General features: G+C 39.7%; 4 protein-coding genes across 18 annotated transcripts; 1 reads left to right on the top strand and 3 right to left on the bottom strand.

Moving 5' to 3' along the window:
* Positions 1–7,410: 7,410 nt before the first annotated feature.
* COLQ (collagen like tail subunit of asymmetric acetylcholinesterase) lies at positions 7,411–51,220 on the bottom strand. Of its 2 annotated transcripts, XM_075745897.1 has the most exons (17): positions 51,010–51,220; positions 37,975–38,087; positions 36,062–36,163; positions 33,343–33,387; positions 32,585–32,611; positions 30,830–30,901; positions 28,361–28,423; positions 27,321–27,347; positions 26,633–26,677; positions 25,803–25,838; positions 24,797–24,877; positions 20,160–20,256; positions 18,408–18,547; positions 15,411–15,530; positions 14,687–14,807; positions 12,351–12,453; positions 7,411–10,366 (listed from the first exon to the last, which is right to left on the bottom strand). In XM_075745897.1, exons 1-17 carry the CDS (start codon positions 51,113–51,115, stop codon positions 10,297–10,299), a joined length of 1,368 nt encoding a protein of 455 aa, XP_075602012.1. In that variant the 5' UTR covers positions 51,116–51,220; the 3' UTR covers positions 7,411–10,296. The 2 variants fall into 2 exon arrangements, with proteins under 2 accessions (XP_075602012.1, XP_075602014.1); XM_075745899.1 differs by lacking the exons at positions 28,361–28,423; positions 30,830–30,901.
* Positions 51,221–63,604: 12,384 nt separating this feature from the next.
* HACL1 (2-hydroxyacyl-CoA lyase 1) lies at positions 63,605–86,738 on the bottom strand. Of its 3 annotated transcripts, none has more exons than XM_075745882.1 (18): positions 86,605–86,738; positions 85,450–85,554; positions 79,988–80,028; positions 78,644–78,724; positions 76,323–76,395; positions 75,731–75,808; positions 74,644–74,738; positions 74,056–74,168; positions 72,210–72,345; positions 70,966–71,071; positions 69,512–69,595; positions 69,106–69,207; positions 68,038–68,192; positions 66,454–66,612; positions 65,456–65,563; positions 64,679–64,865; positions 64,114–64,300; positions 63,605–64,021 (listed from the first exon to the last, which is right to left on the bottom strand). In XM_075745882.1, exons 1-17 carry the CDS (start codon positions 86,677–86,679, stop codon positions 64,268–64,270), a joined length of 1,731 nt encoding a protein of 576 aa, XP_075601997.1. In that variant the 5' UTR covers positions 86,680–86,738; the 3' UTR covers positions 63,605–64,021; positions 64,114–64,267. The 3 variants fall into 3 exon arrangements, with proteins under 3 accessions (XP_075601997.1, XP_075601998.1, XP_075601999.1); XM_075745883.1 differs by lacking the exon at positions 86,605–86,738 and adding an exon at positions 86,061–86,236; XM_075745884.1 differs by lacking the exon at positions 79,988–80,028 and having other exon boundaries at positions 86,605–86,648.
* Positions 86,310–96,540, top strand: BTD (biotinidase). 10 transcript variants are annotated; one of them, XM_075745892.1, is made up of 6 exons: positions 86,310–86,450; positions 88,272–88,312; positions 89,927–90,028; positions 91,787–92,021; positions 93,559–93,708; positions 95,130–96,540. In XM_075745892.1, exons 4-6 carry the CDS (start codon positions 91,791–91,793, stop codon positions 96,312–96,314), a joined length of 1,566 nt encoding a protein of 521 aa, XP_075602007.1. In that variant the 5' UTR covers positions 86,310–86,450; positions 88,272–88,312; positions 89,927–90,028; positions 91,787–91,790; the 3' UTR covers positions 96,315–96,540. The 10 variants fall into 10 exon arrangements, with proteins under 10 accessions (XP_075602007.1, XP_075602005.1, XP_075602009.1 ...); XM_075745890.1 differs by lacking the exon at positions 89,927–90,028; XM_075745889.1 differs by lacking the exon at positions 89,927–90,028 and having other exon boundaries at positions 86,377–86,450; positions 88,200–88,312.
* Positions 96,541–104,904: 8,364 nt separating this feature from the next.
* On the bottom strand, positions 104,905–229,760 carry ANKRD28 (ankyrin repeat domain 28). 3 transcript variants are annotated; one of them, XM_075745880.1, is made up of 28 exons: positions 229,628–229,760; positions 181,644–181,727; positions 161,961–162,039; positions 151,372–151,442; positions 148,247–148,447; positions 147,372–147,459; positions 142,402–142,544; positions 140,785–140,997; positions 134,705–134,783; positions 134,135–134,249; positions 133,626–133,708; positions 130,876–130,939; positions 129,502–129,570; positions 127,792–127,932; positions 123,518–123,629; positions 122,842–122,868; positions 121,828–121,902; positions 120,411–120,612; positions 118,880–118,967; positions 118,288–118,405; positions 117,468–117,687; positions 116,029–116,116; positions 115,849–115,932; positions 115,163–115,308; positions 114,912–114,994; positions 114,686–114,768; positions 112,329–112,420; positions 104,905–106,657 (listed from the first exon to the last, which is right to left on the bottom strand). In XM_075745880.1, the coding sequence occupies exons 1-28, from the start codon at positions 229,652–229,654 to the stop codon at positions 106,371–106,373; spliced, it is 3,162 nt and encodes a 1,053-aa protein (XP_075601995.1). In that variant the 5' UTR covers positions 229,655–229,760; the 3' UTR covers positions 104,905–106,370. The 3 variants fall into 3 exon arrangements, with proteins under 3 accessions (XP_075601995.1, XP_010307991.2, XP_075601996.1); XM_010309689.2 differs by lacking the exon at positions 229,628–229,760 and adding an exon at positions 182,853–183,322; XM_075745881.1 differs by lacking the exon at positions 161,961–162,039 and having other exon boundaries at positions 229,628–229,714.
* Positions 229,761–276,439: the final 46,679 nt, after the last annotated feature.

The following is a 276,439-nucleotide window of genomic DNA, read 5'->3' as shown; positions in this document are numbered from 1 at the left end:
TAAAATGGGAAGCTGAAAGAGGACACATTATAGATTCAACAATGACCAAATTATCCGTAAATAATTTCTTCTTATGGTTCTCCTATATGGAAAAAGACTATGTTCTCTGAAGTTGAGTGGGAACGGCGATGCAAGCTCAGAGCACCAAAGCTTTAACTAATGCAACCAGGCAGAGTGAAACCCTTACTGGGTTGCTTGCTTTTAGCCCAGCTGGAAACCCTGCTGCGCCGGGGGCACCGTGAGGCTGGTGTGCGGTTTTGCTGCCCTATGGGAAATAAAAAGCGATTGAAATGCAGAATATGGGGCCATAGTTCAGTGCTACAGCCTGGATGGAGCACAGGTTTTGAGCACCAGTTTGACGTGTTTGCACAAAGCTGTTCCCCGAACTGGAGCCATCAGGAGGAAAGTTTTCTTTATCCTGTAGGGACTGGTAGAGTAAGTGTCAAGCACAAGTATTAGGACTGAGAAAAGGAAGTGCAGGAGATGGCGCAGTACACCAGAAACTTCCAGACATGAGTGCAACCAAGCTACGTGTCTGTCCATGTGGAAGATTTATTCCAAGACGTCACCATGTATTTTTGCCTAATATTTCAACACACTGACCCAAATATATTTCTTAATTAACAGATATTTATTCCTTTCCTTCTGTATCTAACACAGATTTTAATTTCTCGTGTATTATCATCAAAAATACACATCAGCCTTAGAAAACTTCCAGCTTCCCTTCCCTGTCCCGGGAGGGGATGGTTCCCAGAGGAGCTTGCAGTGATGGCCATGCAGGCTCAACCCCTGACTTTGGCGAATAGGGAAAAAAGCTTTTCCAAGTTTTGTTGTGTTCTTGCATTCCCGTAACCTTCACCTTTTACCAGCCTGTACTACTTTGCTGGTGTTTGCAAGATTTGTTAAAATTTCTCCAGGATATTTCGCTATTTACCCACCGCTTTAGCAAGGCATCATTGTTAGTGCTGGATTTTCGCCTGCAGCAGAAGGAGCTGAAATTGGTGATACTTGTGAGCTGTCCATCAAGGAGCCCTGGAGATGCTGCTTCCCTGTCAGGGTCCCCAACAGGTCCTGGTGCCAACCACCAGCATTTGGCTGCTTTGTAAGTATCTACCTCACTGCTTTTGGCAAAAAAGCACTGGTGTGTGGCCTGTGCAAAGTCCTGCAGCAATGTCAAAGAGAGAACAGGTCACTGTTTTCTTAAAATCAAACAGATCTGTGACTTCAAAATATATTTTCTATCAATTTGTCTTCGTATCAGGGCTCCTGCTCCAGCTATGGCTTTCCGCCAAAATAATTTCCAATCAATTTAGCATCTGTTTGCAGTGTTGGTATCGCCAGCTCATCTGTAGTCTTCAGAGACCAGACGTGCCTCACATAGTTTCCTATAGGTCACAGTTTTCCACTTGCTTTCTTGCTTAGCAGCTGGTACCCAACCTCCTTCCTGCAGGCGAGAGGAAGCCGTGTGCTGTCAGCCACCGCTTTCTCCCTAACGTGACATTTGAGCCGTGGTCCCAGGTATTTGACATTCGCTGAGCCCGACGCTCCACATCCCACAAGCGACGACCAGTTTTTCCAAAAACAGCAAACCAAAAAGCTTTGCTCCGCTGGCAGGATGCACCTGCGCGTGCAGTGGGGTGCTGCGGATGCCCCTGCGAAACCTGCACCGCTCCGAGCACTGTGGCCGCTGGGAGAGCTTTCTTGCCAAATATATGGTGGGAGACTCTCATCAAGAGCAAAAGGCACGCTCTCCCTCACAGAGCTTCGTTCTGCTGCCCCTGACCCCTGCGCTGAGGCACCGCCAGTCCTGCCTCACCAGGTGCGCAGGGACCTTCTTGCAGGCATTCGACTGTAAGGAGACATCCCCTGGTTGGGGACATGCTGAATGTCCCAGTTGCACATTAGATCCTGCCAGGACATTTCACAATTAATTTTCTTCAATCCAGTTTATTAAATTCCCCTTCCCGCCCCCCAGTCTTTTAAGGATTCGTATTCTCTCACCTTTAATTTACAGCACACTGTCAGTGTGTAAATAGTCACCGCTACTTTTACCCGCCTCGCACTTCATCAGCCACCTCGAGCAGGCTGCTCTCCCCAGGGACTCGGACCAGCCCCTGGGTAGAAGCTGGGGAAAACCTCGGACTGTTTCAAAGGACTTGGACATTCTTCTTGTCAGCCAGCCAGCCCAAAAGTTTCTTCATGTGGCATTTTGTTTTCTTATATCGGTCCTTTATTTGTGTGGAGAGTTCATACATGCAGGCTACACGTCTTCTGAAATAGAACTGTCTTCTATCGAAGCTCTTCCACTTTGGATAAATTAATTAAATACTAATTTACATTTTCTTAAGCCTGTATCATTGGGCAATGTGAACAGCCTGTGAGTATGTAGCTGTTATCAGTACAAGGAGAGGATTCACCTCTCCGCATTTGTTTGGGTGTTTTTTGTCCACAGCCCATCTCAAATGGAGCTCTGCTTTCAGCTGTTGATAAAGATGCTTAAAAACATAAAAGCAGGATATTCCTGCACAAATGTAACTTTTCAAAAATAACTATTTGTTGTTACCCTTTTTATTAAAAAAGAAAGAAGCAAAGAAATAATCAGCCCTCTGCTGAGGGAGTCCCGCCTTAAAGGACTTTTGTTGTGGGCTTCGAAGTTTGGTGAGACCAGGAGAGGGTCTGGAAAACTGCTGTGGTTTATATCCCTAAATAAATGTCAGACAGACCCCCATGGATCAGAGCTGTGAAGCGCGTGTCCCTCAGCCTCAGCAGCAACCTTCAGCTGATCCATAGGTGGTGAGGGTGCAGAGGGGAATTCCTTCTGCTCCCGAATTCCCAATGTAATGCATCTGCCATTGATCCAATAGAAATTAAGAAGTCTTCAACCTTCACATACAGATGTGCTCAACAAAACAGACCACCTCACTGGAAAACCTGGGCATGGGTGTTGCAGGCAAGGAGAGAACCCCGAGTCACCCGGCATCACCCGCGGCCCTGCTTTGAGGCACTGCTGAAACCCAGCTGCTGAGATGTTGCTAACACCTTTTGTGTGGGGGGGTTACGTTTCAAGGGAAGCTTTGCCTCTCTTTACCCGGCAGCTGGAACCCCACCGTCCTCAGGCTGCAAAATACGGGGGCAGTACAGCTAAAAAGAGCAAATCCCCTTACAAATGGCCTAACAGATACTTGACTGCTGGGTGCAGGAGGAATAATCACATTATTTGTATGTCCTTAGGGCTCGGTTCTTCCTTGTCTATACCCAGTACAAACTCTCTCATATCAACCTATTTGCCCTGAGGGCCAGCCACAGCAGTTCAGTCCTCCCTGCCATGTGGTTACTCCTTGGCAAGCCTACAGGACATTATTTCTCATCAAATAACGGGATAGTGTGAAGCGGAGAACAAATATTTAATATCTTTAGATTAGCATAACAACATGGTCTCAGACAGCTTAAAGCAGAGCCTGCAGACCCCAGGCAGCAACAGGTACAGCTCCCTGGCTTTATTTAGAAGCTGTAATCCTGCAGCATTTCACACCAGATGTTGTCTTGCTCAAAAAGTCCTGGCACAGAGCAAGACTAATGAGATTACCAGCCTCACCCCACTGGTCCCATGCTGCTGCTTTGGGGTTACTGCTGAAAACTAATCTGGTCAAATGACAGCAAAATAGAAACTCACCACTACAGCCACCAGCTGGTTTATCTGAATGCATTGGAGCATCACAGCTTAAATCTGGCTTTTTATTGTACTTCACGACCAGCCTCCCTGTGGGTTTTGGCCCATAATATACACATTTCCACAGGACGCTTTGGGACAGTTCAGTTGCCTGAACTATTTATTCTCTGTTTCTTTCCTCTTATCAGTCATCCTCCCCTTTAAATCTCGTAACAACTCAAAATCTAAGCGGTCCTCAATATTTATCTTGCTTGGCACATTGCGTCCGAGGAGCACTAGTGCCAGGTAGGTAAGAGGATGAACCCAATGGGAATGTGTAAAATACATTATATTGCTATGAAGTGGCATGGTTTCCAGGTTCCCCTACATGTTTGTCCATCAATTAATCTCTGAGAGGAAGGCACGGGAAATGCTGAACAAATGTCCTGCTCCAAATGTCCAACTGGCTCAGCGCAGCCTCCCCCAACTCCTGCACGCTGAGTTTTGTGGGGGAACGTGGCCAAAGGAAATGAGAAGGGCAGGGGGCAATGGGGCTCTTCTCTTCCAAACAAAATTAATCTCTAAAAAGTTTCTGGGCCTGTGTGATGGGGCTGGGGAACAGTATGGGCTCCCCAAGCTATTCCCTCCTTGCTCCACCAAATTGGAGACTCTCTGGTTAAAAGTGCAATGGAAAATAAGTCTTACATGCCTGCATTTCCATGTCTGAAGTCAGCACTTGGTAGTGGTGCAGTGAGAAATGCTGTCGTCGGGTGCCTCTTCCTCCTGGAGGGTGAAGACTGTTCTCCTGCTGCACAGGGGATGCTGAGGACCCTGACAGGTCTCTGTCTCCTCTCCACAATGAATCCTGAAAGCTTCTTCCCACGCTGGCACAAGGGTCAAACACACACACCTTACCATGGGCTTGAATTTAATGCTGATGTCAGTTTGTTCACTTATTAAACGGTGACACTTTAGACCGGCTGAGAGAGGGTCATCAGTTGCTGAGTTTCTAAATATATTAAACGTGTTGCTATTTGAGGAGGTTAATGTTACCTCCTCTTCCTCCTGGCTGATTTATCGTGCCGTTACCTCAGATTCCTGCACAGTCAAGGCTCTGTGGTTGGGTCACCACACACCAGCCAGGCATGCTCCTGGCTGTGCCTGCAAAACTGCTGGGGGACCGCTTTATCCTTCCCTGTGTCCTGCAGGAGATGCCACCAGTAGCCTTGGCCCTGGGGACAGCGCGGTGGACAGCTTTTGGCTTTTCCTGAAGAGCGTGAGACGCCCTGATGCCTGCGTGGCACGAGGCCCCTTCCCGCCCTGAGCACGATGGCCGGAGAGGCTCCGGCTCCTCGCAGTGCCCTGCAGCGCTGCTTGGCTTTGCTATGGGAGACTTTGACGGGTTCAGTTCCATGGGTGTCCTTCCCCCTCCTTTCCCAAAGAAAATGCTGAGCAACACCCCTTGCAGGGAGGGCTACTTGTTTGGCGGTGGGTCGGAAGGCTGCAGCAAAACCCTATTCTTTCTCACTTGAGAAGATCATACATCCAAACTGGACCCTCCATCAGACGCACAGGAAACTGTCAGAGTGAATTAAAAGCTCTGAAAGGCCAGGGCTATAACTCAGTGCTCTTTAAGCACCAATGTTTTGTTGGGGGTGGAGGGAGGGAATTAGCCACTAATGTAATTTCCAGCAGGAGTACACTCTAATATAATTTGGCCTGGCTACCCTTTCAAATGCAGCCTTTCCTTGGCTGGGCTGCTTCAGGTCCATCCTCCTAAATGTCCCAGCAATTATGGATGCAACAAGAGCGTGTGCCCAGGCTTTGCTCTGGCCTCTTCAGACCTGGAGTGACACCAGCCTGCAGCACACAGGACCCCAGTTTGCAGCAAAGAGCACATTGCTGGGTGTGTAACTGGATGCATTAATACAGTGGGGTTTTTTCACTGCCCATGTTCAGTAAAGGCACAATATAGGTCATTTGCTTAGGCTTTGCTCCTTTTTTCTCTTTGATTGAGGTTTGGCAGTGCTCAGTCAGTCTGCAAGTTGCACGGTCCCTTACCAGATCAACAAGCATCAGTTACTCTGAACGGGATTCCTGATCCCTATTTTACATTCACTATTTATCTTTTTCAGTCTGTCTTTCTGCCAGCACCTTTCATTGCCTGTAGCAGAGTTCACTAGTCCATTACTCGGTGCTTTCCGTGCAAGAGAATGGTTTCCAGGGAAGGGGCCCTTGCTTTGCTGTATCCATCTCCTTAGACAAAAGCTATCAGAGGAAGAACTTGAAAGTCTATCACAAAGTGCTCTCTGTTGCCTCACCCTTTGTGAATTGAAACATGATTTTTCCAACTCTTTAAAGATCTTCTTGCAGCATTGCCTTGCCTGCATGGTACACTTGAGTATCATCAAAGAATCACAGCACAGTACTGGTTGGCTTCTCTTGGGTTTGTTTCGGGGTTTTTTTTTTAATACATGCCCTGATTGTATGCAGCAGCAGAGTGCCAAAGCTATTGAATTGTCCCCAAAAGCAGCTAACTGGGGACGTATTACTCATAAACAGCTGGTGCTCAAGGACAGTGTTATTCTGGAGGGACTCACAGTTTAAGGATAACCAGTAATCCCCTCTCCCCTTGTCCAAATCAGTGGAAAGGAAATGGGAATTGCACCACATGATTTTTAGAGGCATTGAGGTTGGCTTCTCTAAGAAGCTGTCCTTTAAGAAAATAAGAACCATGGCCAAGGGGCTGTGCTGTGAAGTTAGTGGGGCTGTGATATGCAGAAGGTGTTAGAAAAGGGATGGCCTGAGAGGCTGAAAAAGAAGCCGACAAACCCCAGCTCGTGCAGAGCAGCAAGGGCATTGCAGGGTTTGGAGGGGCTACAAAGGATAAGAACTTTGATGCTGCTAAGGGAAACTACGAGAACAAAGAAAGGAGGAGATGAGCTGCATGGACAGATTTATAGGCAAGGACGGGGCTGTAAGCTACAGTTTTGAATGATTTGAAGTGAAGAGAGACATGATGTAGGCATTTGGGAAGCCAGAGAGATGAGTGTCACAGAAGCTGAGCTTTTAGAAAGGACAAGCAGAAAATATACTGCCCCAAAGACTCATTCATTCTCTGGTCGTCAGCACACTTCCATTTCCCTGGGGGCAGACAGCACTGCTCTTCTCTGGGATGCCGCGTTGTACACAAAACCTGCGGGAGGACAGACTTGCCGCCTGCCACTTCAAGGCAGGAGCCTCTTCCCGAAGCCTGCGTGCCAGCTGCTGGGAGCGACCGAAGGCTAGGCGCCAACATCGCTGCTCCCGTCGGCCATCAGCACCCCACGCCGTTGCTTTCTGGTTTTGCAGCCATCAGCTCAGCCTCTGGCCAGAGTTACGAACCAGCCAGAACATTATGAGGTAGCAGGCAAAAGCCCAAAGCCTTGTTAAAAGTAGTCCATGTGACACCGACTGCAGCCAGAAATTGATGAAAGTGGAGCGGTTCTGCACATGGTGGGTTGCACGGGTCCGTTTGGGGCTGAGGCAGCGGCAGGACCGGGTGCAGGGGTGCACAGTCGCAGTCCCGGGCGGTGTGTGCCGGGGTGCACGGGGCTGGGTCCAGCGGCAGGCGGGGAGAGGCAGCAGGCGTGGAGGAGGAGGTGCTGGGCTTTTTTCCATCCCCAGCATCTTAAACTAGTTAATTATATTTTAAAACTGTGTTGTCAAACCCGAAATGAGATAAGTGAAAGTAAGGAAATACCAGAACTAAGGTAGCATGATTTATTGACATGAGCTGCTAATAAATGCAGTAGGTAACTACATATATTTAATTATATATTAAGTGCAAGCTGGATTTTTAGTATTGGTTTAATACAGTGCATGGTGTAAGCTCGTACTATTTTTGTCTTCATCTACAGTCACATACTAATCATCAGAAAACTTTCCCACAAGCATTTGCTGCTACAAAAGGCCAAGGAACTGAAACACCTCCATTAACTTTTTGAACCAGGCTTGGCACAATGTGTTCAAGAACTGAGAGAAGGACAGAAGATAATTCACAGCAGACCAGGCACCATCCCCAATTAATGATAAAGCAGGTATGTCAGAAATAAGGAGGAAGGATTTTTTTTTTTTTTGAGGCCTTTTAAATCATATATACTTAACACCTTCCCAGATGTCTTTCTCATGCTTTATCATCTGAGGGGAACAAGACAATAACGGTAGTAAGAAACTTGTTTCATGTCTGTCTGTCTGGGCTTTTTTCCCTTATAGCTTACATTGCTTTCTTTCTGTTAAGATGCTGAATTTTTTGTGTTGTATTAAAAAAGTCCATTTAAAATCCATGCTTTGTGAATGTTTTCTAACCAGAGTGATGTGCCCCTTCCCGAACATGTGCAGCACGGTACTATTTTACCTACCGATCACAACTCCTGTTTACATTTCCTACCCTCTGTGCGCTTGGCTTTGCAACTTCAATGCCCTTAAGAGGCAGGAGCTTTTAAAAATGATGCGATTTAAAACTGAAGGTGAAAGGCCACTGGGTTTACCAAACTTCTCAAAGACTCCAGCCTTTTGGGGGCTAGAGATGAACTCCTTGGAGAAGGGGAGGAGTTCAGAAGAAGTCTCTCCAGGCCCAGGACGGCAACGCCCAGCAGATGCTGCCGGAGGTTCAGCCGGAGGGTTGGCCAGCAGGACGTGGTGCCGGGGATGCGGCTGTCCTCGAAAGCCTCCCGCCGGGATATGCGATCCTCTGTAGTGTGATGCTGCTGGAACCCGCCGCTTGCACAAGCACGGGAGATTAAAAGGCAGCTGTGCTAGTGCCCAGATTTCCTGAGCTTATGGCAAGTTTCTTGCCCCAGCGGTTCCTTGACCTTTTATTAAGACCTCTGTTTAAAAAAAAAAAAAAAAAGCAACAAAATGAAAAATTTTAAACTATTGAACTGGGCTACAAATGCTGGTGGCTTGGCTTCATAGCAACATAAATAGCCCAGGCAAGACATAGCCACAAAGAGTACACTAATTTTGTTTTGTTTTGTTTTGTTTTGTTTTTAATTGGTGATTTCCAGTATCACTTTGGACATGCAGAGTTAAAGTCTTCTATACAGGTGGTATAAGGTGCATGCCTTTCTTGATTGCTTTAACGTATTATCATTACAACGCAACATCCACCTTTATTTAACCTTTACGGAAGCACCAGTGTACGTGCAGCTGTTGCAGTGCTGTCACTGGTACAGACAACTCACGCATTTCAAAAAGTCGTGTACAGCATTTATCGCGAAGCAGGGAAGAGTGGCTTGTAGGAAAATAACACCTTGGTTTGAGGCTTTTAGTCCTGAATTCTGCACATCCTTTGCTTAATTTTCTTCTGTTATAGAGTCTTTTTTCACGTAACATTTAATATGCTTCCCATGTAAAATTTGCTCTTTAATGCTTGCTAATAAATAAGTATATAATTACCCTGACTCCTATCAGAGCTAATATAGTTGAACAAACTTTCTGAAAAACAAAAACACATGTACATTACACAGCATGAATGAGCATCCATAAACACCCTACCTCCAAGATGTGATTTACAGCAATACAAAAATGAGAACGTACATTGCGGGGGTACCCCAGACATGACGAGAGGGGGAGAGAGTACAGGGAATATCCGGTAATTGAATGTGATGATGATCGGGTGGACAAGGGGATGAGAATGAAAAGACCTTCTAGTGCAGAAACCAGAGTGAAGGCAATGTGTACGTGGGCACGCGGTGGTTGCAGGGAGGTAACCGACGCTGTCCCAGCCCCTTTGGGGTCATGCAGAGCCCAGCCAGCTTGACAGAGGTGAAAAACATGGAAATATGTTCCTTCTTTACCTTCCCTCCTTATCTGATTTTCTCCTGGGAGAGAACTCCTTGGCTATTTGACAGTTTATTTGTCCGGTTTGGCCTTTGTGGTCTGCAGTTTCAGGCCTCCTGTGACTGCTTGCACTTCTGTGCATGCACGGCGATACGCACAGCCAAACGTCTGAGCCTGAAGGTGAAGTTAACCAGCTTTTTTTTTTGGCTGATTTGCTGATCTTGAAAGCACTTACTGAAGGTTCTCTCCTCCTTTGACCCACGAGGGTGTACAGTTAACCTTAATGTCACCGAAGTCATCACTCATGTGGATACAACACTTGCAAAGTTCACATTGTAATAAAAGAGAAAGTTTCTATAAACACCGCATCCAAGATATGCTTTGTGTTTATGCTGAGAAGGTTTAAAGACAAAAACCCTGAAGAGCTTACATGTACGTTTAACAGTGCTAAGTTGAGGTAATTGTTACACGATATTCCTGGTTAGTGAAATTCAGTTTCCAGTAGCTTAATGTTGCATTTGTGATGGAGAGTAAGTTGCCATCCACAGCCACATGAAAGTCTTACTGGCAAACACTGTTTGACATTTCTCCATTAAGACAGGATGCAGTGGTCCTATTTTTTCCCAATCATCTGACTTAATTAAAAAAAAAAAAAAAAGACAAACATCTCAAAATGGCCATCAGCAGCATGACGTATCGTTGTTTGTTTTCACACAGAGGTGGGTGAGGGTTTGGGTTTTTTTTTTCCCCAGTCCTTCTGGATAGATGATAGCGTAGCACCTAGCAGCCCACTACATGTGGGATGCTACCCACCTCCACTCCCCTCATGTGAAGTATCGACACTCTGTAGAGTCAATGTAGCAGTATGAAGTGCATCGCAATTTTCCGTAAGACCTACAATAAAAGAGAATATCTCAGTTTCAAAGTATGCTGTAGTTCACATTATATGGTTTCTGGATGCAGCTCTCTGTAGGAGTGAAGAACATCAGAAAATGCCATGTGCAGCAACATATGGGAACCAAAATGAGGGGAGAATTTCCATCAGTGCTCTACTGTGCTCCCCCTTGTCAGCAAAATAGGAGTCCAGGAGAAACTATGAGTGAAGACTTAATTCCCAACAACATCAATTAAAAAAAATAAAATCTCTATTGATACTGGGACTTGAGCATTACATGGGAGTGGATGCAGGAGGCCTTGGTACTCATCCACAGGAACTGTAACGAAATACCAAGGGCGCTGTGTGTTAAGTGTTTTTCCAGTTACTTCCAATAACTCCAGCAGGCACGACTGTGCCTGTCCTTAAACTTATTTTTCATGTACTTGAAATAATGATAGTGACACATGCCCACCCTTGAAATAAAAAAAAAATATAAATGGAAGGGTCCTTGCAAAATAAGGAAAAACAGTGATTTTGTCTTTCTACTGACTTAAAATGAGCTGCGATGACTCTACTAAAGACCTGACCAGAGATGTTAATATAATAAGCATTCTGATGATTTTCTATTGCTAGCATATGTCTAAGTGAATAACCCATCCATCAGATAATCCACAAGCTGTGGATGAAGCAGCCGTTAAGCAGATCCTCAAAACTCTGTCCTTGGATAACCCGCATTCTCAGAAAACCAGCATAAAATCTGAAGTGAATGTTCATGTAATATGAGGAGGGATTTGGGAGCTGAAAAGAGTAGAAAATGGGAAAATCAGTTGCAGCAGAGCTCTTGGAGGAGAGGGTGCTTTGGGATGAAACTCCCATGGGGTTGCCAAGTTCACATACTTATCCCATTTTACTGATGAGTCACAGCTTTTTCTTTAGTTTAGCAGATAATCTGCAGACTGCACACACAAAAACAAAGGATTTCGGTTGCTCTTCACAACTTGATTATGCACAGAAAATGAAATTTATAAAAATTTCTCAAGCTTTTGTGGTGCTATTTTGGCACCAAACTTCAGACTTTTAGAAAGGAATTATTTTCACAGCAGAAAGCAGCTCCATACTGTCTGAAGATGAGATCTCTGTAAAATGTTTCAGGTTGTGAGGTTTGCTGGTCTGGATTTTAGTAATCTCTTACACCAGGAGTGCTCCAACAATTGCAGTGGAAGGTTTAGCAGAGCACTTGACTTACAAAGACGTCCTGTGGTTTCTTATTCCCGTCAATTAGCACATTATTCTCCCATGAATGATGAGGGCTCTGGGCATAATTTAATTTGCAAATTAAATGTTTCCTGTTAGCCAGTAACAATACCTGACAGTTAATTAGAGGTACTGCTGTTGGAGGCAAAATGCTGACCAGAGGAAGCTGCTTAAACAAAGGCAGAGAAGGCAAGTCAACAATAAGCAGATGTTTTAAATGAAGGACATCATTGCTAAGCAGATGCATGGCTTTGCATCTGCTGTTGAGTGAATTTCCTGGTCTTTGGCAAGGCTGATAGATGGACCAGTTGATTCAGAAACAAAGATACCCCTAGGGTACCCATTAATGGGTACGGGGAACAGGAGGTCGGTTGGACATTGTGGTTTGGGGTTTTTTTTCTATCCTTCTGTGTGAATGTTTCCTTCCCATGGTCTTTCCTGCTCTTGGTATGTTATGAATGAACACTAGTGAGATGATAATGTTATCAAATGAGGAAATCTTTGCAAGTAGTGGGCAAACATATGTCTACATGACCTTCATTTTGTACAGTAAGAGGCACAAGAGACTTAGCCCTTTAAGTCAATGATATGCAGAAATGATCTGATGGACTCTTTATCCCCCACTGCCTGCAGTGGTCCCAGGTTTAAGTCGGTAATACTTTTCTGTTTTAAAGCTGGCAAAGAGAAAAAAAAAAACAACAAAAAACCACCAACCCCTGAACCAAAGTGAAGAAAGCTCATGCGTACCCAGGGAGATATGTTCTACATGTCAAATATCCAAAATCCTTCCCATCGCAGTCTTCAACCCCCTCGTGTCTGTAGCCATCTCCGCAGTAAGCACGGCGGCATCCTAGTGAAAAATACAGAAAGAAATACCGTCAAGGAACTTCATATGTAAAAGATGCAGGTGAGGTAAGTGGAAGTAGATTTTTAAGGGTAAAGTATAAAACAAGGCTTTTTGGGGAGGGCATCCTGTAAGGACTGGCTTAGGAGGAGCAATATTCTTCACTACAAAAAATATGCTTTTTTTAGTGTAATTTCAATGACCAAGTGAAAGAATGGATAAGTACTAAAAATAATTACTACAGAAACACTAATTACAGCAGCATTTATTCTAATAATTATTATTACCATAGATAATTACTCTCAAAAAAAAAAAGGTACCATAAAATGCAGTTAATGTAAATGATTTGAGGTCATTAAGTGGTTTCAAAATCCTAACCTACACCTTTACCTAATATTACACAGTGTCTATGTGTATCTGCTGCGAGTTCCCACATAAGAACAGAATTATGCAAACCTGTTTCCTGTCCATCAAATAAATAAAAAAAAAAGTATGAAATGATTGCCAAAAAGGTGTTTTTCCCACTGAGTCCCATGGACTTGAGTGTGAGTAGGCCTTGTGACATTTTTTTCATGGTGACTGGCATGTAGGTTGCAGTAATATGTGGGTTTGTTTGCTATTTTAGCGACTGGACTTTGACGTCTTCAACATTTTGAGTATAACTTTATAATTTTAAAAAAATTAATTTAGCTAAAATTCCTTTGACATCTTCTCAGAGACTTTATTAGGCAATGGATTAAAAGGACAGTCAAGAATAGGGAGTTTATAAGAGTTAAAGTGGGTTATTTACAAATGGAAATGATTAATTAATTGCACCAGGTATCTGTTTGTTAGAAACTGATGCTTGTAAGAACAACGAGCCTATTTTACAATTAAATCCACTCAACATTTGGTTAACCTTTTTCTTTTGGTTCAGTCACAAGAGCAGAATGATGACAATATACTCATTTCCAAGTAACTCGATGATAACTCTTTGGGTCACATCAGTGCCAGAAGTCAATGTACCGCAAGGCCTCGACTGACCTGAAGCTTTGGCCAGTGTATAGCGCACAGTAATACAATGTGCCTCCAGATGCACAATGTACAATTTTGCAGGCACTAGCACTAATGAAAGCTATTTTCCTGCGTGCTTGTTCCCCATGGTTGATTGCAAATTCTAATTGAATCATTTTCTTGTGCTTGGAGCCTGGAGAGCTCACCCTCTCTGGCTGGATTACTCTGCAGTCAGGCAAGCTGAGACATTCATTTGTATGTCTCCCTATACCTGTTGCAACTGAATTGCCTTTGAAATCTCTTTCCTTATTGTCAATGGGAAGTTGACTGGGATTCCTAAGTTATAAGGAGAAGGTTGGCAATGGATAGGTGGGTGGAAAAACTCAGTGCTGCTTACACTTCATTTCCTTAGAAAGACACGCTAAAAAATGGAGGATTGTATAAATGAAAAAGAAAAATTGCATCTTTCAGTGTTGGCTGATACTTGTTCTGAAATGTGAGGAAGCATCCCTTTGCTAGAACCAACAGAGTACCAAGCCTGCTGTGTGTCAGCTGTAGATGGTGTAGAGCGCTGCGCTCCAGGTAAAGAATCAAGCAGCAAAAGTAGCTGAGAGGTAGAAGTGAAGGTTGCCACAGCTGCTTGTACACTTGTAGGCTCCTTGCTATCCACAACCAGCAAAACAAAGAAAGATTGACTAGACAGGAATAATGTTGTATAAACCTAATAGTGAAGGTAGTGGGCTGACACCTTCCCCAGGCAAGTGAATAACAAAATCCAAAGTAGTTTTCCTGGACCCAGGATCTGGCTTACCAACAGCCAGCACCAGTGTCTGTCCTAAGGGTCTGTGGTGCACTGCAAAGGGATGCTACATCTTGTGGCCAGGGAGCCGGCAGCCCCTGGGGAAGGTGTGTATGCAAACCAGCTGCTGGATTTGGCCCCTGAAATGCAGCGATTTTGCTCTGACTACAGACACCTCTGCTCAGTGAGGGTCCTCGATGAAGATGCGTGAGAAGTACTTGGGGTCACATCTGTCTTGTGCTGGTGTGTGGCACTCACATGCGCAAAGGACCTCAGTTTTTGTTTCATGGCCATCATGCCTCCCTCTCCCCATGCGTGCACTCGAGTCACGAACCACGCAAGGTCCTGAGTGAAACACTTCTGTGATTTACACAGCGGTGTACCCTGCAGAAATGACTAATGCACCTTCCGTGGTAGAAAGGCTGCTCTTGATGCGCTGTAACTTACTTATACAGTCATCAGTCACAACGGCATTGCCATCGTCGCACTCTTCCCCATCCTGTATGATCCCATCTCCACAGGTACCGCCAGCCTCAAAGTGGTAATCCACGGGATAGAAAGGGGTGAGCTGGCCAAAAAAACACACAGCGGTTACTGAACCGACCACGAGCAGCCTGGCTAGCAAGCAGAGGTGAAGGGCTGTGGGGGGGCAGATGCCACAAACAGGTTTTCATATCCCGCTATTTGGTGGTTCACCGGGTTTATACAGAACCTGATTCAAAGTCCAGTGGATGCAAGAAGGATCCTACTGCTGATTTAAGTGAGCTTAGCTTAGCTCCTTGAAGCAATAAGGAAACACATGGTTTTGTTTTGCAGGGTTTGTGTTTTCCTGCAACTTTTTACTGGGGTGAGTTTTGCCTTATTTTGTATTAAATAAAAGATGCTCTTTACTATCGTAATTCCCCAAACCCAGCCCCAGTTTGTTCACCAGTGGAGCCTGGTTCACAAGGAGATTGGCAAAACCTGCAGCACTGATGAGCTAATGCCTCAGTAATTAAGACTTCTGTGAACAAAAATCACAGAATTAGATACAGTCATGGCAGTGCTCAAAAATGAGCTTTTTCTCCATTTGCTTCATTGATTCTCTATGACACCTTAAGCACAGAAGTATGTTCTGTATGAAATGAAACATACACTCACGAGTTTTCTGAGACCACAGTCATATTTTCACCTGGATTGGGAGCCATCCAGAGGTATCCTTGAAATACAAAGATCTCTGATCTCTTCTAAAAGCTAAGGCATTTTCGGTGTTTAACCGGTCCAATTCTTCTTGATTATTCACCACAAAAATCTGGGGAACAGAAAAAGAGGTGATTGGTAACCCTCTCAAGAAGTAGTTTGGATTGTCAAGGAATCTAGTTTTGTAAGCTGACAGAGGTACCTGCAAATAAGTAAATAATTACACAGAAAAATGGTTTGGTTGCTTTCAGAAACAGAATGTTATTCCAGCCCTGGGTGAAAACTAACACCCATGGACTGCCAGACTGTAAGAGGCTCCTTTGTGACTGGTAAGAAGAGACACAAATTGGCAAAGGAGACTGGTCTTTCCTGACCCCCTACCTTTGGCCCCTATTTCAAAATGCATATCCACAGCTAATGATCGTGCAAATACTCGCGCACAATCATTGCTAACACAAAACTTCAGATGCTCAAATGGTTAGATGCTGGAACAACTGCTAAAGCCATATGGGCATAAGAGCTTTTTGTGGGTTTGTCTGTAATTTTTTAGGCATGCTCATGGCTACAAAATAAATAATGCATTCAATGCGGCCTTTACTTATCTTTTACTACTTTGCACTTTGTTTAGATTTAATTGGCTTTGAAATGCATGTTTCTTTACTTGCATATACTTTAGTATAAAGCCAAGTCCTCAATTAAGTGGAAAAAAAATTAGTTCAAAATGGAAAAAATAGGATGAGCTGCTCTATTGCCAATTTTTTCAATGTCTCAGTTACTGAAATTGGCTGTAAGGGGCATTAGGAAATGCTTCCTTCAGCAGCTTAATCAAATTAATTTTACCAAGATTTAAACCATTTTTAAATTAAGAAAAAGCAAATGGAATGCTTCTGAGCAAAATGGATTTAGGGCTGAGCCTGATTCCCACCAACGTAAACAGAATTGGCTCTTTTTAAAACAAATTACCCCCAAATTTTTACATAGCAGAATATTCCCATAGTCCCCAACAAAGGCCAGTTTCATTAAAGAAGCATTGAATAAAAAGCGCCTTCAGCTTGACAGAAAGAAAACAAAGAAATAGAAAGCCAGCAAAGAACTGGTTCTGTAATTGTGTTCAGGAGCTCAAGTCCCAGCCCCAGTGCTCTAATTTCTCTTGAAATCAATAACAGATCTGTGCTCTCTGGAACGCTCTGTTACAGATACTGGCCTTTGAAATTCCCAAAGATTTAAAAACCAGAATGAACCTTAGCCAGTGACAGAAAAAGAGCACTTTTTTTCCTATCCTCTCCCCTCCTCTGGCAGCGCTGTCACCGGAGGAGTTGACGGGCGAGTGGGTGATTGCAGTGGGGACGTGCCGCGGCAGGGTGCTGCTTTGCAAAACCATGCGCCACGGGGACTGGGGGCACAGAGCACCCTCTCTGGGTCTTTCCCATGTGCAGCTATAGCGACCCGGACAATGGTCTTCAAGTGGTACAAGGCAGGCTTCAAAGCTGCTACATGGGGATCTGAACAGAATAAATAATAGCAATGTTTAAGCTCCTGCTCTTGACGTTCGAAGGAGTAAAGCAAATGGGGGGGAGGCAAAGGGGGAGCGCTGCTCTGCAGGTGCTCCAGTTTCAGAGCTGAGGCTTGCCTCTTTGCCATCCCTCGTTTCTGAGAACAAAATGGCACTTCATCATCATCAAATGAGAGTTCACAGAGATAGTGTAGAGTGCTTATAATTTAGGTAGGTACACTCTCATTACCATCTTTTAAGATCTAATATGAAACTGTGCCAGATGGAAAAGGAGGGTCATAAGACCTACACAGAATCTTGCAAGCCTTATTATACCTTCTCCTAGGAGCTCTCCATGCCATGAAGTACATGACAATTTTTTGCAATAGTGTGCAGCGCGATGTGATACACACCTTTATTTCATGTACTTTCTTCCCTCGGCTTTACGTTTTAAGAATAATGGGGCTTTTTTGTAATGCAACACGGACAGGGATGAGTGAGCAGCTGACAAGACTTGCAGCACACTCATGCAAAAGATTGAGTTCAATGACCCGGTTTAATGGCCAGTATTGTGAGTATGTCCCTTTTACAAATTCTAACAGCTTTCTGACAACGTGACAGATGGGAAAGTTAACAAAGCTAATCGCTGCTTATTGTCATTCAGAGATGACCAGACACCGCGCAATATCCACTTGCATGAGTGGAGCGGCTGGGCTATGCTGGTACACAGCAGCAAGGTAGCTTTTTCATTGCTGATTAAGTGCCACAATGCACAGAATAATAAAGCAGGGTCCAGCAGAAAGAAAAGTACAGAAGTAATATTTACAAAGCCCGAAGAAATCAGAGATGAAAGATTGCAAGGTCACTTTCCACCAATGACTTGCCCTTTAAAGTACTTTGTCCAATTCATTTGTAAAAGATGCTTTCCAGAAGGCTAGAGATTGAAATGAGCTATATAATCTGTATGTCTACAAACAGGAGCTCAGAAGTCTGACTCTCGTAGTTTGTGGAGGGTCCTTTTTGGTCCAAGGTAGAGAGTCTGTGCTTTGGAAAAAAGTTCTATCATATATGTGAAATGCTTGATCTCATTATTCAATTCTGAAATCACTGTCTTTGCAGAAGAAGATATAAAAAATAAGCAAGAAAGAGATGCTTGTTTCACCAACCAATCTGAAATACATTTCAATTTACCGAAATAAAAAGAACAGATTATATATGTACAGTAGGAGACGGAAGAGAGCATCCTCAGACTTGAAAAAAGGTTTCTAAACATGTGCTACATTACTGATGGCTTGAAACAGCTGCATTTGAGCACCTCGATCACACAGCCCTCAGACTACTTATGAGACCAGAGTCTTTTGCACCAACTGGATCTCAGAGGTGGTGGATGCTAGCAATATCACATTGCCTGTTAAATCCAAAATATTGGTGAGTACACCACCTCTTACAATAAAAGTACTTAAGAACTGCTCACATTCTCTCAGAAAATCTGCTTACCGCAGGGACTTTTGGATAACTGTATCCAAACACAGATTCCTCATACGGTGCGTTATTCACATGTTGTGGGGATCTGCAGAGACATCTTCCCGGAGGCCCTGGAAGTCCTCTTTCCCCTTTTGGTCCTATTGAGAATTGCCCTAGGAAGCAAAATGCCAGGTTGCCTTGTTATGAAATTAACATACAAAACACAAATGCAGCCTTAGTGGAAAAAGTATAGGTCAGGTGGATATATGCATTTATGTGCATTTTCAGAGATGCACATCTCCCACCAAATCCACTGGGAACTGAAGGAAGTGATTATCAGAAACACCAGTTCCAGCAATTCAGGAGAAGGACCAGGGTTTGTACAACAGTCTTTTTCTTTCAGATCACTTTTTAAATTTTTCTACCAACTTTACAGAGAAAAAGAGACCATTTGCTTAGGATTTCTAGATAAATGGCGGCCTGTTTGAAGCTACAGAAATTCAGGTCATGATGAGCACACAGATCACGCTACAGCACCTGTGCAGTAGTAGAGTGAGACTCTGCAAACATCCACAATGTGTTGGACTTGTGCATTTGTGCAACCACTTGAGCAATGCTGTTTCAGTGGTTTCTGTACAAGAAAACCCAACCAGAAATACAGGAGTGCTACAAATAAAAATTTAAAAAACTACTGCTTTTTGACTTTCAAACTTTGTCAAGGATGCACTGCTCTGGAGAATTAGACTATGACCCAACATGTTCATACTGCAAGCAGTGACATCATTACAGAAAGGTCGTTTAGGATCAGAATTTATATTCTGGAGGAAAAAGATTAACAAGTCTGACACATAAACTTTCTGTGGACAGAATAAAGCTTTTAAAAAATAGTCTCAAGATCCTGGCTGCCTTCCCATTGCCATGGTGAAAATTCTGCCCTCTGAAAACTTCCAGCTAATTTACCAAGACAGAGATGTTTCATAATGGGAGACATGAGACATGTGAAGATTTTGAAGCAGCCCCCAGCTTCACAGATGTACCATTTCCAGACCACCAGAAGGAAGAGACCTCCTGCCCACTGACATAAGCAAGGAAAGAAAAAGGGAAGGCAAAATGGAAGACAACATTGAACAGATTGGCTGCAGCGCAAGCAGCTGTTGTCCAGAAGCTGTACAATTATCAGTTAGATTTTTCTCGTGATTTCTACAACACACAGTTGCAGTGAGCGTAGTTCTACAGCACTTAATGAAAGAGGGATATTTTCTTTCCACTGCCTTTTTGTTCCCTCTGACTCCTATCCCTTTCCTTCTCTTCCCTTCTTTCCTTGATGCCATTGTCACTTGAGTCTCATCTGTTTTTCTTTTACAGAGCTACACAGGGTATGTCCTGCTTGATTAGAAATTGCAATCTTTCATTGTAAGCCAGGATATCTGGAGGAGAAGCAGACCTTTGATGATGGAGATTAACTAGTCCTTCCAAGGCTGCCAGATGGCTTTTCATCATCCCCATCTTCCAAAATCCCACAGGTACCACATACACCATGTTTTTGCTTTTATTTGAAGCATCAGAAGCCATAACGTAGGCTTTAAAGTAAGGTATAGAGCCTTTATAATGGACAAGGACGGCATGACCTGCCTTCAGGAGAAATCCTCTCCTTGCTGTCAGTGGAGAAGCAAACGAAGCCCTGCAGCACTTTTTGTAAAGGGGCCCATGCAGGCGTACATGATGAGTCAGGAAGGGCTGGGGAGCAGGGACGCTGTTTAGGAAATCATCCAATCTCCTGCTTACCTGATCCTGAAGGCCCAGGGGGGCCTGGCTGGCCAGAAGGACCAGGCCTTCCAGGTGGACCCATGATACCCGCAGGTCCAACATCTCCCTTTAATCCCTAGAAGAGAGGTGACATCCATTTATTACTAAACGATTAATAGTGCACAATGTCTTCCAGCCAGCACTGGCTTCCCTTTCAAGAAAGCCAAGACATTCAGCAATAGGAGTGTGCAACATGAACTTCATAGCCACCACCCCAAGGAAGAGGAGCTGTCCTCTTTTATGTGGAGACAGAAAAGCATGTTCAGGCAGGACTTCTGCTCCTAAAAGTGAACAGTCCCAGCAGATCTGCTCTGTGTGGAGTCAGGAATCACCCTACTCTGACTCCAATCATTTGGTGGCCTTTCTTTAAGGATGCCTTTTTAGCCCTGGTAGCTCTCTAGGAGTCAGTACAGCTCAGAAAGAAAGGGCTGGTGGAGCTGAAATAGGTGACCCTGGAAATCCCTAGTCACTGCACGAGGAAAAAAAAGGGAAAATTCAATAAGGCGTAGGCAAGGGCTTCCACAGTGACATTTCCCAGTCTTAGGGTGCAGTCTTTCAGAAGCACACTAATGACTCTGAGGTCCATACTGTTTTCAGAAGTACTTGAGATGCTGGGCCCCCTGTATCTCCTTGACTTTAACCATGGGTATAGCTATATTAACAAATCATTGCAAGGCAAGCAAGGGCTTGGCTTTACAAAGTGCAAACTGGCATGTGGCATCACCATGCTGACAAATGGTTTCTCTCTGATACCTTATCACTCAGTCAAAATGCTGTAAAATTACATATGGGAGGTGAGCTTATACACAGTAACCACACAATAGCTAATATTCTGTAAAATCAGCACTAATTTGCCTCATGGGAGGTTGTTTGTGCAGCCATACCCTTAGGCATTTGGAAGTTTCACCCTAGAGCTGTTCGGCACCTTCCTATTTTTGCTTCTGAACTTAATATGGTGACACTTATTAAAAATAACTATATTTATCTTCCTGCTCATATACTCTTCAAGGCTTGGATTTCTCAGCTTTATATTTCAGAAGTGTATTACACTGCTTAAAGTTTAAATATCTGATTTTATTTTTGTGTAACAACATACATTATTTAGCATAACAAAAATGATGTGTGCAATGTAAGCTTTCTTTTATTGACAAAGGAGATGAATTCCTTGGAGATGGTGTAATTCCAGGTTAATGTGCATTCATGGGCATATGTTGAGTGGTTGCATGTCTAATTTCAGAGTAATGAAGCATATATAGTAATATATGCTAAAATAATTTGGTTATATAATATGTTGTATCCCATGGATACCTTTGAATGTCCCTTGCACTATTTCAACAGAGGAAGGTTGATTTTTGCCGTGGCCCATAAAGAACTAATTAGATATTTGCTTTGTTTAATCCTATTAGGTAAGCTCTGTGTCATCAAAATATTCCAGGATTTATGTGAATGTCAGCGACGCTGATCTCTAATTACTTCTTACATTACGCAACACAGAACTAGCAGACCGGGATTTTGTAGCCCCCATGAAGTCTGTGGGAAATCTCTTTCCCACACACAGTAACGATCCAGCAGAAGCAAACCAGGGCCAGTTGGACATGTACTGCCTGAAAACGAGTTGTCTTCTGTGTCTCCTGCTTTGGAGGATTGATTGCTTAGTGCTCTAATGTTTAGCACAGATAGAATAAATAATAATGGCCAAGATTTATATTAAATATCTTTGCCTTGTTTTTCTTTCACATCCACCCATGGCATTCAGAAAAGCTTTTCCCATGGACAGTATTTATATTCCTCTCCCTTCTTTCAAAGAAACATTATCTAAAGCCCTAAGTCATTCCTCCTTATCGAGACTGAAACCCTAAACTTGTTCCTTAGGGCCAATTCCCAAGTTACAAAGCTTCGGGTGTTCTATCTCAGTTTGAGGGCAGTGAGGTTGTGAGTTGTGACTCCCACCTCCTGGCCACCTTTTAGGAAGACCCTGCCCCAGAGGCAAGGGAGAGCTGAAGAAGTCAGTGAGGTAATCAAGACTTATCTCAAAATGGAAGTGGAAGTGACACCTTCCTAATTTAGCTGCTTTTATCTAGGGATGTCAGCTGGATCAAGATACAGGAAATGGTCCCATGTAGATGAAAACTATCCTGTCAGCTGAACAAACAGCCAGACAACTACAGCGCTTAAAGGCAGCAGTCAGACCCGCAGAGCCTTAAAATGCCACTCTCAAGTTTTTTCAAAGGATTGGAAAAGAAGAAAGGAAACAGCTAGTTTACCAATTACAGAGGGAAACCCAGTTTTCCTGCAGAAGATCAATGCTGAGATTGCTTTTGGGGAACCAGAAAGGGGTTTGTGTACTGAGTCTTGGGCCTGGCAATCCTAATTTAGGGCCAGACTAGTTTTTTTAGTCACACTGGTTGTTGCCTTAAATTATAACACGCCTCATTTCACCACTTTTTGATTAAGACACTGCATAACATGACAAAATGTCTAGGGTCAAGTAAGGAGTGCACTGTGTTCAAATTGATCTGCAGGCGCTGCGTCTTCTCTTTGCCTTATGTTACGGGAAGATATTCTGTGCACATTACTTTGGCAGGACAGATGAGCACAGTTTACAAAACAAAACCAAAAAAACAACAGCAAAGAGCACACATCAGCTTTTAAAACCTAACAAATCAAGGACAAAAAAATATTTCTTCTGGATCATCTAGCAGACTTACATTGCACGTAGCTTCCTTGTTTGGCGACCTATTATTCCCCTGCCCCAACACCCAACTTTAAATTTTTCCCCACATTCTTTCACTTCAGATATTAGCTGACAGCATCAGAGCAACAGTGAAGCAGGCACGTACCTCTGTGTGCAATGCTGGGCATAACCAGACTGCAAATAAAGCAGCCCATTAACCACCTCATCTACAAGCTCCTGCGCCTGACCAGATGCAGATCAAAACCAACACTGGTCTAACGAGAGCAGTTTCCCTTCCCTGTCAGTGGGAAGAAACAGGTTCTGCAGGTGGCAATTCAGAGCACCAGAGGGACTGATCTTTGTCCTCCCAATATCAGTGTTTAAAATAAATAAAGAAGGAAAGGTGCCCCCAAAGAGGTCCATTTGGTGACTTGAACAGGTAACTACACCAATATTGCTATCTCTTCCTTGGAAAATGCTATAGCAGAGGAGTCAGTATCAATTTTATACATAATTCCTGGTCTTTACAATTCACCTGAAAGCCTGAAAAAAATAATTCTGCCAGCATAATTATTTTGAGCTCTAAATAAGGACCATTTGTCAACCATCCGATTCCTGAATAGCTTCCGTACAAGATTACTATCCCGTAAGGTCACTATGTGTCTTTCTGACCTTTCTCAGAGCAGAAAAATCTGTCCCTGGCATGCAGTACTATGGCAAGAGCCATCATATAAATATCCAGTCTAACCAACCAATCTTGGTTTAGTGTTAACAGAGGAAATGGGAGAAACAGAGAGGTTGTTTTAGTGTTTTGGTTCGTTGCACTGTGTGTCGGACATCTCCGAGGCCTTGTGGCTCTGCAAGCTGATCTGTGTTGACCAACACTTAGGCCTGGGCAAAGCCTGACTCAACCAAATTGGATGGTGTGGACAGAAAGCATCTTCCGGGCATGCCCAGCAGCAAGGACAGAGCCTGGATGGACACTGAATGCACACTTAGTTCATGTGCTAGAAACCAGGACCGTATTACAGTGTAATACAGGACTGAGGTTTGGATGTATAGACCAGTGGTTTTCATTGCCACAGACTGCATACCAGTTTAATCCATGGCAGCATACCATTCTTAGTGTACAGACAGCTACTGCCAGTGCATACCAGCAGTGGTTTTGTTAACAGTAGTGTAGCTCTTTGCACTAGTTAGCCAGGGAGAATGTTCATGGACAGGCAATGGGACATCCCTTGCAAGATGCTGATGCTGCCTCTCTGCCCGGAGCTGATGAGAGGATGGCTGGTTTTGTAGCATCCACAGCAATCCTCCCCTCATTCAGAGCCCCAGAAAGCCAGTGCTTCCTTACAAACCCTCCTTACTTATCCCAGGAACCTGTTTTCACTAGGGGCAGATGGCACCTGGGCAGGCTGAAATGTGTTGGATTTTGAATATAGCCCGTTTAGCATTGCAGCCTACCAAGCTGTCTGTAAATTGAGCAGCCTGCTCCCTAAGTCACCCTCAGGGATAGGGATCTACAAAGTGTAGGGCCTCATGATGTTACATCCCACACTATCTGAAACTTGGACCTTACTTCAACTCTCTAGCCATCCATCAGGTGGGGTTGGGACTGTAGTTCTGTGTTGATTGGGATTCAAAGGGACCATTCAAGTTCTGGTCAAGTTATATTCAATGAGTTCGTTATCAAGCTAGGGAAAATACAACTCTCCCCATGCTGTGCGGCCAGGGAGCTGAATGCTGCAGATAAGGCTCCAGCCCTAAAGCTGAAGCTTGAATTTCCTGCACAGCCTGTGCATGCGTGTGAGGTGTTTCAGGGCTTCTGCCTGCTCCCGCTGTGACAAAGTGCATGGTACCATCAGAGCACAGACCGCGCAGTTGTACGCCATGACCGCACGGACACCAGGAGTCATGGGAAGGGGAAACACCATGGTCCTACTTGTTTGCCTCGTTTTCCAGGTCTTCCTATAGGTCCTCTGTGTCCTGGTACTCCAGATTGTCCCTTCGGGCCCATCTCTCCCTTGGTGGGTGCAGAGGGAGGAAGCAGGACATCAGTACAGAAATGCAAATTACCTTGGTTATACCTGCCTTATATAAGACAGCAGGTGGATGGTGCTCTGATTCATACAATTCCTTTAGATAATGCTGGCACCATTTGTTTCTCAGAACATCAAAATTGTAATAAAATATTTTAAAACAAGCATAAAGTAAAAAATACCTCTTACAATTTACCCAAATTTCCCTGCAAAATAATTTCCTAAAGAGGAAGCCAAATGGAGCGATCAGAAACGTGCTCAAAGACTTGGAGAGGTCAAGGCTAGCAAAACTCTCTGACCCCTTGGCAATATCTTGCTTTGATGTTAAGATGCATGTGTAATAAAATCATTCAGGGAAAGGGAGGTGAATTCACTCATCCTCTAGCCTCCTTAGAAGTACCCATTATTTCCTTATCCTAATTTCAGAGATAAGATGTGATCATGTCATAAAATTATCCTCCTTTAGGATTTCTATCCATAAGCCAACATCTGAATTGTGAATGTTTTTCAAGTACAGAATAATGATGATATCAAAGCTGGTCAGGGTTATCACAGCTATTTATAGTAGTCCCATTTTGATCCAGAGTATCAAGAAGGAAATATGTATTATCTTTGAGTGAATAACACTCTGTTAGGCCAATTACGACTCTATAATCAAGAGTTTGAATGTGTTAAACAGGAAGAAGATGATGACTAAACAAATGTTCTGGGGAAAAAAAGGGAAACAACCAACTAAATCTCAGAGTTTTCTACTAACATAAAAGGCCTAAAGGATTTTATGAAGTCCAAGAAGTTTTGGTCATTGAATTAAGCAAGACCTTCAATGCCTTATACTTTCCAGGATGTCCCCAAAGCCATTCGTTGACCCTATGCCAGCACTTAACTCCCCAGTACATCACACCCACTTACCTTTTGTCCCAGCATTCCAGGGAAGCCTATTTCTCCCTACAAAGTAAAAGGAGAAAAGTCATCAAAAAAATGTGGAATGATCTTTGACAAAGCAGCACCTTCCTTGGAAGGAAGAAAAACAAGTGCCATGTACTGGTAGCAGTTAAAAAAACACACGCTGTGATTCAGCACTACAGGTGATGCAGTAGGCGGAGAACTATAAGCAAAGTTTTGCTGTAAAGCCCCTTGTACAGTAATGCTATTCCCCCATTTCATCCTCTGCTGCCTGCTTCCTCTCCTCCAGAAAAAAACATCCTGATTGTGCATTTGTCTACAGGCAACCCTGCTACCTGGACAACTCCCAAAGCCTGCGTTTGGGAATGGCATTTCTCCATTTACATCACAAGCAGTTTACTTTTCGTTTCTTAGTTAAAATAATTCCCAAGCCATGAATCTCACTTTTTTTATTTTTTTTCTTTTTTCTTTTTTCTTTTTTCTTTTTTTTTTTTTTTTTTTCTTTTTTCTTTCTCATAGCAACATAATATCACCAGCTAAGCATTTTGGCAAGCTGTTGTGGTTCTGGAGTGCACAGGCCAGGAGAGACAGAGGTTACATCCAGGGAAATCCCCCTCTGCCTTGTCATCCCCGTGTGTGCTGGGGCTGGGAGGACACATGGACACGGAGGTTGCCCCACCACCCTCCCATCAGGTAGGACTACAGCCTTCCCTCCCAGGAAGATGCCTCCAGACTCCCTTCATCCATACTGCTCCTGTTTTTTTCCTATCAGAAATACATTAGTCCTCATGTGCACATTCAGCTAAAGCTCACAGCCATTTGGAAAATAAAACTACCTGGTCTCCTTTGACTCCTTTGTCACCTCTGTCACCTCTGGATCCCTGGAGAGAGATAACAGGGTGACAGCAGCTTAATTACTACCATTTCACAAAGAAGCAGAAAATATTTATCCTACAGGAGGCATTATTTGGAGTCACACAGAATACAGTAATATCTCCAGAGTAAGGCATACGGTAAACACCCTAAAATGTTTCCTTATTACTTTCCTTGATATTATAACAGAATTAAGAGTGAAGCTTGTAGGAAAAGACTCATTCTCCCCAGATAATTACTTTAAATACATGCTTTCCTGGATGTAATACTTCCAAACTTGATTTTTTTCCCCAGTTGGCTTCATCGAAGCTCAGGTCCCACTGTAAGGTCTTGCAGTAAAAACTGTCTTTGTGCCAAAGTATATATAGCCTAAAGAAACCAGAGCAGCAATTAAGGATTATTATACCCATTCTACAGATGGGTAAACTGTAATGAGGTGCACTACAGTAACTTGTTCATAAGAAGACAGGGTATAACACTCACTTCTTCAGCATCCCAGCCCAAGCCACAAGACTGTGCTCCTTCTCGATGCTTGTTTTCATTTCTCAGTGGGACCTTTAGACTTCATCAAAATTCAGTCTCATTTCTATACTTTTTTTATGTAACTGTTTCCAGTTGCTAAATTATACATTATTCTATTGTCACACTGACCTTTTCTCCTCTAGTTCCAGGAAAACCCTAAAGAGAAAGATAGATATTTTAATGCTTCTCAATTTCAAGACTACCCAAGAAGCAGGACTTTCAAACTTTAAAGTGAAGAAAAAGAATGAAGCACAAATAATTAATTGCATCGACTTGTAAATGCAAATCAATATTTATAGCTTCTAAAATTGCACTGAAACAGAACCATGAACTATGAATTAAAGGCAAGACAACTCAGCCCAAAAGCCACTGTGAAAAAGCCAAGTAAAGCCAGCAGGTTTGATATTGCTTTTAAAATTGAAACAAGGGAAAAAAAATGTAACTGAAAGTGAATGAAGCTTTAGGCACCACAATTAATGATCTATAATAATTTTAGCCATAATCTTCCTCTTCTGTTTTTTTCTTCCCCTGTGGATCATCCTTAAATTATACTTCAGTAAACTTCTAATGTGAAGATTACTATAAAACTGAGTTTCTCTTTAATAAACACAAAATGTTCAGTTCTTCTTTGCAGTCCTTTATTTGAATAAACTAATTATAGAACTTTTTGAAGTACCTTAAAATATTGTGGCCTAAATTTGTAAAGGCAGAGGCTATGCTATAGACGGTGATGTATAGATACTAGAACATCCAGACCTAATTGTGCTTACTATCCAACTATCAATACATATGTGTAGTTTAAGTAGAGGACTAAAATGGTCTCCACAGTCTTATGAGGTGGGTGGAAAACATTGCAGACACAAGTTAATGCTGCAGATACACTTAAGAACTCCAGTTTTCTAGTGGGATACAATTATATATAAGTTTTGCTTTTAAAATAATTTTTTGCATTACAGTAATTTACACCAAAGCATTTTTGTGAAAAGCCAAAAACACAGCCAAGCCCAACCAGACAACATAACCTTGCTTGAAGGAGAACATATCTTTTTAGATGTATTAGAAAAGATATATCTTGATAAACACTTTCCAGCAAATTCATGAGGGAAGCAGCTGTCAGCAGAGCATTAGAAACCAATGATGTCTGAAAATGCAGCGTTTGGTTAACAAACCTTGGAGCCCATTGGTCCTCTTGTACCTGGCAATCCCATCACACCCAACTCTCCCTTTTCACCCTAAAGGGGTCAATAAAGAGAGTTATTGATTGTGGCTCTCTGACGAGGTCATATTTGAATGTCTGATAGTTTAGCGGTTCAGGTTTTATGTCAAATAGTTGAGACAAGCCTGACCTTGGTGTAGCTTTGTAGTCAGAGGTCTACATTGCAATTGTATTCTGCCTGAGTCCTCGTATGTTATCTTATTCTTCTATTTGCATTTTCTCGGATGTGTAACTTATGCTTCAGTTTTGCCAGATGCTATTAAAGGACATGCAAGCAAATTAGCAGCAGTGCATCCTTTCACTGCATGAAGGTGCGTTGTCTCCACCCAGCATCGTTTCCACTGAGTTGCAGAGAAGAAAGGTATTTTGCTGCAAGCCTTTATGGCTTGGGGAGGCATAGCAATTACTTTTGTCATAGTTCTGAGGCATCATATGCTTTACAGAGGTTTGGAGCCAGTAAATCATGAAAAGGCTTTACAACAACTCCTCTGGCTGCTGTCAGCTAATCATACCTAGGGTGAAATACAGAGTAGTCCCCACAGACATGCAGCAGCCCTACCAGCAGAATACAGGTGGCTCTCATTCTCCTTTGGCTTTCAGTGTCCTAGTAGTGGAGAGGATTTTCACATTGGCTACTGCCCCGGGTTCAGAAAAGACTTGAAGAAACAAAGTAGGAGAAATAAGTATCGCACCAAGGCTGTGTCAAAGAAAGAGAAGACAAGTAAGGAGACGCAGCTGAAGAAACAGAAGGCATAGAGATGGGAATGGGGAAAAAAAAAAAAACAAAACCAAAACCAAAACAACCCAAAAACCAAACAAACCAAACAGCAGCTGACTGGAGATCTACAGCAAGAAGAAGATGCGGCAAACAACTATAGTGAAGATAAATATCAGGAGTTTGGGAAGATCAGAGATCAGAAGAAGAGAAAGAGAGAGACAACCAATGGATGTGAGCACAGAGATCTTCTGGCCTCTATTCCACTGGAGCCTTCATTGACAGGCAGGAAACAAATTTACAAAGATCAGAAGAAATGAAAGTGTGAACCCATTTAAAGAAAAGCAGAGACAGATATCTGAGGAGACAATAAAGCAGAAGAATTGGAATCAAACAGCAAGTAGGACTTGCAGTCAAAGTATAGGAAAAAAGTATTACTACTGAATGTGAGGGATGCTTCTAAGAGTGTGATGAAAAAGTGTAACAATGGACAAAGAGGAGATAAAAATCAAAATTAGGAAGACTTTGTGAATAAAACTAGACCTTATATAAGGAAAAGGTCAAGTAAATGAGTTTTCTGACTGCTGTATTCTCAGTAATCAGGCTGTGAGGAACTGAGGTAGTTGGACCTTCCGTCTGCCTCACTGCTCTCACTGTGAGAAATCACAGCACACTGCATTTTGGGGGACACCATTTCTCATCTCACAGGAACATTGGCTCCTTTTTTGTACATAGTCTCTTGTTGCTTGCCTACATTTCCACATCCTATAAAATGATGTTCCTCATCTAACATAGCTGTGAAGAGCTTGAGGGTCTGCTTCCCAGATGTTGCTTGAATGCAGAAGTCATCTACTATTATTCTTGCAGTAACAAGAGCTACTGCATCACATCCTCTGAGGTGGCGGCACCAACCTTCATGGAGGAAATGAAGAGCCAAAGATTTACTGGAAAAGGCAGCTTTGAACTAAACATTGTGTGCAGTTCTTTTGCCTGATGCATACTGGATTGAAGAATAGTTATCTCAAAAGTCCCGGTAGAAATTCCATATATTGTGGCTCCTGTAAAGAGCTGTATACCTTTTGTATAAGGTAATACTCAGTAAAGGACTTTTTAATAATATATGCAGATGAAGCAACCACTCTGCAATAGCAAAGCATGTTCTGCCATTTCTTCTGCTGTTGGCTATGAAAAAATCACAGGAACGAATGTTTGTATGGGAATGAACTTCAAAGATCTGATCAGCAATCCATGTGGTTCATAATCTCTTTCCCCTGACACCAACCTGGTGTTTTCCCTGTGATCACATGGGCATACAGTTACGCTGCCAAGAAGTACACATTCAGGCAAAGAGATCATCCTAAAGGATAGGCACAAAGACAACGATCAATTTTGAAACCCTGATTCATGTGACTGTGAGACACGAGTGGTTATCAATGAGTCTTCATTAGATTGACCTTCAATTTCCCTTTCATGTATTTTAATCAACATAAGAATTGCTACAGGGGCGAGGCTGAAGGTGCAGTGACCCAACCCTGGACTGGGCAGGTCTTTGCAGAGCAGTATGAGAAATGGGACAAGCACAGAGTGTCCTTGCACAGCTGCAGCTTCCCAGCCTCCAGCAAATAGTGGTTTAGAGACTTCCCGAGACAACTGTTGTGTTCAGATCGTGATGTTGAACAGGTGATCCCATGTGAATTTTAGTCTTACCTTCGGTCCCACAGGTCCAGGCCATCCTACTGGTCCTGGCATCCCAGGGACACCCGGGGGACCTGGTCTACCCTTGAACGGAAAACATCGATTACAATGATTCACGTAACATCATTCCTATACACAGGCCTCCACTGCAGACAGGAGATATGGAGGAATAAAGTCTTTTCAGGAAAAGACCTGCAAATGATTCCTTACCTTGTTTTTAGTACCAAAAATACTATATTATATTCATAAACCAGTTTGTGTTGATGATACTGGAGGAAGTGTGGGCTCACAGAAATGCCAGGTTAAACCAATACAAATAAGTAGAACAGCTATGGAGTAAATCCACATGCAGTCAGAATAATCATTCTAAACCCCCAGTATCAATAACTTAAATTGTCTTTTCATTTAATAATATGATGTAAATAAAAAAGACCTGCATGTAATTCAGTACGAATCCAATTTGCATTAACAGAACCAAATCTTTAACTAGGATATTCCTGGGTTTATTTACTATTATTCTTATTCTGAGCATTCTCATATTACTAACTATAATTGCTCTTTATTAGCTACTGTATGACTAGCAATAACTACATACATACATACAGTTATTTATACTCTTTGAGTATCTCATAAAATGCTGCAGATTAGTGTTCTTGCACTGCTTTATACCACTTGACAATATGATCTTAGAAATGTCATCATGACATTTGGGACTAAGAGCCAGACAGCTTTCAGCAAGTTATACTGTTTTATTTCCAGCCTGAATAACTTCTCTTTTTTTTTTTCCTTCTGTTTTTTTTCTCCCCGCCCCGGGTTTTCTCAGAAGAGTAAGGACTGATGTACTGTGTTTAAGGTTTTCACTCTCTTGTAGGTTGGTGGGTGACTCTCTTGGAAACATGACTGTTTTGAAACACATTTATATAAGTAATATTTTTCTTTACTGTAGGGCATTTGCAATTTAGATTAAAGAAAAAGACCTCTTCTGTTTATGTGTTTTGTATTTCTTTGAATTACTGATTGGTAGCTGGTGTTAAAATCCTTTGTATATTATTAGAAGGGTGTTAAAATCTTTGGTCTATTATTAGAAGGGTACTTCTTTTCCTGGTTAGTGACTACCCCCTGCATATCTCTGATTTCATCCTGCATTTCTGTCTTCTTTTAAAGTTAATTACATTAAATGGAGGTACTTAGTGACTGAGATAGTGTATTCTGTTTCATCACATGCAGAGGCACATATTTTTGACAATATATCATGGCTCATATGTCACCAAGCATAGGATTGTAGTCAGCATATTGCATTGGTGCCAAAACTTAGTAAGTGTAATCATGGATAGTTGTTCCTCCTTCGGGGATGTTTGGCTGAGCCTTGTTTAGACTTTGGAGGAGTAAAAAGTTTGATTTGGCTTTTGGCTTTTTTTTTAATACACCTTTTAAGATAGCACCTGTACTCTGCTTCCCCTGTCCACAGAGACATAGTTCAGGTAATTTCGCACTCTATTTCAATTGTCTGGCCAGAGCCGCATGCTCTGACTGAGGGAATTTGTCGAATTCAAACCAGCTGGGACCCCTCTCCAAGCCAGAGGGCCCAGCTCTTCAGCCTGCACCCAGAGCTCCCTACCATCCACCCTGAGCACCAGGGCGAGCAGCACAAACAAGTTAAACTTCAACATTAGCTCATTTTTATTTAACTATTGTCTGCACCCCTCTCCGACAGCTGCTGTGTGTCAAGTATTGGATGGGTTTCTGAGAGAGCACCTTTGTTCATACCTTTCTTCCTGGCCTGCCAATCTCCCCCTGCCAGAGAAAGGAACACGTTAGTCTCATAGGCACCACACAAAGCACAGTGGCTCATTAGTCAATGCATTTAATAAAATAAAATAAAATAAAATAAAATAAAATAAAATAAAATAAAATATTGGGAATATCTTTGTGTTCAAGACTTTGCTTCCAGAGGTAAAATGAGAAGAATTACTTTAACAGAGGTCCTTGGTCTTTCCTGTGTTCTCAGCCCTAAATCTACAGTCATCCCCTTGTATAGCAAAGCATGTAATTATGTGCCCAGCTTCAAGTATAAGGCTCTTTAAGCATCATCATGGAGAAAATACTTTGCAGATCTGAAGCCATAACTTAACATATAGGTCAGTTTTAATATCTGAGCTGACCCATACAACTAACTCTGCATGGGAGAGCTCTGCTTCTCACGTCCTCCCAGAGGGACCGAGCGTTCAGAGGCTTTTGGATCAGTACGATCACTGACTTGTGCACCTGAGCTACTTTCTTAACACATGCTCTAGACGGAGAAGCCATAAAAAATATTTCAAGACTGAAAATGAACACTGAAAGATGAAGCTTTAAATTATAGCTTCAAACCAATTCACAGCTTCAAAGCTTCGAATTGAAGCAAATCTCCACATCCATAAGGCCCACCATGCACTAAACAGACAAGGAAAAAAAGTGACACCACTCCCCCCCTCCTTTCTTTGCCCCTCAAAAAGATACCAAACTCCATAACAACAAACACTTACTTTCTCCCCTTTTGGTCCCACTATACCAGGAATTCCTTGTGGACCCTAGGGAGAAAAGTAAATGTTATAATTAAACTGCATTACTAAGGAGGCACTGGTGGCTGTCTTCCCTCAACCCTTGACCCTGTAGGTGTCACGTGGGAACAGTGTGAACCCCCAAGGTTGCGGTGTTGGACGTGGCGTTTGAACATGACCTCTAAATGCCAGGTCTGTGTCACCGCTAAATGGCAAGCTGGAGAGTTGGACTGACACGAGAACTGCAGGGGCATCTTCTAAATGAAAAAAAAACAAACAAACAAACCCAAGAAAAAAGGCCTGGGGCAAAGGAAAGATGAGAAGTTATTGGAGTCCTGAAGAATTAGCAACAACGAGGACATGGAGACATTGTGTCAGCTGGCAAAGGAGGTCAGTCAAAGGGGTGGTCAGGGAAGTGGCATAAAACACATGGGATGGGCTCTGCAATGTGGTACGGACATGGAGGATTGCCACCACTTCTGAATCCTGAAGATATTTCTCTCTCTCAAATGAGGCTGATTCTCCCTTCAGGACACTTCTTAATCCAGGGAGACCTTGAATCCCATCTCAGAAAAAAATTGGAAAAACAATTTTGTTTCTAGAATGCTTCAGTTCACAGACCACCTTTTATTTTTGAATGACTAAGGCAAAAAAAATCCCATGAGTCTGCATTAGAGGAGCATTAGATTCACTATACAAATCACTCACTACAAGTTTGGATCCTGTCTGTCTTATATTGTCCAAAACGTGATCCAAATTGTACATGAATAGGAGCAAAGTATACCTGTAAATTACTCCAAATATTTTCATCAGTAGAGTTATTTTAGGTTTCTCAATACTGTAAATCAGAATGCCTTCTATTAGAGTCAGAGTCAAATTTTATCTTATTTCTTTCATTTTACCTCAGGTTACACATGGGAGGAATTATACTCTGAGTTATATCATTACTAATCTAATTCTCCTTCTTATGAAAAAGTGTTAAGATTCAGCTCTGAGTCAACAGTATGAGCTTTTACAACTCCTTTGAAAGTCATGTAAGCCATAGCAGAAAAGAATTCAGAAGTACTTCTTACATATTTTTTGTAATGGTGGCATTTCTTTTCAAGTGACCATTGTCATAAAAGTATTGCCCAGAAGACTGCTGGCTCTAACATTATCCCATCACAAGTCACAGTCCTGAAATTTATAATTAAAAGTGCCAAAACCATGTTATACCCACCCTACTGTCTGCCATTGTGATAAAATCTGCCAGCCCACTCTATTTAAAAATGTTCTTGGAGGGACTGTAGATCCTTTGGTTGCAAGATTAATATTATTTATAGCCATGGACTTTGTAAAACAATAGAGTTAATATTGCTGTTCTTCCAATAAAAGTCAGAGAGAGTGTTAAGAGGATTTTTTTTTTTTTTTTTAAAAATACAGTCTAGAGAAGACTGAAATAACAACTGCTTTTTTTACATGTACTGCAACTCTGGATCATGGCCAGCCATGCTGCAGGGCTGTTTTATAACACAGAGAAGACTTTTCTCAATGCAGGACAGAACAAAGCTTCCCATTGCTTCTCTCCACACCTCATCATTCACACGCTAAATGAATCTGCCTCATCCTGCATCTCAGCAAAGACAAAATGGCAGAACAATAAAGTCAAGGTTCATAAAACAAGAGTTTGTGGTTTTCACATTGCAACTTCTAGACTATTTACAAATACTTTCTGAAGTTTTGAATTCTAAATAATTAAAGCTAAGCTTTTTGCCACATAACTAAACCATTACTGTGATGTACTGTCCATACTTTTTAAATAGTGTTTGGGTGCTTGTTAACTTCTCAGGCTGCCAAAGCCTCAGTCACAGCTTTGCTGCAGCAAAAGTCCTCGTGCCATGTCTGCTATTAGCTGTATTGTAATAAAACTGGCACCCAGGGCCCTCGAGGAAGATCACTGTGCCCCAGGAGAAACTGGAAGTACCTCTCCAGGAAAAGTTTCTGTTTTCTTTGGAGGGAACAAACTGAAATGGAAAGGCAGATAGGTGATCTTCTCCACACTACAGAGATGTTCCCCAAAACCTTCTCCCTAAAGGTGGACCATTTCCTCAGAAGATTTCTGACCTCCCTCAGAAGATTTCTGAATGTACAAGTTGTAGAAAATTAAATGGGAGGTCAAAAAGACCGGCCCAAGGCTACCTAGCAAGTCAGAGGCAGAGATGTTACAGGTCAAGCTAGGAGATTCCCACATCTCCTGAATCCCATTCCACTGCCCCTCCTTGTCTCTGATGTTTACTGTGGGTATTTGCCTTCTCAGGGATGCACTCCACTAACATTCAAGTTCATTGCATCTCTTGTGCATCCACTCCACGGGCTCCTTCCCTCACATAAAGGACAACAGAGTCTAAAGCAAAGAAAAAAACTAGCAAAGAACCTCTGAAGGAAGTGATGGCACCTCTGGGATTCTGGATGGGTGCTACCCACTGTAAAACTCCACACAAACGAAGGATGAACTTGAAACCAACTGGAGTAAGCAAGGCAGGGATGAGAAAACATAGGGTAAAAAGCCTACACGATTTATGCCTATTCATAGCAAAATGAAATTAAGCCAGTGCTTGGTATGCTTATTAAGTGTTAAAAAGCAATTGCAGATATTTTACAGCTTTGTAAGGACCTTGGAGCAAGTGAGAGAATGATGTGGTTCAATCACAAACACATCACTCACCTGGGGGCCAGGAGGCCCTGCGGGGCAATCCAATTCAGGCAAAGAAGCCTGTATTATCTGGAGCTCCTGACACAACTCTTTCACATCCAGGGCGAGCAGCTTCTACGTAACATAAAACATACGAGTGAACATGCAGCCATATGTAGCCTGTTGGAGAAATGCATAAAAAAAACCACCCACCAAACACTACGGCCCCAGGAGACTTTATTTGCTCCCTTAGGGAGAAGCCTAGGGTTTGTCACAAGGTCTTCACGGATGCTTGAACATTAGCACTTCAGCATAGCGTCCTGCCCCACGTTTCCTCCTCCTCCTCCTCTCCCAGAGGCACGTTGCAGCCAGGCTGTCACACGCCTCTCCGAGCCGGTGTGGGACCCCGGCCTATTCTTAGACCTGACCCTGCTCTCTCCATCCTGCTTTACAAGTAGCAGATCCTCTCCAAAAATAGCGTCTTTGCTCTAATAATAGAGACTACGCTCAGCGAGGGTGTAGGCAGCGTGAACTTCGCTCCAGAAGACACTAACCTGTGAGCATTCATTCACTGCAGACCAGAGCCGTTGCTTTTGATGATCAATGAACGTCTCATCTTTTGACCTCACAATTAGGCTTGCATGAGTAAACTCGCTTATTTATGTCCTGTGACAAAAGTGATCTCCCCTGGAAATGCAGGTGAACACTGAGCCAGAAACACTGGGTTAACACAACTGACCTTCATCTTCCAAGTGAAAAGCCATTTTCCAGAAAAGCTCCAACTAGAGACTCCAAAGCACAAACTGCTCGTAGTGAATTCACGTGGCTCCCACTCTCCTCGTAACTACTTAATTTTATTTTATGTTTTTATGGAGGAGATGGTGTGAAAGTTGATTTTATGCTCAGATTATTCTTTGGGCTGCATGGGACAATATCAGGGACCCTGGTCCCAACCTCATCCTCACTGAAGGAGTACACCACATTCCTAAGAAGATCTTGTCTCTGGGTCTCCTTTCTGTGGAAATCAAGGGACGGGGAGGGGAGGGGATGAGGAAGGGGGAGGCAACTAGATTTTGGTTTGGGGGGGAATAGCAACCTGAGGTCAATCCTGACCTCTCTGAAGACAATGGAGGAGTCTACATGGTATTTTTTCTTGGGTTAGTTCTTGTCAGACATATTACTAATCATTATTTACATAACACTAGCAATAATTGCAGTATTTGTATATGGTAAATGAATAGTAGAATTAAGAACTGGGAGTTACTCAGTAGGTAGAAAAATTCTTTGTGTTAGGATGGAATACACATTGGAATTACCAGACCCTGGTAATAAGAGCAATTGGGCACACTGCTATATCATACACCCATTGTATCCTGTATGTTGCATATGTTAACATATGTGTATGGATACATATCATACAGAGCAGGGCTGTGCATAGGTGGGTGAGTGAAAACTCCATACTGGCAACTCAAACACATCCTTCTTTCTGCAAAATGAAATGGTGGGAATCATAGGAGGATTTCGGGGCCTTCATTTCACTTACTGGGTAAGGCAAATGTGATGCAAAACAGGACACAGACATAATCTACACCCTGGATGGAAAATTGCCCCTCTGTCCTTACTTGGTTTATTGCACTGCCATTTCCTTTAGTTCAGGATTGCCTTACCCTAAGAAAGTTCCCAAAACACAGTAAGGAGAATATTTTCAGTTAATTGAATTAACTGCCTGAACAAACCCAGCCTCATTTCATTCCTTCATCTATTTGAGATTTACTTCAAGCCCCGGTCTGGGATGTTGAATGATTGTCCTAAACAGAGCTATATCAACATAGCCAGACAGGTTTGCTGAGTGGTGCTATGAAGCAGTGCTCGAGAGGATGTTTCGGACTTTATCATAGATAAAAAGTCATCTAAAAAGAAGAGGAAGGCTCCCGGGCCACACTTACAGTGCTCCAGCTGTGCCTGAAGTACGGTGGTGGAAACAGGGGCGGCGGAGGAGGACCAAGGAGGCAGCACGCTCTGCGACTGAGCTGTTTCTTCTGTTCCAAACAAGGGACATCTGTTCAACACAAGCACTCATCTGTTGTCTTGAACACCACAAACATTTCTTACAGAATAAGAGGTGTTTCCATTCCACGGGATTTCCCTATGCCTGTGTGCATTGATTATAACACTGTAATCCAAGCAGGGATTTAAGAAACCGAGTGGTCCCTTAAATCTGTAAGTTCCTTCCTGTGCTGCTATGCAGACTTTTAAGCTCTTGATGTGGCTATGACACAGGCTGATTTTGAAAAATTTCAGATAGGCAACATTAGAAAATAGATTGAAATATTTATTGCTTTATCTTTCCTCTGTTGCAAAAGAAATAGCATCTTCTGGTTCCCATTAGAGCCCATGTGCCCCCAGGAAGCACTCCGTGATGTTGCCCACCAACCTTCGCTGTGGACTGAATCGTTTCAGGCACTTCTGTGACAACAAGAGTGGGAAGCTGCTCCACAGCACATTTGCTTATATTTCCCCTGGGACTGAAATCAGGTTGCCTTATTTCTGATTCGTGCATCATCCCTAAGAATAAATACTCTGCAAACCAGATTTAGCTGATGATGGCTTTGTCACCGACTGACCGGTAAGGAAGGATCTCAGTCGTATTCAGCAATGTATTTAACCTTTTCTAAGAGGTAAACTTCCATCAACAATATAAGAAGCTGTGACCAAAGATTCACAGGGAAAGAATGTGTAGATGATGCAGTTATACTGTGGGGTTTTTTCCTGAATCTATTTAGTCCTTGGGAAATACATATCTAATCAGGGTGGGAGCCTTCTGCAAAGGTTTTGCCCAGGACAGCAAACATTTATTTATGTCTGTTGGTTTCTTCCTTTGGCTAGTGGCAGCTGGAATGGGTGTCTGTGAACCGACGGGTGGCAGGGAGCCAAATACAGTAGGAAGAAAAGCCTATGGTGAAGTATCTGGTATTAATAGAAAATCTCTAAATTAAGTTTCTAGGAAGACAAACTTGACAAAATTGCTAGATTTGTGTGCAAATCAATTGCAGGCTGGATATTAGTCACATCTCAAGGTAAGGCAAATTTTCTAAGGGACAGAGATACTTCTAGTTTTTCAAATGTCTCAGAAAATGTATTATATCAGTTCCACCATCCCACGTTAATGGAGACAGCGATTTCTCAGCCCTGATGCACAGAAAAGAGTTGCCCAGAAGGGTGTGATTCAGCAGCATTCAGGGGTAGTTTATGTTATCCGGATTTTTTTCTCTATCAGAACACTATTCGCAATGATACCTTTGAGATATGAGTCAATTAAAGTCTGAAAGGGTCCATAATGAAGACTCTTTCTCAACCGTTCCTCACAAGTTTGAAATTCAACCAAAAACTTCAACTTAAGAGAAAGGTAGAAGATTTATAATAAAAAATAGAGATATATTGTTTCATTTATAGCTTTAAATACATACTGAAAATACCAGTGCCCTTTAAAAAAGCGGCAAAGGTTTGAGTTCCCCTGTCTCCAGTTCACACAAGCAATAAAATACAAAGATATGTAAAGTTAAGTTCTGTATTGGCTTATCCTGAATTCAGTCACTCTTATGCAGCTGTAACTCCGGTCTTTAATTTTTACCACACATACTTTTGTGGTTCTTCATTTCAGGATTGTATTCAAACATATTGCATTGGGACTAAATTGCATATTATTAAAGCAATGGACAGCTTGTAATTTAACAGGATATAAAACGTGATTATTATTTTATTTTAGGCCACATTTCAATATCATCACTCTTTCTTAGGATTATATTATTCCATGATCTAGCTACATTTCAGTAGGATTATTATCGTTCAACAGGAATAAGAATATCAGGCCTGATGTGGCTTCGTTTCTAAGAGATCACTACCAGGCACTACTGCAGTTTAACTGCTGCTCACAAAGAAAAAAAAAAATAGAAAGAAAGAAAGAAAAAGTGATGATGTTTAAATATTTTGCAAAGATAAGATTAAATACAGATGCATCTATAGCTTTAATAGGATACTTCTCATGTCCTTCTAAGTCAAGTCAAGTCCTGGGTTATAAAATATTGGGATTTTCCTTTTTTTGGCAGTGAAGTCTGAAATTCTGTGGAACAGCTTTTATTGTGAAAAACACTATAGCTAACCAAGTTGATAGCAAAATAGCCATTGATTTCAGCCTTTATAGTCTTATTCTAAAGCTACTGTACCACAAGTTAGGTTGAAACCCAATTTAGGTTTGCTGATATAAACAGTGATAGCATGTACTGATCTCAATACAAAAGAAAAAAAAAGGTATCTAATTACTATTACTATTATATAGAATAGCTATCAATTCTATAATGATGTAGGTAGTTAATATTTCAGGAACTCCATCATTAATCATGGCTATGTTTTGGAAGGTGGACTTGTAAAGCAAATATTTAAGAGAAGTCTGGTCCTGGACCCAAGGACCTCCCACCATCAACTATAGCAGGTAGATATGATAGATGAGGGAGCAAAAAAATGAGTCACAGAGTGACTACAGGTATGACTGCTATAATGTGATCTTCTGCATTTCACTGGTATGGATTTTGTAACTGCGAAAGATCCAAGATGTACAACCATTACCGTATTGGCTTGGTTTATATATCACAAAAGGGTTACCTTCACAGGCTTACAGGCTTTCTGCAAATGCAATGTATATCTTTAGGCTCCAGGTCACCTTTGTTTGCTAAACAGAGCTTCAGAATACTCCAGTCCCCATCAGTGGAAAAAATCTCAGCCCAAGAATAGGACTGTCAGTTTTCTGTGAAATGTGAAGACTCTGCCTACGCAGAGCGCGCATTTTCTCATATGGAAACTGCTCTTTCAACAGCTTCAATATCAAAGAACATATTCAAGAAAAGAAGGAAGATAAAATTTAAAACTCCTTATAGGAGTTGTCTAAGTGGCAATCATTTTCAGAGAACATAAAAATTATTAGAGCTTTAAAATACAAAGTCTTTTATCATTTTCAAACTCAAATTATTTTTACAGTCCAGGCTATATGTTAAGCTAATTCAAGAAAGTGACTGTATAAATCTATGGGTATACTGGCAATGGTTGCTTCAGAAAATAGCATATTTTAAATAAGCTGTTGCAAAGTTGCATTTTGTTCCTGCAGACCATTTGCTTCTGACCATAGCTGGAAGGTGGGAACTCTGATCCGAGACGGTCCAATGCAGAGGCAGAGAGAAGCCTTCACCCAGGCTGAGTCCCCCAGAGAGGGGCTCGTAGGTCTCTTAGCCCTCCTAGAGCTACCCACTCCTAGAGATGACCTTCAACCCTACAATGCTGAAGGTACCAGAGAAGTGTTGTCCTGCATTCAGGTTAGATTTACAGGATTTAATTGCAAAAAAATAATAAGTAAACCATGAAAGTTACTTTTATCCTAAAATCATGAAGCTGTAGGCCAACTGTCAGGAGGAAAGGACAAGAAAGGAAAAAGATACTTAACATGTGTTTCCCTTCCAATTTGTGACCACATTCATCCAGCAAGCCCTGTTGGGAAGCCGAGCTGCTGTCCAAGGGCTTGTCACCCCGACAGCAGTGCTGGTGGCCTGTCCAACTTGTGTTGGGCAGGACTTTGCTAGACGGAGACCTCTGATGGCTGACGCCCCATCACAGGTGCTTCTCCGACTTGGATGGCGCTCAGAATTAATAATAAATAAGTTGGGCAGACTAGTCAGTTAATGAATGTGGGCTTGTCCAGCTTAAATTGAGACTTTAATCTGCTTTGTTGTTGTTCATTCAGGCTCCTCTTACCCTCCTTGCAACGAGAGCAGCGCGCCACAGGCAGCAGCCACCCGGTACCGTTCTGTACATCTATTGCAAGGTGCTGAGGCACTTTTATAAGTTAGAAAAGTTTCAGAGCTTGTGAAAGGTGCCTTTTGAAAGCCAGACACCCCAAAGATGTACATCAGCATTAACAATACATAGTTCTTTAAAATGTGTTTTATCAAGCTTTGTGACCCAAAATGTTCCTTACGGACATACAAGCAGAGCCAGGAATACAGTTTGTGTCTGGAGCCGGGTCGGGCAGCCAGGTTGGCGAACAGTCTGCCTCTCTCAGTACCCTTTTGAACTTCAGCCTTATGGTCTAAATATATCTTTTCCTATAAAACAGCTAATGTGAATATCCCAAGGAAATATATCAAGCCTTACAGCTTAGGTAATGGTGCCTCTGTGGAGGAGGAGGAGGTGACCCGTGAAGCTCCCGCAGGAGTTACGGGAGGAGATGCGGGACTGCAGCTCTCGCCCGCTTCTGGTTTCCTCCTGTTTAAATGGGGCTTCAGAGTCTTAAAGGAACAGAGCAAAACTGATCAGAAATTAATTCCCCGTCTTTCTGACAGAAAATGAGAAAGTCCAGCCGAAACCTTGCAAGTTTCTTTTCAGCAAAGAAAACCTCATAAAAATTTGGCAGTACTCTGTTTCTAATCCCCAAAGTGGTTACAAGCCATGGCAGGAGCAATGTGTACTTTACTAGCTGGCTTTCACTCAGAGCTGTCATAATAAATAAATAAATAAAGCTATTTAAAAATCAGTCGACGTTCGAAAAGCTTGACAATAGCAGGAACCCTGGCACGCTGCCTGGACGGCGGATCTCGGTGTTCACCCAGAGAGGGGAGCAAGGACGCTCTGTCCTCCGTCCCCACCTCGTATTCAGCCCGCGTCCCCCAGCATCTCCGAGCTCCTCCTGCGTGCTCACAGGCAGCGAGGCCCCGGTGAGTCCCGCACAGCCCGGATGGTAACTGGTAGGCAGCTGCACCTTTGCAGGTCAGCCTTCAAAAACACTCCAGAAACGGCAGGACACAGGAAAGCAAAGGGACCTGTGAGATTTCTGAGTGACGGAAAGGCCTTTCGGTCCCTATACACAAATACTTCAGGCGTTTAATCTGTGTGTATGTGCGTGTAAGAGAGCAATGCGTATGCCGAAAGATTCTATGCTGTTCTTTCAGACTGATTGCAGGACAACTCTCAGATCAGTACAGAGAGAGGACCATTTGCTTGGGTTGGCTCTGCTCTCCAGTTTCACAAGAACATGAAATTCGCAATAAAATCTGAAGGGTGGAACACTTCAGTTTGTTACAAATAGGTTTACAAAATAAATCCACGGCTTGTAAATCCCCATAACCACAACAGGGCTATTTTGTGCAATTTTCCTTCTATTGCCTTCCATTTGCAGAGGTCCAGAGCTCTGGACACAGGTAAATGATGTTCACAAGTCTACGCACTCCCCTTCAGTGCGTGAGAAACTGAGGCACAGAAAAATTAAGCAACTCCCCAAAGTCACGGATGGCTCAATTACAATACCAGGAACAGAGTTTCAGTCTGGTAAATCACAGTGTCTCCCCTCAGTCATTTTATGAACCAGATTATAAAATTCAACTGCTTGTCACACCAGAACCATACTAGAAATACACTGAGTATTAAAGCCTAAGAACCTACTACAACCTGTAGAAGAGCCTGAAACCCCGAAGATCAATGCAAGATGGCTGCTGCCTCCGCCCCAAAAGACTTCTGCGTACCATTCACTGCCAGCAGCCCTCTCCTGCTTTGTCTGTGAGCTCAAGAGCAACAAAGCCGAGAGACACCAGCACCATCCTTCTGCAACTGCAAGATCATAATCTGTCAGGGCTGGCAAGGATCAAACGTGTACTTGACTTTGATGTTGCTCCACCGTATGCTCAGATAGTCCCAGACGATCCCTCTGAGACTGCGGGTGTTGCTGTGTGCTCAGAAAGACTTCAGAGAAACACCTTCAAATTCCTCTTTGAAACTTTACTATCATGAACTAAATCAATTCCTCATGATTCCCTTGCTGCAACAGATTCACAACCCAGCTGACTTTATTCTACTGCCTTTCACAAAAAATAACTCTCTATTGGCTTGGTATTGTAAAAAGTCATTAACTTTGTTGTTCAAGAAGCTAAAAAAAAAAAATCCATCAGCACTTCCCTGGGTAAGAAAGAAGAAAACTGAAATTATAGCACTGCCTTCTTTAGACGAAGCATCTCCCCTTACTTGTGTGCATTCCCCAGCACATGTATTTATGCATACGCACTTTGCCCATTCCTGGGAAAAATGGTTAACAGCTTCTTTTCTCTTTCTCCCACTTCCTCAGTCCTCTTCTGCATTCTTCCTACATCTGTCTTCTCATCCCAAATGCCCTTTTACCATGACAGTCGTGTGACTACAGAAAGCATTCCCCGACTTCCTTTTCATTAAAGCGGTGACTCCTTGGAGAGGACGAGGGAAGAAACAAAACATCTTGGTTGGTGTCTGTTAATTCCTGTGGGGTTTTTCTCTCTTGCTTATTTCTGATCTTCCTCAAAGTATTCCCCCTAAAACTGATGGGCTTTCCCAGCTCTCTTCTACCTACTAACCTGCAGCACGTCTCCTATGCTAAAATTCCATTTAATCCTAGGACTGATCTATAACACATTCAATACATCTTCCATTTTAACCATTACACTAGACATCTCCTTTCTTTGGGTAAGCGCCCCACCCCTAAGATTCCCAGGCTTTCACTGTGTGCCCAGCAAGCTCTCCTGGACACGTCCTGGGTGACCTCTTGCATTACAGCCAAGCACGTCCCCTGATTTTGCAATCACACGCACTCCTAGTACTGAGAGTTAGACTGCAGGGATGCATGGCCTCTCCTGACAACAAACTTCCTCCTGTATAAACACAAATTATATTTTTCTATAGTTTTAACCAAGATTAGCAGTTTCTCTTGCTGCAATCATGCTGCTAGTGCTCCTGTGCTGATACAGCCCACCCATGAGAAGCCTTGGTGTCCTTGGAACAGTCACAGATTGTTCCCTCCGTGTGCAAGGGTTTGGGACAAATCCACAAATGAACTGTCTGTACTAGGAGCAGGCTCTGGAGAGCCAAGCAAGCATTGCCCCAGCTCCTGTACTGACCTCTGTCCCTGACAGCAGGAGAACTTGTTCACCGCACAACAGCTACCTGAAAAATACTGGCTTTGCTTGGGTTGCATCTCCAGAGAAGCTTCCACAGCCTCAAGTTGGACTCCTGTCTTACTTGTAACACAAGTGTTGCCCCAGAAAAAAAAAATCTGAACTGACTATTGGTGTAGTCCCAGCTTCCTGCACTTCAGGCGTCCAGGTATCAAACCTGGCTTCTGTGTTTCAGGATGCCTCTGCCCACATCAGCTCACCACATGAAGCCAACTGAGTTGGCCTTTGTATTCAACCAGGGGGAACAGGGGAACATGGCGGGGGTTGGGGGGGGGATACTGCCTGGTCCTTTGACATGCATTTTCTTGAGCGAATGAATGTTCATGATATTCACCTTAAGCACAATTTCACTGAGCCTTTTGCCCTTGTCTGCATTATTGTCATTGAACTTTTTTTCATAAACGAAGCACCTTGTCATCCAGTAATGCCACAAGCAGGTCAGAAGCTCCTTTCCCCTCCTGTATGCGACCCCCAGGGCTGTACTTAAGGAACCTTGTCATAACGAGCTTCCATCTTCCTTACCAGTGCCTGTGTCCTCTTCTGATTTCTATTCACTCCTGCAAGGCAAATGCCACAGCCTCCTGAACTGCCTCTGATGTCCTTTCCTTGTCCCTCACACACAGGATCAAGTGGGCTTCTACTCACTGGTTTACTGCTAATTTCACAGGACCTCCTGGTGGTCCTTTGCTACTGCAGAGTGCATCAGCCTTCCCCTCGCCCTTCCCGACATGAAGCTGGGGGCAGGTACAAAGTCATGGGCAGGCTGTGCGTGGCTGCTCTGCTCTCACTTGACTCAGCACAGACATTGCACTATATGCCACCAGAGAAAGGTCTATGAATCCTAAGGTAATTTCGTCCCTGAGCATTATCCACATTGACCTGAGCAGGAAACCCAATTTGGGATTCTCACGGGTTGTATCTACCAGGGGAGAAACTAAAGATAAAGTCAAATCAGGTGTTTCTTCAATGTAACTGTGTTTATTTTAAAGACCCGTTTACTGGAAAGCGACAGTAACCACACCACGCTAGAACCTTATTTTGCTACCAAGCCTTTCCCCAGAGGCTGTTCAGAAACTCCCTTCTCTATCACTTTGGAAGGGTAACAACTAGACAACCTTTCTTTTGGCTTATCTTTCTAGCCACTCATTTGGGCTATCAAGTGCAAATGGCCAATCCCAAGGTTACTTTAAGAGACTGAAGTAGATAGATACTCTATTGTAACTGAAGAGATAGATACTCTATTGAAAGAACCTGCTGCTTCCCTTTCAGGCTTCTGTGAGCCACAAACAAGACAGAAAACTTAAATGCCCATCTGAGCCCAGCCAGATCCACAGCCAGCTGACTGCCTTCTCTTATGGCCAATGATGCTTTGGTTTCCTTCTAACAAAGCTGTAGCCTTTGCCAGTGGCTCATTCCATCAGAAATTTTAATCTAACCAAAGCTTTCCTGCTCATGCCTGTTCCATGAGAAAACCCATGACCAACGGTGTCAGGATGCTGGGCACCTCCTGGGCCCATGCTGACTTTCCAGAGCAGAGCCTGGCTTTCTTCCCTGCACTGATATTTTTGCCCCTGAAAGATTCACCCCTGCTCACTAGTCACCTTTCGGGCTGTTTTCCCAGTGGCTTCTGGCTGCTGTCTTTGGGAGTCTTCCACCTTTTACTGTTGGTCTTATTTTAAATTCCTTCTGCGTCTTTCTTACTTCTGCAAGCACTCTCATCATTTTTTCCCTAGTGATTTTACATAAATAATTTTTACAATTACTCTCCTTAGAAACAAAACCCATCTGTCTGACATCTCTGCTGTCCATTTGACAATATTTAGGGTTCCTGCAGGTTGTTTCATTAGAGGGAAAAACCCCACCTGATGACGGGGTCAGATATTCCTTTTACAGAAACCCAGCCAGGAGCCCGACTCCCTCAATGTCAGGAATCACCACTTGGTTTTGCATTTTCTTTCTCCCACTGTCTCTCCCACAAATGCACAACGCCATCTCCCCGCAGAGCAGCGACACAGGGGGTACCAGGGGCCCCTCGCTGCCCTGCCCAGCCAAAGCTGTCACCCTGTACATTCCCAACCCGCCTTGCCCATCGCTGCGGCTCTTCCTGCTCCAACAGCGCCGGTCCACAAGAAAGCTGAACTGTTTTCTGCAGCTATCCCATCCGAGGTCTGGTTGTGGGTTAATATTACACTTTCCTGATTCAAAAAGGCTGTGCCACCTGCCCAGTAAAATGTGACATTCCTTTTCTTCGGGCAAATAATGGGAAAAAGGCAAAGAAAGCATGAGGAACATTGCCAATAGTGCTCAGACGTTGCTGTCCCATTTTGTTCCTTTAAATTAATCAACCATATTCTTTTCATAGGGCTGTGTATCAGTATTGATTGTAGGAGAAGATTCAATCAAGGGATAAATTTGTGGCATGTGTAAAAGGCAGTTTGTGTCAGAAGAAGCATTAAGATATTGCTCTTCTCTCCAGCTATGGCTAGTATTTTAAATACTTTCCCATCTCTCCATAAAACATCAGAAACCTTCAGCCTGGATGAGTAAAAGAGGGGAGGAGAAGGAAGGAGAGGGAGTGGAAGAGAGTTTTTCGGCTACCTGAATTTGGAACGTGGTTTTCTCCAGGCTGGTTCTTACTGGTCCACATAACCCTACTAAAAATGAGTACAAAATTCACACCTGGTTTTTATTACATGAGTGCAACAGCGGAGGCACTCAGATGTCCCACTCAAGTGCACAGTGCAGGAACCTCAGTAGAGCAGAGCTCTGAAAAATGGTTATAAAGGACCCCATAAACACAGTAGCTTAAGAGTGGGTATGACAGGTTGCCCTCAAAAGAAACCTGCTGTCTGCAGGCGTGCTGAGCTACCCACCCCTGGGGGTCTTCACTGCCACACGCTTGAGTGTGCGGTAATACTATTCCCTGAAGCATTTCCTCCAGAAATGATGCTTCAGCACCAGGATACTCAACTCTTTGGAGCTGACATGACATTTAAAATACTTCCAGAAACAAGGATGCACTGTTGCTTGAGGCTAATGAGACTATAAAGCGGAGTTAGCAGCAAAACAAAATCCAGATTATTCTTCTTTCCCCCACTATTCTACAACCACTTTTCCCCCTTGCTGGTTGTTTACCTCTGCTCTCTAGTTACCGCTTTGTGACCTGTAAACCTTTTTATTTGTGACCTGTTGCTATGCAAAGATGTGTAAGGAGAGAAATAAAAGTACTTTTAGCCCAGAAGTTTTTGGACATACCTGGAAAATACCCAAATGTATTTTCCCAACTATAGGAAAGGCAAGTTGTCGCTTAAGAACATCCTCACTGTTAAAAGTGATTAATTTTAGAGTTTGCAAGTACAGTGCTGAAATCCATTCTTTAAATGTGAAATTACATTCTGGTGCCAGATACAAATAATTGACTCAGTGGACAGTCACAAAACATTTGAGAAACAATTAAAATAACTGAGAATTTAAATTGAATTAATTCATCTTCTGTATCCACAGTGAGATTTCCACCAGAAAATAGAGAACTTCTTGGTTTTTTCTTGGGAGATGTTTCTTAAAATGCAGATGCAATCAAAGCACTACAGGAATTTTTTTATTATGTCATTTTTCATAGCAAATAGCCCCAATTAGCAAGTAATAATGGCACACAGGTATGTAAGAGCTCACCAAAGTATGGTTGTTAATCCAGCCCTGCGGTTGGGGGATTATGACTGAATCAGATGTTATTTTTTCCACATAACATCAAGTAATCATTTACAATACGTTTGTGACAAAAGCCTTGCTAAGAGCTTTCTGAGTATAAAGGTGATTTTCAGTGGCTTGGCTAGAAGAGCATGGCACGGGGCTTTACCGCGGAGCGGTGTGCGGGGTGGCGATTTGCCTAAACTGCCACGTTCCAAACCAGATTTCCCGATCGGGTTCACACCTTCTCCGGGCCTGAAACCAGAAGCTGTCGGCCTGTGGGGATGGAGCAGGAAGGGGCCACGGCCGGCTGCAGTCTCTGCCCCAGGAGCCCTGGGGTCTCTCGCAGGCAAGCCCCAGGGGCTGCGCCGTGCAAAATGTGCTACTGTAAAGAGCAGAGTCTGGCATTTTCCTTCATATTTGCCTCTTCTACTATGTTTTCAGCAGAGATTATAAGTCCTTCCTCTTCTAAGGGGAAAGTTTTTTGTTGAACTGTTATTTCTTAAGAGGACAGTTTAAATGGCTTCTCTAGGCACACAAGCGTGCGCCACAGGAGAAAGGCCAGGCCATGCAGGCGATCGAAACATGAAATTCTTGTTTGTCTGGGCAGCATCTACAAGTGTCAAATAAATGTAAAGCTCTTCAAAACAATTTTGAGGTCTAATAACTTACATGTTATCTCAAAGCAATTTGGAATATATCAGAGAAAATAAATCTTGGTGATTCCTGTACCTCAGCATTAGCTAATGTCAGCATAATGGCAAAAGCATACCTACTGAACAGAAATGATAATAAATGTAAATGCTTTTTAGTATCCTATAGACCTTAGCAGAAAAAAATTATTAGTTCCTAAAGGCTCACAAGAATGGATTAATTTTTTTTTTTTTCAAAGGATGTACATCTTCAAACATTAGGCTTGTCTAGATGTTATCTTAAAAGCTATCATCTGAAATGACTACAGAACTGTAATGGCTGTGCTATTAAATGCTATAGGGCTTTACTCAAAGGATATTTGCATTACTCTTGTGGCCCTCAGAATATTATTATCTGAATATCTTTAAATGAATGGACTGTTCAAACCATTGTGAGTGAAATACAGAGCACTAGCTTCACACATTTTAAAAGATTTTTTTTAAAAAAACCCTTAGAAGAAATCATGCATACTGTTACATAGTGCAGAAATCTATCATCTCATACAAGCTACCCTCCTGATCACCCTTCTCTCGTAAATATCTTGAAGGTAAACCATCCGGCTCTGTGGTCACACCAGAGACATTAGAGAGAAAGACTGTGTGTCTTTAGATTCATGTCTAAGCTTGATTTTACATACAGTCTTCAAATGTGCACCCTTTTGGTCACCGTCTTCATGTGAAAGACACGGGGCAGATCTGTAGTTATAGCTGACCTTGACCTACAAATCTCAGTTGAATCATCACAAATGTGACACTGAAGGAATCCAGGATGTTAATTAGAAGCATCTCTAGTGACAGATACAGAACAACAGACGGAAGGTGGGAGACAGCAATTTGCTGTAAGTTGGTGAAAGTTCCTCAAAGGAGAGATGGCGTCAGAGCTCTCGCCAACTTTCCCCTTCCTTTGCACAGAACGTGGCTAAAGGAAAGTCTTCCTGATGAAACTGTAAAATCTACTAAGTGGGATTTCCAGTGCCCTGGCTCAGCTGACAGCTAATTTGTTTTGCCTTTGCCTAGCAGGGATTTTCCATGCAGTGGACTCTTGTTTGCTATGTAAGTCATCCGAGTATTTGTTAGTGTCACAGCCAGAGCCAGATGATGTTTATTCTGCTAACATCCAGTCGGACTCCAGCAGCGCTCATTGAGGTCAGGGCTTTATTTATAGAAGCAGATATACATTGAGATTCATTTTCTTTCCCTTGCTGTAATCTACCTAAGCTCATCCAAAATAGAAAGAAACATGCAGACATGCAAGTAATATACTAATTGGGCCAGATCCATGAATTAGCACAGCACCATAGAAGCCAATGGAAAAAAAAACATTTTAGAGCAGCTGAGGATCTTGTCTATTATGTCTCATGGGGAAAGGAGGGATTTAGAACCAGAAATTATAAAGCAAAAACCAAAATCAACCAAGCAACAAAATGTCCCAGCATGTGGTAGAACAGGTCTGCAATGCAAAATCCCTCCACCGAGACCTGGAATTTGTTTTTTTTCTCCTGTGTTCCCAATCACCGGAAAGTGCGAGAATCAGAGTGCAGAGAGCTCCGAGCAAGGAAAAGTAACAAGACTTAAAGCCATTTACCTGCTGAAACTGAGAAGACATTGTCAACGTACGCAGTCTGAGATAAAGCAAAGCAGAAGAAAAGCTGCAGGTAAGATCCCCAGACAAGCGGGCTGAGCACCAACATGCTGGCTGCGCCCTGGCAGATTCCAGCTCGGAGGCGCAGGGCTGCTTTGGGGATCTCTCTCTCTCTACCCTCGCTCCCTCTCTGCCTTGCCTGCTCTCTGCCTCTTCCCTCTCTGTGGGATGCGTGTGTGTCTGTGTGTGTACATCTCTCTCTCTCTCTCCCCCCCCCCCCTCCTCCCCGTGCCTTTGGAAAGCAAGAATGCCAACCATTTCCCATTAAATCTTCTCCTTACACTAGATGCAGTTATATTTAACTCCTGCGCTGGATCAGTTGCCCCTATTGTGGACATTAGCTGCTAAAACTGGGGCATGGGGGATTCTGGTTTTGCTAACAGAAGCAAAACGGCACTTTGGATAATAATAATAATGATGAGCAGGAAAGGGAGAAATTATGAACTGGACTATAAACAGCATCCTTCAGTGCAGGCAACCAGACACCGACGTCAAGATGGATAAAATCCCTGATTGATCATCTTCTACAGGTCACTAATTGCCTTAATGAGAGAGATGAGCAGTGACCTAACATCTGCTTATCACTGGTAGTTACAAGCATTGCATTCATTTACAGAGTGCATCTCAGGCTGAGAGATGCCACAAAGGCTTCGCAAACCACAGAAGAGATTATTAGTTAGGATTTAAGTGAAAATGACAGTATCACTGACAGTGCCAGACATCGTAGGACCGCAAAGAGTTTACTGACAGGGTGCAACAGGTGGAAGAAACAATACGTGTGCCGTGATGGAGTGAGTGAAACGCTATGAGCTCCGGGGGTGGTGACAGTCAACACACTCCACAGCACTGTGGGAAGAAAACAAATCTCTGACTCTCTGAAAAGCAGCGTGTGCCCCTGTTACCTGTACAAAAGCTTGGTGTTTCTGCACCTTGTTGCAACTCACAGGGCTTTGCAAATAAATTTCCGTCCTCTGAGTAACTAGCAGAGGGATCCTCCTTTCTGCCTGGAATCTGACAGTGGTTTCCAAGAAAAGCAGAGGTAGTCCTTCGCTGTGAAAACTGTCATTACTCCCTCCCTTCCAGACAGGGATGGTTTTCTTTGCCCGCTGCTTATTGTTCCTCCCGTGACAAACATGGAAATCTTTTGGATTAATTACAGAATTTATTTTTAATTTGAGAAAAGTACTGATTGACAGAGATGATGACATGTGTCCCCGTCCCCCCCCCCGGGCGTTAACTCCTACTAAGTATACTACTAAAGGGCAAAGTGAAGTATTTCCACAATTCTAGTTAAACAGTTTTGGCTGCTACTTTCAAGACACTGCAAACATATTAACAAAATCTTTCTAAATGTAATCGTTTGATATGAACAATCACATCTGCCTTAAATATTTCTATCCTTAAAGGACATGCTTAATATAACCATAATGGTTTCTAAAATCTCTTTCCAGTACTGCAACACTTTGGATAACTGAATTTATTTTTTAATTTAATCTACTTTATTTCACTGATGGTTACTTTTTAGTATTTGGCTATTTTTAGTGAAGATAGTAGTTTGGCCTCTTTCTTCTTTGACCAAGATGACCATGGATTGAGTAAGTGCCGTTACTTCTCCCGGCATGCTGCATCTCAGGGGAAAGGCACAGCTCCTGCAAAGTTTATCATGACAAGCCCTAAGTATGTGTGATGAATGTCCAGCTGCCTGATTATAAAGGTAAGCAGTGGACAATCCCCATGCTAGAAACCTGTATGGATGCTGGAAAAAAAATTGCTCAAAAGTTAAAATGTCAAGATTTTATTGAAAGATTCACCTCTGAAAACATTTGACCAACTCAACAGTTAGTCAAAGCAACAACTGAGTAATTTCAAATCCTCCTGAAATCCTCCTGTAGTGTTTTAGCAATAGAAAACTTGGTAGAAATTTGTAGTACAAAATATGTTCTATTTGACAAGGAAATTAAGAAATCCAATAATACTGCAAAGAACTAAGATCATGCAGTAGTACCCATATCTTTCCCCTGCTCCATCACCCCCTTACCAATTTCAGTTCTTGGTTCTTTGGCCTAGAACAGAAACGCATGTTTGGGTAAAAATGCAACATCATGCTTGAAGAATATTGCAAGGAATTCTATCATAAACCACATCCACTCTCTGATCCTAAAGAGGATAGGAACAAGGAATATACCTTTTCTTCACAAGAGTGAGTGCTATATTGGAGTTGGCCAGAGGTGATACAGAAAGCCAGGGCTGCTTCAGAGTTAAAAAAAAAAACAAACCATGAGGTTAGCTTTGCAGTGAATTCTTAGACAGACATTTTCTATGCAGTTTTTTCATTGGAGAGCCCTGATAAAAATAGATGTTTTGTCAACATTCTCCTTTCTTGTGACATAGCATGTCCATCGCTCTGAAGTCAGAGCCTGTTTGACCTGAACTGCCTCTCAGCCAACACGAGAGGAAAGGTCTGTAGGCAAACACTCGGCTGTGGAAAACATGCCATCTTCCACAAAAGACTCAAAAGGAGATGTTTGGACTTACATTTGAAGAGACCTCTCCGTCATGATGTAGCAGTAGTTCATCAACTCCTCATTAGTTTTTAGTGGGACCACCATTAGGGCAACACAAAGAGGAGCTCTCATTACAAGGCAGCAAGCCAGGCCACGCACACCTGGTTACACACCTTGTTTCTGACCTCCATGGCATTGGTGCATGTGATAGAGACGATCCTGAGGAGGGGACATGTCGTGGAGCAGAATGAGTCTTACACAGGACGAGAAACCTGACAGACGCATGCTTTCCAGGTCCCCGAGCTCTCTGTCATCTGGGAACTTGCTCGGTCAAGCAGTGCATTTCTCCAGCTATTCCCATGGGCTTGTGAAGGCAACAGAAAGCTTCTGCTCTCCCTTCAGAGACCTCTGCACCAGGGAGTTAAGGCCAATGCTCTGAGACTAGAGATAAGCCCTTGTCTCTATCATCCAAATAGCAATCAGTAACAAATGTTCTTCTGTATTCACAGCAGCTGCTGTTGCCGGTGTAGTGAAAACCCAAAGTAATACAACTTCATGGTGCACCCACTGGAGAAGACCCCATAAATATTTGGGAATAAAAATATTTTAAATTTTTTAAGGGAATAAGTTTTTTTTTAAAAAAAAATCTTAATTTTGTTATACAAAATAATGCAGTTGCTAGAAACTTAAGTAACATATGCTGCATAATTCTTACTTGTGTCTCACCTAGAATTGCTACTCTGATACCAGGAGTAGTATTCACCGAATGGAAATAAAATGGCTTTGGCAGTATTTCTATTTCAGATGACATTAGCTTAAGAAATACAACAAAGTTTTCACACTGCAGTTTCTGAGTCTTATAAGATACCCCAATGGCCTATGTGAGAACAAGGGGGTTTGAGGACTTAATTTTAAAAATTGTTCCACAGTGAGAACCCCAGAACCTCCAATGTCATCTGCAGTTTAGTGTTCAAGGATAAAGACCCCCACAGTTTTGTCACAGGGAGTCAACTGCAGTTAAAAAAAAAAAATCCTATTTTGAGTAAATGCCACAGCAACTAAATATGTCAAAAACCAACCAACACATAACAAAAAAAAAAAAAAAAAGTCTGCACAGTTTACCTGCTCAAGTAGCTGTTGCTTGATCTTTTCAACCCAGACCTGAGCTCTTAGAAGTGGGTGGAAGAATCTGCTAATGACCCTACCATGTAAATATGATTTATGAACCTTTGCTGTGCAAGAATTCATTAATACTTGTTAAAAAGAAGGCTTCTTCCCAGTTCTATTCACTTTTGGTTGGCAGGTACTTCATCAACAAGCCAAGGGAAAATGAATGCAGTTAAAATATCATCAATCTCAAGGTCCTGTATGAACACAGTTCTAGTTAGAAGGACAAAGATAATCATAGAATAGTTTGGATTGGAAGGGACCTTTTAAATGCCATCTAGTCCAACCTCCCTACAATGACCAGGGACATCTTCAACCAGATTAGGTTGCTCAGAGCACCCTCCAGCCTGACCTTGAATGTTTCCAGAGATGGGGCATCTACCACCTCTCTGGGCAACCTGTTCCAGTGTTTCACTACCCTCATTGTAAAAAATGTCTTCCTTCTATCTAGTCTAAATCTACCCTCTTTTAGTTTAAAGCCATTACTCCTTGTCCTATGGAGATATTCAACATAAAATTGAGACTTTCTAGTTCCAAAATATGAAAGCTTTTCTGCTGAGTGGGGCAAGGGTAAACCAGCAACCCAGTATTAATGCAATAATTCAATAACAGCTTAGGTCTGCAAAGTAGTACAGAAGAATTCCGTTCATTCAATTAGTGTGGGAGATGGAGAAGATTATAATTATGTTTTCCTTGTTAGGTGGTTATTTAGCAACAATTGTTTCTCCCAATAAAAATACCTGTTCAAGTTTGCACACCTGAATGAGTTACACCTAACACTTAGATTTATTACTTTGACAACATAGGTAATGTTATTTTGGAAAATGGTATTATCTAAAGTATGAAGGCAGCTACCGAAGTAACAAAGATAGTAAGTACAGAAAAACAATGAATAGCTTCACCATTTCCTTGCTGGTGTATTTAAATTTAATTCAGAAGCCCATATAGGAACAGACCCACTAACTGTGGGATGAAGTGAATTCAACCACATGATGAAGTTCTGGCTTACCCCATCGCTCCACCCGTGCCAGTCACCCAACTGGGTATGAGGTCATAGGGCAGGTGACCAGTTAAAGGCAAGCCAGCGCTAGTGAGTCTTCAGATTACCCACTGGATGAACAGGGCAAAGGCAGGACATTGATAACAGGCCACTGATGTCCTGCTGAAGGCAGGCCATTAATGCCTATCAACTTCCAAAAGCAACCCCTTTTTGCAAATTAGCCACTTGATTGATGTTGTACCTTGCACAACAAGGAGTGGCCTTCTAACGTCCTCTTTTCTCTATTCTCTGTGTTCGCAGAAATGCAGCACTGCCTAGGGAATCTGATTTATTTTTATACCTTTCAGAGTTTATTTGTTTCCAGAGCAGCCTAGCTCTCGTCCCATTTTTAGAAAGTTCAGCTCGAAACTCTAACTTTGCACTCTTAGACCTATTTCCAAGGCTCAGTCCTTCACTTTTTTTTCTCCTGTGAGTAATCCCATGCATACAATTCTTTTTCTACTGATGATAATGAAACAAACTACAGAACAAGAGAGTTCTGGATGTGATTAAAGATTGCGGGATAAGGCAAAGTGACTTCCATCAAAGCTAGCAGAAGAACCCCACTTGTGGCCTTGTAATGTTCGAAGGCACAAGAAAGTAGAACGATTTTAAAACAATAATTCAGCTGCTGACCTTTATAACATTACTCTTCTTCCCTTTTCCTGTTTCATCTGCCTTTTAGACCTTGCCTTTCAAACTGCAAATCGTTTAGCATTTGCTGCGGGATTGTATACAATTTTGCACAACAGCAGCGCTGCCATTCTCAGCTGAAATATGTCCACGTACATAACAGCGTAGACACGCAGAAAGCCTACACTTCCCTACAACGCACGCACGTGCTGTAAAAATCGATATAGGCAAGAATCCCATGGACTTTCTGAATGTGTTGACCAAATGTGTTGAAAGTTTGATGGCTCCTCGAGATGTTCAGGTACTAGATGGTTATTTGATGCATACGCAGTATGCCAAACATTATTTTTTTATATCTACTGCGTAGGAGTAGACAGATCACCATGCAGAACGCCAAGATGCTCCTTGGACAAGACGCACTGATCACACATGCTTACAAGTCTGCACAGAATCAAGAGATACATCCAGAATTGCCAGGTATTTGGAAAATATTAGAATTATTCGTAGAAAAAAATGTTCCATAGGAAAAAGAACATCCTAGTATGGTGAATCACAAACAAGTTACAGCTGTAACCAAGTCTGTTCTTGGTAGTTACATGTAGAGGAGATGGAAATAGTCTTCAAGGTAATTCTTTCATCTTATTTTCATTTGGATTGTCTATTGCTGTTATTTATTTCTATTAGTAAAGGTCTGCAGAACTCGCTGCCTGTAGTAGTATCACAGCAGTGCTGCTGGAGGCACAGAACAGAATAATATCTGGCAGTAATTGGCTCTCATGACTCCTAATTTAAGTGATTTATCATCTAGCTTGCCAAAAAGCAGAATCAATTAAACACCACAAAGCACAATCTTCTTTTTTCTCTGTTAACATTCTTGCAGGAAAAAATATTGTTATTATTTTAGTGCTCACACTAGTATCCAGACTCTTCATTCAAGAGAGATTCATGGATGCTGGCAATGCAGCATCCCGTTCCCGATTTTCATACTGCACTACAGCCCATTACACCATTATGATGCAAGCAAACATGGATGCAACCATCAGTGCATACACACCTAGGAGAATGCCCCCTCACATCGAGATCCTCTACAGAAGGCTGCTGTGCCCATCACATGAATGGCCACAGCACTGATTCAGGAAAAGACTTGATCGGGAGCGTAACCTCAGGCATGCAAGTGAAATCAATAAAGCTGCTCCTGAAATGGAGAACGCGCATAGGTTCCTTGCAAAACCAGGGCCTGAAAAAGCTTCCGATATCTTGTCTTTAAAATAGCATGATGCCTCATTCTCCCATGGCTAGTTTACCTCTCTTCTCATGGATATCTCTGAGGACTAAATATTTAGGGATCCTGTGCCTTGCAGAATGCAAAACCAGGAGCAGAAGGAGCAGAGCTGCTGAACCCACTTGGGGAGCAGCAGTAGAGGACAACACTCATGGCTTTATCCAAAGGCCTGACAAAAGAACCAATGTTATAAAGCTGGGGATGAGTAAAGAAATAGGTCACACTAGAACAGTAGAAAGAAGTAGCAGTATGTTGGCAAATTTGCTTGCCTATTTTTATTTTTTTTTTAGCAAACAGATGACCAGAAGCACTGTCTGACCATGACACTACAGCAAGCAGAACTCAATGAGACTTCACTGGCAGCATAGTCATTGAGCAGCCCACATCTACGTTTTAAAACCGCTGTGGTTTTGTAAGCTGATGGCAAATTTCATGCTGATTTCCAGGGGTGGTGGGTCAGGCTATGGGTGAAGAGGCTTTGCCTTTTTGCAGTGCTTCAAATTTTGAAGCCCGGGCAGCACTCTTACTGCAACAGCATACAAAATTTGGGCACTGAACGTTGCCCAGTCATTCCAGTGTGCCGGCTTGTCATCTTCCAAACGCAGGGTAACAGCTGAGCCTAATCAGACTAGACAAATGCATTTTCCCAGCTCCCACTGCAGAATTAGGGAGCTATAATTAATGTTGCATTAGCATTTCCGCTATAAAGTCCTGCTTTTGAAGCTTTAATAATTTGTATTAAAGACCTCCTTACCAAGTGGCCATTTGGCACACAGGGATGAAAACTTACAGAAAAAACAGTTGTCACACTAAATTCAGTAATAAAGGTCTCACTGGTTTCAACTACATAGAACAAGGCCCAGCATTAACTGCTTATCTGTGGTAGCTTAAAAGCCTTGGCAGGGCAGATATACTAATTTTTCCTACCCTGATTTTTACTTATTTTCTGAGCACTGGAATGATGTGCCTGTTTTTGCAGAGCAAGCAGGTGGTTTATGGCCTGGCTAATGAGGCTTTCGTATCTAAGTCTTGGCAGCCATGTCTCCTTGCTGTGACAAGGATGTGCTGCTCTGCCTGGAACTTGAGGTGTGCCTGCAAGTCTACCAATATTGGTATCTGCACCTCCCAGTGCCAAGTTCTATCAAACGCCATATGTGCATGTTATCTTAATGCCAGTTCTTCAAATACTTCCAAAAAGTACCAACTTTTTAATACATTTTAATGTGGAGCTCTAGCTTGGCTGAGTGCCTGAGGGTATGCTGCCACCACTGCAGCTGCAAGGTGATGCAGAGCTATGCAAACCCAGCAGAGGCACCAGGAGAGCAGAAGGGCCTCCCGGCCCAACAATTTGGTTCTCAGGTAGGCTTGCAGGTTATGCTAAGTTTCATGTCACAACAGCTACAGGTAGTCATTGAACAAAATTCATGCCCAGGAATAATAATTGCTTTCTGGAAGCAAGAGCCACAAAAAACTTACCTTGCTGTGTAGACTGTAGGTGTAAAAAGGCTTATATGAGTCTTCCCCTATCTTCCTCATGTGGTAGCACTACCAACACTAAGTACTAGAGGACATCTCCCATCAGCTATGTGCAAAGACGTTCTAAGTTGCAGCCATTCATGTGTCCATGGTCATGTACACAACCCTAGATGGGCTGCTAATCCATTTCTTCAACTCCAAAATAAAGCAATTCAAATCCTGTCTTCAAAAGCACCCCTTCTCTGCACCCAGTTTAGAATTTGACCCAAGGTATTACACAACTAATTGCTAGCTGGATTGCTCAGAGATCCTGTAGCTGACAAAAAGTAAAAAACTTTCAGATTAAACTATTCTATGCAGCATTTTCAGTAGTGTGCTTCCTTATCTTCTCTATAACCCCCTCAAAAACACTGATGAAACCCAAAAATTTCTTAGAGTATTGACTCAAGCCAGCAAATTGTCCTTGTATTAATTTATCTTACTTATTTCTGCACTATTTCAGGCAGCCTAGAGATTCCTGGAAAGAACAGACACCGAAATAATTCTCATTTATGTTAGCATGTGCCATAATTAGCTGGAAGGGTCTGCTTTACTGAGGGCCTCTTTAAACCTTGTCCATCTGGTTACAATCAAATAATCAAAAGAAACAGCAAATGTCTCCTTCAGAATAGCTGTTCCTTACTCATCACAATAGTCAGTTATAAGTAAATAAATCAGCAGAAGTCACATTGCCTGTATGTCATGAAGATGATCAGCTCTGTCCAATACCTGGTCTGATCTCAAACATCACTAAGTAGGGCAGTGCCCAGCACTCTTTTCTCTATTAAGCACAGCCATCAAGCTCTTTAAATAGCACAAGAGCTGCAATTGGGGATTTTTATTCCAACATATAAAAAGGAATGATGTAGTCAGGGCAGAAGTCACTCACATTTCTTAACAGAACTTTTAATATAGCTTACAGCCAGTGCGCTAGTTCCTTGGGTACAGAGCAGCAGGCCTGAAGATGCATTGCTGCTTGTTTTAAGTGTACTTGGGTGTCCTGGTTTCAGCTGAGAGAGTTAATTTTCTTCATAGTAGCTAGTGTGGGGATACATTTTGGATTTGTGCTGGAGACAGCATTGATAATATAGAGATGTTTTTGTTCTATGGACTTATTGTTGAGCAGCGTTTATGCAGGGCCAAGGCCTTTTCTGCTTCTCACACTGCCCTGCCAGCGGGATGGCTGGGGATGCACAAGAAGTTGGGAGGAGACACAGCCAGGACAGGTGACCCAAACTGACCAAAGGAATATTCCATACCATATGACATCATACTCAGTTTATAAGGAGCTTGGGGGAAGGGGGGGGGGGGCGGTGGCAGCGTTCGGAGCGATGGCATTTGTCTTCCCAAGTAACTGTTATGTGTGACAGAGCCCTGCTTTCCTGGGGATGGCTGAACACCTGCCTGCCCGTGGGAAGTGGTGAATGAATTCCTTGCTTTGCTTGTGCACGCGGCTTTTGCTTTACCTATTAAACTGTCTTTATCTCAACCCACGAGTTTTCTCACTTTAACTTTTCTAATTCTCTCCCCCATCCCGATGGGGGGGAGTGAACGAGCGGCTGCGTGGTGCTCAGCTGCCGGCTGGGGTAAAACCACAACATTTTGCATGTGCGCTTAAAACCAAATCTAGCCAGACCAAGCGTACATCTGATTCCTCACCAGAATGGATATATGCTATATGGCCCTAACAACTGAAGGCAAGCATACATGACACATACCCAGATGATCACAGGGCAGTCTACAGAATTCACTGCAGACTAAAGGTGAAACATAACCATTAAAAAGTTAGCAATTACTGCAAACTAAACCTGTTAGCAAGCTGAGCACACAAAGAGGCTGCAGGAAGACATACCGAACACCTTGAACTATCTTGTGAGGTGCTGAGACAGTAACAAACCTTACTTCTTATTCCCTATACCTGGCCATTTTGTTGTGGCTGCTGGTGGTTTCACCTGTGGTCCCATAGTTAAATTACCTGCTGGCTTTTGGACGTCTCTATAATACTTTTCCTGCACCTTGCTGGTCCCTGGTTCCAACCCCTTTCATGCATGCCAGTGTCCTCTCTTTGAAGAGGACAAGTGCTGCTGGCCTGAACCTCTGGGTTTCTCCACAACATGAACTGAGCAGGCCCCTGTAAGAAAAGTTTTCACAGGAACTAGACTAATGATTGATGGAGGTGACCCACAACAGGTCTAGTAAAATTTCAAATATTCTTTATTTACTTGAAAGCTATGATAAGAAAAAGACTCAGAACTGTGCCTTATTTAAATACTAACTTCTGGTACGTCTCAGTAAACTATACCCAGTATCTCTTCCACAGCATCTTCCCTCAGCTGAGGCCCAGGTATTTTCTTCCTCTTGCGTCTGGTGTCTTGAGCCTGTTCAATAAATACCTTTAATTCTGTGCTCTGGCCTTGAAGAAAAATTTCCAGTTGGCTAAAGCCATATGGGTCAGCATTCCCCAGACTTAAGACATCTGTTATTTTTTGTGCCTTTTAATAAAATTAGGCTATTTCAGAGATACTTTGTTTCTGTCTCCTCTCTGAAACAGTTTTCTTTCATGTAGTTCTATCTGCCTAACACTCCTCTTAGATGCAGCTCCATGGCATAAAGTAATCTATATAAACGAAGTAGTACAGATTTCCCTCTCCTTGGTTTTATATGGAAATTGTGCACTCTCTCGTCTCAAAAAACCTAATCATTACAACCTAAGAATTTCCATTATATTGTGGTATCAGTCTATTTTAAAGCTATAAGAAATGCAGTGTTAATTCTTTTTTGAGCTTTTCAAAAGCTCAGTGAAATCCAAACTGATGTTATCAATTATATCATTGCCTCTCCACAGTTTCAAAATTTTGCTTTTCATTTTCCAGGCGTCTTGACTTATTAAAATGAATTGTGCATGTTATTGTGGTTATTCAACAGCTTTTCTAAAATTCCAACATAAGCCGATTTCCAACAGCTGACACAAAATGCCAGTGTAATTAAAATACCGTCATTAAAGGAGAAAGAGTATGAAAATCCCTTTTTATTAATTTTCAAATATAAGACAAGAATTTCTGAATTTGCTTATCCAATGCAAATGATCTCCCCCACGGTCAGTCCCCGCATTAACTCTTACAGATATTTTACATTGTCATAATGGATTGTGTTTAATCACTGCAACATATTAAAATCAGTTTTTGAGAGTTAAAAAGAAGAAAGAAAGAAAATCGGTGACAAGACCCGATGTTGTTCCACGTTCCTTGCAGAGTACCCCTGCGAACACAGCAACTCTGCCATCTCAGAGGCTTTACATTTGTTCATGATTTGTATCCATTTTATGGATTTTATCTTTTTGCACTTCTTAGCCCTCCTAAGGATATGACCTTTCTTGACTCAAGCATTCATCGTGCCACGTGTGTATTCCCACACACGTAACAAGGGTCTCTAGTCAGACTGCGGTACTCTTGCTCATGTCAGATATTATCTTTCTGCACGAGTGCGCAGAGACATTCCTCTGCCTAACAGTAGCCCGTGACCTCGTACCAGACCTGGATTGAAGTGCAAGAACTAATAAGCCAAGCTTTTTGCAATAAACCTAACTGCAGGCCAGGATCCCCTGCTAGCTCAAGTCAAGTCCTCTTCTTCCTTGGGTCATCCACATGCCTTCCACTAGTTAACTAACACTTGATATCAATGGTATAATAGACAATAAAGCAATCAAAACCCTAATCAGAGCCAGAATTTTCCTTTTTACATATGTAACAACAAAGATCCTCCCAGTGCATTTATGAACAGATGAAAATATAAAGTAACCTGCTTAGTAGTATACTGAATAGTAGCTGCTGTAGGCCATGAGAGCAGCGTAGAGAAAGAACTACTTTGCTTTTAAAGTCAGAGCTCTAAATCAGATTGTCAGATGCAACAACAGATGAAAACACAGTAGACAGAACCTCAGGCACGCCGATTACCTGTTTAAATGTTTGCTCTGCATCACAGCCAGCGTGAGTTGGGCACTGAGTTTCTATACAGTAAGTACATTATATGAAGAACCTTTGTTGCACAATTAAGACAGCCACAGCATGAATGCTGGTGGTTGCTTAGTGATGCCAGCTAAACTGCACATTAAGCTCCAGCCTAACAATTTTTTGTTTGTTTTGGTGAGGGGCTTTTTGCTTTTGGTCCTTTTTTTTTTGTGCTTTTGTTGTTGGTGGTGTGTTTTGGTTTGTTTTTTTTTTTTAATACTTCTGATTAGAAAGATTTATGATCTATTAATAAATCCAGTTCTGTTTTCAGCCTACAGGGATGATAGTGCCTTTGCAAAGAGCAAAGCTTCAAACAAAAATCTAAGATTTTTTTTTTCCTGCCAGCACCGTAAGTCCCAATTAACAAAACCAAACGCAACAAACTCAGCCCTTGAGTCAGTTTGCATTTGTAATATACTACTTCTACATGCAGTAGAGGCTGAAAAAGCAACCTGTAAAACTGTGAAGTGACTATCAATACAATGGGCTTCAATGCATAATAAGGCCAATCAGCACTTTTTCACAACAAGATGCTTTGTTTTGGTCCTTACAGGACAAAGTCTCTAACAAGCAGTATGCTGGTTAAAAATGAAGTTACTGTAACTGCAGACTGCCAAAGACTTCTATGTTTCTGTCAGTATAAAACCCTCAGCTTACTCCCTTCATCCAGAACATCCAAGATTTTAATTCACAAACCTTGATGGGTACAACTCTGACTAAGAGTATGTAATTTTACTATCAGTGATTCTGTACAATCTGCTAGAAGGCCTGGTATACATTCATGTGTGTCTTGTTCATTTTACAATTACTTAATTTCAATTACAATTACTTAAGTAATTAATTCCAATTACAATTCATTAATTAATTCAATTACAATTAATTAATTTCAATTACAATTACTTAATTTTGGCATTAAAGATTCCTCTAACTGCAGTTTTAAAATCCCACTTTGTTCCAATGCTTATGTAAAAGACAGTTGTACCAGTTCCACTTTAGAAACCAATTTAGTTTTGCGTAATGCACTGCCTTGCACCACCATTATCTTCATCTTCTACTACAGGTTAGAACGAGTCAGCCACGGAAATTCCTGGAAGAAAAAAAAAAAACAGAATAAAAAATATCAGAATGGACAAACAGTAAGAGGAAGAGGATACAAATATGTATTAACTACCAGATGGAATCCACAGGAAATAAAGACTGCTCAAAAACATATTGTCTCATATTGTCAGGAAGGGAAAGGAACAACCATAAATTCTGGAAACAGTCATTAAAGACACTATGCATTAATACAAAAAACAAGGAAAGCAGATGGCACAGTGAAAAGCACCCATTCTCCTATCTCCCAAATCTAAAGACAATCTTTCTGCCTTGCAACTATCTCTGCAGTTTAAGTGATACTTCCTGAGGATTTCAGAGGCTTGCCCACATGCAGCTCGCAGAAAAAGAAAGGAAAACGTATAAATACCTGTTTCTTTCTCTCAGACTGTGGATCAATCATTACATTTATAAGAGAAGGTGTTTGCTTGTCAGTGATGCTTGCTTTCAGAGCATTCTGCAATTCTTCTGGCGTTTTAACAAAGTATCCTTTACCTCCAAAGGCAGACATAATTTCCTCATAGTGTGAATTTGGCAGGAGAGAAACAGGAGGTACACTGTAATGAAAAGGAAAACCTCTGATTAATGGCAGGGAAGAATTGCCAGACTGACCAATTTAATTACTTCAGCACTGATTTTAAAGTGTAAGATATTTATTGTGCTGGCCTGATGAATTCTTCTGGGCTGGAAGAACTATGTTTCCTATACCACTTCAGCTACGTTTATAGAGTAGCATGCTCATTTTCATCTTCTGGAGACATTCCTGAGCAAAGCTTTAGACTAATTCTCTTGGTACAGAGATCTCAGCTCCAGAAGCAGCAGCCCAGTTTAAATTCACAATGCAAGTCTCAGGTAATTTTGGAGATTGTTGTGATTTTGGAGGGTAGCCCACTATGAACTCTGTTCTGGGTGGCCTGAACTACTGCAGGAACCTGAGACAATTAATAGAGTCATCTCTCTGTTGCACTGTTGTGTAAACAATAGTCTGGAATTAGGTTGGTTGCTTGCTTTTTGTAACTGGTTCTTTCTTATATGAACTTAGCCTAGGATTGAGTTCAATCTGGATCACAAAGCATTAGAAGTGAAGAGAACGATCATTTTGGTCACTTCTTCCTTAATTAACAGGACATACTTTGAAGATTCTCACCATGTAGCAGGATCTCCAAACTTTAGCATCTCCTTCCAGGCATCTGCATCCAAACCAGTATAAATCCCATTGTTGTTTATTATGATAATCAGGATTGGCAAGTTGTATCTACAAAAAGATGCATTTGGAAGAATTCTGAAATACTTGCTGTTGTGGTTTAACCCAGCAGGCAGCTAAAACAACCACACAGCTGTTTGCTTGCTCCCCACCTCCCAGTGGGATGGGGGAGACAATTGAAAAGAAAAAGGTAAAACTCGTGGGTTGAGATAAAAACAGTTTAATAGGACAGAAAAGGAAGAAGATGACAACAAGTACTACTACTACTGCTAAAAGAGTACACAAAATAAGTGATGCACAGCACAACTGGTCACCACCTGGGCCCAATGCTCAGCTAGTTCCTTAAGCCACACTGCCTCCCAGCCAACACCCACCCCCCTCCCCCGTTATATAGTGAGCACGATGTCATATGGTATGGACTATCCCTTCGGCCAGTTTGGGTCACCTGTCCTGGCTGTGCCTCCTCCCAGCTTCTTGGTCACCCCCCACCTTCTCATTGGCCAGGCAGTATGAGAAGCTGAAAAGTCCCTGACTGTTTGGCAACAACTAAAATATCAGTGTGTTATCAACATTATTCTCATCCTAAATCTGAAGCACAGCACTATACCAGCTGCTAGGAAGAAAATTTAACTCCATCCCAGCCAAAACCAGGACACTTGCATCTTTCTGTTAAGGTGTTAAGAGTGCTACTTTTCCTTAAAAGGAAAACAAATAAATAAAAAAAGAATTTAAAAAAACCCAAAAAATCCCAACTGAAACATGATCTATTTATCACTGGTAACACATTAAGTCATAACAGCATAAAACCAACTACATATATTTTTTGGCTTGTTTTCACGTGCTTTTAAGAGTACCCCATCTAACAGCAGCGTCCTTGGCCTTCTCATTAACTGGATCCTGGCAATATATGAAGAGGGTCTTCTTGAACAAAAAACAGTTACCTGCAAATAGTCTCCACCTCCATCCCAGAAAATCCAAATGCACTATCTCCCTCTATGCAGACGACTCGCTTTTCAGGTGTTCGGTCTTTAGCTACCATTGCAGCTGCTATAGCAAAACCCAATCCAACTCCCATCGTTCCAAAAGTACCTGCATCAAGCCTAAAGGGGAAAATAGAGAATTACTATCCCTTTATTTCTACTCAAACTTTTAAGTTAATCCATGGTGACCTGTCTTTACTTTTAATAATTTGCCATATACTATTAAAATACTGTTTCATAAACAATTGGTATAGAGAGATACTAGATGTATTTTTTATTATATTCGATCAAACTTTTGGTAAGACTGCAAATGTTTTAATGATATAAGCATACTGGAACTCTAATTAAAATTAAGACCTCTTATACACTAGTGGTACTACAATAAAGAACTATTATTGTATGCTTTTAGCTTGCATAGTAACAATATTTCAAAAACATTCAATTACTGTAGAGATAGGCAGACTACATGAAATCTTTCTATATTTAATTCCTTGAAAATATAACTAGAAGTCTGAAAGCCATCCGTTAAATACTGCTGTTCAAATTTTAGTCTTCTGTTCAACTTTTGAAATCAAATTGAAAGCTGTAATTATGTTAGATCATTTCAGTCAGAAGCACATAATGGATATAGAAGTACATAAAGAACTAGATTATTCTAGGGTTAACTTTTCAAATTTGCTTTCAGATATGCACAACGCAATCTGAAAAAGCAACCATTAACATTACTATGCTCTTACTTGAAATAAGGGGGAAAAAACCCCGCAAATTCTTCCCCCAATTTTAATGGAAGTAGGGTTTTTGTTTGGTTGGTTGTTTTTTGTTTACAAAGAAGTATTTAGGTTCACTTATGACTTTAGTGCTACTCTCACAAGAGGGTACAAGCTTCACAGTCAGATCAAAAGTTTCACCTCACCAGACAGAACTCACTTTTTCCCCTCATTCAAGAAACAGCACTTAATTCCTACTTACTTAAATTAGATTACGCATAATGATTAAAGTGACATACAAACACTTCCAAATTTGAGTGCCAACATTTTAGGCGTGCATGTTTACAGGAAAGTGTGCCCGATATATAATCCAATTTTCAAAACAAGTTGATTCTTCTTAGGTTTTCCTTGTTTTTAAGTGTGTTTCAAAGAAAAACTCTTCGTATGAATTCTTTACAGCATGAGAATCCCAACGATTGGTTTTATTTAAAATCAGTATTTATCACAGACTCTGAGCACAGCAATAAACATCTAGATCAGGGGATTCAACATGATGCTCCTCACTCACTTTCCGCAAAAGAGAGAGAAACTATCGCCGTTCCATTGCAAAGCACACAGACAAGTTGCAGAGAATTGTTAAAATCTATGACATGACATCATTATATGAATGAAAAACTTCCCTTAACTCCTCTCCCAACATACTAAACTTTTATTTTTTATTTAGGACCTTTAAAAAAGGATTAAAAAAAATTCTGGATCATCATACTTCTCAGCTAAATGAAAAAAATTATACATAGATCTAGCCTGTTGAGTCAGCACAACAAAGAAAATACCACACCTTTGACGGGGATAGTAATTTGGAAGCATAGTTCGTCCAATGTCCATGGTATTTGCTCCCTCACTTACTAAGATGCAGTCCTTGGGTATCAGTTCTCTGATGTGATGAAAGACTGTGTAGTAATTCATAGGCAGCAATTTCTGTAACGCTAATCCCTTAAAAATAAGAGATATTAGTAACTCCTATGCATAGAATTTATAATAAGGTGCAGTAGTAAGACATGTAAATAATAACGATGGAAATAACAATGCACTCTGCTAGGTAAGGTTGAAGTATTTGGTCTTCCATGCACTACATCAAAGCCATTCCTTCCGTATCTATCCTGGTGACGCAATGTATTTATCAGAGGCTCACTCAGCTCAGCAACCCTTGGATGGCCTATCATTAAAAATCAGTTTAACCTGAGAGGCATGTGAAATTTTTCTGCACATTTGAGTACTGATAGCCCTAACTGAGTTGTCATCTGTATGCTGGGAGGGAGTTCAAAGGAGTGATCTGCTAGAAATTATTTGGTTTAGATCCCTATCTTGGAAACATGCACCTGAACTTGCAGAATATGAACTGCACAGAAGTTAGGCATATGCCAAGCATCTGTGGTCTTTTGGCCTTAATAGCTACTTGCTTTTAACATAGATCATACTTCCACCAGCATTACTAAACAGCTAAACAGCACAATTACAGAAGAAAAGAATGCATCTTCACATAAGCTAGCTTTCACTTGGAGTATCTGCCCATTGCTTAGAAGTCACCGCACGTGATACAGTAGCTCTCACTGTGGTGGTCTGCTACTGGCTTTAATAACCCCATCCCAAAGTTCCATGACTTCCACATAGTCTGAATTCATACAAAACCTAGAATACCTAACTTACAATTAAGACTTAACTTACAGTTCATAAGCCAGACAAGAGTAAGGCAGTAAGAGTAAACCAGAATGGCATAAATTTTCAAAGTCTGGGAAATATGACTGTCAGAAGTAATGGAGGAGCCTGGATACAGACCAATGACAGAAGTGACTGTGCATCAGTACCTGTTAAAGTGAGAAACTTCCTCTTTTTAATATAACACTACCTTTGATCTTTCCTCATTGGTAGATATTTTCTCTCTCAGCTTCTTCCACCACTCTGAATTAGAAGGATATTTCAGTGGTCTTTTGCTGAATTCTTCTAAGAGCTGAAACAACATTGAAATGTTGCAGAGATTTCTTCCAATATAATTAAAAAAACATCACGAGCATCAAGAATAACATTACCAAGAAAGATCCCAGCACAATCACAATAACACTTATCAGAATCTTTAACATTTAATTTGGGAATAGACTGGATGCACAGCATGAGTATGTTGCCTGAAATATGGTTTTCCTTGAACAGTTTTTTAGTTTCTTTCTTCTTTTTTTTTTTAACTGGTAACTTACTTATATATAAATAAATCAGAGGAAATTAAGGTCAAAACAAGAGGACACTTGACATTACATTACCTGCTTAGTCACAGTGTTTATGTCACCTAACAAAATTGCAGCTGGCCTCACATTATTCCCAAGCTCTTCTGCACAAATATCAATCTATATTTCAAAAAGAAAGACCACCATTAACTCAAGGATTATTAAAGAGATTTTTGGTTTTTTTCAGTTCAAGTGAGGAACATTGTCTAACAACGTCTTCATACATTGTTTCGGCTGTACAGATAACTACTTCTGCCTTTCATTAAAATGACATCAGGAAATGCTTTATTCAAAGTAAAATCCTATGGTACATACTCGTTTTAATAAAAATTCATGTATATCCTTAAAATTGACTGCTTGCTTCTTTCAAGCTCTTTCAGACAGTATAGACCTTTATAACAACATTAAGGAGAAGGAGGTGATTTTAGTGGCAATTATGTGAGAACTAAAAATCTAGGCTTAGGTAAACCCTCAAAGCCTATTCAAAGCAGTAATTTTCTTACTGAGAAAAGTTTGTGTATGCCAACTTGTGTGGCAGTAAGAATTTAGCTAGTATGAAGAAATTGAAAAGTAAATTGCGACCACTGAAGAAGCTTCCCCACTTTATCAGTCACGTACAAGACCTCTAAGGTCACATGGAATACTAATTTATGACCAAGTCACACAGACCATGAACTGAATCAGTGTTTTAATACTAACTCTTGACAGTGGAAAAAAGTGACTGTGAGATGAAAAAATACTTTACATTCTTTAGAAAAAAGGAAACATAAAAGATGTATTATAAGTCAAAAGGCATTCTAGCTTAAAAATTTATGCTATTCCTCAGGAAAAGATGCAAAGTTTGGAAGCTGAGAGTATGTTCTAGATCACTGAAGGGAGGCCAGTCAGCACATGGAAATCAACTACTACTCTTTGATCACAGACTCTAAGGGGATTTTAAGGACATAAACAATTTAACAACTTGTATTTCTAAGAGCTGGCAGATTGCCAAATACATTAATTAGTTAAATAGCCTTTCCTTCTCTTATTAAGATTTCTGAGTGACTGTGCTCTTATGATGACTGACTCTGGATCTGAAAGTAACTCTATTTCAAAAAAATCCAGCTGAGAGAGCAGTCAAACAGTATGAAAAGTTTCCCAATTTCAAGAAAATTTGCTTTCAGTCACGGAAGTTCCAGTGTTCCAAAGATCACACAGGTATCATGAGTCTAATCCTGTATTAGTCAACTACATAGAAGCGTCTGTCCTCCTCATTACAGCAGCACCAAGTCCTTGATAGCTGGAACCATTTTTATAAAAAATAAGTAAAAAGATAATTAAAATCAGAACTATTTCTGAAGAACTACCATAACTACATGCGCTGTACTGCACTGTCCATAGGGCTGTATTTAGCACATGAAGTACATTACCAACGTAATTTACAGTAATTGGTCTAGGCAATGCTAGAACACCGAGGATTTCCTTCAAGTGATAATCACTTTCCTGCTTACCTGAATAACCTTCACATCTTGTTGAAACCTTGGTGGAAGACCAAAATGCAAAATCCAATTCAATCTTGCACCAAGCAAGATGATCACATCAGCGTGTTGTAATGCCCTAATAAAGGGAAATAAGAGAATCAGAAAGGGGAATTATTATTAAATTTAATAGTATTTTCAAAATTAGAAGCAATCCTAACCACCACAACAAACCCCAGAATATAATCCTTCTTTTCTCTAAGCCGCTTGCTTAGCTCCAAAACCATGTATCCTTTTACAGAGCCAATCTTCAAGCCATTCTTAAGTTTAGGAACTCGAGAAGAAAACGAATTACTATTTTCCTAATACACTGTGTTTGGGAACAGAATCATTGCACTAGGAGACCAACAAGACGTTATAATGATGCTGAGGTTAAAGCAAAAGGCTCACTACTGTGATATTGGCAACAGCAGGAGCCAAAATTAAGATTGCTGTGGACCTCTCATTTTAGACTCCTGTTAGATTACTTTTCAGCTGGGCAGATAGTATTTGGCATGTTCTTTTATTCTCCATTTTTCTTAACAGCATGCTTAACAGTGATAAAGCTAAGATGCTCAACAACAGACAATATTTTAATCTCAAAGTATATAAATGCTCCATCTGCAAGCTGACTCTGTGCACACTCATACCTAGTAGGGTTCTTATAGTTCGTTCACATTAATTTTGTAAAAAGCCAGAAAGAGCTCTTAAAAGTTACTTTAAACACAGTCCTTCAATGTAGTTTGAAATACCTTATTTTTCTTTTTAACTAAACTGCAATTTAGTGACAGCATATTGCAAACCCCATGCAGAGACAGCAGATAGCAAAACTTCAACTGCAACGTGTGCATCTTAAGCTTCTGTTTATGATGTTAAAATAAAAAGCTAGTAGTTTGTCTAGTGCACTCAATTAAATGTTTAACATAAACTGTTTACCGGTTTCATTTTAAGTTATGAAATACACCGATACATCTACTTGCCATAGGTTTCACAGTTACAGAATATTAGCTCTCAGATAAAGCATCTTCCTGGCCAGCATTCTAAGCATTGTCAAAAGTGATCCACCTAAATCTGTTGTCTCTTTCCAAGCAAGATCTTCAGTGCTCTAAAATGAGGTGCAAAATGTGGCTGAAAAAAATTTTTGTTGTCTGCATTTTGTCTTCCCTGGCATCTGTAGACCACCACAATTCCTAGTTGTTTCTCAGATGTTAGGATTAGAAGCCTTGTTTTATATTTACGTTGATCTTGCTGCAGCTACACAATTTGGATGGTTATCAGGAACTACTCCTTTTGCCATTGGTGTAGGCAAAAAAGGCAGTCCACAAAGGTCCACCAACTTTCTGATGTTGTTTTCAGCATGTGAATAAGCAGCACCTGAATGAAATGAAAGAGACTACTTAATACTACAGAAACCTACTATATTCGCTTGAATTTCAATTAACCTGATAACATTAGTGGCAGAAAGAGTACTATTTCCCAGTATGAAAGTTACTTGCTATTTTTCATTCTGGAGAACTCAAAACATAAGCCAAACTACAGGTTCAAATTTCCCCTATTTTTGACAAAAGCTTTTCTTTTGTAAGACTTCAGCTGAACTATTTAGTTATTTCTGTAAAGCAGGGCAGGGAAAAATAGGAGATTCTTTTATCTAAAATGACACTTTTGAGTGGGTGAAGTTCAGTATTTTTGGGCACAGACTTCTGCAGCAGCAACAGATGATGACCTTTGTGTTCCGTCATGTCAGTTTTTGCCTGCCCCCTGCATGTTGTTTTATCAAGTGCTCCATAACAATCTGTCCAAACAGGTCTACTACAAGCCTTTAACAAAAAAAAGAGCTCAAAGACCACCTTGTAAAGATATGTGTTTGTGGATACATTTATGGTGATACTACCTTCAGTATAAGGCTGATGAATTAAGGTAGCCCAGGCAATCTAGAATAACTGACTGGTCCTTGTGCAATGACTTAAGTCCATGAGTCTTAAACCCTGAATAATAAACTTCTGTATTTCTTCCAAAAATTCTGTTAACAACAATATATAGCACAAAGTCCAGGTAACAATTAAGAATCTACTTACAAATGTGACATCAACAAAACACATATCTATGTATTTGTGTTTTCTACCTTTCACTTTCAAAGAACATCCTTTTGTTCATGTGTATCACGCCAGAGAGAGGAGACAAAACCCCCTCTCCTGATCTACCTTCTGTCTACTATTTCATTCCCTAATCGATGATAATATCCATCTCATCTCAATCATTTCACTCCCTGATTAAACATAGAACCCACATCTACAGGAAAACAGCCTGGGCGAAACAAGTTGGTTATTTCAATTCTGTTCCTTAGCAGACATGTATCTTCAACAGAAATGCCACTGTAGTGACTAACATTCCACAAGGAGGGACAAAAGTGAACCAGCACAGAGTATAATTATCCTCTATCTTTAGGAACACCTCTATTTCAGGAATGAAATACACTGGCAGAGTACAATGGAAAGTCTGTAAAACAGCAACAATAGCAACACCTGCTGTTTCGCTTCATGTTTCCACACAGGTAGGCTGGCACTTTCAGCAAGTCCAAATGGGAAAATGACCTTTGGCTATTCTGATTCTTGCTATATATGCCAGAGCATCACACAGAGAATATCACTTCTGTATTCTAATAGAATTTGCTTGGAATTTTGGAAGTGATCCTTAGTATTGGCTTATGACAATGGTTATCTGGGGTTTTTTTCTACTTAAACTTGTATTTTATCAAGGAAGTGATCCTTATTCCTTTATTAAGGAAGTGATCCTTAGTATTGGCTTATGACAATGGTTATCTGGGGTTTTTTTCTACTTAAACTTGTATTTTATCAATTGACTTATATCTTAAACTAGATGAAAAAGACATCAGTTATACAACAGAATAAAAATATTCTAAAACCAGAGCAGATTTTAACATCAAATTTCAAAGAAGTTTGTTTGTGGGGGGGGGAGTTGTGTTTGTTTGTTTAATAGGAAAGGAGATGGCTAACATTTATGGGGAAAAGAAGTCACTTTGGTTGTTTTTCTTGACAAGAACGTGTACAGTTCAAAGCATGCTACCTTTGCCAATGATTAGCAGAGGCTGCTTGGAACGAGCAATGATAGACGCTGCTTCGGATACAGCAGAGAATTCAGCCATGCTGACAGGAGGTGGCAGGCAGCATTCCACGTACCTGGAAGTCAAGCAACATGAAAGAGGTTCTTTAAAAAATACAAAACAAGAAATGTTGAAAGATAAAACCTCTTGTTTAGCATAAAACTGCAATTGCTACATACCATGTTACAGTATTTATCAGAACAGGATATACATATACATATATATTTTAAAATAGGCTTTGAAGGTTTTCTTGCATGTTTCTTTAATCTTGTAGATAGTGTTGTTCCAGAGATTTACAAAGTGACATCATTGTATTACCATCATATTAATTCATTCCTTTTTCGCACATGTTGTTACCACATGTTACGATGGAACGTAACAGGCTGAATTTAAAGGCTGGATTTTTAGTATCATCTCAACCCTGTAGCAAATTATTTGATCTACTGCTCTTGTTTATGTTTTTCTTGCTTAAAGAAAATACAAAAGTAACTTAAAACTAAAATTTCTTTTATTCAGTGACTTGAAAAACAATGAATATAATCTTTACGCACTTGACAGAGCTCTTATTCACCTGAAGATTCACAAAATCACCAGGTATGTCAATATAGCAGGAACCTGGACGACCATATATGCTGGTTCTTACAGCCTAGAAAACAGATAATCACAGTTTTAACCACTATTTGAAAGGATTTAAAAAATTTTTATGTGTAAAAACCAAGAAAACCCTTCTGTATGCTGAGAAGGAACACGCTGTTTCATATTGCTGAACCACCACAGGGAAAGCTCCCATAGATTGATTTATACTAATAAATTCAAGTTTTGAGAGCCATTTACATTTTCCCCTATACGCCAGCTGAAGCCTTTCAGTAGATGCACAGTATTAGACTGTAAATTCTTTGTTTAATTTATGACAACTGCATTTTCAGCTGTTGTGTTTGGAAATACCAAATTAAACTTTCATGCTGAATTCTATTCAAAGTAGCACAGAGAAAACACAAGACAACAAATGCCCCTATTTTCTACTACTTTTGATTCCAGTTCTTCTATTACAAGTAGATGCTCTGCTGAATTTGCCCTTCTGGAAACAGTATCATTATACGCAGAATTTAGGCTGACATGACTGAAGTGTTGCTACAGCAGTACTAAGACTTCTGTAACGCTTTCTGAAGCACTGAGACAAGGATTTGTTTTCTCTCACTCTCTCAAAAAAACCCCACCAAACCAACAACCAAACCCAAAAAGCAAATACAACCATCTCCACCGCCCCACCTCTAAATGACCTTCACATAATAAGAGTTGTAAAAAGAGCTGAATTTTGTAGTATCACATTTCTAGTTATTGCACCTCTCCCTAAAAACAATTCTCTCATAAAAATTTTCCAGCTCTTACTGAAGCTAACAAAAACACTGCACAGATCAGTAAGCATCAGATTGGACCAGAACCTATTTCTAAGGTGTTCCATAGCACAGATCATGGGAAAAACCTCCCTAGTTGTTAATTTACTCAATCAACCATCACCTAACATCTGCAGGATCAAGCTATTTACAGTGACAGCTATACAAAAAATGAACCCCCAAACCTTATATAGTAGGAAACCGTCACTTGATGTTCTGTTGCTAATTTAGTATTTTTTCATACCTTTTCAATAACAGCAGGAATAACTTCTATGCTGCTTGGGCGGACAGACAGTTTGTTGTACAGCCTACCAGCTTCAACCTGAATAAATGCAGATAACCACATTGATTTATCAAAGTCATTTGCTCATTTCCATCTCATTTCAACATGAATAAACCAGAAAAAATGCCAAATGGAAAGCAACAAGTTGAAGACTCCCATATAAAAAAATGCAGTTCCTCAGCTGGTGGAAACTGTCAAAGCCATACTCATTCCTCTGAGTACTTAAGTATTTATTTCCAGAAAGTGGTGGTTCTTTTCTTGGAAAGCTTCTTTTGCATTCTTCCATCTCAGAACAGACAGACAACAGCAGTATATACCAGCTGAGAACTGAAAACAGAGCATGAATTCTAACATGACTGTGAACAAAGACATTCCAAATAACCTGCTGTATTTATGCAGTATCAATTTTAAACCAGTAGAGGGAGCAAGCTAACAGTATGATAAGATCTGTTAGGAAATGTCAGTGTTTGGGATTGTTATTCGTAAACTAATGAAGAAACCCCACCAATTATTTAACTGAAATCTTTTTGTTCAAAGCTGTATGTCTGCATACCTGTGGAAATTCTTGGAAAGCTCCCATGGTTTCCTGATTTCTGTCAGAAGAGCCTCCAATAACAATCAAAGGCCTAGAAAAGTGTATAAAAAATAAATAACAAAAAAGCCAAACTTAAGCATACATACATTTTTTATAACTGCAATCACATCTGTAAACTCTCCTGATGGTAAAATCCTACTGCTCTTGGGACCTTGTGCACCTTCAGCATCCACAGATCTCAACAGAAAGTGACCAGTACTACACAGGAGTGGACTCTAAACATCAGTGTGAGAGCCAGTAGACTTCCTAGCGGCTTTTGAGTCACTAGTTTTAGGATAGTCTGGCTGTATTAAGTGATCTGCATTTAGCAGTAAAATTCTAAATGCATTTAGCAGTAAAATTCTAAAACCAAGTCATACTGCTAGCAATATTCATTAAAGTTTGATAACATGGGTGAGAAGATGGTTTGAGAGGAATGACAACAGCTAATCTAAAGAGCTAAAAAGTACTGATTGATCTAAAAAGTGTTAAGATGATGTTTGCTCATTAGAGGCATTGTAACATGCATAAACACTAGAACTAAGAAACACAGTAGGAAACAATCTTTTCGGAAAGATTAGATTGTCATTGTATACAATCTGGAACACAGCAGAAATTAGCTGAGCACCTGACAGCACTTCAACCTGCATTCAGTTTTTACTAAAAAAACCCCCAAAACACCAAATCCCAGAAAACCCACACCCAAACCAAAACACCAAACACAAAACAAACCAAAACACAAAGACCAAAGAGATGAACAAAAATTTAACATGCCTACTAGTGTCCTGTTCTTAAATTAGTTCATAGCTATGTGAGAAAGGCAGCATTAGTTTATAATATATGTTACATATAGCACAGGAACACATTTTTATTATAATTTCCAGAAAATACAATAAATTATTGTCCTACAGTGAACGAAAACTGGCCTTTTATTCAGTTTGTAGGTCAAACTCAAACTCCTTAAAATGCTAAATACTGACTTAATAAGAGAAGGCTGGCTTATTAATCTGCTCATTCATCCTCAGTAATGGGTCAATAGCTTTCTACGCTTTTTCTCCTAAACCATTTCTCTTCAGATACCACCTTTCCTTCAGCTGCATTTATCTATACAAGGTGTTAAGCTGAAACATTTACGGCATGCTCAATATATAATGCTAAATTTAATCACCCATAAAATCTAGGGATATATATATCTAGATGCAAGCTTCCTAACCAGGCTGTTTCTCTGCCACAGATCAAAAGTCTCAGTTCTAATTCCCTGACATGGTGAGATGAGAACTTCAGGATGTATCTTACCTCTGCTCCCAGCTGCATAATCTGCTCCCTCCCTCGCCTAGGTGCTTGATGCTTGCCTGACAGCAGAGTGAACTGATTTAGATCACTTATCTAACATGACATTATTTACATATTTTTGCTGGCTCAGCGTATTGCCATAATAATGAACTGAATGTAATTATTGGGGCAGACAAGTGCCAGAGCCAGTTAAGAGGGCAAGCAGCAGGAGCACATGGCCAGGAGAAAGGTGTGGAGATGACATGGAGCTATGTTCCTTTTTGTGGCACTCTGTATTAGATTGGTGTAAACAAACCCTTCAGTGTATATTGTATTTTCATCTCCTTTCCTTGGGCTACTCCTGCTCTTCCCTTGCAACACTCCTTCTCTACAGTGCCTGCCCAAGTATTCATGCTGCTGTCCAATGAAACAGGCCCAGTTAACTCAACAGTATTAGCAGAGCTTCTACCCAAAATAGCTCACACAGCTTTCTGAACAGCTTTCAGTGGCAGACCAGCTAAAGTTGCCATGACTCTGTGAAGGCTTGTGGGAGTAAATGCTATCATTCTGTACATAGTTTAATTCAATACTTAATTACTGCTCTAAATGTCTGCGTGGGGAGCAAATACGGATTTTAACAATGCAGTTGTCAATTTGTTCACATATGAAATACAGTAATTCAAATTACTACTGTGGATTTAAATTTAGAAAAAACCTCTAGGACTCTCCACAATCAATAAAGCATAACAGGCTGAATATCGACTTCATTTTCAAATATATCCACACAATCAGCTATACTGATAGATTTTCCAATATATGGGGTAGGACAAAAAAGGAGAATTTTATCCATGAGAATACAAAAAACAGAACTAAATTACTTTTAGGGTTGATAAATGAAGAATTCTCTTCTTATTACCCACAAGAAAGAAAAAAAAAAGTCCTGTACTAAATACTGCGGAGCTCAACAGCTGCAACAAATAACAGCAAACAATTATCAGAATTTTAAAGGAAAAATGTAGTTAAATTACCAGCAGTTCATGGTTGCATTTGCCATCCCACCAAGGGCATGTAAAAAACCTGGACCGGACACTACAAGACATACTCCTGGTCTACAGAAAAACAAACAAACAAAAAAAGAGATAGAGAAAAAGGAAAGTGAGCACAAGGAACACAGAATAGATCACCAACACAAATTAGTAACATGTCAAAATATAAAATATTAAAGTTTTACTCATGTCATCAAAACGTATGAATGGCAAGGGGTTTGTATGAAGGATTAAAGATAGACATGGGAATGAGAAGTGATTTACCTGTATCAATCCAATTGAAAAAGCAAGTGAGCAGTTGTTATGTGCCACCCTCATAGAGGTCTGTAACACATGCAGGCTCATCATAACACAGCTCCTTACTTCTTTGATTGCATTTACTCCATCATCTAGCATTTATATGGAATTTGGTAAGCCACTTACGTCTGCAGTTCTCTCAACTCCACTTTAGCACTAGGTATCAATGAAGAAAGCTCACAAAGGAAGAAGTGCATTTGATTCAACACAAAGTTTATTATAGTTTAATTCAGGCAGGGGCACTTGTTATTCCAGGTGATGAGATAAAAATGACAATTCTTACTACTGAGCATTCTTTAGTAGCTTTACAGACTCTTTATGTATCAGAAAAAAAATCAGCTTACTTCCAGAGGATTATTCAAAGGAAGAAAAACTACAAAACTGTGTAACACAGGCATCATGCTTGCTGGCAGAATAAGGAATGATCACTTGCATCATCGGGTCTGCAATTGTGAGCAAGCAGACACCTGATGTTTACTTTAGAGGAGGACCCATGGGATACCCAAGAAGCACAAGTCACAGGCCACAGAACACTTCCCAACAACATTAAAAGCAAAATGCAGTAGAAAAGAGGAAAAGCCAGCCTTTTGTGTCAGAAGCAGCACATAGGAGACTGGAAGGCATATGATCAGTCATTGTATTGATAAGGTATTTGTTGAGTAATACGCCCAGATGATCAGATTAAGGTATAGCAGGTCCACCAAGTCACAACAAACAATGGTGGTGTGATTTCCGCCCCTGATACCGGTGGTGTTAAACTACTATTCAGAAATTAAAAGAGAGAAAGTGAAGTTATAAGATAGACAATATTATATGAGCTTAAGTACCTCCTTGTTCCTGCCCTGAAGCACAGCAACAGAAATATTGATAACCGTTATTGACAAGTTATTTTAAAATTCATGTTCCATTTTAACTGCCCTACATCTGCACACACTAAAAACACCCAGCTCCAAAACAGAAAAACATTCCTAGCTTCTAACTGTTGAGTCTAACATAGTTAATATTATTATAAATAAATATGGAATGTACCTGCCAGTCAAATATCCAACAGCAGATGCAGCATAACAGGCCTATTGAAAATACTGGAGTTAATTATACAGTTATTATTATATATACATTTAATGATATCTTGTACATAACTTTCAACAAAAATACTGAAAATAAGCAGGTACAGATTTTGCCCTGATCATTAGAGCTTAAATGTAAGTAGAAGCACTCCTTCTCCCTTCCCATAGTAAGGCGTGTTCAATGAAGGCTTATATGAAAAATTTCAAAACTCGTCTCCACATTTCAGACTTCTGTTGTTTCAGGCTATTTATTACATTAGGAATATTTATGTTTTAAAAAATGAAAAAAACAACATAAAAGAAAATCCCCACAACAAGGGAGGCAAAATGAACAGCACAGCATAAGAAACTTCTGCCTTCTACTGCCTTCTAGACTAATATGGAAGACGGATTTACAAGAGAGAGGCAACAAAAGGAAATCCAGCCATCACTGGAATGACTCATCGTATTTCAAAAATTCAGGAAAAGGTTGAAAGCACACACTGGAAAGATTCATTAGAAGATCAGGGATTATCTTTTACAAGCTGAGCTGCTGAAGTACTTCTCGCTCCATTTCTGGTATCACGCTTAGCTTTAGCTACTTTGACATTTTAAAGAAAACTTTGACATTTTAAAGCGTTTTGAGTAATTTTCACAAAAGTAATACCTACAACATGTGGAAGGTGTCCCTGCCCATGGCAGGGGTATTGGAACTACGTGATCTTTAAGGTCCCTTCCAACCCAACCCATTCTATGATTCTATGTGTTAATATAGCTCAGCAGCAGTATTATTACAGAGTAAGTTTTTATGTAATTCCAGTAGTAATATTAAACATTCAGATATAAAGTTCACCTGGTAACAAGTGATCAAGTAGAAACAGAAGCTTATGGGTGACCCGAGAATTCTAAAGGATTCCAAATGATCACACATGTGACACTGCCAACTCTCTCCTTCATATACTCATGCTTTTGTCTTGAATTCAGCAAGTCCTAACACTTAGTGGAAAAAAAAGTAATTTTCGAAATTTTTTTTTAAAGTAAGCTCCTGGCCGTATAGCCTGCCTCTCATTTTGAAACAGAGTTGGGATTTTGTTTTTTTAGTTTTATTTGAGTACTATTGTGGTAAGAAGAATAAGTAACAAAAAATCTCCTTCTAAAAGTTTACAAAGCTATTATACATTTTCCTCAAACCTATGAATAATCCTAGGTAACACAGCACATTAGCAATCTCAGCTTCAATGAGTGAAAACATAGGCTTATTACAAGCTTTTACACAGAAGGAGAAACTGTCTTTAATATCCTCATGCTCCTACAAATAGAGATCAATTGTTTGAGAAAAATGTGGGGCTTAATAAAGGAATAATAACTAGCCGTTATTTTCTTTGCAGCATTAGGATAGTTGACAAAAAAGTACATGGACAAGAAAAATCTTTCTACTTTTCATAAGCCTCTGACGTGGAGAAGAAAAATATCACTAATATTCAAGAATTAGATAACAATTTGATGATATATCTGTGTGCAAACGTTCAGAAATATTTGGAGTAGGTGTTACTAAAAATCCTGTTAATGGATCTCAAAGCATGGTGTTCAGTTTCCATGGCAATAATTTTTTAGAATTGAGTGGCAAAATAAAGCAGCACACAGAATTTGGGTTCACGTACAGTCATTGCCATTAAAACTTTTATTGCTTCATTCTGCAATGCAGCAACATGACTAAATCTATCTGTATTTAGAGGAAAGGAGATCATAAATAATTTTGAAGGTACACTTACAAGATTTATTTTTTTTTTTGGTGTAAATGGTAAGAATGAAAACCCATTTTACTTATGAACCTTGCGTCCCCACCACTAAAAGATGAGTAATAGCACTCATCTGTTAAGGTCACAACATAGTTGATCAGCTGAAACCAGACTCTTATTTTCCTCAGGCAGGCAAGAAGGATGTAGGCATATAAAATGCCAATGACCACCAAACCCACAATCAACGTTAGGAAGGAATGTAGGAGGTCCAGATGCAGGCACTGAACTCAAAGTTTGCAACCACCTGTAAGTGCTGGGTTTGAACTGTGGCCAAAGCAGAGGCTTGTTGCTCCCATACAAGTAGAAGCACACTAAGCAGGGTTTCATTAAATTATTCTGTTTGCACCTCAAACACAAGCAAATGAATACAACATAGCTAGTAAACAACAGTAAAGCATTTTTGTGCCCAGTGGCCCAGTCAAAATAGTGCTGCCATGCATACAAGCAGGCCTGAAACCCTTATGTTAATTGTACCTAATGTTAAATGTTCCTGTAGGGCTTGTCATGAGAACTTGCTGTATGAACCTGAGCTTGGTACATGATGGTTTTTTTTAATGGCATGCAACTTAAGTGCCTTGAAAAAATGGACGCAGGTTGAAAGCAGCAGTCCCAGAATAATAAGCAACTTACTGATGGCCAATTATTAGTCACTGAAAAAGCACAACTTTGAGAGCTGGGAAGACACTGCTTTTGCTCTAGGGAAAGCAGCAACGGCTAAGCAAGGGAGAAAAAAACCCAACCAACCCAGAACAAAAAAACCAACCAACAGAGGTGCAGAGGTAAGGCAACTGTCTTGGCCTGGGAAAGTGACACCCATCCAGCACCATGCAGTCCATACTCCAGGCATGGAGGACAAGGGGTAAGAGCTGTTCAGAGACTGAAATGCCTTATAAAAAGAGGTCTTTAATATGAGGGGTGGAGAAAAATGACACACACTTTGGCTACAGCTGCCCTTATTGAAGGGTTCTCAAGCCTGATTCCCTTGACAGCTGGTACCATCAGTGTAAACCACACTGCACCAGCTCCAGCATATCGTATAATTATGACCATCTTAGAATATGATTATTAAGAAGAGATTGCTTTGAATATGTAGTGATAATTATTATTAGAGATTAAGAACTAAACATTAGCAATGTGCGTTGTTAATGAATAACAATCTAGTAAAGGAGTTTTTTGAAGTTTAACACTGAGCTGGGTCATCAGTCTTCTAAACAATCACAGTAATCTCTAATTACCCCGGGACAGATACACAAACACACCCCCCTAACGAATTTCAACATAAATAGCCTTCAAGGGGCACATGGGACACAGGTTAAACTGCTTCTAGCAAACTTATGCCATGTAGCAGGCCATGGGAGATTAGCTAACAGATACTGGTAGTACTACTCAGCTTTTAACTTCATGCTTTAATTTGGTTTTTCTAGTCAAACAGTTTATTCTGCAGTTTTATGGGCTTTTGCTACAACTGGCCCAGAAATGAGGCAGAAATGCAACTCCTGGAAAAACATTGTTTTCCATATATGTCAGATCATATACAGCTGTCTTCATCAATAAAGGAAGCTGCTGGATATGTATCCTCCACAGCCAGACCACACAACCAATAAACTTAAGACAATTAAAACTATGACATGTCTAAAGCCTAAGTATATCTTGAATATACCGTGTACAACCTTCGACTCTCTCCTCTGCCAAAGCAATGACTCTGTCTTCACTGAGGACAAAGGACAAAGAACAAAACAAAATACATTTTTGTTCATCATCTTCCATTCCCCAAAGAAGAGAAACACTGACATTTTGATGTAAAAACAAGTCTTCATGTTATTGTTATTCCCTAAGCAAAAGTACCTCACCATTTACACAGCAGAATGCTTCTTGTCTTCTTCAATCTAACGAAAAAGAGTCTACTAAGAGTGATAAATAGGACAGCATCTCATTTGGCAGTGCAAAGCAATCTTCTGTTAATTGCAGACACATGAGAAAATTAATTTTAATCATGTTAATAACCAATGCTAAAACTACAATATTTGCTAAATGACATACAGGAATATAAAGACTGTGTTGAATTCCCAGTCCTTCAAAGGAATCAAATACACCTTTTAATCATATTTGTGTATGTTTGCCTCTCTCATTTTACAGATTTTCCATATAGAGATCTGCACTTTTCTATAAATTCTCACATTCCAAGGATCAGACAGCAAAACATACAGCTCGTGACCACCAGATTTAGGAGAACTTCTATTTTAATACTTTATTGATGTCTGGGACAATGCACGAAGGCTATGAACTACATGGTGGAAAACAGAAAAAGAACACTGCTGCAAAATACAGCCACCTGAATACTGTGCAGGTCCAGACTATTAAAAGGAGTTCCTTCTAAAAGTGGTAGAATTCTAATTAATAGCATTCATAGAGAGACAGAATCCATAAATGAGTTAAAAGACAAGAAAAATCTCCTGATAAGATAATAATCACAGTATTTATTTATTTGTTGGCATCAGCTATAGAAAATTGACAAATGCAGTAGAATAACTCTGAGTATGGAAAGCTGATGGTCCATTTGCTAGCAGTCCCATACAGAATCAGATTGTGTAGCAATCCTTGAAAATCAGGTATAAACCTGAGATTATTATACTCAACCTCAGACCACCTACGAAACTACTGAATGTTTAAAGAGTTACTACTGGGGTAAACCAAACAAGTGGAGAACTAGTGGCACAACATCAAAATGCTAATGAGCTTGAATCTAACTTCTGATGCTTAAGACAATAAAGCTGAAACATATACAATTAAGACTGTCTAAGTGTATGCTTGTGCTTGATTTTGAACATTCGGAAGCATTATAACTTTCTATGGTTTGCTATCTGGTGAGCTTTTAAAACACAGTTAGGAAAAAAAGATACTACAATTATTGAAAATAGTCAGGACAAGTTTATCGGTAGCAAAACCTTCCTCTTTGGGCACCGCAAGAAAGGAAAAAACTACCTTTTTAGGTCTGCATGTAATAACTCCCAAGTAAAATACCCTTTTAAACAAAAAGGAAAAAAATAGCTAAAAAAAGCACTAAAAAAGGAATTAAAATACTACCAATTAGAGAGAGTGGTAATATTGTCCTAATTTGGAAAGGAGGACATAAGCTAAAGAAAATGACAGTAGAAAATGTTAAGGGAGAGGTATCATGGAAAGTCTATAGAAAGCTACAGAAAAACAAAAAACCTGGATGAGCCTCCCAAAAAGTGTCAGATGAAATCTGACAATATATTACTTGAAGGAGACAAAATTGATGATTTTTTCCTTTCTGCAGTAGAATGCTTTGTTCACATTTTTTTCCTCCCTATTTCCCTGCTATCTTCTCTCCCTTATCGGAGAAAGGCATCTAAAAATGAAAAAAAAAAAAAAAAAAAAAGTTGCAATTCCCTTATGAGAAAAGGAGGGAGCACTTAAAAGTGGAAGGGGGAAAAAAAAAAGCACACAACCCAAGCCACCAGTGCACTCCCTTATTCTAAAGGACAGTAACTGCTTCTCTACAGGTTCTTTAAAGGAACATTCAGAGACAGCATTCTTCCTGGTAAGAAAAGATAAATTAAATTTCTTTCCATTATAAAACAATTCAAAGAAAGAACTGGTCCTACTATAGATATATACTTACCGCTTGTTCATTTCTCATTCCTACATATTTTATTCCAACTGCTTGGGCTGCAATTGCAATTTCAGTGACTGGAATACCAACAATGCCAAACATGTATTCAATACTCTAAAAAGAAAAAATGTTAGAAGAAATCAGAATTGTTTCCAAAAGACAGCTTTAATAAACATGTTTAACACAGTCATACTAACTATGCAGGCAATCTAAAGGTAAATTGTAACAACAGATATATTCACATAGAAGTTCACAGGTCGCTGTGGGAACATACATGATGGCAGCTGGTGTGTGCAGCTCAGTCCTGTGTAGTTGTTCCACTGCTTGTAGGCCTCCAGAATCCAGTGCTTCCACAGCTGTTCAGCCCAGCTTCTCAGTCAACATACGCTTAGCTTTTTCAACTGACCACTTTTTACTCGGGATATCTCTGCTATATCATGTTCCTGTTTCTCAGGTTGTCAACTTTGCCTCTTCTGAAAATTGCTTGTATCATCACACGTTCTTACGCTTTCACAGAGAATTACCAGAAAAAAAGGTCCCAAGAAACAACTGGGATAGTACCATGCCCAAGAAACTTCTAGGTGAAAAGACTATGCTTATTTTTATTACAACCGAACTACCTTTTCGTGTCTCACAGACCAAACATAAAGTTTCCCGTTGAGACCAGTCCGTACCAGTTCAGCACCATTTCAAGTTTAGAGACAACTCTGACTTTTGGTAACTGCAAAGGAGGAGCTGCCACAGGCAGGGCGGCAGAGGGCAGCCGCAGTGCCGGATGGTAACGCGGGTACCGGCTGAGCTCCTAAGAAGAGCTGCAGGACTGCGGAAAGCGGCGCAGGGGTCACTCCCTCACGGCGGCACTGGGACGCGCCGGGGCCGGGCCGCTCCCGGGCGGGACTCGCTCACTGGGCTGCTGCGGCGGCGGCACCTCCCTCCTTCCCACAGAGCGACAAGGCGAACCCTTCTCGCCCGCTTTGCCCGCCTCCGGAAGAAGGGCAGCGGCACACAGGGTGAGTCCTGCCGCGTACGCTCGCTTCTCTCCAGCCCCGCGGGCACCCGTGGCCCGGTCCGGCCGACCCCCGCGCCGCGAAGGCGGCGGGAACTGTCCCCGCCTGCCCGCCGTAGGGAAGCTGCTCGCCGGTCTCCCCGCCCCCGCGCTCTTACTTGAGCCTTGAGGGACTCAGCGATGAGCTGGGCCCCGCTGACAGCGTCCCTCTCCGCACCGCTCCCGGAGGCCATTCCGGTTCCGCGCAGCCCCGACCCCAACACAGAGCGAAGCCGCCTACCGGCAAGGCGGACAGAACAAGACCCCCGGCCGAAGGTCGGGTGCAGTTGACTGGCACTTCGTCCGACCAATGAGACAGCGGAGGGGGCGGGCCCGGGGGGCCGCGAATATCCACCTCTGACCCCATTGGCAGGCGGCGCGGGGACTAGGGCGGAGGCTGGGGAAGCCTCCTATTGGCTAGAGTGGGCACCCAATCAGAGCCCCGGAGGCGCATGCCCTTCCCACGCAGCCGTAGGCCTGTGGCGGTGCCGAGCGCGGAGCAGCCGCCAGGCGGCGGGAGCGGCCCGACGCCTCGAGTCGCGCGGGGGAGCAGCGTGAAGGTGGCGGTGCGGTGGCGCGTGCGGGGTTGGGTGGCCGTTAGGGGGCGGTGCCGCCAGCGGCCGTGGTGGCGCGTGCGGGGCGCAGCTCTCCGCGGTTGGGGCGGGAGAAGGGCGGGAAGCGCGAGCAGAGGCCTGCGCCTCGCCTCGCGATCGGCCTCACAGCGGGAGCGGGTGGTCGAGCTCACCGGGCGGCCCAGGCTCCCCTTAGGCCGCACTTGGCGTGCGGCAGCTCGACCTCGAAGGCCTGTGGGACCCGCCGGGCGAACTGCGTTCGTAACGGGCGGCCGCTCCCGCAGCGTAACACTACAGCTTTGTGGAGTTGGTCAGGGAGTGCTAACACAGAGCGGGGCAAAGTACAGGGTGGTTTTAGATGAAGATACCCGATGCCAGCATTTCTGAGGAGAAGCAGAAACGTAGTGTGAGACGCTTCTCCAAAATCCCCATGGAAAGATGGTGCGCACAATTTTACCAGGCTCTGCCCATCCTGGCTGCACCAAGCTTACATGTGTCTGAGAAGTGATGTGGTTGATGATAATGCTCCGTCCCGCCCTCTGACTTGGCGGTTGTGCTACCATCTTGAGTTGTTTGAGCTGAACCGCTAGTGTTGGGCAGTGTTCAATTCATCCTCACTCCATCAACAACTTAGGTAAAATCTTTTAATTAGGAGACAAAGCATATTTCAGGAATCCTGTGAAATGTAAACAAGGTTTCATAAAACATTATATTAGAATGGGCAGCATTCTATAAAAATAGACTGTACCTCTGGATAAAAGCCAGGAAACTAGAGCAAGGATATACAGTGCATTGCACACAGAATAAACTTTTTTTTTTTTCAGAAAAGGAAATGCAAGATACTGTTTACATTGACCTATGACTGTGTTGCTAAAAACACCTTCATAAAAACACAGATAGTAAAATTACTAAAATATAGTGCAGAATATAAAAGCAGCAAATAGGAGGGATCAGTTGAAAAAACTAGAATTTCACTATGTTTTTACATTTATGTAGGGGCTGTTGTGTTATACATTCTGTATATTAGAATGGCAACATCACAATTCATGGATATCACTCAATGTAAAAAAGGCTTTTAATTATTTTTTTCATAGCAAATGTAATATTTTGCCTAGTAATTATTACCATTTATGTTACTATAGCTTAACAGGCATTTACTATCAATCACTTAAGAGGACCCAAACTAGTGCTGTGCTACTTCTGTTTTTTTACAGTCTGTTGGATTCTTCAGAGTATAAAAGTGCTAAGAAGCAGGGTATGTATTGCCTTTTTCTGTGTATACATCTAGGTATGGTGAAAGTTGACAAACTTCTAAATTTCCAGATTTGTTGAAAAGCGAGTGACTGGATGCTTTAATTCACAATGATGTACAGAGATAGATGGTTCTGAAAAACCGAATAGGAAAACAGTCTGCACTGTGACTGGAGGAAAAACTTGCCTGGATTGGCATCCAAACTTAAACACTATTCTTTTTACCTTTTGTATAGAACTATATAGAATACTGTGACTGCATGACAGTGATACTGCTATGAAATAGTTATATTTGGGAGAGATGATCCTACTGAAGTGTTATCTGCCAGGCAAAAGACCACATAAATCACAGGAAAGGGATAGAAAAGGAGATTAAATGATAAAGCATTTCAGTTCCTGAAAATTCCTTTTAAAGTCATGGCTCAGGTGAGGTGACAGTTCTGTAGACCCTAAACAAATTAACTTCTCTTCAAGGAAAGGATTTATTAGCATAGCAATTTCCATTAGGAAAAATAAAACAAACAACCAAACCAAACAAAAAACCCCACAACAGAATGTGGCTGAGACTTACTTGGAGTCTTACAGCCTAAGGGCTGAGTAAACCCTCATGGCATCCTTATTTTGGCTGGAAAGTTTACTATCCCCAAGCCCAGCCTTGGAGTTTGTCACAGCTCTCCTTGTTAGAAGCAATCCATTAATTAGTAGGGTTCTGTTGTTTAAGCTGTCAAATAGGGGAAAGGCATTAAGGAGCACTCACGTAAGTGCTCAGCCATTGTCAGTGGGACTAGCAGTAATCACAGCCAAGGGTAAGGACTTGGAGGAATTATTTTAGTTATTATTTTAGTTGCCCAGGTTCAGCCAGATGAGATTGTGTAGTCAGATGTTCAGTGCTAAATCTCTTGTGCATCTAGAAGAGGAAGGGATTCAGATTAGTACTTTGAATGGTTCTGACCACCAGAAAATAAACTGTGGCTGAAAAATGAAAATTCTCCAAGCATGTCAGTAAAATACAACATTTTGTAGAAGCCCATTACCTGTTAATTTTTTATGTTAGTGTGTTTGGCTTAGAAAGCAAAAAGGCTGTTTTTCTGATGCATAGCAATTACATCCTGTGATCTGCAACTCTCCAACTTTTTCCATTGCTACTAATGATGAATTCTAATTCCATCTTAGCTGACAACTTTGTTGAGGAATGGCTGACTAGAACCCATTCCTGTCCTAAATAGGCATTTTGGCTCTGAAGGGATGACATAAATAGAAAAGATAGTTTTGTCAGTGAAGTGCAACACAATGTGTTTTGTTTTCAGTCGCTTCCTTACTGTAAGAGGCTTCCCACCTCTCCTCTCCCTCCCCCTGCTACTGCTTTGTATCTTCACGTGTACCTTGGTATTTCATTTGCAAAGCTGAGCTGCACAGGACAAAGTAGGATCCACTGTTCTTGATACGCTTTGCCAAATCACGCCCCCGCCTCAAGTACCAAGTGTTTTTCTCAAGATGCAGAATAGCAAGGGTAGCTTATTGTACATCACTTCTCAAAACTGTTTCTATAAATGAATTATCCTTAATACAACTGTGTACAGAGATGCCAAGGCTTTATTCTGTTTTTATTGTGCTTTAGGTAACTTAAAATTACCTTTGAAGGCATGTATATATGGACACATTGGCAAATAAAAGCTCAAGAAAATATTAATATGTAGTTGAGCTTAGCAGCATCTAATAGGTAAGTTAGTCCTGGACCCTTAATAAGTGTTATTACATATTGAAACTTTTTGGTTGAGCAAACAAGTCTTCTGTCTCCCATAGGCACTAAGGTTATGATTTTCCTGTCCTACACGGGATTGTGTTGCTATCAAACCAGTGTTGCAAATAGTGTGTAGAGCTCATGGAAGCAAAGTGACTTAACCTAAGGTACTACTTACTAAATGCTTTTTTAATAGCTTTCCTCACACTTGAATTTGTTCATTGTTAGATACTAAACCAGTGAGTGCTTAGACAAAAAAACCCAACAAACAAAAAACCCCGAGGCAGTATTGAGGATTGCTTATTAGCTGCTTTTCGTTTTAGAATTTAAGAAAAGACATAAGTTAACTTACCATAGATTTTTAGGTACAAAACTACCTTTAATATAACATGAATAAACATAAAAATGGGATTAGTTTAAAATTTCTTTTTTTTTTTTCTTCCTACTGAACTCCTAATGGGAACAAGAGAAGGCACATGCTTTTCATGCATGTGTCTTTCAGTCTGTATTTGCTTTGAAAAAATTCAGGGAGTTGTGAATCTCAAAGACTGAAAGGCATTAAGACTGTTTTGGAACTCTTTTTTTCTTGGATAAGAGTTACCAAAGACCAAATACAATTAAAAAGTCAGTAACCAAACTTGAAGACTGGGCTATCACAGTATTTTCCCAACTTGGGAAGTCAAAAGGCTACATGGGGAGCCCATATGGGAGAGAGTGCGCCAGCCTTCTGGACTCACTAATTCTTCTTTTCTTTTTCTTTTTCTTTTTCTTTTTCTTTTTCTTTTCTTTTCTTTTCTCCTTTTCTTTTCTCTTTTCTCTTTTCTCTTTTCTCTTTTCTCTTTTCTCTTTTCTCTTTTCTCTTTTCTCTTTTCTCTTTTCTCTTTTCTCTTTTCTCTTTTCTCTTTTCTCTTTTCTCTTTTCTCTTTTCTTTTCTCTTTTCTTTCTAAGAAAAGCTCAGTAATGCAAATTTTCTGCATTTTGTATGGATTTTTGCTTTATTACTATTACTGTGAAAGTATTTTTAAGCTTACTTACATGCACTGTACAGGAGGAATGCAGATCTGAATTGCGCTCAGCATTTACATAAATGTTGAAAAAAGCTGCACTGTATGAGACAAATTAGTCTGTTAATTACATATGTGGAATTGGAATAGAGTGAATCCATAATCCATCATCAGGAGAGGCATTTTAATTATAGAACGATAGATAAATGCAGAAGTAGTGTCTAGTGTAATTCTTTTGGCAATTACCTGTTTCTGTATTGATAAAATAAGTTATATCATTACTTGACTACTAAATATAGTGTCCAAATAATTTTAGGAAATGCTACTTTTAAATACATCCTTCATCACCAAATGAGGCAGAAACTGCAAATTTGCGAGCTGCGTTTAACTTTTCCCAAAGATGTTTTGATATATGGTGCAAAAGATCTATAAATGAATAATAAAGTTAATTGGAGAGGGAGACAAAGCAAGGAGATCAGTAGAACTATATATGAAGCTAAAATGTTTTAAACAGGGCACAGTTATTTAAAGCACCAACGTAGAGAGATTGAAGGTTCAGAAACAATATGCACGTGGTCGTTCAGGAATTTAAAAACAACATACTCAGTTCAAACACCACTAAGAGTCTCCATTGCAGTCTGTATTTAATCGTAAATTTAAATTCCTGGCATTATTTGCTGCTCAAGCTCCACCCCCCCACCTGTTTGGTTTTTGGTTTTTTTTTTTCCTCTAGATTTATGGCATACACCATGGTGGATCTGTGCTGGAAGCTGTCCATCTGTTTCTTCTGCTATCAAGTTGTCTCTGGAAGAGTTAAGAGGGAGGGGCATTATGTTGCTGCTGTGTATGAACACGAGTCCATACTGAGTCCTAACCCAACAGCCCTGGTTGATCGACAGTCTGCGCTGGAACTCATGGGCAGAAACCTAGATATCTATGAACAGCAAGTAGTGGCTGCTGCAAGACAGGTATGCCGCAGCTTAGTAGCAGTTGCGCGTGTCCTATGTATATATATAGAGTAAGATGCTATTCGAGGATAATCTTTCACATTTGTGTTCCCAGGCAACTAAAGCCATATTTATATACATAACTATGGTCTGGTTTTTCAGACATTCTGACCTGCCAGCAGCTCTGAAGAAAATCAGGCCAATTAGCAGCTCGCCTGACTTGAGTTATTCCAAGCTTGGAAAAACACGCCTGTAGTTATTTAGTGTAGGGAAATTAATGTTCTATTTTGGTCTGAATACCTAGCTTCTTTCTGTTTTCTTAAATGGAATGTTTTTACTGAAAGATTGTCTTACAGGCAGCTGTCTTTGGGTTTGATTTTATTCCAGTGCTCTCAATGGAAATTCCTGAATGTTTCTAAAAACTAAGGAAATTAAATGCTTTGGAAATGAATGTTCCACCATTAACAACTTTGTGGAAGTAAAGTTTTCCATTCCTTTCTCCTACCCTCCATGGAATGGTTCTCAGTCTAAATATATTGAGAGAGAGACACTACTATTTCTGGCTGTTCTTATGCACAGCTTCCTTTCCTTCCCTCCCCAAGAAAACCCAAAGCTGGTTCTAGTCAGAAGAAGCAGGCATTACTGTCTCTACGCAGAGAACTGACTTGCAAATTTCAGAAATCTGTTAATTTTCCAACAGAAGAATTACAAGTTTTGTATAATTTGAAAACATGGAAAATTTTTTGTTTGTTTATTTCTTTGTTTTTGAGAAGTTCAGATGACTGGACATCACAGTCTGGAAGCATGATAGCTAGTTTTATGCAGTAGTGCACCCAAGACACATAAATGATCCCAAAGCCATAGCACAGGTAATACATTTGAACTGACTTTTGAACAGTCACGGGAATTTGAGTGAGTGATGCTGTGTCTGATTTAAGAGGAATCATCAATTTTTAGGAACAGATCTCCCTGAATTTCAGGTAGAGCCAGTCTATCTCTGGCATGGCTACATTTCTACCAGAATCTACCAGAATTGTTTCCACAGGCAAGCTGTTTTTGAAAACAATACTCCCAGAACCCTATCAACCCTACATACCTAATTGTGGTATGTAGCCCTAAGTGATGCAGCACCATTGGCACAGGTACAGCACCTTTCATCTGCAAATGGCATAATTCTGGAAAGAAAAAAATAAGACAAGTTTTAACATCATCACTCTTCAACGTGAATGATGTCATTCTCATTACTCCCATGAATGGAAAATACTTCTGGTAAGAATTTGGATGAAGTCTGCTCCTATTTGCACACTCTTAAAATAACGTCAAATACGTTATTTTTCAAGCTAAAGGTATACACCAGGTTAAATAAGCTTTTTTTATACACAGTTAGGCCTACTATGAAGTCAAAGAAAAGATATTTTCCAACTACATTCATGTCAAAACATCCTTGGGTTATCCTTAACTTTCTTTAGCTCTTTTACCCATGAGAGTCCCTTTTTTCCCCTTCGTATTTAGGTTGGTTTTGCTTTACCTACACAATATGCCTTTGTTTTGCATACAGGGGGCACAGATTATTGTTTTTCCTGAAGATGGAATCCATGGCTTCAACTTCACCAGAAGCTCCATTTATCCTTACCTAGATTTTGTTCTGCATTCACAGTCTGTGAAGTGGAATCCATGCAGAGAGTCATATTTGTTCAATGACACAGAGGTAAATGTAGAAGGGGTGGAATAACTGAATGCCAGATTTGTGCTCCAAGTGAGAAACTAGCTCTAGTAGTTTTGCTTAGGAAAGTAAGCAAGAAGTTTAACACCACGTAGTACCAGATTCTGTTTTCGTGAACTCCCAGTTTATGCTGGTTTCATTCTTAGTAGAGGAGGATTTTAGATACATACGTGCAAGAAGATGAGCTGGTCTATGAACTATCTGGATTTCTAATCTCCCCCTCCCCAGCCTATGAAAGTGTAATTACTGTCTAGTAAGATACATTGTTAGCAGTATGGGGTTTTATTTTGAACATTGTTTTATATAAAACAACATGGCGATATCTTCACTTTTGATGTGTTCTTATTACTCAGTTTTAATGACTTAATGACATCAGAACATGCTGACTCAGTGATTGTGTGTAAAATGACTAGCACAAGTAACAGGACTTGACCTGCTATAATGTAATAGAAGTCACAACTTAGCACAGACCAAGTGTGACTGCAGAAGATGTGACCTGCAGGTTACAAACCCAATATTTTCATCAACTGTTCTGAACCCAAAGTGAAAATAGCCATGCTGAGTAATACAGACTATTTATTCCTATTAAGGTTACACTAATCAATATAATGAAAATTAAGCAATTATGCACGTGCCTACTAAGCAGAATTTGCGTGCAAACCTTAACTGCAGTTGTAAATGGTGACCTACTACGGCCTATGAAGCTTTACTACCAATGATGATGCGCAAACAAGCAAGAACTTAGTTTGCAATTCAGATCCTACGTGGAGATTGCAGTACTGACAGTCTTTGGTACAGCTGTCTATGGCGTGAAAGAAACATCCCACTAATACTTTGATCTGTAACTTTTTGTATTTCCTTTCTATAAGTAAGCAAAATCTATCCATTTGCATCTCTGCTTCTCCAGGCTGTAGCTAGTAATCACTTTTTTTAAATTCAGAGTAAAACCATCTAATTGCAGGAACAAGCCATTGCAGGTGCAAATGATCATTATTAGAAGCCTGCTGTTCTAAAGGCACACACAGATCAGTTATGCTCTCTTGTCAGAGCTTTCAGTTGACTTTAAGTGTTTTAAAGCCATCAGTGCTCCTGCAACAGTTAGAAGGTTCTGAAAATTAACACCCTTGAAATAGTTTATTTATTTACTAACTTCTCAGTAAGATAATTTTTTTCAAAGCTATTTTGGAATTAGTATCTGAAATACTTTTCAGTCTAGAAAACTACTGGTTCCAATAGCTTATATCACAAAATCGTCAGTACCTTTAAATTTTATAGATAAGGTCAAATGTGTTCAATTTCCAGTTGAAAATAATAATTTGAAAAGTATTAGATATGTCATAGCTGCTTAAGGAAAAGTTACTCCTCCACATTCTGAAGTGCTTATGTTTCCCCATGCTGTTCTCCAGGTTCTTCAGCGTCTGAGCTGCATGGCGCTGAAGAACAAAATATTCCTTGTGGCAAACTTAGGAACTAAGCAGCCATGTGAGCACACCGATCCTCACTGTCCATCCGATGGAAGATACCAGTTCAATACCAATGTGGCATTTGATGATGATGGTATGCTGGTAGCCACGTATCGCAAACACAATCTGTATTTTGAATACGCTTTTGATACCCCTCCAGAGCCTGACTATAAACTCTTTGATACCCCTTTTGCTGGCAAGTTTGGTATGTTCACTTGCTTTGATATACTCTTTTTTGAGCCTGCAGTGAACCTCATCAGACAATACAATTTGAAACAAGTGGTATATCCGACTGCCTGGATGAACCAGCTTCCGCTCCTGTCTGCTGTAGAATTTCAACAAGCTTTTGCAACAGCTTTCAACATCAATATTTTGGCAGCTAATATCCACCACCCTACCTTGGGCATGACTGGGAGTGGCATATACACTCCAGTCAAGTCATTCATCTACCACAACATGGAAAGTTACGGTGGCAAGCTCATAGTAGCAGAAATTCCTGTGATTACCACAGACTACAAAACCAATTTGGAGAGTAATGAAAGATTCGGAGAGAACTTACATCCCTCATGTAAGACTTTTATAAGTCCCTCTATGGATGATCAAGTTTGCTTTAAGGAGGGACAAGAGACCTCTGGCAGGGTATCAGAAAAAGGAAGTGAACAGTTACCACCCCTATTTTACGCAGAAATGATGTATGACAACTTTACTTTTGTTCCTGTATGGGGGGAAAAAGGAGAGCTCCAGGTTTGTGCCAATACCCTTTGTTGTTACTTAAATTTTCGGAGAGTTGTTTTAACTGATGAATTATATGCGTTGGGAGTTTTTGATGGGCTCCATACAGTGCATGGTACATACTATGTCCAGGCCTGTGCATTAGTAAAGTGTGGTGGTCTCAGCTTTAGCACTTGCGGACAGGAGGTTACGGATGCCACTGCTCTGATAGATTTCCAGCTATGGGGAAATATGAGTACCCCTTATATCTTTCCTTTACTGCTGACATCTGGTGTTACCTTGGACTTTGCTGATCACATGGGCTGGAAAAACCACCACTATTTCATAAGCAAAAATAGAACATCTTCTGGCCTACTGACAGCTGCTCTATATGGACGATGGTATGAAAAAGACTAGCACGGATACTTGACTGAATCATAAAATTGCCCGTATTTTCGGACTATATATCTTAACATAAGTTGTACTGCCTAGAGCGTCAGGTATGTATGTTACATGACTGACTGATTAGATTCCATGTTTCAAATGGTAAGTGAAGCACTTACCCTAACAGGCTCTAAGTACAGACTGTACCTTGGTAGCTTATGTCCTACCAGAAGTAAAAGAACTGCTTTGCAAAGATAAAGGGTTGTTGTGATGTGTTGAGATGTTTTATATTGGGAAAATAGTATTCTCATTTCAGCTGAATTTGTTCCTTTTAATTTAATCCTTTGGTTTTCTGGGGTCCTGGCTAGGAGTATGGAAAGGAATGGAAAACCATTGCAAAAGGAAGAAAAATAGGATAAGGAACAAAGACACAAATACTGTGCGTGACATGCATGAAAATCTTATCTGTATACATATAGCTTGTATATGGTGAGGTTCTGATTTCTGGTTAGGGTGCCATGTTTGGGGTTTTTTTTTTTTTTTTTTTTTCTTCTTAGGAGTCAGAACTCCTAGTTGAAATCGTTACCACTTACTGGCCACTTGGTTGTCTGTAATCCCGTTAGAAAACTCACTGAGTTTTCTCATATACTTCTAACAGGAACTGATGTTACAGTGGTGAACAGCTACAGAACAGCTAGTCTGGGAAGAGGATATCAAATGATTGTGAAAAAATAGACTGCATTAAGACATAATTCCCAGCCTACTATGCAAGGAATTGTGTTTAAAGAAAATGTCATCAATGAATTATCAACAACTATGTTATGTACTATTTAAGTACTTTTAACTTTCCCTGTTTAAAAGAGAGGTCATTTCAAGACTGTTCTGACTTTAAGACATCTTACATACTGTTCATAAATTCATTCAACAAGAGCTATGAAAAGCACATAATGAATTGTGGGACAGCAAGGTTTTTACATAAATACTTTGTATGCCAGATGGCAGGTTCCTGCTGCTAAATGAGTAAAACACACCATTGTTTCCAGAGCAATAACTAGACTGAGTGCTATAAATACAGTACTGCAGTGACAAACTGTTCTACTGCAGTGAAGAAGTTGCGAAGAGAATATTCAAAGGCTATTAAGTTGGGGTTACATTCAGAGAAGGTAATTTATTCTCAAGCGTTACAATTTTGTGTGGTCTTATTTGCCGTTGTGACTTCATCTGCATAATAGCTGTTGAGTAACATAACCATAACATAACCATTCCTTTGGTGAGTCCTCATGTTCCAGCTGCTCAGGCTGTTAGTTGCATTCCAGCGGCTGGGAGCAGCAGTGGGGAACAGAGTGCTAACAAACAGGAGAGCTGCGAGTCTCCATTTTGGTTGTCCGAGTTCTGAGATGTGTTCAAACTCAAACCACTATGGCAGCTTCATGTATGCATACTCAAAGGTGCTCAATAAGCTCCTACTTTGAATGAACTCACTATCTGGTTTCAGAAAGCAAAACAACCAAGAAATTGCTGGGGAAGGTTTCTTAAATATTTACACAAAATAAGTATATAAATATTTATGAACTTGGGCTCTATCAAACCTTCCTTCTCCAAGCTCTATTACTGTGAGCCAGCACCTAGTCATGCTCAGTTTTGATACAGCAGCACAACAGGTTTGTTTATCCTGCAGCACATATTGGACAGAAATATGGAGTGGGGAAATGCCTGTATCTTGTTAGACATAAACTTGCTGATGCAGAAGTAGGCCACCCCACTGCAGGGTTATTAAAAATCATTAATTCTTTGGCACAAATGGTGGTGTTCTTGCTGAACGCTGCACAAATTCCAGAACACACAGGGTAAAACAGAATAGCATTTGTGGTGCTGTTAGATTGGATCTTGGGAGAAATTTCTTCACCAAGAGGGTTGTCAAGCACTGGAACAGGCTGCCCAGGGAAGTGCTGGTGTCACTGTCCTTGGAGGCATTTAAAAGATGTGTAGATGTGGTGCTTAGGGACATGGCTGAGTGGTGGACTTGGTGCTAGGTTAATGGTTGGACTTGATGATCTTAAAGGTCTTTTCCAACCTAAAAGATTCTATGATTCTGTGATTATTGTGCTTCTGGTTTTAGTACCATAATGACCAAGTGTAAAAGAAAGGAACAGTGAACGGCTGGAGAATTTGAGCTCTCAGGACAAGCCTCCCCTTGCAGGAAGCAGGCTCCCACTAAATACTGCTTTGGATTTAGTTCCAAAGCAGGCTGTTACTGGCACAGTAAATGAGGCTAAATAAATAAATAGCATTACATGTATTTGCTATGCTTAAGGAAAAAAAAAATTATCTGTGAGATACTTGCAAAGTGTGGTCTACAGAGATATTCTAACTTTGGGTATGTCAAAACTCTTAGAAAATAAGCTATTCTGGCCTTACCATTTGCATGGCTTTGCTCTATCTCCTGTCTGAGGAGAGCAGGTGTCTTGTTCCCCTCACCCAAAAAAGCAGCTGCTAGCAGAGAGACACTGGAAAGAGTGGAACAGTACTAGACACAGTGGAGACTTACCAGTAACTTCCCCTCCTGGCCCATCCGATCTTGGAGGGGCATCAGACGTATCAGTTCTGAAACGTGGTGACTGGGCAGTAGCCTATGACACTCACCACCACACGTGGGTGGGTTTTGGAAGTCTGCGCTGCAAGAGCAATCCCAGCATCACCCCGCTGGATGCAGCGCCGTTCCCAAACAAGCCAGCATTTACCTGAGTGAAGCTACAGATTGTTTACTAAGGAATGTTGGGGGTTTCTTCACAAGGCATCTACTGCTTTGGGATTTACACGAGGAGCGAGTTCTCCAGGTGGATGTGGGGATAACTGATTACAGTGAGAGAAACCACTAGAAAGGCCACCAAAGGAATGCTTGGCAAACGGGACACTGGAGTTGTTACTGAGAGGCACATGAACAGGCTGAAGAACCAGTAACAGCTGGGACAATCTGTTTGGAATGAAGAGCTTCACAGTGTGCAAGTGGGTGTAAGCTTGTTGGAGCAGATCTCTACAGGTGAAGTGAAGCCGACTGAAATGACTGAGCTTCAAGGGCCTCCTGCACTCAACATGAAAGGAAGGAGGCCATCATCATGAAGCACGGCATGGTCTTGCCCAGGCTGTGACCTGTCTTGCAGCATCAGGTATTTAAGGAACACCCCAGCATCACAGGAAACCCAAGAGGGCCAATGCAAAAAAAACAGACCGCCGTTTTTAGCTGCTTCAGACATACCGTCTAAAGTGAAAAGAATCAACTGAAGGAAATTACATTTTCAGAACTGAACAATACCTAACCACCACTATGGCACACATGCAGATTCAGTGGCCTGAATCTACCCCCCTCCTCTATTTATATAGGTTAAAAAACCCAAACATAAAGTGGCAACAAATGCCATTCTTGAAGACTCCAAATATTCACAGATTCAAGTAACAGTTAGTGGCTCAATCAAGTTTTTAATGGCCAACAGCAGTGGTACTTCAGAGATTCACTGTGCTCTCCCTCCCTCCCCTGCCAGGGCAGGTGTAGGCAACGCAGCTCCGAAGTCAGAGATGAGTAGAGTTAGTGGTACCCACAGCAGATCAGACTCTTGGTAGAAGAGATTAGAAAGGTTGACTTTGGTAAAATGTTAACAGATTCTAAAGAAGATTGTTAAGGTTTTAGGAAAACTCTGCACACAGCTTGAATAACAAAGTTTGGCAAGGAACAGGAAATATATGACAGGATAGGACAAGAATCCTTAGATTTTGCTTTAAAACTGTTTAAGGTATCTAATACATTCTTTTAGCGTAAAAGAAGATTTGAGACATCAGTGTCTTAAAGCTTTGTGAACTAAGTTGGCTCCCAGGTACAATAATAAGAAAACTTGCACATCTGTCATTTGACAAGGCTTGGAAGCAGGGGTTTAGTTTGTTCTGTGGTGAATCTGAATAGCAAAATTTCTGATTGCTTTTATTGCAATTTTAATGAAAAAAGAGAATGTAAGGTGTTTTTCTCCTCTTTAAACATTTAGTGACACTAACAATATCAAGACAGCTTGAAAGGCTCTTTACGTTCCATATTATTCAACTATGTTTACAGTTACATGGTGAAATACTGCAAGATTCCTTTCCCAACCTCGGCTTGAAAATTGCTAAAACAGCACGGAATGGAGGGGGCTCAGTTTATCGTAACGTAAAGTAACACGCAGCACCCAGAAAGCATGGATAATTTACATACTGTTTTATTTGAAGACAAATAACAGTGCTAAAGAGACTAGGATATTGGGTTGGAAAGAGTTACAAGAAATCTTCAAGTTCCATAAGTAGGGACACTCGTCTTCCTCCTGTCAGGAACAGCCACTTGCGAGACAAGTTATAGAAATAGAAAAAAGCCCACAGCTTGAAAACTATAGTCACACCTGCAACTATTTTTCCCCCAGGGAAAGGAAACCAAAACACTCTTGTGATTTTCCTGGGCTCTAGGTGATGGAAGAACTGAAAGAAACGCTGTTTCTGAGGCTGCCGTTTCAGACAGTTTTTCTCTGGGTAGGTACGAGAGGATACATGGGGGCTGGCTGCATTTACAGTGTCCAGCCAAGTATTTGCTTCTCCTGTTAAGCAGTAAAAAGAAGGGATTTTTGTGATGAGGCTTATACATCATTATAAATATAGTAATAGAACATTTGAAATGGCAAAACAACTGGTTATTCTTAAGAAAATAAATGCATGGTGGTTTCTTTGCACTTAACATTCTTCAAAACATATGGATATTATAGTGAGAAAGGACTCCAGAAAAATAAAAAAGCCCACGCTGTCAGCTAATGGAGAGGCCTGTATTGTGTCTCTTCACATTTAACATCTCAGGTTTCAGTCTGTAAAGGAGACCCATAAATTATCTTGTCCAATTTAGAGTCACAGCTACAGATTCATAAAAAAAAAGTTGCGGAGTCTTGTTCTCTGGAGAAGTTACTCAAAACCCACTTGGAAGCCATCCTGTGCAACCTGTTCTAGGTGATCCTGCTCTAGCCAGGGGGGTTGGACTAGATGATCTCCAGAGGTCCCTTCCAACCCCTACCAATCTGTGACTCTGTAATCCTAGTCTGAAAGAATTCTTCTCCAACCGTCCCATCAGCTTCTGCAGCATATTAAAGGATTATAAGGAAGTCATCACAATCATTGAGAGATTACTACAAGAGGCAATAATTACCAGTCAATCTTGGATTTAAGGATTTATATGAATTTGATGGAGCAACTTCAAGAATTTAAATGCTTACTTTGTCCTGATATTAAAATGGATTTTGCTGAGTTTAAATCCAGACCTACGGAAGCAGTGTTTAAACTACTTATTTAGAGATTATAAAGGCCATTCTCTCCAAGGTTATTAGTCTGATTCCAACCACACCTGGATTATCAGGAACTACTGTTCTCAGGAAGCAATGCATTTTAACCAAAAGCACAATGGCATTTCTTTTGGGAAGCAGATATATACCATCAGCAGAGCCACAGTAACCAACAAGGCGGTGGGAGATGAGGACACTCCTGCCAGCTCCTCCTGCTGCTCCCGCAGCCACAGCCGGGGAAGCACACAGAGCTCCTCACCCACCCTGAGCCAAAGAGCATGTCCTCCAGCTCTCCAGAACTGCTGTTTCCATAAACAGCCTTTCTATTTACGTTTCAGGTTTTACGACATGAACCTCACTGATCCAAACATGGAATTACGTAGCATGGGCTCCCTGGACGCATCTGGCACTCTTACAAATGTTCCATGAATATGCATGTGAAAAAACTTCTCACAATTAGATGCTGGACAACACTCCTTTGTACAGTATTCTGTGCTGCTTACAATCTTTCTACAGGCTTGTCCTCTCACCCAGTTATCACATGATTAACAGAAAGGTCACCACAAAGTTGTTTTTTTTTTTTTAATAAAGAAGCTGAGCTACCAGAACAACACTTGTGTTATCTCAACCAACTGGATTTAATAGACAGTCTCTCTCTTTTTTCTTTTGTAAACTAGAATACAATTAGAAAATGTTATTCTGGATTACTACAGTAGTTGTTGCCTTTAAATGGACATAGTCTCTGGGCAAGACGGGAAGGCTAATTTCTCTCAAAACCAGAATTATTGGGTTGAAGAATCTGTAAACATTTTCTCATGCTCCCTTTTTAGTGATCTTCCATACAGCTTAGGTAACACCTTTGGGGTCTTTACTGTCCTTTGTGTAGATGTTAAAAGGAGCAAAATGTTGATGTCATTAGTTTTTAAATATTAACTTTTTAAACCAAACATTTATTTATTCTTCAGCCTGGTAGACAAGTCAGAATTTTAAATGAGAAAATGTTTGCCTAGAAAAACAAACACCACAACCAAGATTCCAGTTCTAAAAGTGCCTATTTCTAGCTCTGATTGTTCCAAATATATTTATATGATTGTTCTGAGATTCTAAGGGTGGGGAAGCAATAAAGAATAATAGGAGGAAATACAAAGCAGGAGACACAGAGTGCTCAAGATCTGATAAGAACTTAGAAGAAAAATCTTTTTGATTACAGTGGGGCTACTCAGGGCAGTGGTGGGCAAGACAGACTGATTCTTCATGTAACAGCATCCAGCATGTATGCCACCACACTACGCTCTGAAAGTACCAGCTCAGCCTGGGAGGTTAATACCACCATGACGTTTTCTCCTGCAGAACTGAAAAACCCATAAAACATCCCAGAAGTCAGAGTACACACAGAAAGCTGAGCAGAGCTGGTTGTTCTCATTCCTGAACTCCATTTGGTTTTGGTTTTTCTGAGCATAAAAAGGGTTTCTTTTATTACAATATACAGCTTCAGTGGTCCAGCTCACTCTCGGTGAAAATCCAAGAGATTGTTTGTATGAAGGTTGTAACAATAACCATGACCTATTCATCCCTACAAAAAGAGGATTTCTTTTAGAAAGATGGAGGTTCCAATACAATTTTCTGGAGATGAACCTCCACTGAGGTATTAACACTTTTTTTTTTAAAAATAAAAAACCCCCACCAGCCATAGAAGCATTATTTGTTTTACAGAAACAACCTTTTATTCCTTGACCTCTCATTAAGGAAGTCCTGTCTGACCACAGTAGCATGTTCTTTAAACAAATCACATTCCATTTTTTGGAGTAAGACCATATTCTAGTAATAGTCCCATTATCACTTACAAGGCGCAGTTACTGTCCTACCCATACTGCCAGGTAGTAACGGGGTTGTTTGGGTTTGGTTTTGTTTTAAATAGCAACAACCAAATACACACAAATTGCAATCCACAGGCTCACTGAATAAATTCTAATGATGAAAGAGATGAGATACATAAATCATGCAACTAAATGGAATTAACAGTTTGTAATAGAGACAGATCCTTAGCTCTAAAAAGTTCACAAAACTTAACTTAAAAATAATGCAATTTAACACAGCAAAAAATTTTCTTCCTTAAGAGGTGAGTAGTAACGGAATGGAAGAGGGGCACAATTTCTGACTGACATAAGGTAACAAAGGCGCTCAGCAGCACTCTTGTTTTGTAGCTGCCTGTATCCAAACCTCTAACTTTTAACCCAACACCTGAGCTTTTTTTCCTCCATCACCCAGGTGCGCAGGGGACACGAACGCTTCCCAGTCTCTGCTGCCCTGCTAATTTCTCAAAGATAGGAGTGTCCCCTGCAAAAAGAGATCCCCTGCTAAAAGTCCTATCAAAGATAGGACTGCCCTGTGCCTACAGACACCACTCTCCAAGGTAACAGGTCACCCTGGAGTCAAACAAGACCACAGATAATAAAGACCTATTAATATCCTCTTCTCACAGTTCCTTTGAAGCAACAAAAATCAGACAGTTTCATTAATAGAAATACGAGATTGTTACCTTTTAAATAACAGGCAGGCTACTTGGCATTCCGATTCCGATTTTCCATGAGGAAAAATAGGTCTGTGCTGCTTCAACCACTGTATGTAAACAGATGCAGTTAATCTTGAGACAGGCTGGTACGGATCTTTTGAGCACTGCCTGCACGCTCAGCTGGGGCACGTACATCACTCCCACACAGCCCTGGGCTTTCAAAGAGTCAGAGGGAAGAAAATACAGAAATCACCATCTCCCTGAAGTCATCTAATTCTGCTCATAGACAAACATAAATATATAAACAATGCGGGCACAAATGGCTAACAAAGTAATATTTAAAAGGAACAATCAAGTAATTTAACATTTTAAATTACATTAAATAGCTCACCTTCACTTTAGAATTAAAATGCTGGCAAAGCCTTTGTGAAATAGATTGTATAAATTCTAAGAGTTCAACAAAGGAGACATTGTTATTAATGCTTAGTAGATACAAATACATTATTCATTAGTAGAACTCACATTTGGGTTTTATTATACTCCATAAAATATACAGGAATCTTGAAGTACTGAGAGTGCAGGTAAATACAGTATTCAAGCAGTCACTATTTCTATGTACATGCTCATTAATTCTTCAAAAACCTCACAAAATTATCAAATAGATCAAAATATTGTCCCGTGTTTCCACACTATGTTCAGAAAACCAGCTGATAATTTACAATATCATAAAGATCTCCAGTTTCACAACACAAAAAGGATAAAAAGGAAATTGGAATCAGTTTGTAGTAATTTATTTGTACTTTACCAGGACATGCAAGGATTCCTTGCATGTACATAAACAAATTCACTTGAAAAGTAACAGTTATAGTTAAAGCAGAGCCAAATAAAGTAAATATTCATATTTAACAGACAAAATTTCAGCTAGCTTATGTCAGTTTTTCATTCTTCAGGCAATTAAAAAACCCACAGTAGTCTGTTATAAATAATAATAAAAAAAATTTTCGGGCAAGTCTGAACTACATTACAGGGACCTGTTTCTGCTGTTTATTTTCTAAATGGAGCACAACAAAGATACACAGCTCTTCCCACAGACCAGACACTGTACTTTTTTTCTCTAATAGGGAAATATACTTTTAAATTCCCCCCCCCCCCCCCCCCCCCCTTGTAACTCCAGGATTTATTTTTTTAAAAAGTGATAGGGATAGACAGTTTTAATCTTACATACAAATTTATGATGTAAGGAAGTGGACAAATTATTGAAAAGAACTCTCAGTCACAACAGGGTTATCAAGACATTTCAATTTTTTTTATGCAGTTTCATAGTTTCCAAGTTACTTGTGTATTTTTAAATTAAAAAAATCTCAATCCAAAACCCAAAAGTTAAAAACTCTAAAACTGTGCAACAATTACTGCTTCCCTCCCACATCTCCCACCCCTTCCCTTTATTACACTGTACATTTTTCACCCTGACTTCACCTTGTTAGCTGGTTTAATTTTAGTATTATAAAAGTATGACAAGTTTGTTTTCATTTCACCTAAAAGAAAAAGAAAACAAAACTTAAAAGTACATCTGCTTTCTTTCATGGTACATTTAATAGTGTCAGAAGGCTTTCAAGATGATTAAAAAAAATAAATCAACATTTAAAACCAAATCTAAGCTTCTTTTCCAGAAGTAATTAAGGTTTGGTTGAAATGACTTCTCAAATAACCTATTCCAGTTTTCACAAAAACATATTTAATTAAAAAAAAAAAAATCTTTAAGTTATTTGGTCCTTTGGCAATTTGCAGCACAAACAATGCCTACTGTACCAAACTCATTTATTGCCTTCAAAATGGTTTTCATTTTATTGATAATATTTAAATCTAGCATCCTTTGTGTTGTACAATAGTGTTGTTCATTTACATCAAGTAGGGTGCCCTGTCTGCAGAAATTACTTCTGGCACCAAAACCAGAATGGTAGAATACAGTTAAATAAAAGTTTTGACATTCTTTATTTTTTTTTTTTTTGCCATGGATTCCAAGTACTTATTCAAGAATTTATGTTTCTTCTGCAAAATATGCTCTTAAAAATCCTCCTAGAGTCTCACAGATTTTTTTATATGCAACCACAATAAAAAACATCTTCTCAAAGGTCTGTCCTCTTTTTGTATTCAAACACTGATAGCTTTTTTTTCAAAAGCACAAGTCTGACCTTCCAGCATGAGGGTTCACTTCAGACCTACAAAACGTAACTTCTAATAGGTCTCAGAATCTGAGTCATTGAGTTCGTCTTCTTCTGTATACGGGTAGCCACCTTCCCTGCCAATGTTGTTGAAAGTACAGTAGGAGCTATGGTCACTCCTCATGATTGGCAAGGAATCGAAGGTGACAGTTTTTGAGGTGTTGGTGTAATGATTAATGGCATTGAATGTAAGGGAAGGTAACGTGCTGCTCGACGAAACGGGCATCATCGTGGCCAGAATGAGAGCTAGGCAATCAGCCACGTCCTTGTTGGGCGCACAGGCCAAAGCTGGTGTGTAACCTAGAAAGTCAAGGGAAAAACAAAACCTTAATTTAAAATAAAGACAACGTAAACCTTTCTCCAAGATCATGTCATCTTTCAGCTGCAGAAGTATTTTATATTGCTTAGTTCTGCACTGTTTAAAAAAAAAACCCAAACCCCCAAACCATTCAATTAAATACATTATCAATTAGAATTTTTTAACTTTCAGTTACAAAACCAACCCAGAAGTCAGTGGGCTTTGGAACAGAGATGTAATAGTTTCGTTAAACACAGTCAGAGACAGTCTAGGCCAGCGAGAAAAGCTTGGCTTTGAAAATGGTGAGGAAGTCACCTGGCTGAGGAGAGACAACTGATGGCAGCCAACAGTGACAGGTGAAGGCATTCGCTAGAGAGCCACCGCAGAAACTACAGCCCAACATGTTAAACGTTGCTTCATCCAGAAGTTTCCATGTAGCTGTTCATCACAGACAGTCATTTTAGTAAGACCATCCTATCTCAACAACAAGCTGGCAAAAGCATTGGGGCCAGTTAATTGTAAAGGCAGCGTACGCAATTTCAATCAAACTATACTTTACTACAATGTACAGTAATATTAACTATAAAGCCAATGTCTAACTGTTATTTGAGGGATACCGATTAAGAAATCCGTGGAAGTTTGAGGAAACGCCAGCTGATTAGTAGGCTAGGGCTCGCAGAGAGAAACTACGCCTCTTGGTTGCCCAACTGCTCCGGCCAAACCCCTCCTGCCAGGCAACACAACTGTGACAACCTCCAAATGCAGGAGGTCTTGAGCTGTGGAATGATTTGCAGTCAGGTCACGTAGCTGTGAAATCCCTTCTGGGTAACTGCAGCTGTAATAATCCTCTAACATTTCTCCTTTTGCAGCTTCCCCCTTCCCTACGTACTTGCCTCTACTCACTAAATGTCAAGAAAAATGCTTCAGATTCTCCTCAGTGGAGATCCATGCATAGCTCCCCTCTCAGGTTTTGGCCTTAATCATTCAGCAAAGGCACCTGAGAATAAGTTTTGGCACAGGTCTTGGGGTACATCCACAACACCGAGGCACTGCAATTGGTGGTGACAACAGCGGCTCTAGAAGCATGGCAGTCGTGTAAGTACAACCACAGAGAACAGCCAGTTCTGCTGCCAAGACCAACCTAAGCCCCCTCCACCTGGCTCCCCACAGAAGCGGTGGCTGGATCACCTTGTAGCACCTTCGCAGTATCTCTCGCTGCATGTGACAGGTACACCCACAATGAGCTGAACAGGAAGACTCACGTTCAGGTACATTTGGGAGTCTGAAGTCCTGAACTACCCCCAGTCCACAACTTAAAGGTGTACAACATCCAGGTAAAAAGCACACACGTAATTTTAAATAATAGATGGCTTTAAAGCAAACCGCACGATGGAGTTCTATCCAGACCTTAGGAAGGCACGGAAAATGAGGCAATGCCCACTCTACCAGCAGGCGTTTCAACTACTAAGGAATCATCTTTATTGTAGAAGAGCTCAGGAGCAGTTATTGTGTTGTACAATTGCACAATGTTTTAAACAAGTAGTCGTATTATGGAAAATGTAGCAGGAACTTAAGAAAACAGCAAGCAAGGAACAATCTTGCAGTCGAACTATTATTTGCTCAGGACAGACCTTATGCTTGATGCTTGGAAGAGAATAAGACAAGTCCCTGCCCAAAGGGGCATACAATCCAAGGAAACACACAGACAATCCGAGCACAAAACGCACCAGCTGACCATGCGATAGGGCCGTACAGAAGCGCAGCGCAGCAGATGTTTTCACTGTTAGTAAGGTATCGCAGCACTGAAACAGCTCAGAGTTAACAGTGACAGTCTGCAGAAGAGATATATTTTGAGAGGATTCAGAAGGAAGGGCCAGAGCTTGCTACGCTCGGATGAAGACAGCATTGCAGGCATGTAGGGCAGAACAGAAGGCTCAGAATTGATACCCAAACGCACGCAATTTAATGTCTACTGTTGCTGGAGATCATATGAAGGTAAAACAACACACAAAATAAATTTATTCAAGCTGGCCATATTCAATGCCATTCCTTTCACTAATGTGATTTGATAGACGTTCAAAGAATAGAAACAAGCAGTCACCAGGTGCCTTTTTAGGTTTTTTGGGGTTTTTTTTCCCCTCTCCTTTTTTTTAAAGATTGCTTCTTGCTAAGATCTTGAACACCCATACTTATGTTCCTTCTGGAACAGAGTATCACAGTTCATCATAAAAAAAATAAAAATAAAGGCCAACGTAAAGATTAAACAGATTACTTCTGTTAAAAGTTCTTTAAAACCAGTGTTTATGCTAATACTAGCTTGTAGGTCTTAAGCTCCTGGCTTTCCTAAGTAGGAATGAAATACCACAGTTTTATTCTTGCCTTAGACATAGTAAGATGAAGTAACTGCTTGCACCACAAAAGACTGACATCTGTGTCCTCCACCACTTTATTTTTGTCTATATTATTTTGAAGTTATAAGAACAAATTATCTTTTTACGTCCCTTAACTGCAAAGTGATCATTCATATGTCAGGGCAGCAATAGATACAAATACTTTAAATTTCTTTGAAGAAGATGTTGTACCGACTCTGCTGAAATACTCTTACTCATAATCTGTACTTGTATCTGCATAAACCTTCACACACCACCACCACCACCAAAATTGCTATCTTCATTTGTAAATGGGGCAATAGAAGCAGAGTGAGGTGAAGCAGTTTCCCTGTACAACAGAAAACAGAGGCTGGGTGACGGACACTGCCTTAAGAGCAGGGCTCCCCCCCGGCCCAAATGCAGAGCTGCTCCCTCCCTGGGCCTTGGAAGTTTCCATAAAGGCGCCTACAGGAAAATCAGAGGGTTATTAATGCGGTCAGCGCAAAGACAGTTCTCAAGATAAACTAAATGGAGTCTTACACTTGGGAAAGAGAAGAAAATCATCTGAGGCATGAGTCATCTTGTAAGCATTTAAAAGAAAAATTCCTTCCAGAAAACTGGGGATCTCCAAAATAAACTAGAAAATGAGTAAAGCAAGCCTTGGAAAAGAACTAGACAAAAAAAATTATTCCCTTTTTTTTTTTTAAAAAAAAAAAGTGTGAAAGGCCAATGATCACTGTAATGGTGAATCTAGAAAATAAGAGAAACCTCCATGGTGCCTTAGTTTCTGGAGTTAGAGAATGCCTCCTCTCACTACTGTGGTGGCACATTACACAACAAATAAAAACCAGAATTTTTGTAGATGTGTGTGATGGCAAAGTTTCATCCTGACAGGTGTAGAAAAATAGGAAAAGAACTGAAAGGTTTGAGTGAGAACTGATCCAGAACTGAGAATGAACCCTCAACATGACTGCTTTTGGGAAGTATACCAGACAGTTAACTTGCTGTTTCAGTTGCATTTAATCTTTTAAGATCCAAGAGGATTACATTTTTCCCCAAAGACATTAGTTCTTAAACATCTCAAAAAGTGATCTTACCACATTAAGAGATGGTCTATAACAAAAGGAGTATGAATTCAAGTCTGAATGTCTTATCTTAGATATTTAGATAGATAAATTGAAATTTAAATATCTTATAAACTATTTATAAACTGAAATGCAGATAATTGGAGTAATGTTGGTTTTTTTTCAAAGCTGATGTTTTTCAATAATTATCTGTAGCCCAGATACAGCAGCAGAGGACTATTAAGCAGTTTTACACAGATACAGAGACTGCTTGAAAAAAAAGTCAATGCAGCCTTTACAGAAAAGGACAACTTCAAAGACAAAAAGTGGATGACCACTCTATAACAGCTGAGGTTCTGTTGGTTGCATGCGCCATATATCAAGACACGCTTCCATGTAAAACACTAAAACTTTACCTCCAATTTCATCTAATTCTATCTGAAATGCCAAGCTTGCGTGGCAGATCACTGAACTTACCTGAACTATGCTGAAGTAAGAGAATGTCAGTGTTGTGATGCAAAATAGTCCAGCGCCTATTTCTCCAGTCTGCTTTGCTAAACAGATACCTTTCACCCCCAAAATGTATGAATCATACTCTTTAAAGCCTTTTTAATAAAGTAAAAATTGAAGTTTCTCCTATATTTTTATTAGAATTAATGTATGTAATTTGTTTTTTTTCTTTAGAAACACTTAGACTCTAGCAGTAGATGCTAAAATCAAAGACAAGCAGACCTAAAGCAGAATCTGGCTATCACTACTGCCAGCTTTTCCATTTAATATAAAAGGTACACTGTGGAAATCAAGACAACTTTTGCAACAGGTTTAACAAGCCTGCTGACATACTAATACTTCTAAGAATTAAGAAAAAAATTACAGTGACAAGTGAAATAGATTGATAAGTCCCCTGAAAGTTTCCATTGCACTCTCTTAACTCAAAGCATTCATCACTTTGCATGTAGTGTACTTTTAAAAGGGCACATTCATCCAACAAAAATAATTCATTATGAAATTCTCAAGGCTGCTTAAAATGTTACAAACAAAGCAATTGCTATTAGAAAGAAAAGAACCACAGTGAGGAACAAGATGAGGTAGTGCTCAGAGTTACTTTAAGATCTGAAATATAGGCAGAATTAAAAAGAAGTTTTAACATGCTGCAGTTAGATCGTCAGGCTGCCAGAGAACTGCGACTTCTATGGAGGTGATGTTTTTCTCTGTTGTGTCAAAGCTCCACCCTAACAAGGGACGGGCTGGCTGCACATGAAAAGCCCACAAAAATACAGACATCTCCAGTTAGCATACTTGTGATGAGAAACAGAAATCAAAAAGATACGCTTTCCAATCTTCTCATTTTAGGGAGTTTCATTTAGCAGTTACCTCTGTCCCCTATTTTAGGCAAGGAATGATCTTTAAATCACCCGTGTCACTTTAAGCAATGTAATTGAGAAACAGAGAGAAAGTCACAGTAAACATCAAGAGAGGAAAAACTTTCAAACTGGAAATACAATTAGAACTATTAATTAGGCCCATCACTTCTGGGGAAAAAAAACCCAAACCAACCCAAAACCCAAAAAGCAAACCCCAGCTACTATTTTCATTTAAGATATGTTGGGGTACAGTGTAAGAGCAGGAGCTCTTACACTTTTAAAAGCACAGCTTCAGAGGACCGCAAATGTCTTACATGAAAATACGCAAATACAAAGACAGTAGATCAATTTTCTTTTGCTCTTAGAAGGTATAGGATTTATTCTCTGTGACAATGCAGTTACTTTTTCTTACTTCTATGTGCCAAAAAAACTCAAAAGAGCCAGAAGCTTGAGACCAGTAACTGAGATCTGTAATTCATACTTGCTTTTAAATGCTAACACCAATATACCTACCATGACAAAATAAATAGCAATTCAATCCAGCTTCTTAACAGCTGAAAGTTATATTTTACTTTGAGCATTATATTTTTCTGACCGTTTTCAGTATGCCAAAGCTAGTGTATTTATAGAGTATTCATTATAAAACTAAAAATGCAAACCAAACATTTCTATGCCATAACCTGCCTTGTTCAGAAAGTTTTCACTCTCCTTACACTTCCGCTGCTTGGCTAAAATGTCCCATCACCAGCACATTTTTTTCAATGGGGGGAACCTACTGCAAGGCTCGTATGACATTTCCAAAGGGTTATTGCTTTTCAGTGAGCTGAGTTTAAAACCACAGTTCCTTAAGGGAAAACAAAGTTAAATTTTTCTTACCATTTTCATCTACAGCAAGTACACTTGCTCCCTTCCCTAAAAGCTCTTGAACTACAACCGTTAGTCCATTCCGAGCAGCAACATGCAGAGGTCTGTGAAGACAAGCAAACTCAAATATAAACCTTAGAACAAGATATTAAGAGAGGTAGCTTGCATCTAGTTAAATGATTATTAAAGTATTTATACTTGTATGTTATTATTTACAAATTATATAAATACTGTAGATATAATAACCAAGATGGGAAAAACATAAAATCTCTTTTCTTATTGCAAAGAATCTGTACAACAATAATTGTGCACTTTCTTCTTTTTATGGCACCACACAGCAAGGAAGTAGCTACTGGGAAAGACTTGCCTGCTTATGAACTTCATCCCATTAAAAAGTTAAAACATCTAGTACCCTACTGTTGATAAACACTGAACTGTTGTAACAGATACCACATCTGAGAGTTACGGCCTATCACTGGCAATAACCATTAGTATGGGAGTCATATTTTATTGCATGTAAATGCTCATAAGAGATGCAGAAACATTTAAAAAATCTGCCTTTTAGAAAGCACTATATTCCGTTGTGACTAGAGATAAAATTATTTTATAGTATAATGCACGAAGCAAGAAAAGCAGATTACTTTTCAAAACTTCAAACTATTAACCATTACCCTGTTTGGCAGTGACTTGATCTATCAGGGAAAATGTAGCTTTACCTCAAATATTCTAATTATATCTTTTTCAAATGCAACTAGTTTTCAAGATTGTTTCCCACTGGCTTACATAAAACCCTACCACCACCCAGCAGGAAACAGAATAATCAGCTTACTTCCCTTCTGCTTTATATTGCTCTTCATTCATTTTGAGATTCTTAAAATTCTTTGAATTAACTGTGAACTATACTTTGATTTGGAAACAAGTACCTTACTTCAAGACCAGAAATGCAAAAGATACAAATAGGAGCAGCTGTATCCATGGTGCTTATATTAAAGTATTAAAATTCAAGAGCTACTGCACACCACAGATATACTGAAAAAAGTAACTAACATAATTTTAATATAGAGGCCAAAATTTTTAATGCTTATCTTGCCACAAAGTAGGACATTGCTTAAGCTGTTTAGAAAGTCAGTTTAGTTATTAAAAAACATTTGCTGAACCAGTAATATTTTAAACAACTGTTAAAATCTTGCAATTTATATAAACATTTCATGGAGGTGCGAATAGGTACCTATTTTTCCCCATTTTTTTCGCAATCAGACTATATGAGCCAAGGCATGTGGGTGGAATTACATGAGCCTGTGGTAGCATACTTTCCCACTGCTGTTCCCATCTCATTTTTACTTTTCCTTCTGTCAAGACATCCTCGCTTCAAGCCAGAAATGAGGCAATCAATCCCTTTCCTGCTTTCTAGTTATTTCATGCTGCCTGAGGTGCACCACCATCAGCAGCAAGAGCAGAGGAAGAAGTATTACTATCTGAACTCCTTAGTTCAAGCAGATCTCTGGGAATAGTTGGAAGAACTGTAGGAGTTTGAACATGACAGATTCCAGACGGGATGGAAGGCCAGAGAAATACAGGAGTTGCTTACAACTTCTGGGGTTTTTTTGTTTGTTTGGTTTTGGGGTTTTTTTTGTGTGGGTTTTTTTTTTTTTAATAATTGGTCTGTGATAGCATTATTAAAGCAGTCTAACAGCTACGAATCAAGTGTCAAATACTGCCTATAACACAAACGCATTCTTTGAAAGAAACAAAAATGCAGAAGAGTAATTTTGATAGCCCATCCTGATATATATTCCCCAGTATGACATAACACTACATTTTTAAGTTTTCCTTACGACTGGGCTTACAAAATAGGCTTAGTTCTACTTCAGAGAAGATCTTCAGGAAGCATTAAGAATACTGCATTCTCCATAATATTTAACAGAAAATAGTTTTTCGTCCCCTAGTAGGAATAGGTGTCTTTTGCTAACAGAAAGCATGCTAAAGAATAAAAGCATACTTCACTTAGGGCTTTTTTTTTTTTTTAAATTAGCTAGCTGTGAAGAGCGAGTCTTAGTTTGCCTCGAATGAGTTGTTAACTGAAGTGAATTTTAATTGAAAAATTAGATAATTTATAAAACAGAAAAATATTGGTTTATAGGTAATCTCAGTGGATTGCAGTAATTCCAAACAGGATTCCCTGAATCCTAAACTAGAACTTTAAATATGAGCAAAACACCATTTCACTTCAAGTCATTTCAACTCTTAGTACCTATTAAGCAATTAAAATTCGACCAATCTGGAAAAAAAAAAATCTGAAAAATATTCCTCTAAGAGCCAGATACACACCAAAACCTCACCTATAAAACACACTCACTGCTGATACGTACGTTTGCAAGGCTGCATTGGTGGCATTGATGAGGTTTCTATCCGTAATCTTCTCCAGTATTAACAAGGCACTAGTTTCATGACCCTTAATACAGAACAAACATCTGTCATCTAACAAATACTCTTCAAAAATTGCTTTGAATGCGTTTTCAAAGTAACAAGTTACTATTTGCAAACAGTGCTTGGCAACATGAAGCTCAGCACGGATAAGTCAGACTACGCACACACCTTGCTGCAAGCCAAATGGAGTGCTGTGTTCTTAGAACTGTCTTGCAAAGTCAGATCAGCTTTAGCACTGCTAACCAGCACCTCTGGGGAAATAAAGAGTTGTATTAACTAAAGGCATATTTCTTAAAGCCTTAATGGCAAAATGAAAAGGTAATTTTGATAAAATATATCCACAAGAACATTAACTATAAGGCAACTTTACCCATAGTAAGATTAACAAAGAGCAGAAATAGATAAAGCTTTTTTTTTACCAACTGTATTCGTCTGTCCATTTTCTGCAGCCATCATTAAAGGTGTTTTCCCCGAAGAATCTATAGCATTTACTTGAGCATTGTGACTGAGCAGAAGCTGTAGACACTCAACGTGATCTGTAAAAGCTGCTGCATGAAGAGGAGTTCTACAACAGATCAAAAGACAATACGGCCATGTTCAGCTATGCTTTCTACTTCATTCAAAGGAGCATCCTGACTGTGATCCTGAGGCTACAAAACACTGGGCAGTCCCTCCCACTGATCCTTTGAAATCAGTGGGAGTTGTGATCCTTTGCTGGAGCTGTGACTGCTGCCTGTAAAAAGTAATCTCCAAGTTTCAAATAATTCCCCCTATGTGGTTTACAATAGAGATACAATTTGATTCAGAAAAAATAAAATACGCATAAAATACTACCCACAAAGTGAAACAAGTTAAAACATGCTCAAATTTGCCTATCTAATGAAAAGTCAATTCAAGTTCATTGAATCAGAACAGGATTTTTTAAAATTTAAAATTTATTTCTAGTACAGAATAAAAGAAAAGAATCTGCAAAGAATACAAACAGAGGGAAGGAGGAATTAACCTAAGTAGCAAAAACAAAAACCCCAAATGATTATAGAATTTAACAGAGCCTTTCTCACTATTACATTACAAGCATTCTTCCACTGTGCATTTACACTCTTACCTTCCTTTTGAATCTGTTGAATTTACAATACCAGCACCTAGCGTATCAATTAACATTTCTGCAGCACCTTCATTATCATTTATCCTATAAGGAATTAAAGAGGCTGTTATTTACAGAATGATAAATCTTTTGTTATATACAGCAATGAAATCTATGCAGAATAATTTTGCACTTCCTTACACAGCACAATGCAACGGAGTGAAAGAATTTCCTTCCATTTTCTGGAAAACTTCTTGTTCCAGGAGGAGCTCTACACAACTGTCATGACCTACACCAAATGTAAAGGTTAGGTATTAAAAAAAGGAAGAAGGTATATTTATGGATTACAACAAAAAATAGGTATCTAAATTAGATTAAGCAATATTTTATTTGAAAGCTGCGAAGACACAGTGGTTATATTTAATAGGGCTACATTTAGAAACTGAGACATTTTTAGAATCCTGCAAATCAAACTGACATTTAACACTGTAAACCTCTGTGAAATTTAAAAGGGATCTCATGCTGTCTGAATAACATCCAGAACACTTAATTTAGTTCTTTACACCTCCACTTTTCAAACTCTTCTGTATATTCACCACTTAGGCTACACGAAAATGTCTCCACTATTTGAGGGTTATTTTTGTTCCACTGTCTTGCTAAACCCAAAGAAAAACCAAGTAGGTAGTCATAACAAAAGCTTAAAAAGTTCAATCCATGATACTATTATTTTCAAAATTCTATAGCCTGCTGCAGTACAGGTAGCTAACAATTGTAACTACCTGTTTGATCTTCAATATATATATGCAGAGAACCTTAGTTCAACATTCACTGATGTCTGAAGATCTGTATTTTCACATGTCTTGTCAAATTTTCATTCTACAAATCAAGCATATTTCAGTTGTTTTATTCAGCCACTGTGGTTACTCTGAAAATGGACCAAGCTGTAAGAGTTTAGCTTTATGAATGTGATAAAGAGATGTTATTCTAATTCAAATTATCAGTGTATTACCCAGTTGCCTCAGCTGTGAGGACAGTCTAGTTAGTTATTCACTTTAAAGTAATTGCTAAAATGAAGCTCTAAACCCTTACTTCTTGATCTTTATTGCGTGACTCAGAGGTGAAATACATGAGAACCTCTACTATGTCAGAAATGAATGCACAGAGCTGAATTAATTTCCTACCTTTTAAGGCCTCACTCACTCCCAAATCCAAGAAAAGTATCAGTGAAGAAAAAAAATTTTATTGAATTATTTTAATATAATTTAGCTTCTTATGCCTATCAAGGTTGATTTGAAGCAAGTTTTAAAAAAGATTTAATCTGAAATCATTCCTCCCTAGACTCTCTGTGAAGGTTATATTTTTGGGCTGTGTGGCACATCTCTATTCACAGGTACTATGCTGAATTTCTTGAACGACTCCTTGAGGGACAAAACTAAGAAAGCAGTTTATAACAAAAATGTAGTACAAAAATAACACCTCATAATAGGTATTAGATGTTAATACATTCCCCCTCAAGATATCAAGTCCGTCGTATTGTCAGATTGCCTAATACAAACTGAAAGAGAACAGACTTTATATGTTGCTTTTTTAAGTAGTAATAACTCTATTCAGACCTGTATTTTAACTGGAATGTATTTTACCATTATAGCAGGCCCAATGCAGTGATGTGTAGCCGTGATTGTCTGCTATTGCAGGTACTGCATCCGCAGATGTAGCTGACTGCAGGAGAGCTCCTAGAACACCTATATGTCCACATGCAGCTGACAAGTGTATAGGGGTTCGCCCCCTACAGTCTCGTAATAAGGACTTAGCACCATGTTGAAGCAATGCTTCCACACATTCCTCGTGCCCGGTAACTGCCTGTGAGAGAGACACACAAAATAACAAGTTTGCAAATAGTCATGTATGTAAGCCAAGGTGTATAATAACTAAAGCAAAGAAACTTCAGGCAATTTCACATTTCTAAGTAATAACAAAATAAGCACAGTTATTATTTTTATTCCTGGAAACAGTCATTCTGTTGGAAAAATAGCAATGTATTATCATATTGATGACAGAATAATTTCTTGAAATAACACTGAGTGAACTGCTAATCTCTAGGGCTCATTCAATTGTCTTATCTAGCAGAGACTATAAAAAAAGTATTTGGCATATGGCATGCATCATGCTTTTCTTCCTCCCATTAACACTACCCCCACCCCATAACAAAAAGCTGTATTCTGGGACCTCTCCAGTCAACACTTTACAGCAAGATTAAGAGGTTCTAGAAGTCCAAAAGAATTCTGAGGGTACACAGCAAACAGGTAAAAGTTAGCCTTTTGAAAGCAACTGGAAAGACAATTAAAAACTAAGAATGACAAGATAAGAATAATGAGAAATTCATTAACACGACGTACTAAGTTTATATTTGAAATTAATATGTATAAAACTGGAAGGGACAGAAAAGGAATGCTCTCTTACCCCTCTATGTAATGCTGTCCTTCCCCACTTATCTTTGGCATCTACATTTGCTCCTTTGTTAAGGAGTGAATAAACGCAGTCGGTGTGCCCATTGAGAACTGACAACATCAGGGGAGTCCTAAGCAGAGAGTGAAACAAAGTGTAATCTACAGGGAAATTTAACAGACTAGTACTTAGCTGAACTGTAACTACTACTATCCTTCTGGACAACAACGTTAAAATTTACATCATCAATGATCTTCCCTAGCACTACCTTCGCTCTGAGAACGTCACTCTTACTTGCTTTTTAGATTCAAGAAAATAAATTAATATCCCCTAATTCAGAAGTCCTGATTAAGTTCATCCATCCATCCATCCATCTTTTCAGCATCTGGGCAATAAGACACATTTTAGTTTCCTCCCAGCTAAACAAGAACATTTTTCACTGCCAACATTATGTTTATTGCAAAAGAGTCTCATTTGTCCTAGTTCAAATATCATCTCCCTTTAAAGTAATAAAATCAAAATATTTAATAAATTAAAAATATTTAGGTTTTCCTTTTATAAAATGCAGTAACTCGTGAAGAACAGAATGTGTATCGTTTAAACTCACTGTCCATTTCCATCTTGAATGTCCACTGCATTCTGTGGTTCTGCATTTCCTATCAATAGCCGCAAACATTCTGAGTGACCATTCGTAGCTGTAAAACATCATAAAAACACAAGCTTTACATCAATTGCCTTTGAGTATACAGCTCAAACAGAACGGTAACCTGCTCAGACTAAAGCCCGTTAGCTTGAGAACACACTGTACGGCTTTACTATTGTTATAGCTTAAATTAAAAACAAAAAATATGCTTGATTTCTGAAATAATTTTCTAGTGTTCATTCTCAACTGTATAGTGTTAAATGTAATTGATTCCAACTATCAATTGCCAACAGGTATTTGTTTTTACATATAAATGGGTTGCATACATTAACTATAATTAGAATATATGCTTATACAACATCCACAAGAAGGAATAATTAAATATAGTAATTAGCATGACTTTTGCTTGTTTTAAGGCACAGGTAAACACATACCTAGCTAATCATACACAGATTTTGTTAGCGAGTGTAGCACGTGCATAGTTATGAAATAACTGAAATGACATTTAGAAAGAGGGGAAGGAAATGTAATGCATAGAAGTAATTATCCAAGCAGTTAAACAAAAAGCAAAAAGAAAAGAAACAAAATATGGAGAAATCATATTTAAATGCAAATCATGAAAGATAAATGATTGCTTGTTGGAGGGGAAATTATTTCAGATGTACAGCTGCTGTATTCAGTCCACATAAGAACAGTGACAATTCATGCTTCTCTAGCGGAGAGAAATGCTATCAGAAGTTAGGAGAAGCTAAATCAAATAGAAGAATACAGTTTGTGCTCATGGACAACAAATTAAGTAGTTAGAATGACGATGTTTTGTACATAATGCTCTTTTTACTGCAACATTTCTGTAACAACATAACTATAAACGTCAATTTAAATAGGCCTATTTTCAAAGAGAGGAAAAAAGAATATGAATGCTAGACTTTGAGAAAGGTAGGTTTATAGAAGTTTTCTAGGAAAGGCAGCAAGAAAATATTGCAAAGGATTGCTGTTATTTTGAAAACACTTGGGAGTCATTTAAATCCTTGGAAAAAACCCAAAGTATAGTTTTCATGTCTCTTCTCAAACTGACAGAATTTTCCAAGACTGCAATCACTTTTAGAAGTATTTTACTGCCAAGACAGGCAACACAATTCACGTATCTAAATTTGGGCCTACAGTTTGGGCTGCGTGAAAGATGAGGAGAGAAACAGAACGTATCATTGACACCTGTCAGCATAGCTAGCCTGGCTAGCTGAATGGACAAGGACAATCCACCCTTCCAGAGAGCAGCGTGGAACAGAACGCCTTGAACCGAAATGATTTATTGGGTGAATACTGGTTTCTACCCACAACTACTTTGTTATACCTTTCTCAGCATAGCATATATATCTTAGAAGTCATTGTCTATTCCTAAACATCATTTCTTAGAACATAAGTGATAGAGACTTCTAAACACGAAGACAATCCACTTCAAAAGCCAAAATTTTAGAGGTTAGCGGTTAGCACGTACCTGCAGCATGTATTGGGGTCCTCTTTACAACGTAATCTTTCACCAAGATTGATGCTCCCTGATTAATGAGCACATCTACACATTCCACGTGTCCCTTAAAGGCAGCAAGATCCAATGGTGTCCTTCCGTTATTATTCCTCACATCAAGGTCCAGCAGTGACTGTACCAGCACCTCCAGCGCTTGATGGTGGCCATGATAGGCCTACAAGAATAAGAAAATTCTTCAGTTTTCCTGTCCTTTACATTTTTCCCTTTCTTTCCCAGGATTACATAAATGACACTATGAGGATAGTATTTTTATTTTAACATGTGGAAGAGGTACTGATGCAGCATGTAAATAGTTACAATGTCTATGACTGATTTGAAAAAAAACCACCCTGCAATTTCAGCAAGAAGGTTGCTGGGGTTTTTCCATTTTATCCTTTCAGTCAGTAACTGAAAATACTTTTAGAAAATTGTATGTCTCCAATTTGTATTTTAAAGCAATGAAAAATGCAGTATTCGTGTTATAGTTACATCACCCTCAGATTATTTCAAATTAGGAACATACGCACAAGTCAGTAAAATTTGTAAGCAAAAAGAATACAGTACAAATAGCTACAGTTAACATAACTGGTAAAATAGTAGAGACTTAGGGAATGAAACAGTTAAGAGATCAGAATGAATATACAAGGATAAAAAAAATAGCATAGAGAATAGTCTGTAGGTATGTGCCAAGACAGAGTGTCAAAGTAATGAAAATAAACATCTACAACTATGGTTTTATAATTTCCATAATAAATTTTAAATGTATACTCATGGATACATAACCTCAGCCTCCAGACAAAACTTATTTCCAGGAACAGTCTCCTCTAACTGCTGTCATTTACCAGTATTGAAGATTACTTTTTACTTTGGCCATGTATATACACGTACTGCAGGAGACTTAGGCTATCTTCAGAAAGTACATTGTAGTTTTTCAATTGCTAGAAGTCCAGTGAAAAGATGAAAGTTACACATTGAGCTGGTTACTCTGTATTTTGAGTATATTTGTATAGACAGTTTCATCAGGTCCTTTCCTGCACTACTCTTTGTGCAAATCTTTCTTAAAGTATTAAGGTCAAACATTTCTCATACTAAACAATGATGACGATAAAAAAAGTCGTCATTACTTATAGAACAAGTCTTCTAAGAGTCTATTAGTATAAATTGTAACATAAATCTTAATCAGAAGATTCCAAATGAAAGCTGTTCCATGAAGCAAGTCTCAAGTGAAATGCAAAAATTGCCCTGTATAGCTCATTTGGGAATATTATGTACGTATTTCTGTGTTTCATTTGTTGTTGTTGACCTATTTAAAAAAAAAAAAATCCAGAATGAATAAACCTATATGTTTGCACTTAGATGAACTATCATTACTGAAGAATGAAATACTTACAGCTAAATGCAGTGGACTTATAGGTGCTCTGTTGTCCGAATCATTCAGCATGTCAGTACCTGATGTTTCCATTAGCTTAGCAGAAAGAGAAAGTCAGAGTGAGTTCAAAAAGCCCTCACCTTTAAAAACATTCAGCAATCACTGCTACAGTTTCCAGGATACACAGATTGAAAAATAAAGGAAGAATAATAGAAGATTACAATTTCCTTAGGAATTCTAGATCCTCTTCAACATTTTAAAGAGTTTGAATTGCAATGACTGGAAAGCCTACCCCCCTATTCATCTCCCAAGCACAGTTGTTTACTTTTGCATCACAATTCAATAATTAAACCAGAAACGAATCTAAAATTATTATTTTTCCTGAAGCAGTCATATGAAATAATATAGATGAAGTAAGTGCATACAAAGGCAAGACAAGGACAGGTGAGAACAGCTGTAGTAGGAAAAAAACCCAACAAACAATAAGTAGGCATTTAGATTAGGTGAAAAGTCAGCAAGAAAACAATATGAAAAGCCAGAAGGCAGGACTGATTTCTCAGAACAGAAAAGCATTTCCCAAAGAGAAGAAATGGACCCTCCCCCCCAGAAAGGCACAAATGTTATAAAACAGGATTAAAATATCTATGTGTATACATTTCTATTAATTACTTTCAGATGTGTTCTAAAGTTTTAATTCTGGGTCTTTTTCAAGATCGTATTTAATTTAGCACACTAGTAGAATTAAAACATTCAAAAATTTTTTAAGAACACCAAATACATTCAGATCACTAAGTTCAGATCATACTTTTATAACATGGTCATATGAATGTTTAAATAAAAAAAAGACTTAAAAATAATTTTCTGTTTTACAATTTGGAATTGCAAGTAAATCTAAATTGCAATTGAAATTAAATAATACATCTATGCATTGAAGAAATGGTTGAATAAGTGTAAAAATAAGCAGCATTTTTAAAATTACATGCTCCCTTTTGCTGTACAGTAGTACTATAACAGTGAGAAATAATACACACTTACAACATCTAGAGGCGTTTCGCTTGCAATCTGCAATTAAAAACATTCAGAATTCATGTTTGAATATATCTGGATATAAAAGTATAATTTGTATAAAAATAACTAAGTTGTATAACACAGAGAAGGTAAAATTAGCATATCAAATAACATAGACATTTTGCAAAGGGATTAATAAAAAAACTACCTGAGGCTTTATTATCAAAAATTCTATTATATGGCTGTTAGTTACTGTAACTATGTGAAGTATTTTAAAAGGCACCCTTACTTTACGGGTTTTCCCTACATTTTAATTTGTTCCTTCAGATGACATTTGTGAATATTTTAACACTTCTCAGTGGGATAACCTGTGGTTATTTTATTTCAGCCATCAGGAAAAAATGTTGCAGTGTATTTTTAAGTTAAGTTAAGAAACAAAACAAAACTAATATCCCACATCCTCAACCAGTTGTCTCTTCATCTCAGAATGTATTATCTTTTCAAGTCAGTATCTACCATCTTAGCTCCTCACCTTGCCCCTATTTTAAGAGTACCAAGTGCTTAAATATTTATCCTCACAGGGGCTGAAAACCACTACTGACATAGCTGACAGATGAAGGACCAAGGTAGAGGAATCCCCTGGCCTCTGCATCACACTCTAAGAGCAGCTGTTACAGCTTTCATCTATGATACATTTTCTTACCAATTCAAGACATAAGCGATGACCATAAGCAGCTGAATAATGAACTGCATTGTATCCTTGTTTGTCTCGGATCCCCGGATTGGCATCGTTTCTTAGCAAGTATTCCAGGCACCTATTTAAATTGACATATGCAACCATATATCTAAATGTTGAAGTTCAACTTTACGCTGAGTGATAAATTGTTCCAATTCATTTGGAAAATAGAATACAGAACACAGGAACACTGATTTAATGTACAATATTGGCGAGGACTACAGAACACCTAACTCATTATACCAAGTGTTAAGGTCAATCACAAAGCTTCCAAAATTTCAAATAATCCTTCGCTGAGGACATCCTGCATCCTCTGAATTGTCTGACTTGGTTAAAACTAGTATTTCATGGCTGTTTTCCCCCTAGCTAATACAATTGCAGTTACCTTTGTTAATATAAATGATTTCTATTTTTGTAGGTTTTTCTGTATCAGTACATTCTTCTGTACTTAATACAGAAGGAGGAGAACCAATAGCTGAGTTCCTCATGGTACGTATACAAGAGGCACACACACATATGCTTCCACTACCAGACACTAATGTATTGATTTATTTATATAGTAAGCAGACTTAGTTGTTGGCATACTTATATCCTACCATTCCTTACTTTCATTATACAAAGTTATAAGGCAGAACATGATTGGCAGTTTCAACCACAGACACTCAGCCAGGAGGGTGAAAAATAAGGCATTACAGTCAGCGCCCTCTCCCTATTTTTCTGTTTTAAGAAACTCCATGCATGCACACTAACTGATTCCAACCAATAACCCCAGTTATTCATAATTTTATGTTGTCTATCATTTCAGCAACATTTTGCAAAGTCACGCTCATGACCTTGAACTTGCTGGTGAAGACATTTGTTTTTCTGAAGCGTACAACAGGCCACTATCCCTTCTTCTCTCCGGGATTATGAAATGTTTCTCCTTTATCAGTTAAATAAAATGCATGTGAAGCCAAAAAGTATATTATCTTGTCAAATCCAGCTTGGAATCTTTCTTCCTTAGCACAGTTTATCTAGAGGTCTCATGGATTACCATTATCAGTAGTGACAGGCTGATTGGATACACTGACAATATGAGGGGTTTAGTTCCCATTTATCTCATGGGAAATTGTTTGATAGGTAGTTGTATGATATTGCTATGCTGTGGTATCATGTGAAAAACTTACAGTAGGGTATGGCAGGTTTAGATTTGAGAGGCAGGAATCCTAAACATGACCTCTGATCAATATTGTTAAGAGTAGAAATTTGATGATTCAAAACCCTGGAGAACATTCAAACCTTGGAGAAATAGAGGCAGAAATCCTACAAAAGCAGCCACCTCCTGAGGGAAGACAGCACGACCCTGCAACATCAGAACTCTTTGGAAGTTCTTTCAAGGGCGGGCCTGGAGTCAGCAGATGGAACAGTGCAAGTTCATCAGCTGAACAAGATCCAGTACCAGCTGTGATGAAACGGAAACACATTTCAACATGAGTAAGACAGCTGGATTGGGTCAAGGGCCCGATAGCCTCATGTGCAAAACCAGCTATTTCCTGAAGATCTGACCTTTGCTCTTCCATCCCAGACAAAAGTTGAAAGTAAGAAACCAGGTGAGTGAAGATGAAAGGGGCAACAAGCTGCAGGAAACACTAGGGACAAGGAAGTGTCTAATTACAAAGTACTCTGTCTCATTACAAAGTTGAGAAGAACAAGAATGATACCAAGGTGCACTCTCACCATTTTATGTCCAGCATAAAGAAGAAAAAATAGGTAGGTAAAGAGGTAAAATTTCTCCATTTTTAAAGAATAATATATGTAACATGAGATGTAACTAACTTTATAACAAGTTCAACATATCTAATAAAAAGCTACCTGTATAGCACATTTATGTTTTTAACCGACTAATTCAGGTTTTGTTTGCCCAGTAAACAGAGGCCTGGATTTCACTAATGGCAACCATGCTTGCATGCTTTTATTTGAGTTGAAAGAGGATGAGACTTCTGAGAATCCAAAGACAAGTCACTTTGTCCCATCAAGTGAGAATTACTGCCTCTACATTTTATTTGTCCAATCATCTAACTCCCTTTGTTAGTTTTAATCAATGATTTTGTATTAACATTCATGGCTCATTAGTAAACATCACTGGCCCTGACTATCTAAATTTCTATACTTGTGTACTTTCTATATTTTGTGGGCTTACAAAACCCACAATACACTAAATACACCACAGGAAGCAAAGTCTACAAAAAAATCCTTGAGTACCCAGTCTTTCCAATGCAAACCAGGCAATTATTTTTGCTGTTTCTTCTCATCCTAGAAAGAGATTAACTTTGCATCTTTTGCATACTTAACTGCCCTCAACAGGCCTCTTTAAAAGGAGAATAATCAAACTTTCTGAAGGCCCAGATAAGTTAAATATATTTCCCATTTATTTATTGATGTACTGTCTATTTAATAATTCTAACATAGCAAGAGCATGGTTTTTTCTCCCCTAAGATGCTGCTTAGTTGATCTCATTCTGCAATCATATTTCTCCCTCTAATCTTGTCAAAATGAGGCTTAGTGGTATTTGTTCCGGATCAGAATCATTTGTTAAAGATATGAAAGAAACATTTCCAAACAGGAATAAACAGGAAAATAATTTTCAACAAAAACACCCTTGTCCCTAAAATCTGTCTTTAAAGATGTCTGAAGAAAGCCTATAAAAATGCACATAAATATCTTTAGAATGTCTGTATAGATCATTTCCTGACTTTTTTTTTCCTGGGCTTTATATTCCAAGTCAGTAATCATTTTTTAGCTTCATTCCTATTTTGAATATGAGCTGAGCAGTGCTGGTTTTCCAGCTGTTACTAATCATCTTGCTGCATTAATATAAAAAGCTTCTCCTTAGGCCATTCTGCTTTGCAGCCTGTCTTCCAAAGAGCCAACTGTTAATCAGAAGGGCAGTATCGCGTGGGTTCCAGAGATGATGCTTTGAGTTATCTCCCAAAGCTCTGCAGTATTGCCATCATCATTCTTGCTTCTGCCTTTTATAAGACAGATGGCAAAACGATGTCATCTAAGAACCATTATAGTTTGGAGGTTTTCAGAGCAACCGTGAAGCTAAAATTAATCCTAGCTCAACTTGTAAGAGGGCAATTAAAGTAAAATTATCTCAGCAAACTCCAGCAGGAATCGAAAGTATATCTAAAAAGCAGCAGACAATCTTGTTTTGAAATTTGGCTTTACATAAAAAAAGGCATGTACTTTAACTATTAGTTAAATGGCCATGAAAGTATTCTTTATTTATCCTTCAAAACCCTATCTGGAAGTTATATGCCACCTTGTTCCTACTGCTACCTCACCTTTTAAAAAGGTGCTGCATTAAAACAAGATGATCCCGCACTAAGCAGCACTTTTCTAGTGAAGGTGTCACTGTATGCATTTGAAGTGTGATGCTGCACACCAGCTTGTTTTGACCTGTGTACATGCAAGTGGTACTCTTTGCAAGTCTCCTCAATATATACAGTGTCTGGAACTTAAGGAACCTCATCAATTTTGTGCTATCTATATAAGCATTGAAGTCATTAATAACTATGTGAAATGTAAACATTAGTTACAAAAGAAACACACGCAAGAGACATTTATGGATTTATGAAAGTTTCTGGATGCGTTTCATTAATAGAAGCGTAACTACTTCACAGAATTTTACACTAACAAGAGATAGAGTTGTAATGCCAAACAAGAATAGTTTAATCAAACATCAAATGGATAAAGCATCTTATATTTAAATGTCGAGTTCATTTCTATCCTGAGGTAGGCCTATGGTAACTCACAGTTTAGTTTTACAGTGTATTTCTGTCTAACTACACAGATTTTTGGGCAAAATCATGAACCCTCCATAAAACACACCATCCTTCATTAGAATTTGATTTTAAAGCAAAATGACCCTACTGGTCCCAACTGTCATAACAATCCCCACAAACGATATTTACTCAACCACTACCCAGCAGGTGGGATTTAAAACTATTCCCAATGAATTGCGGAATTAGGACATCTGCATTGTAGGGCATAACAAAAAAATTGCAATACATTTTACTGTTGTTCATTTTTCTCAGAAATGCTTGTTAGATAAAATATTTTATATACAATGAACAGCCCACTGTCAAGTTTAAGCTTTAAAAAAATGCATTTGGCAAATCTGAAGGCAGAACATACACGAAATTCACAGCTCAAATGTTTCTAAGGAGAAAGGCTTTAGTACAAAGCATGCCACTTACTTTCCATCTGTGTCTGATGCAGCTGCATAGTGCAGAGGTGTACAACCCCTCTCATCAAGGTCGTTCACACTAGCTCCAGACCCCACAAGGGCAAACAGGCACTGATAATTACAATTGGCAGCAGCATAATGGAGTGGAGTTCTTTAGTACACATTTAAATAAAAAGTACAATGGTAAATAACAGCAAAATAATATTAGAGAGACAGAAAAAGCAAAATAAAATGAAACTTCAATCCTTCTTATGTTTTTTTTAACAAGTATTTATGATGAAGACTGCATCATTACAGTATTAAAAAACAGGACCATTTAATAATGCAGAGCAGTATCTAGGGGATCTGTTTGCAAGCCAAAATATGCACAAACTTTGTCTTAAGGGAAGCTTTATATGAATTTTCTTGTGCAAATATATAGAGGAAAATCAAGTTTACATTAGAAATATTATTTTTAGTTAAGTAATTTCAAGCCACATGGAAAAACATGGACAAATTTAAGAACTACATAGCAACTAAACAAGGTAAAAAGAAAATTCCAACAATTAACAAGTAGATGTTTTCAACAAACAGATCAGAATTTTTTCTGAGACAAGCATTATTTATTTTTAACTATACTAACATACCAAAGGTATTGTTAAAGAAAACTTTTAAAAATATACCTTATCTTCTTATAACAAAACCGTGAAATATTAGTACTGATGTAGAATCTCAGAGGAAACTTATTCCAACACCAAATACATAAACAATTCTCTAAATAAAACAGTTTGGATAAAATTTCAAAAGATGACACAGAATTCCAGTTTCTATTTTTAAAAAGAGATTGCTACTATAAATACCTCAATTTTGAGGAGACAGTTAGGCACTTTAAAGCATCCTACCTCTTCCCTCTCCTCTGAAATTGCTTTTTCCAATTTTGAACTATTTTAATCTTTTCCCTCTCCTGTTATTTTCTATATGATGCACACGTTAAAAAAAAAAACCAAACAAACCAAACCTTGAAAAAAAAAACCAAAAACAAACCAAAACAACTTTCAATGACACAAGTCGTGACAGATAGTTGTTTCTTTCTCAGGAAAGAATGGAAGTGGAATTTAAAGCAAAATGCAACTTTGGATCCATAACATTCTCCTCAAGTCTTACTCCTGCTGTTCTCATCCTGGAAAATCTTATTTTCCATGATGTATGTGAGATTTTACACTCATCATGCTGATCATGCCATCTAAACTGAAATCATCCTATACTAAAAATAGAAATGTGATTCCAAGACAGTTCAAAGCATGAATAAGGAAGGAGAATGGGAAGGATACAATGAAAGGAAAACAGTGAAGCCGTTATAATAAAATAAAGGATTTTTTGATAAAAAAGCTTAGAAATAACAACAGATTTATAGGTTTGACTAACACATTATTTGGAAAACATCACTAATGTCCTTGGATGAGGGCAATTTAAACTCATTAGATTCATGGCACATAAAATTACAGCTGAACATGGAACTCAGTCTTTAAAAACAAGGCTAAGCACCTACTTAGCAAAACACAATAAACAAAATATGTTTGTAACTCTTGATAACATGTGCTGAAGCACAGCTTCTTAGAGACATTGTATCTTAAAAAACCATTTAAACTGTAACACACAGACTTGCCCACATAGCAATATGCTACTTCCGTAATACTTTTAACAGCCCTTTACAATCCTATACAAGTCTAGGATGTCTTACCTCCCAAATCTGTCCTTTTTGTTGAAGTCTGCACCAGTATTTAGCAGCAGATTTAGGCACTCCAAATTCCTATTAAATTAATGCAATATTACTTGTGATTGCAGATTTTATTTCCTTAATATTGGCCTCTGCAAATATCTGAACTGCTACACATATACATCTCAGACTTGGTTTTCAATGGAACTGATCAATCACATGAAAATTTTGATAAATATGTTTTTGTATGTAAAATAGATGTCATAATTGCAGGACCAAATCAGGAAATAATATAAATTATTTCAAGTCTATATACAGAAATTTTATTGATATCAAATGGCATGCATAAAGCACATAAACATTAACCTAATTTAATAGAAATTTCAGTTCTTTAAAGCAAACAAACAATAACACCTGCATGCCACATGCTTTTTGCTACCAGAATTCCAGCACAGAGGCAAGTTTTTAATGTGTACTTTTATAAGGCCAAATATAAGTTGCAACACAAATATTTTACTTTTTAGTGTTATTCAATACAATATGATCATCATACTAGATGTACAATACTGTTTATTGTTTAAACACTATCTTAGTAACTTTCCTAAACTGGAGATGAATGAGGGAATGTGTCACAAATTATGTGTTTTTATATGAAAAGATAGCATTTTAACCTTAATCATTTGCAACATGGATTTGGATTCTTTTGACTTAGAATGATTACTTAACAGTAGTACTTAAACAACATTGAAACAGAAAAATGAAAATATCAGTATCATGGAGTTCTTTTGTCCCACAAAGTGTATCATGAAATTTATTACCCAATTCTTCCAGGCAATTTTGAGTAGCTGCTATAGAAAACCTACAATACAATAACAATAATCAATATGGATCATAACTCAAGTGATGAGCAAGTAGTTCTGACTACTTCATCCACCTAAACTCTGGAATTTAATTATGGTTTTTAATTTAGTTAGATTGATCTTTTGTTTATGGATTTGGTAAAAACATATTTCCCAAAGTTGCTGTTCTCCACCTCATGTCCTACAGTGATCTTAGCTGGGCATGCCATCTTTGAATGCTGTAAATTCTAAAAATTATATCATCATCCATGGAAATCTAGAATAAAATTCAGCTCATCCCCAAGCATAAACCTAAGGTAAGGCTGATGATACTTGGACACTGTACTCCAATAATTACTTATTGAGCTGAATATTTAATTTATTTTTATTGTTTGAGATAGAATCCATCTTGAAATTATTTTCATGTTTATATAAATTCCAAAAGGGAGAGGGCAGGAAAAGCGCAAAGAGGAAATAATAATAATAAAAAAAGAACAGGAATGATCAGCAATTGAAAAAAGAACACTACATATGAAAGCATGAATGCTTTTTTACATACCCTCCAGCTGCAGCTGCATGAAGACAAGTCCTGCCAAAGTCATCTGGTGTGTCAATGTCAAAACCTACAAATCAAGTATTTTGTAAAATCATCATGTAACACCACCTTTCACAAAACTGCTCTCATCTACAAGATGAGAGAGAAATGCTTGCTAAGCTAATTTAACAGCTACTTGCAAAAAAGCACTTAAGCACTGAAAATTCACTTCATTTGAAACACATCCTTGCTAGTCATTGTAATATTTTGAAAAACAGGCATTCAAGCAAAACTGAAAGGGATAAGGTAAAAGACAATTAGCTACACTGATGCAAGAGGCTATATTCTTTCTTATCCTACTTGCCTGCTAATATTTCTGTGCAATCTAATATTGAATATAAATACATGAAGGTAATAGGAAAATTTAAGAATATGCTAGAATTTATCGGTGTTATGCAGATTTTTTATTTTTTTTTAAATAAAGGGGGGGATGTCAGCATTACTAAATCCAGAAGCTACTTACATTTCATCCTTCAGTTTAGCTCTTTAGTACCAGAGAAAGAACTTTGTTAAGCTGGAGCAAAGGCTGTAAATAGCAATTACTTACAGAGGAGCCCTTCAGAGAACATTGTAGTTTTCTCTTCCCAAAACTGTGTGAATTATGGAACTTCAAATTTCAGATCACAAATGTTAACTGTGCAATTCCACATCTAACCATATTATTTTGACATGAAGATTGCTATTTAAATCAGGTTTCAAAGCTACTTTTTTTGTTTGAGAAAACTACTACATTCTCCTAAGAGTCTTGCTTATTCATTATCTCTCCAGTTTTGGTACTTTTGCCTGGGAATGCAATTTTTTTCTTTTCCTTTTTAAGAATTGTTCAACAATGATAAATGCTGAACAACACAGGATGTGTTATTCAAGAGTACTACTATTCAAGACTGTTTTCCTACACCACATCCTCCAATACATGGGTTTTATGTGCGCCACTACGTTCTCCTCCCATTTCAATAGGCACTAATATACAGGAAACATTTTAAGATAGTTAACCAATCTGATTTGAGAAGTAGTCTTCGATGCCTTTTCACATCCCTAGGTTGCTTGTCTAACACCACTACTTAAATGTCATTCAGTACTGGGACAAAGCAGATTGATGATTTTTTTTTTTTTTAAGGTCTGAACATGAATATTACTGAATTTAAGAGAGTCTTAAATTTACATAAATGAGACTCTTCCTCACAAAACCAAAAAGGGCACATAGTCCGCAGATACCAATCCCCACACCAAAAGCACATACTAATAAGCTGTTAGCACTATCTAGTCCTTCCTGTCTGAAGGCTGAACATACTCTTTAAAGTCCTTATCTGCTCCAGGCTAGATTTACATCCAAGTTTGCTCAACTCGTGTAAAAGTCACAGACACCACTTGCAAGTTTTCTGCGGGTATTCCTTTGCCGTACTGAATCTCAGGTAAGCGCACAGCCAGCGCAGCACCATGTGCAGAAAGGAGAAAGAGCCAGACTATGCCTCATTTTGAACGCATCCAATTGAAATATAGTTAACTACAGGACAGTTCTTTCCTTGCAAACTTGTCCATGACAGGACAGCGAAATAAAAAGCCTTACTGGTGGTAGCTTTAGTTATACTCCTTTAGTTCTTCCAGGCTTCCCTAGCAGGCAATATAAACCTGGGGAAGCAACTTCTTACCCTTCCTCTCCCCAACTCTCTGCCCTGCACTTTTCTCTCTTCAAAAAACATGAAGTGCCTTCAGATTAATGTAGAATAATTTCGTTTATTCTTCTGTTCCTGAAGCTTCCACAATCCTTCAGACAAAGGTACCTTCTCAGAATTGTAATGGTTCAAAGAGCTCAGAATTCACACCAGAGCAGACTCTGGATGATAAAGGAAGTAATAACCTTACAGCCCTCCCCAACTTAGAGGAGGAATCAAACAAGGAAAGCAAAGCACAGTTCAGGTTGCATTCAATTAACAGTAAACCACCAATGCAACAGTTTCTTAATGTAGCAGTCCAGAGTCTTCAGAGCTATTAAATTGTCGTGATAGGACAAGGGGTAATGGGTTTAAGCTGAAGGAAGGTCGATTTAGATTAGACGTTAGAAAGAAATTCTTTACTGTTAGAGTGGTGAGGCACTGGAACAGGTTGCCCAGAAAGGTTGTGGATGCCCCATCCCTGGAAGTGTTTAAGGCCAGGTTGGATGGGGCTTTGGGCAACGTGGTGTAGTGGAGGGTGTCCCTGCCCGCAGCAGGGGGGTTGGAACTAGATGATCTTTGAGGTACCTTCCAACCCAAACCATTCTATGATTCTATGATTAAGTGCCCACCATAGGAACAGATAGGAATAGACTGATCTATACTAAGCTGAAGACAACACAGAAATGCAGGATGCTTGATGAAGTCATTTAAGAGAACATTCGTCTTTCCCCTTGAAGTTGCATTATGGTCTGAACCAGTCATCCCACCTCTACAGCCGACTTAAAAAGCACAAACACAACATTTAAAAAGTTACAGACACATTATTTCAAGTTGGATGTTTGGTTTTGTTGGTTTTTTTTTTTTTAAAAATACTTCTACAGAAGTTTGCATTTACTTTAACTGTCGACTGTCCATTAAAAAAACAAGCACTGACCCCAGGCTACTAGTAAACTATGAAGATTTTTATGTATTACTAAATTAAGACTTAATTAAAGGCTACTCTATGGAAAAACAACATCAAGTACAAAGTAGCCATAAGATTTTTAAAGAGTATCCTACCTGATGAGAGGAGTTTTCTGCAGCAGTCTGAAAATCCACTTAATGCTGCCAAATGGAGAGGAAACATCCCATGTATACCCCGCCTAAGATACACCATAATCAGGTCTCACAGTTTCATTACAATTAAAATAAACAAACATGATTGTGTGCCAAAGTGCACATACATGGTGGGTTCAGCAAACTACCTAATTAGAATACTGAGCCTTAGGAAAACTTCACCTGTTAAACACGTTCTTACAAGTTAGCAGGATGCATTAATTCAGTGCAACAGCCTATTAAAGCTTTCGGAGCTTTCACTTCAAATACATTAGAGGAAAATATAATTCTTTTTGTACAAATTGCAATGTACTGTGTAGCTACTTAAAAGCACAGTACAGGATAATATACAAAGTATTTCCTATTTCAAGCTGAAGACAATATTTAAAAAAAAAATCATATTAGTCTTGTTAACCTAATAAATACATTTCTAAATTCTGTCAGCTTATATTCATGTCAGTAAAGTTACCTACTTTGCAGTGTCAGCACCACTCGTAATCAGAGTGTTGATTAATAGCTCATGGCCGTATCTAGCTGCTATGTGCAAAGGAGTATTTCCATTCTTATCTTCACAGTCTATTTCAGCTCCTATAATAAAAAGTAATTACAAAGTAAGAATATACATAGGCATACAGATACTTTTGTTAGAAAAATAGCATTGATGATAATTTAAGCAACATCAATAATTGTCCATGAATGACTACTTTGGATTTAAAATCTATATACCTTTCAGCAGTATTTAGTATTAATAATAAGCAAAATAGAGAGAAGCATTTAATTATGTAACCGTATGGGACAAACTTTCTGCAACCTGGGTTATGGAAGACAGATTAATATATTTGCCTGCATTCTGAAAAATAAACAGTTCTTTAACGTAACTTATGAAGCTTTGTAAGCAGATATGCCAGACTCCACCATGAACTGAATTACTACTGGAGATTGGATATGAAAAAAATTTCAGTACACTGTTATCAATACAAGAGGAGGAAAATATTCGTAATACTAGAAAGCTGATGACAAAACTACTCCCTCCCCCTTTTTACCATTTTGAATGATGGTTTGAGATCTTGAAAATCTACCATGGATTGCTGTCATGTGCAAAGGTGTTTTCCCATCTTTACTCTGGAAAAGAAAAAAAAAAAACCACAACAACCCAGTGTTTACTTATGGCCAGTAATAGTAATCTACCAGAACCGAGAAAAAAAAAAAAGAAAGAAAAAGGACATTCTTTTACTTTCTTTTCTACCCTCTACTCCCTCCTTTAAATTGTTTCTATGCAATTCTGCGAGACAGATGCTGGCAGTGACAAGTCAGCGTGACATGGCAAGCTTTTCAAAAGAGCTGCTCTTAATCACTCTTCCAGCTGTGGGTGACAACTCAGTGCTGCCCACTCACTCACAGTTACACCTTTAGGATAATGACTCTCAAGAGGACGATGACAGCACACAACTTTAGCAACAAGCCAACACCCAACTCTCCCCCTGCCCAAGTCTGAAACAAAACAATGCTTCTTTAAATTGTTTCTTCAAAGAAAATAGCTGTATTTACTGTAGAAGTTTACACTTTATATTAGAAGACAACACATTAAAAGCTCATGTGTTTCATGGAAACTTCTGTAAAGCAGTATTTGTAAGCAATTTGTCATAAACCACAAGTAATCCTAGGGTAGAACTATTCAACCGTAATACATACTATGCATTTGACATACATATCAAATGCGCACTTAGTCATTCACCCAATAAAGATGTCCTTCAAGTAGGCCAACAGTAATGCATAAGGAAGTTTCAATTTTTAACAGCACAATCTCAAGGCACTTACAAAACCAGTTTTTTCTGTTATTGTTGGTTTAGGATGATTTCCCCCCCCCCTGCACTTTATCATAGGTAATGGGAAAGCTTTACTGCAGAAAAAGTTCCTACAAATGCACACAAAGAATTGCAAACATGACACTCACAGAAAATAAAAGATGCACACGCATGCCACATCTTTAAATTTTAAACATTGCCTTTGAAGAGCACGAAATGTTCACAAAAAACAAAGTTAAAGACAAAGACGATAGGAGGAACATACGATATGAACCTATGTATTGAAATATCATGAACTGCTGTCATATGCAGAAGTATCTTCCCATCTTTACTCTTACTTTGGAACCAAATGGCAAAGCTTCTATGGATGTGTTACTGAAAGTCTGCTGGAGACCCTTTTAGACAGAGTTGGATGTAGAATTTTTAGTTGTGTCACTGCACAGAGCAGCAAACACCACCTAGAACAATACAATTACAGGTAACATTGTCTTCTCAGACCTAGATTGAAAGAAATAAAACACTTGATAGTGACAGCCAAGCTACACCCAGATGTTTCATCTAGCAGATTTCTTTGACTGTAAATAATCCAAAAAGACACATCCACATATCCATAGCAGACACAAAGAAACACAGAAAATGGGGTTGACATCCACTTGAGGAATCGGACAATCGATTTTAGTTCTGTCATTGGAGGCTTTAAGAAAAGGTCAAATAAACACATCATAAGTGCCATCTTCCCCAAGCAAACTCTATGCTCTGATTTTCTTACAAAGAGAATTTTCTTCTGAGGTCTACATTTCATCTTTCTCCTCATGATGTAGTTCTAATTTCTTTATCCAACCATTAATTTTCTCTGTGTTCAATTAGTTTCCTCCTTTAAAACAACTGTTACACATCTAGTGTCTATTTCCCTCACTCTTCTCCTTCTTTAAGCTAACGAATCGATTAATTTGAAGAAAAATGATCACATAAAATAAGCTTAGTTGGAGTGAGTGACCAAAAGCTGCTTTGGTAACTAACATCCTAAACTTTAAAAGGGGAAACTGAGAAAGTAAGGAAATTAATTTAAGGGCTCATGGATAAAGAAGGCTGCCATCTCACTGGCTCAGATATGCTACTATCTCAAAGGAAGACTAATGAAGAGTAAGAAGATGAAGCAGAAAAAAGTAGATCCAAGTCTCACTGAGCACATTAATAAAATACCTTATAAGGCCATAAGCATAACCTAAGGTGACAGTATTAGAAACTAAGGAGCACAGTGGTCAAGTGAGAACCCTCAGAAGACAACTTGACTAAGATCTTGGAAATGACAGCAAAATAAGCTACAAGTTGTAAATGACAACCCACAGTACAATCAATAATGGATATTTAGATTTACTCTGCTCAAATTTACTTAAAAAATGCATGTAATATGCACCCCTAAGACAATGGATTTGATTATGCACAGTGCCTCTTCTCCAGTCTAACAGTCTTAGGTTCCTTTGCAACCCAGGAATAACACAACTGTCAACATGCAAACATAGAACAGGTATAAAATTAAATGAAGGTGATAATTTCCACGTTGAAGCTGAACTCCTAAGTATAGGACTGCATTCAGAATTCCCTTCTTAGACATTGCCACTAGGGAAGCATATACAGAATCAGAACCAGTAGACAAAGAGTTCCTTAACTGATGAAAGAGCAAGGCTCTATTTATTGAGGAAAGTATTTGTAACACTGTTTCCTGAGCTGCCAGGAGGGTGGACTGCATAAACAAGGAGGTATCTTCAAAACTTTTGCTTCTATTGCCTTTTTTTTTATACCTTTGAGGTCTTCTATCCAAATATTAACTACAGCTGTCAGATTTTATGAGATCAGATAGGATCAGAGCACATGATAGAATAGCTATGGGCTAATCATGACTTTTGTCTTTACTGAAACTCAATTAAGTGTGGTAATAGGAAAGAAATCACCCAAATCTCCTCTATCACTAGAGAAAACATATCCACAAAATACTTAAGATCATAGGAAATTTGCTAAAAGCAGTAATTGCTATTAGACAGAAATAATTAACACGCAGCACAAGGTGTTTTATCAAGTGATTACTCAGATATTAACTGTACTCAGATTACTGAGCTTTACTGAGGGTCAGGGGAAATGCGGGTCTATCATGCCACAGCATTCCTCCAAGCTAAATCTCCCCTTAGCAACAATTCTTACATTTTAGTATCACCAATAGAAGTAAAATATTTTTTCTATTTAGGCCATTGAATTTTCCAGTAGTAAGGGGGCCTATAAAACAGTTAATACTGTCCTATTACGTACTCATTTCAATGTGTTCTTCCACGCATGGAAATCCTGAATAGTGATGAGAGAGTGCTGTAATAATGAGCAATACTTAACAGGATTCACTGTTCTACAGTACTATATGGACACTAACAAGGCTACAAAAACAAGTATGAAATTATGTCCTCTACCTACAGAGGTGATAAAAAGTGTATTTATTAGGGTTTTAAAGTTTCTGCAGTTCCATTATCTTCTGCTACATATTCCCTTCCTGAGATGAGGCCAACATCCACAGATACGCACAAGCACTTACCCTCCATCTGCCATCAAGAAAAGAGGGTTTCCTTTTTGCTTTCCCCACTAGGTCATCCACAGCAGAAAGTGCTCTAATAGTACTGTCTACTTGCCCCTAGATTACCATCCATACCTAATCCGTTACCTCTAAAAACACAGAAACGGTTGCACATGGGAGCGATCTACTGAATCAGATTACAGAAGCAATAAAATTACAATGAAAAATAAGTCTTAGGACAATTCTAAGAACTACTTTGAACTTCAGACTCAGTATCTGGAAACTGAACAGGCTTGGTTTCAATAAATACTTAGGAAGAATGCTCTAAAAGCATCCCATTTTAACTCTACAAATTATTCTTAACTACACAACATAATCTAATTCAATTTCCCTTTGCTATTTTTTCGAGATTGTTATTCTGATTAAATCCAAGATTTATCTTTATAGGCCTTTCCAGGGAAGCAGAAGTTAACTTGGAAATCATTTTCTTTTGCCTCAGTTCTTGCACTTTTCAGCAGTGCAAGTGGAAACCTTTCATATAAAAGTAAGGCTGTTCACACCTTCAGGTGCAAATTCACAGGCCAAATTCAGTCACACTGGTATAAATCCACAAAAATGCTATTAACGGAATTACAATAGAGACACATGTTGGTGTGGAAACAGGGGATAAATTCTGTTTTCAAGCCATAATTGCTTAAAATCCCTACATGACCCTACTTGCTTCGTTCTGCACTTAACAGTTTTGATACGTATTAAATCAACACATTTTAATTACAGCCAACCTATAGCTAAAGCTACTAACCCTTTCCACTGTAAAGACATTTTCTTCAGTAACCAAATCTTTATTAAGCTCTTAGGCTTCAGCTAAAATTCTCAGCTCTCTGACATGCTTCAGGCTGCATTTCCCAGCCCCATCACTATCTCATGTTTCAGAAAAAATTATTCTGTCACCTCAGAGTAAGCTCAAGAAAAAAACCTGGGGTTACCCAGAAAATCTTCTAAGGATTTTTTTTTTTAAATTACAGAAACCATAAAATCTATACTTTGGATTCCATAACTTAAAATTGAATGGGCAGGCAGGCAAAAATACCCCTCTCCGATACTCATGCAGCTTTTGTCACCTCCAAACAAAAGTTCACCCACATTATAAACTTCAAAGAATTCAGGAACTTTGCCAGCCAGTTTGAAGATATTAGCCATTCTTTGCACAATTTCTGAAGTTACTTAGTATCATAACTGACTAAATATAGTCAGTATCTACAGTGATAATACATAAAACAAAGACTTGTATCTTAAGCTCAAACATAAAGATTCTAGTAATCTTTAAAAGTGTTTAATTATCCTAAGAAAATGTTGGAAGCTTTTAATTTTTATTCCTAACCTACAATTAAGGTGTATTTGAAAACAAATAGCGAAAAATAAAACCCCAATGCTTGCTGCACATCTTTCCAATTGAACCTCCCCCACACTTCTTTCTTCTACATTAGAAATCTGCACAAAGTCATGAACCCTGGCAACCCAGCACATAAGGAAACAGTAATTCTTTGCTTGGTAATACTTATCTTTCTCTTTTGTGCTTATTTGTGTAAGGAACATATGTACATAATCATTATTATATTTAACATTGTGGGATTATTTTCATGACAGAATACACATTATTAAGAAATGCTGTTTCCAGAATGTAGGACAGAACTCAGGCCTGTAAGGCTAAACCCTCAGCCTTAAAAGGAAGCAGAGGGGAGACCTTATCACTCTCTACAACTACCTGAAAGGAGGTTGTAGCCAGGTGGGTGTTGGTCTCTTCTCCCAAGTAACAAGTAATAAGGACAAGAGGAAATGGCCTCAAGTTGTGCCACGGGAGGTTTAAATTGGACATTAGGAAAAAAATTTTCACCAAAAGGGTTGTCAAGCACTGGAACAGGCTGCCCGGGGAAGTCGTTGAGTCACCATCCCTGGAGGTATTTAATACACATGGAGACGTGGGGCTTAGACGTGGTTTAGTGGTGGACTTGGCAGTGCTAGGTTAATGGTTGAACTTGATGATCTTAAAGGTCTTTTCCAACCTAAAGGATTCTATGATTCTATATCCAGTATGGAATATTATGCAGAGCAGAAAGCTGGCAATGAAAATAAATGGACTGTGACCTGTGTATTTTAGGACAAGCTGGCTTATTCCCTAAGGAATATTCTGCAGCCAAAGACTTGTGACCAAGTAGAGATGTAAAAAACATGCAGACTCTGCTCACAAAGTTTTCATGGAGTAATTAAAACCCTAGCTGTTTAAGACTTTCCAATGGCCTAATCTGCTTACCTTTGTATTTTTAATACACCCTTCACAACTCTCCCCTGTTCATTAGATTTTAGGATCTTTCATTACCAGCTCTTCAGCTGCTCCAGCCTGTTCATACACATTTATCTAAAATATCTTTGACTTCTTTCATGCTGCTTGCTTGTAAGAAAAACACGTTCTTTTACATTTTTCCCTATGATTTGCGCTTACTTATATGGATAGACTAGGGAAGACAAATTATATGGACTTCTGATGTGTAAACATAATCAAGACTGACCAGGCAGTACTGTCATCAAATCAAGTTCCTTGAAGCAACATACTGTCTCATTTTTTCTATGGTACTTTTCACAGAAGTACTCCATCGATTAGTGGAAACTTTAAACACTACCATAACAAAGATTTTGAAAAATTACCTGTGATAAAGATGTACTGCATCTTTAAGAGTGAATAGATGGCTTTGAATTCACCTACCTTCATATTTACATCTGCTCCGTTACAGACCAAAAGCTCTAAACACAACGCTCCATGTGTTGATGCAGCAGCAAAGTGCAAAGGTGTAAACCCCTTCTCATTCATTTGATTTACATTAGCACCGCAATCTATGAGTTCATTCACTACAACATCTTGCCCGTTGTAGCAAGCTACATGGAGAGGAGTATTTCCATAAGCATTTGGTTCGTTCATCTATCAGAGAAAAAAACCCCAAGATTAGTTAGGAGGCAAAACCCTGTATTACTGTAATTATCACAAAAAAATATTTCATGTCATGAGACAACTTCTTCATTACATTTTGGAACTCTACAAAACCAGAAATTAAAAGCAAGTTCTGGAGGTAGTACTTTGATCGAAAACTGTGTACTGGGGCACAGTACTATTGCTTTACAAGTGAGCCAACCTCCTCCAATTGTCTCCACACCAGTTTCCTGTATGCAGTACACATCTCGACAGAACACACATATGGAAAAAATATCAACAGTGGCAATTTGCACTGACACAACAGACTAAGCACAGCACGGATCTCTATCATTGCTCAGCAGCATTTGTGGGTTTCCGTTAAAAACGGAGGTCAAAGGGACTGAGCCTCCCCAGAATAAGTTTTAGGCATTTAAATTTGTAACTCCTAGATGCAGCATGTGTATATTCATGCAGACAGATTTTTCAATTATATTGAGGACCTGCAGGTTCTGAGTATAACAGGAATTTAGTTATGAACTACTTCTAAAATGCAATCGCATACACTTCTGCTAATGAATTATAAGAGGTGCCACTGTTCAGGTATCCAAGCTAGAAAACATCAAACGATCTCTAAATCAAACAAGACTCTGAAGTATGCTGTTGTTCCCTGCCCGCCCCCCCCTTCTTCAGGGGTGGGGTGGATGGGGCATGGTGGGGGGTGTTGATGGGTGAGGGGTATAGAAGTAGAATTTGTTGTTGTGCACAAGTCAATACTGAATTCTGATCTACTTCTCCAGATAGAACTCTGGCAGCATTCCCCAGCCTTGCAAGACTAAAATATGATGCACACTGTAGATTTCTTACACAGTTTCACAGTTATTAAGACACTTTCTACATGCAGGTATCGTACAGCCTTTTAATTTATTTTGCATTTCAATATTAATAAAGTCTTCCTTCTGTAGTATTGAAGCTTCTCTCAATTTTTAATAATTCCCAAAACTCATGTGGTGCAAGAAAGTCAGTAACATCTATATTTTACAAAGTAATGAAGCAAGAGAGTTTGACTTCCTGCAGCTCAAAAAGGATGTGTGTGGCAAAGCTAGGAAATGGAATTCCTATTTCCTGAGTTCCAGTCCAATGAATTAAGAGTAAGAAATACCAAATGAACAAAAAAACCTACTAAATACAAATTTATTTCCAAATAATTCTAAAAAATCTGCAAGGCTCTTAAGTTACCTGGGGGAATAAGGTTTTATAACCAAAAAAAAAAAAAAAGTATGTGAATTACAGTCTTTGGAAATACTATTTTCACTATATCATAACCCGTCCCTAAATAAACAGTGGGCTACAATACTAACAAGAGCATTCCAAACAACAAAACCATACGTTTAACTTTGTTTTATTCTTCCTTACATCAACTCCAAGGTCTAGAAGATATTTGACTACACTGATCATCCCACTAGATGCTGCAGCATGTAAGGGTGTATACGATTTCTTGTCTTTGCATGTCACTTCAGCTCCATGGGCCACAAGTAATTTCACAACTTCAATATGACCTAAACGAATAAAGACAAAAAGAATGGAGCTGCATTTTATATTAACCAACACAAGTTTACAAACTTAATAACTGTACAATTGTTGTAACATGAACAAGGCATTATTCATTTGGACCTAATCTGGAAAATAAAGAATTGTTCTTGTATTCTAATTGTATCATGAACTATTAAAAAAAAAAAATTAATCTCCAGCAAGCAGTAGTCCACATCATACCCCCTCCAATATTCATAGTACTTTAGTGCAAAAATAATCTTGTATACTACAAAAAATCTTGTCTTCTGCTTACACAGAAGGCTTTTTTTGATAAGATTTGAGACTTAGAGGTGACATAACTTTGTAATTATTAAACACTGCAAGTTTCTGTTCACGACTTGAGAGAGAATGTTACTGTCAGTCTTTCACCTTCACCTAAACTGCAAACATGCCTGTTAAGATTTCTAAGGCCTTCAGCACAAACTTCGAAAAAATTACACAAACATGAAAAGAAAAAAATATTCTATTTTTAAATAAAAATATATCCCCCCCAAATCCAACTTCTTTTACTTGCAAAGCCTTTAAAATGTTGACCCAAATCATACAGGATTTAGGAAAGCTCTATTTTCAAAACTGACTCACGCCTTTGGGGAACCATAGCCTGTTGAAAGCATTAACTATTCCCCGGGTAGAGAGTAAGAGTTGATCAGGGTGGTGGGGAAGGGATGACCTGTGGGACGTTCCAGGTATGAAGGCAGAGAAGGGGAGGGAGGTCGGAGAGCCCACCCCGCGGTAGCGGGCAGTGGCTCTCACCGCCATGCCAGCTTTGTGGCTGGGCCAGGGGCCCCAACACCGCACCGGTGCCGCAAAGGGCAATCCAGCTTCCCCCTGTGGTGTGCCTGCACGCTCCCCCACTTGCTGGCACGCAGTTCTGACACTGCACGCTAAAAGAAAAGCTACGAAAATGAGGTAACCAAAAAATCTGTCATTCTTGCTCAGTTGTTAATTTAACTGCCAAACAAGTCAATCGCTGAAAACATACGGATAATCACGACAAAGTCTGCAGAATAAAGGAGCCCACTTCAGATAAATAAACGAAGAAAAATTTAGTACTTTACCGTTTGTACAGACAGATGTGGGATTCTTTATTTCACCTTTCAAGTGACACTCTTACCTTAGTTAAAAAAGCAGTGGGGGGCACACTGAATACTTATGCTTAGCCAGTCGGACACGTAAGTAAGAGTATAAAATCCAGCCTTCAGTTTAACTGCTTCACAAAAAACGGTCTTTGCTTTTTCAATGACTAAGAGAATGTGCAAAAGTTTGAATAGGAAGCGTCTACCCAAAGGAATACAGCCAAAGCTGTTTCGATAAACATTCAGTCACCACGATACGTATTTTATGCTGCATGCCCAAGAACATACAAAAGGACCCTTCACCTAGCTATACCGATCAGAAACAAGAGTTGAGCAGTGCAATGTGAAGTGCTGCTATATTTCACTTCTCAATTACTTCAGTATTGCAGGAAAGAAGAGAAACAGAAATGTAAATATTATACTCATCTTCTGACCCAAATATAATGGGGATAAGAATGAATACAAGCCCTACATGATAGACAGAAGCACAGACGATATTGAGAGCAATGAAAGGATGGGAGACACTGAACAGTGGCAGAAAAGCTTTAAAGAGAAGGAAAAAACAAAGCAAAACAAAAAATCCCTGACCTGCACTTGAAAACACAAGCAGCAATTGCAATCAGTGGAAGACGCTCAAACAGAAGAGAAAGGCACCTGAAGTGGGAAGCGCTGAGGAGACATCCTGATACACTAATGAGGGCGACGCTAACGTGCAGGAATGAAAGTCCATTTTAGTCGCAGCGTTGCAGCTGGACAGCAATGGAGCCGGGTGGAAAGCAGGAAGGAAGGGAAACAATGGATATAACCCTAGGAAGTTATTTATAGTATTGTGATGAAAAGCTTACCCTTTTTTTTTTTATTATTATTCTACGGTCAGTTTTATATGGTGGAAAAGCTTTAAGGCCTTCTTCAAACAATGGGAGCAGTGTAAAATGGCTCTAAATTGCAAGAGAGCATGTCACAGGGGTTTTTTTTTCCTTGTTTGAAGTATTTGAAAAGGTTTTTTTCTACTCTACTGTGTGTAAGGCTATTTAGGATAATTGACATCTGATAAATTACATTTTTCCCACCTAGACTCCCTTCACTAAGAGAGTTTCCTGTTAATAGCCTAACAAATAGCGCTCACTAAAGCTGGAATAAATGTAGCTTAACTGAAAAACAAAAGACTTGTTTTTTTTTTTCCATCTGGGTAAGCGCAAGCCAGAAAACATGTCTGTCCTCTCTCTCACTGATGCTTGTCAGATCTCTGCCACCTCGTGCACAAGTTTCATTCAAGAAAATTTTGCAAATAATCACCTTGAGTAAGGTGGTTGGACAGCCTGTCTCAGAAAATGTTTTGCATACGTAAGTAGATTGCAAAATAGTAATAAACGTTACTGAAAAGAACATTGGCTCGGTAATGAAGACTGTTCTTCCCAATGTCTCAGTTTAAGTGCTATCAGTAGTGCAGTATCACAAAGTTTCAAACTGTAAGTTAGAGCATTAGTGCTGTGACTATCACAATTTAATGGTATATTCAAGTTTCTTCTTCTGAAGACAGCCCAACAGGGTCCTGTTCTTTTTAGCATTTCATATAAATTGCACAGCCTTATTTTACGTTGCTATCAAGTTATTTCAGACCTGTACTGCCAGGGAAATAAGACCAATGTGAAATTGGTCTGAAACAGAGTTCTGCAAAGAAAATAGTTAATTCTGCTTTTGTGCAAATCCAGGACTTGTGAGAAGATCACTTCTGGAACCGCTGAGCTCTTACAAACAAGCCCAATTTTGTAAATGTGTGTTTTTGCATTTGTAAAGACCAGAGTTCTCAGTCCTTGGACCAAAACACATTTCATACAATGAACAACTCATTATCTACCCCCAAACCTCAAGGTATGTTTTTGGTGACCACATTTAAATAGGTACTGCATGGCATTCTACTGCTCTTTTGTTTTGTTGGAAATTGTATTTCCACTATTAAGTTACTGCTTCCATTTGCTCTTTCATGGCAAGACTGGGAAAGAGTGCTTGGATAAATGCAACTCGTCCAAAGCAGTTATGTAAGATACTCAATGCCACTACTTTTTGAATCACAGATGAGAAATGTGTTTAATTAGCAACCTTAAGTCTGGTTTTAAGAACCACCCCCTCACGCATAGACATTGCAAAGCATTATGCCTATTTATAAGTAATTGTCTAATTTATAATAATGAACATTAATACTAACTGCATATTGAGGGGCATTTTGACTAAGATGAGACCTCCAAGGCGGAGTTACCCTGGACTTGAGATGTCAACGTAATGAGTCCATGTCATTTCCTAGTTTATGTGTGTTTCTTTTTTAGTTTGATGTCAGAAACAGTAAAATTAGGTTTTTTACTCAGGGAAGGGGCAATATAGAAATTGCTCTCCTTAAACATTAACTTAATTTTTTGTCAAAAACACAAGGCACTCCTCTATAGATGGCAGTTCAAGGTTTCACTGAGATAGTCTTTCCAAGAGGTATTTCTCTCTTGTAACTTGAACAAAATTGTTCACATCTTCAGATCACCTCGGAAAAAAAGCTGCTGTAAAGAATAGGATCATGCTCTTTTCCTGACTGTTCTGCTTAAGTTTCATAGATGGTATCTTAGGCATACAGGTATGTATTTTCTTAAGAGAACTTAACATCAAAACATAACTGGAACAACAAATCACATATATAATCTGGTCATAGTTCCCTATTTCATTTTCAAAGGAATTCCCAGGCATGCAGGTTCATACAATGCTGATACTACTGCTTTTATTCTTCTCCCTTGGCCGGATAAAATTATGAAGCAATAAGCTAAAATACTGAATGACTATCAAGACCATGGAATCATCTCAACTGGCTTCTTCCTGAAATTAATCCTGAAACTTACTTGTTCACTGCTCACAATACAACACATATTGCACATGTTCAAGGGCAGTTTTAAGGCATTTTCGGGAAGTTAAGGAAGCGGTTACGCTTTCTGGCTCCTGAACAGGTACAATCAGCAGTTGCATGTGAATTACTTAAAGTGATCAGCCAGAACTAAGAAGTCTTTGTCAGTATCAGCTCAGAACTCTTAATCTGCATTTTCTATGATTCACCTTCCAATGGTTTATATTGCTCATATTTTAAATGAAGCTCAAGATGCAAAGCTCTACTATTTATTATAGCTATGCTGAAGAAAACAATTCCTATCACTTAATAAAATGGAAGTCTGATAAATGGTAACGAAGTACATTACTCTGACAGTATTGCCACCGCACTGATCAATACCATGGGAACAATAATAATGCACTCCTGCAATAAGAACGACAAGACAGGAATTTGGAATTTTAGAGATGAAATATTTTTCTTTTAAAATACAATCCCCAAGGTTGGTGTAACCATCCTCTGTTTCAGATGCCCCTTGTATTAAATGCTTACTTTCTATTTAGCATTACTTCAAAAGTTTTCACCTGTGATTAGAATCCTGCTCAAAGTTCCTTCATTTTAAAGAACTAAATTACTTGCCTTCCTTTTCTTTTTCCAACAAATTGATTTTTTCACCACAAAAACACCTTTACAAGGTGATATGAAGTACACTATTGATGGTTTTCTGGGAGACACAGAGATAACCTCAATGCCTATCATGTAAGTATTTTTCCTAGAAGCATATAAAACCCACTAAACATATGGTGATTTTTTTTTTTTTACCACCACAACAGTAATTGACTGAAATATGTACATACCCATATATGCTGCCCAATGTATAGCTCGTCTGTCTTTCTTGTCAAATGCGTTAATATTGGCCCCTCTAGACAACAGTAAGCTGACCATCTGGGATAAACAGAAAGAAAAGAAATCCTCTATTCATAATGGAAAACTCCATTAGACAAAAATCATAAGAGAATCATAAGAGAAATCCTAAGCTTAGACAAAATCATAAGAGAAAACAAAAATATATGCATTCCCAAAGGATTTAAATGTATTGTTTTTTGAATATTCCATAAGCCTGAAAGATTTAGCTGTCCCCCTGAAGTGACTGTAAGGAACACAAAACTCGATGTCAACAAAAACATTTCCAAGTTAAATATGGGAAACCTGTGGAATCTTTGAAATCTTTGGGCTAGTACTAAGGGATTCACTAAAGGTAATTGCTAAAAGCAAGCCTATTGACAATTTGTCCCTAATTACCTATACACAATTACAATGGGAATTTCTCAGTGGTTATTTTTCAGGGTTTGAAAACTAGCGAGTTAGAGCTTATTACAAGTATTTCCTCCACATTTCAGTGAGTGAACATATGGAATGTATTCTATCTCTTGAACAGAAAAATTTATTCTTTTTTTCTATTTCAAATTTAACTGGAGCTAAACTAGGAATAGATAACTGCAGTCTTAAGGTGAACACTGTAATAACCTTCCAACTAAATGATGCAACATGTATTTTTCACAACCATTCCATACACAAATGCACACAAAAGAAAAATTCAAGTACAAAATAAGGGTTGGGTTTTTCAAGGGGATGGGGAAAACATGATTTTTAACTGAGAAACTAAGTGTTAGAAATGTGTTGGACAGAACAATGAATGGGAAACAAGCTAAGAAAAATAACTAACTCGTACCTCAACATGTCCACTGAAGGCTGCATGATGCAATGCAGTTCTACCTGCTCGATCAGACACATTTACATTGCTTAGAAGAGGCACCAAAGCTTCAGCACATTTCACAGCTTTATTTGCAGCTGCGATATGTAGGGGCGTCTGCCAGTTTTTATCACGAGCATTGACATCTGCTGAATGCTTTAACAACACCTGAACAGCATCCTGAAAGCATTTACAAAAAAACACAAGCCACTTAGTAAAGATTTGAAATGCCAGCTTTAAATCCAAGGACAGTATAATGGAATAGAACTATTTGCAATTTGTTATTTTGTAAACATCATCTTATGCTTTGGGATTTGTACTTTATCATAAATCCAGATTTGGGGATGTTCTCAAGAACACGAGCAATATACTCCCTATAGGATTCAACTGAATCAACCACTTTCCAGGTTTTTTATCCAGCTCCTTAAACCAGCTGGCAAATTGTTTTGTCACCACAACTAACTTCCAAAGCTCAATAAACCTCCTTCTGATTTCTTCCATTGCTAAGGATTAGTGAGGTTCTCTGAACTTATAATGCATTTTAATCAATTTGTCAGGCAAAATTTTTGAATTGTCAAAGTCTAGAAATGGCAAAGAGAAGAAGAGTTTATTAAATGTACATTTAGAGAACCACATAAAACAGAACATGGTCATAAAAAGTTTCAACATATACTGTTGCAAAATTCTTGAAAACCATTTCAAAATGTTGCACTGAATTCCATCTCACAAAAAAGGTTATTCATTTCCTTTTGTTAAATATACAAGCTGTGAAAATTTGACAAATAAGACTGTAACTCTTACAGCAAGATAAACAAATCCCATTAAAATATGCACACAATTGGAATGCATTAAAAAAAATCTGTTGGCGATATCCACAGGACAATGAATGCTGCATTTTATATCAACTCCGTGACCTTCCCACAATTCACTAAGTGCTTTCAGTGACTTCCAACTCACACAAATAAATGGTTGACACTTTGAACTGAAAACATGTTATCACGAGTAGTTACTGGAAATTTCGAATTACACTGTGGTACAATGGCTAGGTATTATTCTCAGCTACGAGCAGAATGCTAAGTAACATTTGATTCTATTTATTACAATAAATTATATTTAAAATGTTCAAATTTCTTGTACTGTCAATAAAAAAGAAAACAAGAACATAAAATTGAAAATATTGCATCACAGACTTATAATTTAAATGAGAAATGGAATAGCTCTTCTATTCTCTAAGAAACTGAAGAAGATTTAGTACTTTAAAAATCTAATCAATATTTTAAACTTTTGTCTTTTTTGAACCAAATATGAAAAAAAAACATAATCAGAAAAAGGAATTTTTAGAACAGCTATTACTGTTTTTGTAGAAGGAAGCACCATAGTACTAGTATAAAAATAGTGTATCTTACATTCTTCTGTGCGAATGCATTAATGAATTTCAAGAATTAATGAATCTACTTAGGGTTTTTTTGGTTTATGGTTTTGGGGTTTTTTTTTGGTTTGTTTTTTTTTTTTTCAAAGTACACGAGGCATACAAATATAAAGGCCTGGAGTGTGACCGTCTTGACATGAAGTTGCTTGAACTTGCGCACTTGACAGCTAAATCCATAATTCCAGCTATTTTGCATGTTTCAATGTCCTTGTTAAACTGTAGCTGCCCTTGCTTCAAGAGACAGTCTAGATGTTTAACTGAAATCATTATCAAGAGTTTTTTCATTACAGCTTTTTTCATCTAATGCCCATAACCCATGTATGTCCATCAGCTGGAAATCAGTGCCTACACGTATCAACCACATATGTGGGCTCCTCTGACTTACTGTGTTTAAAAATGGAGAATTCTGACAAGCACCTTTTGGGTAAATAGTCTGACTGGTTTACATCTCATTTGCCTTTGGTTAGCATTTTGTTTAAAATATTCCACATCTAAAAAAATATGACCATGGTTGCATTTCTTGAAGTTATCATTTAGGTCCACTTGCACCTCTCTCTGCAAGTGTTACTGATGTAAGGAGCTTTTATTGTCCCTCAGCTCTGAAGAATGTAGCATTTGGTGCTTCGGTCAGCTCCCAAAGGAGCAGCCTAAAAATACCTCAAGAAGAACTAATAGGATTTGGGAATAAGGCGTCCTCGGAGATTCATTTTCAAAACTGTTTTGAATAACACAATCTCCACATAACTTTAGCTATTAATGCTAGTGACAAAATATTGCAATTTATCCAGGGAATTCAAACGCAAAAACTGTAACAAGGCTTGTTTAGATAGTTCGTGGATCAAATACTTGAAGTTCAATGCTTGCCAAAACCAAAACACTCAATTCCATCTTCTCAAACAAAAATTTACACAGAATCTTTAAGACAGCCTTTATTTTTTGAGACTTACTGAAATGAGCATTGATTTGACTCAGGATCTCAAAGGAGATAGTTTTGCATAAACTCTTCCACATAACAAGCTCAGCATTTCTCTGTTTGCTTTGATCTTCTACAGGCATTTAAAATTTTTATTAGGACATCAACAATAGAGGAACAATAACAAATTTACATTACTATAATCTCACAACTGTGTAACTGGTAGACTTCAAAAAGTTTCTACATATTTAATTTATAACTTTTAAAGTGATTTTCAATACTAACATTACTCATTAATCATTTTCTTGAAAAAAGATGTTTGCAGGCATTATATAACCATTTATTTCTTCAGTTTGAACAAACATGTAAAAAAAAAAAAAAAGAAGAAATAGAAAGATTATGCTGTAAAAACTGTACTAAATCTTAGTTCATCTCTACTTCCCTCATGCTAAACCATTCTGTTTACCTTAAGAGAAATAAACTGGACTTAAGAACACTGCGTGCAGAATCGTCTGCTAGGGAAATGGCAGAGAGCAAAGCTGAGAACTGGAAGTTTATAGTTTCCCCCCTTCCTACTCAGGCATGTGACACAGATACATACATATATACACACCCTCAACAGGTTAAACAAACTGTTGCAAAAATGTTCTGCAATTCCAAATGTTTGGAGTAGTTTCATTTCATAAAAACCAAACAAAAGAACAGAAGGTAATTTGAGATGTCTTATTTTAACACAAATCAGTAAAAAAAAAAAAAGCATACCTCACTACAAGATGCCACAGCTCTGTGTAAAGGAGTTAACCATTTGCTGTCTTTGGCATTAACTCTAGCTCCTGTAACAAAAAAAAAAAAACCAACAATAACAGAAGTTTATAATATATTTACAGCAAAACTTAAATATTTTCAAGTACAGAGATAGAACTATTGGAAGGTACTTATTCCAGGCTCATTAAATACAGCATGATGCCAAAAATGGAAAGGAGTCTTTTCTCCAGCTGAAGTTGACCTGAAGCCAAAGTTTTGAGGAAATTCTTTTAACACCGCACCCATGACACTCTTCCATCAAAGTGTACTCATCTTTTTACATCTACTTTGCATCCTCTATAATCTTTTGCACTTCCAAAGGCACATAAAAGACTGGGTAAGACAGACTCTTTGCCTTCATTCAGCAACAAAAATCTCATACTTTCCCACTATAGTTGGCATTCTCCATTAAAATAGAGAAAGAAGCTACATTTATACCCCATGCTTTCTTGTGGTTGGGGTGTCTGAGGTGCAGGTATACAGAATGATACTGCTGCCTCTGCTGGGAATTTGGGAATGAATCTTCTTTACTCCACCACGTCACCTAGCCTGCTTCAGTACCTCCTGGACCTCCCTTCACAAGCTAGACTGTAAGGACCACAGCTCTCTGCTTCTAAAAGCATACTCAAGAAACAGCTGTCCCTGCCCCCAAGGAAAAAAGGTCACACAAACATCTGTAAGGAGCACAAGCCTGGGTTGGGATTTTAATTTTTTTTCTTAAAAATAAAAGGAAAGAAGGATTTGGGGATTTCTTTTTTTTTTTTTTTTTTGCTGAAGGAAGCAAGCCAATTACATTCTAACTTCCAGTGAACTTCAACAAACAAGAAACCTTAATAATTAAGCTTAATCATTTAATTTCTTACTGCTATATATACACACATATAAAACCTTACAGGTTTGGGGTTTTTTTTCATTTTATACCTTGAGTGGAAATTTAGCCATCTTTATCTGAAAACTGCTGAGATTCTACAGACATGCGATAGCTTAGACGCAACGTTATGATTTTGAAAAAATAGTTTGGAAATACTGTTGGAAAGAGCAGTATATGATATCGCACAGTAACATTAATGCTACATGGTCAGAGCTTATTAACTTCCCAGGCTAAACATAATGCTATGATGTCAGAACCAACTTTAGCTTTTTTCTATGCAAAGAACAGAAAAGGATGGAAGGCCAGTAAGACACAAAATATCAAACAGGCTGCTAGTCAGCTGAGAGACAGGGTATTTTGATCCGAACCTCCCAGACCTGCACCAGCAAAGAAGATAAATTATCTCTCCCCGTTCAGCTGAACAACCTGACCAAGAAACTTAGCAGTCTGTACAAAATCGTGGTTGTATATACTAAGCAAACCAAAGATTTGAAGTCAATTCTCTCAGTTAATCAGCTTCTAGTCAACTCATCCCTTTCAGGCTTAAGAACCCAACATGGAAGCTGATGCTGGATCCAAACTCCTACTTTAACCCTAGGTCTTCCAAGCACCAGAGCCTGAGGTCTAACTGCTGGCTACAATTTTAGGGATTTCCCTCTTCAGAAGCTTTGGGTGTCATTCTATTTTCCAAGGTCACAAGTTTTTGAAAAATAACGTTGAAGAAATGGGAATGGGAAGAAAGTCCAAGTCCATTTGAAGAGAACTCCCACAATTTAACAAAAGGTTAAGAGACTTAATCCTGCCATAAATACGTGCCTTTGTCAATCATCCTAAGGACCTCGTATACTGTACCATATCATGTACCATAACTTAATGTACTGTATCGAATTCTGCACAGAACTCAAAAAAAAAAAAAAGAATGTGAGGATTCTAAAAGTCACCAGAAATGTCTTAGGATTTTTGGTAATCCTTCCCAGAAGACAATAACCTGAATGATCAGTAAGTGAGAATGTAATCAATATATTTGAAACATATCTGTAATTCTTGATTGTCTTCCAGGTTATTGTTAGCCACACCTTTTTTTTTAATAGCAGACAAGACAAAAAGAAGAGCCAAAATGGTACTCCAAGCTCCACCTGACTTTGTGTCTACAGCCAACAACCAATGATTGAAGACTTTCAAAGTCTAACTGATTTCTATTTCTAATTTTAGGATATAAATGTATTTGAAGTGTTTTAAAGGAACTAAGGCAGTTACTAGATCACTAATCATCATCCTGATTTTCCTCAGGAAAATGCATTTGCAAGTACTGTGGTCAGGTCGGATCCACCCAGGTGATGAAGCTTGAAATAGGAGAAGCACCATGCTCAGCAGAAGGGGAGCAACGCACGTTTCTACTCCAAGGAAGCAGCAGTTACCTAAGCTCTAGTGAAAACATGCTTAGAGCCTTTATGGGTTCAGTTAAGTTGTTCGCTGACATTTCTGGTACTTCAACACACAGCCTAAAAATCACATCAGAAAAGAGCAGGAATAAAGACAAAAAGACACTGTGCAAAAGGTTTTCTCAGTGGTAAATTAATCAAACTTGCTAGGACTAAAGGAAAAAAAAATCTGAAAGATTTTGTTGTTTCTGGTAAGAAAATCAGCATTAGCTAAAGAAACACCTAAGGAATTTTGAAGTGATATCTAAAAGTAACATGGTCCTTTCAAAAGAACAAAATCAACACAACATCATCTGCTCCCCAACCCCTAAGTGATCTTCCACCCAAAGAAGTAAGAAAGCCTAGATCCAGTACATCCCATAGTTAAATTAGTGTAATGTGTAGACAGTAAAATAAATGAACTTTCCAAATGCACAAAAAATTTGTATATTCTGACAAAGGAAAAAACAAAGTTGACTTTTGACAAAAGAAATAAGTCCATCAGAGACTTAGATAAGAAAGAACAACCAAGTTGGTTTCCCCTCCCACCTGAACAAACAACTCTTAGAGGAGTTCCAAAATTGAAATTAGATTGAAAGACAAAGTTTTTAAGTAATAATCAGAATAATCGCACTACCAAAAAATGCATATGCACTATTAATGTGGGAATCGGAAGATCTATAGCTCTAGATAATTTAAAATATTATTTTCTTTAACCTAACAGACATACATCCCCCTTAAATTTCCCCAAGAATACATGCTGCCAAGAATGACTTAAATTTCATAAAACAGCTTCTCCAGCCTTGTATCTGAGGACATAATCCCCCTCTAGGCTGTTCTTTACTCCCCAGCACAAGATTTGGGGAAAATGTTCCCGTTCTTCCCTCTCCCTTCAGATGCTCCATGAGACAAAAAGCTCCCTCAAACCTATCATACTCCTTCCATGCAACAGCAAGGAAGTTTACAGCCTTCATCCTCTGAGGGAAAGCTCTACTCCACATCATTGCAAATAAACATTAGAAAGTGTATTACATCTTTACCAAATATCTTTTGCTTAAAGATGATTTGCTTCACGGTTTGCTTAAAGACAGTTTGAACACATATGTGTATATAATTCCCTGTACAACACTACCAATGCAATATTATCTCTGTGAAGCTCAACCGGCTGACGTGTTAACCAGGGCGTTTCTCAAATTTCAAATGCCTTCAAATGCCAGTTATGCAGCAGTTTGCTCTTTCAAAACACATTGCAGGGTACCTCAATCCCCAATTTGTTAAAAAACAAAAAAAACCAAACCACAAACAAAAAAGACCCCCAGCACACTGCATCTTTCAGACTTCAGGGGCCTGGTCTTAACATGTGTATTAAAACTGCTCAAATATTTTATTTATTAAATGTAAAACTTCTTACATTTCAATCCTTTTAATGCCATAGAGACTGCAGGAAAAGGATTTGGGGGCTTGCCAGAGATATCAAGTACAATACTGCAACGCAAATACCCATCATCTTTGCTTGAACTTAAGAACTGACTATGTAAATGACACTCCCCTAAAACTGCACCTTCCAAATAAACCAACTTATTCTTCCACGTTGTTGCACTAAACCGAAATATTAAACAAGATCTTCCCTTTCATCACCAACTTTGCTAGCACAGCCTAGTAAGTTACACATCTAGGCAAATATGAAATTAGGATTTTTGCTCTGCAAAAAGACGGGGGGGGGGGGGAGGGAAAGGAGAAGTATTATATATTTTTGTTCCCTCCTCCATGAATCTTACAGTTCATTTTGCAAAGTTGCGTTCACAAGACTGACAATTAGAAAGACATGCTTTATTTAATAAAACTAGTACAGAAGCTACTGAAAAAACTCAGTCATGCTTACTTTTTGCAAATTTATGTTCCAATAGACACATTTTCCAACTGGATACATGCACTGATTTACAGAACAATCCTGGAAGCTTTACTTGCATCAGTCCATATCTGGCAATTGCACATTTAAACGTGCTATTAGCTACCAATACCTGGACGTACGTTTCTGCAATCCAGTTGCTACTTCATCGGTGTCAATATCCTTGCATTTGAGTAAGAGCTAGCATCTCCAACATCTCTTGAAGAGATAGGCAATGAATGCCTGGGCAGGAAATGCTGCAAGGAACAGTCACACACTTCCTCCTTCCTCCACAAAATGCCATATAACTACATACAGCCATGTCTCAGCAAATCACCTCCACGTTCCTCTCCTAAGAACTTCTGCTGTGACTCTCTTCTGGAGCTACTCTGCACCAGAATTCTTCCTATTTGTAAATGTCCTCGGAAGACCAATGAATGCAGCAGCTACATTACTTATGCGTCACTAGTTGGAAATAGATTCAGAAAAGAAATACAACAGAACTGACAAGACATTTTCATCTTTGCTCACAGCACTGACTTAAGTACTTGAATTGCCTTCCACTGTTCTGTTTGCAGTCTCTATTTTTAGACTGTCAAGGACGGTATTTTCCTTTGTTATTGTACAAGATGTGTTAGCAATTGAACAATATCATAATATCAGCAAATAAAGCAAAAGTGTTTTTATTCATATATATAATACAGACACCTGATGTTCAGTATTTGAAGCTCTAAAATGTTTGTTTAGAAGTAAAAGACATAAATGAGATCTTTAGGTTGCATTTAAAAAAAAGCTAACAAACTTTATCTTAACAACTAGTATACTGAAATAATTTTAGGAATGATCTTTGTAGAAATTAGGAAGATCCCAGGTATTAATCACTAGGAATAACCAGCAGTCCTACTGCAATTAGATTGAACGTAATTATTTTCTTAAGGGTTAGTATTAGCGTCAGAAGTTTTTCCTTTTTAAATGATCCACTTTTATCTAGAGATGACTGCGGAAGTATTTAAAGTGGCAAGCAAAAATTCTCAGACTACACTGGAGAACGAACAGATGGAGAAGAAAACTTTTCCTTAGATAGAAAAATATGTGAACATTCAAGAGGAGATACAGAAAAAAATATGAAGCAAAATAAGATTTAAGATATGAATTGGAGCAATCAGTAATAGAAGTCTAGGGTAATTTCCTATTGAAAACTTGTATACTTGGAAAACTATTGCTGCAAAAATAATGAATAGGACCTTATTGAGAGAAAGCTTCTTCCAATTTATAAGCTAAGTGCATAGCAGAGGATCTACAGAATAGTGGAAAAAAATAATCTGAGAGGAACACAACTGGAATATCTTTTGACCAGCCACAATGATGTTTCAACAACAGTTTTTTATTGTTAAAAACAAACAAACAAACCAACACAAAAAAACCCACATGGAGATACACTGGTCACAAAAGGTAGGAAAACCACAAACAAGTCAAAGCTATCCTCCAGAACTTGGCTGCTTTGTCAATATAAGAAGTCCATTTCCTTTCACAACTTCATAGTTTCTGCCACATCTCAGCCACTACCTCCTCGAGCTTCAGAAAGCAGCATGAAGTTCTTGGACTTCTTGAGCTACTGAACACTTCTACCTTTTCATAAATCAGCTTCATTTTCTCCCTCAAAGGGCATCAGAGCTACTTTTTTCCACAGCAACTCACCGTTACTGCTGCCAGAGGGAAGTTAAGACAGCTCAAAAAAGGAAACAGCGGCCAACATCACTGTCAAAAGAGAAGGAAGTGGCCGAAATCTACAACCAGTGTAAAAGGCCCCTGTGAAATGCCTTCGGCATGTAGGTACATCTGCAATCCAAGCAAAGGGAGCTTTGTGCGGCTGATATTTTTGCAGTGATAGCCTTCCAAGAGCTAAACTGTGGGACTGTCATTGCACGGACTTTTAATACTTGCATAGCTTCAGAATTACATGAAAGAAATGCAGGCAGAATGGAGTAACGTTGGAGGGTCTTTACTATCCTCCAAAATCTGTTATTACTGGAACGATCATTTCCCAGCGTCAGCACAAATCTTACATTTTCCAGCTGACCCAGAGGAAAGCACAACAAAAACTTGCAGGCTGCCAAACTTTAATGAGATTGAGTTTGACTGCACACTCATGTACGCTGAGCTCCATGCAGTGAAAATTTCAGGTTAAAAATACTAACACCATTTCTGTTTGTAAGTAACAATGCAATATAGTAACGAAATCTATTCAAAAGAAAACAACAGATAATAGAGATGTTTATTTTCATGAATTACCCTGATTTCAGTGAAAGCAATGATACTTTGCATGGTATTTTAAAGAAAACACATGAAAAAAGTTACTAATCAAAAGAACACATTCTGGGATCACGCTAATCTGTCCTGCTCCTCACATGCCACTTGCCTGCCTGCAGAATAGACTCTGATGGCATTTTAAAAAGTGTAGGAAAAACAGAAAGAATGATTTTTTTATAAAGCAAGAAGCCTCCCCAGAACAGTTCACATGCAGGACTTAAGTGAAAGAAGGGTTTGGGTTTTTTTAATCAGGACTTCTTGGAGAGAACAAGAAGTTGGACATTCCATTAAGACTTAATTATTTTACTTTTCTACTTCTCAGTAGTTTGCCATCAACTATTTACACAATTAAAGTCAGTGCAATTATGCAAAGGTGACAGATGTATTTGTGCATGAATTGTACACACATTATAAAAATACAGCTGTGATTGGTGTTACGACTCTTCAGAGTAATACAAAAAAAGAAAACGCTTCCAAAATCAGGACTCTCAAGTGACTAAACCATAAACTTTTGTTCCATCATTCTGTGTACTATGAACAACTGTCTTTATGCTTCTCTCTTATTTACTGTTCACCTCCTCACCAAACAAATTTAGGAATGGTAATTGCTTATCTAGCTACAGTCTAACAATCAGAGATGATCTGAATATGTAGACTTCCACAGACCATAGGGATACAACAATTTGCTAGCAAGATGTTCGCATCCTCAGGGGACCAGTTTATTAGCATTCAGTAAAGCACTGTCTCAAGATAGTTGCCAAAAGGCAACCTAAATGTCCAGCCCCCAAACTGAAGTCACTGAAACAATTTTCTTTGTTGTTCAGAGTCTGTATCCAAACCATCACCTTCAGGTCCCTTGCCCAGGTGAAAGACTATGATAGGAGAGGTCACAGAGCAACCTTGAAGCTTGGTGGAAAAGTACCTCAAGAATTCAAAAACTAAGTAAGTATGCTTGTAAGACTGAAGAAAACTTATTCCAGAAAAGTCTGCAAACAGGCTGAATAGGTTACATCTTCAGAATGTGCAAGATGGGTTGCTTAGGTCTTTAGCAGAGTAATATAAACATATTGTAACAGTAACGTATGATCCAAAATACATACTTGAAAGCAACGTGGATCTCCTGAAGGGGGATGCATAAGACGTTCCAATCAAAAACCCCTATGTCTAGGTAACATATGAAACACACTTTAACTAAGAATAGAGAATAACGAGAAAGAATCAGGTAAGAGCCACTGAGTAGTGGAAAGATTAATACTAACTTCAGTAATTTTGAGGTCTAGTTTGATGAAAGAAAAAAAAGTCAAAGCAGACTGTCTTTGTAGGATAGCTTGCACAGAAGGAAAACTGCTAAAGTGGTTCCTAGTAACATTCCAGCAAAACTACATTAGAGGACATTACAAGTTGCAAAACCAAGCTCTCACAAGGTGCGAAAAGCTAGGATGAAAGTAGTCTATGCTACTTAATTCAATCCCTTGTGCAAATATATTACAACAGGTCAATTAAAGCCACATACAAAAAACTTTTACATACAAATTTACTACACAGAGGAGATAGTTTGAATAAATAATGCTTCTGAACAACAATTTTCTCATTGTTCAAAAAGAGGTCTAGCAACACTGCAAGTGTTCTTCAAACCTGGCTGTAACAGATGTTCTTTATTTGCTCCCTAATGCTCATCTATTATGACAAAATGTAACATTATACATCTGTCTCAAAGGAGAGATTTGATTTCCGGCTGAAACACAGTAGATGAATTTTCCGTATCTTTATGAAATGGAGAGGATAAATACACTTAACCTCTGTTCCCCATCATCCAATTAAGAGAGTCAGAAGAAAAATCTTGGCTTGTGCATTTTGAGACACCTAGACCTGATTTCTCAGAGAAGTAGCTGGTGCAGAACTTCAGATACAGCTGTGAGTGCTCACACTTCACAAACCACAAAGATTCCAAATTCTACATTCAGAAGTGAGGAAGACTAACTAAATTGGTGTCTACTTTTTAGAGTCTGGTTTAAGCTGCTTGCCTAAAACCACAGCTTGCAAGCAGGTAATATACAGATTAGTGCCCAAGTACAGCACAGCCTTTCAAACTGAACAGCCGAAACATGCAGGCATCACTTTCTCATCCTGCAATTAATGCCACACTTCACTTTACAAATGCATCAACAACTGGCATCTGTGCCTTCTTCACTGTACTTGTACCACCCCAGTTCCTTCCCAGCGCAGCCCCTCCCGGTGAAATTCATGAGGCTGTGCTTCTACAGCAAGGCACCCACATGTAAGTGAAGTCCACGGCATAGCACACTAGCACAACAAGGTTAGACTGATATTGCCTATACATTCCACAGCCTTCAATTTTGCAACTCTTTAATGTGTTGTTTTGTGTAAGTAAACGTTTATTTAATGAAAATCAAGATTATCTAAGACATATCAATGCCTCCCAGTCTTCCTGAACAATCCGCAGACACAGCAGCAACCTACAACCTCTCCTCCACGCGACAGCTCAACTTTGGACTCCTCGTGCAGCCCTAACTCTTAGTTCTTCACTCCCCTCCTTTGTTTTTCAATTTTTCTTATACGTATCCCCAGGCTATGTGCCCAAATAGCATGACTAACCTTTTTACCCCTATTGCCACCCCCCCCAATCAGCATCTTGTTTCATTAATATCTGAACTAGGATCTCACTCTTTCCATAAGCCCTTTGCCCGAGAGAGATTTTCTTCAGTCACAGTTCTGGTTCACCCAAAACAGCCAGAAGCTTCGCTCCCAGTAGCAGCTGACTACAACTTTGCGAAGTTTAGAACAAGTTTAGTTGTTTTGGGGTTTTGTGTGGTTTTGTTTTAATCATTGTGAAAACCCAAACAAAAAGAAATATCCTTGCCAAATCCAAGATCCCTTTTCAGAATAAAACGGGTCATAATATATTTTCAAGAGTCACCAGAACTTGTTTTGTTCGGGGGTTTTTTTGTTTGTTTGTTTTCTTGATAGGGAAAACCAGCACCTTTCTCAGCAACACAGGTGAACTTCTCTGGACAAATTATCACTATAGAGTATTTCCATGAGAAATATGTTTTTAAAATATACATGATGTGATATTAATTAATTATAAGTATACATAATTATATAAAGAGAGTACATATAATATATATAATGAGAAGATTATATCTTGCTAAATTATAACAAATTAAATTGTGCCTGGCAATTTCAATCAAAAGTCTGGAAGTGACTTCTACAGTCTTAAAAATTTGTTATTAAAGGTTGATAGGGAGGGGGTGTGTGTGTGGGTGGTGGAAATAGCCAGTTTTGCACAGGTATGCCATTAAGAAGACTAAAGATTAAAGTAGTTCTATGGGACTGTTACAAGTTTTAATGTTTCTATTTAACCTTAGAAGTCCATATCATGAATTCAGCCTCAAGTTACCTGATGGGTAGATTTGTCCAAGATAAAATTCAATCCAGTATCTCAGTCATCAAGTTTTGCTTTCAGGTTTTTGGTTTAGTTTCTTGGTTTTCTACTTTTTTTTTTTTTTTTTTTAAAGACAGAAGTATACTGTTTTACAGAACTTGCACTTTGTCTTAACAGAAAAAAAGACACAAGACTAAGATTTTCAACTGATCCTAATTATATTCTGTGCATCTAAGCCAACAGCAAAGGATACTTAAAAATAATAATCAACTCCGGATGCCATCTTCTTCATTCCACTTTAATTGTTTTTCTGAAGGCTATCTCAGAAGCAAAGCAAAATGCTGCTAACGTCTACCTATAACATATACACTATTACTTTTTTAAACTAGGGTTAAACTACCTAAAGCTGATCAAGCCACAAATAAAAAATAGCCATAACTGAGAAATCTTTCTACAAAGAAATATTTTAGAGCAGAACTACACAGTATTACAACACTGATAAATCTGGAACCCAAAATTTCAGTATAAACATCTTTAATTTCTAGTACATTACATATCTCAATAAAAGCTACACAGACTAAGAGGTACATAAATATTTCTTTGGATGTGCATAGAGTTATTTTTTTTTCCATTAACAGGAACAGAACATACCAGATAAAATAAGTAGTTCAATAATTTCTGCATCTCCCAGATAGGCAGCAGCATGTAAAGGGGTCCTTTTCTCATTATCCTGTGATAAGAGGGGGGAAAAAAGGTTTTATTTAAAATAAAAAAGTATGGTTTAGCATTCTGTATGAGTTATGAAAAAACACTGCATAAAAGTGCATCTTCCAAATATTGTACATTTTATATTTTAGAAAACATAATTACTCTAAAGATGGTAGTCACATTTACTAAGACAAGCATGCTTCTCCCTAAGGAACTCTTAATACCTACATAGTCAACTAGTGTTTCCCTAGCATACACAGATTGACAGATGCTCATCACATCTTTAGATTAACCCATCAGTTAGAAATCACCATTCACTTGTCTCCAGAGATGGGAACTTGAGGCTGTCCTACACAGTTAAAAACAGTGTGTCATTTTCATATGCAACAATCAGTGAGAAACAGTTTCTTTGAAAAGTTTAATGTTAGTTTCAGCAGTTATTTTTTAAATAGAAAATAGAAAAGAAGCTGGTGTGAGTAGGGGCAAAAATACTGAAATCCATTGTCAACTGTTTTGTTTACTGTAACTAAGCAAAGAGAAGGTAGAGGTGCAATTTATTTTGCAGAAAACAATTTTGATTAGTTCAGGCTGATCTAAGGTCCTTTAGAAGGTGCAAATGAGAGAACTTACTTAGCCGTACATAATATATACTGATGAAAAGTCACTTTTGAAAGACTAGCACAAAATATTTCTCAACTCTTTCAGGCTCAGTGCCAATTTCCCTGCACCAGTTTATAGCTTAATCAAAAAAATAACATCACTTTCACATAACAGTGAGTGACAAAAATGACCAAGCACCAACCAATTTGCTCTCTGAGGGAAGGCCGCTGAGAAATCAGAAAAGAGACGGATTATCAGTTGGTATCCTGGTTCTGGCCTCAGCTCTGCTCAGATGTCTTGATCTTTTCAGTAGAGTTTCAAACTCATCAAGGGTGAGGGATCAAGATTATAAGCAGCAAGAAATTTTAAGTCGTAAGACATTTTTCTACTAATTCAACTGTTGTGTCACAACTATGGTAAAATTAACGCACATTTTAATTGACAATTTATTGTGAAAAACGTTCCTCTCCCTTGCCAAAATAACCTTATTTGGTGAAGCCCTACTTGAGAGCTAGTAGCATACAAGAAGAAAATTAAAGTTCATGGCCAGAGAGATCTGATAGCAAAACTAGAGCTGAGACCCAAGAAGTCACTTCTAAAACATAAAAGACAATTTCAGAACTTAGAACATTCAAATCCCCCCCCCAACACAAACCCCTCACTCAGAACAACCTACTCCCTGTTTAGTTCCTGCTAAGAAAAAGTCAGTTACAGGCACCATCTTATCAATGTTTCCTAACATAGTTTTTTTAATTACACACAAGTAATTCCAAACTGAGCAGTGCAAACCTGACATTGATGCATCCTGAATAAGGAATCAATACTACTTATCACTAATACCACAGAATGCCTCACAGTACTCAATTGCAGATTGCACATTTATGACAGAGATGACAGCCCCTGACATGGAGGGGAGCTTACCATCTTGGGGGGTTGGGGGGGGAATAAATACAGACAGACAAAAAGCACAAGGGAAAAAGTAATACACATATTAAATTTGCTTCCCCAGCCCAAAGGCAGTAAAGAGCAGCCAACAATGAAAATCAGTTTTCATTCCTCCAGTCTGGAGGAACAGAGGTACTATAGCTAGCTAATATTTTGCAACCTCATTTAAGCCTTTTTGATAATGCTAAAGGGCCTATAACCTACAGTTTAAGGAACACAGGAAAATGACTATGATATTATCCTGTCTGCAATTTCATTGTAGACTTAAAGAAAAAAAAAAAAAATAAATAAACTGTTGAGCATCCTGAAACCACCAAGATACAAACATGAAAGCAGCTCAAACACAAGCAATGTTTCCACTCCAGCACTCCTATGTTTCCAAGCTGTGTTTTTCCAGTCATGCAAATATTTCAGTTTTGTTGCTCTGAAGCTGACTGAAAATATGCAAAACCCAACTTCCAGTTCTGCAGCAGGGAGTACGAACTGGGAGGGTATGTATGCAAAGGGCTGGTGGAAACTTCCCTGCTCGACAGCACCAGGGCAGCCCTGCTGGAACGCTCACAGCTTGTCGTCTTCTGGGCCAGCTCCAGAACTTGGTATTTGAAGAATCCCAAGCCCCGGGGTCTCCATCAACCACAAGTATTCTGCATGCTGAGGGTGCTTTGGCAGAAGCCCTGAGGGGTTCCCCCGCTCCCTAGTTTCACAGCTGGCACTTTTTGATCCTTCCAAACATTTTTTTTTTTTGTAATTTAACTTTTCTGTGAGAAAGTTTTTTGGTTCAGTATATAAAAACCTGCTTTCAGAACTTCTTACAAAAGCAGAAATGCTGCATTCAGCAAACTCTCATCAGTATGCAAAAGTCTTTGCTTCCATTAAAAGAAAATTCTAATTTTGCTCCATCTGAAGTCTTAAATTTTGTTGGTGAATTTTAATAAATGAAACCTGAGTAAAATTAAAGAGAATTCTGTATTTTAAATGCTGGTAAAATACTGCTATACAGATCAGCTACTTTTTTGTTAAAAAACAGTAATCACTTGCTGAACAAATTTCATCTGCAAATAGGAACTACTGCATATAAAGCATTACAGTAAATAAGACTAACCAAGCTTTCAGTTTTAACAAGCAACTTTGGAAGCACACATCTTGCAGCACTGATATATCATACTAATATAAACACTGGCCGTAATGGGTTCCTTTAATTGATAAACTTAAGTGACACTACAAGAAACATTTCAAGAGAGAAGGGTGTTTGTATATAGAAGTCACTGTTACGCAGACTGTAAAAATCTAACACTGTTGGTACTACTTAATTCCAAACATCACAGTATTACTGCAGTACTGGCAACACAAAAAAGCAAGTGTTGTGCCATCTTCATTTTCCAACTGCAAAATCTGCAAGGCAAATGGGACTATTACACCTCTAAATCGGCTGTAATCTTAGCATTTAGGCAGGTTTTACACTGTTGAAAGAGAATGTTGGTATTCTAGTAGAAACAACAAAGAAATTTATATTCCTAATAAGAAACTCCAAAGTTTAATTCCAGATATTGGAAACTAAAAAGGAATAAAAGGGCTCAGTCCTTAAGGAATCAGTTTTCAGGATGACAGTTCTGTGTCACAAAAACTCCAACATCATATTTATCTGTGCCTTTGGATTGCGTTACATAAAAAAAACCCCATATAATCCTTCAACTCGCAGTACTTCCATTTTTCAAGTTTCCCAAACGTTTCACCTACACATGAGTTTCTATAAGGATTACAACATGAGCAATAAATAGGAGAAGGCCTTATGACTCTGTTAAAATCAGTTTTGGAATAAAGTGAGAGGGATAGTGGTGCTGCACTGGAACAGGTTGCCCTCAGAAGTGGTAGACACCCCATCCCTGGAAACACTCCAGGTCAGGCTGGACGGGGCTCTGAGAAACCTGATCTAGTTGAAGATGTCCCTGCTCATTGCGGGGCGGGGGGTTGGACTAGATGGCTTTTAAAGGTTCCTTCCAACCCAAACTATTCTGTGATTCTACAAGCTTCTTCATAACTCCCCTCTACTTTACCAATCCTAGAACAAGGGTAATGCCACCTTTGTTTTATCTTAAGCATAGGCTTTAGTCTTGCTAGTTATTTCATGGATCAAAACTTCTTCAATGGACAAATCTATGGCTGATTTAAACATGCAGCATTCAAATCCACCTCTTTTTAAAGTAGTAAGTATTCTTTGAGATATAACAATTTATTCCACGTTTGGGTTCTCTCTCAGCAATTGACTTTGAATAACTATATCTAACTACAGAGAGTTTTAAGGAGCTAGATGCCTTAAAGGCAGATCTCTGGTATTCTGTACGTATCCAGTAAGACTGCCATATCCTGACTACGGCTTCCCCAGGAGTACAACTTCAATACAACTTCAATTTGCCTTTCAAATAGTTCAACATCTACTGATTCGAAATCTTTGAATTAAAGTATTTTTCTGGAAAAGCATGAATGCAACTTCCCCCTTCAAAAAAACTCCTCTTCATGTTATCTGCTCTTCAAAACCAAATTTTGCAATAACACTTTAAAATACTCTCATTATTTCATGATCACACTTACAAAATTTCATTTAATAGGTGTTTTCTGCTGTATCACTTGTCAGCTGTCTGCTTCAATACCATCTGTTCCTGGCAGAAATCAACCCCAAATACACAATCATAAATCTTGAAAGAATTTCAATTCCTACATACCCTGTAATATCTTTAATAAACATCTCCTGTAAGTGAAACTATTTTTAAATCTAACACTTCACTTAGTTTGTTTTCCAGTTAGGTTAGAGAGATGCGACTATTCAACCAGTATGAACTGTAAATCCTGTGTTCACAGATAATGTATAAGAACACAGTAACAAAAAATATCCTATTCTTTGACAGTGTCCATCACCACAGAGGTCTCTCCCAGTGTGAAGTCCGAGTGCTACACTTGAGTCACTAGAACACTGAATTTTGCCTGCACATTTTGCTACAGTTTTAGAACTATCATTTTGTAAGGTAGAATAACTGTCTACTCTAAGTAATTTTATTTTGTTCCTCCACACTAAAAAGAATACATTTAAAGTATTTGGCTTTTACATTCCAACTTTAAACTTCACAAAAGTATAGTTCAGGTACAGAATTCTATAACTGAGGCCACTAACTCTTTGGAAGTATGTCCAACCACAAAGTGGTATCTTAAAAACACATAACTTAAGTAGAACTTGAAAATTAGTTGCATTATTGTCAACTGAAAGCAGAAGAAAAGATTAAGTATTAGGCTTTCAAAACTCCTAAATCTGTGACTAATTAATCTCATATCCCTATCTTGAGTGTATTTAATCTTCTAATTTTTTTTATTTTTCCCCAGTATTTAACTCAATTCTCAGAACTTCACATTGTCAAAAGTGTAACAAATTTCTAACTGATTTTGGCTAATATTTTTAGAAGCAGATCCCTATTTTCTCACCATATTTCAAATTTAAGATGCATCTACATTACAGTGAACAAGGCTAACAAGTTACAATAATGGTCTTCTGCATGCTTAAAAACAGGAGGAAAGCATGCCATTAACCACAAAAATACTACATATTACATAGCTAACCACAAAGTATCCTTTGAAGGCAGATGATAGGTACATCATAGTTGAAATGACTAGATTTGTCATGCTGACTCCCATTAATTTCTTGAAGTAATGCTCATGCTACTATTTGCATGAACACTTGTACTGTATTTGGAAGAAACATCTTTTGAAAGCCCAGCATTAAACTTCCACCGAGAAGACTTTATCACTACGCATTATGTTTCAGGACATATCCTCTTCATGCCATCTAAATATTAGGACAGAGAAAATCTAGACTACCAAGCAATCACAAAAATACTGAGGAGGAATCTTTGCCCTCTTGCTCATTATGACAGCAGTAACCCATGACTCCGCAGACCTTGTCTTGTAGGAGAAAAGACATGTCTTTAGTAACGAGGGTCACTTCAGGCATAATCTGCCAAATCCCAGTGTTGTTTCTAGTTAAGATCTTCAGTATCAATTTAATAGTGCATGCTCTTTGACTGGATTCTAGATAACAATAATAAAAACTGTCATGCTGTGGATTAAACCAGTAAAATGATTTACTTTGTGAGTGCCACTGTAGTTTGTGGAGACCCGAAAAAAAAAAAGGAAAAAAAAGAGATGGCAATGGTAGGTATACAGTAGAAACTAAAAGGTAAGTCAGAAGAGAAGTAAGTTTGTACAGAAAAAACATTTATATATATTATAGTGACATATTATATTGGGATATCCACTTATATTCAACCACCTCTTCTTAAAAACTCTTTTTTAAAAACAAATAAGATAGTTCAGTTGTAATTTTCTAGTATTTTTGTTTTTAAGTAACATTTGGAAATACCTTTAATAAAAATTGCGCAAGTAATATCAAGAGTTCAAGTTACATGAGCAAACATCAGATGTCAAGTCCAAAAGGCAATCTGGTCTTTAATATTGGCACTCAGTAAAACAACTTGACAGGAATGGGATAGGAGAAAATCTGGTGGTTTAACTTTTACTGAATCCCAAACTTTAATGTCCATAGCAACTTAGGGAAGTGTAATTTTGAATGCAAGTTGATACTACAATACAAAAAAGACTGGCAAAAAAGGAAACTGAAGTTCAGTGCAATTCATATTGTTAAATAACACTATTCTGGACATCTTTCCATAAAATTAACTCTTCAAGTGCTAGCTGTCTTATGTCACAAGCATTAGGCACAAAACTTGATTCAGGTGTAACTGTTTGAAGCCCTGTCCACTTAAAACAGTGGCACCAAAACAAAGATGCACAAAAATAAAAAGAAGCGAGTCACAGTTAGTGCAAGGAACAGCTACCGAACTTCAACTCCAGCTCTGATTACGATTGCTGGACCCCAAAGCCAGCTAAGCTCTCAGAGAACAAGAGTAAAAATTTCTCATTTAAAGATGTACGCTCAAAAAATGCAAGTGATTTTGATGTGATTAAGATGGTTAAACAGTGAGATTCAGTTCATGAGCATGTCTTGTTTTCTAGAAGGCCTTTCTGAAGTACTAAATCTTCAAAATATTGAGTTTTACTAAGAAAACAGACAAAATATTGTAGAATAGAGGGTGTTTCTTTTTTTCATTTGGTTTCAGAAGACCTTTATTTTTGTCTGCCAATGACAAAAGCTAATGAAGTTAAATTTCCTACTTTCGTTAGAAGTTACATTACTCTTAAAAGTCAAAAATTGTCAATAACAATGCATATAAGGACAAAAGGGCTTGAGGTATTCTGGTAGACATTGCATCCTTATTTCTCACAACTAAAGAGGAACAGAGCAAGAAGACTTTTTGACTTGTAGTCAAGTATTTCAAGAGAGATATTTTGAAATAACCAAACATCTGTGTATTTTTCCACTTCCAAATAAATAAAATCAAAACCATGTCTCTTCGATTTTTTTTTTTTTTTGAAAGTACTGAGTCGGGGTGCTTTTTAAAAATACACGTCTTCTCATACCCTTTAACCTCTATGTTCCATGCAGGTTTTATAATGTTGCTATCACTGTTAGAATTCTCACTAGTCAGGTTTTCAAATTCATGTACAGACAAGTACAGCTTGTAAGAAAAGCTGAACCTAGGTCTTTATCCTATAAAAATGTCTGCAGAACTTCTTTTGCCCAAATCATAAAGACTAGGATTCCTTCTGAGTGAACTCAAGCATCCATTTAGGCATCGGATAACGACCTGAATAACTGAGCAGGTTTTGTGAGCTGCTCCCTTTCACTGGAAGTTCCAACATCAAGAATTTGGTCCCATTTATCACTAATAAAGACTACTGAATTCTTGCCCAATACATGGAAGGAATAAACAGCTATTCTCTACCCTTTGATAAGAGCAACTTGATCTCACAGTACAGCTGAGACGTTTTGGATGTATTTTCCTTCCTTTAACTCAGGAATTAAAATAGAGCAACTTTTAGGGCCAGGACTATTTGTTAATATACTAGATCATTGCGGGGAGGAGACAGCAAACCACCCCATCATTAAAATTACAACATACCCACCCACAAACCTCCACAGCATTCAAAACTATCCTATATTATAAAAAAAAAAAAAAAAAAAGATGCAGTACTATTTCATTAAATACTTTCCCTTGGCTTTACCCTTCCCAAATGTCAAGTATATGATTTGTAAACATTTACCTGGTACGTATGGCAGAAATAAACCCCCAGCTTTTAATCTGAATGCAGTTGCTGATAAGAAATAATGATAAATAACACTGAAATTATTTTTGAAAAAAATATAGCTGTCTGTTAAAACAATGGACTTTCCACAATTAGAGTACAGTGATGTGGAGCACATTACGTAACCCAGCCTGCACTCGCAGAGCAGGCTGAACGAGGGACAGTGACTGCCTCGTCTTACTCTGTCATCTATCTGTAATATGTGAGGACACAAATAAGAAAATATGCCAAGAGAGAGAACAGTACAATACAGGCTCTGTTTTTGCTCCAGTGAAAGATCACACCACACTAGGTAAGGTATGCACATCTCCATCCCAGTTTAAATCCACTACATTATGTTCAGGCCAATGACGCTTTTGTTCAGAAAAGCTGGGGTTTCTGCCTTTTTCATTGCAAAGGCTAGCACTAGAATGACAACCCCATACGTGTCTGATGTAAATCAGGTATCCGTCTCACTAATTGCATTGTCTTGGTGATGGGAAAAACGTGGGTTTCAGGTTGTGTGTTTAATGTTAGCACCTCTTCCTGGAGCAAGCTAAAACATTTTGCTTGTGCATGTTAAGTTAAATGCCTTCATAAAGTAAGGTCATCTAGCTGCAATATGCAGTAGTCTTTCTGTTAAGAGACCCTTGCACTATTCTGAACATTTAACTCAAAGCAGCATACAACACAGTCTATGCTAATACAGAGACAAATTGTTATGCAAGAAAATTCAGCAGAATATATCTATTCTTAAGAATGAAAATGAGAGTCAAAAAACCCTCCACCCAACATTAAGTGTCTGCAACAGGAAATGAAAAGTCCCCACATTGATTACAACAGAAACCCAACAGAAAGCCTCTGCTAGCAAGGATCAAAACTCCTCCAAAAGTGCTGGTAGCCTTACGATCAAAGTACTTTATTTGCACTATTCCTTAGGCTAAGTGGATAGGGGATAAGCTTAGAAGATAACAGTCATCATATGAAGAACTAGCAGTGACTAAAGCAAGACATTTGCACTCCTTTGAGACAGTAAGTCAGCGTCATGTAATTTACGTTACCATAATTACATATATACATATGTATATAACTGGTATTTCATGCAAATAAAACTGAAATTAAACTAATGATCCGGGAGGATGACAATAAAGTAGGACTTTATTAAAGACTGAAAAGAGAACATAATTCTACTGGTTTGGAAGACGGGAAGGTACAGGTTGGTATCACAGGACTGAGGAAATTCCCCTCAAACTTCATATTCCAGACAGACATTGTATCTGAACTTTTGGGGCATACTCTTCAGCAAGGACTCGGAGATCCTGCGTTGCAATGAACTTCCAGTTCATTTGTCCTCAGACCTGACACTAGAATGAGCCTTTCCAGGCCCTACAGCCACCTACTGACAGTCAATGAGAGCCCTCTCCCATGGGCATTGATAGGATAGCCCTCCCTACAACACATAGCAAGCAAACAAGAAACTCTTTCTTTTCCCAATTTTTAATATACATCCCATCCTTTATCAGAGTAATTTAAGGAACTTAAAAGGTGTATCTACCTTGTATAAAGCCTGTGTGCAAGGGCCAAACTGGACAAAGGAAATGATGGTGTTGACTGATAGTGTATTAGATATTTCACGGTAGATATGTAAGATAGTTTTAACCACTTGCAAAGTGAAGAAAATTGTCTTGTTCAAAGGTGTGTTGCACATGCATAAAGAGGTTTCACCCAGAAAGTTACTGCAAATAATCAGTGAATTCAAATCCTATCTTGCTATTATCAGCACTGCATTCTTTAAGGACTGTGTTCATGTTGGAAGTTAATGCACATTAACTCTACTGAGCTTTTTTCTTCTCTCTGCTCTTTCAGTGGGGATGTTCTGTTCTCAAATACCAATCCTCTGCGTGACAGGCACAGCAACTGCCAGGAGTAACCCCAGTAAGCTCTAACTATTCAAGACCTTGCCTCTAGCTTGTTGTGTAAAACCAGCAGGAAACGCAAAACTTCAATTACGCTTTGAAGGTTACAATCTTAAGCAATCATCACTAAAAGTAATATGGCAAATCAGACATGATGTATAAAATCATTATCACTAAGAATCATGTGGAGACTCAAACACAAAATTCTTGAAACACATTTAAATTTTATCTAATCATTCATGGTTCTCTGCATCAATGCCAATTTTTCAATGTTAAAGAAATAACAATGACCGAAACAAAATCTGTCTGTCAAATCCCCAATTACTGTAAAACAAATTCAGTGTACGGCCAATACGGTAAAAACACTGCCACGCAGACGTCCAAGCTTGTTTGCCCAGTTTAGCAAACAGTATAACCATATTAGCATAGTACTAGGCGAGCTTACTAGACCTGATGAGAAGGAGTATATAGTAGCCCGAGTAGCACACCACACTAATATTTATTCATACTAAATCTCTAAAGAATATTTTTCATTACCTCTACAAGGCAGCACCATGCCATGTAAGCACGTTCTTCTTTTCAGAGAGTCCCACCCTTTGCAATGGTATCTTTTTTGAGAGCTACTGTCCACAGAATCCACTGTACCAAGTAGCAATTTGCTGATGTTAGTTAAAGGTTTGTTTGTATCACTCTAATAAGAGTGATAACTCAATACATCTGAAAATCTCATTTGCAAAGGCTAAATACAGTCTAATCAACATGAAGCAAGGAATTATTCCTCTTTGGACTGGCAAGGTTCTCTTAATGAGAGTTTCGATTCTGAAGAAAAATGCCTAATTATACAGATTTGTATTTCAAACATTCTGAATCTGTTTCTACACCAGAAGAGGAACTCAACACCATTTGGATGCATTTTATATTGAGGCTGAAAAACATGATTCACTCTAAACCACTAAAAAGGAAATAAGATCTGATTATTCATTACAGATGATATGCTTGAAAAACATTCCACACTAATGAACAGGAAATCCACAACTTTAAAGTTAGTAACAGTAAACGACTGCTATGTTATGAATTTAAATCTTCTTTAAGTAGCTGGTGGATACTCCTTACAATATACAACTTGCAGCAAGTCTCCACAACACTCGGAAGAATTAAGTCTCCAAAGTTCTCCGTTTCTGGGATCAGTCAGGCTTCAGATCCACCAATCAGACAGCCTCGTATCAGATCCTTTAGAAGTGGAAGAAGGTTTCCTGTAGGAAAAGCTTCCCTACGTTCCCTGCAGCAAAGTTTCTTCTTATCCCTTCAGATACATAACATGAATATTTGCGTTTGAAAGAACTGACTTAATTCTTTACCAATGTAACCCCTGGACATTCCCATACAGTAGTGCTGAACTCTATCTACTCCCTTAAAAACACTTCATTAAAATTTGAGCATGTTTAGTGGCAAGATGTTTTACGAGCTAACTTTGTATCTTGTTAATAAAACACCACACACATCTGCCTGTGTTATTCACATAATGCCCTTCTAAAAAGCAACTTCTAGACCTTCTTGCACGCAAGATACTTCAGTACCATATTAAAACTGATGCATGGCTTTAACTTCTGAGCAGGTAGAACCTGCTCCTCTCTGCACAGGACCACATTCTCCCCAAAATAGGATTCTTCACAGAATTCTCCTGCTATTCTTCAGATGTACAGAAATTTCAATGAAGTGAACACTTTATGAAGCAGGAGAGTCTCATGACTCATCATTTCATGAAGCTGCTCACACAGGAAATGGGGGTTCCTGTTTGTGGTGGAAACATTAAGAAAGTTTAGTACAGATACTATCTAGAAGCAGAAAGCAATATAGTGCATTGACATTTAACAAAAGTCCAAGCAAAAGTTTAAGGAGAAAGAAACATCTTGCTCTCATTCTACAGCTGTATTTTATTAGAAGTCTGTGGGCACCAGGACAGAGACGATGAATGCTGCCATTAGTCTCTGAGGTCATATACTATTTTCTTCTCTCCCATAGACATGAAAAATATATTTACATACACCTCATGCAAAATGAAAACATACCAAATTAAATAAAGCCATTAACTATTTAAAATGCCTCTAATTACAAAATCTCTCTCAATTCTTATTAGAGATGTGTTCTGAGTAAGAGATAGGTATATTTATTGTTCTTTAGATGGGTAACACAAGTCCTTCAATAAGCAGTTAGCAGTGGAAGCGCCTGAAGGCACACTCTGCTTGTTTTGTGATTTATGCCCATCCTGACTTGACCTGCTCTGTGCGAGGTCTCACTGCCCCCCACTTGCCCAACACAAGATCTCTCAGACTCTACTCTGGCACCCGAAGCTGGTTTCCAGGCCAGGCAGGAGCTTCTGCACTGAATCATGCCCTGTGTTTCCCAGCGGTGGCCATTTTTTTTTTTTTTTAAACTGGAGAGATTCTCATTATTAGTATTTGTTTATACAGGAACATTTTATTTTGTCCCTGTCCTCCTACAGTTATTTCAAAGGACTGTTCTCACTGTCAATTCATTATATACTTACTGTCATTGGCATTAAACTACCCTGTTTTTTTAAAAAATATATATACACACACTCTCACATTTTATATATAACTTGTATGTGTATATATACAGGCACATACATGTACGTATGTGTCACTTCAATATGCAGTTCTTATTTGCAGGAAAACTCACAATGAGTCACTGTGCTTAATAATCCAAAGGATGAAACTGAATTAAAATAACTTGTACCAAACTCTAAGTTATAACTCATCCTATGCTCTCATCATATTGAAAAGTCTTGCAAACTAACAAATATCTGTAATTTTATCCCCAAATCTGCTACGCTCTAAATTGGAAACAAAAACAGATTACAAATAACGTTCAACCAAGCAGAAACCTTCCTAATGGGAAAAAACCCAAAACCCAACAACTCCAAAGTTGAACAGAATTTGGAAAATTAGCAAGCAGTTTTAAAACAATTTTTTGTCTGGATCTGATTGATAAAACCTGAAGCTATAAATCTTAAGAATCACACCAGCTGTAACTAGCACATTATAAAAGACGGAAAATGCATTCTAAATCTCTCTGAGAAAAAAAAAGTTCTCAATAGCAGAAAAATGCAAGTATTTCCATGTACTTTATTAATACATCAAAAGTCACCATTTTTCACTAAATACTTCTTCGCTATGATTAGAGTCTCAAGATATTACAACATTTTTTGAGAGAACATCTTAAATTTCAGATTGTTTTTAATAGGTCTAAATTGTGCACTCCTCCAAGATATTATTACAACTACACATTCACATTGTCAGTCTCTTTACAATGTCACCTTATCAAATGCTTGTCTGCAATTGGAAATTAGCAAAAGACCCAATTAAAAAAAGTGACTGATACTTTTAAAAAAGAAAAACGTACACCGAAGTGAAACTCTCTAGCAATGACCACAACTAAGAAAGGAAAAGTTCATACCCTGACCTATTAAGATAGGAACTAAACAAATAAATAAATTGTGCTCTTCTGAATATTTTATGGATGCCTTTTTAATTCCTCCCTCACATTCCAATCAGCAAGCCAGAAGTTAAGAGCACTGCCTGCACAGTCTGTCCTGCCAGGGAATACAATAAGATGCTGCTCCACAGTACCAAATACATTAGTGCAAGCTTTTGTTGCCAACAAAAAAAAGTCCTTCATGCAAATAGTCTACATTGCCGGCAGGAACCTGACAAAGTTACCAACACTGGGTCAGATGCATGCCGGGGACAGACTAGATAGCAAACCCATCATCTCTCACCTCTTCAGGAACACAGCTTGAAGAGTTAAAAACCATGTACTGTTCCTGCTTACCCTTTGCTATGTTATGCTAGCTTTTAACTACTATTTGTTCTCACCAGTTTAGACACAAAAGCCACACAGTAGCTTTGCTCCGACTGCCAGAAGCTTTGTCTAGAAACAAGAGGTGTTATAGATTAATTGGCCTGGAAAATTATTTCCCTGCAAGCATACTCTGGGTAGGCCAAAGCACGAACCATTACAAAACATCACAACCCTTTTTTATGATCAATGGTCACAGTATTCCCGAAGTGGAAGGGAGCATGATTTGGTCATTCCCATTGCTGTTATCTGGCCCATGCAAATCTCTGTGCAAAACTGTCAAAGTTTTCCCCGCTGTTTTCAAAACTATTTCCATTCACTGTTAAAAACAGCCTCCCTGAACACCTTCCCACCCCGTCCCCGCCAAGCACAGAAACATGGTATTGCAGATGACCCACTGCTATTTGAAAAGCATCATTAACCTGCTCCAAGTGACTTCTTCCAGTTGTCCCAACCAGCAAATTCTTAAATTACAAAAGGCATCAATAACAAGAGGCATAACTCAAACACTTTATGCATAGAAATGAATGCAGAAAGGTTTTTAGAAGCATAGATATGTCAAACTAAAGTCAATTTACATTTGTAGTTGCATGCATGCATGCTTTTTATTAAACAAAAAAATCTACATTAGTCATTGGTAAAATAATTGGCTACAGAACAATAATGAACATGAAGGTAAAAAACACACCTAAAGATTATTTTACCTCATTATACATTATAGGTTTTTTTAGTTGTTTTTAAGCAAGTCTATATTTACATTACGTGAAGTTCTTTGACAGATGTTTCAATGTAATTCCTGAATTAGACAGCAATTACAGTTTTCCACATAATGACATATATAAAAATGTTTTTAATGTATGAAATAGGTACAGAATTTATTTGTATGATCATAATGTTGAACGCTACTATATTTTGTAGAATGTTCCATATTTCAGCCAAGTAATTCAGGCTTTCTTGTTCTACACTGCACTCTCAAGTCTGCAGAAAAACAAGTTACCCCACAGTTCAACTCACGAGGTTAAGGATAAAGATGAAAGACAGGACACCATATATTTACTATCTATTTTTACTATTTAACCTCTTTTACGACTTTGCTGACCAATACCAGCATCACAAAGAATCTTTCTTGGCTTGTAAACTATGCTTTAATTTTCATTACTCATTCCTAAATTACTAGAATATTTGAGACCCTTGATAATCTAGTTCTCCTGGTACCCAGGGCCAATGCTGTATGAGAAGTCTTGACTTGTCACTAGACTAACAAATCGATTTTCTTCCTCTTTCAGTATATGCAATGACCTGCAGAGTAGGATAAATTGAAAAATCAACAGGAAATCAAGTAAGATGTCATATCTTACCCTAGAACAACATCCAGCAACATTGTCCTAGTATGCAAATAACACTAAGAAGTAGTTATGCAAACCCATGTTTGGGAGGACTGGGAATGGAGCCCACATCTCTACTGCAACAGTCATCCACGCAGCAACCCTATTGCTCAAAATAAGAGTCAGATACATACACTTAGCCCTCCTATTTGCACACTTAGCCCTCCTATTTGCACCCAGCATTTTGGTGCTACCAAATCACACCCCTTGTCAGTCCCAGGAAAAAAACTTGGGATTTATGGGCAAGACTTCATTGCTGTCTAATACAGGTGGGGGGTAGGGAAGGCTGACAAGATTGCTTGCTTCTATGGTTTTTTGGGGTTTGGTGGTTTTTTTTTTCCTTTCTTCCCAAAACAGTTGCACAGGTGAGCTTGTATTTTATTTTTTGGTTACTTACTATAGAAAAGAGCCATTAAATTAAGAGCTGTGCTGAATGGCAAGTAGTCCAGAATAGAAACCATACAGATAACCTTGATTGCTACAGTCCTCAGTACAGTATGTGGAATTTCATTTTCCTGTCTTATGTTTTCTGTTGGGAAAAACCCAACCAACTCACATGTAAAGCACCTTTAAAATATGTTTCATAGTTAAAATCTATTTTATTCTCACAAAGCACAATGAGCAGTAAGATGCAGGTGTTCAATATTTAAGTCACTTATCACACACGTCAATATCACTATATTAAATAGGAGCAGTGAGGACTTTTGAACATTGGGAGAGATCTGTGTGATTTTGGGATTCTTCCAAAGAAAGCGCTTGTTTGGCTTTAGCGTGAGAAGAGCAAGGGGCACACTGACACCAGTTCCAGAGAGGATCAGATGTTTATTCCCTCGGCTAAGATCAAGTGCAATCGGGTTATAAAAACTGCATATTGGGTTACCTGAAGTATCACTTTTCATGGCAAGAAATACTATCCTAATAGGTCTAGGAGGAGGAAAAACGGTTCTGATTTTGAACAATCATTTCAGTAATCGGATCTGCAACCTTTAAATAATTTTTGACAGTGAGCTGGTATTCCCTCCACAAAATTGTATTGTTAACGAATAGCTGAGATGATATATTCCATTTTCATGATCTTTTAAACTGAACACACATCATAAAAGTTTCAGTTCCAAACAGAAATGGCATGGTTTGCAACAATGATAGGCCTCCAAATCTTAAAAAAAACCAACAAAAACAACAAACAAATCCTGGTTTATAAAAGGCAATGCTGAAATCATTTAGTTAGCTAAAACTAAAGTACATAAAATTCAAATCAGCCATACTAATCTAATCAGCAAGAGCAGGAAATGTTGAGGATCGCCATTAACTAATAAAGAGATATTAAATGTGTCAGTTATTACACAAGATTTTCCTTACTGCCAAATCTCAAAAGCTCAGGATGGTACCAAGAAGTATTTTTTTAAAAAACATATATATATACACAAACACACACAGTGCATAGCAAGAGCCATGCATACAACAGAGACTGTGTCAGGTTTCACATAGGTGATGTGTGTGAAGCCTGATTCATGAAACAAGCAGCTACAGTTTCTCAAGCTTTCTTGGGGAAGGGGAGGGAGAAGCAACCCCTTCCCCTCCCTTTTTTCCATTAACTGGAGCCTCAAGAGACTTCACCTTCCAAACAATACATTTGAACAAAGTTCCTATAAATCAGTTTTGTCTATAAAAAAGCTGTGCATTTCCAACTTCCAGAGAAGGTAAGCCTTTTTGAACCAGTGTAAGCAGCTAGGGATACACTCAATTTGCTCTTTTTTTCCCACAAAAGTTTACAACTACAGAGTGGAATACAACATATTCTTTCTAAATCCAGACTGAGCCTGTGACTCAAGAAGGCTGGTGTGGCATGAACAGAGAACAACCTTCTTCCTGAAAAAGCCCGTTTGCCATCAGTACATCATCCCACTATCGCACACAACAACTCATGTTATAAAAGGCCACCCATCTCAGAATCTTTCTCAATATAACACTATGGTAGAAGATATCATCTATTTTAGGAATAATGCTGTAATACAACGCAACCTGAGTGCAATCTTTAGATAATACCATAATATCAAACAGTTACCACAGCCTAGCCTTGGGAAGCCAAATATACAGACTCAACTCACTTAGCTTTATAAGAGTATTAAGCCAATTGTGATTCATGTTAAAGATAACATACTCCAAAAGTAAAGAGGTAAATGAAGCTGGATGATAACAGAAGGAAGAAAAACCACCCACGTTCCATCAAGACACTAACAACTTTCCTAGATGAATGTCACTGTCACAACATAGACCTACAAAAGCTCTATCTTCAGTTGACTTCTGGGCAAAATTAATTTGCAGAACCTGCCAGGTCTCTAGTTACAGAGTCCAACCTGTGCTCAGGGGAAGGGACGAAGGAAAGAATCTCAACTATTAGAATACAAACTGCAAAATAATTAGTTGCTCTTGAGAGGGGGAAATGATTCTGCAGAGGCATTAGAGGGAATGACTCTGGAATTCAAACAACTGTACTGTAGCACTTGGATAGTGAAGTGGAAAAAAAAATCCAACATATACACTGGTCTAATACAATCCACAACGGTCAAAACGGTTTATCATGATCCTTCTCTTTATTAGGAAATACACGTAACCACTTCATTTTCTTCGCGTTTTCCCTCCTTTCCACACCAATTTATAACACACAACTAAGATGACAACTTTGTATCTAGACTTTGCAGGGATATATTATCTCCAGCCAAATACATACAGCAAACAAAAAACACAAGGAAAGTAACAAAACACACACATAGTCAGACACAAAGAAAAATCCACATTTACTTCAATTCTGCCAAACAATGGGAGAATTTATATGCTTGTTTAGTCCCAACAAGTGGGACTAAAAGTGTTTTAAGGGATACATGTGAATGTAATATTAAATACTGCAGTAGGACTACAAGTGCCATGGTAGGAAGGAGTGGTCACGTGTGATAAGCATTTGCCTACGCTGAAGAAGGTGCCTGTGGAAAAAATAGCTTATTTGTTCTGGATGGCTTCTAAACACACCTTGGCTGTTACTAGCCTAAGATGTACACACATTCTATTAAAAAGAGAGATGTATTCACAGAAAGGAATAAAAAAAAAATTTAAGATGTAAAATCCTCCAGATTTTTAATATTCTACCTACAGTATTTTTCTTCACTGTAACTACCTGGCAGTCTGAAGTAACCTTCTTCAAAGACATCAAACAATTACATGCTTTCCTATTTAAGCATATCTGCTGACTTCGTATTTATGGGCAACTGTTTGACAAAACTTGAGATGGAACAAAACCAAACCCAAATCACTACCACATACATACTGAAATCTAGTAGAGGCTTTTGTAACAGATAATAAAAAAAAGCAGAAAGATACTAACCTAACTTTGTTTACAGGCCCTATAGCTATGAATACTAAACCTGACTGACACATGGAAGAATATAATTGAAACAATACAGACTAATCAACTTTCAAAAATAAAAATGGCAACGTGACCCACAGTGTACATATGAGGAGACTGGAAGGCTACACAGCTAATGCTCTCATAACTAAACAGAAGATTAAGTCTTCTGGTATTATATAATCCACCATACAATCTTGCTTAAGAACACGCAAAACTACTGAAAAAGGAGAGGAAAACAAGTCCAACCTTATCAAACACAACTTTAGATTTGACAGCAGTTTACTTATACAGAGTCCTACTCAAGCTGTTCAAGACAATGGGAGGGTTCCCTTATACTTCAGCTGGCATTGGTCAGATATAAATTCCACAGAATGCTTTTAAATGTCAAAATACACATACCAAACTAAGTATTTGCTTTTGCTGTACATCTCTCAAGAAGAAAATGTAAACAATTATCACGGTCTTACACTGGCCACTGTGTAGCACCTAGATGTTAGCCTTTGCTTTTTTAGCATTACGCTTAGTCTGATGCATTTGGAGAAGAAACAGCTACATACATTCCCATAGTGTTAAGCCCTAAATGGTTTATGTCAGTCTGCTTTACTAATCAAAGCAATTTCTGATCAACATAAAGAGTTTATGCTATATTATCTTGCATAGTGTCAAACATGCATATTAGAATTTTAATAGAAAGTAAATATAGTAACTGCTTGCTGTTGAATTTCACCCAATGGAACAAATTAAATTTCATTTTAGTACAATTTTTAAGTCTGCAGTGTCTGGGTGTGGAGCACTGCAAATAGGACATATGAACACAATTTCTCATTTTTACTTATTAATATAATAATTAGAATTCCCTTTTTAAAATCCACTACTAACCTACCTACTGAAACCCCAGACTCTTTTCTTAGAATTCTTTAATGTATACTATATGCTGTATTTATTTTAAAAAGAATCAAATTCTACATAGCAGACTAACTTTCTAAAGTCTGATGCACCTGTATAAACAAACTTTTCAGTTACCCAAGCACTGTAGAACTAACCTTTGAAAAGAATATAGAATTAAGTCCTTACTATCAACACAAATCTACAAAGCTACACTCCTCCTTCCCAGTATTAAGTGTATGTAGAGGTTTTACTTTGCCTATTACATAAAAGCAATAAAATTTACAGCTCATGAATTAGCAAAGTTTTAAAGTTATTAGTACGGCAGAAAGCTATAACAAAACAAAATCAAAATGCATTGAAAGGTAATGATGTTTGGTTTTACCTGAAAATTAACATCTTCTTTCTTAAATATCAGTGCTCGAACTTCATCAGGATCTCCATTAAATATAGCTTGAACCAATGGTGGCTGAAATGAAGAAAACCCACATCTTAGAATATAACTCCATTTTAGTTTTTAGTGATACACATGTTTTTTTGATATATAACACAAACACAAGATGATGACAAAATAAAACATCCCAGGTAGTGAAATAAAAAAAAAACAACACACAAACACCAACAACACAGCAACAGTATTTCCAATTGAAGAAATTCCAATTTTTAAAAACCTCAAACACACCAACGTACTCATAAGTCAATGAAATGTATTTAAAAAAAAAAAAAAAAAAAGGCAAAGGGCCCAGAAGACTAGCTTATAACAGCTGAAAAGATAACTCCTCATAATAAATTAGGGCTGTTGTTATGTACTGCACATTCTACACAGTATAATGAAACAAACCTCTTTTACATTAGCAAGTGACTAAAGTTACTAGAAGTTTTTCACCTGTTTAGACAGAATGGGAAACCAAAGTGCATCAGATAAGTATGGTAACAAATTCACACTCACACACATCTATTACTAAATATAGCAGGATTTCTTAGTAAGTAAGAAAAGCTGCTGAGGTATGCTAGTAAGATTTAAGTCAGCCACTTGACAAAATAAAATAATTTAAAGCCATAAAAGCACAGTCCTCAGTGTTGATCATTTCCAGAAAGTGGTAACTTGAATCTAACAGTTACATCAAGATTATAACTGGTGCTATTTTTTATTTTAGCTTAGAATTGCTCTTGCTTGATGTACACTATATATTCTATCAGTTCTCAAAATAAACACAGCATATTATTTCAATACAATCATTACATCAGTTTCTAAAGTGGTACTGCACAAATGTACTATTGAAGAATGAGGAACAGAGAAAAACCATTTACTTCAAAATACAGTTTACCAAGCCCTCTAAAAATCCCCTGCTATTATACAAGAGTTCAGATCTGTTATTGCTGCACCATAAATGGTTACATGAAAAAGAATGAGCCCTTGCAAATATTAATTCTACACCTAACTTTCAGCTTTTTCCCTCTTTAGTATAGGCAGGTTTTACCACCTTGTCTTGTTTCAACATCATGCATATTCATGTTAATCTTAGGAAAATTACTATTGGTATTTGCAACAGTATTATAAGCAGGAAATACGCCAACGAACAACATGCCTTACCAGCACATTTCCAGAGGGTGATGGACGTAAAGATACATTTTCCTGAGGTAATTTGGAAATAAATGTGGGAGAATCATCTTCTACCTCCTCCAAAACAACAATACAGACTCGACTCATTCGATCCGTTTGAGGAAACAAAGGCAAACAAAAAAATGCCAGCAACAGTAGTTTTGGAACCAGATCACAACGGGGACCATAGAGGAAATACTTTCACCTGCTTCACACGCCTTCACAAACTTGTGAGTGCTACTGCTGGTGTATTAGCATTTAAAAAAGGACATTCTAACCCCCCCTTACACTTCATTTTCCAGATTTAAACACCCTGAGATGTTCAAGACAATGCTGAAAAAAAGTTCTTTTTAAAATAAAATTTCCCTAGGCACCAAAACCACGATAATGAAACTGTGGAAGAGCTGATAAAAATATCCCAAGATCCAATTCCATTCGAACAGCACTCACTGTCGCACACAGCTGTCCTTTCACAAGCAAATTTGTCTTTGTTAATGTCACAACTTCCACAGCGTCCTGCTACCCCCACAGTGAAATCATTGTTGCAGAAGACACGACACTGTCCTGTCGAAGACAGAACAAGGAACAATTGCCCCGAGAGAGACAGCCGCAGCTATACCCACTCCTGCAAGGTCAGTTTTAAATCAACTGTCGCAGGCTTTCTGGTGACTGAAAATAAATGCGCCTTCTGATCATCCTGTCATTCTACAGCTTCCTTTCTCAATGTCAAAAACAGTCCAGCCAGAAAAATGCATCCCGTTCCCAGCAGTTATTTAGGGCCAGCTTAAAGGAAAATAATTCTTTCCCATGCAAGAAAAATATCTGCAATGTACAGCACGGCTGCAGTACATTTACATGTGATGAGTCAGACCACAGGGACAATGAACTCCTTGAATAATATTGCCGGTTGAATCCAGCCTCCCCAAACGACAGCAACGCAGACGGCGTTACTCCATCAGGGACACAAGCAACGCAGAGCGTTCGTTTTCCTTCACCGGGCAGTAATACTGTTGAGAAAGAATGCTTCGGCAAAACAAGCTAGCTACCGCACACAAAAGCTCAAACTACTGCCTTAGAGGACTTCTGCAAAAGCAGTTCATCACTCAAGTGTTTCTTTTGATCACCATGTCAATGCAGTGCCCATGATAGTCTTCATTCAGATTGAGGGGGAGAAGAAAAAAAAAAAAAAATAAAAATCAGACTCCGTACATCTTCTCTGAGCCAACTTCTTTATCCGAACATCTGTCACTGTGCCAACCTGATTCTCCTCTTCAGTTAGAGCTTCTGCTTATCAGATTTTTTCCCCTCGACAAAGTGAATTATACAATCAGCAAATAGCCTTGCAAAGCTTTAAAAAAAACAAAAAAACAAAAAAAACAAAAAAAAACCCAGGCTGCTGTCCGAGCCGGTCATTAAAAAAGCCCGTAGCAGCAGAGCAGGAACCACCGCCACGGCAGCATTCTCACTGAGCAGCAGCCTGGCGAGCAGCGACTGCAGCCTGGCAGGATGAAATGCCTAGTAATGCTCACATGTCACACTTACCAGAGAACCCAGCCACTGCTCCCCGTGCAACTTCCTCTGGCATAAAAAAAAAAAAAAAAGGCACTTTTTCTTTTTTTGGTTTGGGGGGGCAGTCTTTGCAGTTACGTCTGTGCCAGTTCTGTGACTAACACAGCTGAAAACGTAAAAATCCTTAACTGAAGAAAGAGCGACTGTTTAATATTTTCCACTAAAAGCCGCAGAGAAATCTGGTACACAGGCTCTGCTGAATAACAACAATTTAGGCAGTAAACAATTCCAGCATTCTAACTGCTTTCATATGGCACTGGTCAGAGCACCAAAACAGTCCTCGTTTAACTCATTGAAGACAAGAAACTCCCCACATAAATACTCTGAAAATTAAATGAAAGTAAAATCTCTCTTGAAGTAATTGGGTGACTATTAAAAAGCCAGCTATTAATGACCAAACACATGGTTTTTTGCAACTAATATAGACAAACATACCCTCAGCTTGAAAAAAAAATTACATTGAGTATAATTTTAATATTATAATATTAATATAACATAATAATTAAAATATAAAGCCCTACAACTCGCTGAATAAATATTTCAGCTTGAATCTGCCTAAATGATGCTGGCGTGTGGGTGTATTATGTAAATGGCTTCTGTCAAAGTTGCTGGATAGGCTTCAGCGTTACAGGAAGAGAGGGAAGGGGTTTGCTCCTGCTGTGCAGTATGAAGGCACTTCTAATGTCCTCCAGTGGCTGGTAAGAACAGAATTTGTCAATGGTGAACAAGTTTCTAGCTCTTCAATACAGCATTTGCACTCAGGTTTCACATACGAACCCCGGCAGAGAGAAAGACAGGTTTAAGTGGTATACTGAAGGGTTTGGGTATTAATAGACATAACGAATTCCCACCTTTCGGGGCCACAGGCAGGAAAAGCTCACATTACCACTCTTTTGAAACAATGTCTACGACAGCTTCACTGCAACATAATAAATTGCTTAACACACACCTAATGACACTTCATGCAGGTGAAGGTTTTTCAAAGGGCAAAAGAGTGCGTTAGCCTTGGGCTCCCTGACCTCAGGGCTGCTGGCGTGGTAGAACATAGCACCAGTTTCTGATTCACCATGAAATTTCAGATTCAAATGTTTCCCAAGTCACATTACAGCATGTGACTAACATCTTTATAAATATATTCTGTTCATTACATAAAGTCCAGTTGTTTTGGAATTTCATACTTTTGGTCTTAATTATGAAAAAGCAATGGTTTGTACACCACACTGCTTTACCCTAGCATTTCACCCATTTATTAAAAAGAAAATGCAGATTCACATGAATACATATGACAACTCACGTTCTTCTTGGCCACAGCAAAACCAGTTCAAATGAAAACATGGACATACTGGAGGCTCATCTACTGCAACACCATACTGTCTGCTAAAGAACACAGCAACCACAACCTAGAGAATACTTTTTGCTTTCTATGTGTGAAAAATGCCCTAAGGGATAGACACTGTAGCTTACTTGCATAACTAAACAGTCATTTAAAAAAAAAATAATCAGATTTTAAGTCTACAAGCAAAGTACACTGACGAAATGCATACTTGGATTTCATACTATACACACACACGTTAGGTAATGGTTTTCTACCTAAGCCCATATGGTTTAGTGTAAATGAAAACTTTGAGAGCCAGTACATTTATATAGTAAGCACATGCTAAGGGTTCCATATGCTTTCTTTGGAATTACCAGAAGGACATGTTGCTAGATAGAGATAATACCCAATTTAGTTTAAATTATTTGAAAGTGGTCCATTTTGACCTTTGCAATTAATGATCCAAAGTACACTTTAAAAAAAATCAGCTAGAAATTCAATAGTTGCCTTTAAAGAAGTCTAAGACTTCACATTCAGTTAATTGTGAAAACTCAGAAGAGTTAAGAATATTTGAATCTATTCTGATAATTATTCTAGAAATCATATATATAATTAAAATAAAATTGATATAAACTATTTCCAAAAGCAAGTTAACATTATATCTTGCATAACATATTTTTGAATGGTGACATTACTACAGTCAAAGAGTTAAAAGCCAATACGTCACAGTTTGCATCAGCAAGAGAACCAACACAACTGAGTCAATATTATATTGATCTTGATTGCAATCTAAACCATGTAAGTAAGCAGAAAAAATCCAACCCTGCTCACGCTAGGAATGTGTGTGTGTGCGTGCAATTACTTCCTTTGGTTATGGACAACCCTGTTCTAGAAACATTAACTTTTGCTTATAATGAACTTGCATTTAGAGGTTCATTAAAAGAACAATCTTCCCCCCTCCCATTCCCTTCAACTGAAAGTACTGCCTTCACCTCAATGCACACACCATCCCCGATCACCTCTTCTTTCAACTTAAAAAAAAGTTTTAAAAAAATCACCCAAAGTATCCTCTGGTGTGCAAAATACAAGTTTCTATTGCTAACTAACAGCTATTTTGAAAGCAAAAAGCTGAAGTTCACAATTCTACTGAAAGAAACCAAACTAAGGTTTTGTTTTTTCAGCAAATTACCTAGACTAATAACTTTCAGTGCAGGAGAAGAGATAGTAGTAATAGAGAATGAAAGCAGAGTAAATTCAAGAGGATTAATTTAAGCCTCCTCTCCCCAAACTAATTTAGGAATCATAACGGATCTTTGCAAAAGTATGAAGAAAGATTATTGCATATCTCAAAAAAAAATTCAGTTTATCTTAATAAAACTTAAAATAACTGAAGACAGCAGGTCATCAGCATCCATCTTCTCCAAATGTCACATATTTCCAATAAGAAAGCTTATTAAACAAGTAGTAGCAAAGAAGAGTTGAAAATGGCCTGACAAAGAAAAAAGAATGTCACATCTACTGGGGCTCAAGGGGTGATCTGAGAGCCTCCACAATATCTAATTATTAACAAAGTACAATATCCATACTTAACTCTAAAATTTTAAGGAGTGCAACAGAAAAAGAATAAAAAGAATTTTCAAGTGGACAATAGTGAGGATATACATTTTTGCAAAAATGCTTTTGTGTTGACATGATAGCTTTTTGCAAATAATAAAAAAAAAAGATGTAATTCTCAAACTACACTTGCCTTTAAGTAAATCAACTTCCAAGAGTCTTTCATGGATGCAGATAAAGAGAATATATTACAAGAATGCAACCTGCAGGTTAAAACGTTGATGACAGGCAGCCACGTCTACATCAGACAATAAACCACAAACTCCGAATCAGCTAAAGATAGCAACCTTCTATAGGTCTACCCTTTTCTCTAGGAACTGATGAGCAGAAGACTGCAGCAGCACTGCTGATGACAGTATAAAAACCTTACCAAAGCACATTCAATATCAACTTCAACCTACCCAAATAAAGATTTCTCTCTGGCCAATCAGCATTTACCAAGTCTTTTTTGGACTGAGATTAATCAAACTGGTTTCATTTAATATTTTGTATAGTTAAGCATCTAGGAAAGGAAGAAAATTGTTCTGTCATGTTCCAGTAAAAATGAAAAAAAAAAAAACAACAAAAAAAAAACAACAAAAAAACCCCACCCACACCCAAAGAAAAAGACCCCAAAGTAAGTCTTATGAATTATTATTTAAGCAATCTGTATCACCTCTGCAAGGCAAAGACCTAATCTATGGATTTCTTCAGAAAATAAAGACAGCTGTAGCTATTCTAAGGAATAAGTGCATAGGCATGTCCCAGTATAAGCAGATTTTTATATAGTTTAGCTAGAATATTTATTAAAGTGTTGCCCACATATAGACAGAGATTAGTGTTCAGCATCACCATGAATATAAGCTATAATACTTCTAGAAGCCTTGTGAGTCATTCATCTGAACTCCTCTGCTGTTTCCTCCCCACTCCTGAGGGAATGAGGTGGAGCCAGGGAAGAGAACAGTCTAAAGCAACAAGAAATTACTACCTTTCTTCCCAATTTTGCTGTTTATTCCACAGCACATGCACAGCTGGGATGCAGAAAAAGGAGAGTAGTTTTAACCTCTGGAGTCCACATTTCTGCTTCCAAGGACAAACAAAATAGCTTCACTTGCACCTCCTGGATACCACAGGCAGTTCTTATTTCTTTTCCTCATGCAAGTATATAGCCTCTATTAACCTCCAAAACTACTTTATGTAGTCATGTATTTTCTTTGAATTAAGACTCTGCAATTAATAAAGTCCAGGAACTGAACAGTCATCTCAACAAAAACCGAGACACAAATAAGACAAAGAAGAAAAATAATCTAGCATTCATTTTAACTTTTCTGTATTGGAGCAGCATAACAAAATTAATAACACGAAATGTCTGTTTGTGATTGAGATGTAAACTTAATCTGTATACGTAATCAAACCGTAACCTTTTAAAAATACTTCAGAAATATAATCTGATCAAAGAGCAATAAAATATCTTAAAAGTGTTAAAAGTCCACTAAGCAACTTTTTGTTTAAGCCTTCTTGCAAATTTTATATATCTGAACAATACACTGGTAGAGAAACTCTCAGCTGAACCACTGTAGTACAAGATAAATCAATACCTTAAAAAAAATTATCTCTGATATCCAAAATATGGAGTCTAGCAATCAGAGGAAGAAAAAAAAAAAAAAAAAAAAAAAAAGAGAACTGAGCAGACATTCCTAAAAAACCGGAGAAGCAAATACAAGTCCTATTTCTCTTGAAACAAAGTGGAAATTTGAGGGAACAGCATCTTCCCTCACGATCTTCTAGCTAGTGTCACCCATGACAGTTCCCTTTTTATTAAAGCCAGATTTAACTTCACTGGCAGGAGTTTTCGTGTTCTTTTAGAGTACAACCCTGTAATCAAAATCAACAATCCATAATTACTTAACAAACAGTATATACAAACAGTATATACAAGAAGTCCTCTGATCTATCTGACTTCAAATTCTCAAGGTACCTTACAAAAAAAAAAGTATGCGTGCTCTGGCTGGGGGCTCCTGTTGATTCATGAGCTGCATCTAACAGCAGCCACCTCCCTGTCTTTTGACCAAAATGGAAGACAGCTATTACACCCAACAGCTTTCCAAAATAACAACCATACAAGTCTGATGGTGGAATTATCAGTCTTATAAAATCAACTACAAGTCAAAACAACTCCTGTTTCAGGGAAGAGGGACCACAAAAAGATGCAGCTATCCATATATGTTGTTACAGATAGTTAAGATAATTCTGCATCCATGAAGACAGACAAATAGATGTAGACAAACTCCTTCAGGTAGTAGAAGATATCTCAAAAATACTAGCTCAGTCAAAGAGAGAAGTAGGCAAAACACTTCAGCATTTGTTAAACCCACACAAACCCACGATTATTAGCTGTACACTTAAGTTTGGGGTTTTTTTGCAAGTATGATAGCTTTTGAAAAATGTTTTCATAATACAGAAAAGCAAGGTCCACAGATCAGTTACAGGTATTTTTACATGTTGGCAGAGCAAAGGCAGAAAAGCCACTGATAGCAGGAATACTTCTGGCTTCCTTAGTTCCTTGCAGCTCAGACCATGTCCATAGCCTTTTTTTTTTTTCCTGGCACTGAAAATGGCATCAATTACAATAATAACCATAGTCCAGGAATAATTACTGAAGGCAGCAATTTTAGCTGTGCACACCAGCTCTAAAAGCAGAGTTGAAGGAAACAAAACAAAAATCAAAGGTTCAGTCTCAGCAGCCCCTGTTTGCTCTTTCACATGTCAGCTGTCCCTCTCCCAGCACTACCAAGCCAGTTGCTGGGAGGTGAGACTGGACAGGAACGCAACAATAGTGGAGCAAAAATAACAACCCAGAGACACTGGAAGACATCAACCCGCTGTCACAGCTGGCACTGACAGCTTGATGCTTATGAAGCAATGCTATTACATCTTCCCAAGCAGAAGAAACAGATAAAGGTAGCTTGGCTGGAGCAAATGAATGACTGCAGGATTTCTAATCGTAGTTTTCTATCATCTATCACATTGCCTTGAAAGTGTTCATACCAATAGTGCACAGACTCTTATAAATTAACTAAAACAGGATCCTACTAAATTGCATTAGGGCAGCTGATAAAACAACTAAGAGAATTCCTTTTGGGCACACGCGTACACTGAGATGAATTAGTACATCTGCTTTGATCTACTTTTCTACTGATCTATAGTCACGCTCTAAAGATGAGTGCAGGAAGTGCTGATTTTGATATATTTCCCTTTGAAAATTTCTTCCTGCAATACTGCTTCTGCAGAGAAAACAGAATCAAGCTCATTTATTACAAAAAACCCTAACCCACATCACAAAAGGTCAACATAACATTGTCTTATTTTAACCATACAATAGGCTTGCTTTCCCCTTGCAAATACCTACTTTGCAAGGTATTCTGGGGCTTGCAAATACAGTGCATGGTCTGGGCTTCAAGGACAGATGCTGTAATGCACAAGATCACCACAGGCCTCTTAGAGGCTGCATCCTTGGATATCAGTAGATCTCCTCAGGGTTTTCTAAAGCATGGCATAGTAGGATTAACAGCTTCTTGCTCTGATGTACTGAAAACAATTCCCTATGCCTGTATCCCAAGTAAAAGAAGCAATTCTCACCTACCAGCTGCTTAATCAAAAAAACCCGAGTGTGATCTTTCGTTGTTACATGGGAAAAGAACAAGTTTCAACTTCCCTGGATTTGGATGCTTTTTTGGTTTGTTTTATAACAAATTGCTGGTTCTCCAGCAAATAATTAGTAACACATTTGGTCTGTAGGGCCAGTCAGCTTCCCCACTGAGGCTCATTTAGCTGTATGGGCTACAAGACAATAGCCTTTATCCTCACTTTGCTTTTTTCTTAACTTTGGTTCTTCTGCTGAAGGCTGGAAACCCCCTTAAAGGAAAGGCAGCACAATGCAATGCGCCAGGATTCAGCACTGGACAGTGCTGGTGTTGAGTGAAAATTAGGAAATTCTAGCTGGAGCAAAGAAACCTGGAATAAAGTTTATAATTTCCCCATTAAAACTGCTGGATTGCCATACTGTTGGCTTCTGAAGGATCAAATGTTAGCCAGGTAGCTTTCGAGAAATGCGAGTTGTTCAGCTGCCTATGAAGAGTGACCAGTCTGATTCTGTCACTAGCTCCACTCAAATTGATGACATATAAAAGCTGTCATTGCAGCAGGTTTGATGAGCTTGGGATGACAGACAAATCAGTTACTCCTTTCCAAATCACATCAAGGTTATTCCTTCCAATGCCATTCATTAACACAGATGTGCCATTCTCCTCCTTTTCCCCTTCTCTTCTTCCTATAAAATTCATTAGTTAATTTTTTTCAGCACCATTTCAGTTACACTGGAGTATGTATCGCTTTTGAGTTGTGCTCCAAGTTAAGTAGAAAGAACAAAAAAAGAGACCTGAATTTGACTATGAGCACATGAAACTACAGAAGAGATTGGGGTTCATAAAAGATATTTTCGTTTTAGCAGATAAGAATAGTAGCAGTTAGGCATATAAAAAAATAACACAAATCATAGTGTTCTACAAGACTTTCTTCAAACTTCAAAAGTGATTCTCGTGACTGAATTTTTATTCCATACCACTTACAGAGTTTATGCAGAAAAGTCAAGTCAGTTATGCCACTCCATAGAGGGCTTTCACAGTTCTATGTCACCAACCACATGAATCTTTGTGGGTAAGTTGCTGTGGTTACAAAATGTTTGCTTTTATACGTTTGTCTGAAATTCCTATGGAATTCCCATACGGCCAAAACCAGCAGTGGTTGGGAGTGCTCCACCAACATTTAAGAACTTGAGTCACAAACGCATACAGTTTCCGCTCAGACTGTTATCTGGGAAACACTTAAATGATTCATACCATTTTGAGCCATGGAAGGGAGGAAACAAACATCACATTCAACTATTTAAAACCTTGAGTGATGACTCACATCAGCTTAGGACATTTCCAGAATCCGCTGCTTTTCTCAAGTAACAAATTGCTTTTGACTATTGAAGAAAATACGTTGTTGAGTGTTCAAGAAAATAAACAAGACTGACCTGCTTTCAACAGAACCATTCAACTATCAAAGAAAAAATTAAAGGGGAAGGGTGGGGTATTTTTTGCCTTCTCAAAACAAAACACAAAACCCAAGAAGCTCATTAGAACATATCTCTGTCAAGGCCAGAAAGCCCACTGACTCCCAACTGATAATTATGCCTAGTTAAGTTTGATTTTAGCTGTATTTGCAAAAATCAGCTTGGAAATTTTGCTACAGCAAGTCTATTAGCCATCTTGTTTCAGCTGTATTAGTGGGGTTTTGTCTTAGCCTATGTTTTGATTGGACTCACATGGTTGTGTGATTACAGCAACCAGTACTAACAAAATGTTAATCCAGTCACGGGGGCAACAAGATATAACCAATTAGGAGTGAGGAATAATGAACAGCCTGTGAAAAGCTAAGAATAGAGCACAGCAACGCATCCAAAGAAGTGTTATACAGTGCTCACTGGCCTCCAGTGATTCAATGACCACGAGGAGAAATAACAAGGGTTGGACTAAAGAAAAAAAAAGAAACAACACAAAAACAAGTCAGAGCAATTTTATAATACAGACTGCTTTCCCCCCACCAGAAGGGCACCAGGAAGAGAACACTTTGCATGGAAGCAATTCCTGTCTAACACATCCCAAGTCTAGCCATCTTCGGGAAGGAAAGTGAAATAAGCTTTGAATGTGTCTGCTACTCACTCATAAGCATTAATTACATTCTGATAAATAAAAGAAGCAAGAAGTGTTAACAAAGGGAAATAGTATATTTAGAATGACAGAGAGATAACAGCAAATATTTTCTCAGAAGACCACGCAATTTCTATCATTCACAGTATAGATCTTTGATTTTCTTCATCAACATTAGGACAACAAAATCTACTCCTTCAAAAGACCTATCCTCCATTTTTGTTCTTACTGAAACTCTCCTAGTAGGATGTTTTAGAAGTCAGTAACACGGGGGGGCAGGAAGAAGCTGAAATACTAAAAGGCTCCAAAATTCTCAACCTTAAGAAAGAAAAATGAAAAATGGTTGCCTTTAAAAGTTTCTGTTCAGAATCTCCTACTCATTAGCCACATGATGGTACAATCTGCCTACAGGCCAGGCTCTCCCTCCCTGCCCCACACAGGAAGAGTGCTCTTGGAGGGGGGGGAGCTTGTGGTGAGTTTTTTCCCCCCACAATGGGGTTTCAGAGGGGGAGGGTACTGAATACTTTGATTATTTTTCTCAAAAAGATTTTCTGTAATTCAACTGAAATCAGATTCTCTTGCAAAAGAGTTCTAAGGGTTGAAAAATTCATAAATATTTAAGTAGTATAATACTAAAATGCATATAACATTCCTACCAGTGCAATACTTTTAATACAGATTCGGGTAGGTATGAATAGACTGTGACCACAGAAGCCACAGTTCAGCTGGCTTGTTCACATGTGGGATTTTGTTTCCATACATACCAGGGACACTGAATAGTATATGCAAGTGAGCAAAATGAATTCTAGTTGCTATGGATACCACTGTTTTTATGTATTTTATCTCTTTTCAGTATGTAAACACTCAGCATCTCTGTATATGAATTCTTCAGGTTCTCTTTAAAATAGTGTAGGTCAATAGCTGCCTCATGTACCAGAATTTGCTGTTTGGGGGAGGTTAAATTTCCTAGAAGTTTTCAGGAATCCCTTACACCTCCCTCATGTCCAAGAAAGAACTCCTTTCTGGCAACTGGAAATGCTCTGGAAAACACAGCTGAATAAAATCCACATATTCACACACACATACGCACACTACTACAGGATGAGAGCTCATCTCAATCTTCTGCAGCTGCCAAAATGGATGGCTTTTCCGAAAACTGAGCAAGAGGAAATACAGCAACAGCCAAGAATCTTACCCAGCTGCTTCAAACCTTGCCAAAGGTCCTCCCCTCAATGCCCAGCGGGGAGGTTGCTCCCAGGAGGGCTCTTGGACATCACTTTAGGACAGGAGCATGTAAGCAACATTTATTCTTAAAAGTTATTTTTGCTATCAATTATTCAATTCTGTCATCTAGAAGATTAAGAAGCACTTTCCTGAAAAAGCTGAGTAGTCCATTACTGAATTAAATTTCACAAAATATAACAAAGTATTAATTTAGAACACTAATTAAAGGTTTGCCAGCCTAGAAATTTGTTTGGAGTTTTGTGTGGTTGATTTGGGTTTTGGTTTTGTTTTTTTTTTTCAAGTGACATCTGAGGAAGTGGATGAGTCTGATTTTAACTGCGGGCCACCAGAGACACTCTTCACTCCTCCCTTCCCCACACAATCCTTGCACATTCACATCCCCTTCCTGTGCCAGCACAGGCGCTCGTGTGATCCAACTGCCCCTGTTCATTTTTTTGCTGGGGAATTCTTTGAGCCAGCTCATCATGGGCTGACAGCTGACACAGAAGCAGTGGGAGCATTCAAACTGCTCACTGCGACAGAAAGTCATTCAATTGCTTTGCAAAACCGCACCCGTAAGCTGAGCTCCCTTCAGCAACAAAATATCAGAATTACTTCATTCCTTATATTTTCCTTAAAATATTTCAAAACAGCCTTCTTGACACCTGAACTTTTCCAAACATGGACACTATTACAATCAAGTGTATCACTCAAATTCTTTCCAATTACACAATAACTTACGTATGCGAAGACCTCAAGTTTTTCTCCTATGATTCAGTATATAAATCACTCCTAGCAAGTTTCTTAAAAAAAAAAAAAAAAATTGTAACATAGAAACGTCACGGATTATGTTAATCAAATTGTCTCTACAGTACTAATAGTATTTATAAAGCATATGGCAATAAGAACAGGCTAGATAATTTTAGGGCCCAGTTTTCAAAAATGCACATGAAAACGATTATGCATGCAGAATCCACATGTGAACAATTCATGTATTGCCATACAGGCACAACAAGGTAGTTACAACTTCACACAATCATCCATCCATGATTCAGAAGCTAAACTTGTGGTTCGGGTTTTTGGATTTTTTTGTGGTGGTTTTTTTTTTTCCCCCCCTCCATCAAGATTATTTTGGGGTTCATTTCTTCCAAAATCTTCCTAACACTGGCTTCAGTCAGTGATTTCTTCAATTAACTTGACAGAGGAAAACTTCCAAAGTACATTTTGGCATTCCTAAAAGCCAACAAAATACTTTATAGAGGAATACTGACAGAATCAGAAAGATGGTATCAAAGCTGAATAAATACATGTGAGCAGTACCTTATGTATTTAAAACACTAAGAAAATTAACTTCTACATACCCATGTCTCTCAAAATCTATAGGCTAAGGTATCTTAGAATCTACAAATAACTAAATGTCATTCAGCAAACATGCAGGTATGAAAAGGGAAAGTATCGGGCTCAAGTTTTTGCAGAAATGAGATCACAAAACATCTAGCATCCAATTGTTTTCTATCACTTTTTGGCAAGGTAACTTTTATTTTATGAAAGCATTTCTATAAAATATAAATATACTGAGTTTTATGAATATGTTAGGAACATTTTAACATTTAGTAACAAAAAGTCAAGAATATGGTTTACAATATTCCTCTCTGTTTATCTTATGTACCAAGCTGTACAAAGTCTTCACCAGAAAACTACTAATGCAACCAGCCTACTCAAAACATATGACAATCAAGAGAAAACACCACTGAATTGTTCTGTAAACTAACCCAAAATCTGGAAAACCATCAACAAACTTACACATCTTGTTTAAAAAACACCACATGCATTACTATGAAAATGTAACCTTTAAGTCATGCAGATATAAATTTTTGGAGTCTTGATTCAGGTGCTGTCACCTTCTCTACTGCAAATAATTTCAGGCACTAGGAAATAAAGGCAATTGACTATTTTTTTCAGAAGGAAGCCTTGATCTCCCACGTTTCTCCTCAGATGTACACTGACACCTCATGGCCATTTAAAAAATTTTAAGGTCTACTCTTAGTTCGGTTTTCCCTCTCTGTTTTTAAAACTCCAATCACTTTCTTTTTTAAGAAATGTTGTCCTTTTAGAAATGTACAGGACATTATTTGGCCTATTGCTAATTTTCTCTTTAAGAAACCTACTTAGCATTCATTTTGATGAGCAGTGGGGGGTGTCCTGTTTCTCCCCCCCAAACACTGAACATAGAACAACAGAGTACCTCTCTCCAGCTTCAGCCCCTCCAAATGGCAGAGGAGCAACCACAGACCCTGTAGCTCCTTGCAGAACAGAGAGACCAGGAAGAAAAATAGAACAAATGTCATATGAAGAATGAGACGGGAAGTGTTCTTCCCCACATGACAGAAACTAGCTCTGAACAATTTTCTGGGGCTATGCAGAAGCCCTTTACTCTTTCAAGTCCATGAAAGCCTTCATAGTTACACACAGGATTACCTATGAATATTATCAAAATTCACCATTTCCAGTTCAATTTATGGCAAAGTAGCAATAAGCTTTATTCAGAACTGCTGTACCATAGAAAACAAAAGGTAAAAGGCGAGGTTCCTTCCAGATTCTCATTCTGGAGTAGAAGTGTGCTACCTTTTACTTTTCCCAACAGGCTGTCTAATGTGTATGAAAATAAAAACCTCTGCCACTTCTTCTTTCTTGATTGAGGCAGGAGAACAAAAACAACCCCAAAAAAACCCAAAACTCACACACCAAGGAAAAAGTCTGTATCAATCTATGTAAATAGTCAAGTCACACATCATGTATCTCAAGACTAATAAACTGACAAACTACTCCTTGCTAAGTAAAATTACGAAGTCCTCAACATTGAAAAATGAGAGTGATATAAATGTAAAGAGGCCTATAATGCTTATATGCTAGGGGTATTACCAGACTCTTCTAAAATACTGAAGAGCTAATTTAATTAACAATAGCCACAAAGTATTAATATGCAGAGGAGAAAAAAAAGACTCATTATTTTGAAATATTTATCTTTACCTAAATATGCAAGACAAAGCCACGTAAAGGATATTGTTAGTTCCTAAAAATTAAAAGGAGCTCCATTATGTCATTTCTGTAGAAGTCCTACTTCAAATTTCTTGATCTTGCAAAAAAGAACACTTGAATTTTGATTTCTAAAATATTTACAACATTCCTGAACACAATACTTAAATATTTTGGCAAATCTGTGAGGCTTTGTGGTTTTTTCAATAAAACTATTAAAAACAAATATAAAAAAAAATGTTTACCTCATCGCTTTCCCATGCCTAAGGGAAGAAGAAAAGACCTCAAGTATTTACTCTTTACTGAACACAAGCTTTGTTTTACATTTCTTTTGAAGTGGAATTCCTGTAGCATTAAAATCAAATCAAAGAGGACAAAAAGATTCACTTTCCATCCCAGAGAAACATCCCATCAACTCCTTGTCCCACAGGGCTTCTGGCTTTAACAGAGATGGAACAAGCAAACTACCAGTCAGCATATTTTCCCAACACATTCCCTCCCACCACAGCCAAAAAGCAGCAGCTGGTAAATTCCATTCATTGTGGAAGAGAGTATATTTTTCAATCATCACTATCACCATCTGGTCAACAAGAGGGAAAATATCACACCTATTCTTGTTTATAAAAGATTAAAATTAGGTCATCCTGAAGTACACACTTGAGAAAGAATCCAATGTAACGCACTTAAAACTAAAGTTTATTTTGCTGCACACATATATATTAAAGAGCTAGTAGCAACATCTGCAGAAATGGTAGACCATACTAACTGCCATAAGCATCTGGCTTTAACTCAGTCAAGCTTCAAGTTTTCTCCATCAGGTGCCAGAATGAGTTAAAGACCACAGGGATGGGGGGGGGGGGGGGGGGGGGGGGGGAGATAAAAAAAAAAAAATCAGCTATTACTAAGATGAGAAGAAAAAAAGTTATCTTCATCAGTTCAACCCACGCTTATAACAATTTAAGTTCTAGCACCACACTATTTTGTAGCTGGTACATGAAATTTTGAAACGTCAAAGAAACATGCACTATTCTGGTACCCATTACACACAAATAATGGATTTCTGTTTTGTGGGGTTTTTTTATTATTGGGCTGTCAAAATCAGCCCAAATTTCCTTGAGTTAAAGTCTCTTATCTCTACACTACAATTGTTTTCTGATAGCTTGTAGCTCTCTGGTAACCCATGTTTCTAAACAATTTACCCCAAAAGAACAATTTCTAGCCATAAACAATTCCCATAACCTGTAAAAAGTGAACTAGTAAGCTCAGTCCAAAAACTAATTACTCATCCTTCAGCAAGTGCAGTTTTGGGAAATATTTTAGCTAGCACCGTATTTCAGAATGAGGATGTGCATCACTTTTGTATCTGCACAAGAGCAAGATAAGGTGCATCAGCAACCATGGCTTTCAGTTTCTTAACTAAACCACTATTAACCATTATCTTTACAGCCACTTCATCACCAAGAAAAACATAAGGAGGAAAGAGGGAAACCAAGTCTCCTCCCCACCACCTGAAAGGCAAGATGTTTTCCCCTAAGAGTTTGATTTGCACTGAAGCTGTTACAGTTTGATTCTTGTCCAGGACAGGACAGGTGAGAAAAGACACAAAACAACAAACACATAAAACTGGAAAAGATCACATAAGGGGAAAAGTTTGCAACCTGAAGCTTCACACAGGCTCCAACTGCAGCCAAGTTATGGGAGACATCTACACCACAAAGCAGATTGGCCTTTAGATTCCTAGCACATGAGGTTAAGGAACTAAGAGAAGCTGCAGCTCTTCAAAACTGTAAAAATACAACTGGTACCAGCAGTGCAGAACAGAACCCACTTGATTAGTATATGTACCTAAGGAGATTTAACAGGAGTGAAGAGGTATAAAATCCACTTGTCTATACACGGAAAGAGACCAGTGGAACTCCTTGGGGAAAATGAGTGAAGTTCTTTGGGGCACTTCAACAATGCTATGAACAGTTTTACCACTGGAAGCCACCTTTCTCCCTGTGAGGATTAACTGAAAGCATACCCCTCAGAAGGGCACAAAGTGTCTTAAAAATGAAGCAGGCCCCTACTGGGTTTCACAGCATAGTACCAAATTAGGATGCAAAACTCGACTGCACAGACTGATGGGAGCAGGCAGAAGTTCTGCAAATCTCAGCGTGTTCCCTACTATGGGATGCCTGTTTTAATTGAATTACACTTCTGTATCAATAAACTGAAGCATCTTTGATTTAGGGTTTTTTGCTGGTTCTGGTTCTTGTGGGTTTTGTTTGTTTGTTTGAAGGTCAATACCTCTTTTTTGGTTGTTGTTTAAATACCAACAAAATGGTTCAGATTCAAGAAGAAAAAAACCCAAATCACTCAAGCAAGCTTTCACCTGGAAATTGTCTCACTTGCATGTTAGGAACTTCACCTATATTTATCAATACAGATCTTTTCCATACTTGGTAAGCAGTTTACCTTGAGCTTTAGCAGTAAAAAGTAGTTGCACAGCCACTCAGCTAAAATTAAAGTTTATGGGGGAGTTTGTAAATGTAAATTTACAAAAACTTACAAAATGTAAAATTACAGTTTACAGTTGTTCTAATAAAGATCTGAAAGAGTTCTGTGTGCCATTTCTCTCCTGCAGCTGAGCATGAGTTCAGTTATCTATTCAGACGAAATCCTGAATATAATTTACCTTGAAACTCTGAAAAAGATACAATCATCTTAACCATATGACAACTATCAGAAACCAAACACCTCTGTACAAATCACAGCAGCTACAGAAACATTCAGACAAACCAAAAGGAGCATAGTGAAACCATTTAAAGTCTCTACTACTCTTGATAGGATGCTTATCCTGTAAAAACCAGTACTATTTGAAGATCTCTTTTGCAATTTTGCTGCAAATGCTGCAAGTCCATAGTCAGGAACACCCACAAAACACTGTTAAGCTCTGTGACTAAAGGGTCTTGTGGAACACCACTGTCCTGCTTTCAGATGAGATAGAGTTGATTTTCTTCATAGTAGCTAGTATGGGGCTGTGTTTTGGATTTGTGTTGGCAACAGTGTTGATAATATAGAGAAGTTTTTGTTATATAGAGCTGGTTTTCTGTTATTGTTGAGCAGTGCTTACATAGAGTCAAGGACTTTTCTGTTTCTCACACTACCCCACCAGCAGGATGGCTGGGGGTGCACACGAAGTTGGGAGGGGACACAGGACAGCTGACCCAAACTGGCCAAAGGGATATTGCACACCATATGACATCATGCTCAGCTTATAAGGGGCTTGGAGAAGAGGAAGGACGGGGGGGGTGGCAGCATTTGGCATGATGGTGTTTGTCTTCCCAAGTAACTGTTACACATGACAGAGCCCTGCTTTCCTGGAGATGGCTGAACACCTACCTGCCGATAGGAAGCGGTGAATTAATTCTTTGTCTTGCTTTGCTTACGCGTGACTTTTGCTTTACCTAATCAACTGCCTTTATCTCAACCCATGAATTTTCTTACTTTCTCTCTTCCAGTTCTCTCCCCTACCCTGCTGCGGGGGCAGTGAGCAAGCGGCTGCACAGGGCTTAGCTGCCAGCCAGGGCTAAATCATGACAACCACTCCGGCGGAGATGCCCTGCAAGGGGCCCTAACTGGAGCTGCCCCCACCGCCGGCCCGGGCCCTGTCCATGGTACTTCCCCACAAGCAGCTGGTTCTTCAGCCGAGACCTCTACCAAAAATTTTCCAGCAAATGCATGCAAGTTGGCAAGGACTGTGAATTTATACTACTAAAGTAGTTACGCAAGCAAACTCTAATGTAGACTTTTGTTGACAGGGACTACTTTGTTCAGAGAATCAGAAGATACCATACTAGCAATACTAGCACAAGACAGTCTCCCTTAGGGGTGGGCTTACCCCTAATACTCTGTTTGTAATTTCAGAACTATTTTTAAGTGCAAACAAACAGTCTCGATCTATTTTCCCATGCTAGAACGAAAAAAAGAAGTAGCTGCACTAGAGCCTAAACTGAAGTCCACTCAAGAGTCACTGCCACGATTAAACAAGAAAACAGACACCAAATAAAGCAAAAACAAAAGCAGTCTGTCATTTCAAATGAAACAATGATGTTTAGTCTTGAAACTAGGACATATAAGACACAGTTAGGAATTTGAAGCAAAACAAAAAAGAAGAAATCACAGTGTATGCAACTTCAGCTACAAAGCTAAACCACGTGCAAGGCACTAAAGTAGTAATGGAAGTCTATTTGCGTACTCCTAAACACTTCTACTACCAATCAACTGCTATATCAACTCAGGGCATAAACTAATTTTTCTGGTGGCCTTATACAATCCAGAAAGTATCAAAATAAGTATCATCAATTAAAAAGCGCCACCATAAACCAGATGATTTCATACAGTTTTCCTGTTTTCATGCTACAGAAGTTAAATTGCAGGCATCGCTTCCTGACAAGTTTTCCATTTTTTTGTTCATCCATTTTATTTATATGCCAACATACTTAGTTATTGTATTTACCTTTTTCCAAGCATGCAGAAGATAGAAATACTGCATATGAAACACTAGCTCAAGTTACTGAGTATACTGGTTTTGGCTGAGATAAGTTAATTTTCTTCACAGTAGCCTGTATAGGCTATGTAGCAGATTTGTGATGAAAACAGTGTTGATAACACTGGGATGTTTTAGTTGTTGCTGAATGGTGCTTGCACAGCATCAAGGGCTTTTCTGCTTCTCACACTGCCCCACCAGCAAGTAGGCTAGTGATACAAAAGGAATTAGAGGGGACAGAGCTGGGACAGCTGAGCCCACCTGACCAAAGGGATATTCCATACCACATGATGTTATGCTCAGTTATAAAAGCTGGCAGAAGGAGGAGGAAGGGGGAATGTTTGGAGTGATAGCATTTATCTTCCTTAGTAACTCTTACACATAGTGAAGCCCTGCTCTCCCAGAGATGGCTGAACACTTGCCTGCTGATGGGTAGTCATGAATTAATTCCTTGTTTTGCTTTGCTTGCGCACTCAAGCTTTTGATTTACTTATTAAACCATATTTAGCTCAACCCACAAGTTTTCTCATTTTTACCTGTCCGATTCTCTCCCCCACCCCGCTGTGGGGGATGGTGAGGAAGCAGCGGCGTGAGGCTGAGCTGCCCACCAGGGTTAAACAAAGCTAGAAAATGGCAGAATTAAGGTAAGTTGCAACCTTGACACATTTACCTTAGACAGAATAAACACACTGCTTAATTACACGTCCCTACTACCTTGTAAGTTAGGGACATAAAACAAGTATTTTTCAATTAAGAAGTCTATCCATGATTCCATTTCCCGAAGATCTCTGAACAGTTCAGATACTTCCTTTATAGATCAGTTCTGTATGGGGGACCAGTGAAACTTAGGTTCTACAACCCATGCTGGATTTTTAAATTTAAATTTACTTACTGTGTTATTTTAATAACTAACACAAGCACTTTAAGAACATCAGGAGAACAAGGACATACAACATAGAAATGCCACACAGCGTTTAATGAAATTATACAGAAATTTGTTACCATGAAAAATGCCACGTGACCAGGTGCAGTAGCATTTACGCAGCATGAGAGAGAAAGATTAACAATGGAGCTGAAATGGCCACAGGCAAAATTAATTCCTAATTTACATGAAAAAACCCTCAGAACTTAAATCCTCTTTCACTAGGATTAAATAGAACCCAATAGATCACAAGTTGGATATATTTTACAGGATCTACCGTCACCTCATAAGTAAAGGTTTTAAGTATGTTAAAACTGTTGCTATTTACTGAGGCAAACAAAACCATACCTTGGGTTATTATTAAATTTTTCATTTGCAAAACATATTGAATGCCAATACTTCTTGGGACAGAACTGGCAGTGTAGTCAGCAACATATGAGATTTCCCCGTGCCAGAGAGGCAATCTCTGGAAGTTTCAATGTGTGTGTGTGTATATATATATAAACAGTTGTCATCTTTACTGCTAGTGGGTTTTACTAATGGATTTCATTTTTGTGGACCAAAACAAAGGCATCAATATTTTTCCCTCCTCCTCTTATCTGTGATGTTTACAAAGAAAAACTAGTCTTCATGGATGTCTCATTTCCACCCAGAAAAGGAGGAGGAAAGGAGAAGCAAACCTCAAAAGAGTCAGCTTTCATAGTTAAGAGGGCGTAGAAAATTAAGGCAAATGGAAAGGTAACAGCTGTGGTAAGCAGGTACATGTGCCTGTTTTGGCTGGGATAGAGTTAATTTTCTTCATAGTAGCTAGTATGAGGCCATGTTTTAGATTTGTGCTGAAAACAGTGTTGATAATGCGGGGATGTCATCATTATTGTTGAGCAGTGCTTACACAGAGCCAAGGACTTTTCTGCTTCTCACACTGCCCCACCAGTGAGACATTGGGAAGGGACACAGCCAGGACAGCTGACCTCAACTCAAAGGGATAGCCCATACCATATGACATCATGCTCAGCATATAAAGCTGGGGAAGAAAAGGAAGAGAGGAACATTCAGAGCGATGGCATTTGTCTTCCCAAGTAACTGTTACACATGATGGAGCCCTGCTTTCCTGGAGATGGCTGAACAGCTGCCTGCCCATGGGAAGTGGTGGATGAATTCCTTGGTTTGCTTTGCTTGTGTGTGTGGCTTTTGCTTTACTTATTAAACTGTCTTTATCTGAACCTATGAGTTTTCTCATTTTCACCTGTCCGATTCTCTTTCCTATCCTGCTGTGGGGGTAGTGAGTAAACAGCTGTGCGGGGCTTCGTTGCCAGCTGGGGTTAAATCACAACAGAACAGAAGCTTCCAAAATAACTGCATCACTGCAACATTGTTTAGATGAGCCTTAATGATAAATTAATTACTCAGGTCAGAAAACCTCAGTCACCTTTCCAAACTGGGCAGAGCAGCACATGACATTCATCCCCAGTATAGCCAAGGACAAGGACTACCACAGCATTTACATGTCCCCAGTGTTTTCTTTGTGTTGTCATTGCAGTCATCTTACTGTCCTGTAAGCTGACCTAGAGAGCCCAACTGGCAGAAAGTTAAAACTGTTTTTTGCTAATTCAGCCCCTAAACTGACCTACTGTAAGATCAGCTGAATACCAGTGCAAAAGGACAGCTAGGAAACTCCCAAGGGACAGATGCGAAGGGAGACTACCTTTTCTAACTCGGGCTTGAAGTTATTATCTTTTCAAACAGCACTTCAAGTAGTTTTGCTAATCTGTGCAGATGCATCTTGGCTAGTGTTCTCATCTACAATTCAGACCTTTAATCATATTCCCAAATAATGCTGTAACTAAAGTCTTACTTTATGTTCTTAGAAAGTATAATTTCACTGCTCAGCAATTTTTATAGAGCTGAAGTCTATAAGAACCAGATGATAAATAGTTTAGCATAATCAGTGGTACGTAACCAGGGGCCATGCATCATCTTTTCTGTAATTTCTGCACACACACACCTCCCTCCCATCATTCCTGACCACACAGAGTGCTCAACAGAAGGTAGACTGCACGCCTCTGATGTGTGAGCTGCACAGCCATAAGGTCACCCTCAGCATCCCAAGACCACCCCCACTCCACCTGCACAACTCTCCCCTTACCTACATCGGTATCCTTCATCTTACCAAGCCATTTTTCCTTAGATTAGCACAATGAAGTATTTTGAGCAGTCTGAGTATTCTTCAGAGTATTAGTTTAATATACTGCTTATTTTTGTAAGATTGTTCATCAAAAGATCCCCTGAAAAGAAATCTCTAACAGGATTCAAGCTTTGTTTCTATAATACATTGCACATTTTCAGATCTGTCAAATACTGTTTTCTGATTTCTGCATTTTTGTACTTGATCTTTATGTTTGGATTTGTGCTTATATTATATTGTTTCAAATTGAAAATTCCCCACTTCACTCTAGGACATTCTTAAACTATTATTTCCAACAACTGACAGAAATCTAGAATCTCTAAACTGATAAGCAGAATGATGAAAAAGCTTTGATGATTATTCTATCCTAGAAATTTCAGTCAGACTGTCCAAGCAGTCATATTACTCCAAATAATAATTTGGAATATTATATGCCAATATACAAAAAGTGCAAAGTAATATTCTAACTTTTTTTCAGTGTGAAAGAAAGAAAACAAAGAGCATAATTGGTGGATCTAAAAAAGCAGCAATATCAAGTTTTGTCACTTGGTGGCAGCACACCAAAGAAAACCAAAATGCTTGAGCAAGCCCACAAAATTTATCAGCACATACTCCTGTGCTGAATAAGTGCCAGAATTCCTGGAAGACTCTAGTTACTTCACAAATTTAAGACAGGCACCTAATTTTTTAAGACTACTGACTACTACTACTATATTCAAGTAGACATTAAAGGCTCAGTATAAGAATAGCTCTACACTTCAGTCTTTCTGACTGATGTTTACAGGTTCACCTACCTCCACTAAAATTGCCAAACTTGTGCTAAATACGATTCCCAAGCAGGTGCAAGCATAGGCAAGTAAACAGAAGCAATACTTGAAAGCCTAATGTCCCAATGGTGCTAACTATTCATTCAAACAGACTTAAATAGGGGACCGATCCAGATGCACCATCAATTTGGATTTTACCTTCTCCCTGTGCTGTCAGTAAAGGCCTACCAACACACCAGAAAACTCGTTACAGTAATTTAAACTTCTCTTACTGGTATCTCTTCCACCATCTGAAACTGCTGCCAGCATTACACGTGAAAGGCAGCACCACATGCAGTAAATACCTAACAGTGCTGCTATAGTCAGTGACAAAAGAACCAGAACTGATAGTCTTCACCCATTTAAATAATTGACATTAAGCAAAGGTTAGATATCAGATTAAATAATTTAACAAATGTTTGAAACTACTACTACTACTGAAGCAGGAAAGAGATGTAATAGGAACACAAAGATCTGCTGGTTTCCTTTTTATTAATGTTGTAGTAAAGGCTCATTTACCACAGGGGTAACACAGGATAGCTATCTTTTCTCTCAAACTGATCTTTTACACAGGAATTGACAAAGACACACTATCATGCTTTATTTCTGTAACCATATGATAAACAGCTTTATTTCACACTATTTGTACTCCACATGCCAAACCCACCTATGGCTAATAAAAAATTACTATATGCTATCACATCATTAACACGCAAGTTGCTAGGACAATTCTTTTAGATTTATTTTTTATGTATTCAATCTTGATTAGTATCATTTCAAGATTTTAAACACAGTCATTTCTTAATAATGATCCCATGCAAAAGCAACTAATAAAGTCTTTATAGTACTATTTTTTTTGTACCATACATAAGCCGATATTATTCAAATACTTGACCTCTGGAACACAAAATTTAAGTTGAAGAGAGCGAATTATTGTTCAAGCTTTAGGGAGATTGAGTCATCACTTTAAGCCAAACATTAGGAAATAGACTCCACATGAATCACAGAAGAGCGACTGTGATATTTAAAAACATAAATATTTTTTATATATTTATATATATTTAAATATATATATAATATTAAAATATTAGGACACACACACAAAACAACTTAGCCTAATCCAGCATAAGAGCAAAAAGATAAAATGGAGACCAAGAGGGAGAGAGCAAAGCAAACACAGAAAGCAAGTGAAGAGCAGCAGTTCACCATCAGAGGGAGTACAAGCCTTAAACAAAAGCATTCCGCTTCCAGGTGAGAGCAGATGTGCAGCTCTAGGGCGACTATAAACATCTACACAGGTTTAAGGGAGGGCTGGTCCTCCAAATTTTTGTTGATAAACACCATATATGGGAAACAGATTAAAGAAAACAAAGAAAGTTGTTGAAAAACAGAGCTACTATATAATTTTCATATAGACACAGACATGGTCATGGGACAATGAACAAAAAACTTCTAAGTTTTGCCCATTTAAATTAGCAATATTTAATAAAGGTTAGGAAAAAGGCATTCCTGATTCTTTTTCTCAGTAAACTTACTGCCTTCAAAAGGAAAAAAAGGATACTGCATTGCAAAATGGAGCTTGATTTTGGGTCTGACTGAAGTGAAAAGGGACAAGCCGAACAAATAAGGCACTTGACTATACACCAACCTGTACTTTATCCCATGCTCTCACTTCCCCTCTGCTGCTGTTCAGTGCCAAGAGTGACTTCACCACACTGCACGCTTCTCAGCATTACCTGTAAATGCAGATCCTCAGCCGAGGTGTGGATAAAAGAGGGGAGAATGATCCTATTCAAAAAGAAAATACAACCTCCTCCCCAATCGACTAAGTTCCTAAGTTTCCTTTTCCCTCCCTGCTGCTAAAGAGGGAAGAGAAGCCACTTTTCAGCATATTCAGGAGATAATGGATAAGAAGGTCTAGTCAACACTGAAGCTCTATTAGGCTCAGTCTATTTGAGAAGGGAAAATGTTTGCTGATTTACTCATGTCCCACACTGCAGAATACACCAGCTTCCTAATAACTATTTTTTCCTAGTTTATCTATCTTTTGGAGGTACTGAAGTAGCAGCAGAGTAGGGTTACAAGTATCTCAGGGTATTTTCTAGATCCAAATGGTGGAGCAATTTTCTTAGGTAATCTTCATTCTTCCTATTTAAAAGTGGCCTCAGCAAAATCAGCAGAAGTCTGGCATCTTTTAAAAAATCAAGTCAATTGCATTTTAGTCAGGGGAAAAGAAAAAAAAAAAAACCACAACAGAAGAAACCCAACAACTGGATGCTCAATTTTAAAAAGGTCAATTAAAACCTGACTGAATTGTAGCAAAATAATTCTAGTTGGGGTGGGGGGGAGGGAAACACTATCTTTTTCACAGGAATCAAAAGCTGGAGGCACATACTTGGTGTTAAGTACCTCGCCTGCTTAGGACAAGTGTAAATGAGTCATACCATCTGTAGTCACATTCAAAGGATAGTCTGGCAAGATAGCAGGGAGAACACAAAGCAATATGATGCTCTGCTCAATCTTATGGAAGCAGTTAAGTTGGGGAGTAGAGTAAGACTTATCAGTTAAAATAGAACTACCTACAGTAACAGACACTGAATGCCTTATTCTCTGAATTTATAATTATTTGTAGAATTCTATCCAGTAATGTATATTACTACAGAGATACCTATAGATTCATGTCTAAAGACACTGCAGAGGGTGATTAATGCTGTATTTCATGTGAATATATTTACCTCACAGAATAATGCAAGACACAATCAAAGTAGAATCTAAACAGATTGCAGCAAGAACTCATTCCAGAACATCAATAATTCAGAAAGAAGCTATTTAAGATAACCATTTGTTACAAAGACAAGACAAAATGCATTGACAAAGGGAAAAAAGACACCTGAATCAACCAACAGAATCAACACTAGCAAGCAGCCTTCTAAACCAAGTTGTGCTGAGCAGAATAAAAGCAATAACCACGTCGGAAGAAACAACAAGGGCCTTGCAAAGACGTGGTGTGAGACTAATCCCAGCAAAGGGGGTGGAAGTCTCATCCAAGAAGATGACTCATGGCAGTATCTGAGCAAAGGTGGACAAAGCTAACGTGCCACAGAAGGTTGCTATTCCCAATGCAGCTGTGTGGGTGGGAGAACCAAATTCATGGAAGTGATAACCAAGGTGTAAAGGCTTATCACGAAACAAATTACTAATACTGGAAAAATATGCAAAGTTCAGGTTTCTTTGTTTTTCTTTTAACAAGTCCTGGAAAGTTAAACTACATGGAAGGCTGAACTTACCAACATTATTTTTGTTGTAATAAAAGCAATATATTTTAAAATATAAAATTAAGCTTTACTTTGGATCTCAGGATATGTAAGTCAACACATCTGGCACCTAACACTCCATCTTTTATAGCAGATGAGAGTTTGTAGCACTAAATGATGCTAAAGACTGTTTCAATGTAGCACAACCACATAGCTTATTTATGACAGTTACATTTAAACTAGAGTACTTACAGGAAGGACACCAAGTTCTCCCAAAGATATTCCTGGATATCTCGGGGGCTGTAAGGGGGAGAATAGACATCCATCTGCTGTTCCAAAATCCTTGTGATAATTTGTTTATATTTATATCAAGCTTTGAGAAGCATTAAATGTACAATTAATTTAAAATGGTATCTTTCTCCTTCAAGTTTTCATGCCTCCATCTTTTAGTTATATGAGAAAATTGTTCACTATCTTAAAAAAAAAAAAGATCTCATCCACTTATGTTGGTTTATTTTCTTGATCCCCTAACTTTTTTGTTGGTTAAGATCAGGCATGTTATTTCAGAGCATTCTGTAGGTTATATTAATAGCATTTACAATTCCCAGCAGGTTTAGCCGCAGCAGATAGTCACAAGGATATCTGCCCCTAGTAATCACAGTTCACAAGTAGGCTCATTAACATAAAACCAATATCATTAATATATATGTCCAGCTGTGAGCTGGGTTGATGCAGGGGGAGGAGATGACATGAGGGGGTAGGAGGATGCTATGCCATACCATTTCCTCAGTGACTATCTTTTTACCAAGGGCTACTGCTCGCAGGAGCTTCACAGGCAAATGAAGCAGTAACTTAAGCTGTTTCATTATGAATCAGCAGAACTGTCAGAGATCATGGCAAAAAGTATTATACCATTTTTAAATAAAAGCAGATTCAAAAATAGATTTGAGAGCACTCCTGCTGTTGAATCCCACTTAATGACTTGCTATTCAGAAAAAAGCTTTGAGCTTGAACAGTTCCCTAGCATAAAACAAGAGGTGAAATAATGAATCCACAAGATTGGAGAACCATGAATCTATGAAGCATCCCAAATGACATAAGTGAAAACACATGTTGATCCTCTGATGTTCACACCACTATTAAAAATGAAAAATGATCAAGGCAGAAGAGGAGTAAGGTCCTCTGGAGATTCCAGAAACTTTTACCTACATGTTATTTCAGTGTGTGCACATGTATTTCTTCAAACAATAACTGCATATACAAAAGGCTCTATCAACTTTAAAATTTCTTACAATATACCTGGGGATCGACACGGCTTTTAAAAAAAAACAACCAAACTACTGCAGCTCAGATACCATTTTTACAGTACTTCAGAAAGAAATTCAATTTAAAAATTTGGGAAGAAAGCAAAGCAAACAGAAAATGAGTTCAGATCTGACATAACATTAAGAGGACAGATAAAATGGTAGACAATGGCATTGCTCCTTAAGCTGAGGGAACAAATCTTTAAGTACTATTTTGCACACCTTTTAGCAAGGTAATTATCGGGATAAAAATCAGGTAGCATGCTCTGAGTCACAGCAGTTCATATATAAATCAGCCCATCCATAAAGTTCACAACTAGGACAGATTTTTTAGAACCTACAACTACTTTTCAGAAACATTGTACTTAAAGACCAGAGGAGAGTAATGCTTTCCAATCTGAACACATGCTTGCCACATTCAAAGAAGATACATTTCAAGAAATGATGTTCATCAACATTAAAATCAAAGACAAAAACATAGGTTCAGGGCTATTTAAGGCTACTTTTGTCCACAGTAGATTACCTCTCGAAGGTTAGAGTTTGGCTTCACAGAAACCCCAGTGCTTGAAACACAAAGAGAAGTGAAGAGTTAAAACCCCTCGGATTATTACTATCGATCAGCAACTTTCTGGTATATAGCTGTCTCATATTTGAGAACATCCAGAGGAAAACAACAGTTAAAAATGGATATTGGGTAGATGGAGGAAAGCATCACATATTTCAGGTATCTGCCAAGAAACGAAGATTAGACTCGATCAATAGTATTTATAGGATAGCAGGGTGGCAGTTGCTGAAGGAAATATTGTACCAACACATCATTTTTAAGAATGTGTTTTTAAGTCATGGGGTTTAATCACTACAATTTAATTTCCATGTGTTTGAATTTTAACATTTCCGGATATCCCAATATGAGGGTGGGAAAAATAGGAAGAAAGGTTAGGAGCATTTTGGAAAATACTGCAAACTTACACATCTGTCAGAAAGAATGATAAAACATAAATTGTATTTCAAACAAAAAAAATGCATTTGCAAAATGAAATTGATAGGAAACATTTAGCTCATGCACTAACAGGAATAAATCATCATAGGTAAAAACCTTCTTGGAGTTGTTCTCCCCTCTCTGAAAGGAAAGCAATACCTTTTAAAAGAGTATTTTTTTTGAAAGCAAAAATAGAAGAGTGCATCCAAATGGCCTCACTGGATCTTTAATGAGGATGTGCTATAGCACATACGGAATAACAGTGCATGAAGTCATCTGAGTACCACCAGGGCCAGCAACCCAAGCAGCAGTTGTCTTCTTAAGCCAGGTAATAGAGAACCCTACAAGACAGGATGCAATACTGGACCTGATGGCCACCAATGCAAGTGACCTAATCAGTGACATCACGATTGGAGGCAGCCTGGGCTGCAGTGATCGTGCACTGGTGGAGCTCATAGTCCTGAGGGATATGGGTGAGGTGAAGAGTAAAGTCAGGACCCTGAATTTTAGGAAAGCGAGCTTCCAGCTGTTCAAGGAGTTAGGGAAACTGCCCTCAGGACAAGGGAGCAGAACAGAGCTGGCAGATCTTTAAGGACACTTTTCACAGAGCACAAGAGCTCTCCACCCCCCAGGGGTGAGAAATCAGGAAGGAAGGCAAAAGACTGGTATGGCTGAGTTGAGACCTGCTGGTCAAACTAAAGAGATCAAGAAGGAAATGCACAGGCAGTGGAAGCGGGGACAGGTATCCTGAGAGGAGTATAGAGACACTGCCCAGTTGTGTTGAGATGGGGTCAGGAAGGTCAAGGTGCAGCTGGAGTTGAACTTGGCCAAGGGCAGCAAGGAATAGCAAGAAGGGCTTCTACAGGTATGTCAGCCATAAAAGGAAGGTCAAAGAAAGCATACACACACACCACCCCTGATAAACACAACTAGCAAACTGATAACAACAACGAGGAGAAGGCTGAGGTACTCAACTTTTTTTTTTTTGTCTCAGTCTTCACTGGCAACCTCTCTTCCCATGCCTCTTGAGTGGATGAACTGCAAGATGGTGACTGAGGGAGCAAAGTCCCTCCCACTGTAAGAGACCAGGTTCATGACCACCTGAGGAACCTGAACATACAGAAGTCTATGGGACCTGACGAGATGCATCCCAGAGTCCTGAGGGGCTGATGTAGCTGCCAAGCCACTCTCCATGATATTTGAAAAGTCATGGCAGTCAGGTGAAGTCACTGGTGACTGGAAAAAGGGAAAACATTGCACCCATTTTTAAAAAGGGTAGAAAGGACGACCATGGGAACTACCGACCTGTCAACCTCTCCTCTGCGCCTGGGAAGATCATGGAATAGATTGTCCTAGAAGCTATGCTAAGGTACATGGAGGCAATTCAAGACTGCCAGCATGGCTTCACCAAGGGCAAGTCCTCCCTGACCAACCTAGTGGCCTTCTATGATGGAGTGACTACATCAGTGGACTAGGGAAGAGCTATGGATGTAGTCTATTTGGACTTCTGTAAGGCCTTTGATATGGCCCCCCACAACATCCTTCTCTCTAAATTGGAGATACAGATTGTAGATGAGGAATTGGTTCGATGGTCACATCCAGAGGGTAGTGGTCAATGTCCAGATGGAGATCAGCGACAAGTAGTGTCCCTCAGGGTTCTGTATTGGGACCAGTACTATTCAGTATCTTCATCAATGACGTAAGCAGTAGGATCGAGTGTAACCTCAGCAAGTTTGCAGACCACACCAAGCTGAGCGGCGCAGTTGACACGCCTGAGGGGTGGGATGCCATCCAGAGGGACCGGACAAGCTTGAGAATTGGGCCCATGAGAACCTCATGAGGTTCAACAAGGCCTAATGCAAGGTCCTGCACCTGGGTCAGGGCAACCCCCAGTATCGATACAGTCTGGAGGTCAAAAGGAATGAGAGCAGCCCTGTGGAGAAGGACTTGGGGGTACTGGTGGATGAAAAGATGGACATGAGCTGACAATGTGCACTCGCAGCCCAGAAAGCCAACCATATCCTGGGCTGCATCAAAAGCAGCATGACCAACAGGTCGAGGGAGGTGATTCTGCCCCTCTACTCTGCTCTCATGAGACCCCACCTGGAGTACTGCGTCCAGCTCTGAAATACTCAGCACAGGAAAGACATGGACCTGTTGGTATGAGTCCAGAGGAGGGCCACAAAGATGATCAGAGGGAGGCCGCAGGGGTCAGAAATGATCCCATGAAGAAAGGCTGAGAGAGTTTGTTCAGCCTGGAGAAGAGAAGGCTCAAAGGAAACCTTATTGCAGACATCCAGTACTTAAAGGGGGCTTATAAGAAAGATGGAGATGAAGTTTTTAGCAGGGCCTGTTGCGATAGGACAAGGGGTAATGGTTTTAAACTAAAAGAGGGTAGATTTAGACTAGATATAAGGAAGAAATTTTTTATGAGGGTGGTGAAACACTGGAACAGGTTGCCCAGAGAAGTGTAGATGCCCCATCCCTGGAAACACTCAAGGTCAGGTTGAATGGGCCTCTGAGCAACCTGATCTATTCAAGATGCCCTTGCTCATTGCAGGGGGGTTAGACTAGATGGCCTTCAAAAGGTCCCTTTCCAACCCAAACTATGATTTTAATCTATGATTCTTAATCCTATTGACTATGTCTTCAAAAGGCCATTTAAAAAAAAGAGGCAGAAAAACAGAAAAATACATAGAATAAGCAGCTCTTTGAATAGATTTAAGAGTCTGCAATTTCATATAAAAGTTTCCAACACTGCTAATGCACATCCTTTTTTGTTGTTGTAACAGCCTTGAGGCTATTGTTACAGGACAAAAACATGGCTTTAAGGTGGGACATGAGAAGAGTCAGAATCAACTTGTTTACTTGGAACAGAGGTGTTAACTGTATGGATACAAGCTTTTGACACAGCTCAATGATCTAAAGCTTTTATTTCCACAAAATGCAAGCTCTAAAAGAGAATCGGCTGGCGGATTCAGAGACGCATTTTCAGCATATGAATGTAGCAGCACCTCACCTTACAAGAGGCCCAAAACAGTCAGTGACAGGTCAGGTATCTGAGCAAAGAGCAGGATTTGCATTTTCCAGTTCAGTGCAGTTCCACAGGAAATGCAGAGGATACTTCCGCACACTTCAGGACTTCCTCCAAGGAAGAACACAGTTGCTTGGACAGAAAGCACAGTCCAACAGCCAAACATCTCCTTTATCTGCCAATTGCTTAAAGCTTAAGTCATGACTTTCACTTCCATGTGAATGCAAGAGGAAAATTGGTGCTGTCACCTGCCATGCACAAGTGGCACTACACCTGCCACTACATCAATACAGCCTGCAAACAGAAGAAAAGTCAGGTGCCTCTGACTGCTAGAAGCTAGTCATCTTCTCTATCTGGTCAGAGGACTGCTGTGCATAAGAGCACAACTTTTAAGTTCAGCAGGATGTGGTTGTTACAGGAAAAAAGTGATTTTTGCAATGCAAATTAAAAGAGTAAAAAAGTTATTTTTAAAAATATTATTACATTGCACAGACAATGGAATACTGAAAGGGGTGTGATAAAGACAGGTTAACTGTAACAGCTAAGCCTACCTACACAGTAGACACAGGCATTCCCAGGAAAATTAATCCAAACTAAACAATGCCATCAATCTAAAGCAGATCGCTTAAACCAAACCAAGACCTTGCTCATTTATACTTAAAGTGGCCTTACATTGACTAAACAGAATTCACTTCCAAAGTATATTCAGTTACTTCCAACCATCTAGGTGCAGTGCTCTTCAAAATAAAACAAGTCATATTTTTCCTTGACAGACAGGAGCCCAAGGAGAATTGTGCTGCATGAAAATTTAACATTTTTCACTTCTTCAGGGGCGATGAGGATAGACATTGGATGGAGAAAGTTTGGGAGAAGATGACCTTCCAAACATGGAACCAAAAAGTGATATGCACTAAACAGGCGTGATCCAAAAAAACCAAAATCAGAGACCAAAGAACCACCCTATAAAATGAATATTCCAGCAAACGTACCACATCACTCCACAGCAGCACTGCAGCAATTTCTCTGCCCTCAGTCCTAGACTGCTTAAATCCCTCCACAGGGATGAGACAAGCAAGCTCCCACTATATACTCAGGAAGAACACACCACCTCACCAGGTGTATCCCTCTTCACAACAGACAGCTGATGGCTTTACTAACACTTTTTCAACTAATTTCTACCTGTGTTTAAACAAAGGGCAGACCCAGTCAAACCAAAGCAAATTATCTTGGTTTCTATTTTTGCTGTTTGGATGCATTTAAATAGCACGCAGTAACCTTTATGATATGTTATATACTTTACTTTTATTACTTTTGTTATATTTTTAATTTATTATTTTATTAGGGCATTCAAAAAAAATAATTAAAAAAGTTGCTTCAAATATGTGTGCCACTAATTAAAAAGCTTCCAAAAACTTCGAGTTAAGCAGTCATTGTATGAAGGAAATATTATGGACAGTTAGTGAGCTGAATCAATCACTTGGGGTTGGTCACAAAGTCTGTCAAAATTTTAGGATTAGTACAATTCTGTCAGACTTCACCTCCTAAGAGGAGCTTTTCTTTTCCCCAGCTGCTTCTGGTTTTCAACACTGAACAAACTGAGTAAGACGAGTAATAGGAAAGAAAATACCATTTGTTCCAGAAGAGACTACTGTTGTCTAATGCCGCTTTCAAACAGTGAACTTTCACAAACTCGTTCCAAGTGCTTAGCTCATGACTTCCGTCCGTGAACCAGTCTGAATTCAATCATTTGGCAACAAATATATACTACTTAAGCATTATTTTTTTAATTCTTTGAATGCAAGTAGATGCTATACTTAGTAAGTATATTCATATATTTCCGTAATGTAATTTTTAAATTAAAAAATTCTCTGTCCTGTTCTCTACATCCTTAAGCTGAACATTCCCTCAAGGTTCCCACACTCCACGCCAATAAACCACATGGAAAACAGATTAACCTTTTGTCTAGTCTTATCACTGAGAACCTTTGTACAACATAATACAAAAAGAACAACAGAAAGTTCTCCATATCTCTTGTAAGATAGGGAACATTAAGTACAGAATAGCAAAAAAATTACCATAAATGTAATTTAATTCACATTGAACCTGATTTTTAAACACTCATAGCAACATAATACAGGTGTTCTCAAAATTTTGCATGCATTTTCATGCATTGAAAATCTAGAATCAGATACGTAAGTAAGCTTTCTTAAATATCAAACTACTTTTCTTATTAAGACTTTGCAAAATACTTATTTATTAAGTGTTTGTCAGTCTGTTCCCCCTCCCCCCCAACCCAGTATTCATTTGTTTGTTTTACACTTTTATGTCATCCACATGGGTTTTGACACCTACTAAGGAGCAGCACTGGTACCATCCTCTAGTCACCTGCTCTAGAGCCCACAAGCAGAGACAGCTGACCTACTCATGAAGCAGCCCCTGAATGACTGCTTAAGACTTTTAGGCAGATATATATATAAAAAAAAAAAATAAATAGTGCTGATGAGCAGTTTCAAGAACAAGTGTGAAACAGAAGCTGTAACCTGACCTTTACTGAGTCCTCCCTGCTTGCTTCTAAGAAAAAAAATAAAAATGAGGAGGGCTAAGGGCCCTGATTTACATCTTCCATATTCTTTGCTTTTAACTTATATAACAAAGTTATCTCGTAACAAACATGCAGGTGACATGTAGAGAACTATTTGTGTGGAGATTGTTGAGTACAATTTTATTATACCCTTATTCCCACTTATTATTCCCAGTGCATTGTAACAGACAAAAGGTATGACCAATTTTTTTTTTTAAACCAAGCTTTGTAGTTTTATCATCGTTTATTCCAGAAAATTAAAACAGCGTTGAATGCATGAATAGCCTCATCCATAACGCCCTGAATTAAACAGCTTTGCAACAGTATCAAAATGGAAAACAGAATGAAGTGAGAAATAGCCCATCTTGATAAGGTTTTCATTAACGGCGATTCAAAATTCTATCTTTTTCTAGCTGCTGATAAAAATATTTGCACAACCGGTGTGCTTATGTTGTGGTATCCATACAGCCATAATAGATGATATGTGGAACATAAACCAACAAGTTTAATTACTATTTGCTATGTCCATTTCCCATAGAGCTGAGATGAAAAATTTTCTTCCATTACAGAAGATTTAAATTGAGACTGACACGCTTCATTAATTACTATTTGCAGAGAAGTGACCAATTACTATGTTAGTTTATGTCAACTTAGTCATTTTTCTAAGAGTGAATTTTCTTACTCGATACTTCCCTACCCCAAGCATCTATCTCTGTGCAGGGAGATAGAGGGATCGCTAGTCACAACAGGCATGACTCCAAGCAGTCACTGGACAGTGTCCAAGAATTAGAGCTGCACATACAGAAGCATACAAGAGAGTTAAGAAGTTGAAGGACTTTCTGTCCATACATGTTTCTATGAGGCAAAAGGCTGTAGCAAGTTCAAACTACTTTTGGCATACATTTTTCATGTAACTGGACTACCTGAACACAATCTTATACTTTCACTGTAACCTCCTGAGAAGAGATAGAAGGCAACAGAAAGCCTTTCTGATGTCATTTTCAGCGCTCCAGTTGTAAAACCATGACTAGCAGTGCATGTGATCAGCCTAAGGGCGGGGGAAGAACCCTAAGAAATGCTGCAAGAAAACTGGCACGCAGTTGTCATATGGGAAATGGGAAAAAGCTAAGGGTCCTGAAAGGCAGCATATGTGGTAAACAAGTATGTTACAGAAGTACTTTTCTTGTTTCAATGTTTTCATAGTCAGTGTAAGTCAACACAACATGTTATAAATAGAAGCAGATACCCTTAAGGCCCCAGGTTCTCTCACAATCAGAGGAATTCACAACCACACTCAAACCCAAAAACAATCAGGAAAGAAAATTAAGCATGTTGCTGAGTTTCAAAACACATTCTAAGAAGTTTCAGGCCAACAACTTTAAAGTTATTTTCCCAGGGAGAGAGGTCCAAAGCAGACCACACTCAAGTTCCTCCACTCCCCTCCCAGTCCCCAAACCAAAGGACACTCACAGAAGACACCTCCTCTGTGATTACAAGACTTTGGTCACAACAAAAGACATTTTCATTGTTTATCCAAGACAAAACACTCCTTTCTAGTTCCTACTTAGGAAAACTTTCAAGGAACAACTTCACAGTCATATGCTAACCTAAATAATTTGTCTCTCCCCACCCTTTCCACCACTTTGCAGAAGAAAAGAATGAGCAACTGCTTAAGCTCCGCTGCAACCAAATACCAAACCATGGCCTTAGGCAGGAGATTAGAAGCCAGTGAGTTTCAATCATTATTGTTAGAAACTTTGCAAATGAAAAAACCAACCCAAGAAGCAGCATGTCATTAAACTCCATCCTAAAATCATGAAACTCCTACCCTTTCATGTAAATTTACCTACTCCATATGACTTTAAAGACCTGGGTTCATTCAGGCAACGTACTCCATTTCTCACACACACACAGAATCCTACCCTACACCAGAAACACATCAGCACTCCGTAGTTCTTGTATCTCTATTTCCTTCTCCTATCTGTCAGCTGAAAATGTTGGCCTTCACTGTGGTAGATAATTCCAAGTAACATAATTAGCACAGTTTTGACTGTTAATTAACCTCTTAAAAGAAGAGCAGAATAACAAGAAAAACATACCCTAATGTTTCTGCCAGTTCTGAACCTTGTTTGTTACGGGTCATTTTTACTGTTTCTTATCTAGTGAAAAAACAAGACAGCGTAAACATACACCAAAGCCTTTACCACCTCACTTCTGCAGCCACACCACACACCATACAAAGTAAGAATTTGGCATTCTGAACAGGCATTCTGTGACGATGCATTGCTTCACAGCCATGCTACACGTCACTGTACTCCACACAACAGTAGGGCACGAAAACTTGAGGTCAAATTCCATCATTCCAACAACTCCTCTTTTCTTCACTTATTCATCCTACTTTTACAAGTCACTTTTCCCAAAACTAAGTGGTGTCAGGCAACATAAGAGAAGAACTAGTGGGCACTGTAGTCATGACATATTAAAAAAAAGGGGGGGGGGGTGTGTGGTTTTGTGAACATATCTAAAACACATGTATTTCAGAAGAGGCAATAAGGGCACCTACAGCATAGAAGGCTGAACTCCATCAGACATTTCTGAACTCTCTTCTGCAGGCACATTCATTCTGTCTTTGGGTTCAGTTAACTCTGGCCGACTGCTGCCACAAGACCGAGCTTCAGGCCTAGAAGACTTATTTCTGCTTGTGGTCATTCAGGAGACAAAGAGCCAATTTTCTAAAGAACTTACTCCAGAACGACAGTTCCAAAATGACTTTGCAACACCTCCAACCAGCACCGAGAAGAGCACTGCTAATACCAGTATGGCAAGCTTCCAGGGAAGGGGAGCTGAACTTCTCCTCTGACAGTCTCCACAGACACCACTGGCATTACTATTCCTCCTGTCATTCGAGCAGATACTATTTCTTTGGCATATGTAAGTTCCAATGAAGAACTTTATAGAAGGAAACGTATCTCACTGCTCCCCCATGTAAGGGGTTGGATGTTGAGACAGGAAACCAGTGCGATACCCTAAATGCCTACAGTATTCTCTACAGCCATTGCAACAGCGAAAAAGCTTTCCAGATGAAGCTTAGGTTGAAATGCAAAGATGTAATCAACAGCTTTTTAACAGTCATACTAAATTTTCTGCAAAATTCTTCTTCTACTTGTAGGCACAGAGTCATAAACCATGGTACTTCTATTTTGATGCTAGTAGTTACTCTTTAATTATATATGCAGTAAGTTTAATATTTTAATGATTGCTAAAGCAGTTTTAACACATATGCAGACCACTGCAGGAATTTTATCAACCTTCAGGTGAGAAAACAATCACAACTAATCTGTTCAAATGCAAATTATGGAAAATACACTTTTTTTAAACAATTATGGCTTGTTAAATGTTGCGAGTCTTAAAAAAAAAAGCCAATTCACAATGTGCAAAGTCAAAGTCCTTTCAAAAATAAAAGATGTGGCTGTATGCAGCTATATTTGCCCTTCCAAGATGACAAATTTTATATACTTGACCTAAAACCATTTTTTGCATCTCTGGGTGTAGAAAAACAGTAGCAGGCACTCTCTTCCCTGTATTATTCCACAATGTTAGTTTGAGATTATAGATGCTGAGAGCCCCCTTCCTGTGCTGTAGAAAGGTGCAGCAGATAGTAAAAGGAAACGATGTCTTGAAGTCATTGCAAACAGAGCTCCACAGGGTAGTTGGATACCTGTTGGCTTTTGGATGATCCTTGACTATGAAGCTCTGAAGTGCATCAGAAGAGCTTTGCTGTTCACCAATACTGACAATCTGTAACATCCTAACCATTTTTGTCCTCCTTGGTCTCACTCTAGTGCTTTACAAATCCCTTCTTCACCTTTCCTTTGCTCTTATTATGAAGGCCTTCAAAGAAATCCTCTCTTGAGCTCTATTTCTTCTGCAGTAGATTAACTTGACTATTTACATCCCTGATTGCTGTAATTATAATTTCTTAAACTTGTGGTAAAAAGAATAATAGACAAATGTCTACCAACAAGTCATAAAATGTTAGTTATTCTTTACTTGAAACTTTCTATTTTAGATCATAGACTGAGAAGTGCATTAAGTAGCATTAGATAATAATCTTTAAATGGTTGTGTGCTTGTGGATGGCAAGAAACAGAAAACATAACATCATGGGGTAGGAGTAGAAGAAATAAATCATGAGCTGTGTGGTTACTATAGGATAAGGAATGATGCAGGACAGTAATGGCATTTGCAACATCGCAGGTGACAGAAGTGAGAAGAGAAAGTATTCTTCTACAAGTCCTCCTTAATACTGAAAATTATGCCCCAGAATGAAACACTTAAAAAAATGCAACAGATACAGCAGAGTTATAAAACAAAATACTGCTCCTGAATCAGTTCAAGGAGCGAAGGAAACAAAAGCTATCAGGCAGTACCAATAACACAGGGTTCTAATTTGGTGAAGAGACTGCACAGCAACACAGTATTAAGCCTAAGACCTCCTTCTATCAATCCTCGTGTTTTAGCAAACATAGCAAGAACTGAACAGAACTCTGCAGTTAAAGGAACAGAGGCAAGGGGTAGGGAAATCCATTAATGTGCTATTTCAGAACTGTTCTTGTACTATGACTTGGGACATTTCACTAATTCAAAACAATGAGTAATAATGTAACCAGAAAAATAATGTCAGCATTTTGTTTTTCCTCATCTGCTTATTTTATGTGTATTTTTCCTTCACTTTAACCTACCAACAATATTTTGTGGAGTGACGCTGCTGAGAGAATGAAGTGTTAGCAGAGGTAGAAAAAACAGATACCACAGAGATCTGAGGCAAGAAAGAGTCATCGAGTGCCCAGGATGAAAAGAAAGGCTTTGTATAGACTACCTGCCCACTATCATAAGCACTTGCCAGAAGAAACAGATGACCTAAAGATGGGAAATGGAAAGAGAGAATACCAATTACCTCTAACATAATACAAAATTGAGTCTGCAGCAATGGATTTAAATGACTACATTATGCATTAGTTAGAGATGTTAGTATATAAATAACTACAGAACTTCCTGAAAGTGTCTGGGGTTTTTTTTCTGCCCAGTTCAGCTGTCTATGACTCAAGTAGGTCCTTCAGCTATGAGCTGCTAGGTAGAACCTTGGTCTCTTGTGCGGCCTGCCATTGGATGATCAGGTTCCTGAATGGAAGGTTCAACTTTCTCTGTTAGAGGTACCAGTATAGACGGAGCTATCAAAATGTAGAGGTCAAACAGCAAAATCTTGAAACAAAACATTGAATTCTTCACGATTGCTAGAAATTCTGTAAGCTCTATAAAGGCTCATTTTGGCCTCAATGCTTTAACCACTGAAGTTTCATTCTCATTTTGTCATGCTGACTAGAATCCTTGCTTGTGCCCCCTCCTCTTCCTTCATGAAGGTACTGTTCTAGCTTCACTTTGCCAAAGTAAAATAAATAAATTAAAAAATCCAGATGTACGCATGCTTTCCTCTGCACCAGATGAAACTGAAGTACAGGATTTCAGCACAAAGTGTGAGCCTCAAGTATGATTGCAGAATGACGAAGAATAACTTATACACAAATGCTCATCACCTGGAATTAGGAAGGCCGTTAAGTGACGGTTCATTGTTTGAAAGTATGGAAGCATTAAACATTTAGGATGGCTTCACAACAGTTCAGGACACAGTCAGAAATAGACCAACCCATGTAAACAGGCAAAGTTATGTACAAAACCTGAACATTCACTAAGTTCTCCTAATATGAGTCAGTTTACAACTAAGAGGCATTCTTTCCTACTCTGAGGCAGGAAAGCTTTTCCTCCCCATCCCTGTAAATATAGTTCTGAAGTTTAAGAACATAAGCTTAAGCAGAGTGGTTTGCCTGGGGTTTTGTTTTGTTTTACCCAAAACCCCAGTGTTAGAGTAGGCAGATCTTTGCTTTACACTTCTCAAATTCAAATATAGTTTCAGTAATTTAGTGAGAAAATTATTTAACTGTTCAGGCTGCCCTAAATAGGTAGGCTGTAGTCACGTAAACAACAATCTACTTACATGGTATTGTTCACTCAATTCACCTACATATATTACTGTAGAAATAATCAATGAAAAACTAAGATTACATGCAATTCACAGTAAAAAGCATCTCATTATTATAGGACATCAGTCATTAGGTGCTGCAGCTAACAAGTACTTCCTTAATCTACAAGGATGGTACAGACCAACTATTTTGCCCCTCTTTCATTTGCCTATCACTGTTGGTGCTTGCTCTTTAACACTCTGCACCCACCCAGTTGGCTACAAGTCTCATCTTCCTTTCACTCCCAACTACTCAGTCCCACCACTCTTGTGTTAGCTCTAGCTTTTGTGCTGAAATGGGTCAGTGCTGTGTAATTCATCAACACCTGAGCAATCACAACTGAATTAACATGGTTAACTGGTATACTCCCACCCCTTGGTGAGAGTGCTAGTGTCATTAGGAAGGAGAGGAAGAATCAAATTCCCTGATATTTTGGAGCTTAAATATTAAGATTCTATTCACGTTTGCACAAAGGATAACACCAAGACACTTTATTTCAGATTCATCTTCAAATGCCAGATTAGAACTTGCCCTCTACTCCCAAAGGAAAACAAAACCAAGAATCAGCACCATAAGCATGTCCCCAGCACTTAGCAATGGACTGCTTTGTTTATTTTTTTAATTGATGTGAAGTGTTTTGTGATTTATATTATGATACAGGTTATTTAAACACAAACATTATAAATAACTTTGAAACAGTCACTGTAACTAAGGCAACGAGTCTCCCACTCAGTTTCCAGAAATAGGAGTAGAGGTAAGAACAAAATAAAAAGTTGGCAGGAGCAAGAAAACAAATGATCAGGTATTAGTTTGACCTCAGGAAGGCCCGACTAGAAAAAAAATAAGAGGTACAGCAACTAAGAAACAAACTAGCTGATAAAAGATGAAGTCGAGGATATGAAGCACATAATACCAAAGACATTTAATTCCAGTCACCTTATTCCACAAATCATTTCAGTGAATGGAAACAGTAACAGAAATTTGGGAATATAACAATCCAAATCAGATAGCAGATTGCTATTTCAGAGTCTCAACAGCTACTAGTTTCATACAGGAATCATTGACTTTTTTGTAGGTGCTAAGGAAATCACTTCTTCATAGACAAGTGCACATTTGCCTGTTTTTTCCCCTCCCTGCCTCTGCCTCCAAGTAATGGTCACAAACCTTCGATGCTATCTACATGAATAGACCTTTATACCCTCACAGAAGGCCACTGAGTTAACAGGATCTGCCGTAAGGATCTGACCGCAGAATCAAGGCTTGCTTTGTTTCTCCCACACCTTTTTTTTTTTTTTTCCCCTCCTCTCTTTTTTTAAAAATGTTGATTTTCTTGACTGAGAAGAACTGCTTATTCACAAGTCAGGAGGTCCCGAGTTATCATCAGGGAATCTGATCCCCAAAATGAACATGCAGTAGAACCAGGTTCTCTCAACACATCCTAATGGAAGGGCTGGTAATTACTTTGTATAACAAGATAAATGGAGTTCAAGTTACTCAAAGTTTTCCATCAATTAAAGAAACTTATCTTTTCTGTACACGTGAGTTCCTAGCCTGGGAAGCAGTAAGACTTAAGGTGTCTTGATAAGTATTACAACTTCCTAATTTAGTTATCTTGTATACAGTTAAAACAGATTAGATGCAAGTTTTAGGAAGAATGTGTGGAGCACAAAGACTGGTTCTCAACTTCAACAAGATTCCCAAAAGTAATGTTTTTTAAAGCAACTTCTCAAAAAAAAATTAAACACATATCTTATTAGTCTATGTCTGAACAGAATTTGTAGAGCAATACCACATAATTCCATTCTCACCATATCCCTCCCTCATCGAGCAGCAGCAGCTCCTTTTCATCACCACAGGAGACCATTCCTCCTCTTAGTGTAACAAGGAACTAGTTGGGACATTTATTCTTGGCATGAATTCTAAAAGAATGAAGTCTAACGCTGGCAGTAATGAAAATAGCAACCATAGAAGCATTCAGAGCGTTCACTATGACACTGCAAACATTTGTTTAACTGCCAATTGAACAAGATCCATCTTAGCTAAGAGAAAGATATAAATGGGCTATAAAGAAGTCAGCGCTCTCACTGTTCAAGGACTTTCAAGATAAGTGGTCACTCTAATATCCTCATGCAGTTGTTCATACTCCGATCCTTTCCACTCACATCTGACTTCTGGGAATAAATGCATTGCCTCAAGCACAGTCGAGGAGTCACACAGAAAAATCCCAAACAAATTATCTTCAAATGCCCATTATTAAGAGCTGTAAGATTTCTTATTACGTATTTAAGATTCAGAGAAAACAGGAAATGCATAAGTAAAATTATGATGTACTGAAAGAAAAAAATTACCACCTATAACGATGCTGCATCCAATGAACTTTGCCACAAATAGTTATATAGTTGCAAAATTGAAGAAAAAAAATCAGCCTGTTTTGATCAGAGCTTCATGCATTTCAATAAAACTCTACTGAAATGTAGGCTTATGCTAGCCCAAAAGATGACCTGTAGGCACATATGCAGGTAAGGCTTGTAACAGAAAAGCAACGAATCCCTCGGTTGCTAGGCAACCCAAATTTTACCCACCCACTAAGAAAAACTGGGCTGTCAATTACTCCTTATGTGTAAGAGAGACTAACACACAGCCCTTTACAGTAAGAATTTATCTGTTCCACAAACGGTTAATATACCTAGAAACTATGACTGAGTAGCAAAAAAACCCAGAAGACAGCCTGCCACCGTTCACTACGCAGATTTGAGAGGGCTTTCATACAGGAGATCAAGGCATATCACTATGGAGATTCACAAGCAAGTTTCTCCTTTTTCTTCCCCCAGCCCAAAAAGAAGGTCTGATAAAACATCAGTGAACCTTGACCTAAACTTTGTTTTCAGTGCAGTTTCTTACAGGTGAGTACCAGCATTTCAGGAAGAAACAAACTTTTATAGCCTCCCTCTCACATGGCATTTTAGTAGTTAAAGCAGTTTCTCATCTAGAAGAACCTGGTACACAAGCACCAGGACAGCATGAAGGCAAACAAACTGAAGAGCAAATACCTTAATCATAAGGTACACTTACTATATTTTTCATCTCCACCTCGAATGGCTTAACCTTCAGTAACAGAATTTGCAGATTTGCTTCCTCTGTTTGTAAACGTGTCCATCCAATATTGTACAATAAACCAAGAGCAACAAGAACAAGCTACAGATTCTAACTTGACACTTGAATGATTGCTCTCTCTATCCCAGTTACTTGCTATTGAGCATTACAGTTACCAACTTTGCTCGATATAGTTCAATTGAGCTTCAAATAAAATTTTTGCAAATATGGCTTACAGGGTTTTTTTGATACCTAATATACTCTGAAAGCAAACATAAGTCACTTCTGAAAGTGCAATGCACACCTTGAATTATTTCAAAACTCTGAAATATATTCCTACCCCATAGGATTGCAAAGCAATAAAGCTCAAGCAGTGTTACAAATTTGTAGAGAATGTACCTGCTGGCTGCTTGCTGAACCCAAGGAAAGGCCTACTCTTCTCTGTGCATGGAAAACCTTTATTCTGAAAGTTAAACATATCAAATCAGCCTCCAAAGACAACCAAATATGTGGGCTTCACAAACACATTAAGCATCTGTAGGATCAAAGTTTTGTTTATCAGTGTACTGAGTAAATTAATCAACTGCAAGCGGGACTGGGATTTTACCCTCTGAGTTCAACTAAGAGCCTCAGAGCAGAATTTCTCACCTCATTGTTAAGTTCTCAATCGCTCCTTTTACGCTAGCTTGCAGTTAACTTAAAAAACTAAACCAAACCAAGTGTAAGAAAATATCAAGCTGCTTGATGCCCTAAGTCTGCCGCTCCCCAGCATAATTCTGACATTTAAATAAGTAGCAGGGTCCTTATCAAAGAACAAAATCAACAGGTTGACTTTGGAAAAAAAAAATCTTGAGAATTACAATAAAGTAATACTTTAGTAGAATTTTTGCTCCAGAAAGTTATTGATCTGACTGTTGTAGAAGGAAACTAGTAAACCACTTCCCTCCTTCATATTATCTGAACAGGAGAAAGAACAGAGCAGCCTTTGCGCTCCCCCACGAAACACAGCCACCGCTGAAGACAGACATACTCACTATAGGGACTACAAATGCACATGACAACTTATTCTAAATGAATGCATCAATAAGAAGCAAAGTATATGGTTCAAGCAAACAAGAAGCACATTTCATGAAACGGTGAAGATAAACACCTCTACTTTCATACAGTACAACAGGTTGTTTTTTACAATGAACTGGTGGTGTTATAATCTTAGTGCAGCATCTAGTCCTGAAGTCAAAACACCTTGCAGCATACTGCACAACAACACTGACCTGGAAGAATTCTCTGTAATTAGCAAAACTGAGATATTTCATCTTCATATGATTCCTCATGATTTTTGGCATTCTTAAAGAAAGAAATTTTAACATAAATTAGTGTGTAATAACTGATTTACCAAGCAACTGACACTTGACCAGCAGAAATACAGCTGCTGCTAAAAATCACTCCTTCTACAAATGCCTCTTCAAAACCAGCACTCCCTTCCCTCCCTCCTCTCCCTGCCCTTAGCACCCCCTTTTTAAATGAAAGAATACTTCAGTTCCCAGTGTATCAATGCACCTTTACAGATCTATGAAGCTTCTACAAAAAAATCCACCTCATACTTCTGGATTAAAACTTGCATTACAATAGAAGCTGAAAGCCTCACATACATTACTCTGTCAGACCAGTGGTCCCACATAGTCTAGCATTTTCACCTCAGCATCAGTCAATAGCAGGATCCTTCCCAGAAGAAAAGTTCTGAAATACAGTGCTTTCATGTTAACATATCGATGATGGGTGTTTTGCTAGTTATTTCACAATGATTACTTGCAGAAGAGTTGTATTTCCTGATTTTAACAGAAGGACTTACTTCATAGATGAACAAGTAAGTGCTCATTTGTGTGGAGAGCCTCCCATAGAAGAACAGTATTGAAGCCTAAGAAGAAACCTAATTCAAAGACACTAAGCATGTTTTGGGTCCACAATCATTGTTCATTCACAGATGAGGTTCTAAAAATATATGACACTTCATTGAGTTTACATACAATACAGCAGGACCTAAAGATCCCAGCCCCATATCGCTAAACACATTTTTTAGAACAAAATCCCAAGGCACTATGCGACCTAAGCGTAAAGAGACAGAGGTACATGCAGGCTGATGAAAGGACTCGCAGGTAACTGATCAGTGTAATAGACAGAAGATACCAGTTGCCTAACCACTGCCAAGTTCCTAGGTGTTTTTTTCTATGCAGCTTTTTTTATTGGGGGGTGAGGTCTCCAAGCCTTACAGTTCGTTATTTTAAGGAAGAGCATCAAGAAGATCAACAGCAGGGTGTAGGAGTTTTTAGAGAGAAACTGGTCTAACACACATGAAAACACGAGAAGAGACATTTTCTAGCAAGCATCTTTTTACACGCGGCAAACTGGCAGAGCAGACCCTCCCACCTTTGTATCTTGATACCGCACGGGAGACAATAGGTAGGACAGGGGAGACACCACAAAAAGGACAGAGCAGCCAAGACAAGTATTTTTCATGAGCTGAGATGGAAACCGAAGAGTCTAGCAAACAAAGAAGGGTGTGATGTGATGAAAGCAACAGACCACTAAAGGCACGAAAAGCCTTCCGTTTTTCGAAGGGGAGCGTGGACTCGGGGATGGTTTGTCAAGACCACGGAGAAGAAAGATACAGCTACCGAACAAAAGATTTTAAAGGCCTGAAAGGGAAAGGTGGTGCGTGAAGGGACGAGCAGGCAGCTCTCGGGCACACGAAACTGCGAACGGCGGCGCTGCCCGGGTCCGGGAGGAGAGCAGAGGAGCCAGCTCCCGCTCCCGGGCACGCCGCCTTCCGCCGCCGGGTCTCTCCAGATCGCTCCCCTCACACCGGGCAGTCCCTCAGGCCCACGCTCCCTCGCGCTACCCCGGCGGCGCCCCGAGACCTTTCCCTTCCCGAAACACAGGGGCGGGCAGGGCTGGCCCCGAGGAGCCCGCAGACCCCCTCGTCACCCTCCCCGGGCCTCTCCTCCGCTCCCCAGGCGGCGGGCACGGCAGAGACCCGCGGGCACGGCAGAGACCCGCGGCCGGGGCAGCCCCGCGCGGGCACGGCGCCGCCCGCCCGTCCCTCCTTCCTTCCCTCCCTCCCTCCGCCCCGGAGCCGGCCCGCCGCCGCGGCGGGGAGCGGAGGGCAGGGCAGGGGGCGGGCGGGCTCCCACGGCCACCTGTTAGGCCCAATACCTGCGCGAGGCGGCGGCCCCCGCCCGCCCAGCGGGGCCACGGAGGGGGCACCGGCGCCCGCACCGGGAGCACATGGCGCCTCCCGCCGCCGGGCGGGCGCCACCCAGCCCCGTCCCCGCCGGGCCGCCGCAGCAGCCATGCTGCCTCCCCCTGCCCGCCGCCTGTCACACATACACACGCACGCACAAGCACACCACAGCGAGGAGGGGGCGGGGAAGGGCGCGAAGCCGCCGCGCCCGGCGGCACGGGAAAGGGAAAGGAGGGGAGCGGCGGGCGACGGCAGCCGCCCCCACGCACCCACCTGCTCGCGGAGTTTGAGGAACACCATGGCGAGGCCGCCGCACCGACCGGCCGCCGCCTCCGGCCACCAACGACTCGGCTCGGCTCTGCTCGCCGCCCCGCCCCCCCCCACCGCCGCCCTCGCGCCGGCCACGCCCCCCTCCGCGCCGGGGCCTCGCGCCGAACTCGCGGGCGGCGGCGCGCGGCGGGCCCGCCAGGGGCGGGGCTTTCTCCAGTCCCGCCCCCCCAGTCCCGCCCTCTCGGCCCGCCGCCCCGCCCCGCCGCTCTCCTCGCGCTCCCGAGGAGCTTCCTGAATTAACCGCCCGCCGGCATCAAAGGCGCCCGCCCGCGCCGCCGGCCGCGGCCTCGGCCCGCACCACCAAGGGCGGTGCTGATTGGCCGGCAAGAGGCGGGGCGGAGTAAAAGCGGCGCTGATTGGCAGGGCGGGCGAGGCGGGCTGGCAGGGGAAGATAACGTGAGATGGGCACGGAGGGGCGGGGGAGCCGCGGTTCCTTTAGGCATCGCCGTGGTGTCCCCAGGCGAGAGAAAAGCCCCGGACGGGGGTTATCGGCACAGCCGAGTTCGGGGCTTGGCTCGAGGTGGGAGTCCTGCCGCATCCCTCGGCCAAAGGCAGCACACGGCCCTGGTCCCCGCGGGGGAAGGGTCCGGCAGCCACCCGCGGCCCTCCGGGGTGCGGTCACCCGCCAGCCTAGAGCCGGCGTGAGCCCCTTGGCTGCCGAGGGCAGAGGGCGTCGCCCCGCTCCCACCTTTTTGGGTCAGAAACGTGTGGCAGAGTTGCAGCCCCCTCTGCTTGCGGCTCTGCTGGCGGAGGGACGCGTTAAACCCCGGGCTCACCCGGGCCCAAGGCGGGTGCGGGTGTAGGTGTGGAGTTGCACCGTACTCCCCTCATGCCTCCTGGCAGAGGGGCCCATCGCAGACCCCGGCTTCCAGCGTTCATTGGCGTGGGAGGAAGGAGCAGCAGCAGCAGAACTGCCGTCGTGCTGGGTAGCGTGAACAGGCCAAGTGAGGGCACAAAGAGACACGTTGACGGAAGGTGGGATGGAGTGGCCGTATACAAATCGAATACAGGAGATAATTCCAAAAAGAGAAAGATTACTTCACTATGTATTAAATGTTTGTATTGTTTGGCATGTCGCCTGTGTAATTCTCATACCGTATTTTGAGAAGTAATGTACTTGGTGGTAGGCCTCAGTCCATCAAACAGAAAGAAAATCTTTATAGATAGGACCTTAAAAACCTCTCAGGAAAGGAACAAAATGCAGTATGTGGGACACTGAAATTGGATGAAGTGTTGCTCTTCCATAAAATAACACTGCAACCAGCCAGCCTAGTGTGATAACTATGATTTGGATGGGTTATTTCTTCCTAAAATTTGATTTAGGCCCCCTGTCCCCAAAAAAAACCAACAGACTGAAGAGACTGGGGTTTTTTTGGAATTGCATACTGCTACAGACAACACTGATACGAATGTTTCCAGTTTCTTGACTTTTCTGTTGCTTCAAAATAGACTGTGATTTCTCCTTACCACTCCACATGTAATTAAATCTACTTAGACTTTAGTTTTACCTTAAGAAGAGAGAAAATTTAGTAAAGCAACTAAGTGTATTCTGTGTGAACACTTGTTTGTGTATTTTTCCCCCGCTCATGCGCTTGTTGTTGATTCCAGTAGGAGCCTGGCACGTGAACATATTCTCTTGATGGCTGGCAGCATGAGAAGAACAGAAGGGGTTTCTATAGGTGCTAGCTGAGGCAGATCTTTCGTTATCTTTGAATAGCAGTGGCCTGATGGCATTTGCTTGTTTGTGTTGTTTTATTTTAACTGGTTAAGATTGTAATCCTATTTTACTAGGCAAAGGGAAAAAACCCTCAACATTGTCACACTTTCTAAATCAATTTTGTTGACATCTAGATATGGCCAGAAATGCTGATTATGCAAAGTAAATGTTTTAATTTCAAATAGCCCCCTGGTTTAGTACTTGTGCAAAAAACCTATGGTTTTTGTTTGTTTGTGAATAAAAGCATATTGTATGCAAATACGAAACTGGTAAGATTTTTGACACTGCAAAATGGCTGAGGACTAGGATAATGACATGGTAAAGAGACCGACGGTTGTGGAAATTAGAGATAATTTTATCAATGCAGTCAGTGAAGGAGAAAATGACTCAGGAAACATTGCCTTTGTCTGTCCCCAAACTAGACTGCTCCTTTTCAAAGTGAAAAGAATGTCTGTGAGCTGATAAAGTTCTGCTTCCTCCTGTGAAGCTTATCACTTCATGGAGTTATTCAGAATAACATCTACTTTCAGTTCACCTGCTATTTAGAGTAATTTCTGGATATAGACAAATCATATATAAAAATGTCGCACCTGGAATCAGTAGCACCTCTTGCAGCACAGAGCCAGGCTCTGTTTCATTAGGGGAAGGTGCATCTTTATTTTATTGGTTCCCCAGCTACTTACTCCAATACTCAGGCTACAGCTAGGGACCAGGCCTGCTGGTTTTACCATATGTACTTAGCTATGCCATCAACCAACTGAACTCTGACCCCAGGTCTTTGGTTGGGGTTTTTTGTTTTTGTTTTGTTCTGTGAGCAATAAGCTAATAGAGTAGAAAAAGTTTAAGTGGTAGAACGTGGAAGTTACAATACCGGTTCTGGAGATGCCTGTCTTGTTTCAGTTTAAGCACGGGTGGTTATTGAGATGGCTTACATACATGAAGGTGGGTAACGCAGAAGTGAGGGATTTTCTCAGCGTGGTTTCCCTGGGTACTTTTTCTCAAGTGACAATATAAATTATTGTCCTATTATTATTCTGTATAAACAGTTCAAATGGTTATCAATCACAACTGGAACAAAAATATGATAATATCACTAACAATATTATCTGATCTGCTGGTGTCCTGCAAAATACAGTATTTGACTGCAGAGCAATAGAAATAATGGAAATGAAACCTCAAAAGTTAAATGTAACAGTGCTGTAAGGCAATGAGCACTTCCTGTTCATTTATTACCATACATATCGGGGTAACTTCACCTATGTTATTTTTAAACGCTTGTGTTACAAGGTAGGTAACTGCACAGGCATCCCTTAAAAACATTAATAGTGTTTCACAGAAGTATTGACATACAAACATACTGAAAGCTACGACATTTCTGACAATGTTCGGAATATACATCTGCAGAAGTTAGAAATTCGCACATCACCCTTTAAATCAGGCGGTTTGTAAATTATTAGCAATGCAGCTCTCCTGAGGGCACACTTTCAGCAGAGTGCGATAGGCTTTAACTGCATGGCTCCCATTAATGTTAATGTTAAATCTTCACGCTGTAACTTATCCCACAGTGTGTAACACTACCCAGCGTTTTAAAGATAGGACCATATGTGCTGCACTGAAATACATAATGGTATCGAATTGAAGAGACCGTAGAAATCTCATAGTGGAGATGTTCTGTGAACTCATCTGAAACATGCTCATGATTTATTTAGTTTGCCAGGAATGCCTCCTGTATACTTAGCTCTTTTTAGCCAAGGCTTTCAACCCCCACGAAGTAGGTATTTATTCTCTTTTCATTCTTCTACATGGGTAAACAGGCACAGAGGTCGACAGACTTACACAAGGTCATGGCGCGAGTCACTGCCGTGGCTAGGAATAGAATCCAGGAGACCTGATTGCCACTGCCCTCCTCCAAACACTGTCCTGTACTCCTAAATCAAAGCAGGGCTAATTTTATTTTTGCACAGAATACGAAGTGTCTGAAATCAATATAATGTTATAATTTCCTACGGAGGGATGCATTTATCTTTATGACCCTGAATCAGCATTACTGGGGAGCTAGTCTTCCAATGGAAACCACACTCATTTTATAATGGTATGCTGGGAGCATCATCATAAGGGTTTTTACACATGCTGTGACACATTTTATCCATCAAAGTTTAAACCAGTCCCAGAGATTACATTTTGAATCATTAGCTGCTCATAGTTACTGATTGTAATGGAAACATATTGAATATCATAATGGCATCATCAATCAAATATCATTGATTGGCATTTCTAAAGCACCATTATGCTTACGGATGCTCATTTGACCAATTTCATCCCTGTTTGGTGCAGACAGGAGGAGAGAGAACTCGTATGCCCTCCTTAGTCAAAGAACAGAATTAATATTTGGAGGAGGGTAGGGCAAATATGAGTGTCCTTTGTATGATCAGCAAGCAGCAAGGGCCTGTCAAACAGCTGTAAGTTCCTATCAGTCACGTATTCTAAGGAAAATTCAAGTAGAAAGAGAAAACAGAAAACTACTATATGAAGTGAGGCAACAAGGGTAAGAAATTACATCTCTTGCAGTTTGATGGGAAAAATGTTGTGGCGTGTTTGAAAGATGTTTGGTCTGTCCTTATGCTGCCTCATTGCCAGTATTACTGGTGAAGAACGTACTCAACAAGGGGATACAAAAGTGGCTTTTACAAAGGTAGCAATTTTGGCTTGAACTTGCATGCTAGAAATCTTGTTCACATTTCTTCTAGTTTAAATAACATACTTTCTCCCCTGCCCCCGCCCCCCCCCCCCCCGTAAAATTAAGTTTATCTTCCTCAGCAGGACAGAGTCTAAAAGAGGCATAAGAACGGTGTAAAGGACCTTGGGCTCTGGGCTGACTTTTACACAGAGGAGAATTTTATCCCAATTCTTCTTATGGGTTCTTTTTTTTAATAAGTCTCAAAACTGTCCAAACAGTAGTGAAAAGAAGTTGTACACCTTTGGGAATGCGATCATAAAAAGACTATTAATTCTGAGTAGCTGTAAAGCCAAAATGATTCTAATAAAAATTAAAGAAATAAACTGTAGATTTAAATTTCACTGAAACAAGGAAAGAGAAAGAAAAGACATAATTAACATATTTTCTAGTATTAGCACATCCCAAAATGACTCCTTCTTAAAACACTGTGAATATCGGCACCCTCATACCTCATATCAACATACTCACATCAACTTACCTTGAACTAGTGTTTATGGAACAGAATATTTTGTTATATATTTCTTTATATAAACAAAATAGAATGTTTTATTAATATTTCTTTAACAAAATATTCTGGTTTGCTTATATAAACAAATGCCTCAGAATGTCCTTTTGCCATGCTCATCATACCTCAGCATGGACAGTATTGACTAACTGGAAACTCCAGTGGGATGTGATCTTGCAAATTATTTTTTCAGGCTTGGCCAGTTCTTCAAAGAGTAACACCCAAAGTGAAGCACAAAAGGGAATGAGTTTTGGTCAGTAATCTCGGCTGGCCAAAAGCTTAGTGCACCATAAAAGTCTTGTTGGGAGGTTTTATGTGACCTGCTACACAGGGATATTTTGTTAAAGATGCAGTTCACCAGCTGTCTAGCAAAGTCTTAAATGGAATAATAAGTGGAAGTAGTGGAAGTATTAAAGTGGAAACACTGATTTTCATGTGAGAAGCAAAATAGAGGTTTTGGCTTCTGAACGAGAAGTTTCTGAGCATCTGAACCCCTACTTTCTGATGTTGGATGATGTAATTCTAATATCCCAGCCAGCTGCTCATTTAGAGAAGAGGATTTCTGCATACATAAATTTCCTCTCCTGATGAGCAAGAGGTGCCATATTGACTATATCTTCCGGGTTCTGCTTTCAGAGTGGTTTGGTTTCAATTGTGGGAAACTGATTCCAGTGTGTAGTTTATATATTTGGTTATAAAGCACTTAAGTAGTCACCAGGGCGGGGGGTGGGGAGTGAAGGAAAAAACGTTTTTTCAAATAGCCATATTCCAGTTGAAATGAGAAAATTAGCTACATGTAACACAACATGAGCTCAGAAAGGAGGATGATTTGGGATTCTGCTTTCACAAGTTCCCCTTTCACACCCGATACTGCAGGAGTAGGTGCCATGAAAATGGGGACAGTGTGTCCTGCAACGAAGGGTGAAGATGAAGAAAAGCTTGTTTTACCAATATCACAGTTGCTGCAATAATGTTCAACTTTCTCAGCTCTCGTTTCCCTCAAGACTGCAATATAAACCAAAATGCAGCAACCGGACACACGTATTCTCACCAAGTAATGCTTTCTTGCCTGCCGCCATTTTATGTAAATGGCTATTACCCATATGAATGTAGTAATGCAGCTGCATTGCCACACATTGAGAACCTCAGATAAAACTTTTAAGTAAGTGCATAAAATACACTTACGGCCTCCTTAATTGCTACAGCAGAGAGCATTTCATTGCCCAAATGTAGTGGAAGGATGATCACTGTATATCCATTGTAGAATAAAGATTCTGCCATAAAGAATATCCATCTTTAAAGCTGGTCTTGTTTCTTGAAGTACGATTTTTTTGAATACTTTGATGGTGTACATGAGCCTACAGCCGCGCAGATACGTATGTAAACTCTTCTCAGATAAATACTTTTATCATCTAAAGGAATAAAGCGCTTGAGGCAGAAGACAGGAATCTCTGGGAAATACACCACTGTGATGAATATATTTGTCAACCGAGTGCCATTGTGATGAATTTCAGGGAAGATGAAAAGGTTTTTCATGACAGCAAGAAATTTGTAACTCAAAGAAGAGAAAATGAAGCAAACTGTTTGCATTTATCTTTGCATCTTAATAGACAACCTTATTCCTGTTTTCATGATGTTGTCTTCATTCTCATGCTAGAGGATTGCCATTTGTATAAAATATTAAAAAGAGATGGAGTCGTACAGGTAAGGGTTAGTACTTCTGTCAGTTGCAGCAGTTAGAGAACCTAATATATGGTTATTTTAGTCTGAGGTTTTTCATTAGTACTGATTCTAGAGCTGCTTTGGACCTGACAGTTGACATGCACAGAGAGAATGCATTAAAACACCTACAACTTTATTATTAATTATGATTTGATAACTCGCTCCCCCCACCCTCCCATAGAACATATGCCATGACAAATGAAATTAGAAAGGCATTTCAGCTCTTTGGTAGCCGAGTCTGCCACTTCAGCACTGAAATTGGTGTTTGTTTTCTTTTAGTAGGTGCAAAGATTGAGCCCTGAATGGGAGCAAGCTGCCGGAGGTGTGTTTTCTGTTCAGGCTCCGTACCGGTGAACATGCTCTCTCTCCTTCCCTGCCACAGCCTGAGTTTCTTAACTCGGAGTGCACACTGCATAGCCTGTATTTTCATTTTTTAAATAGCAAAGTATGATGCTTTCCTTGGAGAAGTGGAAAGAATAACCTCCACATCAGCCAGCACTGGAATTAATGTGATTAAAGCTCTTTTACCGAAGACATTAACACCAAATATTCCCTAAAGTACTGACTGTAGAGTTCTACATTGCCATAAGGTGAATTTGCTAAATTTAAATTTATATACACCGAAATGGCATAATTAAATTGAAATACTGGAAAAGTTCCATATAACATATTTGGCAATGGTTCTGTACAGGCGGCTGGTCTGTGCAATATAGTGTTGATTTAGGGAAAGACTTTGCGTTTGCACACATGCCCATTCCTAAGTGAAGCCGAATGTGAACATGTATTGAAAATCCTGCATGCAGAGAATGGATTTTTGTTTCTAAACCGCAGGTTTTCCAATTATATAAAATATTCTAAAATGAATTTATTAGGTTTTCAAGAATTATGTCATGCAGTCATGCTGTGGAATTTAAACCACCTTGTGTTATCACAGTAGGTTGTAAGTTGAATGTCCTCCAAAATACAAATCTTGGAAGAGAATCACCATTAGACCTGCCGTAGATACAATACTAAGTTGCATCCTCCTTGCATTTGAAATATGGCTCAGACACCCCACAACTATATGTTGTACCCATATAAATATATAGATATTTCCTTATTGCTGTCATTTAGTGCAGGCAGTTGGCTATATGTGGAAGGTTTCGGTTTATTGTTATTATTTGCATTAGTGTCATAGCTAAGATTTCCTGCCATGAGTTTCTTTGGCAACTTGCTCTAAGTATCAGAGGAACACACTTCCAGCTGAAGAGAATCCGTTTTCTTGAGTTGAAATTTTTCTTGAATTGAAGAGAAGCCACTGTACGAGCACAGAACACTTGCCTAAGGCAAGCGGCAGCAGTGCAGGACATGGAGACGAGGCGGCCGTGGTGGCTGGTGTCAGCTAACGGGTAACATGACTGGCGTAGGGTGCTCACAGGTGTGATGATGGGTCGGGGTCGTGGTTGGAATTAGCTTTCAGTGGTCTCCCCGCCACGGGCAGGGCTGCGCGACTGCCGATGCCTGCGGCAAAGGGACAGGAGTGCCTGAACGGTGGAAGATGAGGCTTCTCGGGGTCCCTCCTGCTGGGGGTTTGTACGGAGGAGGTTATGGCTGTGGTCGGAGCTGCTGACCTGCTCGGCGTAATTTCAAAGGTCTGAAACGTTCGTGACAGCAATAAACCAATGAGGTCAGGGTGAGTGAATCTGGCTGTACTTTTAACGCTTCCAGAAAATAAATACATCTATCAGAGCATCACAGCATATAAAGAGCCCCAAATCCACAGCTCCCTGGCAGCTTTTTGGCAGAAGAAAGCAAACCAGCTTGTTGCATGGTGCCTCAGCCCGCGGTGCACCTTTCCCAGCCGCCCAGAACTGCCAGCTGCTAACCTTGCACTACGGCTGGTCGGAAAACGGACCAGCTCTACTGCGTGATCGCATCTGCTGTTAGGGATTGTTAATAACTTCACTTGTGGGGACCAGCTAGAATTGTGCCTCGCTCTGTGCCGAACAAATTGAACCAAAATCTACCTCAAAAGTCCTTTTACTGACTAATACCTTTGCTTTTCCACCATGGGAAAAACCAACGCAAACCACTTCACCTGACATCTGGTATAGATGTTTACATCTTCAGGGCTGAGGACACTGTACCACCATGTTCTCAGCATAGAAACCCAGCCATGCCCTCTGCACTGACATGGCCAGATCCTGCATAAAATGGGCCGTGGCTGCTTAGCCCCTTGTTAGGAGGTAGATATAATTACCCAAAAGGCAAACCACAAGTACTGTGCAAGGCAAAGTGACTTCGGCTGTGAATCACGTATTCATCCACATGAAATCAGTGTCTTTTTTTTCAGTAGGCTTTTGGACAGGCTAGCATGAGGCTGAGACGTGTGAGGACACACAGGAGAGGAGGAGAGGGAAGAAGAAAGTTGGCACTTCAGTTAGCGTAGTAAAAAGCTGAATATCTCAATCCAGGATATAGATCTGCCTGTATATATTGGCAGGTCTGTGTGTGCTGAGCTGCAGATTTTCCCCTGTGCAATCATTCTTGTCATTTCTCTTGGACCGTCAGCTATGCAGAGCTGGAACTGTCTCCCGATAGCCAATTTTCCAACTCTGTCAAAATGCTTCCACGGCATAATAAATTAAACATATGGGCATACTCTGATCAACCGTAAAGCCAAGAGGAGATACCTGTAATCTGAAACTTTTACTAGTTCACAGAAAGTTTTGATCTTCAAAGAGTTTGTGAAATTAAATCAGCAGGGTGAGGGCAGGCATTGTTTCCTGAGGATGACCAACTTGGCAAGCTCCAGAGCAGGAGGTGACCCAAACGGGTGTGTGTGGCACACCAGCGGATCGGTGGCCCAGGATCTCGCCTGTGGACACCGGGTGCCTGCAGCTCGGGGACCGCGTGGCTCACCCCGGGGCTGGCAGCAAGAAATCATGGCCAGCCCCAGTCAGCCTGGAAAGTGTTGATTGACTTATTTTCCAGTTTCATTTTTCTGATACAAAAGTGTCAGATGTGCTAGATAGATGTATCAGGTAGATGAACAGTCACCAAGATAAGACTGGGTATATTTTCTGAACAGCATGAGAATCTCGGTTTATGGTGGCATCCAAGAAAGTATCTAGTCCCTGTGTTTGAAAAGTCTAAGAATGTGTACCTTCAATATCTCATGTATCCTAAAGTCTAAGAATGCACCAAGAAAATAAAAAGAATACCACATTTCTTATTTTTAAAGACCTCATGACTTCTGCAGGCCTGACTCAGGATTTCTGAATGCTTGATGTTGGCTCTACCCTTGTTTCCATTCTCACACGGCCCCTTTATCCAGCTCCCCTGAGCCAGCACAGTGCTCTTCCACATCGAGAAACACCAGGGTGGTAGAAGGGAGCTACCAGCTCTCCCCTCACTCTTTCCCATTCCTCGGCAGAGGATTCTCGCGGTGAAGCTGTGGGTTCCTGGGAGCTGGGGTAGGCAGCCCCCCCCCGTGCCACCCCTCACTCCTGGGGATGTGTGAGCATCCCCGGATGCACTGCCAAGGACCCACTGCTGCTACCTGGTCAGCCAGGCTGAAAAATACCTTTTTTCTTTCTGCTTGGCTTTTTTTTTTTTTCTTTCCTTTTTTATTTCCCCTGAGTGATCTGTCCACTGAGCCAGCTGATGGCACAGCCACAGGAATAATCCTACCAGCGATGGTCGAGGACAGCACGGGGCTGGGAGGGAGGGGTGGGAGCTGTGGAACTGCTTCCTTTGGCTGCTGCCAAAATGCACGTGAGTGAAAGCACATCCCATTAGCGAGGCTGGGATGTCTCGAGCCGCTCGCTGCTTGAACTAGAGCCCTTCGGTCTTTGTTAAATTTGCTTTTTTATGAGTATGGTAGACAGAGACCTTGTGATTTTTCTTCCTACTGAAACAATGTAAAGAAGTTGTGAGATAGCTGGTGATTGTTCACCTCAAAACAAACAATTCTGTGCAGGACACAATACATTTCCTTTGAAACATACAGGAAAGTGATATTAATTACCTCAAGAATTCCATATGTATCTGGTTCCTCATTTTTGATCTGAAGCTATCCTTCTTCTGTTTGACTCATTGATTCAAAACATCAGGCTAAAGAAAACTCTGAACAGCAAACAAGGAAATCCTCGCTATCCCTTTTGAAATGTAAACTTAGATTTTCTTTCCTTTCTTCTAAAAAAAAAAGAAAAAAGAAATTTAAATCCCTTTTCTCATTTCTCAGTTTAATTTAGAAATAATGAAAGTGTTCTATTTGCATTCACACTGACATATTTAGTGCTGTTTTTAAATACCCTTATTAAGTCTAATCATCCTCCCAAAAATATATTCACATTTAACAGTGTATTACAGTACCCTATAGCTTACTCTCTGTGATACATCAGAAGAAATATGGGATGCTTTCTTTGCTGTTTCCCACAGCAGTCTAATAAAGAAAATGGAGAAACCAATTTTCTCCTCCGATATGTGTCCCAAAGACAGTTTAAGGGAGCCTGTGGTTTCTTCTGAGATTATATTTTATATTTACACTCAGTGTTCTAGTCCCCTTTGGGTTTAAAAAAAAAAAAAAAGCTCTTAATTTGAAAACATGGAATATATTCAAATCATTTAATTTTAATAATTGTCAAGGTACGGGAAAGGATAAATTAACTTGGGGATGGCAAGGGACAAAGGACTCACTGAAAAACTACTAGCTCTCCATTACTATCGTGTCTCTCTTGATCTGTCGCATGTGGCAAATCTGGGTTTACTACTGTAGCTGCTAAGCCCCGTGCCTTGAGGGTAGATCCCAACGATTCTGGATAACCCGAATGGCAGGGACCTACTGTTGTAGACCTTTCTCCAGAAAGAAGTGACGGCTGCTTTCCATAAAGCGCACCTGGGTTTCTACCTGGGGAAGCAAAAGCCAATGCTGGATTAGCTTCTGTCCTCAGAAATGGTCAGTACGTAGTCAGGGTCCCCACCTGGACAGGGGGACTTGGCAGCCGCCAGGTCTCTCAGGATGTACACAGTTGCATGTACACGTACTGTAACGCTAGCAACAATGACATTTTTCGTAATTTCACTATTCCTTATTGCATCATATGCAAACATTTATATGATGTTAAATCTGCATAGCACATGTATAAATATATATCATGTGTATGTATATATATATATAAAGAATATTTGTTGTATTTATCTAACAACTGAAATGGCTTCTAAAAAGAAAAAAAAAGTACAAGTCAGGTTCTGTAACCCTCTTCAGCATCCTTGCACTAGCCTTCCACTGCAAAATTATCCCAAAGTGGTACACCTGCTTCTTGGTGCATCCAGGGAAAAAAAAGAAAAAAAAAAAGAAAAAGAAAGAAGTGTGGAGTCCTGAGGGGTTTATGGTGCAGTGCAGAGGCTGGCTGGAGTAAGGGGGGGTGGTTTGGACATCCTTGAAACTCCAGCAATCTCCAAGTACAGGTTGGGGCTGTCAGAAGCTGTTGCCATTGTCTGAAGCTATTTGGCTGTTCTCGAGCGTATCCCCAGACCAGGGGACAACTGAGTGCGTGACTTTGTACCCTGCTAGCTGCTCAGCTGCATTTTTGCATTTACTTCAAAAAGGAAAATAAAAAAATCCAAGAAAGCTGCTGCTAACAGGTCCATGTAATTCAATGTGGTTAGAGTGCTGCTATGCCTTCTTTCCGAGATCACATAGTAAGTGCCTACATTTTGCATGCAAGTAACAGAAAATGCTGAAGTTCGGTTTCTAGGGAAAGAACAAACCTATTAGATGATCAAGGGAAGCTATAACAGAGAACTGATCAGGATAAATCTAAAAGAACAGTGTAAATCCATTAAGCTGGTAATTGTCTATGCGTGATAACCTTATTTCAGATACTACACTTTTCTTGTAGTAATACTAACACAGCACTATAAAATTTAGGGCTCCTTTTCATGTCTGCTCCATCCCAGTGGGATCTCCGCCTGAAATACTGCTCCAAGGGATACAGCACATAATCAGTGCCTTTGAAACAGCTTCAGTAATGCTGAATCCATAGAAGTGCGGATGCCAATTATGCTAATGAAACTGCAATGGGACCGTGTTTCTAGCCATCTTCTAACAGTGCTGTAAAACTATTGTCGCACTCAGCAACTAAATTTGTGTAGCGTACAACCACATAGAGTACTGAAACTTACCGTATGGTGGAGGTGATGCCGAATGTTCCCAAAACCTAGGCCTGCTAAAAAGACCAAGAAAGCAACTGTAGAAAAACGGGGAATTTTTTTCCTATATTTACTTCTCCACTTTTGCTATATTCACACTCTGGAAGATGCAAGGCTAAGGCAAACAATGTCTATACTGCTCTCCTTCCTTGCTCCTTGTTTGCCTCCAAGGCAATGCCCTGTCCTGAGGAGAAGGCACTGGGAAATCACAGCGGGCTAGCAAAAGTTCAGGATGCCCCTGAGAAAAACAAAGGCACATCTTTCACATCTTCTCTCCATTTCCTCTTTTGGGCTGATAAGATCTCTTTCAGAAATACAGCATTCATGCCTTGGCCAGGCATTGCTTTAGGCTCAGGCAGGACCAGTCACGTGTGGTTTCTCTTTTCCTCTCTTGTGTCCACTCACACAGGGATTCCCATGGCAAGGATAACTCCTCTTCCCAGGTGAAAAATGGGGGTTTCAAAGACTACGTATTAAAATACCTGTATTCCCCCCCGCCCTTAAAATGCCCTTTGACTGGAAGCTGCACATACTTTCTGCAGGCATAGCTCCAAAACAAATGTCTCAATCAGGAGGCCACAGAACTTAATCTGAAGACTTTAATTTCAACATAATAGTGGCTTATGGTCTCAGTGCATCACCTCAGACTGTAATTTCAATTCAGATTTGCATATTAGATGGATGGTATACATTTTTGCATAAATGACATGCACGCCTGTGCATACTTAGAGTTTAGAGTTTCTCCATCAACCCTATAGAAATGTCTTTACAGCCTGAAAATGCCTTAATCATCTCTGCAATACCCCATGGGCCAAGGTACAAATCAGTTTATGTGAACAAAACTATTAAGGCTACTAAAAAATCCTGCCCAAGACACTTCTAGGGTATGGTGGGAGTAATTAATATAGATCATGAGAAGGCACAGACAGGAATATAAATTCATCAGGAATAAAAGCTTTCACACATGATTAGTCAGGAAACGAGAAAATGGCAATGCAAAACTGACCAGTCTTTACATTATTGGGCTATTATTTCTTGGATGGGTGGAAAGTTCTTCCCCACTAGTTTTTTTCCGCATTAAATCAAATCAGCATCACCACGGTTCCAAGACTGCAGTGTTTCAGCAGCCCTTCATCCATTCTTCGTGCACACTTATTACAGATACTACAGTCTCACGGAAAAAGCTTTGAAATCACCATTGCTGCAAATGCATCTGCCTTCAATTCTGTCATCACTTTGTAGACCATGACAATTGTGGTCCACAATCTTTTTGCAAAACCAGTGAAAACGTACAAATGTTAACCTTTTGTTTAGTTTATTAAACAATAATGTGTTGTCATGTTTTCCCATCCTCTCACCTGCCTTTGAAGGGACGTCTCGCTAACCACGCTGATTCCATGATAGGCGAGGGATGCTTGGAATTACCACTGCAGTTAAAGGCTGGCAGCCTTTTAGGGATAGACTTCATTCTCTGTCATGCCTGGAAATCCCTGCTATTGTTCCTCCCTTAGCTCACAGGGTGTTGGTTGAAGAGCAAAGGCAGCCTACAGTGAGGGGGGGTCCTTGAGCTCACGGTCCCCGAGTCACCCGCTCTGTCCTCACTTCACAGACTGCAGACCTATTCATGAGATAGTTCCTAACCCTTGCCATTTATAGCCTGTCATTTGAAAATGTATCTTCACAAGTTTCAAAATGAGGTAGAAATGCTAATCTTGTCAGGTGTCCTGACATTTACTATGCCTTTTCTGGAGTCTGAGCCCAGAGATGTGCTATGATATTTGATCATTAGGCTGCTCAGATACCCCAAACACCAAGTAATTTCCAAAATTAAGTTTCCAGGCACTGACATTACTGCATAGTGCTGACAATGTTCAGAAAACTAATATTTATTTTTCTAAAAAAAAAAATAAAAATTTGAAAATATTAAACATACTTATTATTTGCTTAACTAGTTTTATATTATTATTTCTCTCTTACATACAGCTCTATTTTAACCTAATTATGTTTGCCATCTGCTCGATACTCTAAAAAAAAGATTTGCTTAGAAAAAACAGCTGCCTTCCCTACCACAGGTAGCATTGCCTTTGACTCCAGAGCAAAGGCACAAACAGCTGTCAGTACCCAAGGGAGTGCTCAGAAGGAAGCGTCTCCATTGGAAGAAGAGGAGCAAGGACGCAACATCCCACTATAGCAAGCTAGACCCTTCCCTCTGCATTTCACTGTAGGCTTCAGCTTCCCATCTACAGCCCTGAACTGGCAATAGATATTGTATGAGAGGTTCCTCGTGCAACCCGGGCTTGAGGAGTACGCTAAATAGCAAGCGGGCAAGAAGTGTTACGTTGCTCATGTGTTTCTGAGGATTGTGCTGTTTCTATATGGGATCTGAACTGCTCATAAGAAATGCTGAGATACACACCCTGGATAAAATGCCCTCGGAAAAACCTCCATAGGTCATACCGGGAGTTGCAAAGATAGGTACCAAGAATGTAGAAATATACAGATGGGAGGAGGGAACAAAGGTATGTGTAAACCTCAACAGTTTTATGGCATTTGCCTATACCTTATGCTATTTGAAGCTCGAGTCCTTGTTTCATCATTCCTTGCTTGCTACTCACTGCTGCCACCACGTGTTACCACATTTTTTTTCTGAAATAATAATGCCCCTTGAAATGGAAACATATATACTGCTGTGGGCAAAACCGACCTGAAAGTCGGTAAGGCACTGCCCAAGAGAAAAGATGTGAAACACACAAGCCATTCCTGGGAAGACTGGGCATTGCTGGAACCAGTATAAAAAACTTCAGAAGAGCCCCATATAAGCAAAAGCATCAAATTCTGAACTGAAGATTCACGCTATTTAATACCAGTAAAGGTTAAGGGTGTGTGTTAGGAAGTGTTGGGCTACTACAAGTATTTACATTGACAGTCTCTCCCCCCCACCGCCTTCCTCTTGCGCTGGGATCTTTCTGGATCTTTCTGTCATTCTTTCTGGAAATGACAAATACCTTAGGCTGTTTTCAAGTAGTGCTGGAAACTGGCTTTTTGGTACTTGTTGAGGTAGCTGCCTCCAAGTGGCCAGGCACATAAGAATGAACAAATGTGGGCTGCGCTCAGGAAAGCACTTTCCTCCTAATTCCCATGATCTGGTCGTGTGCCTGTTTCCGGAGGAATGGAAGCCAGTCTCCCAGTTGGGGCTTATTAAGAGTAATTTTGGATATTTTTACTGTCAGTACAAATGACTGATTAAAAGGTTTTTAATGTTTGCTGTGTCTCCATGATACAAAATGTGGATAAGTTTTACCCATGTCATTACACACTGTATTAAAACTGAATGAGGCTCAGACCTAGTAGGACAGCAAATTCCTACAAGCTAAACTTCCCCCAGTGCGGCTTGATTCTCTGCTAAATTTATTTAATTTTATTTAAATAACTCTTTAAGGATGACATTTAAGTGACAATCTGTTCATAGCTAATTACAAGCTTACCGCATATCATTTCAATGGAATATCTCAATATGAGAATTAAGCTTCGTGCAACAATTTGCTGGTTTATGGTCCTGTTGCAGGAAACGGGGACCATATGCACAGCTTAGCTGTTCTTGCTCCGTCTTGCAAGGTCTGAAAGCACATGCCTAGGTATAGACGCAGTGTTACCAGTTCTCATGTTGGTTAATGTGTTACCAGCACATACTCCTGGGCCAAGGAATGATTTCAGAATATCAGCTTTCATTTAAAACACAGAAGCAAGTTTATTTTCCAGCTTTTGTGAGAGATAATGGGTGGATAATTTCAGCTCCAAGCCAAGAGTGATGCTGAAGATGTGTACTAAATCCTGTTTTAGCCACTTGTGTTTTCTGAGAGACTGCTTGTGCATATGACACTGCTGAAAATTTGTCTGAAGTCCTCTAGACAGACATGCTTGCAGCCGAACCTGTGTTTATATTCCTTGCTGGATCAGCATGCTGATTGATTTCACTTTCTGGAACAGTGATGGTAAACCACTACTTCCAACTGCTGGAATCATGACATTTTCTACTTCAGGGAGAAGACGGAGGAGAATTAGGTCCTCAGTTTTGTGCTGTTGTCTCTGACTCTTGGTTAAGGTTGTATGTCATTACTATGATGCTACGATGACACAGATTCTCTTATGTTTGACAGAGGAAAGTGCTTGTGGCTCCCACTAATTTACTTCAAAGCTGATGTGGGTGTTCTGAGTGCTGTATAATCTTGAAACAACCAGTGTTGTCTTGTTGGACCTGTCACTACAGCATTTGACAGAAAACAGAAAGGGGAAAAAAGTATGTATTTTGAAGGATGTGAAGGGATTCAAATCAGTTTAGAAGGATAAATAAAGGCAATGTTTCTTTAACAGGGTAATCCATATGAAACTTTCCTACCAAGTACAAAAGGATCCACATCAGCTACCGCTAAGGCAAGTCTAAAAAATATTGCAAATGATTTAGGCAGCCATTAAATATGACCTTTGTTCTTGGCAGCAGCACAAGGAAAGCAAGAAATAATTAAGCAAGCGACTGTTGAAAGCACTACTGACCAATTTCAACACTGAGTTTGTTTTCTGCTGCGAGATGTTTTTGCCTCTTGTTGTTTCATTTTCCTATGTTGAAAGTAAAGACACAAATGTCCTTTTAGCGTCTACAAATCTAGTTATGGTAATTAGCATTATACATTTAGAATTGACATCAATTATTTTCATACATACTGCAGCATCCAGCATTACTGTTTATATTATTATGTTTCTGGGTTATGAATTTTTCAGTAGTTCTCTGCAATCTGCCAAGTAAGGTACAGTGTATTGCTGAGTTCTGGAAAAAAAAGGCAGCACCGGGCCAAACACTCCTTCAAGGCATAAGAAATGAATAAGAAAAGTCTTTCAGTGCTTTGCCCCTTCATCTTACTGAGCAGAACCAAAACTGTCTAACTGCTCAAAGAATAGCCTTGGACATCTGCCCTAACTACTGACAGGTGCTAAAAAGGCTTTCCAAAATGCCTAAGTATTTAGCTACCAAATTCCTCTTGATTGTCATGAAATTAGGCAGGTCAGCATTTGGAAAATCCCACTAGGGTCCAGATTCTTTAACATATTTAAGCAGTTGTACAAAGATTCAGATTCTTTTAACATAAGAACCCAAATGCATTTTATTTTTAGACATTTACTGAAAAAAATTGGCCCCTTTTCTCTTACCCTACACACTTGCAGTGGAACACAGTACAGCAAAATACCCACGTGGAGCCTCTTTAAAGCAAGTATTTTACAGGCTACTTTACCTTGAGTATCTGTTTTCTCATCTCAGTTTTTATGAATGAGAGAGAATGTTTCTTGACATTATAAGAAATATAAATTTGAATAGGTTTTGAATCTTCAGGTCTGTTACAGCAGACCCTCACTGGGATATTGCACTCAGATGATGATGGCACTATCTACCCTGATAAAAGAATACGGAAACAAAAAATGTGCAGGCATTAGAAGTTGCAGGAATTCAAGTGCTGAAGTAACAACAAATTCTTTCTGCATAAATAGTAAAAAGTGGACAGAGAGTGGTAGATCCTACTAGAAAGTCAACCAAAAATACAAGACTGTTGTGTATAATTACTTCTATTCCATTGTTTACCTGTCCCAATTTCATTGTAATAATTGTAATCAAACTAATTAACACGCACCATTTCCAACCAAAATATATCACAAGTTGAATCAAAATCAGCAATGTCATAAAGGTGTGAAAAGTCAAATGTTACTCTGGAGCGCTGCGAGCACGGGCTGAGAAGAGTATGGATCTGGTGGAGAAAGCCAGGGTGAGAGCAATGAATCATGCTACGTTATCAGACACTCTGTTTTATAAGCACAGGTTAAAAGAACTGGAGTTATCTTGTCAAGTAAGGAGAAGAACTAGGGGGAGATGTGAAACTTCTTGAAACATGTAAATGGTTAGAAGAGTGGAATGAACTACTATTTATTGGAATATCCCCTGCGGAGGGGGTGTGACCTAAAGGGCTTCAAATGCAGCAAGGAAGATTTAGGTTAGATATTAGGAGACAAAATGTTTAACCGTAAGGGCTAGTTGAAAACAGGACTAGGAGGCCTGGGGGAAGCTGTGCACTCACCACCACAGAGTGGCCTTAATAACATCTGCCAGATGTGGGAAAGGTCTGTCTGGCTCTGCCACAACGCAAAAGGATGGACTAGATGAGCTCTTGGACTCCCTTCCAGCCCTCATTGCTGCGACTGTGAGATTCATCATGCTGGAAAGCCTTTCTGTAATTATGTTGACCAGTGACATTAGTTCCCATATCAAACCCATTTTATTCATGGGATGCATGAGCACATGTGGACAGAAGTTCTCTGAGGAGTGGAGCATTGCATCCGTCATTTCATTATCATTTGTTGCTGAGTTATAACACAGTGCTGTGGTCTAACTCAAGAAATTTATGAGTTATATCAAGAGCCCTCTTAGTAGAAAGCGTCTGTTTTATTTAAATGTTTTGAAGGTTAGAGGCTAGATGCTCAGCAGTAGCTTCATTTCTGTGGCCTAAAGGGTCACGGAGAGGCTAGCTTATGCCAAAAAAAATTAGGGTTTATTATTTTTTCTTAAGATAACATTAAGAGAACCATTTTTATAAATCTTTAAATAATGAATAAATGTGCCTCCATTATTTCACAATGTCTACCCTTAAATAACATGTCATTATGCTAGTCACATTGTAAAGTTAAACTGATTAGAAACAAGTTAAAGAACTGATATAGTTTAATAGTCTATGTAAGTAAAATATGAATGTTAAGCAAATAACTTTGATAGTCATAAATAGGTCTAATACTGACATTGCATCACAATGAAGCTAATTTTTAGAAACACAGATGATGATTTGCTTTAACAAGCAGTTTAACCTTGACAGTGAATACAACTTTCAAGCCAGCCAGAGGAGGTAGGAGCAAGAAGTTATATACCTAGATATCTGTGTTATTTTGGAAAACCGTGCCTTATGTGCAAGGGAACATTTCCCCAGCATCAAAGCATGAATATAAACCAGTGGCATTTGAAAGGGAATGCCTACATGTGCACATGCTGATCTGGGGCTTTCTTTGGTCTTTCAGCTATAGGAAGGCAAGAACCTGAGATGAAAATTAGTCCTAGGAAGAGCTGCTCTACATGTTGCTGATATTCCCCTGGACCCCGAGACTGAGCTACTTCACCTGAACTCTCATCTTTGTGTATTCTCCTTGAGGAGAAGTCCTCTTTTTTACTCTTACAGGATTTTAGTTTCCTATGCCTCCACCTTCCTGAATATATGCCAGTTTAAATAAGAAAACTGCCCTGTGCATTTCCATATAATCGAAAATAAAGATTTCTCATCTTCCTACAGAGCACTTTAAAAGCCACATCCCAGCCCAGCATTTATTGACAGAGACAAAAACTACTGATACAGTTTATCAGCCTCCCCCTGCTCTTGGGACGAGGCTGAGGATGCCATACAGCCACCTGGGCAGTCCCCTGCTGTTACTGTATGTGCTGCTGGTGGAGAACATGCACTGAAGGTGCTCAAACAACGATGTGAAAAGAGTCCTTCTGGATGTTCCCAAAAACTTCCAGACACATGCCCATACTCCCCAAGCCCGAGGGTACTTTCGTGGGTTGTCCTTCCCAAGAGGTCTGGCCCACCACTTCCATTCTGTCCCTTGGTGTGAACTGTGTTTGGATACCGTTTACCCCTCCCCGGTCCTGCCTACCCAGGGGGCTGAAGTTGTTATATCCTGTCTTTCTGCATTTTTTTGATTCTGCGCCTCATCAGCACTCTTTTCTGCAAATGGTTGGTATTTGCAGATTGTTTTTCCCTCAGCATGTTGAAAGAGCTGCTAGCCTTGTGGAAGACATCAGCTCAGAACATAAGAACATCTGATAAAATGCACTATGAAATCCATTAAACTCCCATCATGGTTTGTCCTCTGTCATTAATAAGGTTGTTACTGCATCTCATGTTTATCATCATACCCTCCTCTTGAAAGACCTGTCTGGAAGCTTTTAATGTTGTTACAGCTCATCTCTGAGATATTTTTTTTACCTTATTCACCAGCTATTCAATTCTGTTATGCATTGTAGCACAAGAAGAAGGTCCCTATCGCAATTTCCCAAAGAATGAGAGTAAGAATCAAAGTTAGATGTCAAAGTGCATTCACTTATAGCTCTTTAAGGGAGTAAGCAGATTTTATTCTGTAACTAAATAAGCATTTTTTGATTCTTGGGTTAATGACATGTCCATCACATCCTATTGCTCACCAGAAGCTATAATCAGAAAAAAAACCTAGATGAGGCCATTTCTATTTTTCTACAGTGTGTAAAGTTAATGACCTGTAATTTGAAATAACTCTAATTTCATTTCTATAGAACTTTAATATCTTTGCCTAGATGTAAAACATACTATATTCACTGGATACATTAGTAATTATGTTCTTGTAGCTTAAAGCAGAATCATCCGCTTTTCAGAAAAAAACACCAAATCAAAGCTATGATGATAATGAATAAGGAAGGATAATTCAAACTACGCTTTTTGTTTCTTACTGCCCTGGCATCATTTCTTGTACTCTTTTCTGTTCAGCTTAAGTGATTTGTCTTCCTAAGCAAATTCTAAGCCAATCCTAAACAAACCAGTGCTCTAATTTTAGGTTTATCATATGGTCTACAAGACATTTTCTTTGTGTGGTTCTGCAGTGTGGTTTCCATACGGTCATTACTGTGTTGGGGGTCAGAAGGAACATTTAGACTCTTTTTCTAATTCATCCTATATATATTTGCAAGGAATTTAGTTCCAAGAAAGCTCTAAATAACAAACTGCATGGCCTCATAACGTGCTGCAAAGTGCTCGTTATTTGGTATCCTAATACACTCTGACTGCTTTTGCAAACAGATGCTCCAAATACTCTTCTTAATTAAATATCAAGGGTTGGATTCAAATGTTGGTCCATGCCAGCAGAAGATAGCACAAATCTTGGCACCAGGCCCCAATCCAACAAAAGGATGGTTGTGAATGCCTGAAACACTTGCAGGCTCCCCTCTTTTGTGGGCAGACTTGCCAGACATCAGGATATGATGCAAATAGTCTGAATTTCGGGGCGTTTCTCAGGTGTCAGGGTGGTCATGCAGTCCAGATGGCTGCTTGACAACATGACTTGTGTACGCTTTGGACATGTTGCTCTCCAGTCAGACTGGAGAGAGCTGCTTAGTCATATCATCAACTGCCACCACTACTAATCCTTTGAAAATTTTAGTGAAGATATAGGAGGGGAAAAAAGGACTTAAAGTCGCTGAAGAAAGAACTATGAACTGAGCTTTCACTTAAACAGTGCCTCTCTTTATCACCTTATGGGATTTTTTCTGTTCAATAATGCAATGTGCAATAGTTTTTAGATAGTAATGGAGATGGTAAAAGATTTATTTTGGGGGTGGGGAGTGGCTCTTAATAACTCAGATTTTTGGCGTTTGGTCTTGACAAGGAGACAAGATAAAACTCTTGGAAGAGAGGCAAAGAAAAAGAAAGCACAGGTGGCAAAAGGGTCTTTTCTTTGAGCTGATGACTTCTGAACCACGTGGACATCACAGAGTGTAACCTTTCTTGAGAAGACTAAGTAGGTTTGGAGAGCACTGTGACTGTACAGCCTTACTGGTCTAGTACCAGAGATTTCAAAGATTTCCAAAGATTCAAGATGTCAGACTTTCAAAGACTTAGCATTTACCTGCAGTGTCAGGGCTGAAGAAAAGCAAGAACATAGCACAATTAGATCAGCCATTGCATAATATATACTAATCCAGCTGAAGCAAAGATATTTTTTTAGATAATTTCTTCTCATGGATTGAGAGCGTTATTGGAAAAATATTTAATCTTGGACAGCAAGGCTAAACTCCAAGCAAGAGGCACATACAAAATGAGGAGAAAAGCAGCAAGAAACAAAAATTAAAATTTTGCCAGCTCAGTTTCTTCTTGGTTCCCTTCTCTAGCTCACTGGTCAAGTTATTTCTTTGGCTTAACTGGATACCCTGGGCTCAAAGTCATAGGTAGCCTGGGGCTGAGGAGCTAATAGAGCTAGCAAGCTTTCCAGGCTGCCTGTTCTCCCAGCCTCTGTGTCAGATTGTTAACCTCCCCAAAGGTCTATTACCTACTTTCCAACACAGAAATTTTAGTCAACTGATTAATATCCAATGCTTTTTTTTTTTTAATTTAAAAGCCGTAGTGTTACCACTGTCCTTTGTGTAGTATGAAGTAGGGTTTTATTTATTTTTAACTTTGCTCTTTTTCATGCACAAGTTCGTAGAGCAAACTGATTCAAAGTTTTATTTGCTTTATAGCTCTATATACCCTCACCCAAACCTGAGACACCTCAGTCTACCATCTGCCTTTCCTGACAATGTACAGACACAGTTTCTAGGGCAGAGAGACCTGGGTTGTGCCTCTTCTCCCTTCACTCCTGAGTCTTAGAGGAAAACTGCCAGGAGAAGCTAGCCTGAGACTCCAGCTGGTGAGAGCAGCTGAAGCAAGGCTTTCTGGATGCTTGGAAAACATTTTACTTTTGTATCACTCTTTCTCTGCTGTGTGCTGGCTGGCTCTGGTGCTACCTGTCTCGTGATTGTGTCACCTGTATGTCACTCATTCATCGATCTGTTCTTTTCCCTTCTTTCACCTTTTTTATTCAGTCATCCTCATTTCACAATTTTCTTTCTGTTTATCTGATTTCCTTCTAATTCAACCCATCAGAAAAGAGAGAGGAAGAACACCTATGGAGCAAACATCCTAAATTTTGCCATCATTTCAGTGAACCTCATTGCTTATGCATTTTACTCCTTTCCCTACCCCATTTGTGTCTGATCTACCTCTATTTCAATCTGTGTAGTACAGAAACTGCCTACAACTTTTTGTTCGTACAAGGATGCCTCATTCATATCTGGTCCATAGTCAGCATTGGAATAACTTGTTGATGCCTAAGACTGACACGTAGAGTCAAATTAAGCAGGGCCAGCACCGTAGGGTTTGATGATATAGTTTCAGGCACTGGGAAAAATCTTCAGTGTCTTCATTTTATCAATCTACTGTTTGCTTCCATACTCAAGTGTAGTTTAAAGCTGATGACCCCCATGGAAAAAGATGCCCCTTTTTGGTGGAGAACTGGATGCTTAGAACAGAAGCAGCAATAAAATCCAGCAACTGGGGATGCACACTCGGGTATTTTCTTCCTGAAAAATTCACACTGATCCTGTCTCCTTGAGTGGGAATCGTCACAAAAAGTTCGCAGGCAGTTCCTGCTTGGAGAAGGCACCACTGCATTTTCCTCACCAGATCTGTTGTGTAGACATTCCTGAAGAAAATTAGGGGCACAGCACTAAGGTGGTAACCCCTTTTCTCTCACGCCTCCACAGGCATTTTTAAGCATTGTCCCAGGCTTTTTACCAAGCCCATCTGTTCTTCTTTTGTGCCACTTCTCTGCAATGTAAGACAACTAGAGGGCTTCGACTGGGAGACAAAGCAGAGTACAATTGTCCTCTCACAATATCTTCACGATATTCTTCTCTGAATATTGTGGCATCCTAGTGGAGTTTCACCCTGGGTGTATATTCTGCAGTCTTCAGGGCTAACACACTGTCCATTTAATAACTCCTGATCAGCAAACCATAACCATGATTAAGGAATGGGGGTGATCCACGCTTGGAAGGATTTTGGCTGCAAAAATACAAACAAGTGTGTAAACCTGACAAACGCTACAGAGGAAACAGCTACAAGGTAGGCTGGGGGCAGTGCTGTCGGTGCATGGGGGCTGCTCCATGTAGGCTTGGAGCCCCAGACCGAAAAGGCCTCTGGAGTCTAGCAGCCAGTGTCGTGTATTTCCTCACCAGGGTGCAAATGCTGAGGAAAGCAATAGGAAGAGGGGAAAAAAAGCCTGAGCACACAAATTTATAAGAACTCCAACATGTAATTATGCAAAATGCAAGGTGTGGCTGGATGTATGTGTTTTCTCATTAAGATGACTTTCACATGATTACAAGCAACAACCAGAGATAAATCTGTCATCGCACAATCAATTTGTCATACTTTCCTCCTATTTTGTTTTTGTGTGTTTCTACCTGCAAAAAGGGAAAATCAGGTGAGGAAAAGGGAGCATATATAAAAAAAAAAAAATCTACCTTAACTGACTGTATTTCATCTAACAAAAATTTCCCTTTAACAAAAAAAGATAATTTAGTGTTGATATGCAGCTTATGACTACCACAGCCAGGTAAGAAATGACATTCATGCCAAGCATTACAAGACCATCCCAGTCAACAAACTCTTTTACATATCCAACTTCATGGTGTCCTATCAGCAATAAATTGCATTCCTAGTGGGTCAATAAAGAGTTTTCAACATGCCAGGATCAGGACTAGTTTCTACAAGTCCACTCAGTAGACAAGAAAACCAAGATATTCCGTGCAAGCTGTTTTGAACAGTCAACTAGGTAATGGTGAGTTTTAAAATTGTGAGGCATTGTTGTATGCACCTCCACAAAGATAAAGCTGTTGCTTTGTATATCAGTTATTTCTGTCTGTATTTTTCGTTCCATCCAACTGGTTTGCATGTCTGTCAGAGTGCAACTAATTGCCTTTTCAGAGTATAAGCAAGGTCTTAAACATTTTTTTTCTTTCTATGCAGAAATAAAGAAAAATATTTATTAAGTCAGCTTGGAGTTACAAGAACAAACAACATAACTGGCAGAAAGTATTAAAAGAATTGTGAAATTTTTGGCATCGCAAAGCTAAAGCAATCATAGAATCAGAGAGTAGTGGAAGTGACCTAGGAACTTTGGAAGGACTCAACCCTTTTGATTCATCCTTGCAGTGCACATCCAGGAATGTTGAAATCTTGCTAAACAGACTCCTTTTTATCTGCAAAAATATATTACTCAAGTGGCAGTGACACTATTAACACGGTATTGTAGTGTTACGCAGTATTGTCTGCAATTCTCTTTTGATAAGAAAAGTAAAATGTGAATCATTTAGTGTGCCCTCTTCCCCAAATATATACGGTGCTATTCAGCTGATTTTTACAGTGCAACATACAGAAGACCAAATCCCAGTGAGGTAGTTTCAGGAATTTATCACTTATGGTAACAGCTATGGTATATTGTGGCAATTAGCAGTTTGCGAGAATAGAATCTCTCTCCTTCAGAGCACCATGGTCACAACAATGCATCAACTATATGAGGACATTACACACTTTTATGGGCACAATTAGAAGGACTGAATGAGTTTGCTGGATATATTCTCTGTATGGGGTAATGCTTAACTGTAATCATTGTATATTGAATGAAGCATGCAAGTTATCTTGCGTGAGCTGATTAGTCAGAAATAGTGTTTCCACTCTTTGGAATGAGATTGTTATCAGTTGCAATAAAACAAGCAAGACTATACTTGATGTGAACTGTGTGCTGCTAGCATCGTCGAGTCTTTGAACTTGTCTATAAAATATTTGAGAGACTAACTCTAAGAAACTGAAATGGAGGTAAAGCAAACAGCTTCAGAACCTGATTACGACAGCAATGAAGGTATGAGATAGTGAACTCGTTTTGGGAGAGCCACTAGCAAAACTGCTTCTCAAAGTAACAAGAACTGTTGATTTTATCTGTATCCTAAAGCAGACCGGTTTCAGACTGATTAATTTGTCCCCCATCTAAACGGATTTCTGTAAGGTATAGGGCAAGCTCTTCTATCAGGAATTTGCGAGACTCAAACACGCTTCATCATATGACTGTTTACCACACAAAGGTACTCCCCTGCCAACCTCTGATCTCAGGTTATGCTTTACTTCGATTCACCCATACAGGGCATTTGCTGGAAGCTGGAGCCTCCCTCCTGCTTGGGTTGGGGTGGGCTGCTTCCCCCAGCTCTCCCTGCACCTGGAGGCCCCACGCTTCTCTTCCCACCTGGGCTGTGGTTTTTCCAGTTTCCCCATTCTCTAATCCCAGAGAAATAGTTATTTCTGGGAAAAGACATGTCCGTCAAAGGTCGTTCCTTCCTCTTGTGGAGGGAGCTGGGTGACAGCAAGCACAGCAGGGCACTTAGTCTACCCAGAGGACTCTGCACATCTGCTCCTTTGCTTCTGCCTTTATCCTCATTTGAGGATCTTCTGCTGAGCCACCAAGGAGGCACATCATAGTGAACTCTGTCCCCTCAGATTAAACCTCTTTCCCAAAGTTGGTGCCCATTATTTTGATGCAGCATCTCTGATTCTCAAGTGTGAATGCTTTCATATCACAGAGGTCTCTGGGTCCCCTTCCTTCTGTCTCAGTCACTCCTGATTTTTCAGGTTCAAGCACCTTCTCATCCTAAAGCCTTTACCTAACATTAGCCATTTCTCAGTCTCACAACTTTCCAAATATCTTTGGGATTGTGTCCTCCAACCAGAGCAGTCCAAACACATGCAGCTATCTAGGATACTGGGTGCTGCCTGTGTCACTTTAACCAAGACCTTTCTGATCCTTGATGCAAGGCAGTCCTTTTAAGCACATCAATGAATGCTTCTAGGCCACTTTTTGCTGCTGTTTTATTCCTTGGTATCTCTTCCCCCTGGAAATCCCAAACATGGTCACTGTTACTCTATCTGCAGGCCAAACGTTTACCACCACAGCTTCTCTGCTGTGTTTCCTCCTGCCATTTCCACGCATTTTTCTTTGGGGAAGGCCAACTGAAATATCACTGTCTGGAGATCTTCCTTGCAAGCAGTAGTATATTATTCAAGTCTAGTGGCCTCTGACAGTTCGATGTTTCAGTGAATCAACAGTTCCAACAGTCAATAAAGCAAAGCTAGTTCCAGCATCACAAGTTCACTTTATGCAGGATCCTGTTTCTGCAGATTGCCAAATCTCTCACCCTGTCAGGCTAGCAGGTCCCAAGATTTCACCTTGTGCCCATCTGCTTTTCCCAACCTTAGGTACCAAAGACCCAATCCTCATTAAAAGTCAACCCAAATGTCTCCCAAGTTCTCCTTCTGGACTGCCTTACAATTTTTGACATCCGGTCACTGGCAGCTGTTCATGCACTACTGCCTTCCTGAACCCAAAGTCCCACATTCGCATCCTTTTTACCCAACTCCTGGTCACACGCTGCCTGGGGGTGGCACCGGAGTCAGGCGGCATTCTTTGAAGGAGTCACGTCTCTAGTGCAGTGACTTCTGGTCCTGCTATCAATGTTAATAAACTCGTAAAGGAAGAGCCCTCTTTAAAGCTAAAATTCATTAAAAAATTACTTTCATAGATGTGTGCCATGAACAAGACTAAATTTTCTGCCACGGGACAATAGGACACTAACATTTGTTCGCTAAGTTCACAAGGAATTGAACAAATGCAGAAAAATAGCCATAAAGAGCTAGTCTTTGCAAAGGCACTGTTTGTGGGTCAAGAAGTCCCTGCACAGCACATTGCTGGCACCTATGTGAGTATTTCGGGGAAGCATTGCTGTATGTTTTCCCTATTATATTCTTCCCTATACTTGCATTATTGCCAACAGTCAGAAACAAGAAGACACTGAGCCAGCTGGATCATCACCTGATCACCTTATAGTATTTTAATTTTCTGTGTTATAAGACTGCACTTACAAGTGTTAAATACTTCCAGAAAGTTCTTGGATGTACTGAGAAAGCAAAAAGGAAGATTCAAAAGTATCTCTAAGTTAAAAGCTTGAATGACAGAGCTGTTGATTGCACATCACTAGTGAGAAAACAGAAAGGATTGGAAAAGGTTTTGAAAGAAAAACCTGTTCAATTTTGGTTATCATAAGCTGGAAGGTCATTTAGGGTCATTCACTACAAGTAGTTTCTGTGGTTTTCAGTTTCTGGTTTCTGATATTGAGATCTGAAAATTTTGAGAGTTGCTGCTAATTACAAACCTGAGCTAATACAGAAAAAAACCTCCAGAAATGGCAAGGGAATTTACAGACTTTGCAACTGCCCCTCTCTTGTTTGTATTCCTGAGACAAATTCAGACAGAAATATTCAAAACCTGTTTACCAAACAAGCAAAACCTAGGAGCTGAGCACGTTCTGAGCGCAAACAAGCACTTTGTTCATCATTAACCGACTGAAGCCCGATGGTGCTGAGACGATCCCTTTGTTGAGAGAATCAGATGAGGCAGTTTGTAAGAGCCTGGCAGCCCAGCTTGCACAGCTTTGCTGGCTTAATTAACACACTTCTGCTCCTGGGGAGGAGGGGGCTTCCACAGCAATGGAGAGAGCCCCAGAACTATTTCCAAAGCCACCGAAGTGCCACCAGCTCAGACGCTTTACCAGGGGGCTAGCTAGCATCACAGGCTGCAGCTTTCCCTTTTTACTGCAGAGAGTACCTAAAAGGGGAAATCAAATTTGTTTCTTGATAAAGAATGACTCATGCAGGCAGTTTGGCTTCCCCTTGCTGTGTCGGTGATAGGGCATTGGGCTGTGTCTTTCAGTGTGCCTTTTGTATACAAAATACCTGATAGACGTATGGGATTTGGCTTTGCGCTCACACAGATGTGTGTGAGAGCAAACACAGCTAGCTCAGACGACTCACCGGGTGTTGCTAGAGCTAACTAAAAGAAGTAAGCTCAATAAGGATGGGTTCAGGTCCCAAGTTCATGTCTAAGTTTGTCCGAAGCATAGCAGTTGAGGAGGAAAACTGGAAATCAGCATTCCCAGAGCCTCGATCGGAGAGCAGTGGCATGGGGCAGAGCTCCTAGCAGAGGACACAGCAGCTGGTCAGAGAGCCTGGCCAGCCCCCTCTACCCCACCAGTGCACATCAGCTCTCCTGCCAAGAGCCCCACGGCGCTGGGAAAGGAGCGAGCCGCAGGTCTGGGGCTGTCCCACAAGCTGGAGAAGAAGGGACTGCTGATGCTGCTTCCTTTGGAGCTGGCACATGGTTCTGCTGTCAGTTGGGGTTGCTTGAATGAAAGGAATTTTAAAGAATTTGGGTCAGTTTGTTTTCCTGCACAGAAGATGCAAGCACTTGGTGCTTTACCTGGAGCTAATACAAACAAACTCTATATCCCTCTGTGAGACAACTTGTTCTAAACAAACTTGCTTTATCACTTCTGTGTGCTCGAGGCTGTTGTTTTGGTTTTAATTATTTTTATTTCAGCAGCACCTCAAAGACCCTACCACAACCTGGCCACCATATTCCTAGCAATACAGAATGTAAAGCAGCGCCTTCCCCAAGGAGGTGATGATCTCAGTCTGCCGTGGAGGCTCAGGGAGGATGCGAGGGAGCAAAGGTGCGATGCAGCAAGGCACTTGCTCGCAGGCATCCATCAGCTTAATGGCCGAGCAGGGACTGGAGGATGGGTTTCCTGGTGCTGTGGCACGCACCCACTTTTCCAGTCACCCCAATCATCACATCTGCACTTTTGGCGATGAACGTGGAATTTGTCCTATTGCTCACAGCGTGTAGGAAGGGCAGACCTTTGCGGCTGGGCAGGCTGCCTGAGTACTGCTCTTTTAAACACACCAAATTAGCCCTACCCACTGTCAGGGTATCACCTCACAAACATTCATGGAAGAGCTAGTCCAGAATAATCGTCAAAGGAACAACTTAAAAAAAAGCCAGGTCTGACTCCATAGCCCTCCCCAGATAAACAAGCCCTGATTTACAACCCCTCCAAATCCCGGGCTTGAGTGAATACGACTAAAAAGATGACGGCTATATCTTCAGAAGAGTTTGGGATAGCTCCGCAGTGGAAGTTTCCTTCTTCAACAAAGCCAGTGGGGGAGAAGAGGAAATGTGTGGTGTAGGCAACAACCATCACCAGCAACGTCTCTGACACCCTCTTCCACAAAGTTACAACCTCAAAAAGGGAGAAGTGCCAGTTGCTCAGAAAATACTCCTTATATTGTGATTTTAAAGGAAGTGCTCAAAATATTGCAGTGGTGGATGGCATTATAAGATACCCAAGGTTACATTAGGAAATGAACTACTTTAAAATGAGGAACTGCCATGTGAACTGGCAATCACGTCTCATTCAGCATGCTGTTATTTATCTATCACCAGAAGCACACATGGTGTTTAGCAGACAAAGAAAAAAAAAATAAAAACCTTGCAGCATGAGTTTGTTAATCATAATTAGGCATAATCAGATTGGGAGATAGTTTGTCAATTATTTTTGTTGTATCGTGGTGTGTTATATTTGTTGGAAAATGTCAATTTATTAAAAGGCAAAGATTTTGCAAGGAAAGATTTTGCAGAGGAAGATTTACATAAATGAATTTCCCATTCAGCTTTGTTGAAAGAAAACATTCATACAAGGAAATGTTTTAGACATCTCTAAATGAAAACATTTGCATGTGAAATTAACCTTTTGCTCTTACATGTAAGTTGATGTATGTTAAAAATACACTATCGGTTTCAACAGAGAGTCAACGAAAGGTTGCGGAGTGATCACAAGTGAGTTTTCTGACAATTTCTCTTACTGTAAACTGTAAGGATCTTTGGTTTTCACCCTGCTTTGGTGTACAACACATTCTATGAACTGCTTATCGCTAGAATTTTTTTTGATAATGTGATGCTGTGAGGTATGAAACCGTATCAAGAACGGGGGTCAGGCTGGTGCCAGGCGGCCGGAGCCTGGCCGAAAGAATCACACAGGCTTAGAAACACAGACAGGTTACAGACCGCGCGGGCTGCGAGCAATCCAGGCAGAGCAGTAGCTTAAGAAACATCACTGAGTTTCTTCTGGAACGAGACCATAGGAGCCTCAAGGCTGGGTGAATTGACAGGGCTTAGGGGAAGAGGGGCAGCGGGGGAGCACCACACAATACGCTGTATTGCTAAGGTAATGGCTGAGCCAGGAAAGGATGTGCTATAAGGAAATGTCAGCATGAATATTTCATATGTTGACCCTTTTTGTAGTTTCAGCGTCTTAAAAGACAGTGACTGTAATTGACGTTAGACTCTGGATAGAGAATGTAATTCCTGTCCCAGGAGATTGACGTATATTACCCCAAAAATGCAGCTCTTGGCTATGTTCTGCAAGGTGACATGCACTGCTACATGTATTCACTGAAGGAGCACCATCATTATCTGCCTGAACCTTAATTTCCCATGGAATATCACCCCTGGACTTTTTTCTTTCTAGCCAATGTTACAGTTTCATATATAAGGGCACTTCTGGAACAGAAAGGTATAATAAGACTCAGTAGATGCAGGTTGAAACCAGACGAGTTCAGACTATAAATTAGCTAAGGCATTTTTGCTTATCAGTGAAGGTAAGTAAACATTAATGAGGGCTGTAGTGGATTTTCCACAATTGGAAAGCTTAACATTATAATTGGTTGTTTTTCTAGCACCAAACACTGCTAATGAATTCTGCACGGGAATTAAGAGAGGGGCATTCTTTGGTCTGTGTTACGTGCGAGACCAGACTGGTCCCTTCTGGCCTAAGTTGTTGATTACCCTAAAGCAAAATCTCCTGCCCTCAATAAGAAGAAAATTGTGAACTGAAAGCTAACTGCATATGCCTCAGGTTCTAGCAAAACCCTTTTATACTAAAAGCTATTTCCCTGGCTATAGTCTGTATAAAATAGCATCCTAGGTATAGGATATGCATTGGAGCTCTTTAAATTATATACCCTCTGGTAGCTGATGCAGCTTCTAATGGACTTATCTAGTGTAGGAGTGAAAACAATACGTGCTATGAAAAGGTTTATGCACAGACCTTAGTATAGGCTAGCATATTTTCTTTTCCATCTTTTGAGATCACAGTCCCTGCTGTCCTTACCCATGACACCTCTCAAGCAGAGCTCCCGTCTGCCTGCACCCCAGGCTCCACGGAGGTGCCAGGACCTTGCATTTTGGAGTGCAGGACTGGTGCTCTTGCTGCTCTCTGGTCTGGCCCTGCCTGAGCTGTCTCGCTGGTGGAGAAGCCTTTCAGCGCGGGGCTGGCCCTCTGCTCCATACTGAAAGGGCTTTACTACCAGACATATTCCCCATGCCACTCCTATAGCGTGCAAGGAGCGCATTGCATACAGGAACCAGACAGCAGAGTAAATCTATGGACACAGATCCATCACGTGAGCCGAAGAGCCTGCATCAACCTCCCTGCTTGTCCAGGCAACCCAAGGCATGAAGTTCACGTGCCAGAGGCTCATAAACTGAGCCCTGCATGCACTTAGAGAGCAGAGCCCTCTTAAGAAGAGGCTGGGCAAAGAGCATCTTCTAGGTGACCTAGAAGAAGAGTGTTTGCCGGGCAATCTCTGCCATGAAGACTTATCTTGTTGAGCATGAGGGAGGTTGCATCATCTTCTCATCCACCCAGCCACCCTGGGAGCTGTAAGTGCAGCACAGGCACCGAGCACTAAAGGACTCGAGACTACTCTTGCTGCTGAAAGTTAGGCACTTATTGAAGTGCTTTTTTGGATCCAAAGCTCTCGGACTAGAGACTTCTTCACCAAATAGTATGATGCCATTTTTTCACGTGGCACTTTACACCAACCTGTACAGCCAGTTTCTCTTTAGGAGCTATAACGAGAAAGCCAATATGTGTCAGAGAGCAGATGGAAAAATAAATCCCAAAGTTTGCCTTTACCTCACTTCAGTTTCATTAATCTTGCCTGTTGTCATCAAAGGGAAGTTGTTTGTTCAAAGTGAATTTAAATATTAATATAGGCTAAAATGTAGGATAAACCAAAACCAAGGAAAACATTTTTACTGATCTATAAACTAGACAGAACAAACTGCCAACTGGGTACAATGCTAAATGGGCACTTTAAGCTACTCCGTGGAATGTGAGTTTGATCAATTCAGTCCAAGCCACATTAGTCTCATAAAAGCTGAGAGTAGCATTTTCTCCCAAGGGTTTCCTTTGAGGGATATTCCTCTCAGAGTGCAGTATCACAGAGGCAATTAAGGGTGATAATATTTTTTGCATATACTAAGCAACTGATGAGTAAACATTCATCAAGACATGCTTTCATCATTATTTTTTTTAAATGCACTTCCAAGTTCACAGTGTAGTTGTTGTCACTGAGCTGACAGAAACAGTAACGACTAGTGAAAATTATTGTACCACGACCCTGTGAACTATTTTTGACAAGCAAGTACTTTCCAGGAACCCGGTAGGGAAAAAAATAGTGTTCTCATTAATAGTCTGTGCTCTTATCCAGCAGGAAGACAAGGTGGGTATGTTATGAGACTTTCTAGCATCATTGCCACATTCTTACTCTTCCCTCCCAGATTAATTGGCATGAATGTTCCCAGGTCTCTGTGATGGTTGCAGGCTCATTACAGGTGCTGCTTTGCTTGCATATCATTGTTGTCCCACAAGCATATAATTTATTGCTTAGAAAGGATTTCTGGATATTTTCCCAGGTGTAAAATCACAGAGGTTTATATTTAGTGTTCTGGCTGACGACAACCCTACCTGCATACATTCTCTCTCTCACACACATGCACACACTTGGCTTTGAACTCTGACATTTATCTTATGTCATAAATTCCTTCAATTAACCAACACAGTGCATTAGTATAATTGTTAGTCCTGGTCTGAATTCTCTTTTGGAATAGCTAAGCAGAATTGTAGTAATGTTGTTGTAGTTCATATTGTATATGCAGTCTGCTAATAGGCATTTAAGGAGTTATTGGTGAAGGTCTTGCTATGGTAATGCTCTTGCTTCAAGGTTATTTATATAAAAAGGTGTCTAGCCTTTGTAAAGAAAAACTGTGCATACCTCTGTGCTTCCTGCACAATAATATGACGCGATACCTTTCCCTCTGAAGTTATCCTCTTGGCTTCTCTATATAAATTTTCAGCCCATTAGGACAATTCAGGCCTTAAAACAAATTAAAAGATTCATTCAAAGGTATCTTTGAAAGTGCAGGGCCATAACATGGGAACAGAAAAAACAGCATGATGAGAAGCAGTCCAGTTCTGGACTGTTTTACTTATTCCAGATTTTTTCATCCTTTAGACACCGAACTGCAAGATGATCCAATATTAACTAAAGTTTGGGAAACCTCTGGCATCACCCAGAAACATGCAGTTCAGAGGAGAGTGAAACTCCCATCGTGTTCCTAACTATCTGGTTCAACTTTGCAGAGAGAACTTTTACCCTCGTGTAATATGAGGGGACACAGAAGTGTCTGGGAATGCTATCAAGCACCACTGGTTCATCACAAGGTGGGACTTCCATCAGCAACATTGCCTGTCAGTCAGTCCTAACTGGTTTGCTTTAAGTTACAATGCTAACTCCAAGGGCCTGAGTGCCCACAGAGCTCACGGATGATGGTAGGGACAGAGCGTGTACAAATCTTGTCGCCTTTTTTGACAAGGAGCCAAGAAATCGTTTTTCACAGTTGATTGAGCGAGGATTTTTAGAGCAGCAGAGTTCACATGTCTCCTGTCCTAACACATTGCTAGGAGAGCCTAAGAGCCCTACAGGACTGCCTGTCTTCATCGTATTGATCCCTGCTGCAGCAAACGCAACAGGGAAAAACCTTTAATTAAATAATCACCCACCCTCAAGTCCATCAGTTGTTGCTGAATCACAGCTGTTTGAACACTAAAATGATGTTTTGTCATATGTTTTCAACAGTCTTTTCTAGACAATCCAGCGTAGTTTTGCATGGAAAGGGCAATGGACTTGCTTGGCTAGAGTCACTTATTCCAGACGTGGAGTATTCACACCCAGAGCAATAATTAACATACTCTCAAGAAGGCACGAGGCGGGGCTGGGAGACTTTCCATTGCTCTGGGATAATAGCCTTAGTCACACTTTACAGTACCGTGCCATTTCCATGAATTTACCCATAGCGAATCATTTGTTTCTAGGGTGATTCATAGCCACGGCTGCTTCCCGTCTTCCTGGGGGCTTTCTGCAGCAGGAGGCTTCTCACAGTCTCAGCAAGACCCATGCATGAAGAGGACTGTCACCAGCATCCAGCCTGGGCTTCTTTTCTGGCAAGGGCAGGTGATAAGGGCGGCAGGCTGAACAATGGATGCTCCTCCACGAGCAGATTAGCCTGGCCCTGCAGAACATCATGTATCTTTTAAGGGATGCTGTCAAGAAGAAAACAGCGGGTCAAATCCTCAGTGAGAGCAAATTAGCACGGCTGTGTCAGCTGCACTGCGGTTGGTGGAGCAGCGCCAGCTGATAGGAGCCGAGGATCTGACCCCATCTATCTAGGAAAAACAGTGTCTATCTGGGGTTTGAACAATGCTGGAGAAGGGATTACTGGAATCAAAAGGAGTGTAAGCTTTTTGCTCAGTTTTCACCACTTGTGCTGTTTCCCATGCTCCCTGCTGGAGCGCCGATGCTGGGTAGGTCGGGTCTCTGTGAATGCATTTTTGGCTCTGCAAAAAATAAAAGGAGACCTGACACTGAGGAACAGCAGCAGCAGAATTTGCTACCCTGTGCCACCCCAGCCCACTGGCACCCACCAGGGCCCCCCCCAAGGATGCGATGCTGCTGCAGCTCTTCTGCAGGGGTTGCACAGAGAGGAGGGGATGGACCTTCCTGCCCACCCCTCCCCAAACCACAAATGCGACGTTCTCTGCGGGAACGTCAAGTGCATTTTCAGGACTGACAGAAATGTCATAGCATATCGCAAGTGCTTTCATCCCCTCACCAGAAATAAAACACGTGTCAGGTCACAGAAGGCTGTTTTCGCTCTTACCAACAGTGCCGGCTGTTGTCTGGCTGTGCAGGACCTCCCAGCCTCTCCAAAGGCATTTTTGATGCCAAGGAAACAGCATTTCATGAAAATACTTCCCTTGCTCTCCCTCTCAGAGGGTTTTTTTTTGGTCGCTCAAGCCTGAAATAAAAAGTCCGGCTAGCTAGCTAGAGCCTGTTGCTTCAGGAACAGCTTCATTTGCTGGGGTTTTGATATCACTCAAAACAGGATTTTTCTAGCTTTCATGGATTGTGGCTAAACTTTTTGCACAGTTTGCCCTTCAGAAGTTCCCAGATGTCTCAGCTGACACTTCCCTGGCATATATTTCAGGGGAAGAAAGATGAAAAAAATCCCCTGTCACTCATCTGACTGGATTTTTTTCTTGCTACAGTGCTATAATAGTGTTGATAAATACTGAGGAAAATTGGCATCAGCTCTGCTTTTCTTCCTGACTGCCAGGACATGTCCGGCATCAATTCCCTGGGTGATCTGCTAACTTTGTTGGCAGATGGCTTGTATGGTTTTGTCCACAGTTTTGTCCTGCTCTTTTTCATGCTCGTTTTACCTTTGGAATTTAGAGGGTTTCCCAGAAGTTATCTTTGCTTCTCTGACACCGGGCAGACAGCATACTAGTGATCATGTTTAATGGTAGGTTTCCAATTGCTTCTTATTTAGTGATCCCCTTGCCAAAGGCTGTTTATTTTATTAATTCTGTGGAAAATCTGCCCTGATCATTTGCCTGGATCTATTCAGTATTTAAACTGTGAAATCAATTTTAATAGGACTTAAGGGATGTGTATGTAACCTATCGTATGTCCCCGAGTGTGTCTGATTCCCCAATAAGGTAAATCAGGCTAGTTTGTGGCTAGTATTTTGCTTGATAAAGTAGGCATCGTGTTTATGAACCAGAAAGCAAAGTGTCTTAAGTCTCTACAGATTTGATTAAGAAACAAACTGTTAAGTTGAGCATTAAAATTCCAGTCTTATTCAAAATATTCATCAGTGACCTGGATGAGGGGACAGAGTGTACCCTCAGCAAGTTTGCTGATGATACAAAACTGGGAGGTGTGGCCGATACACCAGAAGGCTGCGCTGCCATTCAGTGAGACCTGGACAGGCTGGAGAGTTGCACAGAGAGGAACGAAATGAAGTTTAACGAGGGCAAGTGTAGGGTCCTGCACCTGGGGAGGAATAAGCCCAAGCACCAGTACAGGTTAGGGGTTGACCTGCTGGGAAGCAGCTCTGCAGAGAAGGACCTGGGAGTCCTGGTGGACAACAAGCTCTCCATGAGCCAGCAGTGTGCCTTCATGGCCAAGAAGGCCAATGGTGTCCTGGGGTGCGTTAAGAAGAGCATGGCCAGCAGGTCAAGGGAGGTTAGCCTCCCCCTCTACTCTGCCCTGGTGAGGGCACATCTGGAGTGCTGTGTCCAGTGCTGGGCTCCCCAGTTGAAGAAGGACAAGGAACTACTGGAGAGAGTCCAGTGGAGGGCTACAAGGATGATGAGGGGACTGGAGCATCTCTTTTATGAGGGAAGGCTGAGAGAGCTGGGTCTGTTTAGCCTGGAGAAGAGAAGGCTCAGGGGGATCTCATCAATGCTTATAAATATCTAAAGGGTGGGTGTCAAGAGGATGGGGCCAGACTCTTTTCAGTGGTGCCCAGTGACAGGACAAGGGGCAACGGGCACAAACTGGAACACAGGAAGTTCCATCTGAACGTGAGGAAAAACTTCTTCACTATGAGGGTGACAGAGCACTGGAACAGGCTGCCCAGAGAGGTTGTGGAGTCTCCTTCTCTGGAGATCTTCATAACCCACCTGGACATGATCCTGTGCAACTTGCTGTAGGTGATCCTGCTTTAACAAGGGCGTTGGACTAGATGATCTCCAGAGGTCCCTTGCAACCCCTATTATTCTGTGATTCTGTGTGAAAACAGGTCCGTGCTTTTGGCAAAACAGCTGGAGGCATCTGCATCACATTGATGCAGGTTGGTATCAGCCTTCTGCCTGCAGATGCATTTGATCCTAGAGCTATTTGAGGTTTTCCACAAGAGTGTTTCTGCCTTCCATCTTTACAGGGCAAGCAAAGTGGCTTCTCCAGGTTGTCCTTATGCGGAGATGGTCCGGAGATGACACAGGGAACCAGGTGCCTGAGGCCTCTAAGATCACTAAAGACCCTACAGGATTGCTTACACATGTAGATGCTTATCCCATTGCATTTAGCCAAACATTTTCCCCTCACTCTTACTAAGTATCTAAATATTTGGGCCTTTAGTTGCTGGGATTATTGACCACCCTCTGCTCCACTTGTGGCACTGCCCAGCATGACAAAGTCTTGATGTCTGGCTGGAGATCTTACACATTGCTACTCGTACACTTCCCTAGCTGCAATAGTTTTCCCAGTAAAAGTGCTGCATTTCCATATTGCCTGGTTGAGAAGCTGAAACTGCCCTGTAAGGTAATTCAGAGTCAGAGGTGGTGACAAATTAAGACTGCACTTATTACACAGCACAGCTGAGAAGGTTTATTCAGAGGAAGGCACCCAGCTGTTATGTTAACTATTTTCCTGTTAACTCTGTAGTCTTTGTGTCTGCAGGCTCTCCTGGGTTCCACATAGGTACTGTGGTTTCTACACGCTTCCTCCTCATACATGATCAGCAGCAACACATCTTTTTTGTAAGCAATAATCTGGTGACTGCAAGAAGGCGGGCCAGTGCATGAGGGTTTTCTTTTATCAGTAGCTTTTGAAGTGATCGGTCACAGTTTTGTAAAGACTGCCTCAAATAAGCGTCAGTCCCACTATTAATAATTTGACTTCAAGGTGAGCTCACGGGCATGGCAAGTCCCCAGCACAGTAATTACTTGGCGTGCTTAAGAGCAATGAGAGATCCTGGAAAATTTGATAGAGTACTAATTATAACAGAAAGGTTTTTAATGATTACTTTCTGGTCAAAGATGAAGGAACAAAATAAGGCGTATATTCTGCATATATCCTGAGTGCTTGCGAATAAATTTTGCTTGCATGAGGGGCCTCATGCATGCTCTAAGAAATATCTCAGCCCTCACAGGAGCTCTGGCTTAGTCAGGGTCAACAAGCGACTGCACCTCGGTTGTGGCACTACCCAAATTCTGTATGTCTCTGCTTTCAGAGCCTCAGTTTCTCTCTCTTCACCTCTCAACACCAAAAGATTATCAATCTTGTTTCGAAACAAAACTTTCTATGCCAACTGTCAGCCCTCTAATCAAAAACCTTCCTTTCTTTTTTTTTGTTTTAATCTCCTCCGTGCTCTTTCTGTGATACACACAGGTCCTTGATTCAGTCACCTTGTACAGAGTACCCTTGGTCATACTGGTACCCCTGGTCATACGAAAGCAGGAGCATAGAAGTGTTTCCAAGATCAAGGGCAAAATTATCTTCATACTCCAGATGGGCACTATTTGTTAAAACCTGTTTTAAAGTAAACCAACCCTTATTCCCCAGTGACATATAACCCAGAACATTTCTGTGGCCCTTTTTACATTTTGCAAACTGCTAAATTTTACATACGGACAACAATTGAGTTCCTAAGTGCACAGGAACTTAGCTAATAAATCCAAAATCAGATTACTGTAATTTAAATGAACCAGCAGATATCATCATATAATATCAGGAAACAAGCCAGTCCTTCCATTTTAATTTCGCATTGAAATTAATGTATCCCAATAATATTATTGAAGGTAAACTGCAGAGGTGCTGGGATGTGATAGTATTAAGTTACACTATGTACTTTTTATATGAAAATATCCTCCAGAATCTGTGAAGTTTAACACATTCTTGTATTATAAACATAAATTATTCATAAATAGTTTCACTTACAGGTTTGACACTTCATAACGTATAATTTCCAGTACGATAAGCATTTTTGAGAGGATCTTCTCTTTGAAGAGAAGTCATATGTTGATATTATAAAACTGAGCCTTTCATTATAGTAGAGTCATCTGGAATCCAAATGCAGTGGTCCTAAAATTTGCCCTACGCTTCAAAAGGATGAGGAATACATTCCTTGCATAGCAAATAATTTAAGGTCTGATTTCTGAGCCCCTTTTTAAAGTTAATAGAGCTCTTCCCCGGCCTGAGAGCATTTGATTATGAGTGATAATCTAGCCACCTCAAATCTTCATTCCCCAAAAACCCCTCCTAACTTTGATGTGCCGGTTGTTGTCTGGTTCATGGCATTTGGTAAACAGTAATATCAGAGAGATCCATGCTTGGTCTTCTGTAGCCAGGCACCTCAGTCAGTATGAGGTGCCTGAATGAATGGCCTCATCCGCACAAGAACTGAGTTCATTCTGCTGCTGCCAAAGAAAACTGGAGCAGCTCCATTTACTTCAAGGGGAGTTGGAAATATCGGGCATCTTCTGAAAAATCAGACTGCTCATATCCAATGCATATGTGTAGGTTTGAAAATTTTGGCCAGAGTGCTTTATTTTGTTTTCTTCACCTGCACCTGATCTCATGCAACCAGCAAGACTGTGCCAGAAGGGAGGAGTGCAGTTGCGCAATCCAGCACACATTTGTGCAAGAACAACCACAGGAGAAAACCCCTGGACACCACCACACTTAGAGAGCCATTTTAATACCATCTGTGGTTGGGTTTGTTTTTTTTTTTAAACTACAAATGGACTGTGATTTTTAAGAGACTTCCTTCTTCCCAGGCAACAGTGTTTGAAATGTTGCCTGTAACAGCACTTACTTGTCCACTGCTATAAAGCAGATTATTGATCAATCCACTAACAGGTCCTTTACTTCCTAGAGCAATCTCATGTATGGACATTTCTGTCCCATCGTCTTCTAAGGAAGTTGGGTAATATCCATGGCAATTATAGCATCGCCTCCAAAAGTGAAGAGAGTAACGTGAGCCGCATGTCACGGCCCAGTGAAGCTTGTCCGTTGCAGAGCAGAGAGGTCTGGCAGCAGGACAGGGCAGACCCCAACCAGGAGCCCGTTCGGGTGCTGGGAAGGGACAGCCACCCATGGGTAGGAAGTGGCCTCCTCAAGGCCAGTAGATTTAGATATCTTCAGCTCCGAAGTAACTTACTCAGGTAAAATACATCACTCTTCCTTTCTTTAAGACAGTGCAATGTTCTTGAGTGCTTAAGAACTACATCTGTTGTCTCTTTTTTGCTCACCTTTAATCATCCTCTCTAAAAACTGCGGTGTTGAGGACTAATTATCCTCAGTTTCTTTTTTCCAATAAATGAAACTAATTACCGTTTTATTACTTAGACACATTCTTATCTAAAAAAGTAACCAAAAAAGCCTCAAACATCATAATTTCATTGTAGGTGAAACGAACTTGTTTATCATGCTAGTCTGCATTATTAGCTTGGGTATTTTTTAGAAGTGAAAAAATCGAATTCCCACAAAAATAAAATACTGGGTGTCATTTCTTGGTGACTGTTTTTCCTGATTTAGGAACTAGATTATGTAGAACAGACGGGGCCAAATTTTGCTCTCAGCCTAACTCAATTTAATTCAATGACAGCAGTTCCTAGCACAGTTCTGAGACATCTCTTTCTGGAGCTCCTGGAACATCACAGCTCAGTAGCAAAAAAAGGCAGATGAATGCTTTCAAACCTCTTCAGTTAAACAACCAGTAAAATGAACCAATTTAGGCAGCAGATGGTGGTGTCACTTTCTCAAAACATGTTATCACCAGCACACTATGAAGATGGGATAGATGATGTAAAAAACGAGGGAAATGCAGTAAATAACTCAGAGGGTAATGGTAGTGTTCATGTTTGCTGTTGGATGTTTCAGGCTTGTCTATATCTAAGGACGGGGTATCTGGGGAAAGCAAAGCCATGGGGTCAGAGGAGGAACACAAAGGATTTTAGAGGCTTCCACAGGAAAGCCACGGAAATCTGGTGGATTGAGGATATCTACTGTTCTGGCCTGAAAAAACACACATTACCAAGCCCGCATGTCCATCACAAGGGTGTAGTGCAGCCCAGCTCTGCCTGACGGGACTCCCAGCGTGAATTTATCTGGGTGCATATGGTAGGTGACTTCCCAGGGTGCAATACAAAACCATTAAAAAAAAGCAGCCAGTTGCAATGAAAATATGGGAAAAGTCCCATGATCTTCCTGAGAGCAGACTTTATGCTATGCAAATCTCTCACATTTTGCAGGATGGCCGACACCATCTGCCCCCTCCGCTGATGAGCACTGCCCTGGGCCCCTCATATGGCGAGCACCAGGCTGGGGGTTCATGGGACCACGTCAGGGCAGCACTGGTGGGAACTGTGCATCCCTGAAGCATGGTGGGAAGAAGTAACCATTGTGCACAGAAGCCTTCTCCATTTTCAGTTGAGTGAAATTATTTGGAGAAATTGTTTGTTTCTGGGGAGAATACAGTCCTGCCCAGGCGATATTCAGTGTGCATTGGACTGCACATAAAATCTACCAGCCACAGGCACGTATCTTTATTCAGCCCTGCCAGCGCTGTCACCATCTGCCTCGCCACCAGCCAGAAAACCCTTAGTCCCTGCACTCACACGTCTAATGAAAAAGGTGGTTCCCCTCGGGGATCTGCTGCACTGGCACGGCACCGCCACGGGCAGGTCCCCCGCCAGCCGACCCGAGCTGACGTTCAGATGACCTGGTCAGCGGTTGTGGGATGGGCTTCGGTGGAAACAAGCTTCCTTCATTACTCTCAGTTCCCCTTTGCCAGCCACAGAGGTTTTGAGTTATTCCTGCCTATTGCACCAAAGTGCAGATTATTAGCCATTGTGTCAGCCTGCAATTTGTTTCACGATGTGAGCTTATCTGCCTGAATGGTTCTGTTCCCTGTTCTTTCAGTAAAGCCAGTCCATCCTTTAATTCAATTACAACCCTTTCTAGCTGGCTTCCTCACAGATCCCCAGCAAACCATTCTCTTTGCTTTGTGGATGATAAGGATACCAGCACCCTGGATTCTTGAACTCAATTTTTATGCAAGCTCAAAGACAAAGGGACTGTTTTTTTCAGTGAGCACATCCTGACCCTCTGAGGTGCTGAGCTCTTTTTCTGCTCCAGAAACCCCCCTTTGCGTCAGAGGAATGAAAGGCTCCTCAGCATGTGCTCAGCACCTCGCAGGACCCCACAATTAAGTCATTTCCTGAAGGCCACGGAGTGAATCAGACACCGTGCCAAGAATTTAACACAGCTTCCTGAATCCATCCCCTGCTAACCATGAGCACAAAACCATGCTGTGTTTTCACAGAAATTACATGACACTGAAGCTGTACTATTGCATGATTACATCTCATTCGTAATTATTTTTTCTCTCAGCTCTTTTTTCCACACCCTCACCTTGGGAGCATTAATTTCTCTGTTGAAGCTGCATGTTTTCTAGAAAGTCCCAATGGGAGAATTGCAGCAGCTGGCCAGATCTGGGCCCAAAGGGCTCTCTGTTCCAGCATCCCCCTCTCCTGCCAAGGAGATGTCACCTCCTCCTTCAGTCTGTTCTGTCTTTCTCCTGGACCCTGCACCGGATTTTTCTGGGGTCCTACTCCAGGAGAGAGGAGCCTGAAAAGGAAAGGAAAACACCCTTCTCCTCATTCTCTTTGCAGTAAGGATCTCCTAAAAACAGGATCCACAACCAAGACTGGGGGCTGCTCTTAGGCAAAGTCTTCTCTCCTCGGTCAAAACAAGAGAAGAGAAACATCCCCCAACCCAGCATCTTCCCTTTGCAGATCTGCTCCCTGGAGAAAGGTTAAAATTCAGGGTTAGGGAGAGACTCAACATCCTGCAGTCCAGAAATTGGACTGGAGTGACCTCAGCTATAATGGTCTAGACCCAAGCAACATAAGGGAATACTGCTGAGCTGCTGTTTATGTCATTTCCACCCCCATCTCTCTAGCATATGGCCTTTCCCTCTCCTATCTGTCATCAGAACCGATACTGGCTATATCAGACTCTCAGAGGGGCTTTTCCTACCACTGTAAAATTTGACTTTTCCTTCCTATGGCTGCTCATCCCGGACTGTAAGATCCCTGCTTCTGAAACCACGCTAGCTTGCATGCTCCCACCCAAATGAAAATTAATCCACATCCCATCTGGTGGCATTCACTATCTGTGGCAATGCCGCACGTTGCTACGCTGGGTCCCCTTTGGCACCCGTGTCACCGCTGTCACCCCCTTGGGGTTGCTGTCTCTCCCAAGGGAGAACAACCCATGGCAGCACCACTCCCCAAATGCATGGCGTTGCTGGGGGTGGGAGTTTGCACAGTCTGTGCAGCTCACAGTTTTTTTATACTCTCTGTTGGAGATTCACAGCAATTTTTGCCTCAGGTCTGCTACCGGGCGTGAATTCTCCCAGAACTGCCCACTCTCTGCGAGCTTCATTGCAGCTGGGGACTTTCCTCTCAGGCTACGATTTAATTATCTTGTCAAGGGTTTGGCCTTTCCTGAGTGGTTTGCTCAACTCTACACTCAGCCTAGTCTCTTACCAAGAGTTCAATATTTTCCCAAAATTGCAATGCTGGCTCATTGGGCCATCACGTACTTCTCTGTGCTTTCGCCATCCTCTTGGTTTGCCACTTAAAACCATATTGCTCACATTCCATGGGCTCCCTGTACCACTCAGACTCCTGTAATACAGTTTCACATCAAGCTGCATTCTTGCAAATTAATTGGAAACTTTCACAATCATCAAATGCTTTAGAAAAAGCAATGGTCAGAAATTAGACCAGTTTGGCTTAACTATCTTTACTTTGGCACCCATTGCTTGCAGTTACAGACTGAGTCACTGTTTAAACTCTCTCTGGTAGACCTTTATATTTCCAGAGAATTTCAGACCTGGAAGGCAGAAAGCTTTCACGCTTCCTTTCAGGGGATATGCTCACTTTCTTTCAATCCTGATTCCCTGTATTGCTCAGCAAATACTCCAAACCCTGAAGCCGGGGCTCCCGCCCCCCTTCCCTCCCAGTCCCAGTTATAGTCAGACACAGCCTCAAGCCTGACCCAACGGGAACCTCTTCCCAGTGTAGGCATCAGCTCTAACTCACCATTGCATGGGCCCCTCGGGAGCGCAGTCCCCTCACAAAGGCAAGCCCACAAAGGGTAATGAAACTCCCTGAAAATCAGAGACCAACGCTGTTATCAGTCTCCAGGAGGGAACACAGGACCTTTCTCACAGATTAGATACAGAACAGTGAGTAGAAATTAGTAGATTCTGTACAAATAGTGGTTTCCTGCTCTCCCTGGAGAAAAAAAAAGAAGTCATTTCCAAGGAGGAAATGCCAATATTCACAGTATCATCTCTATTTCAAAGAAATCTTCCTACATGTCAATAAATGCATTGATAAGACAAATTTCAAAGCCAAATGACAGCCCCAAATCCATAGATAGTTCTCCCCTCCTCCCTCAAGAAAATAAAAAATAGTACACACTGTACATCAATCTGTTTCTTGGAAAACTGGCATATTGCAACACCCAGAGTTGGCTCGGATGCTTCCGTAGCAGCCAGACTCTTGCAAGCTCGAGCACTGATTGCTGAGGATGGCATCAGGCTTTTCTCCATGGCAATGCAGACCACTTCTGCTCAGCCATCTGTCTTATCCATCACCTTTTACATTTCACTGCTGTCCTTGTCCATGCAATTCTGACATTTGGTATGCAAGCGTGCTGCATGCAAATCCCCAGTGCAGGATTTCTCTGTGACATTCCAGGTGCTGTTCAGAGATTTTATTTAAATGAGGGAATACATGTATTTTCATCATAGTGAAGATTATAAAAATTCGCTTCCCCCTCCGCCACTGACTAAGCCAGTGCAATTTTATTTAAGATTACTTGAGAGATCGAAAATGACAGGCTTACTGAAATGTATTCTGGTTTTCTTATAGGCACCAGTCAAATTGTTAATTCTGCTCCTGGATGCTAAGGAGTTACATAATGATAATAATTACCTTGCATTTCTATTTTCATGTCATGAGTATGTTCTACAAGCTGTACATGGAAATAAATGGAAATGCCACTATTTCTAGGGCTTTTACAGTCACTGGCAGCACTATGCAGATAATAAGGAATGATAACCTATCTAAAAGAAATACTTTGGGCAGGCTCGTTTGGAATGCAGGCAGCTACAGAATTGCAATTTTCTCATGAAAATTTGGGGATTTACTTAAAGCTTCTGCTCTTGAAATCATGGGATTACAAAGTTTGTATTGGAAGTATCTCCCTTTTGATCTGCAGTTCGGAAAAA

The sequence above is a fragment of the Balearica regulorum genome, chromosome 2 (assembly GCF_011004875.1).
Source record: "Balearica regulorum gibbericeps isolate bBalReg1 chromosome 2, bBalReg1.pri, whole genome shotgun sequence".
NCBI lineage: Eukaryota > Metazoa > Chordata > Aves > Gruiformes > Gruidae > Balearica > Balearica regulorum.
This window is presented reverse-complemented; position numbering and strand designations above follow the sequence as displayed.

Bases quoted from the DNA above. Each gene is read 5' to 3' on its own strand.
- BTD (XM_075745890.1), top strand. From the start codon at position 91,791: ATGGCATACACCATGGTGGATCTGTGCTGGAAGCTGTCCATCTGTTTC. The intron at 92,022-93,558 runs GTATGCCGCAGC...TTTTGCATACAG, and splicing joins TAGTGGCTGCTGCAAGACAG to GGGGCACAGATTATTGTTTT. The intron at 93,709-95,129 runs GTAAATGTAGAA...GCTGTTCTCCAG, and splicing joins ATTTGTTCAATGACACAGAG to GTTCTTCAGCGTCTGAGCTG.
- COLQ (XM_075745897.1), bottom strand. From the start codon at position 51,115: ATGTTGGTGCTCAGCCCGCTTGTCTGGGGATCTTACCTGCAGCTTTTC. The intron at 32,612-33,342 runs GTAAGTGTTTGT...TTTCTCTGGCAG, and splicing joins TGGGACCAAAAGGGGAGAAA to GGGGAGATTGGCAGGCCAGG. The intron at 30,902-32,584 runs GTATGAACAAAG...TTTCCGTTCAAG, and splicing joins TTGGCAGGCCAGGAAGAAAG to GGTAGACCAGGTCCCCCGGG.
- HACL1 (XM_075745882.1), bottom strand. From the start codon at position 86,679: ATGGCCTCCGGGAGCGGTGCGGAGAGGGACGCTGTCAGCGGGGCCCAG. The intron at 76,396-78,643 runs GTAATTTAACTA...ACACTTTTCTAG, and splicing joins AATGCAACCATGAACTGCTG to GCCTTTGATTGTTATTGGAG. The intron at 74,169-74,643 runs GTGCGTAAAGAT...CTTGACTTCCAG, and splicing joins GTGAATAAGAGCTCTGTCAA to GTACGTGGAATGCTGCCTGC.
- ANKRD28 (XM_010309689.2), bottom strand. From the start codon at position 182,969: ATGAGTCGAGTCTGTATTGTTGTTTTGGAGGAGGTAGAAGATGATTCT. The intron at 116,117-117,467 runs GTAAAATACATT...CATTTGGTGTAG, and splicing joins GCATTGGGCCTGCTATAATG to GTCATGACAGTTGTGTAGAG. The intron at 106,658-112,328 runs GTAAGAAAAATT...TTGACTTTCTAG, and splicing joins ACTTGCTGTAGATGAAAATG to GTTACACACCAGCTTTGGCC.